This window comes from Cydia fagiglandana, chromosome 18, assembly GCF_963556715.1.
Source record: "Cydia fagiglandana chromosome 18, ilCydFagi1.1, whole genome shotgun sequence".
Classification (NCBI taxonomy): domain Eukaryota; kingdom Metazoa; phylum Arthropoda; class Insecta; order Lepidoptera; family Tortricidae; genus Cydia; species Cydia fagiglandana.
The window spans coordinates 5,008,454-5,284,657 of record NC_085949.1 but is presented as its reverse complement, the minus strand read 5'-3'; the positions used below and the strand labels follow the sequence as shown (position 1 = coordinate 5,284,657).

The following is a 276,204-nucleotide window of genomic DNA, read 5'->3' as shown; positions in this document are numbered from 1 at the left end:
TAAATTTGTTTTTATTAAATGCACTTTATAATATTGACTAACGGCGCGATTCGGGAGATGAAATAGAGATGCACTAGATAAGATATAGTAAAGATATGTGACGTTCCACGGCAAAAGGTACCATTGCCCCGACTGAATATTGGAGCGGCGTTAATAATAAGCGTAAGCGCCAGCTGCCATAAGGTACCTTTTTCCGTGGAACGTCACATATCTTTACTATTTCATATCTAGTGAATGTCTAACGGCGCGATATCTTAAAGTTCGAATCGCGCCGAAAGATTTTCACGTTTCACGATATGCCTAGGAATTTCACGATGTGCCTGATCTTACGATCGGCCGCCGACATGTAAATGTGATTGTAAATATGCAACAAACAAGATTCCTTCAAATATCAAAAAAGTGAATCATGTTCAAATAATTTTGAACACTCATTTTGAGTAGGTACATATATTTGATAGCAATCGTGCCTATTAATAGTATGTAGGCACTTACTACAATAAAATGATAAATGGGCTTCATTGACATTAAATTCGTTATCGGCACGAGCGGAAATGTTACATTATGAGTAGACTCGAAATATAAAAATGTTTTGCAAACCTACTGAAACGGACATAATATAATTACTCAGGAATCCCACCAAAAAACTATCTACAGATGTACACAGTACTGCAATAAATCATTTTTATTCTTATAAAACATTTTTATGTAAAATAATGCCAAGACGAGAGACGAGACCATACCATATATGCCTCGCACTGTCAAAAAGTTATAAGATCTCATGTAGAGCCAAGCTTCTAACTCTACAATAACTTCACAAACTCTACACCTTAGTTAAAATATGTGACTTGGCCGTTTCACTACCGTCACATGGGCGTAAACTCAAAATTGTTTCACTGTTCATTCATTTCAAACAATAGTTCTAGTAGTAACGAAAGGTTTGGCCGTTCCTACGAGCTAGATCTCAGAGAAACATTGAAATATTGCGGCTCTTTAATTAATGGGTTCTAGTTTTATTATAACTATATGATGTCACTGGGAATGAGAGTTTGATGATGAAACATACCTTACCTATAAAACAGATTAGCAGGTTTAAGCTTCTTCAGAGAAGCAGGAATTCGGGCTACGAGTTAACTTCTCTATCCTATTTCTCTTCTTTGCTATCCTTATTCTGTAAATTTCCTTTTCCCTTTCATCCTTGGCGGTGACGTGGCCCTTTCGGCCACGACACCAATCTCTTCACACAAAAAGCAGTCGCTGGTCACTGAGTCGACGAAACTGTGTCACCACTTAAAAAAAAAAGAATTCGGGCTGCTTGAAGGAATTTTGGAGAGGCGTATGCCCAGCAACAGTGGGCGCATACTCGCTGAGGAAGAAGAAGAAGAAGCTTCTTTAGTAGGTAACAAGAGTTATGAAAGTCACAACTACCTTACTTATGTTAAAACAATCTCCACTCCGGCAAAACGGCCTTATCGCAGGTCTCGCTTTTCGTTCGTAAATACATCGTAACGAGCAGTGTTGGCCGAACGCTAATGCAATTGACCATTAAAAATTAACCATTGAAACGGTTAATTGCCATTAGCCATTAACCATTGAAGGAAAATTAATTATCAATTGCATTGAACATCAATTTGCATTAATGTTAATTTATTACGAACCACTAACAATTAAAAAGAATTAATGGTTATTGCTTTACAAACCATTAAAAACTAAAACAATTTTTAATGAAAATTAAACATGTGATTGATAATTAACAATTAACAAGAATAAATATCGTAATTTTATAAAGACGTCCAAGGGATCAAAGGTCTAGTGCAGCGGTCGGCAACCTGCGGCCCGCGGGCCGCATGAACCTGTCACTTGCGGCCCGAGTTCCGCCTTGGCTATTTTGTATGTAATAGTGAAAAACGACAATGTCTCATAAAGTCATAAATATTAACAAAGTACGGCCCGCGTCACCATTTATTTTGTTTATTTTATTTACTTTATTTTATTTTATTAATTTTGTTAATTTTATTTATTTTATTAACTTTATTAACTTTATTAACTTTATTAACTTTATTAACTTTATTAACTTTATTAACTTTAGTAACTTTATTAACTTTATTAACTTTATTAACTTTATTAACTTTATTAACTTTATTAACTTTATTAACTTTATTAACTTTATTTATTTTATTTACTTGTTTATTTAATTATTTTATTTATTTAATAGTTCCAAGCAAAATTAACATTAATTATTAGTTTATGAAAAAAATATTTAATTCCATTAAGCGTTAATGCAATTGAGAGTAGTTCTAATTCATTTTTTGAAACTTTAATGGCATTAAACTAGATTTTGCCCTGTGCGCGGGGCCCGAGGGCCCCGCGGTACGCGTGTTGTTTCCGTTTCTGTGAGGGTCGCAGTTCTAACCTAACCTAACCCACTTTTTTGGTAGCAGTCCGTTTCTATTAGGTCGCAGTTCTAACCTAACCTAACCCACTTTTTGGTAGCCGTCCGTTTCTGTGAGGGTCGCAGTTCTAACCTAACCTAACCCACTTTTCTGGTAGCAGTCCGTTTCTGTGAGGCTCGCAGTGCTAACCTAACCTAACCCACTTTTCTGGTAGCAGTCCGTTTCTGTGAGGGTCGCAGTTCTAACCTAACCTAACCCACTTTTCTAGTAGTAGTCTGTTCCTGTGAGGGTCGCAGTTCTAACCTAACCTAACCCACATTGTTGGTAGCAGTCCATTCCTGCTGTTGTTATTGTTGTGTAGTAGTTTTTTTTCCAAAGGGAGAAATAAATAAAGTTGTACTTTTGCTAGAAAGAAAAGATCCGCGTGCGAGCACTTCATTCCTGCAGCTCGGCCTTCGGCCTCGCGTGCTTGGGAAATCGAAAGGGACGCTCCGGGCCTTCGGCCCTACGCGGAGCTCGGCCTTCGGCCTTCGCTGGGTTTCGAAGCTCAGCGCCGGGCCTTCGGCCCGTCGCTTCGCTTATTAAAACACTTGGGGGTGTTGGTTTTGCGTTGGGACTTAAGCGGGAAGTTGGAGCTTAAACACGACCCAATAGTAAAAGTGTCTTGACAAGCTCACGTCGGGCCTACGGCCTTCGGCCTTCGGCCCGCCGTTTCGCTTGTCTAAGACACTTTTCCTATTGGGTCGTGTTTAAGCTCCAACTTCCCCCTCTCGTGTGACGCTTCGGGCCTTCGGCCCTACGCGGAGCTCGGCCTTCGGCCTTCGCGAGCCTCGACGCTCCGCCGTCGGGCCTTCGGCCCGCCGGCTTCGCTTATCAAGACAGTTGACTTTGTAGAACGCTTGCAGGAACTGCATTCACGCAGCTCGGCCTTCGGCCTCGCGTTTTGGGAGTCGGGGTGGAGGCTCCGGGCCTTCGGCCCTCCGCCGGGGTCGGCCTTTGGCCTCCCGGCCTGAAGCTCGCCCTTCGGGCTCGCTAAACACACTTTTCGTATAGGATTTTGCTTTGTTCGTCATTCCCGCAGCTCGGCCTTCGGCCTCGCCCAAAATTACTGGGGGTGGGGCACGCTTGGACATTCGGGGTGAAGCTCCGGGCCTGACGGCCCTCCGCGAGGTCGGCCTTCGGCCTCCCAGCCTGAAGCTCGCCCTTCGGGCTCACTTAACCTACTTAGAAATTTGAATTTGGCCCGTGTCCGCCGCCATTTTGGATTTTTCCGAAATTTTTTTTTCACATGGTAATCTTGGCCCCCCAAGCTCGCCGCATGCCAAATCTCAGCGCGCTCGGACCAACTTGAAAAAATTAAAAAAAAAAAGTCGGCCATTTTGAAAATTTTTAAATGCAGTTTGTTTTGTCTCGGGGCCCTCTATGACATTTGGTCGAGCACCCCCCACCCATCTCGCACCGTTTAAAAGTTGCCATACAAAATTAAAATGCCCATTATTTCCGCCATCTTGGATTTTTTCCAAAAATTTTTTTATTCGTAGGTATCTAGAGGCCTTCATCTCTCGCCATGCCAAATCTCAGCGCGCTCGGACCAACTTGAAAAAATTAAAAAAAAAAAGTCGGCCATTTTGATTTTTCTTTAATGCAGTTTTCTTTGCCTCGGGGCCCTCTATGACATTTGGTCGAGCACCCCCCACCTATCTCGCACCGTTTAAAAGTTGCCATACAAAACAAAAGTGGCCAGTTTTCCAACAATTAGAGCATTTTTCCAAAAATTTTTTTTTCGTAGGAATCTAGGGGACTCCGAGATTCCTTGACCAAAATTTCAGCGCGCTAGGACAAACTTGAAAAAATTAAAAAAAAAAAGTCCGCCATATTGAAAAAAAAATGGCGGCGTCAAAAACTGCCAGGGTCCCTCTATGACATTTGGTCGAGCACCCCCCACCTACCTCCCACCGTTTGGCCGGGCCGTTCAACATTTTTGTGACGAAAGACGGTAGACCAAAAGTCGGATTTTTCTGGAGGTCACCAGACAGCCCTCTATACGACCGTACCAAACTCAAATACCCCACGAACCTCCTTCTGGGAGATCGAGCATGTCAATTAATCAGTCGTGTTGCAGCTTTATATAATATAGAACTAGTTTTGTGCGTTGTGCGCGGGGCCCGAGGGCCCCGCGGTCTTGTTGGTGCTGTTGTTTGTGTTGTTGGTATTGTTGTTGTTGTTTGTGCTGTTGTTGTTGTTGGTGTTGTTGTTTGTGCTGTAGTTTTGTTTTCCAAAGCGAAAAAGAAATGAAGTTGTACTTTTGCTTGAAAGAAAAGATCCGCATGCAAGCACTTCATTCCCGCAGCTCGGCCTTCGGCCTCGCGTGCTTGGGAAATCGTAAGGGACGCTCCGGGCCTTCGGCCCTACGCGGAGCTCGGCCTTCGGCCTTCGCTGGGTTTCGAAGCTCAGCGTCGGGCCTTCGGCCCGCCGCTTCGCTTATTAAAACACTTGGAGGGTTGGTTTTGCTTCGGGGCGTAAGCGGGAAGTTGGAGCTTAAACACGACCCAATAGTAAAAGTGTCTTGACAAGCTCACGTCGGGCCTACGGCCTTCGGCCTTCGGCCCGCCGTTTCGCTTGTCTAAGACACTTTTCCTATTGGGTCGTGTTTAAGCTCCAACTTCCCCCTCTCGTGTGACGCTTCGGGCCTTCGGCCCTACGCGGAGCTCGGCCTTCGGCCTTCGCGAGCCTCGACGCTTCGCCGTCGGGCCTTCGGCCCGCCGGCTCCGCTTATCAAGACAGTTGACTTTGTAGAACGCTTGGAGGCACCGCATTCACGCAGCTCGGCCTTCGGCCTCGCATGCTTGGGAAATCGTAAGGTCCGCATGCGAGCACTTCATTCCCGCAGCTCGGCCTTCGGCCTCGCGTGCTTGGGAAATCGTAAGGGACGCTCCGGGCCTTCGGCCCTACGCGGAGCTCGGCCTTCGGCCTTCGCTGGGTTTCGAAGCTCAGCGTCGGGCCTTCGGCCCGCCGCTTCGCTTATTAAAACACTTGGAGGGTTGGTTTTGCTTCGGGGCGCAAGCGGGAAGTTGGAGCTTAAACACGACCCAATAGTAAAAGTGTCTTGACAAGCTCACGTCGGGCCTACGGCCTTCGGCCTTCGGCCCGCCGTTTCGCTTGTCTAAGACACTTTTCCTATTGGGTCGTGTTTAAGCTCCAACTTCCCCCTCTCGTGTGACGCTTCGGGCCTTCGGCCCTACGCGGAGCTCGGCCTTCGGCCTTCGCGAGCCTCGACGCTTCGCCGTCGGGCCTTCGGCCCGCCGGCTCCGCTTATCAAGACAGTTGACTTTGTAGAACGCTTGGAGGCATCGCATTCACGCAGCTCGGCCTTCGGCCTCGCATGCTTGGGAAATCGTAAGGTCCGCATGCGAGCACTTCATTCCCGCAGCTCGGCCTTCGGCCTCGCGTGCTTGGGAAATCGTAAGGGACGCTCCGGGCCTTCGGCCCTACGCGGAGCTCGGCCTTCGGCCTTCGCTGGGTCTCGAAGCTCAGCGTCGGGCCTTCGGCCCGCCGCTTCGCTTATTAAAACACTTGGAGGGTTGGTTTTGCTTCGGGGCGTAAGCGGGAAGTTGGAGCTTAAACACGACCCAATAGTAAAAGTGTCTTGACAACCTCACGTCGGGCCTACGGCCTTCGGCCTTCGGCCCGCCGTTTCGCTTGTCTAAGACACTTTTCCTATTGGGTCGTGTTTAAGCTCCAACTTCCCCCTCTCGTGAGACGCTTCGGGCCTTCGGCCCTACGCGGAGCTCGGCCTTCGGCCTTCGCGAGCCTCGACGCTTCGCCGTCGGGCCTTCGGCCCGCCGGCTCCGCTTATCAAGACAGTTGACTTTGTAGAACGCTTGGGACTTCATTCACGCAGCTCGGCCTTCGGCCTCGCGTGCTAGCGCGTGCGTAAGGGACGCTCCGGGCCTTCAGCCCTACGCGGAGCTCGGCCTTCGGCCTTCGCGAGCCTCGACGCTCCGCCGTCGGGCCTTCGGCCCGCCGGCTCCGCTTATCGAGACAGTTGACTTTGTAGAACGCTTGGAGGCACCGCATTCACGCAGCTCGGCCTTCGGCCTCGCGTTTCGGGAGTCGGGGTGGAGGCTCCGGGCCTTCGGCCCGTCGCGGCGTCGGCCTTCGGCCTCCCGGCCCGGAGCTCGCCCTTCGGGCTCGCTTAACACAGTTTTTGTATAGGATTTCGCTTTGTTCGCCATTCCCGCGGCGAGGCCTTCGGCCTCGCCCAAAATTACTGGGGGTAGGGGACGCTTGGCCATTCGGGGTGAAGCTCTGGGCCTGACGGCCCGTCGCGGGGTCGGCCTGCGGCCTCCCAGCCTGAAGCTCGCCCTTCGGGCTCGCTTAACCTGCTTGGAAAATTTCAATTGCCCGTATCAGCGGCCATTTTGGATTTTTCCAAAAAATTTTTTTCACATGATAATCTTGGGCCCCCAAGCTCGCCGCATGCCAAATTTCAGCGCGCTCGGACCAACTTGAAAAAAAAAAAAAAAAAAAGTCGGCCATTTTGAAAATTTTTTAATGCACTTTTGTTTCTCTCGAGGCCCTCTATGACATTTGGTCGAGCACCCCCCACCTATCACGCACCGTTTAAAAGTTGCCATACAAAATAAAAGTGGCCATTTTTTCCGCCATCTTGGATTTTTTTGAAAAATTTTTTTATTCGTAGGTATCTAAAGGCCTCTATCTCTCGCCATGCCAAATCTCAGCGCGCTCGGACCAACTTGAAAAAATTAAAAAAAAAAAGTCGGCCATTTTGAATTTTTTTTAATGCAGTTTGTTTTGCCTCGAGGCCCTCTATGACATTTGGTCGAGCACCCCCCACCTATCTCGCACCGTTTAAAAGTTGCCATACAAAACAAAAGTGGCCAGTTTTCCAACAATTAGAGCATTTTTCCAAAAATTTTTTTTTCGTAGGAATCTAGGAGCCTATGAGATTCTGTGACCAAAATTTCAGCCCGCTAGGACAAACTTGAAAAAATTAAAAAAAAAAAGTCGGCCATTTTGAAAAAAAAATGGTGGCTTCATAAACTGCCAGGGTCCCTCTATGACATTTGGTCGAGCACCCCCCACCTACCTCCCACCGTTTGGCCGGGCCGTCGTACATTTTTCTGACCGGAAGCGGTAGACCAAAAGTCGGATTTTTCTGGAGGTCACCAGACCGCCCTCTATACGACCGTACCAAACTCGAATACCCCACGAACCTCCTTCCGGGAGAACAATCATGTCAATTAATCATCGGGTTGCGGCTTTATATAATATAGATAGATAGGCAATTAGATTGACAATCAATGTAATTAAACGTCTCAAGATTCAATTCTAACTAACTTTAATTAAATTGATGCGTAATGCAATTGATTAATTGCGGAATTAATGGTTAATGCAATTGGTTAATTGTTAATTAGAATTAACCATTACGGCCAACACTGGTAACGAGAACCTTTCAAAGTATTCTTTTTCTTACATATGTTTATTCTATTTCAGATATCCTAACATTACGGTATGATGACGAAGCCTGCGCTGTGGATCTGAAGGAACCTCATCATCATTCTCTTGCCCTTGTCCCATTCACTTGGGGTCGGCGCAGCATGTCTTTCTCTTCCACACTTCTCTGTCGCCCGTCATTTCATCATTCACTTGCATTCTTTTCATATCATCTCTCACACAGTCCATCCACCTTTTTCTTGGTTTTCCTTTCCTCGTACTTCCCTCCACATTCATTTGTAATACCTTTCTCGTCACATGACTTTCATCCCTCCGCATTACATGCCCGTACCACGCTAGGCGATTTGCCCTTACTTTTTCTGTTATGGGTGCAACTTTCAGGCTTCCTCTTATATAGTCATTCCTTATCCTATCCATTCTCGTCACGCCACACATCCATCTTAACATTCTCATCTCCGCTACATGCAATCTCTTTTCATCCGTCACCTTTAGGGCCCAACACTCTGATCCATATATGACGACAGGTCTTATGACTGATTTATATCTGAAGGAACCTATACTGTTATTATTATGTTTTTTTTTGGGTCAATAAATTACTTATTATTCCTAACATTTACTTGATTTAGTATTGGATAATTGTAAGTTCGTGGCTAACAGTGGCTAGCTTTATCAAATTTATCATATGACAAGTGTCATTATGACATCCTAATATTCAAAGCCTGAATGTAGGATGTAAGAATATTTACATTCTCTTTACCTGTGTATTATAACCATAGAGTCCGTCTAAGCTAGAATAACTTTACACCTCGGAGTAATTAACAACGGAGACGCCATGTCTAAAATTTTCGGTACAAAATAGTCTGCCGTTTTTTGCGGGGGAGGGGCACATCAAATGTATAGGTACGTCATGTCAGATAAACGTCAGTCCATACATATGGTTGACATGTGGTTGACCATTGGCCGCCTATTTTCGACAGAGGGGAACGCCTGTCAATGGCGGCTCCATTGTTAATTACTCCGAGCTTTACACCGACTTCAACCTTAACGTATTTAAAAAAAAAGTCAGACCGTGAAGAGTCTGCAGCAATTTCCATAGCCCACGCAGTGCAAGTGTCATTTTAAACGTCGAATAAAAAACGTAAAATTATGACGTATTTAAATAACCCCTACACTGCGTGGGCTATCAAATCCGCTGCAGACTTTTCTTGGTGCAACTAGTAACTGGAGCTTACCCCTCTGCCGAAAAACTTGCACAACTGTGCAAACTTTTGTATGGACTAACATGGCTATTTGTACGTTACGTACAACGTACAAATCATGTAGAAATAGCGGTACATTTTTCCTCCCCTCCCCCGCAAAAATCGGCAGACTGTTTCGTACAAAACATGACTGACATGACGTCTCCAGTTACTAAATGATCTAAGACTTCAACCGGATAAAGTGAGGGAGTATCTATGGAGTGTAGAAGTAAATGTACCTCAACCTTCCATAGGAGTATCAATATAAACGTCATAATTTCGTACAAATTACAAGTCTCTTTTGGCTTTGGGACCTATAGGATGAGGTATTCAGTTATACCTACCCACAAATTATACCCTTTAAAACCTAATCTACTTATGCTGGAATTATTATACAATATTGATACTATTAGTAGGAACACAGGGCCTGCCGGCCTGCAGGGTAGGCTGAATATATATACACCATTTTTTAACAACTCTCCGCCAGAGGGTTAAAAGGGTAAAACTAGCCGGAAACCATGCTATTGGCAATCTGATCCACATCCTATCGGACTTCCTCACGCATTTTGGCAATATTTCGCAAGCTTTATCTATCCTAGAGCAACGCGGGGGCGGATGCGTGGGCGCATATCGCTTCCGCGCGTAGCAACGCAGGAGCACATGTCATGTCCGATTCGAACTTTAAGATAAGTCAATTAATAGATCTAGAAACGATATGCATTAGATGTGTCAGTGTCAATAGTGACGTTTTTGTTTGAAGAAACATCATACTCGTATTTTACACTGACATACTACTCGTATCTATTTAATCCATATCGTTTCTAGATCTATTAACTGGCGTATTTTAAAGTTCGAATCGGGCCTTTATTCATGTTCTCTTGAAGCATTCGAACCTTAGAATTTCAAACTAGATTTGACATTGGTCGAAGTGCATCTCAGACGCACCAGTTTATTCTTCTTCTTCCTCGGTCCCTCATTGCTGAGGATCGCGACCATGTATGCTCCGTCTCCACAGTGTGCGATCATAGGCCATATGGGTGCATGTTGCCGCCAACAACCCTCTTCACAACATCAGAATCAGACCATCATGGGTGCTTTTTCTCGCGCTCGCTTGCCCTTTATTTGGCCCATTTACAGTTGTAATTCGGCTCTTACGGCAGCTAAGGCTAATTACGAGCTATTTGTAACTTAACTCTGCACCAACACTGCAAGTCCTATCAAAAAGGATTTCATTAGCTACAGTTACACTGCATTGACTAATTTGACATTCAAAGTGTACTTAGTACTTAAACTTGGATCTAAAATAATGACTAACCCAAGTACCTAATTCATGATGCATAATAAATATGCAGGAGGTAAGGCACCTGTCCACCTGACCTGTTTTATAAGATCACAGTGGCATAAGTGTGACATAACCACAACCTATTTAGAGTTAGACCAAGAAAAGTCTGCAACGATTTTGATAGCACATGCAGTGCAAGTGTTATTTTAAACGTCAAACGTCTATGAAATTATGACGTACCTATAAATAACACTTGCACTGCGTGGGCTATCAAAATCGTTGCAGACTTTTCTTGGTCTAACTCTCTAAATCACCTCTATTCCATAGCCACAGCGACAACCACGATCGTGCACAGTGCACAGCACATACCTACATAACAATCCCTCTGGGTCTGGGGTGCAGGTGTCCATCTGGTGTCCATAAGCGACGGTGACTGTTTACCATCAGGCGATTCATTTACTCCTTTGCCCCCTATATCATAAAATTCATAAAAAAACATATTATAGTTAGTCAAACCAAATCCTTTTATTTTGGGTGCTAGTATTAGTGTAAGACCGTAAGACAAAGATAGAAATGATTCTCCCTGTCTATGATTGAAATGAGACAGTCCTCTGACAAACTATACGTAAGAGGTAATATTTTGCTCGGTTTGTCCTTTTTAGAAAACCTCATAAAAGATTTCTGGCAGTCAATGTCAAAAGAAAATTACCAAAGCATCTTCTGTCAAAACTAACGCTTCGATAAAATATTTATGGCCTCCTGTTAAAATTTACAGTTTACCGAAATTTCTGTAAAAATCAGGTCAAAATTTCTGTAAAATGTGCGACAATCAGAACGTGAGGGCGGACCGCATAAGATGCGAGGCATGTCGGACCATAAACCTGGCGAACCGGAACCGGACCGTGAACCCATTCTACCCCAAGCCGAGCATGGAACTGTATAACAAGTGCACCCCCGTACGGGAGCCGGACTGTGGACGTATATTAGGTATTATGATTTCGTCGCGTCGCTACAGTTACATGCGGCCCACACCAATTCTGGTGTCTAGCAGTAGTAGTTGCCGCGCACCGCTACGGAACGGACGCCTGCCCGCGTTTGCGTCACCTGTCGTCGTATCTGTCGTAATAGATCGTACCTTGCATCATTAAATCTTGTACTTTTTTTAATCTTAATTTTTATAAAGGCTTTCGTACACTCGTGGTGACGAATTGACGATGCCAGCCTCATAGGAGAGTTCACGTGTGTAACTAACTCTCAGACCTTAATTCAAGATATTTTTTATAATATGTAAACATTTTCTCAGCCCCTTCTGATAGCGGTTGAGAAAGCAAAATATTCAAGGACAATGCACTGTCCAAAATATTTTCTATAATGTTTTTCCGTTCGACTAGGCCTCTAGTGTATGTAGACTTTGCTTTTTTTAATTACTTGCATGAGGTTTTACCAGTAATTAGTTATACATTCGGCATGTTGTTATTGTTTGTCATCTATATGTAAGCTTCAATGTAATAACTGTTGGTGAACCTTTAAATAAAATAAAATAAAATAAAATAGTGCATTCTACGAGTAAGTATAAATATGTGGACTAGGTCTTCGATTCTGTTACAATGATCACATAGGTTTGTATCGCTTTTTTTCATGAGGTGATAAAATTGATTACACGGAATATGTCCCGAACGCAGACGTAGTGCACACTAGGGAATGCAAATCGGTTATTTTCGGTTATTTTTTGTATGGAAATAATCGGTTATTAACCGAAACCGCGGTTATTTCCATACAAAAAATAACCGATTTGCATTCCCTAGTGCACACGTTACCGTCTCCCTAAAGTCTGGCACCGTCGAACCATGGAACCCACCGGGTCGTCCTTGAACACAGCTATACCATATACCCTTTACAATAGAATTTTCTACGAATGATCTCTGTTCAAATTTTTCTAGACATAAATTCCTTACTTTCGGTATTAATTCTGTTGAATCATATGGTTTACATGCAAGGTCTATTCCCTTATGAATGGATTCATGTGCAAAACCAACAAAATCTTGACACTTAATAAAATAAAATAAAAAAATTGCATACTTTGCATATTACCTATACTAAAACGTGACGAACGGCAAAAGTCAATTCAGGTTTATTGTCCGGATCAAAGATGTTTTACGATTTTAAGTTAGAAAACCCCACATAAGTATGTTAAAACAACGCCTTATAAATCTTGCAATCCTGGTAACAACTGCAACCTACTACTATGTTACAATTTAACCACACCGGAATTATAGTGTATCCCATTTTCTCATTCTAAATCACAGGAATGTATGAATGAACGAATGAGTGAATGAGATTATGTAATGCTGCTCTTCCCTCTGATTCCCCTTGCCTGAAAAGGGGGCCCTTTTGTGTTACATCGTATCTCCTCTTGGTTTCTTTCGCCCTAGTATTTATTACAAATTATGTAATGCCTCACGTTGCCGTTGCTCAGTCGATTTTATGAGGCGCTTACACAACCAAAAGAGTAAATAAGAGGCTTTTTTATTATTTTTGTTTTAATAACTACCTACTTTCTTTATCACAACAACTTTCTCCTAACGTACAAAATCCTATACAACAGTATAATATTACTTATCTTATTACGGAGGATGGAGCATGCCTGTTTGGATGCCTAATTCCCAAAATAAAGTGAATCACTGTGTTTTCTTAATTTTGTTGTTGTTGTTCCACAGACCTCCCTCTAAACCCCACCTGCATCAGAGTGTGCCCCAGACATGAAGTCCTTGCGCGGATGAAAGGGGAGCTACCACCCAAGATGTGCCCCATACCCTATGGTCATGGAAAACTGATGTATCTTGTTAAGGTGAGAAACCCCACTTTGCTACGCATACCTCTCTCTAAACCCCACATCAAAGTGTGCCCTAGATATGTGGTGTTTGCTCAAATAAAAGGGAAGCTACCACACAAGATGTGTCCCATATTCTATGTCATGGAAAGCTGACGTATGTTGTTAAGGTGAGATACCTTACTTTGTTACTCATACCTCTCTCTAAACCCAACATAAGAATGTACCCTAGATATGAGGTTTGCGCGGATGAAAGGCGAGTTACCGCCCAAGATGTGTCCTGTACGCTATGCCTATGCCATAGCAGCTATGGTATGCCGTTAAGGTAAAAACCTCTATTTGACACACTGGGTTTCAAAAAAACTAGTAAATGTTTGAGTTATTTAGACTCATAATGACAAAATTGAATCAACAAAAGAAAATTATGTCGCAATTTTTTTTTTTTTCATACATAATTTAAACCTATCAGTTTTGTGACAGCCCATACAAATTGTTTGTGAAATTGCGTCACCCACAACAGATTCAGATTTGCATAATATTGCCCGTTTGGCAGATAAACACTGATTTTGCAAGCCAACATTGATCTTAGACCCAGTGACAGTTGTAAAAAAAAATAACCCATTCACATCATCTCTTCATAAAGAATCTAACAATTCATCATCTCCTAATTACATAAACACAAAACATCATCTCCCTGCACAGGCTGGGCTCCTGGTAGGCGCGGGTTACTTCACGTACACGCAAGGAGTGTGGGGCGACCAGCGCGACGTCACCGAGGCGATCGCACGGTGGCAGGAGTACATACGCAGTATGAACACCCGCCGACCTCCCCTGTTCGACAAGTGTGGTAAAGTTATCGTAAGTGAATTTCAACTTTAAACTTAGGTGATTAAGATCGGAAATGCTTTGAGGCACGGAATAGTCCCCGCGTTACATTGTAGTAAGCAATAATTATACAACATTGAACTTTGATGATTGGACTGAGTAAAGTTTACATTACAATGTAAAGCTGGAGGATGAGCTTGCGAAAGTTATCAGTGTGCCCCTCATTTACCCTAGCTCGTTTACTACTTACTAATCGTAGTAAAATCGATGGGCGTATGCTAGATTAGACCTTACTGCTAAAAACATATAGTCGCAATTTCAATGAAAAGCTAAGCGGTATTAAGAGTTTGCGTAAATTATCACTGTATCCCTCGGCTGTCTCCCTTGCCAACGGTTTGCTATTTTAACCTGCACGACACTTATGCTACCCTGGTTCGAGCAGTTACGTCATCAGTTAGTTTGGTCGCTAAGGTTACCCGTGTTACTACCGTGGACGGAAAATCGTAGCGGGCAAAAAATGCAAGACACGTTTAGCCCGCTGCTGCACACACACGCCTGTGAAGAAAATGTACCGTGTGTATTGCAGATGTGAGGGTTGGATTTATAACATATCCATGCCATGCCGTGTACTGTAAGCACACCGCCCGTTTTTCATTTTCACGTCCACAAAAATATGGCTAGTCTACAGCACCCCCCCTTACATTTGGAATAAGTATTTTATGAAAGAGGAGAAAGAGAAAACCGAAGTGCTCACAGAAACTAATTAAAAACTACGTACACAATCGACAAAAGTAAAAGAGGGAGTCAACAATTAAATTATCCATTCATTATATTCCTATCCTCACTTCCTGTTAACAAATCCAAGCTTTAACATTATGATTTTAAAAACCAAAATGCATTACCGTTTCGTGATATAAAAGCTCCTTGGCAGTGCTGCGACCCTAGTATACAATAGAGTTGAAAAGATGCCGGCCATGCGTATCGACCTACGGCACCTTGCCTCCATGAAATTCCTCTGCTACTCCTTAATCATCATGGCTTCTATTGGACACCCTGTAACCTAGAAATGATGCTGCCTTGGTACTTTGTTTTCGGATTAAAAGCTCAACAGTCAAATTCTATTGTGTCAGCCACGCCCACGTTGAGATACTTTTTAGGGTTCCGTAGCCAAAATGGCAAAAAACGGAACCCTTATAGATTCGTCATGTCTGTCTGTCTGTCTGTCTGTCCGTCCGTATGTCACAGCCACTTTTTTCCGAAACTATAAAAACTATACTGTTGAAACTTGGTAAGTAGATGTATTCTGTGAACCGCATTAAGATTTTCACACAAAAATAGAAAAAAAACAATAAATTTTGGGGGTCCCCCATACTTAGAACTGAAACTTAATGTTTTTTTTTTCATCAAACCCATACGTGTGGGGTATCTATGGATCATCATCATCATCTCAGCCATAAGACGTCCACTGCTGAACATAGGCCTCCCCCTTATCTATGGATAGGTCTTCAAAAATGATATTGAGGTTTCTAATTTAATTTTTTTCTAAACTCAATAATTTGCGCGAGAGACACTTCCAACGTGGTAATATATGTGTCCCCCCCCCCCCCCCCCCTGTAACTTCTAAAATAAGAGAATGATAAAACTGAAAAAAATATATGATATACATTACCATGCAAACTTCCACCGAAAATTGGTTTGAACGAGATCTAGTAAGTAGTTTTTTTTTATCGTCATAAATCGTAAACCGCAATTTTATTATGTTACTTGTTGCTACGGAACCCTTCATGGGCGAGTCCGACTCGCACTTGGCTGCTTTTTTTTTCCGCAGCATGCATTTTTGAACGTAGGAGCGGCGCACGATTTCGAGGTTGGTCCCATAGTAAAAGTTGCACAGTATATAATCCCAAAACCTCCCTGACAACGGGAATGTATTTATTTTTTACCATCCTGTATATAGCCAACGGGCTATTCATAAATTACGTCATTTCAAATTAGGGGGGGGGGTCTGGACATCGGATGATGGTAGCATGAAGTAGGAGGAAATGGGGTCATTCGAAGCATGAGTTTAGGGGGCGGGGTCAAAAATCGTATACGGGATAAATAATTTATGGACAGAATTTATTCCTATAAGTTCGTTTTTTTTTAGCATTAGAAAGAAGAACTTGAAAGCATTAGCATTAGCATTAGAACTTGAAAGAGGGCAAGCGATTTTGACATGTCTTTTAAATGAAAAACGCTTTTTAAAAATCAGTAACTATTTACTTATGAAATCAAAATAATATAAATGATCGTATTAGATTCATAAAATTGTTACATATTTACCGTAACGTATTTTTAAAATGTGTTTTGCCATTAAAAGCGACACATCACGATTGTTTACCTTATTTCTAATGCTAAAAAAACGAACATAATTCATGATTGTTAGGTACCTACATTTCATTGCAGTTATGTAGGTATTGCGAAATTAATTTGAAAATTCCACTATTAATTATGCAAAAAGATTTTCTTTTCAGACATTGTACAAGTGGGTAGTTATAGTTATCGAACAACCTCTGATACCAGTAGGTATTACAAGTATTACGCCTCTCCGGACTTCTCTAGGTAGGAATAAACTAGCCTTTATAGGCCATTTTATTTATTTGTGAAATATTGTTTCTGAAATTCTGTCTCTATTCTATTTTCTATCTGTCTCGATAGAGAAACTATTCTAAATTCTAAAGGAGAGTTCACTTAGAAAAGTTTACATATTATTATATTTATATGTATGTATATTTATATATAAGTATGTTTATCGTCGCCTAGCACCCATAGTACAAGCTTTGCTTAGTTTGGGGCTAGGTTGATCTGTGTAAGACGTCCACCAATATTTATTTTATTTTTTATTTATTATTATTCACTATAATGACATTCTGAATAAGAATGAATAAAATGACAGTATTTTGAACTTTGAAGAAGTATTTTGCTACTTGCATTTTTTCTTAAAAATATTGATAAGAAAAAAGAAAGGATTTATGAGTACAACTAGGAAAATTAACGCCCGCAAACGTCAAATTGAATAGCTCTACAGAATTTTCTAAGACAGAAATAGATCGCGCTTGACTTGACAAATCACTGTTTAGCCACCAAGCTCCAACTCATGCTACCTTGGTAGCAACAAGGTGCCTACATACGAGGGACGCCGGAGCGTTATCTGTCTGCCCTCGTGCCGATACGCGTAGAGATGGGTGAGTGCCATACATACATACAATACGGACAGGTACGTACACTGTCATACAACACAGGTAGGCGTGTACGCACGGGTTTTAGAGGCATCACGGAGATATAATGTGTGTGTGTTGTTAGGTTCATACATTGTTTTCAGATTGTGAATGTAGTGTTGCTAAGGCGAGGAGGAGTCGTCATCTTGTGGACTAGATTCTTTTTTTTAGTTAGCGACCCGCCCCGGGTTTGCACGGCCGCCACAATTACACCTCAACCTTCCTCAAGAATTACTCTATTGCTAGGTGAAAACCGCATGAAAATCCGTTTAATATAACATTCATAAAAAACTGTCAAGTCCCCTATTGGTTAACAGTAGAGATAGGCCGAATATGGAGTTTACCGAATACGAATGAATATTTATTTAATGTTTTCGTATGAAAAATCAAATAAATAGAAACTAAAAATAAGACGTTTTGACGATTTTAGGGAATAAGCCAGACGGCTTATTAAACAGACGTCTGTCATCGTGAACCGTTATACCGAGACAGTTCAAATTTTCAGAGATGATATATTTCTATTGCCGCTATAACAATAAATACTAAAACGTACAGGACCCTCGGTGGGCGAGTCCGACTCGCACTTGTTTGCTATGATTAATTTATTTATTTATTACAATATATATATCGCTAAACTATTTTAACCGTAACACATTTAGCACTCGCGTAATCCAGAAGGCCAAAGTCAGCCATACGGATGTTGATATCTGTCCACATTTTTGCAAAATTTTGCAGCAGCACACTCCCCCCTGTGGCCCTAGTATGTAGGACGGGAGAGGGGCAGGGTGGACCAGGATATAATGGTTTCAACAATAGGCCTTGTTTCATGCGGAAAGGACGCAATATCCTTTGTAGTGATAACGCCCTGGTATAATTGGGTCATATCATTGACAGTGCTGCGTTGTGAAGTAATGTGATTGAATTGTAATTGGTGGGAAACTCTTAGCCTCTCAACTGTCTATGGTAATGATACTGACTGAATTGTTTTGTCATCTTTCTCTTTTCCCATTATTCTCGGGAGCGAATAAACACAAAAAGCTATATAGATTTTTCTTTAGAGCCACTTATAGGGCCACTTGCACCGTTCACTAACCTGGGGTTAACTGGTTAAACCTGGAGTTACCATGGTTACTAGTACAATTTGACACTAACGTATGTATTATATGTATTACAAATACCAAACATAATATAATTGTATATTTTTAAATTTATCAAATTTTATTTATTTTTATTTTCAGAGGAAAGAAAACCCGGAAAGTGTCATCGCTCCAGCCTATGCCTTGTATAAACACTTTGTCACATTGTGTTTTACAGGCAAGTAATAATTAAGCTAACCTGTATGTTTCTAACATACAGACCTCGAACATCAGTTACATAATTATAATAAATGTCGAAAAACGAGAGACGCATTCTCTGGTGACTCTCTCCCCACAGCGAGTTTTGGCATTTTTAATTTCTTGAGGATTTGTAGGTACACAACTGGTTTCAAATTTGTACTTTTAAATAACTGATTTGCAAGACCGAAGTGATCCCATAAGTGTTCCGTGAACAAAGTTTTGTACGGAACACTAAAAAAAATTGTACCTCGATAGATGGACAGGTTTTGACGTGACACTATCGTAAACGTTAAATTCCACTGGAAATATAAAGTTTATACTATAAACTTTATAGTAGTACCGGTAGTCGGTAGTACGTCTACACTTTGTGATTCAATTTCGTGTAGAGTTAGTTAAAAAAATCGTTTATTTCAGACGTAAGTCCATTGGGGTTAGCATCATTCTAAACTTAAAATTAGAGTAAATGTTGTATAACTAAATACCTAATAAATAAAACTAAAAAATTTAATAAAACACAATTAACTTTATGACCGTTACATGAGGAACGGCGCTTGCAGACAAAGCCAGTCGGCCCGATTGGAACGTTACGTTTTTATTTCAAGAAACGTCACTTTTGACACCGACATAATCTAATCCATATCCGTAATATTTGACGTATCTTAAAGTTCGAATCGAGCCGCGTGTCTCATTAATATTAGGGGGGCTAGTGTATCATGTCCCACGTTTCTGAAACAATGCTCAGGATTCTATTGGTTTTATCTTTTTTGCAGGTATTGTGAAACTCCCTCAGATTCTCAAATGCCGATACTTGGAGTACCTAAAAGCTATTCATAAGAAAAAATTGGACGACATACGTGAAAGAAAACTTAGGAAACAAGGAATAGAGTAGGAGTTTATGTGAGTAATTAATTTTAATAGGTGTATAATTTTTTACAAAAATAATCTGTTGCCTAGGTCTAAAGGGTACTTAATCTGAGATCTCATTATTGTGCCTATTCTTTAAATAATTTCAAGGGATAATTTAAATAAAAATAGTGAAATCTTGGTATATTTTTATTACAACGACTTGTCTTAAAAATCCCTTTTGTAATATTAATTTTGTTAGTTACATTTCATGTTGATATAGTAAGGAATCAAAAAATCGCCAAACAATAAAAATGGGCGCTGTACGTCACGCGTTGTTTTTTAATTCAAAGTTATATATTGTGAAGTTTTATAACATTTGGTATGTTAAAACAATATTCACCCTTACGCTTTCAATTGTAATGTAACATGTAGGTAAGCTCTGTTATTATAAGAAAAACCTTTTGTTTAATTATATTTATAACCAGTGTTTTGGAAATAAAACTTCTTACCTACAGCTTTACAGTCTTTATTCGTAACCTAGGTCCTCCAGACAGTGTTGGCCGAACGTTAATTACAATTGACCATTAACCAGCACAAATTGAACCGTAAACAGTAACAGACGGTTACAGTTGACGGTTCAATTTGTACTGGTTAATGGTCAAGAATGTTCAATTGCATTAACGTATCGGCAGTGGCGTAGCTTGGGGGGCCGGCGGGGGCGGTACGCCCCGGGTGTCACCCATTTAGGGGTGACACCTGACCGTGAACATCAGTGCCACCTATAAAAATTCGTAAAAAGAAAGCGATGGAGTAAATCCTGAGCTATTTAACAAAAATTACAATTACTCTTTTTAAATATATTTTACAATTTTGATTGAATATTGGGGTGACACCCACAATTTCCGCACCGGGTGCCACCCATGCTAGCTACGCCACTGCGTATCGGCCAACACTGCCTCCAGACATGGAGACGATCGATCGGATTTTTGGTAGCGGGTTGTAACTCTTTGTTTGAAAAATCGATAAGTTTGTATTCTATTCACCATTCTGATGATAATCAGAATCTATGCCTGCGTCGCAAGTCAGCATTCAGTTCGAAGAAGGTACTGTCCTCTGCGCCGGCGCCGTCAGCTAGCATGAACTCCAAGTGGCGGATGTAGCAGATCGCTATCCTGAAAACAAGTTTTTTTTGTCAGAGGTGGAGGTAATCCTCATTGGATACTGCCGGCCCGGTATCCGGCAGCATGCCTGACTCGGCGGCGTTGGAGATTTTCCTCCCAGCCGCCTACGTACTAAACCCCTCCACCCTGCAAGCAGTTGTGGGTAAAGTACGGCCCGCGGGCCAGCTCCGGGCCGCGAATGGATTTTATCTGGCCCGCCGCCGGTCCTATGAAATAATTAGTATATGGCATTGGCCCACGGTTATCACAATTCAAAATAAATTTTGGCCCCATGAAGAAAGTTTGCCCACCACTGCTGTATTTTGTTGCCAGAAACTCGACGCTATCGGTATACACGTTGTTTCCGGGTGTGTAGTTGTGTGATCCGGAAAAGATTTGAGTGTGGAGTACGTGATGAGTTGTGAAGTGTTATGTGTGTTAAGTGTACCTATGTGTTTACAGGGCATGAGTGCAAGAAGCAAAGACAAGAAGTTGTGCAGTGTCATTCCCCACAAACTTTCGTCACCTGGTATTGGTATGCCAGCTGGTCCGGAGCAGGCATGTTTCTGCCTGGGCGAGGCGCAGTCTTGTCTTGTGACTGTACTCAGGCCCACTTTGTGGGCCACACAATTTCGATTTTGTGGGTATGCTGAAGTATTAATACAAACTTTTTTAATATTTTAACGTGCTTGTACCTGAGACACTCGATCTTGGAGTACTTCTTCTTGGTGGGCTTGGTGACGGGCAGCTTGGACCGCAGCAGATCGAATGCGCGGTTCATGTCGCGCATGCGCGTGCGCTCGCGGTCGCAGGCCGTCTTTTTGTATTCTGTAAATCATATAGATCGGCCATGAAATAGGTTCTTTAACTAAGCAGATGTGGGTGCTTAGACAAGATGGCAATCGTAATCTCCCTCTTGCAATGAGGTCGATTCAGAAATGTGTAAAAATTTTAAATTGGTTTTGATACGACCATGACACGACTCTCTGTACACGTACGACTCTCTGTACTTAATAAGTGCGAACGAGGTGCCTATTAATGACAAGACTGAAGGTCTTATCAAAACAAAATTCAGACTATAACAAATTGATAATTCAGAACAGGTCTCAAACCGTGTGTCACCGTTAGTGTTCGCAAAATTTTATTGTATGGGAAGTTTCATAGATGTCTGCTGTGTGACGTGAGTGGCAAACGAGGTCGGGTACTCTTTGTACTGATACCCCACTTAGATGGCGCTGTCCGTAGCGTTAATCCTAAATCGCGCTATCAACATTTTTCTTGCGTTACCTAATGAGGATGGCAAAACTGTCGAAGGTTTTTATAGATAGCGCCAGCATAAGTTTCCCCTGTGTCTAGTTTGGGATTTGACCGAAGAGCATAAACTTTTTGGCATCCAAGCCAAAAAGTCTAAAAGAAATACGTGTTCTAGACACGCGTAGGATTGACAGGTCATCTGTAAAGGCCCCTTTACATATTGGGCCAACGCAGGCCAGTCCAAGGGACGAAGCCATGCCGTAGGATGAGATAGCAATATAAATGCGTCCCCCAGACTGGCCCAATATGTACAGGGGCCTCAAAATACTTCGACCGGCAAACACCATCGAACTGAGTTGAGACTTGAGACAGAAGTGACATACCTTTTTCAAGCTGCAGCGCGCGTTCCTTCCAGTGTTTCTCATCTGCTTCGGGCTTTACATCCTCATGAGAATAGTCCAGTGAGGACTCGGAGTGCGCAGTGTCTGGCAGGGAGGTGAGAGACGAAGCGTAGTCTTTGGGAGGAGCGTACTCTTTATAGGGAGCGTAGCCGATCCCAAAGGTTGGTGGTAGTGCTGAAAATATGATCAGTATTGGTTTTATATCCTGTAAGAAACATCTTGACAATAATGTGACGCTGTATGAAGCGCCCTGTGTTAACTGGAAATCTAGGTGTTTTATTACGTCATTTTTACTTAGTTCTAGGCTAAGCTAGATTCCTGTTTACTTTGAGGTGTGACTTAGTAATAAAACGTACGTTTTATACGTATTGGTTTGGTATTCTACCTGTATGTCCCAGACGTGCCAGTGCTTAACACTACAACACTGCCTCATTGGCATCTTAAATATTAGGTCGATTATTTATTACTTTTATTAGTAGATTTCATAAACAAAGTGTCAATTATTGGAATGGTGTGGTAAAGTCCGGTACTTATTTATATTTAATCGTATGGCATATTGTCAGTCGTTTATAGTATTATGGTTAAACCCTGCATCCATTGGTACTTTTAAATTAAATGATTATCGTAGGGAGCTTAAGAAATAGTAAACTATGAAAATAATACCTTCTTGACTAGTTTCCAATTCATGCGGCCTAAAGTATGTCACCTTTCTGGTCTCAGAGTAATCCTCCAACACATAAGACCTGTGGTGCGACGTCGTCTTATCATACTTCTTATGGCTGAACGTCAGTTCTTCCTTCGGCTTATCGTCTGCTTTCCCTATTTCCAGAATAACCCGATCTTCTGTCTCCCCCTTGTCATCTTCATTTTCTTTGACTACAGTGTAGTTTGCGATTAGGGGTATAGGCGTTTCATTGTCGTAGGTTTGGTTATACATTCTGTAATTGTGATTTTCTAGAAGGCTGTCGATTTAAACTCGGCCTCGTAAAACAACTCTCTTTAGCACTATAACGTCACTTATTTTTACTTAACTTAACTATATCGTAATTTGGTTCTAGAAAATTCCACTAATATCGCTGCAACAGCGATATTAACTTCCATCAAGAATGTCTCTTTTCAAATTTGAAGATTAACCCCGCAAATTTCTTAAGCGTGGAAAATACGTTTAATTTTTTATAAAAATAACGACTCTTACAATATTTTAAAACTGTAATTAACGACCACAAGCTACCTGTTACAAATGTAGACTGTGTCATCCACTTTTCTGTGCTTTTGTCATGCATATTCGATCAAAGTTGCGTGTGGACACAAGTGTACAAAATTCTTTTTCACGGGGCCCGCCGTTGTGTCTATTGTTGTAAGATGTTTGTTTTCGTTTAGTATTTTACTCGAGTTGGTTGTATAGTTGAGAATATAGTGTTTCGTGTTGGTTTGGATAGGAAGTTTTATAAAATAGGTTTTCTTACTGTAGGTAATGTTACTTATTTACCTACTTCGTGTCACAGAATAAATAATAGTACTAGGTACAGAAGACTCACTCTCTAACAAAACGCGCCTGTTACGATCAAGACAGATATGACCGCTAGGTGGCGACAGCGCCACGCGCGGTTTATGGCTAGCCACCAAAATTGGTGTGGAACGGATGTAGGTACTTGTTGCGAAGCGACGAAATCGCGGAGTGAGCCACGCCTGTTCATGTTTAGGTATGAAAAAACAACGTATTTGTTTTTCGTTTGTTTGAGAGGCAGTAATTTCGCATTAGATTCCGTTTGTACCATTTTCAACCATGGGGTGAATCTCCGAAAAGTTGGCCTATTATGTCAATGCCATCAACTCCAGGTCCTTTAGTTTTCAAAATGCCGAACTTTATCATAATCGGTTTAGCTTAACCGTAAAGAGAAAAAACAGGCAGATAGTTTCTCTTGCATGTTAAAATAAAGGGCCCGGAGTTAACCGGTTAAACCAGGAGTTACCACGGTTACCAGTATGGCTATGATGCTTACCCAGAGAATATTTTTTATGCGCCGCCACTGATAGGTAGGTATCAAGGGAAACGTTTTAACTAAGAATACCATATTAAAATGCAAAAATCACTTTATTGATAACTTTACTTTAAATAAATACTAGGTACTATCATGCTTTAAGCACAGCTTTTAAAAATAAGGCTTGTTTTACATTGCAGTTTTTATTTAAATTAACCATTAAATTAGAGATCATACTCTAATATCTAAGAAAAGTAACCAAATACATAATGTAATTAATTAAATATAATACAAATGTTCCGACACTGAAGAGTACTGTCACAGAAAAACTATCAAAAACAAAAATAAGATATCATTTACCCTTCAATTGCAACTGAAAACAGTAAATCATTGAATCACGTGGCACCCTATAGGGCGCCTCTACAGAGGGTATAGCAAGTATTCTTGTAGCTCCAAACTAGGTTGGACTAATTTGTACAGCATTATAATATTATACCCATTTTTTCACTATGCTTTTTAGGTACTTACATTATTTTTTTGCCACTGTTGACATAGGTGCGGGGAACAACATAAATTGATAAATTGGTTAGCATTTTGTCCTATTGAAACATTGAAGATATTAAGAAAATCACACCGTCTCACCGCAGAACCGTTTAACCCTTTATAAGGCATAAGGGTGCCAGAAATTATGCAAATTGAACCCTATCACTATGAAATAAAATTCAAAATCAGGTGGGAAATATATTCCCTCTGCCTTATAAAGGCTTAAGAACATTTTAGTTAGCATTTCCTTAATTCTCAGTTCCGAAATACACAATAACTGTAGTATTTACATGGTTTTTATAATGAGGAAAATAGTTTTAATACCTGTCTTTTTATAGGAACATTGTCATAAAATAAGTTAATTGCTAAGCCATTTCCTTATATTCAATGTGGCTAATTCCGTCATAGGCGCTATTCCGTCCACTAGCGTGGACGTTCCTCATCTTACATTATTTCAACGTAAATAGTGTAAAATTACAACAATGCACAACAAAGCAAATTTTCAAATAGTATGACATAGGCAGTAAAAAAATAACATGGAACAATAAATAAATATTAATTTTAATTATTACTAACAAACACACTCGACCATTTCCAGATCTCATCCATATAAGGTTCAAAAATTCTTACTTCATATCTTGTTTACGGTCTCCTATCGCAATTTCGAAAAAGAATTGTCCGATGTCTCATTTGGCAGACTTTCATTTTACCGACTGTATTTTTTTTCAAAATTCAGTGATTTTAATAACAAAACTTCCGTGACAGACACACTTATTAAATATATTGAGAACGGATCACTCGCGTTTTTTAAGTCAAAAACGCTCGACATATTTCACTCCTCACACACTCCTCGGTACGGAGTGAAACATGTCAAGCGATTATCGACTTAAAACACGTGAGTGACCCGTTCTTAATATATTTAATATGTCCAGTGATTTTACTTAGTTTTTGAAAAAGGCATCCTATTATAAAAAGTCATTGTAATTATACACGTATGTTTATGTTTTTAAACGAACGCAGCGCCATCTGCGTTGAGCTTTCTGCGTTCATCCCTTTTGAAAATCCGATAAATTGGAAAAATCGAACACTAAATGTTTCGAGTGTGTGGCAGGTATCATAACGGTTCAGAACTTGATCCTCCTGATCCTGAAGAACTCCTGCATCACGTCGTCGGTGACGAGCGCGCGCCGCGCCTGGTAGTCGGTGATGACGGGCGTCACTGTGTCGATGGCGATCTTCTTCAGCTCGCCTGTTAGCATCTCGCCAGATTCGTATGACTTTTTGATCTGAAATGAAAATTTAGGTGTTTTATCATGTTTATAAAAAACTGTCAGTTTCGATCTAACAAAAGCGCGCCATTCACGAATTTCGCGAGCGCTGTACATCGTAAAATATACCCAGTCAGAGCGGAACTTTAACAAACAGGCACATTCGCGGCATGATTTAAAATCGCGATTTACATTCAACGATATTTTAACCTTTTGGACGCCAATGACACCGCACCGCAGGTCCCACACCAAAAGCTGATTAATCCGTCACAGACCACAGAGCAACATAGACCTACGTGCATATACATAAAGTTCAATTTGAGTTTTGACACTTCGGTGACGTGTCGTCCGAGTGACAGCTTTTGTGTTTGACACGGCGTCGAAAAGGTTAATAGATACAGGGTGAAATTTTAACCACCACCGACCCCATACTCTGCGTAGTTTAAAGCTAAGGCCAGAGCACACCGGCTGCGTGTGCGTAGACGTACACGTGTGCGTGCGCCCATATGTTTGAGCCGTGCACTCACACGTCACGCAAGCGGTGTGCCGTCATTCACATCATCATCACCACGTCTCGTCATCGCGTGACGTCATCTATTGTAGACGATTGATGGTGTAACACCGGAGAGACACCGTCACTCACAAGGATCTGTATATTACATTACAACGCGCACGTGCACGAGTACGCAGCCGGTGTGCACAGGCCTTAAATACCGGGTGTGGCCTGTAATACGAACAAAAAATTTAACTGTAGGCTGTACTTCTCATACTGACCAATATTTGTTCAGCAACTTTTTAAAATAACTTGTGGTTTGATTTCTAATACACTTTAAAGTTTATTCTAAGACGCAATTAATTGCGAATTTTGTTATGTTTAAGGCATGACAAGCAAAGATAATATTTATTTTGTATGAAAAATAGGAAGTCTAAATACTTCATAATTTTTAAAAGTTGTCGTACTGTCACCTTTTGAGGAGTACAATCTATGTTTTATTTATTTGCTCGTGTTATAGGCCACACCCGGTATAAATATTAGTATTCTTACCTCCGCCAGCCTCTCGTCATCCTCCAGGAAGAACGTGAGGTACTTGTAGGAGATGTCCACCTCAGTGTTGCCGCCCTTCTCTCTGTGCTCCTCTACCGTCGCCTGCCCGCCAGAAAACGCGTACTTGTTAATCTGAAATTATGTTTATATTTTGGAGCATTCCATGAAATTGTCTACCGTTTGTCCCGTACAAACGCGATTTTCTGAAGATTTGCAGATATGAGAGTTTACTTTTCTATGACATATGGTCAAAAATATACACAGAAAAATAATCGCCTGCTTTAAATGCCGAAAAAAAGTCGCAACACAGGAAATAAAATGCGTTTGTACGGGACAGCCCGTGGAATGCTCCTTTTACACAAACGATAGGCAGATGAAATTACACGGATTAAAAGAAAAATAATCTAAATTTAAAATACCATGCGAAACGACGGGTCTACTAAGACCTTGGTCACAAGTTGAGACGCTTAACTTCAAACTCGGGTAAATCCATCTGTCAGATTATGCGATTTTGGTATTAAGGAAAGGTAATAGGGTTGATATTTGCTGAGAGGGTCGAATGGATTTACCCGAATTTGAAGTTAAGCGACACAGTTTACACTGTAATGTGGCTGTGCCGTCATATAGCGGCCGTAATATAGCGGTGAAATGACGTAATAGAACGTTGTCTATGTAAACAAAATGGCGCGGTTTCCTAAAGGGCGGTGATTGAAGAAACATTATTTTTGCGTCTGTAATATCAGGGCCGCTATATGACATCACCGCTATCCTAGGAAACCAGAGCTTAAGGACCGGTTACATCAATCTTTCGTAACATTTGCAATAAGTTAATATCCGTAGTAGCAACAGTCGAACTGATGGCATTCTGCTAAATAGTTACCTTGTTTTTAATCTGTTTAGCCGTGTCATTAAGGAAGATGGAAGCGTTAGGATCGCTCGCGGACATCTTGTGCTGAGCCCCTTGTAAGGCCGGTAGGAAGGAAGAGTGTAGTAACGCCGGTTTGGGCATATTTGCCCTACCTGAGGCCATTCTGCTAAATAGTTACCTTGTTTTTAATCTGTTTAGCCGTGTCATTAAGGAAGATGGACGCGTTAGGGTCGCTCGGCGACATCTTATGCTGAGCCCCTTGTAAGGCCGGTAGGAAGGAAGAATGTAGCATCGCCGGTTTGGGCATATATGCCCTACCTGAGGCCATTCTGCTAAATAGTTACCTTGTTTTTAATCTGTTTAGCCGTGTCATTAAGGAAGATGGAAGCGTTAGGGTCGCTCGGCGACATCTTATGCTGAGCCCCTTGTAAGGCCGGTAGGAAGGAAGAATGTAGCATCGCCGGTTTGGGCATATATGCCCTATCTGAGGCCATTCTGCTAAATAGTTACCTTGTTTTTAATCTGTTTAGCCGTGTCATTAAGGAAGATGGAAGCGTTAGGGTCGCTCGCGGACATCTTGTGCTGAGCCCCTTGTAAGGCCGGTAGAAAGGAAGAATGTAGCAACGCCGGTTTGGCCATATTTGCCCTATCTGAGGCCATTCTGCTAAATAGTTACCTTGTTTTTAATCTGTTTAGCAGTGTCATTAAGGAAGATGGAAGCGTTAGGGTCGCTCGCGGACATCTTATGTTGAGCCCCTTGTAAGGCCGGTAGGAAGGAAGAATGTAGCAATGCCGGTTTGGGCATCTTCGCCCTACCTGAGGCCATTCTGCTAAATAGTTACCTTGTTTTTAATCTGTTTAGCCGTGTCATTAAGGAAGATGGAAGCGTTAGGGTCGCTCGGCGACATCTTATGCTGAGCCCCTTGTAAGGCCGGTAGGAAGGAAGAATGTAGCATCGCCGGTTTGGGCATATATGCCCTACCTGAGGCCATTCTGCTAAATAGTTACCTTGTTTTTGATCTGTTTAGCCGTGTCATTAAGGAAGATGGACGCGTTAGGGTCGCTCGCGGACATCTTGTGCTGAGCCCCTTGTAAGGCAGGTAGGAAGGAAGAATGTAGCATCGCCGGTTTGGGCATATATGCCCTACCTGAGGCCATTCTGCTAAATAGTTACCTTGTTTTTGATCTGTTTAGCCGTGTCATTAAGGAAGATGGACGCGTTAGGGTCGCTCGCAGACATCTTGTGCTGAGCCCCTTGTAAGGCCGGTAGGAAGGAAGAATGTAGCATCGCCGGTTTGGGCATATATGCCCTACCTGAGGCCATTCTGCTAAATAGTTACCTTGTTTTTGATCTGTTTAGCCGTGTCATTAAGGAAGATGGACGCGTTAGGGTCGCTCGGCGACATCTTATGCTGAGCCCCTTGTAAGGCCGGTAGGAAGGAAGAATGTAGCATCGCCGGTTTGGGCATATATGCCCTACCTGAGGCCATTCTGCTAAATAGTTACCTTGTTTTTGATCTGTTTAGCCGTGTCATTAAGGAAGATGGACGCGTTAGGATCGCTCGCGGACATCTTGTGCTGAGCCCCTTGTAAGGCCGGTAGGAAGGAAGAGTATAGTAACGCCGGTTTGGGCATCTTCGCCCTACCTGAGGCTATTCTGCTAAATAGTTACCTTGTTTTTAATCTGTTTAGCCGTGTCATTAAGGAAGATGGACGCGTTAGGGTCGCTCGACGACACCTTGTGCTGAGCCCCTTGTAAGGGCGGTACGAAGGAAGAAACTAGTAACGCCGGTTCCAGCATCTTTTATAGCTAAGGCTATTTTGCTAACTCCAACTAGATACCTACCTTGTTTTTAATCTGTTTAGCAGAGTCATTAAGGAAGATGGACGCGTTAGGGTCGCTCGCGGACATCTTGTGCTGAGCCCCTTGTAAGGCCGGTAGGAAGGAAGAATGTAGCAATGCCGGTTTGGGCATCTTCGCCCTACCTGAGGCCATTCTGCTAAATAGTTACCTTGTTTTTAATCTGTTTAGCCGTGTCATTAAGGAAGATGGAAGCGTTAGGGTCGCTCGGCGACATCTTATGCTGAGCCCCTTGTAAGGCCGGTAGGAAGGAAGAATGTAGCATCGCCGGTTTGGGCATATATGCCCTACCTGAGGCCATTCTGCTAAATAGTTACCTTGTTTTTGATCTGTTTAGCCGTGTCATTAAGGAAGATGGACGCGTTAGGGTCGCTCGCGGACATCTTGTGCTGAGCCCCTTGTAAGGCCGGTAGGAAGGAAGAGTGTAGTAACGCCGGTTTGGGCATATATGCCCTACCTGAGGCCATTCTGCTAAATAGTTACCTTGTTTTTGATCTGTTTAGCCGTGTCATTAAGGAAGATGGACGCGTTAGGGTCGCTCGCGGACATCTTGTGCTGAGCCCCTTGTAAGGCCGGTAGGAAGGAAGAATGTAGCAACGCCGGTTTGGCCATATTTGCCCTATCTGAGGCCATTCTGCTAAATAGTTACCTTGTTTTTGATCTGTTTAGCCGTGTCATTAAGGAAGATGGACGCGTTAGGGTCACTGGCCGACATCTTGTGCTGAGCCCCTTGTAAGGCCGGTAGGAAGGAAGAGTGTAGTAACGCCGGTTTGGGCATCTTGAGACGGGCGGCGACGTCGCGAGTCATACGGAAGTATGGGTCTTGGTCGATCGCGCAGGGAACTAGGCAGGGAACCTGGAAAAGCAAGTTACTGTTAACTGACGAAATGTAAACCTTACTGCAATGAAATAAGGTCTCCCAATGGCCAATTTAGTGCATTGGTATGATGAAAGTTGAATAGTCCTTCTAAGTTATCTCTGCATCGATGACGTGACAGAGTGTGGGAGCACCACGATAAATTTTTTAAACTTTGATAGCATAAGTTAGAGTTGCTAGAATCAGCTCGTAGGTAAAGGCGGGATTCCACCAGTGTGCGGCCCTGTGCGGCACAAGCATTTTTAGGGTTCCGTACCCAAAGGGTAAAACGGGACCCTATTACTAAAACTTCGCTGTCCGTCCGTCCATCCGTCTGTCCGTCTGTCTGTCACCAGGCTGTATCTCACGAACCGTGATAGCTAGACAGTTGAAATTTTCACAGATGATGTATTTCTGTTGCCGCTATAACAACAAATACTAAAAACAGAATAAAATAAAGATTTAAATGGGGCTCCCATACAACAAACGTGATTTTTGACCAAAGGTAAGCAACGTCGGGAGTGGTCAGTACTTGGATGGGTGACCGTTTTTTTTGCTTTTTTTTGTTTTTTTTTTTGCATTATGGTAAGGAACCCTTCGTGCGCGAGTCCGACTCGCACTTGCCCGGTTTTTTTGTACTGAATATATGCTTGTGCCGCACTTTCACTTTTTACTTTTCACGGTTTATGTTATAACTGTTATAAGTTATCTAATTAAAAAGTTACTCAATTTTGGAGACTTTCGCCCCACAACTTACCACTTTGTTATCAAATATGAAGGGGAAACTAGTAGAGAACGCAGGCGCAGCCTCGATGGAGGGGAAGGTGATCTTGCCGATGACGTCAGTCATTGTTCATTGGCTGAAATCTTGGAGGATATAACCAAACGGAGTAGCCATTAACAGGCGCTCCCTTCTGTTGAAACTCTATGACCAATGGTCATACACATTGAATGGACTGACGTTTATCTGACATGGCTATTTTTACGTTACGTATACATTGACGTGCCCCTCCCCCGCAAAAATCGACTGTTTTGTACAGAAAATTGCAGATAAGGCGTCTCCATTCGGTTATATCCTCCAAGGCTGAATTTGGCTAATCAGGTCTAACTTACCACTTTATTATCAAATATGAAAGGGAAACTAGTGGAGAACGCAGGCGCAGCCTCGATGGAGGGGAAGGTGATCTTGCCGATGACGTCAGAGTCGCCGAACCCGAATATGCCCTTCACCTGGTTGAAGGTCACGCACTTCTGGATGCGGAGCATGTTTTGGTAGAATGCTGGACACTGGCTGGAATCATAACATGAACTTTAAAATGTAATGCAAATGTATAATTTAAAACTTCTAAGGCCCACTTGCACCATTCCACTGACCCGGGGTTAACCGGTTAATTCTTGCGTTACCATGGTTACCAGTACAATTTGACACTGGGTTGACGGTTAAACCGCTTAACCCCGGATTAGTGGGATGGTGCAAGTGGGCATAAGAATCTAAAAGCACAGAGTAAGTGATATATATTACATAGTACTACTACCGTACAGAAAGGAAACTTCCCACATAACCGAAGTTTGACAGCGATTCAGGGACGAATCATGCTATCCCTTTCTGGTATACTAATGTATGGCACTTATCCCTTTCGGCTATTTAGGGTTGTTAAAATTTAAGTCATTAATCATTATCTTATCAGTGGTCGTACACGCAAAGGGATGTCATGTTGTGCCAACCCTAATAATTGCTCGGAGCAATGCTGAGCCGAACGGAGCCGAGAATACCCGAAAGGAACGGAAAGGATATATTTCTGTTGCCGCAAATACTAAAAACAGAATTAAATAAATATTTAAGTGGGGCCCCCATAGAACAAACGCGATTTTTCTGCCGTTTTAGGGTTCCGTACCCAAAGAGTAAATGGAACCCTATTACTAAGACTCTGCTGTCCGTCCGTCCGTCCGTCCGTCTGTCACCAGGCTGTATCTCACGAACCGTGATAGCTAGACAGTTGAAATTTTCACAGATGATCGTATTTCTAGACTTTTTCGACTCGCACTTGCCCGGTTTTTTGTGTAACAGTACGGAACCCTTCGAGCGCGAGTCTGCCCGGTTTTATTTCTTATTTTATTTATTTATATAGCCCTTTATTCTGAACATGATTGTTGGTTTTTAGTTTTGAATGTTTATATGAAGTCTCTTGGTTCAGTGTGCCTGTCGGCAAAGGCCTCCTCCAACTCCTTCCAGTATTTCCTCTCTCTTGCCACCCTTGTCCAGAGTGGTCCCACTGTGAGTATAATTTCGTAACGAAATTATTTCTTATTACACACCCAATAAAGTCCAAATCATTGAATATGAAAGTGTTCTCCGGGCTGAAGCCGACCGCAATGATGTCTTTCGCGTTGCTGTGCGCCATTTGCCGCGCCTGTTCCACTTTGATGTCCCTCCACAGAACTTTCTCGTCGTCGGTCAGCTGGATGATGAGGGGCACGTCGAATACATCTTGAAGCCACCTGGAATCAATCAATTATTTATTTCTGTATAGCGGCAAGCAAGTTAGCCATGTTCGACACCTTTGTGCCTAAAGTAACACGAGTTTTCTGGGCTATGGCTTTCAAGATTTTTTTGTAATTTGTGTCTGCCAAAGACTACATTTAATTGATTAATCGCTTAAGGGCGTCCTGCGGAAGCCAACGCTTTTCATTACCTTAAAGGTAATGAGTAATGAGGCATGCTATCTGATGATGGCCCCCTGCCCATGTAGAGGTAGAACTCCTTGCCAGCTTCAACAAGGTTGAGGATGCTATATAAGTCACACTGGAAGACGGACTTACTTAGTGAACATGAAGGGAATCATATGTCCAAGATGCATACTATCTGACGACGGCCCCCTGCCAGTGTAGAGGTAGAACTTCTTGCCAGCTTCAACAAGGTTGAGGATGCTGTGGATGTCACGGTGGGAGAAGAATATGCCACGCCGCAATAAGTGGTGAGCTGAAATGAATAGAATTAAAAATATTGAAATAATGAAATACTAGGTTAACTAAATTAAATATAATTGGAGACTATGTCACTACTAGATGTGTACGTCGGCATTGTAATATACAGATCCTTATGATAGAATGAACAGTAAAAAAACAGAGATCCGACATGCCACTTGTGTGATGTGTGCGTGCACAGCTCCAACATTTTAGAACACGCGCATGTGCGTGGCTATTGCACTTGGCTACTATGGCCTTGCACATCTCTGGTGGAAATGCAGCATAAATCTAAATTATGATCCTCAATATTTTATTACATTTAAAATAATGTACCTAAAGAAAAGTTTACCTTTTTTTCCAGTGACCTTTTCAAATCTTTGTATGACTTCATCATCAATCTTGGAACTGCCAAATCTTTCTGAAAACAATTAATAAAAATCATGAACAAACAATGGTAATATATACAGCTGTTTTGTGTTACCTGTATTGTACGAGCCCCGATGCAAATTATTTCGTCTAGTTCCATGCAACAATTTTGTTTATTTTAATAAATTTTACGCATGAACATAAAATGACCCAGTAATGGGAACCATAATAGCAATGTTTAATGTAGTTTATTTTGATTGTATAATAAAATTGCATGAGACTTTTATTGCTGAAAAAAAGGACTTTTCAAAAATGTTGTCCAAATCATATTGTCCTTTCCTACAGTACTGCTGCATGCATGGGCTCGAAACAAAATTGTCAGTACATAGGCAGAGCCCTGTTACTTTCCCTAGTAATAGCCCTTTTCACATATGTTGTAATCCTACCCATCAATAAAAAAATAAAAAAACATTATTTTATTTCTTTCAGTACAAACGGTATTTCTTGTATTTGGATTTAGTTATTGCAGAATATTACCATATAAAATTAAATAACATTAGTATTAAGCATTAAATGTTAGTAATTTTTAAACAAAAACATTATTTTTGAACAAACGCGAAAACGTCAAAAAATGGTCTCACTAGACGAAAACATGTGCATCGGGGCTCGTATAGTTTTGTGAATATACATAACTTTTGTGGAATAAAATTAGTGGTACTTACTTATCAATTTATCATAGTCTATGCCCGTCTCTGACTTTCCAGAGACATTCCATGGATCCACCACATCATCATCATCATTCACAGCCAGGTTGTTCATCTGTTCTTCTGGTGCTTTGTCTTCTGCCATGATTCAGGTGGCTACACACTGAAATCCATTTGAAAAAATATGAATATTAAGTTTCTTATCAAGAGTTGGTTTTACCCACAGCTTTTTCCTTATTACTAGGGGTTCAAACACATTTTATTGAAGAGAAACACCAGCTACGTACGTTATAAATAAAAGACGAGAGCGTGTCACTCATAAAACTAAAAAAAGTGTGATTCGTTAACAATATGGTAGGTTAAGTGAAATATAATTACAGAATTTACTAACCTATCTTAATAATTCGATACTTGGGGTGATACTGATAAGGTTCGATATATTGAATACTGTGATTGTACACTGCGGAAAATATGATGCAATTTCCTGAAAACGCAACATCGATCCAAATCACTGCCGAAACGGTGACGAACAGCTGCCGCTGAGGTACCGCAAAACCTTTCACGTATGCTTTCACGTCATGAGTTGTCAAAACGTTTTGTTCGTACGTTAGTAAAATATAAATACTTACAAAAATCAATGTAAAAATAAAGGTTTAAACATGCTTTATTGATAACATGCTTAAATTTAATAAAATTTAATTTAGTATTATTTTCCCAGAGTTTTCTTTTATCTATTTCTTTGTATTAATGAATACATGCCTTTGTTTTATAATTGTCCATGAAGTAACAAAACGCGCTTAGGCAAGTATTGCCAGCGCTTCGAATCATTACTCCCTATTACTCTACTGAATAAATAACTAAACAACTTGCAGCATTTGCTAAGTTTTAAATAGGAGGAAAGGCTATTCAACACAGTCATATTATTAGGTTTCTAATTTATGTATGACTTTCGCAAATATTTAAGTCTTCATGCAGATGCATATTTCATTTCTTTCATTTAATACATGTGATTTCCCCTATCATTTATATTTTTTTACTACCGGCTACCCACAAACGTCAAAAATTGTCAATACACATTCAGTGTCTGAAATTTTTGTTGCTGTTTTTAGAATAGTGGAGTAGTACAATAACGTGCGTTTCTTTGTTTCCTTTGTATGGAGACTAGGTGTTAATCGACTGTTACGTGACCAGTGTTCTTGATGGTTTCGGGTGACGATTCAAATGGTCGTTTATCGCGTAAAACAACTAGGTCCCCGAACCGAAAGTCGAAGAAGGCTGATGCGGACCTAGCGAAGGGGTCTGCGTTGCGAAATGACCCGCCGCCTTCTGTTCACAAGAGGAACCTTTACGTTGTTTCTTTCCCCATTATTATACTTTTTAATATTCTAAGATCGTTGCTGTATCAGTTATTTATAGTGTTTAAGTATTTGTATTCGGCTTCCCATCGTTTTATGCGTAAACCGTGTAAGAATGGTGAATATAACCTAGAGGTGGTAGTGAAAGACGGAGCGGTGTCCACGGAGATCGCGGGCGAGATGGCGTACAGCCACAATGTGGGGCCGGGGGATCCGCTGCTGGCAAAACAGAAACATCACCATCGGAAAGCTTTTGAGTACATATCAAAAGCTTTGAAGATTGATGAGGAGAATGAGGGTGAGTCAAATATATAAACTGTGTAATACATGTCTAATTAGGTTTATAGGGTAATTGCGTCAGTTTACCTTCCGGTGTCAGTTTCCGTCCACTTGACGGATTAGCAAATAATACATTTCATTTATAATTTGCTACTTGCAAAGTATATTTTTTATTTAGATATTAAGGATTGAATAAATCCAAATATGTGTAGCAACTAAGGTTTATATTCAAATTTCGTCAAGTGAACGAAAACTAGAGCCATACAAAAACTAGTGCAATGACCCTATACAATTTTAATGGGAGTGCTGAATCAAAACAATAAAAGTTAAAGAGAATCTGAAATTTATCTTCAATGCTAGACATTTTTTTAATCTACTTGAATAGAGCTAGAAAAAGTTTCTTATGAGTTGGAGTATCTTATTACACATCTCCCAGGTGGCCTAGATGGCAAAAAGCCAAAATCTGGCCTAAATATTAGTAAAGGTAGGCCAGCCAGCATTAAAAAATAAAAATCTTTTCTTTATATACAGTTCCACTAAAGCCCAGGCAAATTCTATAGCAGTGCTCCATAAACTCTATAAACTGCCATCTATTAACTTGACCACAAAATTGCATAATATATGATAGTCTACAGTTACTGGAATAGTTACTCATGAAATAAAACTATTGAAATGGATTATTAGTCATATGCCTTATGGGAATATAGTTCAGAGCCGGAAACCGCTACCAACTTTTAGTATGTTGTTGGGCATGGTATTGGGTCTCCAAAACTGCCGGGAGACGGCGGCGCCGGCCATCTACTTCAGCGGAATGACGTCATCAAAATGACTCCCGCTTCGTTGCGAATATTGCATACTGCACCCAAACTATGCATAGCACATACACGTGTGGGGTATTAAATGAAAGCCAATTAAATAAACTATATTTTATTCATACAAAGTGTATCAAAATATGCAACAGTTTAAGAGAAATTTACAAAATAATAAAAATTACGTAAAAAAATATTCGATTATTTGGGTTTTACAACCAAACCAAAAGTCGGACGATAAAGCAATGTACTACAACATTAAAGATGACGTCTCAAGCCATACACTGATATCAATAAAATCAAAATTGGACCAAATATGTGGAAATTATGCATCAAAATGTAGATATTTGCCCATACAAATGCATAAAAGTTAAAAAAATCCAAATTGGTCATTTTCAGGATAATCCGCATAAGCTTCTAGTATGTTATTAGCAATATGACCTGGATTCTAAAACTGCCGGGAGACCATCTCTGTTGTTCCTTAGTTACAAATAATGACGTCATACAAATAATCACTGCCGAATTTCGTAAAATGTCAATTATAGCTATACCACGAGTCTCACATACACGTGAGTTACATGTAATGAAAGGTTATGAAATGTATTATGATTCACCTAAACTTTATTTGTAAAAAAAATATACGGTTTAAGAGCTAGAAACAAATAAATACCACGTTTTATGGAAAAAGTATATGTATATCAATTTTATAGCTAAACTAAAATCGTCAATAAAACGTTGCATATAACATTTAAAAAACCAGTTATTTAACTATACATCACAGTTTAAATTTTACATTTTCGATAAAAACTGTGGAAGTTGTGGAAAAAAAAACTAAAGCGCGCCAACAATTCTACCTTAATGCGCTCATATTATGCAAAGATTAGTTCTAATTATCGAGTATTAAATGAAAGAACATTACATAAAATACATGAAAACGACATTTTCGAATGGAACCATAATTAAAAAAAATTATAATTTACTTGATAAGTAAGCAAAATACTGTTTCTTTGAGTACATAATCTCCTCGTTTCAAAGTCGGTTAAAATGTGGTTTTTGTGATCTGGGCTACAAAGACAAATAAATTGACACCTCATTTATCAAAATCAGATCAGTTGTTTCATGTAAAAAATACATAATTACATACGTAGACAGCAGTTCCTGCTGTAGTCGCAGTAAATATTAATATGAAATAGACTCTTATTGTCATGGCCTAACGCTACATTATTAGAGAAATGTAAAGTTACATGCCAGTAAGTAGGTACATGCGTAATACAAAATGCCTTATCGAGGTAAATGCCATATCAGTTCAATTAATGCGATACATAATTATATATTTAAGCCTCGATTAGCCTTATACATACATACATCACTGGCTCAGTGACCCAAAGCAAAGAGGATCTTGGCCTCTGACACAAAAGAGCGTCACTCTGCCCTATTCTGCGCCACTTCGCGCCAGTTGGGTATTCTTATAAATGTGGAATCTTGAGTGGTGCAAGGGTTTCAAGGCTGAACTGAGAAGGCTGGCAGAATTTTCCCTCTGATCCTCCGAAATACAGGTCACCCCTCTGGTCATTCGAAGCCTCCATAAGACATCTTGCTAACTCATCGAGGCGACGCCCGCTAGGCCTGCTAACATCTACGGCCTGAGGGTTTCAACGTTAGATGCCAAGCCACGCCAGGCCATAATAGTAAAGGTCTAATTATTGAATTTTAATTTTTTGTCCGACTATGGCAGAATTTGCTATCTAACTATGAGTGCATGTGTAGGTACCGTTTGCATGAAACTACTGAACTGATTTTGATAAATTAGGTGTCAATTTATTTGTCTTTGTAGCCCAGGTCACAAAAGCTACATCTTAACCGACTTTGAAAGGAGGAGATTATGTACTTAAAGAAACAGTATTTTGCTTACTTATCAAGTAAATTATTATTTTTTTAATTATGGTTCCATTCGAAAATGTCGTTTTCATGTATTTTATGTAATGTTCATTCATTTAATACTTGATAAATAGAACTATTCTTTGCATAATATGAGCGCATTAAGGTAGAATTGTTAGGGCGCTTTAGTTTTTTTTTTCACCACTTCCACAGTTTTTGTCGGAAATGTAAAATTTAAATTGTGATATATAGTTGAATAACTGGTTTTTTAAATGTTATATGCAACGTTTTATTGACGATTTTAGTTTAGCTATAAAATTGATATACATCTACTTTTTCCATAAAACGTGGTATTTATTTGTTTCTAGCTCTTAAACCGTACATTTTTTTTACAAATAATGTTTAGGTGAATCATAATACATTTAATAACCTTTCATTACATGTAACTCACGTGTATGTGAGACTCGTGGTATAGCTATAATTGACATTTTACGAAATTCGGCGGTGATTATTTGTATGACGTCATTATTTGTAACTGAGGAACAACAGAGATGGTCTCCCGGCAGTTTTAGAATCCAGGTCATATTGCTAATAACATACTAGAAGCTTATGCGGATTATGCTGAAAATGACCAATTTGGATTTTTTTAACTTTTATGCATTTGTATGGGCAAATATCTACATTTTGATGCATAATTTCCACATATTTGGTCCAATTTTGATTTTATTGATATCAGTGTATGGCTTGAGACGTCATCTTTAATGTTGTAGTACATTGCTTTATCGTCCGACTTTTGGTTTGGTTGTAAAACCCAAATAATCAAATATATTTTTACGTAATTTTTATTATTTTGTAAATTTCTCTTAAACTGTTGCATATTTTGATACACTTTGTATGAATAAAATATAGTTTATTTAATTGGCTTTCATTTAATACCCCACACGTGTATGTGCTATGCATAGTTTGGGTGCAGTATGCAATATTCGCAACGAAGCGGGAGTCATTTTGATGACGTCATTCCGCTGAAGTAGATGGCCGGCGCCGCCGTCTCCCGGCAGTTTTGGAGACCCAATGCCATACCCAACAACATACTAAAAGTTGGTAGCGGTTTCCGGCTCTGAACTATCTCTGCGATCGTTTCCCATAAGGCATGGCACTATATTGAAACACTGTAAAGGGTTCGAAATGTCAGGATGTAGTATTCAAGATACGCAATATAATCAGTCTCGATAATTTTATTTCTCAAAATATCACTTTACTTTTATTCTTCCTTATTGTTAAGTTTGTTAATTTAATTTGTAGGAACCCGTTAGGTGAAGGCCTCTTCTTGTGCTATTCTTTTCCAATTTGGATATCGATATTATAAAAAGATTTGTATTTTTATAATATGGATATAAAAAAGAATATAATTTGAACCAAACACCTATTGATTTTAATCCATTTCATTGTTTCATACGTACTTCATGTATACTTATAATTTAAATACAATTTGAAACAGGTCAAAAAGAGCTGGCAATAGAACTGTACAAGAAGGGCATTTATGAACTGGAGCGTGGCATAGCCGTGGACTGCTGGGGCGGCCGCGGCGACGCCTGGCAGCGCGCGCAGCGGCTGCATGACAAGATGAAGACCAATCTCGGGATGGCCAAGGACCGGCTGCACTTCCTTGGTATGTACACTGGTTATCGGCCGAAACTTGTGTTTTTGCCGAAGAAATTGTTAAATTCCTATGCCTACCCAAATCTAGTTCACTATTATTTCGATATAGAAATAAAAGTTACAATACACATGTTAATATTGACCCCAAAACCCAGTAGAATCAACTCCATCGGCTCAAATTCACAATTATAATTTCAAGTATATATTTGAACGCTTCTTATGTTCAACGTGTCATTGTTGCATGATAGCCTTTTTTTCACACACCACACATTATACAGTGGAACCTGGGTAAATGGATAAATGCCAAGTTCTGGCAGACCTCACTCCAAACTTTACGTAGTACGTAGGTAGTACCACTACTTGCAAATGCGTCACCTCACCTAACATATTATATTTGTCACAAAAACGCGTGTCGCCTTATGACCGCACTTGATATTAACAATATTTCAGTCAGTGCATATAAAAATATCTATGGGCCAATAGTTGCCTGAAAATAAATGTTTTCATTCATTCATTCAAAAAACCCCAAATAAATATACAATTAAAAACGCTTTTAAATGTGCCAATTTGGCATTACTTCTGCCTAATTCTATTTATCCAAGTTCCACTGTAATACCAACTCTACCCTCCTACAAATAAGGTTAAAATTAGATATTTTCCCGAATAGCGAACCTAGTCGCGCTCAGTCAGTTGGGCGTCGAAGAAAGGACCGAGAAAGACAAAAAACCGGAGTCCCCTGTTAAGAGGAGGCCTCTAGAAAAGGCTAAGACGACGTTGCTCGCCCATACTGAAAGTAACAGTGGTCAAACGAAGGCAACGAGTGAAGGTAGAACACGATTGTACCCGCTGCATTGTCACCGATAACATGCGAAAAGAGACTTAAATGTATTGATGATAAGGTTTCATTTTTAACAGCATCTTCCACAATTTCATTGCATGTATTGAATACATCTAAAGGTGCGTCCAGATCTGGCAAATGTGCTGCTGGCGCGCTATTCACGAATCGCCCAAAGGTGCCTTTCGTAAACAGAAATTCACGGCACGGAATTGTGGACGTACCTTTACTCAAATTTAACATTAACTTACAAAGATGCATTATTTTTGGGCTTCTTAAGGATTTCAGGACATCACTTTGTGTTATTACGCTTGAACAATAAATTTTAACTTATTTTATTGCATATATGATGGCTTCAAATATTAATGATCTATGCTGCATCTAACTAAGCGAATGAATTATATATTAGAGGTACCACTACATGATTTACTGGTTTAAAAAGAAATAGCCCGGCTGTCTGGAGTTAGTTATATGAAACATAATTGACAATAATTGCCATTGAATTTTAAACCTTACCTCATCTCCTTTAGCTCTCTTTTGCACCATCATTAAACTGCTAAGTCGTCTCGCTTTTTCACCCTCAGTGCGACACGGACGGGTTATCGGCGATAATGCGGACTAATGCTTAGCTTCGTTTGACATAACCTGCTGCAAAAAAACTAAATTACACCCTAATAAGGAATTTCAAATTTTTCTAACCAGTGTGACATTAACATTCACGTGTTTTAGAGATAGAAAAAAAAATGGAGTAATACTTTTAAGGCCTGTGCACACCGGATGCGTGTGCGTAGACGTGCGCATGCGCATTGTAATGTGCAGATCCTTATGAGAGACGACACACCGCTTGCGAGACGTATGCGTGCTCGGCTCCAACATTTTAGCGCACGCACGCAGTCGATGTGCTCTGGCCTTTAAAAAAAGTAAATTAAAAAAAATGGACACCTCACCGTTTGTAAGCAAGAGAAAGCGACTCCCTCTCACAAAAATATCCATTACTACAAAAACAATTGGCGTATATTTTATTTGCATGTGGGTTCACTACTTCACTGTGCTGCTTTTTTTCTGTACGCGATTTGTACGACACAAGACGACATTACATAATCATAATGCCATCCTTGTATAGCAAAACCAGGATGTCCAGAAAACGCAAACAACCGTATTGGTTCGTAGTAAGGACCATTTTTGTTTGACCTACAGTACCGGTCAAAAGTTTAAGTTCACTCTGTAAATTCGGTTAAATGAAGCTATAACACAATGTACTAATAAAAGTATTTAATAATCTTTTATTACATAATAAATTAAAGGTAATTCTCTAATTTAAAACCACAATTAAATAAAAAAGATCAGTTTTTGCCAACTTTAGACTCTTCAAAATATCCGCCTTTTGCTTTCAATGCTGCCATACACACTTTCGGCATTCGCGTAATTAGTTTTTGCAGTGTTGATGTCGAAATTTTATTCCAACAAATGTATAGGTATTCCCAAAGCTGTTCTTTATTAGTTGGCCGCATTTTTCTCACACTCCTGTCCAATTCATCCCATAACAACTCAATCGGATTGAGGTCGGGCGATTGAGGAGGCCAATCCATATATTTTAATTCTTTTTGGTTCTCTTTGGATGAAATGTAGTTTTTGCACAACTTCGACGTATGCTTGGGATCGTTGTCTTGTTGGAAAACAAAACCTCTGCCTACAATCCGTTTTCCAGATGGAAAAGCGTGACGTTGCAAAATGTTATGATACATTTTCTTATCCATTATGCCATTGACTCTCACGAGATCACCAACTTTATCACCCGCAAAGCATCCCCAGACCATAACTGATCCTCCACCGTGCTTCACTGTTGGCATCACGCATTGCTTTATCATTCGTTCACCTACTTGTCGTCGAACATATTGACGACGTCTCCCTCCAAAAATTTCAAACTTCGATTCGTCAGAAAATAAAACTTTAGACCACTGTTCAGACGTCCAGTTTTTGTGTTTCTGGGCCCATTTCAACCTCTTAACTTTATTCTGACTACGTAACAAGGGTTTTTTGGCAGCAATACGACCTTTTAGACCATAGTTTCGCAGACGCCGTTGCACTGTCGAAACCGATACTCGCTGTTCTCGGGTGGCGTTGAGTTCTTCGCAAATTTCTGGAGCAGTTAGAGTACGTTGGCGTTTGCTCTGCACGCAAATAAATTGGTCTTCGCTTTTAGACGTGACTTTTGGCCTACCTGATCGAGATCGACTGCAATTAAGACCGGTTTTTTGTTTTCGTTGCAAAGTACTCACGACAGCGGTTTGAGAAACCTTCATTTTTTCAGCGATTTTCCGCGTCGTGTAGCCCTCATTTGACAGAGTTACAATAACAGCACGAGTTTCGACACTAAAATCGGCTTTGCGACCCATTTTAAATGATTTCTAACTTCACGAAATCTCATAGGAAATACGGAACAAAAATATTAAATGGATCAAATTTTCCGAATAACATAAAACGATTCCTCCAAGAGGTATTTTTATTGTTATTTGGTAGTCGTGGAAACAATTAAACGTTTGAAATTCAAAACATATTCTATATTTGAATATAATTAAATATGATAACCTTATTTCGCAGAGTGAACTTAAACTTTTGACCGGTACTGTAAGTGACCTATTATCGTGGTTCCGTTTGAGACATGTGGGTGTCATTGACACAGATTTAAAGATTTATTATTTGCTTGTAAGTTGTAACACTTGCGTTATAATGACGCCCACTGCTTACGACTGACCTTTTTAATTATCTCTAATACGACGTATATGCGCTTTTAGCTTGAATGGACATACGACTTTTTGTAACTAACTGTGGTTAATTTCATTGACTGCAAAGAAGCGTATGTGCTTAATTTCCTACTGGACATACGGCGTTTCAGTGTGAGTGGAGACACTGGAGACTTTGCTAATGACACCTATTCAAAAAATAGTAATCATTGTAAGAATTATGTAATGACGTTTTGGTTAAGCCTAGATTAAAATTATGTATACAATTTGAGACCTTATATTCTAGACTTAAGGCTTAAATGTATACATAATATTGAACGTGGCCGTATTTAACATAAATTTGGTTTGCTGATTGTTTCTATAGATATTTATTTTCAATTGTTGTAAATGATTTGCAAATCTGTCGGACAATAGACGAAAAGTTGCAAAAGAAGTGGTTACGAAATTTCTTACGTATTTTTCCGGTCTAAAGTTTAATGTATTGTTTCATTTGTTAAGTTTATATAATGTTATTTAAATTAGGTACGGATGTTTAGCTAGTAGGTAAATACAGGGCGTAGACATCAGTGGCGGCGGCATTTGGCTTACATATTTTTTTAACAAATATTATGCACTAACGTCCAAAAACGGGCAAGCCGATGGGAATCGGCTTTTATGGACGCGCCGCCACTGGTAGACATCTCAAAAATAAATAAAACGTGATATTTGGCTATTGAAATATTTAGAGTCTGTTGCAAGCGTTTTTCCCCAGACACAATATCAGACACAGATCAAAAAATAAAGGGGTTTTAGGCATACAGTAGAGCTCCGACAAATCCCATGAAAAGCATTACATATATGTTAACCCTATTCGCAGATAAAGCTTCTATTAGTAATAGTTAACTTAAGTTACGTGATCACTCATTGAAATATTTCAATTTTAACTTTAGAAAAGTAAATCGTATTGGAATATCTCCTACGAGTATCTAGGCCATAGTTTATCGTTAAAACACTACCGCGAGAATGACCACTAAAGCTGTCAGCACGAAATTTCAAGCACGAATTTTATGTTTGCTATCCCGCCGAAAAAAGTTGAATATCAAAGACATGAACGATTTTGGCGTCATGTTGGCGATGTGTGGTGTGGTGTTCAAACATGAATGTTAAGATAGTTCTGTCCTTGTGTCAGTAAATAGCTAAGCTAAGTACTTAGATTAAGTTAGGTTTTTAGACTAAACCACAGTATAAAAAGTAACAGTGGTTCGACGGCGATACGGCGAACAATGGCGATGACAGCGATGTAAGCAGCTCGGGTGCGCGTCGTCGAATGACTGTATAGACTGTGACTAAACCGTGGGATCATCGTGATCGTCGTCATGAAATTCAAGTATATGTATAGATTTGTTTTCTAAGCTTCTGACTTGAAATTGAGAATGGAAGTTGGGGCATTCGGCTATATTGTGTTGCCTTAGCCGTCTTCCGAAATCGATACCAATTTTCTTTAGAGAAACCCTCAAACCGTGAAGTATTGGGTTTCATTGGAAATCAATATGTCATTTCTCTGGCCCTACAGAGCGGAAAGCTAGGGTGCGCCGATCTATGAACTGGCAGTCATTCGGAAATGTTTACGCTTCGATGCTCCTGGTCCCCTGGTATTTGGCCAGTCAATTGTAGCAATTAGTGACAGAAAAGGGCGTAGGCACAAACAATGTGTACCTACCTAATAACAGTAACACTCTAAGGGCCAGTTAACAGACTTATCAACGTCACACAGCAATTGCTCAGATATATATTAGCACGAGAGGTTAAACAACAACTTTGCCCCCATAAAACAAATAACTATTTCTTTGTTTTCCTTTGGGCTTGATTTTGTTGCAGATCGACCAATCGTCCCATTCGTCCCTCGCTAGTAGAAATGTTTTCTCATTAGAACCCCTGCTCTCCTGATGGTATTTCGGCTATTCCATTGTTTATATTAAATCAATTAAGAATCAAACGAGCTGTAAGGGTGTATCACCATTGAGCAACGATCATTCTTAGGTTGTTTTAGGACTGTGTCTCACTTTAGGCAAAGGGGCGCTTGTCGATCTTATATCATTTAGAATAGAGTTGAATTTTGAAATGCTACATATAGAAGTGCAACATGGAATCGTTGAGCGCGCATGCCACACCGAAATGGAATGGAATTTATCAACAGACACATACCATTTTCGATGACAGGTGTGGCTTGCAAGTCGAGAATGCTAATAGTCGATAGGATATAACGTTTATTTTAGCTTATATTTCAATCAGCTTGCTAGAAAGTTTCTCATGTTGACTAATCGTCTCAAGTAGCTAATATAATTAATGTGTATAACCTGCCTTTTGAATCCTAGCACTCAAATTGATGAACACATATTTATTTAGGTGTTTTTATTTGTGAGGCGACCCGTCCGAGATACGAGAGAGATACTTAAATGTTCTTCAAGAATGAAATGGCTTAAAGAAATCGCATCAACGCCATACTTGTTAAAAAAAATCGAAAGTGAATACGTTATGAAAGTGACTAAAATCAGTAATCTGACTCACTTTCGATTTCAAGCACATACCTACTGTACTTTTACTCTAATTATCAGTCGTATTATTAGCAGAAAATCGTCCTAATTGGTAACTGACAATTCGTAAACCTTATTGTAACGAGATAAGGCCCACCAATGGTTAGATAAAAGTATTTGTCCATTTAAGTGATCATCTCATTTGACCAAGACCGTGAGCGTAGCCTTTCCTTGTAAAAAATGCGTCGTGACAAAATATTTGCACGGTTTTTCGTCTATTGTGCGACGGATAATGATTTGCACAGTTTTTTTTCAAGTTTTCATTGTAAAATACATTATATCTCCCAATAGACATTATATCTTTCAAAAGTAGAAGATACGACTTTCATCTTTATAACAAACGATTACCTTTGTGCTTATAACTGAACTGTTTTTATTATAAGTACGTTTTTCGACTAGCTAAGCTTATTTTGCACTGATTTGCCGAGCTACAGTGTGAAAGTCACACAACCGTAAAATTCTCATTAAATATTTGACGTTTTTAGTAGCCCAGTCAGTGCGTAATTAGCTTAGACGCACTCCATAAACTAACTTACACCATACAATAAATAATCTGCGACTAACAGAATGGATGTGTTTATCAACTTTAATATTTAATATATTTTAATAACAATAAATTGATAATGCATTATTGACACCAGTGGCAGGCCGTAAGCTGACAACAGGCGGGCGGCGGCTGCCCAGCGGCTCCGGGCCTCTAATGAAGTCCCAGACATTACCACGATCCATGGGACGGTCGTCGTCTCAACCTAACAGCTCAACATACAACCGGTATCCGGTGAAACCTGCCTCAACACCGCCTGCAGTGAAGCGGCAGTTATCGGTGAGTCTCAGATCCTATCTGACAAATATACAAGTAGGTATGTGTTACTTCTTCTTCCTCGCGTTATCCCGGCATTTCGGCACTGCTCATTGGATCCTGGGGTCCGCTTGACAACTAATCCCATGATTTGACGTATAGGCACTAGCTTTTACGAAAGCGATTGCCATCTGACCTTCATCCCAAAGGGGAAACTAGGCATTATTGGGATTAGTCCGGTTTCCTCACGATGTGTTCACCGAAAAGCAACTGGTAAATATCAAATAATATTTCGTTAAGTTCCGAAAAACTGATTGGTATATACGAGCCAGGGTTTGAACCGCGACCTCCTACTTATCTAAGTAGCATGCTCATCTGCAGTGCAGCGAATATTATCAGCAAGTTCTCAATAGGCTACATTCCTACTAGTCAAATCAGCTTCTTTTTTAGAACTGTCAAAACGATTTGCTAATATGGAATTTATATGAAAACGAATATAGTGACGTCACGGTCAACTCACCTACTTTTTATATTTAAATCCGATTTATTAAATACAAATTGTGTTTAAAAATACTTGCTATCTATGTTTTACTAATAATTATCTGGTGCTTTATTTCGTGCACGGTTTGAAATAATTTATTTTAAGTACAAGAAACATCCCTATACCATAAAGAAGGAAAGGAAATACCAAGGGACAACCAACACAAATCAAACTAGTGCCTTAGTAAGTTTGATAAGGTTTATGATTTGTGTTCTTGAGGAAAATAGATCCTTAATTACGTAGACGACATCATCAATCGAAGAATAAATCCGTACACGGCGGGAGGAAGTTGATATTCTAGTGAAGAAATTTGAACTTAAAATAAAACTACATAAGATTCATTTTTCCCGCGAGATATCAACTTCGCCGTGTACCGAAATATACCTTCTCTTCTGTATTATTCGCATAATACATTATCTACACAGCTCCTATTAAATAATTAGGCACTATACTTATACATAATGTTGTTCAACATAAATATTGACCGACCAGGTCGACCAAACACTTATTAAAACTAGGTTAATTTAATCTCATCAATCTACTAAAGCCGGTAGCCGCATATCTGACACGATGAATCTTTGTTTTTTCGGCTAGTCATAATATAATGGGTTTTATCATTTAATCACTTAGATAATATTTTACTATAACTATATAATTATAACTCTCACGTTGCACCTCACCCATTAAACAACACTTTATTAACGCCAGAGCACGTATCAGATCCTAGTCAAAGGATCCCCAGTACGGCGCGCCGTTAGATCCAATAGAGGCACTCCGACTAGAAGCTGGACGCCGCAGCAGATGCTCACGGTCTCTAACCGACGGACTCTGACTAAACTATAATCGCCCTTAACAGCCAGACCATAAGAATCATTGCACCTCATCCATTAACATCACGTTCTGTTTACTAACGCCAGAGCGCGTATCAGGTCCCAGTCAACGGATCCCCAGTATGGCGCGCCGTGGGCTCTAACCGAGGCACTCCGACTATAATCACCCTTAACAGCTAGACCATAGGAATCATTACACCTCATCCATTAACATCACGTTCTCTCTATTTACTAACGCCAGAGCGCGTATCAGGTGCCAGTCAACGGATCCCCAGTACGGCGCGCCGTGGGATCCAACCGGGGGACGCCAACTAGGAGCCGGACGCCGCAGCAGACGCTCACGGTCCGGGGCGTGGATCCGAAGCTGGTGCAGCTGATACTGGACGAGATCGTGGAGGGAGGGCCGAAGGTGCAGTGGGATGACATCGCTGGGCAGGAGGTGAGTTCGATTTATAAAATCATAGACAGACCAATCAACCATAGATAGTTCAATGGGGGAACCTTGAGGGCACCAAATTTTGATAGGTAGTTGTGGTTTTATTAATTTTAATTGTAGTTAGTTTTATATTACAGACGGTCTAGCATAAGTTGCGTTCTCGCGCGCGAGTCCATAATTGATGTATGGAGCTCATCCATACCTCAAGCCTTGCCTGTTCTTGTTTATATATAATAGTTAAAATAAATTTCATTCATAGTTCAATGGAAATGGCAAATAGTTAAAAGTAATTTAATGGCAGAGCTGAATATCAGGTGAACTTGGGTCGTGGGTCGTATTTTCTTGATATTTCTGCCATTTTTAACTAATTAAATTTTATGTTAATATAATAAGTTTTATCAAAGCATACACACTCTTCACAGTCAAGTTTAGATTCTCACGTGATCTATCCTAATAACCTTTAGTTCATTGTTTTCTCGAATCTGTCCTTTTTCCTTTTGAGGTACGGAACCCTAAAAATCCTAAGGCTATATTTCATATGACAACCGGACAATCGGACAAGAAAGCGACCAAGCGGTCAATAATTCGAACACATGTTTTCGTAAGCACCCTAAATAGGAATTTGGGTAAAATAGGTGAAAAGCTTATGGTAAATTGCTGTTTATTTGTTTTATCTTCTATCTTTTATCTTCTATAGGCAGCAAAGCAAGCGCTCCAAGAAATGGTAGTGTTGCCTTCTCTAAGGCCCGAACTGTTCACGGGCCTGCGGTCGCCAGCCAAAGGGTTGCTGCTGTTCGGACCTCCGGGGAACGGTAAGTACGATTATTTCACGAGAAAAACTTTTGTAAGACTAACACGACTACGGTTTTTAGCCTTAAAATAAACCATCATCTTTCAAAGTCGGTTAAAATTTTTGCCTATGCTCTCTCGCCATAAAACGTATCGATTAACACCTCAGATGCACATTGACATCTTAATGTTTTTGTACAGTCGCCATCAGATATATCGGAGCGGCCAAGGTGTTCACAATATCTGAACAAGCACTCTAACGCCTTGACAATAGAGGCGTGTTCAGATATTTGTGAGCACCTTGGCCGCTGTTATAGCGGCACCTTGCACCTTGGCGCTGGCTGTTGTTATAGCGGCAATAGAAATACATCATCTGTGAAAATTTCAACTGTCTATCACGGTTCTGACTTACGGCTCCGAAACGTGGTCTTTCACTATCGGCCTCATCTCAAAACTCAAAGTCGCTCAACGAGCTATGAAGAGGGCTATGCTCGGAGTTTCTCTACGTGATCGAATCAGAAATGAGGAGATCCGTAGACGAACTAAAGTCACCGACATAGCCCACCGGATTAGCAAGCTGAAGTGGCAATGGGCAGGCCACATTGCACGCAGAGAAGATGGCCGATGGGGTCGTAAAGTGCTCGAGTGGAGACCACGGACTAGCAAGCGCAGCGTAGGACGTCCACCCACAAGATGGACAGACGATCTTGTTAAGGTCGCCGGAAGACGCTGGATGCGGGTCGCTTCCAACCGGCACGTATGGAGGTCCAAGGGGGAGGCCTATGTTCAGCAGTGGACGTCTTATGGCTGAGATGATGATGATGATGATGATCACGGTTCTAGAAATATAGCCTGGTGACAGACGGACAGACAGACAGTGGAGTCTTAGTAATAGGCTCCCGTTTTTACCCTTTGGGTACAGAACCCTAAAAACGGAGAACAAAGCGTGAAAATTATCGGCATACCCTCCGCACTGGGACGTACACAGCTATTAATTTCCATTTCCCAGATAATAAAGTGACATTTCTATTGGCCAATATACAACCCAATCAGCCAACAATAATTTCTACCATTTTTTTTTTCAGGTAAAACCCTCCTCGCCCGATGCGTGGCCGCAGAATGCTCAGCCACATTCTTCTCTATATCAGCCGCCACTCTCACCAGCAAGTATGTCGGCGATGGGGAGAAAATGGTGCGCGCGCTGTTTCAAGTGGCCAGGGAACTGCAGGTAACAACAGACCATGGGTGGACTTTATGTCTTTATAATAAGGTTTAAGAATGCTTGGCGACATCTCTATATCGGCCGTCATTACTCAGAGCTCTCTTAGGATAATTTCCCTGTTTCTTTCATTCCTGTACTTTGATTTCAATAGCAAAGGCCTCTCCCCTTAATTTCCGTGACTCCCAATTTGGTGTTTCCTCTGGCCAGTTATTCTATTAAGCTGTCCAGGTGATCCCGCCATCTCCATTTGGGCCTGCCGCGTCCACGTCCCTCTACCGGTATCCACTTGGTGGCTAAGCTAGCCCACCTCCGGATGCATATGGAAGACGTGATCGACTCAGTCCCATTTGAGCTTAGCGGTTTTCTCGCCTACGTCAGCAATGCGGGTTTTAGAGCGCTCTTCACCTAATATTTTTGTTCTTTTTTCACAGCCTTCAATAATATTCGTGGACGAGGTAGACTCGCTCCTCTGCGAGCGGTCATCGAGTGAGCACGAAGCCTCGCGACGGCTCAAGACCGAGTTCCTCGTGGAGTTCGACGGTCTGCCAGCCGCGGGGGCCGACCGGCTCATTGTCATGGCGGCTACTAATAGACCGCATGAACTAGATGAGGCTGCGCTCAGGTATGACAAAGTGAATCTTATTGGTTAGAGATAAGGTCTACAATGTTCACACTCAATATTCTATAGACTCGCTCCTTTGCGAGCGATCATCGTGCGAGCACGCGCGACCGCGGGGGCTGAGCGGTTTATTGTTATGGTCGCCACCAATCGCGCTCATGCGCTGGATAAAGCCGCGTTCAGGTATCACTAAACCTTACAGTTAAAATAAAGCCCCGCCGCGTCCGTCCGTTTGTGTGTTTTTATGTTCGCGATAAACTCGAAAACTATTATTGAACGGATTTTCGTGCGATTTTCACCTATCAATAGAGTGATTCTTGAGAAAGGTGTAAGTGTATAATTTGTAAAAGTTTTCTGGAACCCGTGCGAAGCCGGGGCGGGTTGCTAGTAGTCGATAAAGTGAAGTGAGTTGCCGCCGCGGCTGGAGGTTATTGTTCTATTCAGGCGTGACTATTCTTTATTTGATACTTTTACGTTTTCTGCGACGAAAAATGCGTTAGGAATTTAGTTGACACTCGTAGATTTAATTAAAATATTTGTCGAATGTTCCAGACGCTTCCCCAAGCGAGTGTACGTGTCGCTCCCCGACGTGCGGACCCGCTCGCAGCTGCTGCGCGGCGTGCTGGCGCGCGGCGCGGCGGCGGCGGCGCTGGCGCCCGGCGAGCTGGCGCGGCTGGCGGCGCTCACCGACGGCTACTCCGGCAGCGACCTCACTGCGCTGTGTCGGGACGCCGCGCTGCAGCCTATAAGAGGTGACTTAACCCTTTATAAGGCATAAGGGTGTCAGGAATTATGCAAAATTGAATCCTACCGCTATGAAATAAAGTTCAAAACCGGGTGGGAAATATATTCCCTCCGCCTTATAAAGGCTTAAAGCTATATTTTAAAACATCATGGTTCTTCAGTATAATTGCATTTCTTAATTAAGGCGCTCTTATATTGGAGTTTTACGTTTCCGAGGGGGTGAAGCAGACGAGTGGTAGAACAGGCGGGCGGGCGCCCCGCGCGCCCCGCCGCACCATTCTCGCGCAGCACGTCTACGTCCTTATTCTGGCGCCATCGGTATTCTGAATATTCTGATTTGTCAGTTCCGGGATTTTTTCCGGCAATTAATATCGAATAAGGTTTATTAGCAAATTCGTATTTTAATGAGTATTTAATGAAATTATATACAATATGAGAGTATACCCCGACAAACTAAGAAACTAATCAAATTATACCCAATTATTATGAGGCAGAAATTAGTACTTACTTACCTTAAAAATATAATAGAGTTAGACCAAGAAAATTCTGCAACGATTTTGATTGCACACGCAGTGCAAGTGTTATTTTGAACGACAAACCTTTATGAAATTATGATTAACACTTGCACTGCGTGTGCAATCAAAATCGTCGTAGACTTGGTCTAATTCCATAAGTCAATTTCGGGCAAGTAGGTATTGAAAATAAGGAAGAATACTGTAGTTCGTTTTTTTAGCATTAGAAAGTACTTGAAAGAAGGTAAGCGATCTTGACATGTCTTTTAATTGAATAGCGCTTTTTAAAAATCAGTAACTATTACTTATGAAAGCTTATTTTATATATTAGGACTTTTATTTTATATAAAATCAATCAACATTTGCATGATGTGTCGCATCCCCGTAGCTGCAGGCGTCCATAGGCTATGGTGAATGCGGGTCGTATGCTTGCTTGCCACCAGTGTGGTATATAAAAACAGCATTTTTTGGAATAAATTTCCATATAGCACGGTACGGACTTGGCGGAAATAAGGTAGAAGTACCAGTGCTCAACGCTGCACTAGTATTCGACACGGGCACTTTATGTCAAAGTGACAAGAATTAAATTTGAATACAGAAAGATCGTCGCCGTTCAAATTTAACCTATATTACTTTGACATAAAGTATAGTGTGTAGCTTTCAATTAGAGCTCAACGGCTAATCCTATTGTCTATTGTTAAGTAAAACCGCACGTGCTACTTACCTGCAAAAAAGGGTCTTAATTATTTTATTTGGCACCTGAGCGCGGGCTAAGCCAACGCTAAAAAAACCAGTGTAGGTGCGCTCTCCGATAACGCGCCTTTGTTACGCATCTCGATGACACATTTTAGACTGGTTCTGTAGCGTTCGACTCGCCGGCATTCAGTAACTGAAGTACGTATTTTTTATGTAGGTGGTGGGATAAGGGCAGGGGAAAGAAGAAGGTTGTAGCACGTGGCATTAGCGGTTTTACTTAACAAAAGGATTAGCCGTCGAGTTCTATTTGAAAGCTACACACTATACCCATGTCGAATACTAGTGCAGCGTCGAGCACTAGTACTTCTACCTTACCCAATCATCATTCATCATTCTCTTGCCCTTGTCCCATTCACTTGGGGTCGGCGCAGCATGTCTTTCATTTCCACACCTCTCTGTCGCCCGTCATTTCATCATTCACTTGCATTCGTTTCATATCATCTCTCACACAGTCCATCCATCTTTTCCTCGGTTTTCCTTTCCTCGTACTTCCCTCCACATTCATTCGTAATACCTTTCTCGTCACATGACTTTCATCCCTCCGCATCACATGGCCGTACCACGCTAGGCGCTTTGCCCTTACTTTTTCTGTTATGGGTGCAACTTTCAGGCTTCCTCTTATATATTCATTCCTAATCCTATCCATTCTCGTCACGCCACACATCCATCTCATCATTCTCATCTCCGCTACATGCAATCTACCTTACCCAATATTAAACAGAAAACCATTTTAGGCATTTTTCGACCACTTCCCTTAAAACGCATGTAGGTAACTCGGAAACTAAAAGCGGTGAAATGATGGTGGTAACCATACACTAAACACTCCCACATATGTATTTGAAATCCGTACACATATGTTTAAAAATGATTAAATTTGATTAATTTAATAGCCTTTAATAAAATATGTTTACACAATTTATCAATCGTGACTGAATTCCGGATTGGTTAGATGGGTGTGTGCCTTTGCTTCCCAACTTGTTATAAAATGACAATATGATGGGCGAATGTCTGAAATGTCACAGTAATTAAGAATCATTTTGCTTTTCTTCGTAAGCATGTTGAAAAACATTGTGTGTATAACATTATTTGCATATTTATACAGTGATTACCCATTTTATGAAACGTCCACTAAACTAGCATAGGTCCGACGCTGGCAGTGGCCACGGGCGTACTGGCGCGGGGAATGGGCGCAAGGTATTGCCGCGTAGGGTGTAATTTAGTAGGCAAAAGTTGAATTCATAAAATTATGAATGAAAAGATTAACGTATCGATAAAAGGACCAGCAATAACGAAGATTTACTTAAAAGCTATCGAATGAGGTAAGTTTCATATCCATTTTCGTCGTAGTACTTCTAAAATATGGATCAAAAGACAGCTTTAAGCATGTTTTCAACTTAAGATTCTATCGAGAAAATAATGAGCCGTTGTGTTTCTGACAAGCAATAACGTAGTTCAAGGACTAAAGTTATACATACTAGAAAATAAAGCATGAAATCCTTGTAAAAGTCTGTAAATATGTTTACAAAAAAGCGCATTTTACTACACACCGCGCCTTAAGCTTACATTTATGTCAATGGAGAGAAGTTAAATTTTTGCCTTGACTGTAACGCAATTTTATTTTCTCTGGTGTTGAAAAAAAAACACTATTACAGAAAAAAAACTTCATATAAAAATACAATGATTTAATAGTACCTTACGACAAAAGTTCGTAAAGTTGGAAGTTCGCAACGAGTGGTGATAAATTAAAACACAATAAAAGATGTATCATCGCAAAGAGCACCAACTGTTGTTGCCAACTGCTTAAAATTTGTTTTTGTTTTCTTCCTTCCGACTTCTGTCAAAAACACAACATAAGTCTCAAACATTACTTAAAAGCCACGATTTATTAATGACTGAAACTAAGAAGTTGTAAGAAAATTACTCGAATATAGCACTAAATACATGTTTCTATCATACATTCAACTAAATGTTAGATGATATCGGCAGAGTCAATAGCATCCTGGCATGTCCAGCCTCTGAAGAGGCTGGGCTTCTTTATAATATGGTTAAGGATATCATACAAATTAGATGTAGTGAAAGTTAGAATGTTATAGATTAATTAGAGAGCCACTATGAGGGTGGCATTTGTAAAAACCCTTATAAAAATAAAGAATAAATCAAATAATAAAAATAAACTAAATGTTAGATGTAGCAGATTAGTAATCCACGAATATTGTCTCCAGAACTTGACCCCGAAGAGGTAAAGTGTTTGGACCTGTCGCTAGTGCGGCCGATCACGTTCCAGGACTTCATGGACGCGCTGAAACGGATCCGTCCGTCCGTGTCGCCGCACAGCCTAGTCGGGTACGAGAAGTGGTCCGTGCAATATGGGGATCTCGGGCTATGAACCAATACAGGTAAATTCATCTTTGTTACCTTGTGATAAAGTCGGAAACCGATAAGAATGGTTTCACTTCATGGACGCGTTGAAGCGGATCCGCCCGTCCGTGTCGCCGCACAGCCTAGTCGGGTACGAGAAGTGGTCCGTGCAATATGGGGATCTCGGGCTATGAACCAATACAGGTAAATTGAACCTTAGCGCCTTGTGATAAGGTTGATTTTAGGTATAATATGAACGCGTTCATACGGATCCGTCCGTCCGTGTCGCCGCACAGCCTAGTCGGGTACGAGAAGTGGTCCGTGCAATATGGGGATCTCGGGCTATGAACCAATACAGGTAAATTGAACCTTAGCGCCTTGTGATAAGGTTGATTTTAGGTATAATATGAACGCGTTCATACGGATCCGTCCGTCCGTGTCGCCGCACAGCCTAGTCGGGTACGAGAAGTGGTCCGTGCAATGTGGGGATCTTGGGCTATGAACCAATATAGGTAAATTGAACCTTAACGCCTTGTGATAAGGTTGATTTTAGGTATAATATGAACGCGTTCATACGGATCCGTCCGTCCGTGTCGCCGCACAGCCTAGTCGGGTACGAGAAGTGGTCCGTGCAATACGGGGATCTCGGGCTATGAACCAATACAGGTAAATTGAACCTTAGCGCCTTGTGATAAGGTTGATTTTCGGTATAATATGAACGCGGTCATGCGGGTCCGTCCGTCCGTGTCGCCGCACAGCCTAGTCGGGTACGAGAAGTGGTCCGTGCAATATGGGGATCTCGGGCTATGAACCAATACAGGTAAATTGAACCTTAGCGCCTTGTGATAAGGTTGATTTTAGGTATAATATGAACGCGTTCATACGGATCCGTCCGTCCGTGTCGCCGCACAGCCTAGTCGGGTACGAGAAGTGGTCCGTGCAATATGGGAATCTCGGGCTATGAACCAATACAGGTAAATTGAACCTTAGCGCCTTGTGATAAGGTTGATTTTCGGTATAATATGAACGCGTTCATACGGATCCGTCCGTCCGTTTGGTATAAAACATCAACTTCTAGAGTCTAGAATCTAGTCTACACTATTCAATCCTTTGAGTCGTAGTGCATACCAATACAAACCTTATCTGTAGGAAGTGGCTCCTACATTCATTAGAATAGATATATACGAGTATATGGTTTTTTCAACTTTTTTCCTTCGTATTCCTTTATTTCAAAATTTTTAATTTTAGTTAGCAGATATCATAATTATAGTCTGTGCGGAAAGTGAAGAGTTGTGGATTCCACGACAGACTATCTCTGTTGAATTCAAAAAAATAATGATTTAATATTTTATTTTCAGGTATCGCCAAGGTTGAATAAACAAGGGTGAGTCAGTAATTGTAAGCAAGTACGAGACACCACTACGCTCAAATATTAAACTTTCCACTCGAATATTCCCTCGTAGTTCTATTGACGTTTTATATTAGTTCTTTATGTTCACTCTGAATGTCATCTAGTCAGATTTCAACTGTCACTGTCATGTTTTAAACGTGTATAGAAATAATGTCGTTTAGGCCCTTTTATTTCACTTTAACACAACAACTGTTGTTCGTAATGATGATATTTTTACTATATTAATCCTTGGAGTCCCAGGGGTCTCATTTTGCCTGAAAAACGACTTTGTTGTTTTCAATTTAGAATTTAATTTCCTGAGGCTAAATATCCATGACAGTCGCCATCAGATATATCGGAGCGGCCAAGGTACTCACAAATATCTGAGCACGCCTCTATTGTCAAGGCGTTAGAGTGCTTGTTCAGATATTGTGAACACCTTGGCCGCTCCGATATATCTGATGGCGACTGTACAATGTACATATTCGTGCAATCTAATTTGAACTTTTCATGAACCAAATAAAGTAGCATTTCTTTTGTTCCATTGTTTTTTAAAACAAACTAAATTCGTTCTAATTTACATATAGAATAAGGTTCAAATTCAAATTTGAAAATTTTATATGGTGGGTCTTACGAGGTTAATTATAATTGTCATTTGTGACGCTATATCGCGTCCGTGGGACTCAAGGGTGCCACATTTAAAAAAAACTGAATTTATTACCTGAGCTTATGAGCTATATGTGCGACTACTTATTTGACGATTTTTATATGCCAAATAGTTGAAATATTTGGACTCACGAAAGGTTACGTTTACTCGCCGCATATAGCCAATACATTTTTTTTTAAGAACAAAAAGTTTTACGAGTTTAATGTGATATTGAAAGGGCTTAAGAGACCAACTAAAAACATATTCAATGTAACATTTATACCAATCTTCAAATACTTGCCATTAAAACTGTCGAACAAAACACAACTGTAGGGCAGTGGCGTAGCTAGGGGGGGGGCGGCGGGGGCGGTCCGCCCCGGGTGTCACCCATTTAGGGGTGACACCCGACCGTGAACATCAGTAGTGCCACCTATAAAAATTCGTAAAATCATGTAAAATGAAAGCGATGGAGTAAATCTTGAGCTATTTAACATAAATTACAATTACTCTTTTTAATATATTTTACAATTTTGATTGAATTTTGGGGTGACACCCACAATTTCCGCACCGGGTGCCACCCATGCTAGCTACGCCACTGCTGTGGGGTTAGCTTGTACAAACAGCAACACTCCTAGCTGTACAAAGGTGAACCTTATTACAAAAGGGATAAGGTCCACCGAAGTACAGTCGCCATCAGATATATCGGAGCGGCCAAGGTGCTAACAAATATCTGAACACGCCTCTATTGTCAAGGCGTTAGAGCGCGTGTTCAGATTTTGTGAACACCTTGGCCGCTCCGATATGTCTGGTGGCGACTGTACAGTTAACAGTGTGGGCGATGTTACCATGCTCGTCGGAATCAAAAGAAAATGAACCTTAGTAATTTGAATGTAAGATTTCTTCTCAAGTGACTGGATTTTAATATCAACATGCAAATATAAATTTGTATGAGAAAAAATCTCACCGGCGTATGGAAAAAAGTATGACATATTTTACAAAGTGTAGTACTCTTAAACTAACTGTACTTGCTATCCCCATAGTGTTAATATTAAGTCTTAAATAGTATTATTGTGCAAGTCAAAAAAACCTTACAATTATGAGACCTAAATGTATTTTTCCCAATTTTTACGACTAGCAACACTGTCAATGTTGTAACCTACTATAATATTAATGGAATATTGAAAACTTTTTTGAGGTTTATAATATTTCGCACCAAATAATACTTATGGTGTTTTATCAATCTCATAATTGATTATTCATATTTGAAATGTACAGTCAACATCAGAAATACCTAAGCGAGTTGTAAATTTTCTTGCCCATATATTATTGTTGAGAGACCTAAAGTGTGGCGATCGTTTTGGATACTTCGCTCGCTTAACTACTTCTGGAGTACACAGTACAAATTATACAATATGAAAAATGTTTAGAAAATTAATAATATTTCTTTTTTTTTACCTTAGAAAAGTTTTTAGTATTACCCTAAACAGCTTTCAATGTTATTCGATGTATAACGCTTACTACCACGGGCTATATTAGCCCGCAGCCCGTCCAGTCGAAGGAAATGGTGTCTAACGCAATGGGAAGAAGGTATATTTTTAAATACTCCGGTTCGGCTTTTTTGAATAGGTTGCGGCATTCGACTTAAGGGCTTGTATTCAAATAAATAATAAGGCTGTGTATAGACGACACGAAAATCGACGTGTTTTTTACTGACGCTTTTAACCATAGACAACTTTCGGTTGAGCGTAGTTGAATAAGAATTCGTAACATAAAAAGTTGGCTTATTGACAATATGACTAATACAGGGTCATTTTTGGACCGTAAGCCTTATTGTGCGAGGTGATTAGGTAGGCCATACTGAACAACTTTTTCTATGGGACCAACTCCGAAATCACAAACATTTTTTTGGACGTTTCATGGATTTTGGTCGAGTGGATGTCGACGTTTTCTATGGGAAGGCCAATTTTTTTTTGTGATTTCGGAGTTGGTCCCATAGAACAAGTTGTTCAGTATGGCTTACCTAATCACCTCGCACAATATGGCTAACGGCCCAAAAATGACCCTGTATAAACAAACTAGCTGTTGCCCGCGACTTCGTCCGCGTGGAATCTTATCTTCAACATTTTACATCTTTAGTACCTATAATTTTAATATCCAAGCAATGTTGAAATTAAGTATTTTTCTTTTTTAGCAAGTTGTATGAAGTTTTAAGTCAAGTGGATTTTGATGTTGGTTGCTGAAATTACTTTTCTTGTATTCTCATAATAGGTACTTATGCCCTTATACGAAGATTCAAGTTCCGCATTCCGCACTCACAAAATATCTGATCTCCATACAAACTTTCAACCCCTTTCTCACCACCTTGGGGGATGATTTTCAAAAATGCTTGAATTAGTTTTCATGTTTTTTTTAAATTTATTACCTTTTTTTCCAAAAAGTTAAAGTTCCTAGCTTAAAATTAAATTTACACCCCAAGACGAATTTTCATCCCCCTTTTAGCCCCCTTAGGGATTGAATTTCCAAAAACGTTGCAATTACTTTTTTTTGTAATCGGCTATTATGTCTTTCTAAGAAGTTTCAAAGCATTTGTAATGAATTCAAACTTTCAACTCCATTTTAACCCTGTTAGGGGATGAATTTTACAAATCGCTGAAATCACTTTTATTGTCTTCTAATAATATACCCAAATACAAAGATTCAAATCCCGCGCTCGAAAACGTGCATGATATCCATATAAACTTTCAACCCAGTTTTCACCACCATAGGGATGAATTTTCAAAAACGCTGAAATTAGTTTTCTTGTATTTTAATATAATACCTTTTTACAAAGTTTCAAGTTCCTAGCTTCAAATAAAATTTGCACCTGAAGACGAACTTTCATCCCCTTTTTAACCCCCTTAGGGGTTGAATTTCCAAGAACGTTGCAATTACTTTATTTTTGTAATCGGCTATTATGCCTTTCTAAGAATTTTCAAAGCATTTGTTATGGATTTAAACTTTGAAACCCATTTTAACCCTGTTAGGGGATGAATTTTACAAAACGCTGAAATTACTTTTATTGTCTTCTAACAGTATCCCCAAATACAAAGATTCAAGTCCCGCGCTCGAAAAAATGTTTGATATCCATACAAACTTTCAACCCCTTTTTCACCACCTTAGGGGATGAATTTTCAAAAACGCTGAAATGAGTTTTCTTGTATTTTAATTTAAAACGTTTTTACAAAGTTTCAAGTTCCTTGCCTAAAATAAAATTTGCACCCGCAGACGAACTTCCATCCCCTTTTTAACCCCCTTAGGGGTTGAAATTCCAAAAACGTTGCAATTACTTTTTTTTTAATCGGCTATTATGCCTTTCTAAGAAGTTTCAAAACCATTTGTAATGGATTCAAAATTTCAACCCCTTTTTAACCCTGTTAGGGGATGAATTTTACAAAACGCTGAAATTACTTTTCCTGTCTTCTAATAATATCCCTAAATACAAAGGTTCAAGTCCCACACTCGAAAAAATGTTTGATATCCATACAAACTTTCAACCCCTATTTCACCACCTTAGGGGTTGAATTTTCAAAAACGCTGAAATTAGTTTTCTTGTATTTTAATAATATATCTTTTAACGAAGTTTCAAATTCGTAGCTCAAAAGAAAACTTTAACCCCATACAAACTTTCATCCCTTTTTAACCCTGTTAGGGGATGAATTTTACAAAACGCTGAAATTACTTTTATTATCTTCTAATAATATCCCCAAATACAAAGATTCAAGTCCCGCGCTCGAAAATTTTTTCGATATCCATACAAACTTTCAACCCCTTTTTCACCACCTTGGGGGATGAATTTTCTAAAACGCTGAAATTGGTTTTCTTGTATTTGAATTTGATACTTTTTTACAAAGTTTCAAGTTCCTAACTTAAAATAAAATTTGCACCCGAAGACGAACTTTCATCCCCTTTTTAACCCCCTTAGGGGTTGAATTTCCAAAAACGTTGCAATCACTTTTTTTTGTAATCGGCTATTATGTCTTTCTACGAAGTTACAAAGCATTTGTAATGGATTAAAATTTTCAACCCCTTTTTAACCCTGTTAGGGGATGAATTTTACAAAACGCCGAAATTACTTTTCCTGTCTTCTAATAATATCCCTAAATACAAAGATTCAAGTCCACCACTTGAAATTTTTTTTGATATCCATACAAACTTTCAACCCCTTTTTCATCACCTTAGGGGATGAATTTTCAAAAACGCTGAAATTAGTTTTCTGGTATTTTAATAATATATCTTTTTACGAAGTTTTGAATTCCTAGCTTAAAAGAAAACTTTAACCCCATACAAACTTTCATCCCCTTTTTAACCCCCTTAGGGGTTGAATTTCTCAAAATCGCTTCTTATCTCTTGTACACTTTATAAATGCAATCTGGTGTGCAAATTTCAACTTTCTGGCTTTTGTAGTTTCGGCTCTGCGTTGATGAATCAGTCAGTCAGTCAGTCAGTCAGTCAGTCAGGACACTTGCATTTATATATATAGATTTTCTCACATACTAGTAGAAATAGAATGGGCATAAAATCGAATTTATTTCTGCGACATCGTGTTCAAACCCAAAGTAAAAGTATTTAGTTCAATATGACCTACCCAGAATCATAGTTCTGGTATTCATGTCCCAAAATATAATGCCATTTTTGAGTCTTATATGAAGTTAATTCTTACGTTACGAATTCATGTTTGACTTTACTTCCGCACATCTATTGGTTTAGTTGTCTTTTTTTAACTACAAACGATTAACATCCTTATCGTTTGATAATAAAATCCATTATTGCTTATACTGAAGAACAAAAAATGAAATCATTGTACAAAATATGTTTACCATTTTATTGCGTAGAACCTTTATGTATATTTAGGTATGTATATGTTGCAAATTAGTTGTACGTAGGTGGTAATGTTTTTAAATTATTTATATACGGTTATTTGGTAAATGTACTAACACGATTTAAATTATGTAGATGTAGCTTTTCCGTCAAATATTTATGTTATTATATATATGTTTGGACAGCTTAAATATTAAATTTATTTGTTGATTACATAGCTTATTAAATTTATTATCTATAATGGGAAAATAGCAGGGTAATGGCACTGTCTGTATATAATTTTGACTGTAAACACTTGATGACTCTAAATTATCAATAAACCATAATTACCTATACATAAATACTGATCTAGATTGCTACAATTCAATAGGGCAGCACCTTCTTCGCCCCCAGACTAAAAGAGTCGGACGGAGCCCGACGTACGCGCTCCAAAGCCGGGCGCCAAAGGCACCCTCATACTAAAAGAGTCGGCCGCATGCGGCTCATGAACCTATCACTTGCGGCCCGAGTGTCGCCTTGGTTATTTTGTATGTAATAGTGACAAACGACAATGTCTCATAAAGTCATAAATATTAACAAAGTACGGCCCGCGTCACCTCCGTTAACTACTATGTGGCCCTTGGCTGCTAAAAGGTTGCCGACCGCTGCAATAGGGTATTATACTGTATTTAAAATAAATTATTTTACACTATACATGAAATAAAGCACCAGATAATTATTAGATAAACACAGATAGGAGTTATTTTAAACATAAGTTCAATTTAATAAATCAGATAGAAATATAAAATATAGGTGTGTTGACCTTGACGTCACGATGTAATGTTTTATAAATTCCATAATATCAAATCGTTTTGACAGTTCTAAAAAAAGTAACTGATTTGACTAGCAGGAAAATACCCTATTGTAGACCTAATGCTTATAAGACAAGGTTTATAATCAAATGACAAAACGGCTTCCACTACATTCTAATACAAACAGTGTCAGTACTCAAGTTCAAAATATGTTAATGCACTTAACAATAGATATGTTTAAAGCTATTTACGCTGCAATTCTTATGAGTAGATATGTCGACGTCATAAACCACAAATAGTTTAGCATATGCCATTATTTTAAATGGTAAGTTATTGTACATATTTGTGGTTTAAGCTGTTGATTTACTATTTAACGGGTAGCCTTCAACTTAGCCACGCATACATATAGTGAGTTGTTCAAATAATATCGGTTTCGAGCGAACCGGGCTGTCGTACGTGGTAATTCCGGTAGATGGCGTTAAAATCAAAAAATTTAACGGTTTTAATGTTGAAGAAATTTAAATTAATGTTTACATTACCAAACTTTTTTGCTGATAGTTACATATGATTACAATAGTTTTCATTAAGATGCACAAATTATACAATCCAAGTTGCCAACATAGGTTACCTCATTGAAGTCCAGCATTTTTTTTTAAATAAAATATTAAAATGCGTTTACTGCTAACGATTATTCGTTATATGTTACGATTATCCAATCATAAGACGTGTGATTCTTTTGAGATGTTTTCGTTAGTAATTTAAATATAGATGGTCAAGTAAATCTTGTCAGTAGAAAAAGGCGCAATATTCACATTTTCAATGGGACGATATCCTTTCGCGCCTACATTTTTTAAAATTTTCTACTGACATGAACTGCTTGACCCAGTATAGTTTCCTTTTATTCGTCATCGGCATGTTGTTAATAATCTTCTTTGTTAAATCGGTATGATTTGACGTTTACTTGCCAAAAATTACAAATATCTACCAAGGAATTACGTAAGATAACCCGTTGAATGTATATTATCCTAATTTCCATAATAATAGTTTGTTATAATACGTGACGATATCAACTGGACCACGCTTAGTGTAGTGCCATAGCGTCACTCTGTTTATCAAAAGCTTATAACTTATAATACAAGTGGAAGTCCCTTTTTGACAGCTTTTGTTAGAAAGGGACTTCCACTCGTATTACAAGTTACAAGTTTTTGATAAACAGGGCACTGGTGCAAAATGTAGAATGCATTCATTTCGTATACTTTTTAATGTAGATGGTAATTCTGTTAAGAAATAAGGCGTAAATGATGTTCAAATGTGCCAATTTAATGATCTATCGCACTGATGTTTATAATGCGAAATGTACGACCAAAACGGATCGTAAAACATCACTAAGTACAGTCGACGTCAAAGAAATGTTTACACAGTAGCCTTATTATAAAGGAGTAAGGTGCAAAAGCGTGAACATATCTTTGGCGTCGACTATACACTGCTTGACTGGTAGAAAATACTTTGAGGCAATTTCAAATAAATACGCTAAATGGTCCTAGCAGTTATTAATGCAAAATCGCTTCTAAGCCAAGGTTTTAAGGTATAATACCTACAGAAATCTAAAGAAAATGTATAATAGGTATACCAACGCGAATCTTTCAAGCATTTTCGGTTGAAACATGAGAAAATTACGCCTTCTTTATATAACAGAATTGTGGTATGAATAGAAATGTTTCCCTTCGGTTCACTATAAGGCTATTTCTCCACTAAATACCAATAAATTAAATCTCAGAAAATGAATTTGGTTTGGTTTAGTTTTAGTAGGTGGGGACAGTTTTACTACTATACTGTTGAGTTTGGATACCTTTACATATACAATCTCTGTCTTGTCAAACGCAGAAGGCTAGCCAAAATTTCAATCGTTGGCAGAAAACAAAACGAAACGCTAGGATACGTAAATAATGAATGGGAATTATAGCGTTTCGTTTCGTTTTCTGCAAGCGATTGTCATCTTAGGGCCACCCCACATCTAGCGTCTTTCGAGCTTCGGCGTCTGGTCAGCGCTATGGAAAATGACGTCGCTGCGCAGTTGCGTCGACGTTGCGTCGAGCAGCGGCCATAGAGTTGTAGACGCTGACGCTCGAAAGACGCTAGATGTGGGGTGGCCTTACCGCAAATATCATGGGTCTCTAGTGGAGAACCGGCTTTGCCAAAAATTATATAAAATATTTTATTATCTCTATCTACTATCAAATTTCCTAAAGAGACAGCGACATAGCAACTTAGTGCTGTTTAAATGTAGTAGTTATATTTTTACGGTAGCGTATATTTACATTTAAATTATAGATAATTCTGTAATGACCTTTCGGCGTGATATAGACCTTATGTCTTGTTGTGAGAGTTGAGAATAGTTTGACGCCAAACGTATTAGAACAGTATAATAGGCAACAAATAATGAAGCGGACATTAGTGCTAACTCCTACCATTCCTAGACATAGACGTAGTGACATAGCGATCGCTCTTTAGGTAGATTAATTTTAGTTTTTATAAAGCGGGGTCAAATTTGGAGCTATATATCGGCAGTATTCTACACATCTGGCGTAAGTATCAGGCATTTTACTCGGTTTTATAGTAGCCCCTTAAAACGGGGTGAATAGAATTGTACCTACACAGTATAACCGTGCTTTAAATTCTTCTCTTTATTGTTTGTCTGAAAGCAAATGATTTCAGACATTCCGATCTGTTCTGGGTCTGCAAACAATAAGCTGTCAGATCGTGTAAAATAGCCTTTAATTTCATCAGTGTATACCCCGCTCAACGCGATTGTTTGAAAATTGGGGCGAGTGTGCAAATGCCCTATAATTGTGATTTTAACTCGTTTTAAAAATCGGTTGTGTTTCTTTTTTAGACGACGTCGTGATTTTAAATTTGTTCGATTCTGTTGATTGTGACTCGAAGTTAGATGAACTGCCATTTGTTTGATTATATTTATTCTTGAATTGTTTATTAGCGAATAGAGTTCTGTGTATCACGTTATCAAACTTGAACTAACCTCTAGCCGCCCAGCGACCTATAAAAAGGTCTCCTGTTCCATTCTAATTTGAACTTTGTGTTGACAAAATAAAATATCATTTTGCTTGGCAATGTTTGACGTATGGGCGGCTAGAAGATAAATGTAAAATCAATTTTGTCTGTACGATATGTACCTATGTAAGTGTAAGTGCGCTAATTCTTTGACAACGAGGTGCTTATGAACCATTGTGGTCACAAAGATATATTATCAAACATTGTTTATAGTTAGAAACAAAATATCGACTTGTAATTTATTGTGCAGTTATAGGAGTATTCCACAAAAAGATCTAAGTACCCTTTCGAGGACGTACATTTCGGCGGCCGGTCGTAAGATCAGGCATATCGTGAAATTCCTAGGCAAATCGTGAAACGTGAAAATCTTTGACTCGTCCCTTGAGCCGACGGAGCCCCGCTACTCGGGGCTCCTATTTCTGGGTAGTTTGCCCTTCGGGCATCTGAAGCAACCTAAGGAATCTATCCTTCCTATATATTGGTTTAATGTGACTATCGTCAAAATATTACACAGGAACATTACGATCTGCCTGATCTTACGATCGGCCGCCGACATACATACGACATACGCGTCGTATGTCAGCAACCTTAATGACCTGGAGAACGTTATTATGCCAAATAATATCAGAAGTGTTAAAAAAATATCGTCACGTACCCGACACTTTTCTGGAATGCCCCAAGCATAGTTCGACTGGCCAACCAATAAAAATCTGAAAGCCACTAAAAATGACGCAAATTTGAAAATAAGAAAATTCTGAAATTTGCGCCTTTGTGATCCGATAAATGGTCGGAAAGAATATCAGAGAACCTATAATTTCCTCGGAAACATTTATTTGAAAGAGCTTGCTTACAGGGCTATTGGATTAATTACGATATATTAATATAAATGTACTGATTCCCATATCTTTAACGTATCGCTGTGATACTTGGGGTCCTCTATCGCATTTTTGTTTTACGCACATTTTTTATAATGGTAATTAAAGTCAATTTTGCTTCTGCAAAATGCGCTTTGTTCCTGGCCGGTACACCGTTAAAAACCTATTTATTTTGATTATTGTATTATAACGGGTATTATATTTAAATATAATTAGTTGACCGTTCATATAATTATTTTTATTCAATACAATTATGAGAAAATATGTTCTGACATGAAATAATGTTTTTTTAGTTTTTAATTTCAATGTATTTACCAAGTAATTAGACTAGTCAAAATGGGAATGAAATGAATACAAAATTGAGAATATTTACCTACCTCTTCATCTTTTACTGAAGGTAGGTAAATATTTCCAATCAGTATCATATTATGTATATGCAGTTATGCACCTATAGTGACTAGTGAAATAATAATTTGAAACGGTGTAACTGGCCAGAATTTTTTCATCACACTTGCTTGTAAGATGTATTGCGAAGTAATATGCGTAGAGGGAGTAACAACTGATATTACTCCCAAATGTTTTTTTATAATAATTTCCTCAATAAGTCAATTTTTTTGCAAATCAAGCAAATCAAGCTATTGCCTACTCGTTATAAGATGTATGACTTATAAAATAAATAAGATGTAAAAAAAGCTACCTGCTCGTATTAAAAACTAAACTTGTACCTTGTGGTTACAAAAGTTCAATCAGAGTAAAATAACTGCCTGTCTTAAAGATTATTTCCACATTTCATGAACAAATGAACACTTTTGAACAAGTTGACGGACTAATATTCGCCATTTTTATTAATATTATTTTGACTAAAAACTTAATTATTTTCTCGCAAGTGTGATGAAACTTATCATATTTTATCACGTAAGTGTAATCGACTGACTGTTTACCTTTATCAACAATACCTGATGTTTTAAGGCTTTTTTACTCCTTGTGTTTTTAAAATATAGGTTAAATGAAATTCAAGATTGTGAATAATGCTTTATTGTGCTTGATTGGGATGTATTAAGGTAAGTATCTAAAAATATCAGCGTATTGTTTTTTCCATACGCTTATTGATACGTTGATACTTAGCTTTTTATGTCCTTGGACGCATTTATATATGTGCTTTTATTCAATCTAATAATATCTGTGTTATTGGCCGTGGTTGCAATTTATTAAATGCCTGTTTACTAAGTGCAGTGCCTCCAAGCGTTCTACCAAGTCAACTGTCTTGATAAGCGATAGTTTTTAAAGGCCGACACAGATATTGGATTGAATGAAGACCTTAACTGTCCATCAGTGGACCTTATTACAAAAGGCATAAGGTCCACCGATGGACAGTTAAGAGTGATGCTGTTTGTACATGTAAGCGTTCTTCTTAACTATCACGAATCGCAAATCAAATTCTAAACGGTGGTTGTAATTGTTTCACTTCGCTGTCGCTATTGTTGAAGTTTTTAATTTAAGCGCACGAATTTATCTATTCGACTAAATTATTATAAGTTAAGTGTCGTTGAGTATTACAAAAAAAGTGTATTTTTCATAATTTTCATAAACTAAGCACACTTTTGCCTAAAATGTCGTAACTGTACACTACGCATATGTGATACGCGGTTTATATTATAAATAAACAACTAATTTGTGGATGGTTGTATCAATTACTATTTCTCCTTGTTCCGGGTTTGGTTGAGGACGGCGAAGTATGAATATGACGAACGTAGAATCTGAAAAGATGGAATCATAGATATATAAGTTGGTGGTTTCCTATAAGATTTTTTGCTGATATTTGAGTATTTCTTTGTGGTGTTTTTTCAACCATTCGCCACATTTGGGAAATGAATATATACCTACGTCTTTTTACTACGGGAGCGACCCCCAAATTGCGAAAAAAATTGTCTGTTTCACACAATTTAGCTGATCAGATGTCGATGTTCACTATGGGAAAAACATATTTGTTTTGTGATATAGATATAGGAGCTGGTCTCATAGCAAAAAAGTTTCTAGATATGACTTAAAACTGGCAAAGGTTGAAAAAAAGACCTTTAGAATCACTGCTATAGTAATTGGCCACTTTTAACAAATCGGAAAGAAACAAGGCAATAGAAGTCTTATTGTTAAAACTATATCATCATCATCTCAGCCTATATACGTCCCACTGCTGGGCACAGGCCTCCTCTCGAGCGCGAGAGGGCTTGGGCTATAGTCCCCACGCTAGCCCAATGCGGATACTAAAACTATATAGTCACCCTATATATTTTATATCACGTAAAAAGTGTACTACCGCAACAAAAGTTGGCCGGGAAAGCGGTATGTAGTGTCCAGCTTTGAAGATGATAGGCCGCTTCATCCGCTCCATAGCCACCCAGAGCAGTCTTCGGAAACTATTGGACTGCTCGTGCCACGGGCACAAATACATCACTTCCCGGAGAAGCTCGCTCTGGAAGTAATACTTCAGTTTTTCTAAAGCCTATTAAGAATACAATTAATTGAGACAAGTAGAGAGCACCCTTTATGGCACGACGAAAACATTCAGGCAGTAAAAAAGAGGGGAAAGAGATGTAATCCAGGCCTTCTAGCCGATCTCACCGCGCAATATGGCTTAGAATACCTACCACTTCTTTCTAATGTGGTACCTACTGTGGGATAGCGACTGAAGATGTTACCCCCCGGGAGTCGCGCGACTCTAATCACAATTGGCAAACTGATAAACGTAACCCAGCAGAAAACTATGGAACTGCCCATACATTAAAATTTTGCGAACGTTTTTACAATGACAGACGGTTTGGAGCAAGTGCAACCCACCCTAAGTGATTCAAGTCAAGGACAACACCAGCGTCATGGCATATCACTCATATCAGGCCGTAAAAGAGAAAGACATTCATTGGCATTTCGCGCCAAAATAATTATTCCATAACAATACATTCTACAATTGAATTGAGGAATTAGACATTACTCGTATTGTAAGCTCGTTCCCGCACCAGCAGTAAAGAAAAAGCTGCGACAGCATCGTCACCATGTAGTTCAGCATCGAGATGAACTGCACGCTGCCTGGCGTTGTCTGCGGAACATCAACACTAAGATAGATTATCATCTTCGCTATGATACTTACTTGGGTGCCTAGCTAAGATGACAATCGTTTATAGAAAACGCCAAACGAAACTTAAATAATGTGTGGATATCACGTGACTTTTCGGGATCGGTCATCCCCGTACATTTTTACTTTTCCTTTTGTTTCTCGATGTACGATTGTCATCTTGGCTAGGCTCTCTGGACTAACCAGTTAATATAATGGCATTTCAGTGCTATCAGTCACTTATATAGATTGTGGAAGTTCATATCTCTGTACTTCGATCCTTGCAAGCAGAGCGAAAGCGATGGCGTGCTGTATTCTAACGTCGGGGTGCAGAGAATTTTCTTCAAAAAGCTTTTTCAATCCAGCAATTGTATGAGAATCAATAACAGTGCCAATAGCGAGGAATCGTAAAGCAGATCTAGGATACTCAAGCAAAAATGTAAAAATATGGCCTGACGGCTGTTATCCGAAGTCCAATGATGCAGATGATGGCAACGCTCCCACTCAGCTGGAAGAATATGTTAGCATGGTACGTGTCCTCTACCGACTCTATGAACCTGAAATACATCTTACAATTACATGTTAATTACTGAAGAGAAGAGACGATTTCTTGAAATTCTTCACGGCACAAACCAATATAGATGATATTGATATGACAAGTACCTAACTACTTAGCCATGCATAATCACTCTTGAGGAAAGTGGTAAATTTCGGTTAAAATAAACGTTACTTAATGTAGGTAGTAAACTGTTTGTTGTTGTTCTTGTTGATTAATTTGAGATTACCCGTCATTACATGACTAATGACCAGAAAAGACGTTTATCGCAAAACATTATCATCATTAAATAAAATAAAATAACATAAAAAATAAAATAAAAACATTATACCGTATCACCGCCTGGTGGTGCTTGAGACATTCGACGAATAAAACTTGATTCTCTTGGATGAGCTGCTCTCGATCTTGCCTCTTAAGCTTGCCTGACATTGACACTCGTTTTATCTGCAAAATGTTATCTTACCTATTTATTAACTCTCCTATAAAGTCTAAAAAATGTGATTTATTAGATACTACTATCTTCTAAACATTTAAAGCATACAATTTTTATCACACGTTTAAAAATATTTTTGCTAGTACATGTACAGTCACCTGCATTAACATCTTACTCTTCGAAGGCCAAAAAAATATGTGACACGCTCTTATGGCTCTACAAATAAGATCGTGTCAGATATGCGGCCTTCAAAGAGTAACATGTTTTTGCAGGTGACTGTACCTACCGCTTAAGCACGCTCTTTAATTGGAGAAAATAGCTTACTAAGCAATAGCATTGATCACACAAGATGGGTTTCCTTTCCGTTATGACAATTAAGATTACTTCAATGGGCGACAATGATCCATACCATCAAATGGCTTTATCTGCTCGTTAGCTATCTCATTAAAAAAAAATTAAAACCACCATTGTGTAACTTAGGTATTACTCGTAGACTTACCTGTTTTACTTTATCCATGATAATCTCCAGCTGCGCACATCCAAACATGATCATAGACAACGCGACGCTATCAACTGCGATGAATAGGAATGCGCTGATGTAGATGGCCACCATCTGGTAAAAGTAGCCCAACTCATACTGGGGAGACTTCTCGGGACCTACTGGCATCCTGCAAAATACACTGCAATCATCACCTATTCTATACCTAAATGAAATGGAATTTATTACGATTAATTTCGTGAAAAACCAAACCCGGTTGTTAAAAGTGCGAGGGTTCTGAATAGAGAAAGTTAAAAACCATCTAGCGAAATTGCCCAGTTCATGCGGTATTTAAATTAAATAAACTTGATTGAGTAATGTAGTTAGCACAAGACCGATCAGCATCTTGTAACATTATGGCTCCAAGTCCCATTTTGCTTGCGTCTATATGAACATTGAACTGCATGTGCATGAGATTTATCTCTTGCAATCTCCTATATGTTTTGCATATATGTAATAGATTCGATCAGCAGTGACAGCTATGGCTGCTCGTCCTATACAAAATAAAATCGGATAAAAACTCGTTTTGACGTACCAGATCAAAAAGGGAAAGATACGTTCTCCACCAGTGCTGTCGACAATGGGCATGAGTCCCCACAATGTGCAAGTAGTCAGCGCACTTCCGAGGAAAAACAGGCACAGGCGCTTTATCATGATAGATTGATTCAGGAGACATCTGTCAATCAAAATCGGGATTAACGACCATTTCGGCCACGCCGCTGCTCAAAAGTTGTTGCCCCGTTTGGCCCGTTTACACATCAGAAAGAATTACAAAAACGCAACGCTTGAGACAAGTCGCTCTAATTAGGACAAAAAGGGTTTGTTATTTTCTAGGTTTAGTCACAAATGCTTTTGTAAAATATTGAAGGACTCAAAAAGGCCCCTGAAATATATTCTATAATGGGAAGAATGAGTGGAAAACATCTCACCTTACATGTCTCTCGTTTTGCGCCTGAAATACCTCCTCTTCCATGAAGCTTAAGAGAAAAACCAAGTTATTCTTTTTGATCATAAACCTTGTAACTTTATAGCACACGGACGCCTGTGTGAACAGCAGAAACGAAGCTTCTGTGACCGCGTCCATGTCTCCCCAAGCTAAAGCTATGTATATAAACTCGAAGAAGACGAAGGAATATTGAGTGAACATGACAATAATGGCATAGGCAACGTATAAGGAGACGTAGTTTGCCGGCTTAAGCCATATTCCGAGATATAAGAGGATATTTCGAGGACGGTTTAGAAAGAGAGTCACATTGTTTACCGTCCTCACCGCCATGTTGAGTGATGTGAGCTTGTGATGATTGGATTTGCGGCAGTTTTATACGGGTTGAAGAACTATAGGGTGTTTTATGAATTCATTTATTGCTGATAGTTCAAATGCCTCAGATTTAGACCGCATTGCTCCTTAGTTAATTTTTCCATAAGCGCCATTACAGGTTATGGAGCCAGGTTAAATTGGTCTCAATAAACCTTTTCATCAATAAGTCTTATAGGTAACAGTATCTACACGCCCAATTGATTTTGCATAGCATAAGTTCAGACAACATTACGTCCAGGTTTTATGTTTTTCGGTATTGTAGTATTGTAAATGGTTATACAATTTTTGGTACGACAGTAAGCAAATGTAAAGTTATTAAATTAGGTTGTTTTATTTTTAGTAGGTCAGTAGATACTTGCCTATTTAGGTAAATACTTATACCAAGATGCTTGTAATTGTAACATCTCTCATTTTAGATTAGCCCGACACACAACATACTGTATACGGAACAAACTTTAAAACTTGGTCTAAACTTCCAACTATAATACGATTTGTTTACAACTCCAAGGTGCGAATTAGCTACCCCGCTAATTGCAATCAAATTGACAAAGATTTATAATTATACGCGCAATTCTAATAGCAGCGTACAAATGACAAACTAATTGCTAGGAGGATGACGATTTATGAGTTTGATAACTTTGAATCACTGTACCTACGAGTACACGTATCTAATGTAAATTAACGAGGCAACTAAATTAATTTTACCTAATGTAAAAAGCAGTTAATTTAATGTTTAACTAATGTTTATGTACGTATAGCTTGAGTTTGAAATCTAGTCTAATTTTCAAATTCTACAGCTCTGTTTCGACTGTTACTTTGCCTTAATACAGCAAAATACGAATAGGACATGCGTAGAATCTGGAACAAAATAAATACTTAAATAAGTAAAACGAACTATGTATTAATCTGCAACTTAATAGGTACTTGAAAGAGGTGTAACCATAAGCCATGTGTTGCTTCTGACATTTTGCTTTAATGAGAGAGTGAGACGCACTGACATTGAACAAAGAAATTGGATAGGTGGAATACCACCCTTAGCGTCAGCGACACTTTCGCAAATGTGCCAGATCTAAAATTAAACTCTTTGTCTATGCATCATCAGCCAGAAAATTAGGTACCCTAGTCAGTCATCCATAGTCCGTACTATTTAAGTCTACCTTTGTACCAGGAAAGCATAAGTATTAAGGTATAGGTACCGTAAGGAAGGTCTGCCTGGACAGCATGACGTAGTGGCCGGCACGGAACACCATCGGCCTGCCCAGGCGCATCATCGTGAACAGCAGCGCGCGCTTGAAGCGGACGTCCTGCTCGTACCAGCAGCATTCGTACGCCATCGTGTGGAGCTCAGAACTCTGTCCATAACAGTATAGGTATTATGGTAGTTCGAAGGTGGGTGGAGGGAAGGAACAATTGCAGGTAATCAATGGCCACTGCATCCCTGACGGATGATTATTGTTGCAACGTTATGTCAAGAGCGATTGAGACGGCCAATGCATTTCCGCTTATGGTTATAAAAGGCTATCGCGGCACGGCACTTCTTGCCGCATTTCTTCTTACCTACAGGTTCAGCTAACTTAAATGTACCTTAGGTATATTGGCGTATGTTTACACCTTACCTTGTTGTATCTACCTGTCATACCTTTCTAACTTTTTGGTGTAATAGAATGAGTAACGGGTTATGGGTGTTGTGCAGAATCATATCATAAAAAATATATTTGAACGCATTCGATCATTACCTACAAATAAAAAGCATTGACAGCAACAGAAACAGCCACAGCCGTAGCCGTGAAATTATGTTTCTGGTATTGGTCCTTCGAACCGGATAATCTGAGAGTACTTGTGCGATTTCATTCTTACGGCTCGGCCACGACATTGCGAGACTGGCGGCGATAGGTTGGAGCTAGATACCCTATATCGTTCCCACCTATAGTTGCTACTGCCGCTATCGCCTGTCGCGCAATTTCGTGGCCGAGTCGTAACTCGAACTCAATTTAACCAAATGTGTTTAAAAGGCAAGGTTAATCCTCCTCCTAATAATCGTAGATTGGGTGTATCCGGTGTAGGTATACACGTACAGTAGCGGTGAGCTCGTGGCCGGTCCAGCAACAGACGAAGAGCTGGCTGACCATCGCCAGCAGGTACACCACCACTGACAAAAACTGGACACTCTTCCATTCCACCTGTACATACGAACGATACCCCATTAATTTAAAGAGGCTCTAGCTGTTTGAAAAAACTGGCAGTCGAGTTACGATTTGAAATCTTAATTTGCTTATTATTAGCATACATCGGGGTTTTCGGTGTGGGAATGTTTTACACTAGCTATAACAGGTAAAAACTGTAAAAAACGATACTAATTTAACATTTCTAAGCACATTTGGACCTTACTACCTACGAGCTACGTTTAATTCATAGTTTGGTAATTATTTTACAATAAACAAAGTTATAAATACACGAAATCATTCCCGCACCGAAAACCCCGATAGATAGCCAAAGCTCCTCGCTGTTTCTAACAGCATAGTGCATACCAACAGTAGGCGTAAAGCTGACATGCAGATCAACCCGACGCTGCCGCTGAGTTGAAAGAGCAAGTACGAATGGTACGTGTCTTCCACTTGCTTGATGAACCTGAAAACCAAACACCTCTTTTAGCAGCAATAAATAATCTAAGGAACTGAAAACTGAAAGCGGGAATACAGTGGCGACTACTGTTACTTAACTTATACAGACAACGTCTATGATGTTTATGTAGGGTCGCCGTCATCGAAAACGAGGAGGACTATACAGACGACTTGAGGGCCTTGAGGCAACCTCCTGGTAATCTTATGATACCTTCTGGTATTTTTTTTCAGACGCAAGCTTCCAGGGACCGCTTCTAATGGTTACTCACGCCGGACCACGTCTAACCTTGCTTCTAACGGAACTGGGCTATAACCTCGAAAATCGAAGTTCGCAAATTGCGGGCATTTTTCTCTGTCAGTCTTATTACGCCTTCATTGGAGTAAAAGAGAAAGATCCCCGCAATTTGCGGATTTCGGTTTTCGCGGTACTTGACTATGTTTACTTGACTACGGCTTGATGATGCACCACACAATCAATCAGAACTTTGTAGTGCTCGTCCAAAATGCTCTTGACGGTAATTGACCGATTAACGCGTCTTTCTGCTATTGACTTTACCTGGAAAACATTTTGATTATTCTTGATCCTTAGAGCCTTTATATTTAAGTATCTTTTCAATTTAATTTTAACAGTTATAAAATTAGAATTAGGAAGATTGTTGAGTGCTACCGTTCGCCAACAAACTGTCATGCAGTTTGGCGAAAAAATATGTGTAATGGATTACTGTGTATTTTTTATTGAGTAAATAAATTAAAAGATTAAAAAAAGACAAGATTCCAGATTAAAAACTAAAGTTTCTACTAGATTAATTGTCTCACTAAGTCAATGTTAAAATTTGTGCGCGGTTGCACTTTTGTTCATTCCTGTAGCACAGAAATCAGCTTACGTTCATAATCTTCTCTTTAATGATGTCAATCTCCGCGCACCCAAAGATGACCATGGACAGACAGACACTGTCCACACCGAAGTACATAAAGGCGCTCATGGAGATGGTCACGAATTGGAACGAAAAGCCGAGCTCGTACTGAGGCGAGGGTTCTGGACTGACCGGCATCCTGTTTTTAGAAACCAGACTGATTTTAGAATTCAGTGAGAAGGAAGTGAAAAAGGGAAGGGGGGAAGGAGGAAAATCATCAATTGAGTATCCGAAACTAAACACGGAGTATGGGAAGTAGAGGACCGTTGGGCAGTCGGGAGGCTCAGGCTCCCCCTTGGAAATCGTCCTGATTTACAAGGGGGCGCGCGAGCTTCACCACTACTCAATGATCCCCTACCTTCCCTAAAGTAAAACAAAATGTTTAAAAAAATCCTAAGCGTGAGGGCAATCGGAATTTTTACGATTTTCGGGGAATCTTGGCTTTCAAGTAAAAAGACTAAGTATATAAAAACTTACCACATTTTAAACGGAAAATTTCTATTAGCATCATCGAACAGTGGCCTAAGAGCGAACAGGCTACAGCCAGTCTGAGAGATGAACATAAATCCCAACAGCAGTCTCTTGATCCTCGAAGCCTGCAGCTTCAAGATCCTGAAGGACAATCATTGCAGTTATTTAAGATACTGTGACTGTGCCTTAAATATTAAAGTTAAATATATGTAAGTATATCATATCGTTTCCAAATTCCAATTTGACACCTTGGTAAGGCAGTAGTGAAATATTCTGGAACAGGACCGTATTCAGGGTGATATCATTACTAACATATTAAACACCTACATCTACCTTCAACTACGGGCCGTTGACAATCCGAGTATCAAAATAAGTGTGGGTAGCCTCTAAAACATCTTTCAGCTATTAAGTCACAATACCCACATGGTCCATCAAAATCTAAATTACCTACCTACCCACTACTATCATCCCGGGCCCACACAAACTTACGGGAAAAGCCGTTGATTATCGCGATACATAATCTGATTGGCGAAAAATTGTCCCCGTCTGGACAGGCCTTACTGTCTGCCAACTAGGTGACTAGAATGAGTTTAATCTGTTTGTAATACATAGAAGATAAGATCCTATAGAAGTGGTATACGCGTCCCTCCGTGGGGGACAAAACATAGGCAATGCGACTGCGAGTCGAGTTATCTGTCACGCCCCCTTTCTGGGGGTGTGCGTTGGCCATTTCTGGGCTACGCCCATTTTGGCGGCTTCAGTCGCGGGCTGTAACAACAGCCCGGTCTGTTGTTGCCAATTTGATTGGCATTTTTCTCCTTCTTGATCTTCTCAGACTTGGTTGGCCATCATGGCTTGGAGGTCATGTTGGCCAATCTGCGGCTTTGCGGTCTACGGCTCTGGTTGCGGCACGAGCTCTCGCGGTTGGGCTCGTGCGCGGCGGGCATCTGGGGGGCGGGCATGGAGGGGGGCTATCCCTCTCAACAGTAATACGAAGTGGACTTACTTATCGTGCCCCTCAGTTTGAGGCATAAAAATCTCAGAGTTCATCTGAGCCAGGAGTTCCCTGAACGATTCTATATTAACGTGAAACACGGTGATCTTGAAACACAGACTAGCATGGGCAAAGAGCAGGAAAGACGATTGAGAGACTTCCTCGAGATCCCCCAGTACTTGACACATATATACCACTTGGCATACAAGGAAACTATATTGCAAGGACAGCATGAAAAACCTATAGCATTTACGCATAATAGACTCGTTTGGTGGAGGCATCCAAACACCTAAAAAGGACATTACAAATTTTGCCCTGCTCAAATACAGATCTGCGATATTTATTTTACTTTTAACCATTATTGAAGAGACTGTAAATGTCTGAGGCTAATTTCAAAATGCCATGATATTATATTTTATAACTGGTAACGTTTTCTTCTTCTTCTTCTTCTTTTATTTTAGTGGCGGTCTGGCCAATGGTAACGTTTTAAAATTGGTAAATTACCGATAAGTGTATTCAATAATAATGGTGTAATGATACACATTCTGTAATGAGAGTCGATTATGTTTTGTTTTCATTAATTACGAGTACTTACGAAATTATAGTTAGTAACTTATCAAATAAATAGGAAGTTTAGTTAATTTCGGCGTGTGTTGCAGTTATTAATTTAGACTGTATGTGTAAAAATGAATCAATATGAACTATTTTTCTTGAAGTAAATTAAAAACAGTTTGTTATTTGCATAAAAGTTATAGTAAACCTTCCTCAAGAATCGCTATCGATAGGTGAAAACCACATGAAAATCCGTTTAGTAGTTTATGAGTTTATAGCGAACATACTAACAGGCAGACGGGGAAGAGAAATATCAAGAAACTACTGCCGACGGTGAAAAAGCTGTCTCGAACACCTCTGTCAATTGACGTGTGATGTGTCAGACTTACGTCAGTAGTGTCAAAATGATCGCCGAAGAAAGCGATCTAAATAGATAATTAAAACATTTTCCAATGATTCCTCTCAATCGTAGTGCCTTTTTAAACATAATGCCAGCAAACTAATAATATGGAGAACGACACTGCGGGGTTTACCCTGCCCCCTGCGCCGGGGGGTTTGTGCTTCGATCGAAACGATTTCGTCAAGGTACTCTTACTTTTTAATCGGTAATAAATTCCACTAGAATGATAATAGTGTTATGATTGTGTCTGGAATTTGTTTGGGATTGTTTCAGACAAATTTTTCCGTGGATAACTTCCTCGCGGACCACCAGAATGTCTCTTCTCTGGAGACTATGCGAGATGATTTGGGCGCTTATTTAAAGGTGCTAAGGCTGGCGATGATAGAGTTAATTAACAAGGACTACGCTAATTTCGTCAATTTGTCGGCGACGCTCATCGGTTTCGACAAAGCCATCACGAAAATTCAGACGCCTCTGACGCAACTCAATGGGGAAGTTTTGGTAGGGATATTGCCTTATCTTAATTGAATTCAGCACGCCATGACGATAAATTAGTAATTAGCAATGTTGTATATGTACTGTATAAAATTCAAAAAGTTTAATTAACATAGTGCTATATTTTGGGTAATTTAAACATTGACATTCTTCAACAAATCTAAATTTTATTTTATAAATTTTCAGGGTGTAAAACAATGCCTAGATGATGCCATGAAAGAGTTATCAATGTGGCTCAACCAAAGACATGGTCTACAGAAGAAAAAACAACTCTTAAGATACTACAGTCAAACTATCAACAGTTTGTCCACCTTGGATAATATTTTACAAGATTTTCCCAATAAGAAAAATCATGAACAGATAGCATTAGCTGACCGAGCAGCTATGCAGTACAACCAATTGAAATTTACCATCTCCAAATGTGACAGTTTAATCAAATCCGATCAGAAAACACAATTCAACAATATTGGAGAAAAACTAATACAACATTTAAATGATCTTTTATTCCAATTCTGGAATGATAGTGATGAAAATAACATGCTTAAAGCATTATTAACACTGGCATCTTTAGGTAGAGTTACAGAAACAGAAATGCTCGTAAGAAAGCAGGCCATAGCTCCTTTACTGCAGGACATTATAAGTGAGCCAGCGCTACAACGGAGCAAAGACGGTCTCCAAGGAGTTTACGAAAGAATTCTAGCTTTACTAGATACAAAACTTAAGCTTCTACACTCTGTAATGGAACATTCCAAGATGTCTTTCCTCGTTAAGCAGTATAGATTCTTAGTCAATTGTTTTTGGTGCGAGGTGGAGAGTCGGCTGGAAGTTAATTTGGCTTCTATATTTGCGCCTGGCAACCCCAAGATATTCTACAGGAGGTATAATGAGAGTGTTCAGTTTGTGAGGAAGCTGGAGAAGTACTGCGGAGACCAGGACATGGTGCGGCTGCTGCATAAGACAGCGGAGTATAAGAGCTTTCAGAAGAGATGGAACTTGCCTGTGTACTTTCAGATAAGGTTTCAAGAGATTGCAGGTAACTTTAAGTGTTTTTGAGTGACCGATATATTTTCACAGATTACTACTAATCCCAATAAGACCTAGCTTCCCCTATGGGTTAGAACGGTGGTGGGCAAACTTTCTTCATGGGGGGCCAGAAAGTTTAGGAAATTTAAGTGGAGGGCCAGAAGTTGTAGCCCAAATTTATTTTGAGTTGCGATAATTGTGGGCCAAAGCCATATACTAATTATTTCATAGGACCGGCGGCGGGCTGGATAAAATCCATTGGCGGGCCGTACTTTGCCCACCACTGGGTTAGAAGGTCAGAATCTAGTGCTTACTTGTGCTGATTCTTAAAATTAGGTTGCTGAGAGCCCTAGCAAGTCCTTGCAAAAATCTGGTACAAAACTAGGGAAATAATAATGATGTTTTTTTTTATAAAAACAAAACAAACAAAAATTATAATGTTTATGTTACTTATATTAGACAAGCTTCTTGGAATAGTCATTAAATGAACCTTTTATTATCAGGTGGTTTTGAAGCAACTCTACAAAGTACCCCAACGAAACAAGACCAAGATGGTCTGGTGCTAAAAGAGACCTCCAGCTGCTGGATCGCCCTGCAGCAGTGCTGGTCGGACGGGGTCTACATTGAGGCCCTAGCCCACAAGTTCTGGAAGCTCTCGCTGCAGCTGCTGGCTCGATATTCCACTTGGTGCTGTACCATCTGTACCCAGGTTAGACATGTTTCATTTAACTCTCTTTATTGAGTAACTATGCAATAAAAATTAAATAATAACGGTCATTGTATAGACCTTTGTCTACGTCCCTAGATTACCTATTATATAATTTGAAGGATATTGTTTGATCAAGTAGAAGTTCCGTAGCCAAATGGCAAAAAACGGAACCCTTATAGATTCGTCATGTCTGTCTGTCTGTCTGTCCGTCCGTATGTCACACCACTTTTTTAGATACCACCGCGGCAGTAGATGACTACTAGGGACCATCCATTAATTACGTCACACGAATTTCTAGTTTTTTTTACCCCTCCCCCCTCCTTGTCACACTTGGTCACATTTTGCAAATCCCACCCCACCTGGTGTGACGTCACATTTTAGGCAATTTTGTTTTCAACGAAATCAGCGAATAAAATAATATAAATTAATTTTCGGTTACTGATGAATAGTGATGAAGTTAAAGTGACATCACAATGTTTGTGACTCCCCTCTCCCCCATGTCACAACATGTCACATTTTCTTGACCCCCTCCCACCCCCTAAACGTGTGACGTTATTAATGGATGACCCCCTACTACAAAAAGGATAATTTTCTCTTAGTCTCCATCTGCATTATAATTAAATTAATTATTCATGCTTAGAATCGTAATGGTCAGACCGGCTCGTATTCATTCGAATTTCGCGAATTGCCCATAAGGGATCATCCATTAATTACGTCACACGAATTTCTAGGTTTTTTTACCCCTCCCCCCGCTCCTTGTCACACTTGGTCACATTTGCAAATCCCTCCCCACCTGGTGTGACGTCACATTTTAGGCAATTTTGTTTTCAACGAAATCGGCAATACTAACTCGGCATTATAGTTTAATAAAAAAATATTTTTGGTAAAAGAAATATTAGTAATTTTATAACACAAAACCAATTAGGAACGAAAATTACCTACTTCCAAAACCCCATTATTGTACAGCGAATGCGGGCATTTTTCTCTGTCACCCCATGTACAGCGAATAAAAAAATATAAATTAATTTTCGGTTACTGATGAATAGTGATGAAGTTAAAGTGACGTCACAATGTTTTTGACTCCCCCCTCCCCCATGTCACAACATGTCACATTTTCTTGACCCCCTCCCGCCCCCTAAACGTGTGAATTAATTAATGGATGGCCCCTAAGGCCGAAGATGATGGTCTTATTTTTTGGCGCGTTACCTTGCCTCGTTTTTCGATTATTAATATAAGTACGGGCACAGGTAATGTGCTCAAACGAATATGTTGCACTTCTTTACACGGTGTTCATTCCTTTGGCTTTGACAAGACAACAGACTACTCTAGTTGGTGCAGTGCAAAAGTTCAATTTGACATTTTTGTTACAGAAAACTGCAAAATTAGAACCCACAAGTGTAAATAGGACCCTAATAGACAACAGTATTAGCATCTACGTGGACACGCAAACGCTCCTTCGAAGGCTACCCCAGTTCCTGCAGTCCGTCGAACCAAAACTACCTTGCCAGAACAAAGACCTACTTCGACAGACCTTGAAAACCACAGAGGAGACCCTCCAAGGCACGAGACACAAGATAAAAGAATCGATAGTCAACGAAATGTTCGATTATTTCAACATTCAGTTGAAGCAAGTTAGCGATATACCGCGTCTGTATAGGAAAACGAATAGGAGCGTGCCTACGAAACCTTGCACGTATATAGATGTGGTCAGCAGAGAGGTTCACCAGTTCAATGAGAACGGCAGGAAGCGATTAGATAACGCGTTTATGCAGGAGATATTCGAGGCGCTTTTCAATGTTATGACGGAGTCGTAAGTATTCCAGTGTTATAGGTACATTGTTACTGTGTCATTCCGTAAAAAGTATCTTGGCATTTTTATTAGGGTGCACTTTATTACGTTTTATACAAAGTCGGTGCACAGAATAAATAATAGTACTAGGTACAGGAGATTCACTCTCTAACAAAACGCGTCTGTTAATATCAGGACAGGGCTATAACCGCGAAAATCGAAGTTCGCACATTGCGGGCATTTTTCTCTGTCACTCTAATTACGCCTTCATTGGAGTAAAAGAGAAAGATCCCCGCAATTTGCGAATTTCGGTTTTGGCGGTAGCGCCTCAGATATGGCCGCTAGGTGGCGACAACGCCACGCGCGGCTTATGGCTAGCCACCAAAATTGGTGTGGAACGGATGTACTTGTACCTGCAAAGCGACAAAATCGCGGAGTTAGCCACGCCTGGTCGGTGTCAAACAAATGTACGGCCCGCCAAATACCACCACTTTCCCACAGCCCTTCGCCACCATCTACCTACACCTGACGCAAACAATTTCAGATGTGTCAATGTCACATGTGCGTTGCAGACCCTTTAGAAACCTTGTAAACTCCTTTTTCGAAGATCCTCATATCTGCTGTAGCCAGCCCACAATTTATAAATTGGTCATAATTGTCATAAATGTTCAATAATTCTGGTTTTCAAAGTTACTGAAAGGGAATTTCCTTCACGAAGTGCCCACATCTAGTTCTGTTATAAGTGGCGTAAGTGCCGTTCGCTGAAAAGTTAATTTGTTTATTTGTGAAGGTTTTCCTCGACTAGACGTTAAATATTACTTAGAATTACTATGTTAATGAATTACTCAGAGTAAGGAAGAATTGACGTCATGTGACTCATTTATTAGGTTATGAAAGACTGTCTAGTTTTGACAAGCCAATTCGTTATATAGTAACTGTTAGTAAAAAGATTAGCCCCAGACTCGAATCCCATAAGAGCATATCATTTTGTCATGAGCATGACACAAATTTCCTTTTTATTTACGTAGTATGGTTATTACCTATGTATGTATAGATGTCGCAATTTAGAAATAGTTGAATGGAACGAAGGCGCTGTATGTATGTATGAATGGAACGAATGATGAATCAAAGGAATTACGTACACAAATAAAAATATTTCATACATATAGTCCCTAAATACACATTATTAACGTGACAATTACATTTTTTCAGATATTACAAGTACGTAGAAGATGTCCTCACATCTGTTCAGAAAACAGAAGAGTCCCTAAGAAGACTGAAGCAAATACGCGAGAAGACTGCTCAACAGAGCAGCGATAGTTCTGGCCCCACTGATGGGGAGAAAATCCGCCTTCAACTTAGTGTGGATGTAGTGTCCTACGGAGCCCTAGCGAGGGCAATGCAGGTGGACGTCAACGCAATGCAAAAGTATAAAGAACTTAACTCTATGGTCACGGAAGCTGTAAAAAGTATAGATATTAAATGATATGCACATTTATACGCTAATCGTAGATTTTCATTTCATAACCCTTATAGCAGAAAGATAAATTGAAATGCGTTTATTAGTAAGGTTTGGAATGGGATGAATAAATAAAAAATGAAATATAGGAATTCTAAATAGATGCTGATCTAATAATTTCATATTTATCTTTATGCTTTTGATTCATTTTAGATTAAAGGAAGTGAGGAAGAAAACTATTGCTTTTAACATAAACATGTATTTGATCAGAATAAAATTGTATGATTTGAAAAAATAGAAACCATTCACTTATCACTTAAAATTATTAACAAGATAAAATCTTACTAATACTATTTGTGTGGAACAAAATATGTTAAGATTGTGTTCGGTTTAGCTTTGTTCATTGTTCGGGGGCTACTCCGCGCCACACCGGAGCCCGAGGGGTTCTTCCACATAGCCTTCAGCTCCTGCTGCATCTCGTACGGCAGCGCACTGAACACCTCCTTGTCTACGTCGCTGGGACAGTTATCACAGCCTCCTTCTGCAACATCTTTCATAGTATCTGAGTTGTCAGACATATTGTCTTTAGCTGGACTCGCTCTAGGAGTTAAGGATCTATCTCGAGAATTCAGTCTGAGCTCTGAAACTTTCTCTAACTCTTTAGAGTTCAGTCGTAACTCTCCCACTTTCAGCTTGCTTGGTGATGCTACGTCCCCTTTAGATAAACATCTTTTTTTTGCTATCCAATTCACTTTTTTGGGCTTCTTAGGCGAGGGTTCCACTTCCGCGTCAGACAAGTCAGTTGTTGTGCTGCTGCTTGGAGAGGGAGCGGAATAGTCCATGGATGAGACCGAGGTGTCACAGTCATTTTGCAAGTTCAGTACAGACTGGACGGATATGTCATTCATAAGGTAGTTGACTATGGAACTCCTTCCTGTCATGCGTTCCTGGAACTTGGTAAATGCCAGCCCTACTAATGTCAAATGGAATGGTTTGGACAAGTCAATGAGTTTGTTAAATAATCTCATAATGATACTTAAGAGTTTCTGCTGCCCTGCTGGAGTGACGGATAATGTGCCATTGGATATTGTGAAGATGGATGGTGAGATCTGACACTGTCTGGATTCCCGGTGACTGCTAAGTCTCTTGGCATCCTTTTTCCGCAGAGTCACTCGGAGCGAGACAGGAATGCGTCCATCCTCCCTAACTAGCACCAGGAGTCTCTGGAGCAGAGCAGAAAATTTTTCTTCCACCTCACTCTTAACACTAACAGTCTTGAAACTGTCCTCCAACCCTATGCTCTGGGGCTTTCCGGACTGCTTCACTGGAGTATTGTCATTCCCTAAACTTAGGCTCTTCAATCTGACAGCCATGTCACTGTTAAAATGCTTCTTTAGAAACTCTAAAGGTACTCCCTGTAAGTCCGCCACTGTAATAATTTTCTGTGTCACAAGTGCTTCTGAAGTCTTTGAACCTATGCTTGGAATGGACCGCACACTAGGCAGTGAGGACATGAAGCCCTCTGCATGTTCTGGGAACATGGTGGTCTGGTCATTAGGCTTGTGAAGTGGACAGATTAGCTTTGCCAACAGTTTGTTATGTGCAATACCCGCACAAGTTGTGAAACCTAATTCATTGTATATCCTCTGTCTCATTTCATTTGCTATTTGTGATGCTAATTTCAGTCTCATGTGGCACCCGCAGGCGCACTCCGTCGTCGGCTCTTCGTATACGTGTCCAGGCACAGTTATATTGTTCACATCTGCACTTTTTAACTTGTCTTGTACTAACTTTGTGACATCTATAAAGTTTTCGTCCATGCCCAATTTTTCGACGGGACATTTCCAACTGGATAACAGTTCGAATATTTTGTTAGAAGCTGCCCTGTAATTCGTGAGATCTTCTCCGTTGACCAGCTTGATGTCGGGACACACCTTGAGCGCCTCGTTGACGAGCATGCACTTGTGCACGCCGCAGCGGCGCGCCTCGTAGTTGCTCGTGATCACGAAGTTCTTCTGTTGCACCCCGAGCGGCACCGACCGCAGTTCCGGACAGCGCAGCATCTCTACTTGAGCGTAAAAACAGTCGATGTCGATGTGTATAATTGTACGCGGGTGCTCGTGCTCGCCCTCGGTGTAACTGGAACTGCTGCAATCCATGATTCTGTGGAGTAACAAGTAGTTTAGTCATAATTTGCATTGTTCCCGACTTAGTAGTACCTGTTGCAATGTAGTTCATTCGACAATGACTAACCTGTCGTCCATGACTTTTACATTGAAAGATGCTGTATATTTTGGAGTATATAAATATCAAAAATTGTTCCGAAATTATTGTTTTTCTTTCATAAAATACTAAATATTGATATTTCCAATGAGACAGTCACGACACATCAACAGACGCAGTGTTGTCAATATAAAATAACACCATTTGGGCCGTTTGTGAATTTTACGATTTCCCCCGTATATTAATCAGAGTTTTAAAATTCAATTTTAGTTATTTAAAAGCCAGTATAATTTGTATTAAACTTTGTACCTTATATGTATAGTCAATTAGTTAATTGCCGGAGCAAATGCATCATGCGTTGATCATGCGTAAATTATGCGTAAATACTTCAATTTTATTGGATGAATGATATACACACGCTTTTATTTAACCATACCTTCAAAATACCTTTGTAATGACATGGTAATGATGGTAATGACATGACATAAATAGTGATGTGCAATATCAAAAAGAATACATTACAAATTATTCGATAGTAGGCTATGAAATAAACTGTTAGTTGTTTAATTTTGTAGTTCTTGCATTAATTAAAGCAGTTTTATAGCTGAATTTGTATAAAAGAACCAGGTTTTATTACTTAGTTCGTAGCTTATTACAGTTTAATTAAGCTCACCAAAAGAATCGATTTCACAAAACGATGATTAATACTCGCCAGCGCCACTTTGTTATGTCAAATTTGCGTATGTTGTGTCTTGTCATTTCTTTCACAAGAAAGTGGGTGTTTTAACAACATTTTGTTAAGCAACTACGCTGTTTAATCATTTGTTAAATAGTAATGTCTGCATCTACGTGAAATACAGCCATGGAGGGGTTACCTACGGGTGACATCCAGGCTAAATACCAAAAGTTGGCAACGGAATATTCAAAGGTACAGGTGTTCTTACATGCGAGGCACTGTAGTCGGCAATTTGTAAATCTGTTGTTTCCGTTACAGTTGCGAGTTCACGTTAAAGTGTTAAAGAAGGGCGTGCTAGATGAGCAAGCGAAGTCTAACGAGTTGAGAGAGAGTTTGAAGGAGAAGGAGAAAGCACTGAGGAAAGGGGAGTTGGAGATAGATTCACTCACGTTTAGGAATCAGCAGCTAACGCGGCGCGTGTCTGTGTTGCAAGATGAGCTCGAGCTGTTACAGGTCAGTTGGCAGAAGACTCATTCAAGGCCGAACATGTTAATCAAATTTAAATAATCTATTAAAATGAATGCAAACAAGCATACAAGCAGATGGAGTAGATAGTTAAATTGTCAATGCAAGCACATCTGTTCTTCTTATTATAAGCAATTGTTATTAAAATGCATTTGTTCAGCATGTCAAACTATTTGTATTATATTCACAATTATTTTTTTTTGTGTCAAGAAAATTGTACCTATTAGAATTATACAGAAATATTCAGATTGTTGTCATTTATAGAGTAAATCTACAAAGAAGGCAAAGAGTAAAGATGACAAGCCTGCTGCAACCAGCAGTGCCCCACCGCTGGACACCGGTATACTTCAGGAAGAGCTCCAGAAGAAGATCATGGAGAATGCGCAGTATGCTTCACAGGTAGCTGGAACATTCACTTACTTAACAGTTCCCTTTTGGTGAAGCGGATGGTGGATGCCCTGATTTTTTAACTGAATACAAGTACTTCAGAAGCGGTATCATGGTCACATTTTCATCACCTGTAATGCCATGTGTCACTTTCGGACTTACGTATTTGTTTGAACGTGACAAATGATAAGAGCCGACCAGCTTAGCCTTACAGCTCATGATTTGACACTATGTCTTATCCTTACACAATCCTATTAATTTCTGTTTAACCCAGTGATTGACTGGTAGGAGAATGTTTAAGGCATTAAGTCCGCCTTTTGTAGTTTCTACTTAGTAATAGTAATAGTAATATTACTACTATTACTATTACTAGTTACTACTTATTCTTGTGCAATAAAGTTAAAAAAATCCGTAATCAAAGCATGTTGAGTGAATATAACTTAATAATAAGTGAGTAAACTGTTTAAAATAATTTTACCCAATTCCATCAAAATATAAAAAAAAAATGTTTACAGTTATTTTTGTGATCTTGATAGTTTCATTCTACAGCTAGATTACATTATAAATTCAGAAATAAAGTAAATAGTTTATTGCAGAGACCCCACTGCAAATGTTTGTTTTTGTTAATTCTACTGAATTATACAAGATTTACAGGAATATGGTTGAACTTGGATTGAATGAATACCATACGCCGCTTATCTTTAATGTTATAAAGTGAATCATTCCACATTATCATTAGTGTAAATATAATTTTAGTTATGATTGCCCCTTCATAAATTTTAAGATAAGCTTCATATGAGATAATATTTTCACATCACAATTTTAAATAACTTATTCAGTAGGTGCATAGTTATGATTAGAGACCCACCTAATGATAATTGAAATGATGTTTTTATATCAGTAAGGGTTTATTAAGCTGTTTGTCTTATGTACACTGACCAATTGTTTTAATTTACACACTGATATAAAATATATGGGGTTCCTTTTAGGTACCTTACCTAATCTTGAGTACATATGTCCCACAATCTGAAAATTGTTTTGCTTCTGATAGTGATTAGTAACTACTAACTACTACTATGTATTTATTTTTATTTTGTTTGCATTATTGTTTATCTGATTATAAATCCTATCTTATAGATGTAAAGTCTTCAATTCTGCGCAATGGCGTGAGCCATTAACAAGATCTTATTAATTAATAAGTTAATTTACTTATTAGATAATTAATTCTGGGTTGAAAGCATTTTCTTTATTTACTGAATAAACGTCTTTAGCCGGCCGTGGTGACGCGCGCGACGCGCGAGGCACGTCTACACTGGCCATTTTGTGCGTGAGGAAATTGCCTCGCGTGTATGCTCGCTCTGTGTGGACCCGGCTACTAAATTATTTGTAATTTCTAGCTTTCAGACAAAGTATTCGAGCTGTCCCAGCTCAAAGCGGCCCTGGACGACTACCAGCGCCACCTGAGCGAGAGCGACAACCGGTACAAGTGCGAAGTGGCCAAGCTGCGGCACAGGAACCAGGAGCTTCAGTTCGCGTTGGAGGAGGCGCAGAGAGCGAGCGGCACGCCGAACAGACAGCCCAGCCAGCCAAGCTGTAACGGGGACTTGCTGTCGGAGGGTGGCAGCTTGGTAAAACAATTACATAGTCATACGAATGGTTTATAAGTTTGTTAAATGAATTTAATGATTATATCATTATTTTGTTTTATAGATCGGCAGCGAAGACGCGCTTAGCTCCGTGGACGAGCTCAACGCCGTGGAGCAGATCAGTGCGAAGGCGCATGCTACCGAACAGGTGAGCTTCATTCACCTACTAATTTTGTTCACCACAATCACAAAATAAATAATAGTACTCGGTACACTCACTCTCTAACAAAACGCGTCTGTTACGATCAGCACAGATTTGGCCGCTATGAGGATGGAAGTCGGGAGGTGTATTGATACAACCAGATTCTAAATAAGACTACATTTTATTCATAAAAAAAATAAATGAAATGAAAATAAAGATCATCGATTATATAGCATTGAAATACACGTACATAAGCATCTATAGTTCTATACACTACACCGCTAGGTGGCGACAGCGCCACGCGCGGCTTATGACTTCCCAAAATTGGGGTGGAACGGATGTACTTTTAGCTACCTGTAGCAAAGCAACGAAATCGCTGAGTGAGCCACGCCTGCCACAATGCCAACTAATCATTTCTATTACCTACACTCTTGCGCGGATCCACGGTGCGAGTGAATGCCTGTTGAAAAATAATATGAGCAACGCTGGCGCGGACGCGTGTGACGGATTTTAGCCGCGATGGCAACCGCGGGGTCCGCAGGCGTGCACCCGTGTGAGACAGCGGAGGCACACAGTCCTACCTAAGGAATTGAAACCTTTTGCAGTTGGAACAAAGTCGCATTTCATTAGTTTTGATCGCTTTCAAAACAAAGAAAAACATTTCAATTGTAAACAAAGCTAAAACTTGCTACGATATTTTGAACTACTTGACGTGTTTTATTATTATCTTTTTCAACAAGCAAGATAGAGTTAGTAAACACTATAAATTGACTAAAAGTAGTATTTATCTTGTTGCAGTACTTGCAGTAAGGTTTAAAATGACATTAAAAATAATAAATAGTTTAAATGACAGAACTTGACACCCATATAAGTAGATCTCAATTATTTTGTCAAAGAGTCAACAATGACACATATTCTTAAAATTGAACTATGCTCTCATTTGACATTTATGTTTTTGTTGGCATTTATTCTACACACATTTATTTAATTTAATAACATAATCTAAACTTTAACAGGAAAACCAAAAACTCCGCATGGAATACGAGCTCCTGCAAATGGAAAACGAAAGCCTAAAACTCGAAATTAGCAAACATGTATCAGCATCCCAAAGACGGAGAGGGGACGGCCATGATTCCGGAGACTTTAACTTTTACTCTGCGACCTCAGTGGACGGAGAAGGCAGGGTCACCGGGCTACTTGGCAGTATGGAAGTGCCCTTCCTACTTGGACATGAGATACAGACGAGGGAGGATAGGATGAAGACGTACTTTAGGAATAAGATTAGCGAACTGAAAGTTGAGAATGAGCAGTTGAAGAGTAAGACTGAACATTATGTGAAAGAGGTTAGTTTTTTTAATGATAATTTATATGTGGTCTGAAGATTAATCGCTCTAAGTATCGTCGTTATCTATTACGCTTGTAAATCCCTCGATGATGATGACTCGGCCCGGCCATGATAATTGTGTTACTAGTTCGTTTTTTTGCATTAGAAAAAAAGCAAACAATCTTGATGTGTCTTTTAATTGAAAAACACGTTTTAAAAATAAGTCACGGCAAATATGTAACAATTATGAATCTAATACTTCTTCTTCTTCCTCGCGTTATCCCGGCATTTTGCCACGGCTCACATAGGAGCCTGGGGTCCGTTTGACAACTAATCCCATGATTTGACGTAGGCACTAGTTTTTTTTTTTAATTTTTTTATGAATCTGATACGATCATTTATATTTTTCTGCTTTCATAAGTAATAGTTACTGATTTTTAAGGAGCATTTTTCAATTAAAAGACCATGTCAAGATGGCTTACCTTCTTTCTAATGCTAAAAAAAACGAACTACAATCAAATTTTTTGTTTTTGGTATGAGCTATGGTTAAAATTTAGAAAAATGTATCGACATCGTTTACTTTGTTATGTCCACACAAAACAAGCTGGTTTTCCCGAACGTTTATGATCCAAACAGACTTACTTCCCTCGCCGATTTATATCACACTCGGCCGGCAAATACTTCTTTGCATTTGTGGTAACGTACTATTATTTGTTGACAGTGTGAGATGCTGAGGACGAGGTTCGAGGAGATGGAGCGAGACAGAGAGACGGACGCGCGCACCATAGAAGACAAACATAAAACTATTAGTAGATTGGTAAGTTTAATATTAAGAAAAAATAAATCTGTTGTTACTATTGACGTGCTAGAATTTTCATATCCAAAAACATCACACACACGCCAACATCATTAGTACGGGCTAACAAATGGGTCGAAGTCTATCCGCAAGGGCCCCCGAAAACAATAAGATAAGATAAGACGGGCTAACAAATATCAACTTAACTTGAAAGTTACTTTGACGACGTATGCCTTCGCCATAATACCCTGTTATAATCTTTTTTGCCGTATTGCGTTCAAAGGCCAAGCACTAAATGCTCATATAGACATTGTAAAAACTCTCGATACATTCCCGATTGATCAATGCAATGTAACGAAACTCGCATACATTTTTCGTTGTTCTTATTATTTTTTAGTTAAATAGCTTCGTGATTGCTTCTGTGCTCACAGTCAACATAAAATTGTGTTATCTCAGGAGGAGGAGCTACATTCCACGTCCCACAACTACGAAGAGCAGATGTCCGTTCTGACGGAGCACGTGGCCGGCCTCAACGAGCAGCTCGCGCGCCAGCATGACCAGATCGACCAGCTGAAACACCAGATGAGCAGGAGGAAATAGACCTTTCCGGGACCGTCCTGGGACCGTTTCGGGACCGTCCTGAACCCTTCCTAGGATGATATTAGGATCCTAACGACACTTCCCAAATTTTTGAAATATCCCGAGACAGTTTTTCCACAACTACGAAGAAAAGATGTCCGTTCTGACGGAGCATGTGGCCGGCCTCAACGAGCAGCTCGCGCGCCAGCACGACCAGATCGACCAGCTCAAGCACCAGATGAGTAGGAGGAAATGGACCTTTCCGGGACCGTCCTGGGACCATTTCGGGACCGTCCTGAACCCTTCCTAGGATTATATTAGGATCTTAACGGGACTTTTTCCGAGGTATCTTAGAAATATCCCGAATATCCCGACACAGTTTTGTAATCTTGTCGGGACCGTTTAAGAAACCCTCCCGGGAGCATCTTGGAACCTCTCTGGGAGCTCCTCAGGACTATACAGAAAGTTTCACGGGACTTGCCGCGATACCTTTCGATTTTTCTTTTTTCGGAATCATCTTTGAAATATCCCGAGACAGTCTTGTAACCTTGTCGGGACTGGTTAAGAATCCTTCCCGGGACCATACTGAAACCTTCATGGGACTTGGGAATTTGCCGGCAGTCCTAAGGCCTTCCTGGGACCGTTATAGAATAGACTATCGTGGGATCAGAACTTTCTCGTGACCATCTCGGGACTGTCCGATCGGGCAAGGCACGCTATCCGCGAGACGTGACGCATCTGTTTGTTAACTTCACGTTAACAAGAAATTTGAAGCAGAATTGGCTGAGATGTCAGTTGACTAGAAAAAAAGAAGTGACTTGGGCAAGGTAAGCTGTTCAATGATGATAGAAATAGGAAAGACTGGTTAGTTATGTCGTACCATAGGCATTGGATACTTATGGCTCCCTGTAAGTTAAAGGCACCTGCAAATATATAACAGCGGCCAAGGTTCCACAACTATTTGACCCCTGTATAGTCAAGATGTTAAAGTGTATGTTGAGATATTTTTGAGAAACTTGGCCACTGCAATATATTTAAACTTTTGAACGCCAAACGGCGCATCCATTTGCCGTGCTCCTGACGCCACGGGGGTAAAATTTAGTTTTGTGAATAAATAATGCCTACCTAAAAGTGGGGTGTTTTTCAGTAGATTTAGGTACATCAAAAAACGATCGACGTCAAATGCCGTCTTTGGCGTCGTTGTCACGATTTTGCGTTGACGTCAATTGCCGTCTGTGGCGTTCAAAACGTTAAAAGCGACTGTAGGTGGATAGAGATAGCTTGAAGTTGCTGGTCAACATTTGAAAGGTATGTCAATAAATAGGGCTCTTGTTAAGTCGTGTTCAGAATAATCTAGGCTTCAAGGGCATAGAAAGAAAGGGAAATAGGTGTTTTATGATATGATAAACACGCGGTAGATTTCATTTGACTGTTTTTTAAGTTTACGCTTATTTTCTACTGTTCATTGTCAAATAAATTTATACTAACCTTTTCGACGCCGCGTCAAACACAAAAGCTGACTTTCAGACGCCACGTCACCGAAGTGTCGAAACTGAAGTTGGATATGTATATGAACGTAGGTCGATGTTGCTCTGTGGTCTGTGACTGAATAATCTGTCTTTGGCGTTGGACCTACAGTGCGGATATATCAGTCATTGGCGTCCAAAAGGTTAAGCGATTCGATCTACAAATTTATTAGGTACCGTCAACGCCGAAGTAAATCATTCGCTCTTTTCGGTTAGACTTGCGAACTAGAAAGAGACTTAAGAGACGAATGCTTTATCTTGGCGATTTACATTACCATACTGCGGTTCAGTAGGTAATAATGACAATATTTTACCTTTTTTGCTCTTATTCAATAGTGTTCGAAAAAGATAGATGGGTACATATAATATTATTGTCATTTTTACAACATGTTGTAGTAAAATGTCCAAAACTTTGTAATAATCATGTATACATTATATAAGTATAACGTAATATATATAAGACATGTATAAATGTAAAAAAAATGTTATAATGAAGTTGAAGTTTATTGTAAAAATATGAGATTGTCTTAAATAATTCGTGGCCCAAAGATGTACGAAATTGGACTTTATTTTCAACTCTATGTGATCTATTTTATCTTGTTAAATTATACTTGTTCTCAATTATGTAATTATGTTGTATGCTTTGCTTATATATATAAATAAAGTCGATATGAAACTCAATCTATTGTCGACTTGCTTCAGATAAAAATATAGTGTAAGTAGTCAAAAAATTTGCCGGATTTCGTCATCACTCTTGCAGTCATGTTTTTATAAAATACGTTTACATACTGTTTCAATACCGGTTACAACATTTTGTCTTTAGGCGCTTGTGGAAATACTTGTGGTTTTCCATCAGAGAAAGGGTCCTTATGGGCATTTTCATTTTAACTTTTAATTTAACCCGTCGAACCCCATAATACAACAAATTGATGCGGAGCAATTTGACTTATATCGATTTGTAGTAACACACGTCTGATACTGAGTCGCTACGACCCAAATTGTCTTAGTATCACACGGGTTAAAGCGCGTCTTAACTCGTGTTTCAGTAACGTCACAGAATAAATAATAGTCCTAGGTACAGAAGACTCACTCTCTAACAAAACGCGTCTGTTACGATCAGCACAGATATGGCCGCTAGGTGGCGACAGCGCCACGCGCGGCTTATGGCAAACCCCAAAATTGGGGTCGAACGGATGGACTTTTAGCTAATACCTGTAGCAAAGCGTCGAAATCGCGGAGTGAGCCACGCCTGGTAACGTCTAACCGTCACATTCCTGACCAAATGTATGGGGTTTGACATTGGTTTGACATTGACCGTCAGTTTTGTGGCGATTGCTAACCAGCCGTTAATGGTACACAGTTACTCAGTCCTCTGGGCACAGAATAAATAATAGCACTACCGTACAGAAAGGACACTTCCTACTGAGCCGATGTTTGACAGGGATTCAGGGACGAATCAAGCTATCCCTTTAGGTACTGTGGTTGTGCACGTAAAAGGAAGTCAAGTGGTGCCAACCCTAATACATAATTGCTCGGAGCAATGCTGAGCCGAGTTTGCCCGAAGTCAGGAGTTCCCCCCACTACTCTGGGCCTAATTCGTGTCAGTCTGCTAGGTATTCGTTCAATAGGAATAAGATTATGAAAGCTTTTCATTCAAAGATATTTGAAAGATAATTATGACTGTACTTTATATTTTTCTTAATTTTTGAGTATTCAGAAGAAGCAACACCTTTAAAATGTTAATCTGATAGGTGAGTTGCAGTTCAAAAGATTTTTATTAATTTGTATCCAACCATCTAGGCAAATAAGTTATTCATCTCTTTCAGTTTTAAAACGTTTGACAGAGATAGATTAATGATAATGCCTAATAATAGCAGTCACTTTAATTAAAAGGATTGTATTTGTATTTCCTTTATCCTATTTAGCTTAACATCAATAATTTTGATGGAAGTCATTTGTAAACTTAATTGTATTTATTAAGACTAGTGACGATTTATATAATAAAGACTGCTATTCTCCATAACAAGTCGCCTTCCGAGTGTATCTTGACTAGAATAAATATGGCGACGTTCTAAAGTAAGGACGCTAATCACAAAGAATTTCGTACATTACCCCCCGTTTTTCTATCTCTATCGTACGCGCATATTTATATTGCTATCTCATCGATGATGCCGGCGGTCAATGCCACGACGCACGGTACGAGCGGGATAGCAATATAATTATGCACTTGCGAGAGATCGGAAATAGAGGGCAATGTAAATTATTCATGCTTAGCGTCCTTACTTTAGAAGGTCGCCAAATTTATTCTAGTCTAGAAATTCACTAGATGGCGCAATGTACCATGGTCCTAATATTGGTGACGGAACCCTTTTGGAAAGCGAAATATTTGACGGAACCCCAAACTAAAAATTTTCGTTCGTCACTGTGGACCAGATATACCTATAGAAGTGCTGGTTTTTTTTTTCTTATTATTACAAGTATTTTCGCGGAACCCCAACAGAAGCTTTACGGAACCCTAGGGTTCCGCGGAACACACTTTGAGAATGGCTGATCTAGATAAACTGAATTTAGAGTTAATAGGAATGAAAACTATTATTGGAGACTAGGAGGCATTATTATATCATCGCTAAGAGATTTTTCAACAAATACGTTATATGTATAAATATTATGTATAAAATGTAACGTAAGAATAATTCGGTCCCTCAATACCTAATAAAGTATAAATGTGATGAAATTTTATTACTGTAAGTAATTATTTATTACATTATGTGTATAAAAGGGTATATATACTGTTTACACTGTATTTATGTTATATTGTAAGTATAATGAAATAACGATTAAATAGTTTTGAACAAAGTGTGTTTTTATATCGAATTAGTTAGGTATAGCTGTAAATAAATTATTTATGTATCACTTTATAATTCAGCGGTTTGATGGTATGGTGGAATACATAACACATACCTACATCGGACATAGGCAGACTGCTCAAATCATAATCATTTTGTATACATACATACCTATTTCGTGTTATTATATATCGTGAGCTTACAACGATATTTTGATAACTCCCATTAGGCTTAAGTCCGCCAGTCCTGTCCTAAGACCGTCATGTAGGTAATCAAATAAAACACATGGCTATATGCACAACTTTGTATTATAACGATAATCATAAGCACCCTTATATCTTCTGTTACATTTAATCAACAGTTACATTATCGTTATAAATATTTATACAAAATTTATCAATTTATCGAACAGCGTGGCAAATGATTGTCTAAGTGTCTCCATACGTGCAACACCCACGAACATACTGGCAAGCGACTTTTGGGGACTCCATCCATACACAAAACAAAAAAGTTCAGACATATAAATAATATTGATTTTGAGTGAAGTCAGAATTATGGCGCATTGTTCTCAAAATAAATAGTAAAGTAAGGAATGTAGGTACTTATACAAAGCCAGCCGGCCTAGCCAAGGTTACAATCGCTATCGCTTCGACAACAAAAATAATTATGTCTCTCTATCACTCTTCCATATTAGCGCGACAGTGACAGTTGCGTATCGATCGCTACGGAGCGTAAGCGATTAGCATCTTGGCTACGCGGCTTGGACAGATATAATAATTTCATCAAACTGAATAGACTCTACAGATGTAGTGGATAATTAATTTCCATCGTATTTTCACGGAAACGTACGTACCTACGTACGAACGTGTCTTGCTATTTCAGTCAGTCTCGGTACAAAATGTACTGAGGTTGACTGAAGTAGCATGGCACATATGAACAAATCCGAGAAAATACGATGGAAGACAATTGTGCACTACATCTGTAGCTAGGACTGTGAGCCTTAAGAGGGTAAAGCGGAGCACTTTGTTTGCATGGATATGTAGTATTTGTATTTGTGCCCTTAGCCAATATCATAATAAAAGATTTCTGGCACAGTTGTGTAGGCCATCATTTAACCTATGGTCATGTGAATTATACATGAAAGCACCATAAAACAGTTGATTTTGTTAGGAATGCTAGCTGTATTAAGGGCAGCGATTTGTTACAAATTTAGACCTAAATGGCAGTTAACTGTACAGTGCTAGCCGTCACACTTTCATATTATAGGGGCAGCATGGGGGTTATTCCCGCTAGTTACCACCAAGTTGTTACCAGTGGTAACTACTGGGATTTTTTCTCCTCTTACCACTGATAACTACAGGGAAAAATAATTCCGATTTAGTTACCACCAACTCGGTTGGGAATTTTTTTTCTCAGTAGTTACCAGTGGTAAAAGGTGGGATTTTTTTTTCCAGTAGTTTCATTTCTCAATAAAAATGTCGTGAGACACAATCATTCCGTTGTGTTTTACTTATACTTAGTATGTGTTCGCATTTTGCACCAGCTCAGGGCATTGTTCAAAAAATATTTTGCACCGTGGTAAATTGCCTGCCTTCATATGCCGCAGTGTTATGTCGCTGGCCCAATATTACAAGGTTCTATGTTACATCAAGATAAGTAGTTGAAATTCGACTTAATATCACTACTCGTATGACAATAGTGAGTGAGTGAGTGAAACATAGAACCCTGTAATATTGGGCCAGCGATGTGTTAATGCGCGTCCCAAAATTTGTTAGTTCTATCTAAATATAATTATCAAATTTTAGGCACCTACTGTACTACACATGTAAAAAATCTACGCCTATAACCATTTGTACTTGCAATGCGAGTTATATTGAACTTTAACATTCATATATGCGGGTGTTTTTGGAAACTTATTTGCATATTTGGTTTTATCTTAGATGGAGAATAAATAAAAACAAAAGTTATCCCCAAAAGTCACTTGCTTCATTCATAAACTTGTATCCTAAACATGTACATAAAAATAAACGTTACTGTCATAAGGCATTAAATAAAAACGAATGCATTTAGATACCTATCCATAACCGTAAGTATAATTATATTCGGTTAATTTAAAAACACATTCACGTTGGATTAAAATATATAAAATAAATAATGTAAAAAATGTGCTCATTCAATCTTTACATTCATATGCTACCTACACACATTTCATTTATACAAATTGTCTTGTTAATGTTATATTTTTAATTTTATCATGATTTTTATGATGCATATTATATATTGACAAGTATAAAAATGTCCCAATCAACATCTCAAAAATATATAACAATGTTTTTATAAGGTCATACTTTTGATAAGGTTGAAAACACATTTTTATACTCAAATCACTCCAAATAGACTTTTAAAGTAGTTAGATCAATAACGGGTAAGTGTAGCTATGAGGCAAGTCTAGAACTGGCATTCACATAAGGGCCTGTCTACACATTGATTAGCGTTTATTGCGAGACATACATTTGCTATTAACCCATGGAGCGCCCTACTGTCACACTGCACACGTTGATAGTATTTAGTATAGGAGTTACATACTAGTGTGATACTGGGGCGCCCCAACACTAATCAATGTGTAAACAGGCCCCAATATGAAGGTTAACCACACTTACCCCGCAGCCACACTTACCCCTATTGACCTTAAATCATTTTGGCGTCTAACAGTGAATCGAAACACTTATTTTCACCTCAGCAGCTCGAACAAGGGTACTTTGCTTCTTAAAAACAGTGAGCAAAATGCGATTTTGCTCACTGAGTCATTTTGTCTCACTCAGTGAGCAAAATCGCATTTTGCTCACTGAGTGAGACAAAATGTCATTCAAGTGATTTTTATAGTCAAATGTCATTTCAACATGCGGGGTCTAATACAAAGTTCGATATATTTGGGTTCTATTATCTCTGTCCCTCTAGGTATGTTCTCACTGCTTAGGGTGAAAAATTTTGTGTACTACACGAGATCAAAGTTATTTACATCTCGTGCGCTTTTGAATCCCTTACTACGCTCAAGATTCTAAATTAGATTCACTCGCTACGCTCGTGAATCTATTATAGAATCTTTCGCTTGCACGGGACTCAAAATAAGCACTCGAAGAAATATCAAACTTTGATCTCTTGTTGTACAAATAACTATTGTCACCTTTGGCACGCCAAGCACGCAACTAATGATAGGCTCTACATTTTCCTCAACCGCCGGGCAAAAGAGACGCAGCTATAAGTTAGAGTAGCAAGCAACCAGTGCTGTATATATATACTAAAAAATAGCACACTTAGTTAAATTAAGACAAGTCTACGAGTGTTTGCGTTTTAGCCCGACGATTGAAGTAAATTATTAATTAAAACTAAAGAAAACTCTTAAACACGAGTGCCGTGTAGTCAACCAGATTAGTCCATTACGTTATATCTATTAGTTAAGGCATAAACTATGGCTAGTCCCTCATGATTCCCTCTTAGTAACAAGCTACTGTTTGAGCCTTCAACAAATACCGGGTGTGGCCTGTAATAAGAGCAAAAATTTTAACTGTAGGCTGTACTCCTCATACTAATCAACATTTGTTCAGCGACTTTTGAAAATAACTTGTACTTTGATTTTTAATACACTTTAAAGGTTATTCAAAGACGCAATGTATTGCGAATTTTGTTATGTTTAAGGCTTGACAAGCAACGTCAATCAGAATTATATGGCGTGGCGATGGCGTCCATTGAAGATAATATTTATTTTGTATGAAAAATATGGAGTCTAAATACTTCATAATTTTTAAAAGTTGTTGAACAAAAGTGTCACCGTTTGAGGAGTACAATCTATGTTTTAATTATTTGCTCATGTCACAGGCCACACCCGGTATATCAATTGATCAATTTAAGTCCATGTGCACCTAATATTGGTCCATCTTATTGGTTTTGTTTAAAAAGCTATTAAGAGTCACAGGAACCTAGACGCCGCAAGTTATGTCATTTTAAAATAACATGATATTTGACATGAACATTCTAGTAACATAGTTAAATCTGTCTGGTACCAGCGTTCGTTGCTAGAAATATAAGTACAGATATATTGACGTAACTGTTCATGCCAAACTTCATGGGATTCAAGTACGTCGTTTTAAAATTTGTATGGGAGCGGCTTTTTGACGCTGGGTTCGAGTGACCTTTCATTTTTTACGTTTTTCAAGGAATTTGTTAAAGTTGAGGAGTTAATCAATCTTATTATAAACCATGCAAAGTTATCGTGTCAGATATATATGACATACGATTTTTAACTTTTGATATGATCCAACTATTTACTCATATATGCAAATAAATGCAATAACAGAATAACAAGATTTTAATTTTCTTACACAATAGGGACCTATTGTACGAGAAAATGAATTTCCGTTTTACTTTTTACTGTATTCCTTTGAGATGCACAATATAGATGTATTATATAACAAATAGTACAAACACATAAGGTAATTACGGGTAAGTGTAATAAACACTAATCAATGTGTGAACAGGCCCCAATGTGAAGACCAGCCACACTTGTCCCTAATGCCACACTTATCCGTAATGACCTTACGAGTAACTTGTTACAAAGTTAAAAATAAGTCAATGCATATTTGGTTTGTAAATAATAAATATAACTACATTACAATGGCTTCGTATAAACATGATTATAATAGCTAGATGAATGAAGCGAGTCGGCCAAAAGTCTGTGCGGTTTTAGTTATAATTATAGCATTCGTATTAGTTTGGATCCTTTAACCCTTTGACCGCTACGCCTATTATATATATCGCACCATCGTAAATCATAATGGAATGAACGAAGGTTAATATTAAACTGTAACCGTGCACGTCTGTGGCCTGTTTTAGCGGTCAAAGGATTAACCTATCGTGTGTTTGATTAGGATCCTAACCGATTTTTTCCGTCATCAGTTTTCATTTTTTTAGAATGATTTTTTTTCTGCTCTATACGGCTCGACCGAGGTTCGAACTCACGGTTTTAGTCCACAGGAAAGGTAAAACAATATGGCAATCCGAGTTTTAACAATAAGAAACACATTCAATGATTTTAACATCGCCCTGGCCAGGCCTGGCCATCAGTAGTCTTAATACAAGTATGCCGCGACATTAACTATCTCTGACGCGAGATAGATCTACCCGCCCCTTTCTAATTAACACAGTTAGGAACAGACGGGCAGTCTATGAGAGATACTGTCGTGGTATACTCCTGCTAAGCCTACAGTACAAATGGAGTCTATGCTAGGACTTAGTTAGATATTTTCTCAGCCACATAGAAGCTCAACTTTTGGCTTCGCCGTAGTTGGGTAAAAACATTAGCGTTGTCATAACTAAGACCGATAATATGGTAATCTATTTTTACTGTACGAGATTTTTTTTTATTTAGTTAGTCATAAAATGATTGTACTATAATAGTGTAGGGTGCGACGCCGTGTCACACACAAAAGCTGTCACTCGGACGCCACATCACCGAAGTGTCAAAACTGAAATTGAACTTTATGCATTATGACGTAGGTCTAAGTTGCTCTGTGGTCTGTGACGGATTATTCCGTCATTGGCGTTGAACCTGCGGTGCGGATATATCCGCCGTTGGCGAAAAGGTTAAAAATAGATTATCAACATATGCTTCAAATGCATTAGAATGTTTTTATTATCTCTTTTTTACTCTACCGCAATGTCAGTTGGTTTCGCAAATGGAATGGTGATTTATAATATATTTTAATACAAAAATAATTTAAGTAATACAAGCTTGCCGGCGCTTTGTGATTCATATTGAAATCTATATCATTCTCGCAACATTTAGATCACATATTTAGGTACTAATGGACCGAGAGCTGAACGTTTTGGACTACTTTTCACATTATTACGAGTCCTATGTGTATGAAAACAAAATACAATTTGCTCTGGCAAGTATAAACATGACAATATTTACTATAGTGACATATCAAAGATTAACGTTCAACTGTCGTACCACAGTCGGCTTAGCACAGGAGCTCCGCGACAGTATCTCGCGCGCGAGCAAGATTACCCGTCTTTTTTCTTATTAGTTAGAGAAGGACGGGTAGTTTATCTCGCGGGCGGGATACTGTCGCGGCGCTCCTGTGCTAAGCCTAGATCACATAAAAACATCAACAGAACTACATTTTTATATAAGTATGCGTACTAACTACATATTTAACTCGGCGGAGTTTCTGTCACTTCTAGAGGTGTTTAACGAATAGTATTAAAACACCTTTATAGGAAATTTATCGATATTGTTCATATTCTATATTTTGACTTGTTTCATCAAACATTCGGCGATACAAATTTCGTCCACCCGTCCCCACTGAGGGCCTACCGCGAAAATCGAAATTTCGTTATGTCTCTCTATCACTCTTGCATATTCGAGTGATAGTGGGGCAGATAACGAAATTTCGATTTTCGCGTACCTAATTTTTTTTATCAAAATTACAGTTTTCCATACAAATTCGGTAATATAGTGCGAGTCATGTCAGTGGACGAAAATGGTCGAACAATTACCGAATCTTCATACTTAGGGCCCCCTTGTAACACTAGAGTGACTGTTGTATTACTGTAGGTCCTTGATTAGATCTAAAACTCAAAATTCGATTTGATTATGTCGTGTACAGTCGCCATCAGATATATCGGTGCAGCTAAGGCGCTCACAAATATCTGAACACGCCTCTATTGTCAGGGCGTGAGAGTGCGTGTTCAGATATTGTGAACACCTTGGCCGCTCCGATATATCTGGTGGCGACTGTACTTACAGTTTATACACATTTCGCTGCGTGTCTATATTTCTACATGGATATTTTGTTACAGACCAATCCACAGTTACCAGCATTTCATCGCCGAGATGCGACGACGAGCGAAGCGAGGAGAGTAGTTACCCAGTACCGCCGATCGGTTTCAATATATACCACAAGGCGTAGTCACTAGAGCGTCCTGCCGCTGTCACTGTTCCGACGACCATTGATCACTGTTAGACCACTGTCCCGATGATCATTGATCACTGTTACGATCATAGACCACTGTTCCGATGATCATTGGTCACTGTTACGATCATTGACCACTGTTCCGATGATCATTGGTCACTGTTACGATCATAGACCACTGTCCCGATGATCATGGGTCACTGTCCGCCACCACGGTGATCACGGTCACGGGATCACTTTATAGAAGATGGGCTGTGGAGCGTTGGTGCCCGTTTTATAGTTGTTAATCTGCGGAAGAAATATCTGAATAAATATTATATTCAGTTAGAGCATAGGATAGATTTTGGGAGAAATTGCTAAATGCGCGCATGTGCAGTCACCACACGGGACACCGCACAGTGTTTAAAGATAAAATTGCAATATGAGGTGTGTGTGGAGTTGTTCAAACGGTTGTATCCCATGTTATGCCAGAGGTGGGCTCCTTATAATCTTGTAATACATTTCAGGATTGCATACGCTAATAGGGCCCCTCTCAGGGGTTAAGGCCCTCTGAGGCATTCACCGCTATTAGTACTGGTCGGGGTTGGGCGTTGGACTCCTCGAGGAGTTCAACACAGGGTTAGACTCGAGTCTAGCGGAGCTGGCTTAACTGAGGTTAGTAGAGAGGCACTCACGTCCGCTAGCACTGGTCGGGGTCGGGTGGCGTGCTCAGGTACTGGTCGGCGCGCTGGCGCTGGATGAGCGCGGCAACGGTGCTGGAGTCGGCGAGCAGTTCCTACTTCTTGAGTCTAGCGGAGCTGGCTTGGCTGAGGTTAGTAGAGAGGCACTCACGTCCGCTAGCACTGGTCGGGGTCGGGCGGCGTGCTCAGGTACTGGTCGGCGCGCTGGTGCTGGATGAGCGCGGCCACGGTGGTGGAGTCTGCGGGCAGCTCCGACTTCTTGAGTCGAGCGGAGCTGGCTTGGCTGAGGTTAGTAGAGAGGCACTCACGTCCGCTAGCACTGGTCGGGGTCGGGCGGCGTGCTCAGGTACTGGTCGGCGCGCTGGTGCTGGATGAGCGCGGCCACGGTGGTGGAGTCTGCGGGCAGCTCCGACTTCTTGAGTCGAGCGGAGCTGGCTTGGCTGAGGTTAGTAGAGAGGCACTCACGTCCGCTAGCACTGGTCGGGGTCGGGCGGCGTGCTCAGGTACTGGTCGGCGCGCTGGTGCTGGATGAGCGCGGCCACGGTGCTGGAGTCGGCGGGCAGCACCGACTTCTTGCGGAGCAGAGGGCTGGCTTGGCTGAGGTTAGTAGAGAGGCACTCACGTCCGCTAGCACTGGTCGGGGTCGGGTGGCGTGCTCAGGTACTGGTCGGCGCGCTGGTGCTGGATGAGCGCGGCCACGGTGCTGGAGTCGGCGGGCAGCACCGACTTCTTGCGGAGCAGAGGGCTGGCTTGGCTGAGGTTAGTAGAGAGGCACTCACGTCCGCTAGCACTGGTCGGGGTCAGGCGGTGGACTCAGGTACTGGTCGGCTGTGCTGGATGTGCTGGAGTAGGCGAGCAGTTCCGACTTCTCGAGTCTAGCGGAACTGGCTTGGCTGAGGTTATTAGAGAGGCACTCACGTCCGCTAGCACTGGTCGGGGTCAGGCAGTGGACTCAAGTACTGGTCGGCTGTGCTGGATGTGCTGGAATCGGCAAGCAGTTCCGACTTCTCGAGTCTAGCGGAGCTGGCTTGGCTGAGGTTAGTAGAGAGGCACTCACGTCCGCTAGCACTGGTCGGGGTCAGGCGGTGGACTCAGGTACTGGTCGGCTGTGCTGGATGTGCTGGAGTCGGCGAGCAGTTCCTACTTCTCGAGTCTAGCGGAGCTGGCTTGGCTGAGGTTAGTAGAGAGGCACTCACGTCCGCTAGCACTGGTCGGGGTCGGGCGGCGTGCTCAGGTACTGGTCGGCGCGCTGGTGCTGGATGAGCGCGGCCACGGTGCTGGAGTCGGCGGGCAGCTCCGACTTCTTGCGGAGCAGGGGCGCTGGCTTGGCTGAGGTTAAACCTTGCTTGCGAGCCTGTGAAAGATAAGGAAAGTACATATTTGAAGGCAGGATATTAAAATTAAGTATGTACTTATTGAAGAGCCCTCATCGCTCTAATTCCTCCGTTGCGCGCCCATTATTTTGCGCTTCTCTTTTAAATTGTACCCTGGCGTTCAAAAGTGCATGGAGATGTTTCAACCGTAATATTAAGGCATTAAAGGTTTAATTGCTCAAAAACTGATAGCAAAGTTGCATTTTGTTCACATGTAAGACAAAGTAATCAAATGCAAATGAGTTGTCTTCTTATGTTTGCTGGTAGAAATGACTTTTTAATGATGATTGTATGTATACTAAATATTTAGTAACATTCATTTGGAATTCTTTTGGTATGATTTTGTTTGATATCTTACAGTTAATATTTTGTTTGGGTTGGTGTGGTGAAAAATTATGTGTTTCAGGCAAATTTTCCCCAGCAACGTATAACCCTCGTGCTTTGAAAATTTTTAATCTTTCGCTTGCTCGGGTATCAATATTAGCACGAGAGGTTAAACAACAACTTTGCCCTTGTGCAATGCCAAATAAACTATTTCTATTTCTATAAAGAGTCTTCTAGGAGTTGCCCTAATTAAGCTCGCGTGGGCGAAAAGCTCGCGTTTTTTTTTTGTGTCTGGCGGATTATAAAAATAGTATTGACTCCTACCCCGCCTTAACAAGTAGCCACCACCCGAATCAGAGTTTTTAACCTACTCTTTTCCATTCGTGAATACCTGGGTGGCTTTCCACTCGATCCTAGTGTATACTTCTTTTTTTATAGCATTAGAAAAAGACAAACAATCTAGACGTGTCTTTTTATAGAAAATGATTGAAATACGCTCTTTAAAAATTAGTTTATATTACTTACGAAAGCAAAAGAATGTAAATAATCGTATATGATTTATAATTGTTATATATTTGCTCTGATTTATTGTTCAGAAGTGTTTTATTAAACGAAGGGTTGCAGGCCAAGTAGTCGAATATCCATAGGCTACGGTGGCCAAAATCGAGGAAAAAACTGTCTAAAAATTTAATTTAGCGCGGAGCAAGTACCAGGGCCTCATGAGTTACGAAAAGGTGTCGTTGACCAGCCCGCCGAGATTATGAGAATCGCGGGCCGCTGCTGCTGATAAAAACAAAAGAAGGTTGCTTTACACGCCTAGGTGTGTAAGGCTGTAAAAATAGTAGATTGTTAACCAAGGGTGGAAAGTGATCCATTTCACCCGAGATATTTTGGCGCTCGAACGAAGAGAGAGCGCCAATAGTTCGAGGGTGAGATGGTTACTTTTACCCGAGTTAAACATTCTACTTTTCATTTCGACTATGAGGAAAGTGAAACACAAGAAATGTAGGTTGATTATTGGTAATATTATCATTATATTACATTCATTTATTCGGTTTTATTTTTTTTAAGGCGCGGAAGGCCGTTTCAGATACATCCCACTTTAAGATCGGATTGTCTATGGTTTTCGATTTTTTTTCGACCAAAATGTAAACGGCGCCAATTTCAGTCATGCGGAAGCTAATATGAGAACTTTTAACTGAATAATATGATGTTGCTCGAAGTAAAAATAAAAAATAAATTACTTTCCACCCTAGGGTGGGAAATGAGATTTTCCACCCGGTTATCAGCCTATGAAAGGTGAACTTTCCGAACAGGAGATGAAAAATTCTTTACATATCTTCACTCGTCGCACGGACCGCACCGGATACGTACTATACGTAGTACTTCCGGACGTAATTTGAAGTAAGTCATCTCATCATTTCATTACAAATTTGAGAAAAGTAGTATATCCCACATACCTGCGTCGCCTCCCTCTCGATCCTGGTGTAGCTGAGGTCTGGCGCGTCGTCCGCGAACTGTATGTTGTCGTCGCGGCGCGGCGCAGGCGGCGGCGCCTTGGCCGCCTTGGCTTCTAGCCGCTGCCATAGCTCTTCCCTCTGCAGGAGACGCTCTCGCTCCCTGAAAAAAAAGCGTCGGTTAAGGCACAGACTATTTTATTACACTACAAGTCAACTACAAAGAAATATCAATTATCGCCCTAAAGCGACTGCAACAGATGTTTCGGTCCGTTATATTGGTGACGTGACACACTCACTTGTGCTTCTCCTGCTTGTACTGCTGCGTGCACTCGTCGAAGAGCTTCTGGTTCATCTCCATGAACAGCTTGAGCGCGTTGTAGACCAGCCCGTGGATGGTCTTGTTCCAGTGGCTCTTGGTGTTCCGGTACAGCGAGGGGAACATGATGGGCAGGATGTGGTGCGCGTTGTCCGAGATCAGGGACATTATGTACTCGTTGTTCCAGTAGTAGAGGGCGCGCTCGGCCACCTGGAATGATTTGGAATGTTATAAACTATTGACATAAATGGCTGGACTGACCTCAATCTCGTTTTACGAGTCAAGGGGATTTGATCCTATTTATTCATCTGTTCCTAGGTACCGATGGATCGACGAGGTCCAGAAAGACCTGTGTGGCATACAAGCGGCTGAATGGCGTCAGATCGCACAGGATATGAACGAATGGCGAAATCTAGTGTCGGAGGCCAAGAACCACTTCGGGTCGCTGAACCAGCGAAGTAAGTATTCATCTGTTGGCTCAGTACGAGTGCGTCGCGACAGCATCTCTAACGCGAGATAGACTATTCGCCGCTTTCGATTTAATACAGTTAGAAATAAACGGGTGGTCTATGACAAAAACGAACGTTTCCGAGACAATACGATGGCAAAGGATTGTTCACTACGTCTGTACAAAGACGTGGATGCAAAAGATCAGCGCTTGAAGTGGCCAGCAACATGCTGAGATGGGGCCATTTCGTGACGCTTGATTGTTCACTATATTTTTTCTATGCATGTACATTGTCTGTGTTTACGAATAAAAAACTAGGTATTCTTTTCTATTCTAAAAGAAAAAAAACAACGGATTGCACTCCGGGAGTGCCGACAAAAGTGAAAACTCAATGACTAGTAGTAGACCTTACTATGATACGTTATGGCTAAAGTTCTTTGGTGACTAACATTGTCCGTGTCACATGACGTCAGCGCGTTACGCGTTACGCTGTCTCGAGTTTATCATTTTTCCCCACCTCAAAAAGTGCTCAGCGCCGCTAAAGAAGTTTTCACTTCAAAAAAACTAAAATACTCACTTGGAAATGCGGGCTGGAGACGCACTTAGCGAGCTGCCTGAAGAGCGGGTCCATGATTTTCTGGAACTCGGCGGGTTCGATCACGTCCAGTATTTCCTCCATCTCGTTAAGGAACATCACCTCCTTGGGCGAGTGCGTCTTTGGCCAGTATTTTAATAATGCCCTGGAATAAATAGTCAGTTTACAATATCGTTTGCGAATACCAAACAGGTATAATGTTAATTTCAGGTTTACATTTCTGCCTAAATCTTATATAGGCAGGAGAGCAGAGGTCACAGCTACACAGATAACTAATAGCAAACAAAATATTGTACCTGTGCACGATATTTATGCCAAAAATCTCTAAGAAACATTTAGGTCAATTTTGAAGTTGGACTTGCTGTCGATGCGAAAAAAGGACGAAAAAACCTAAAAATCAAACTAATATTGTCATTCCAATAATATGATATTAGGCTAACCTTAGGTTGTTGTGAGCGTGACAGCGTAAGTACTTTCTATTTAGTTTGAAACCCTCGCAAACGCATTACAACATTAGTTCATACACATACGTACAACATACATACGTTCGCAAGCAATTTTAACCTTATAAGACCCACCATAGAAAGTTTTTTAATTTGAACCTTGTTCTATATGTAAATTGGAACGAATTTCGTTTGTTTTAAATAACAATGAAACAAAAGAAATGCTACTTTATATGGTACAAGAAAAGTTCAAATTAGATTGAATGAATATGTACATTGTAATGTACATTTAGACTCAGGAGGTTAATTAAATATAATAGATACAAACTCACCTAACTACGGGTTGTGTTAAGGAGGGGTCCTTCTCCAGGAATTGTACTACGCAGTAAGCTAGCTGGGGGTGGTACACAGACAGAGACTTCGCCTTGTGGAGAGGTAGCAGCACCTGTTGACAAACGATTTTATTAATATTTATCTAAAATGTATCTTTGACATAAAAAACACAAACACTCTAAGTAAGAAATTTTCTGAAATTGAGTTATGCTCGAGTAGCGATGTACCGTTTTCAAAATATTCCCGAGAACAGAGAAATCTACCGAAAACGTTCTCGAAAATTTCTCGGAAATGTTCTCTGAGAGTTTTACCCTTTCGTCGCAAAAGCGATGAATTCTTTTGTTTAATCGCTTAGTGTATACCGCGTTTTTTTAGCATTAGAAAAAAGGTAAACAATCTTGATGTGTCTTTTAATTGAAAAACACATTTTTAAAATAAGTTACGGCAAATATGTAACAATTATGAATCTAATACGATCATTTATATTCTTCTGCTTTCATAAGTAATAGTTTTTGGTTTTTAAAAAGCGTTTTTCAATTAAAAGACATGTCAAGATCGCTTACCTTCTTGCAAGTTCTTTCTAATGCTAAAAATAATACTAATTGATAAAAAAAACAGGAGTAAAATAACACGAAATTACCCAAACAAGTTATTTGAGGCAAAAGGTATCGACTTAACAAACGTAAATATGTCATTCCGTTAAAAAAAAATTAAGATTGTTCATAACTTATTTATGCTAATAAGAGAACGTTCTTAAGAAAATTGGAAATTTTCCGAAAACTTCTTTGGAAAGGAATTCTCAGAAACGAGAACGTTCTCATCGGCACATCACTAAGCTTGAGGACTTGCTACCATTTATGTGGTGAAGTGGCGGTGGTGGTAGGTAGCGCGATTACAGCATTAGCTTTGTTGTCAAACAGACTCTAGCCTCATATTTCTCATAGAAATAAGCAGGGATGTTGCGGATGCAGATTTTTTGACATCCGCGGATGCGGATATTTAACGTCTCACATCCGCGGATGCGGATGCAGATGTCAAGATTTGGTACATAAAAAACGTCAAAATTTGCATTTTCAGCATTTTTTAATTAAAAAAAACGAAACGTTTAGTATTTGAACAAGAATATAGGTGCATTTTATTTAATAAACAGTAGCTTGGCCGACTTATCGGGATCTAGACGATTTCGTTATATATACTCGTAATGACGAAATTACCTAGCACTTACGCCGGCGGCGCCGCCGCTAATACGTTCCTGTTACCGACTTGGTCGACATCCGCATCATGCGGATGCTCCGCATCGATTTTATGCGGATGCGGATGTTGAAAACAATGCGGATGTTCCGCGGATGCGGATGCGAATATTCGCATCATCCCTGGAAATAAGTACTGACCCTGAGTAAGAACATCTTGTGTTCCTCCTTCAATGGCAGCGCGAAGCCGTTGATGATGGAGCCGAGGATCTCCAGCAATTCCGCTATTCCGTTGTGATGCTCCGTCTCGTATATAAACCTGAAACAATACAAAGTTACTGTATAGGTATATAAAATGATTCGAAAGATTGATTCAACCGACCTCACAGATTTGACTTGATTTTGATACACAACGCAAGTAGTGTGTTTATGCCGCTCCGAGACCAGAACTTTTCCGCCAGAGGGCGACAGTATGTATGCGCAAGGTAGTGACAATTTAGTTCACCCTACTCCCCGCTAGATGGCGCCACTGTCTATGCGCAACGTTAGTTCCAAAGGTCGCCGCTAGATGGCGCCACTGGTTAGTTCACCCTACTCCCCGCTAGAGGCGCCACAGTCTATGCGCAACGTTAGTTCCGAAAATATCCGCCAGCCCCGCCGGAGGGCGACAGTATGTATGCGCCGCTGGTTAGTTCACTCTACTCCCCGCTAGAGGCGCCACTGTGTATGCGTAACGTTAGTTCCAAAAATCCCCACCAGCCCTGCCTGGGGGCGACAGTATGTATGCGCAAGGTTAGTTCTAAAAATCCCCACCAGCCCTGCCTGGGGGCGACAGTATGTATGCGCAACGTTAGTTCCAAAAATCCCCGCCAGCCCTGCCTGAGGGCGACAGTATGTATGCGCAACGTTAGTTCTAAAAATCCCCACCAGCCCTGCGTGGGGGCGACAGTATGTATGCGCAACGTTAGTTCCAAAAATATCCGCCAGCCCTGCCTGGGGGCGACAGTATGTATGCGCAACGTTAGTTCTAAAAATCCCCACCAGCCCTGCCTGGGGGCGACAGTATGTATGCGCAACGTTAGTTCCAAAAATCCCCACCAGCCCTGCCTGGGGGCGACAGTATGTATGCGCAACGTTAGTTCCTAAAATTTCCGCCAGCCCCGCTGGAGGGCGACAGTATGTATGCGCAAGGTTAGTTCTAAAAATCCCCCGCCAGAGGGCGACAGTATGTATGCGCAACGTTAGTTCCAAAAATCCCCACCAGCCCTGCCTGAGGGCGACAGTATGTATGCGCAACGTTAGTTCTAAACTTTCCCTGCCAGAGGGCGACAGTATGTATGCGCAACGTTAGTTCCAAAACCATCCGCTATGAAATGTTTAGATGTCTCCACATTGTATGTGAGTTGTTGAATCGCTTAAATGAATAGATATCGCTAGTGGCGCCTTCGTCGGTGGACACCGCTAGTTAATTCCAAAAATCCCCGCCAGCCCCGCCAGAGGGCGACAGTATGTATGCGCGACGTTAGTTCCAAAAATCCCCGGCTGAGGGCGACAGTAGGTATGCGCAACGTTAGTTCCAAAAATTTCCGCCAGCCCGGCCAGAGGGCGACAGTATGTATGCATAACGTTAGTTCCAAAAATCCCCGCTAGCCCCGCCTGAGGGCGACAGTATGTATGCGCAACGTTAGTTCACTCTACTCCCCGCTAGAGGCGCCACTGTGTATGCGCAACGTCAGTTCCAAAAATATCCGCCAGCCCCGCCGGAGGGCGACAGTATGTATGCGCAACGTTAGTTTCAAAACCATCCGCTATGAAATGAATAGATGTCTCCACTTTGTATGTGAGTTGTTGAATCGCTTAAATGAATAGATATCCCTAGTGGCGCCTTCGTCGGTGGACACCGCTAGTTAGTTCCAAAAATCCCCGCCAGGCCCGCCAGAGGGCGACAGTATGTATGCGCAACGTTAGTTCCAAAAATCCCCGCTAGCCCCGCCTGAGGGCGACAGTATGTATGCGCAACGTTAGTTCTAAACTTTCCCCGCCAGAGGGCGACTGTATGTATGCGCAACGTTAGTTCTAAAACCATCCGCTTTGATATGTATAGATGAGCAGCCGTCTGAGTATTTCTAAAAAAGTCCGCAGAGTCAGAGGGGGTTCATGGTAAGTTAATTAATCTTGGTCAAGCAAATCTAGTCAGTAGAAAAAGGCGGCAAATTTGAAAAATCGTGGACTAGCAACACTAGGTTTGAATAGTTCGAAAATCGTGTGTCATTTATATCTTATCTGTGGAACTGTTTTGTTTACATTTCATCGCTGTTCGATGTACATTCCTGCCTTTTGTTCGTTTCCTAGGGATACCATACTTTAGTTTGCATTACATTGCTTCTGACATATCCGGCTTGACAGACTATCGATTCGCTTAACAATATAGATGTCGCTAGTGGCGCCTCGTCAGTGGACACCGCTAGTTAGTTCCAAAAACATCCGCTATGAAATTGCAAAAAGGCCCATAATGTTTGTTTTAAAATATGAGACATATATCGGCGTTTTTTTTTTAATACCACGTCAGTGGCAAACAAGCAGACGACCCCGCCTGGCAGTAAGCAGTCACCGTAGCCTATGAACGCCTGCGAATTCTATAGTTTACACGGATGCACTTTTATTTGCGGTTGGTTTTGTCGCTTGTGCTTATCAAATGTATGGAGTTTGTAGTTTACCAACCGTAAAGGGGTTTTTCTTTTATTATACCACATTGGTGGCAAATAAGCATACAGTCTGTCTGATGGTAAGTTGTTACGGTAGCCTTTGGACGCTTGCAAGTTCAGACTTTTGAAACCTATACATCATCATCATCATCATCATTATTATCATTAGACCCTCAGGAAAACCTCGACAGTCGACTTTAGGGTTTCTAGCACACTTATTTACGGTTGATTTTGTCTCTTTTGGTTATCAAATGTAGTTTGTAGTTTGCAGACTGCAAAAAGGCCCAGATTTTTTTTTTTTTATTAATACGTCGGTGGCAAACAAGCATCCGGCTCACATGATGGTAAGCAGTCGACGTAGCCTATGGATGCCTGCAACTTTAGAGTTGTTACATGCGCGTTGCCGACTGCAAAAAGGTTCAATAAGTTTTTTTCTTTTTTTATATACCACATCGGTGGCAAACAAGCACACGGCCCGTCTGGTAGTGAGCAGTCACCGTAGCCTATGGACGCCTGCAATTTCGAGATGTTACATGCGCGTTGCCGATCGTTGAGATGTAGACCGTGACGTTCGAAAACAAAAAGTCGTATGTGACTGTAAACTTCCATTCACCGTAGAATTTGACAGATAGAGAGAGTTTGATGTATTTGTATGAAATTATAAGCAAATATCAGCCGTCATGAATTAAGTATTGTAACCTTAGTCAGATAATGAAGCTTATTTGAAAGATTATTAACTCTAAGTACTAGAAATAAAGTAGATTTTACTAATGCTGTAATTCTGTAATGCGACATGGTCATGAAACTCGTGCGATGTTGGGGGTATACTCTTCAATCTTTTCAATCGGAATGGTCAGAGGTCAGAAAGTCCGTGAGGGACAGAACATACGCAAAGTGACGAAATTGAAAACACGTTTTAATATACCTGACAACATATCAAGCATAACCTACGTAACTTGGTCGGGTTATTTGTTACCTAACATAAACCATACTAAATTCACTGTGGGGAATTAAAAAAAAAATGTGAGAATGTGACAAGGACAAACAATAATAACGCTTTCTCTGCTACTCCTACTGAAAGATTACATAAGACTATCTCGTTTAGTCATTTCCCCCTCCCCCTCCCCCCACCAGTTCCAATTATAATATCATAAATGAGATCACAATACCTGCAACCTGTAACTGACGCATACGCTTTCTAAAATTAATTAAAAAATCAGAAAATAACAATGGAGTACGTCATTGAACTCGTTGCGAGGCTGTGGTTTAGTAACAAGGGGTTATGGTACAATTATAAATGTGGAGATAGCGACGAAACAAATATTGCATTCATCTCATCAATCGAGGCGCTGGCACCTGACGTGGACATTTACAAGTGGGAGGCGGCCCGGATCGATCTCAAGAAGCTGATCAAAGAACTTCTGGAGGAGAGGAGCATCCTTCAGTTACACTCGGGATACCATGCGGAGGGGCTTTTGCTGGAGGTGCTAAGAAAACACAACATTAGATCATTCCTCTCCGTGCCTCTTAAACAGAAAACTTTAATCTGGAAAGACGCGGGGGTGTGGTTCGTAGAGGTGACCAACCCGAAAATCATCAAGAGAACTTATGTGTTTTTTGACTTCGAATAAGTGTACGTCTGTGTATGTCTGAAATAAAAAAATGTTTAAAAGTGAATGACTATTTATTTATTTACCAATCATTTAGATATTTTATAATGTTCCCAATGCGAGTACAAAAAAGAAATGCAAAAGCTGGTTTTTCAAAATTCGTTGTTAAGGGGCTCCTTGGCGCTAATGACATTCGATCTGAATCCCTTAGTTTTCTAATGTTTTTGGAGTGAGAACTTCTTTAGCGGCGCTGGGCACTTTCTGAGGGGGGAAAAAAAATTATAAACTCGAGACAGCGATCACGTGATCGTAACGTTTAGATGACCACTCAATTAGATGGCAATTAAATCAATAAAGAAAAACTCAATGACATTACATGAAAAAGGTTCTAATCTTGTACGGGTTGAAATACGAGGATCTCACAGCTACATTCAAACTTTATATCACTCAAATATAATTCAATAAAGCTACATCTTGATGAAATCGCTAATAAAAGTGAACTCTAGTAATGGTGAATAAAACTCAAAATATCATGATCAAATATATTTAGATGCGAGATCTGCAAGGTATCAAGGATCTGGTAACTTTACAATTTCTATTCGAATTTTAAACAATTAACTCTACAAATTTGAATTTCTAATTTTAAACAAGCTCACTGACCAGCAATTTCGGACTAAAGTGTTTCAATAGAAAGGAGGATGGGTCAATTATACATAGTGCTGCAGACATTTTGGACTAGTCATTGAGTTTTCACTTCTGTCGGCACTCCCGGAGTGCAATCCGTTGTTTTTTTGTAGCTATAATAGCAACGACTTTTAGCAATATAGTATGCCATATTTACTTCAAAGTTCATTGTCTTCGAGATATTCGACATCAAGTTGAACAATTTTAGGCCAATAACCTGGTTTTCTGGCCATAGCTTTTGTGTTAATTATTTTAAAATTGACATTTCTGACCAGTTTTTAGAGACGTCAAAGACGAACCCAAATATGCAGATTTCGTTCATGTAAGATCCTTCACAGCAATCCAGTTACGAAAAAAGTGTTATTTTTAGACAATGTTTAAAAAAATCATAAAAAAATTAGTATTCATTAGTTTCAAAATCCGGTAGACAAGAATGGAGATTAAAGATTGAAGAACAGATAGCCATTTGTCTTATAATTCTATCTGTAGTGTAAATGTAGAAGTAAAGGCTTAAAACTTGTCAAATATCGATGAAAACCGCGGGGAGCCCCTTAAGGTGAGGTTGTGTACTGGTAAAAGCTGATTACTGTGGATAATAGTATGTAGAGCAATGTCTCAGAGTTACTAAGCGTGTGTCATCATCGTCGTTAAAAATATATCAAGTCTCGATTTCAAACAAAAACAAGACCAAACCTAATCAAAGCAAGTGCTATACCATCTACATATTATGCATAGTAGGTTCTGCCATCTTGTGGGTCCCATTGGAAGCATAAACGTCACATTTACGTCTCACGCCAAAAATCAGATGGCTCCTATGCTGTATGCATGCTCCCTATTGTCAGTTCAGTACGGTGGCGCTTAAGCAATGTCAATGTGAAAACAAATCCGTTTAAAATTACAAGGAGGGATTTCATATCATCGCTAAGTAGGCGAAAGTGTGTCTGTCTGTCTGTCTGTCTGTCTGTTACCTCTTCACGCTTAAGCCGCTGAACCGATTTAGTTGAAATTTGGTATAGAGATAGTTCGAGTCCTGGAGAAAATCAGGGAAATTATTCCTGAAGAGAGTGCAAAGGCGGGTGGAATTGAAAGAGTTAATGAATTGCCTAATGATTGATAAGAGCTTGTTGCTAGGCCTACATGAATAAAGTATATTTTGATTTTGATTTTGTAAGCAATGAGCATATTGAATGATTGCTATTAGCATTATCCAGGCGCTATACCTACTTTAGCTGCTGTCACTAATTCCACGCAGACGAAGTCGCGGACAAAAGCTAGTATTTCAATGTTTTCGCTAGGATTTTTTTTATTGTTTAGTACAAAAATCAACTTTACTTAAATGTAATAAGGTTGACATCTATGTTGCGGGGTAGCAGAACTTCTGTGATTGTAGATCAACTATGCAACGCTGATGGGCTACTCGTATCTTCAAAAATAAAAATCGTAGATGCAATTTCGACATAATTTCCTTTACTGTAAAGTTCAAATTATTGTAATGGGCTAGGGCTCATAGGATAATCTCTTTCGAAATAAGAAAATATGGTCAATCATCCTTTAGATAGCGTTGCGTTTGTAGTAGTGTGCATGTTGACGACATAGGTTTCCAGACCGCAGAGAAGCATTATATATTTGTTAATGCCTGGAAGATTGAGGCCTGTCTGCCCATGCTGATGCTCTGAGCTTATTGAATTGCCTTTCTTGGAACTCTTCAACGTACTTTCGGTCATTGGTTCATTTGTCTTAGAGTTTGATAAAATGACATTCGGTGTATATGTTCAGTGGGCATGCTAAGGGTTATATTTGCAAAAACCCAGGCGTTGACTTTGGTTAATGCTTGAGAGCTCCATGTGCATTTGGCCTGTTTAGTGTCCATATTATACAGACGCACTGCTTGCCACCATTTGAATATTGTCTTTAGAGCTCTTTGCATTAGGTTGAGTATCGTGTGGAAGAAGAAGTTTTGGGTAGAAACGATGTTAGACTAATAATGGACTGACGGATATAGGCTGTCAGTAGTCCTTTTTCCCTGCTTTTGCTATGAAGTTTACCTTGACCCGAGTCCAATTATCTGGTACGATTCACCACGTGAAACTTGCTCTGAATATTATGGCCAGATGCAGATTGCTGTAAAAGCGCCGCTGATTTAAATCAAAAAGTTTGGTCTAAAGATGTTTCTTGCTATATTCCAGTCGATATTGCGTGCCACTGTGGATTCGAGGATTCCTATGGGCGCAAAGCTGTGTTTATTACTGGTTGAGTATGAACCGGGGAAGTGGGTGTCTCTGAGCAAGTTCCTCTTCCGTGTTCATAAATGTGCCATCTAGTGTTTAAGGAGACCGAGATAGTTGGTTGGTGTCTTGGAGAGTATTATGTAAGTTCATGCTCCTTTATGAGTTTGGGCAATATCAGGAGGCACCCCGTACGATTGCCCTGTCTAGACGGATGCCCACTGAACATATACACCGAATGTCATTTTACCAAACTCTAAGACAAATGAACCAATGACCGAAAGTACGTTGAAGAGTTCCAAGAAAGGCAATTCAATAAGCTCTGAGCTAGCATCAGCATGGGCAGACAGGCCTCAATCTTCCAGGCATTAACAAATATATGATGCTTCCCTGCGGTCTGGAAACCTATGTCGTCAACATGCACACTACTACAAACGCAACGCTATCTAAAGGATGATTGACCATATTTTCTTATTTCGAAAGAGATTATCCTATGAGCCCTAGCCCATTACAATAATTTGAACTTTACAGTAAAGGAAATTATGTCGAAATTGCATCTACGATTTTTATTTTTGAAGATACGAGTAGCCCATCTAGCGTCGCATAGTTGAGCTACAATCACAGAAGTTCTGCTACCCCGCAACAGATGTCAACCTTATTACATTTAAGTAAAGTTGATTTTTGTACTAAACAATAAAAAAAATCCTAGCGAAAACATTGAAATACTAGCTTTTGTCCGCGACTTCGTCTGCGTGGAATTAGTGACAGCAGCTAAAGTAGGTATAGCGCCTGGATAATGCTAATAGCAATCATTCAATATGCTCATTGCTTACTTCAATTATTAGGCAATGCCATTAACCCTTTCAATTCCACCCGCCTTTGCACTCTCTTCAGGAATGATATCCCTGATTTTCCCCAGGACTCGAACTATCTCTATACCAAATTTCAACTAAAGCGGTTCAGCGGCTTAAGCGTGAAGAGGTAACAGACAAACAGACAGACAGACACACTTTCGCCTACTTAGCGATGATATGAAATCCCTCCTTGTAATTTTAAACGGATTTGTTTTCACATTGACATTGCTTAAGCGCCACCGTACTGAACTGACAATAGGGAGCATGCATGAACTATACAGCATAGGAGCCATCTGATTTTTGGCGCGAGACGTAAATGTGACGTTTATACTTCCAATGGGACCCACAAGATGGCAGAACCTACTATGCATAATATGTAGATGGTATAGCACTTGCTTTGATTAGGTTAGGTCTTGTTTTTGTTTGAAATCGAACTTGATATATTTTTAACGACGATGATGACACACGCTTAGTAACTCTGAAACATTGCTCTACACAACCTCACCTTAAGGGGCTCCCCGCGGTTTTCATCGATATTTGACAAGGTTTGAGCCGTTACTTCTACATTTACACTTCAGATAGAATTATAAGACAAATGGCTACCGATTCTTCAATCTTTAATCTCCATTCTTGTCTACCGGATTTTGAAACTAATGAATACTTATTTTTTTATGATTTTTTTAAACATTGTCTAAAAATAACACTTTTTTCGTAGCTGGATTGCTGTGAAGGATCTTACATGTACGAAATCTGCATATTTGGGTTTGTCTTTGACGTCTCTAAAAACTGGTCAGAGATGTAAATTTTAAAATAATTAACACAAAAGCTATGACCTGAAAACCAGGTTGTTGGCCTAAAATTGTTCAACTTGATGTCGAATATCTCGAAGACAATGAACTTTGAAGTAAATATGGCATACTATATTGCTAAAAGTCGTTGCTATTATAGCTACAAAAAAACAACGGATTGCACTCCGGGAGTGCCGACAGAAGTGAAAACTCAATGACTAGGCCAAAATGTCTGCAGCACTATGTATCCTCCTTTCTATTGAAAAACTTTAGTCCGAAATTGCTGGTCAGTGAGCTTGTTTAAAATTCAAATTTGTACAGTTAATTCTTTAAAATTCGAATAGAAATTGTAAAGTTACCTTGCAGATCTCGCATCTAAATATATTTGATCATGATATTTTGAGTTTTATTCACCATTACTAGAGTTCACTTTTATTAGCGATTTCATCAAGATGTAGCTTTATTGAATTCTATTTGAGTGATATAAAGTTTGAATGTAACTGTGAGATCCTCGTATTTCAACCCGTACAAGATTAGAACCTTTTTCATGTAATGTCATTGAGTTTTTCTTTATTGATTTAATTGCCATCTATTTGAGTGGCCATCTAAACGTTACGATCACGTGATCGCTGTCTCAGAAAGTGCCCAACGCCGCTAAAGAAGTTCTCACTTTAAAAACATTAGAAAACTAAAGGATTCAGATCGAATGTCATTAGCGCCAAGGAGCCCCTTAACAACGAATTTTGAAAAACCAGCTTTTGCATTTTTTTTGTACTCGCATTTGGAACATTATAAAATACCTAAATGATTGGTAAATAAATAAATAGTCATTCACTTTTAAACATTTTTTTATTTCAGACATACACAGACGTACACTTATTCGAAGTCAAAAAACACATAAGTTCTCTTGATGATTTTCGGGTTGGTCACCTCTACGAACCACACCCCCGCGTCTTTCCAGATTAAAGTTTTCTGTTTAAGAGGCACGGAGAGGAATGATCTAATGTTGTGTTTTCTTAGCACCTCCAGCAAAAGCCCCTCCGCATGGTATCCCGAGTGTAACTGAAGGATGCTCCTCTCCTCCAGAAGTTCTTTGATCAGCTTCTTGAGATCGATCCGGGCCGCCTCCCACTTGTAAATGTCCACGTCAGGTGCCAGCGCCTCGATTGATGAGATGAATGCAATATTTGTTTCGTCGCTATCTCCACATTTATAATTGTACCCTAACCCCTTGTTACTAAACCACAGCCTCGCAACGAGTTCAATGACGTACTCCATTGTTATTTTCTGATTTTTTAATTAATTTTAGAAAGCGTATGCGTCAGTTACAGGTTGCAGGTATTGTGATCTCATTTATGATATTATAATTGGAACTGGTGGGGGGAGGGGGAGGGGGAGGGGGAAATGACCAAACGAGATAGTCTTATGTAATCTTTCAGTAGGAGTAGCAGAGAAAGCGTTATTATTGTTTGTCCTTGTCACATTCTCACATTTTTTTTAAATTCCCCACAGTGAATTTAGTATGGTTTATGTTAGGTAACAAATAACCCGACCAAGTTACGTAGGTTATGCTTGATATGTTGTCAGGTATATTAAAACGTGTTTTCAATTTCGTCACTTTGCGTATGTTCTGTCCCTCACGGACTTTCTGACCTCTGAACTCTGACCTCTGACCATTCCGATTGAAAAGATTGAAGAGTATACCCCCAACATCGCACGAGTTTCATGACCATGTCGCATTACAGAATTACAGCATTAGTAAAATCTACTTTATTTCTAGTACTTAGAGTTAATAATCTTTCAAATAAGCTTCATTATCTGACTAAGGTTACAATACTTAATTCATGACGGCTGATATTTGCTTATAATTTCATACAAATACATCAAACTCTCTATCTGTCAAATTCTACGGTGAATGGAAGTTTACAGTCACATACGACTTTTTGTTTTCGAACGTCACGGTCTACATCTCAACGATCGGCAACGCGCATGTAACATCTCGAAATTGCAGGCGTCCATAGGCTACGGTGACTGCTCACTACCAGATGGGCCGTGTGCTTGTTTGCCACCGACGTGGTATATAAAAAAAGAAAAAAACTTATTGAACCTTTTTGCAGTCGGCAACGCGCATGTAACAACTCTAAAGTTGCAGGCATCCATAGGCTACGTTGACTGCTTACCATCATGTGAGCCGGATGCTTGTTTGCCACCGACGTATTATTTTAAAAAAAAAAATCTGGGCCTTTTTGCAGTCTGCAAACTACAAACTACATTTGATAACCAAAAGAGACAAAATCAACCGTAAATAAGTGTGCTAGAAACCCTAAATACTACATGAGCAGGGGGGCCGGAGGTGTCCCCTGTCGAGGTTTTCCTGAGGGTCTAATGATAATAATGATGATGATGATGTATAGGTTTCAAAAATCTGAACTTGCAAGCGTCCAAAGGCTACGGTGGCTGCTTACCATCAGGTGAGCCGGATGCTTGTTTGCCACCGACGTAGTATATATAAAAAAAAAAAAATCTGGACCTTTTTGCGGTCGGTAAACTACAAACTCCATACATTTGATAAGCACAAGCGACAAAACCAACCGCAAATAAAAATGCATCCGTGGTAACAATAGAATTCGCAGGCGTCCATGGGCTACGGTGACTGCTTACTGTCAGGCGAGGTCGTCTGCTTATTTGCCACCGACGTGGTATTAAAAAAAACGCCGATATAAGCCTCATATTTTAAAACAAAGTTATTGAATCTTTGGGCAGTCGGTAGCGCGCTTGTATCCACCCTGGAGTTGCAGGCGTCCAAAGGCTACCGTAACAACTTACCATCAGACGGACTGTATGCTTATTTGCCACCAATGTGGTATAATAAAAGAAAAACCCCTTTACGGTTGGTAAACTACAAACTCCATACATTTGATAAGCACAAGCGACAAAACCAACCGCAAATAAAAGTGCATCCGTGTAAACTATTGAATTCGCAGGCGTCCATGGGCTACGGTGACTGCTTACTGTCAGATGGGGTCGTCTGCTTGTTTGCCACTGACGTGGTATTAAAAAAAACACCGATATATGCCTCATATTTTAAAACAAAGTTATTGAATCTTTGGGCAGTCGGCAGCGCGCTTGTATCAACATCAACATCAACATCAACATTTATTCAGCAAATAGGCCACAAGGGCACTTTTACACGTCAACATTGAATTTACATAAAAGCAAAAATAATAACATCAACAATTTTATAAAATAAAACTAACAATTCAATCTAACGTATTACAATTACTAAGAGATGTATATGGTCTCTTAATGTCGAATTACATACAAAATACAGATAAAAAAACACACACAAAAAAAATCTATAATATTTAGAGGTGTAAATGTCTCTAGGTGTCAGAACTATAAGATTATATAGTTTATCAAGTTATCCTTAGAGATGTATAGGGTCTCCAAGAGTCAATATCCTGTATAATTAATACATTCATTAAAAGAAAAGAAACATACGAGAACAGAATGAGGCGTCTCACTGTAATTAATTAATAAAAGTTACTAAGTATAATAGCTCGTGTTAGCTTAACAGACCAGTCTCCACAAACAGCACCCGTTCACGAGTATGACGCGTATCTCAGCCATCGCCTCCCTCAACCTTCATTCGGGAAAGTGGCGACCCGATCAACAACGCCACCGTAAGCAAAGACTTTTAAGCGAGCATGACATGTTCAAGCTACCGGCCTATATTAATATTAAAATAGTAATAACATGTAGCTGTAAGACACGGCATTTTGTGCTCATATGTTACATAAAAAGACAGTAATATAGCTTCACATAATTACTAGCCTAAGTTGACTTAGAGATGTAAAGGTCTCTAAGTGTCAGAAACATTAAAAATATAGGTAAGTATGTACAATCAAAAATAATAATCAAATAAATAAATATGTACTTAGAGATGTATAAGGTCTCCAAGTGTCCAAAACTAAAATTAAATTAAACAATATAATCAAGCGAGAACATCATTGTCTCATGTGTCAATTCTACTGGACACTAGCATATTTAATTCACAATGTAAAAAAAAAAACAATATTTATTTAATTCTTATTATACTAATGAAATCAAGCTACCGGCTTAAAAGCATCTCTATCGTTTATAAAATCATTTACAGTGTAGTACGCCTTACGTAACAAGGAGTGCTTAATGTGCGACTTAAATTTGTGAAGTGGTAAATTCGCTACATCAGTGGGGACTTTGTTATAAAAACGTGTACAGTTCCCGACGAAAAACGTACTAACCTTACGGAGGCGGTGGGCGGGCACAGCAAGTTTATGTTTGTTTCTAGTGTTATAGTTATGGATATCACTGTTAACCTTGAATTCGTGGATGTTTTTCCGAACATACATAATATTCTCTAGTATGTATTGAGATGCAACGGTAAGAACGTTAACTTCTTTGAATTTCTCTCTTAGGGATACTCGAGCGCCCAGTCCATAGATGGAACGTACAGCTCGTTTTTGCAGCACAAATATTGTCTGAATATCTGCCGCTTTTCCCCACAACAGAATTCCATAAGACATAACACTATGGAAGTAACTAAAGTATACCAGCCTGGCCGTCTCTACGTTTGTCAGCTGTTTGATTCTCCTCACTGCATAGGCTGCTGAACTAAGTTTTCCGGCTAGAGTGCCTATATGTGCATGCCATTGCAGTTTGGAGTCTAGAGTGACTCCCAGGAAAACAGTTCGGTCCTCAAATTCCAGCGTATCACCTTTTATTTTAATATTTTTTCCACCCTGGAGTTGCAGGCGTCCAAAGGCTACGGTAACAACTTACCATCAGACGGACTGTATGCTTATTTGCCACCAATGTGGTATCATAAAAGAAAAACCCCTTAGCAGTTGGTAAACTATAAACTCCATACATTTGATAAGCACAAGCGACAAAACCAAACGCAAATAAAAATGCATCCGTGTAAACTATAGAATTCGCAGGCGTTCATAGGCTACGGTGACTGCTTACTGCCAGGCGGGGTCGTCTGCTTGTTTGCCACTGACGTGGTATTAAAAAAAAAACGCCGATATATGTCTCATATTTTAAAACAAACATTATGGGCCTTTTTGCAATTTCATAGCGGATGTTTTTGGAACTAACTAGCGGTGTCCACTGACGAGGCGCCACTAGCGACATCTATATTGTTAAGCGAATCGATAGTCTGTCAAGCCGGATATGTCAGAAGCAATGTAAAGCAAACTAAAGTATGGTATCCCTAGGAAACGAACAAAAGGCAGGAATGTACATCGAACAGCGATGAAATGTAAACAAAACAGTTCCACAGATAAGATATAAATGACACACGATTTTCGAACTATTCAAACCTAGTGTTGCTAGTCCACGATTTTTCAAATTTGCCGCCTTTTTCTACTGACTAGATTTGCTTGACCAAGATTAATTAACTTACCATGAACCCCCTCTGACTCTGCGGACTTTTTTAGAAATACTCAGACGGCTGCTCATCTATACATATCATAGCGGATGGTTTTAGAACTAACGTTGCGCATACATACAGTCGCCCTCTGGCGGGGAAAGTTTAGAACTAACGTTGCGCATACATACTGTCGCCCTCAGGCGGGGCTAGCGGGGATTTTTGGAACTAACGTTATGCATACATACTGTCGCCCTCTGGCCGGGCTGGCGGAAATTTTTGGAACTAACGTTGCGCATACCTACTGTCGCCCTCAGCCGGGGATTTTTGGAACTAACGTCGCGCATACATACTGTCGCCCTCTGGCGGGGCTGGCGGGGATTTTTGGAATTAACTAGCGGTGTCCACCGACGAAGGCGCCACTAGCGATATCTATTCATTTAAGCGATTCAACAACTCACATACAATGTGGAGACATCTAAACATTTCATAGCGGATGGTTTTGGAACTAACGTTGCGCATACATACTGTCGCCCTCTGGCAGGGAAAGTTTAGAACTAACGTTGCGCATACATACTGTCGCCCTCAGGCAGGGCTGGTGGGGATTTTTGGAACTAACGTTGCGCATACATACTGTCGCCCTCTGGCGGGGGATTTTTAGAACTAACCTTGCGCATACATATTGTCGCCCTCCAGCGGGGCTGGCGGAAATTTTAGGAACTAACGTTGCGCATACATACTGTCGCCCCCAGGCAGGGCTGGTGGGGATTTTTGGAACTAACGTTGCGCATACATACTGTCGCCCCCAGGCAGGGCTGGTGGGGATTTTTAGAACTAACGTTGCGCATACATACTGTCGCCCCCCAGGCAGGGCTGGTGGGGATTTTTGGAACTAACGTTGCGCATACATACTGTCGCCCCCACGCAGGGCTGGTGGGGATTTTTAGAACTAACGTTGCGCATACATACTGTCGCCCTCAGGCAGGGCTGGCGGGGATTTTTGGAACTAACGTTGCGCATACATACTGTCGCCCCCAGGCAGGGCTGGTGGGGATTTTTAGAACTAACCTTGCGCATACATACTGTCGCCCCCAGGCAGGGCTGGTGGGGATTTTTGGAACTAACGTTACGCATACACAGTGGCGCCTCTAGCGGGGAGTAGAGTGAACTAACCAGCGGCGCATACATACTGTCGCCCTCCGGCGGGGCTGGCGGATATTTTCGGAACTAACGTTGCGCATAGACAGTGGCGCCTCTAGCGGGGAGTAGGGTGAACTAACCAGTGGCGCCATCTAGCGGCGACCTTTGGAACTAACGTTGCGCATACACAGTGGCGCCATCTAGCGGGGAGTAGGGTGAACTAAATTGTCACTACCTTGCGCATACATACTGTCGCCCTCTGGCGGAAAAGTTTTGGTCTCGGAGCGGCATAAACACACTACTAACGCAAATGACTCTGTTATATATACGTGTAGCGTATGCTTACATGTGTGCGTGGCTGCGCCCACCACGATACCTATCCGTCAATAAACCCTAATAAACCAGTGCATAACTAGCTACCGGTTGTTTCACTTGTGCCCATGTCTGCGTATCTAACAGTGGCGACGCGACGAGGACCCACATTATTGAAGGCACAAAGCGACGTCAGACCACGAAGTCTCGAGAAAGAAAACTCGAGAATCATCTTGAAAGACTTTAATGAGGCTGCCCGGTGACCTGACTACGATAAATAACGAGTTCATTGTTGAACTGGAGAATCTAACAATCTGGTCTATCGATAAAAGTAGCAACATGATTTTCACGTCACTTCTAATATTTTCTCGAGTTGTATGTTGTAAGTTGTAATAAATCTATTCTGCCTTGTTAAGCATAACTATACTATGGATGCATTAGACAACTTAAACTTGTACCTACTTTATTGAGAGAACAAGGTGTACAAACAATTGAATTTATCTTCAAATACACAATGACAAACCTACTCTTGCAATCAGAGAGTTGTATATCAATTAAATACAAAAAATGTGTACCTATCCATTTTCGTTTGTCTTGTGTGTACAAAAACTATTATACAACAATATGCACAGATATTTAGGCACGCTGTATGGCGTCATCGTTTAATACCTCTAGTTTGTCACCTTGAGGCCATTTCGTTACACATGTGTGTAGTTGTAGTGGCCACCTTTGACTTGAGATAATTTGGAGGATTTGGGCTCGGCGCGTCGCGTAGCTTTTAATTAACTCTATCCTCGATTTAATTCTTTGATCTGAGTACTAAGAAGATCTGGGTCTACTTCTCAAATTTGTTAGACTAATCATAATCATTTATTCGATGCAATCCATGGTGTTTATACAGGTGTTCAGTACAGCATGGACCCTACAAGGGCGTGGCAACAAATTATACGTAAAAAAAGTAAGATATTTAAACATTCATACATTATATAACTATTTATAATTTGTCAAGCTATTTCCGTCAGTAGAGAAGAGCGGTAAATTTAGAAAAATGTAGGCGCGCATCCCAAAAAAGGTTTAAATTTCTTGCCTTTTTCTACTGACAAACTTGTTTGACTGTCTATATTTATTATTTTGGGTAATTAAACTAATTAAATAGGTCACAATATGCACATCCATGATGATCCATGTTATTACACATGACTTACTTATCTATTTAATTGTCCATAAATTCTTGGAGAGTGTATGGGCATTTGGTTAAAAGGTAAGTCTTGAGCTTATTTACAAAGCTAATAGTGTTTTATGTCACTGTCACATAAGAAGGGTTGAAAAAATTCAATGGTAGTAATCTAATTACGATGCGAGCCGTAGCCGAGTTCTGTAATAACATACAGTCAGCAGCAGAAGTCGCTATGCACTCCAGGTGCTCAAAGAGAGGTAAACGTTTAAACTGTCAAAAAGTTGTTGACTGTCATGGTAGTATTTACTTGTGAGCGCTCAACGTGTCACAAATATGTTAACAGTCGCTATTCATTAATTTCTACACTTACAACAAGTCATTGATACCTTAGCTGTCAAAAAACCAATGGTATCCAAGCGGTCAACGTGTCAAATATATCTGAACAATATGGAAAATAAGACTTTAAAGCATACGAGTATGATCGAATATTGAATGAAAGATAGCCACGCTAATTTCAGGTAAAGCGTTTTGACAATCATCGAAAGCAGTACAGTCTTGTCATCACATACATCTATCTCACGTTTTGCTCTTCAACCATTTGATAGGAGCCTCTCTGTCTACTTACTGGCAAAATATTTCTTATAACAGAATCGTCAAGACGAATGACACGTAGCGAAAGCTAACTGAAGCCGAATTTAGAGCCAATTATCAAGGTACGTTGTGGTCTCATTAACAGGCGTTTGCTTTTCAAAGCAGAGACCGCGAGTTCAAATCTCAGGCGTACGAACCTAGAGATTACAGCTTTTTTTTTTGGGCTCATTTCTATTATTAATTCGTGTCTTCTGGTTTTATGTTAATTTCGCATTAGTTTATATAATTTTGTAGATAACACACATGTAGCTTATGTACGACTTTCTATCGGGACGTTGTAGGTTTCAACCCGCAGTGGGCGTTACTTAGATTACTCCTGTGCGGAATGCCATTTGATATTTACTGCTAGGTTTGATATGTTTAACACCTTTACTGCCCGTGCTCCTCACGTGGGGCCACGGCTAGCCTCTATTACAAAGCCATAAAGTTTCCATGTCAGATTGGGACAGTGAACGTGTTACGTTTCAATTCAATTATTTTCTCCTTCGTTCTTTGATCGATTGGGGGCATCGTATTTTAGTACTATACAGGGTGGCCCATTTAGATCGGTCAGTATGGGAAAATCTAAAACTATAAGACATACACCGATCTCTTCTTAGGAACCATGTCATCGATTTTAGTAACAAGAATAACTGCATTCATACTTTTTTAAAAATGTATGTAAAATGTATTGAAAAAAATGGTAGTCTCTTCAAAAACTTACTAAATTAAATTAAAGTATACCGGGTGTGGCCTGTAACACGAGCAAATAATTAAAACATAGATTGTACTCCTCAAACGGTGACACTTTTGTTCAACAACTTTTAAAAATTATGAAGTATTTAGACTTCCTATTTTTCATACAAAATAAATATTATCTTCAATGGACGCCATCGCCACGCCATTATCATTGTGACTGACGTTGCTTGTCACGCCTTAAACATAACAAATATTGCAATACATTGCGTCTTAGAATTAACTTTATAGTGAATTAAAATTCAAACCACAAGTTATTTTTAAAAGTCGCTGAACAAATGTTGGTCAGTATGAGGAGTACAGCTTACGGTATAATTTTTTGCTCATATTACAGGCCACACCCGGTATATTATGAAAACAATGCATTTTATTAATTTCAGACATCATGTTTCATAGTCACATTTATTGCTTAAGACCTACACAATCGATATCTAAATAGAAATAGTCATAGTTTTATTTTCCAAACTTTCGGGGTTCGATTCCCGAGCGGAGTACACATTTTCTTTAAATGTATGAATGCAGTTTTTCGTGTTACTACAATCGATGACATGGTTCCTAAGAAGAGATCGGTGTATATCTTATAGTATCAGATTTTCCCATACTGGCCGATCTAAATGGGCCACCCTGTATAGTATATTTTAGTACAATAAGCTAAATAAATATATTAAGATATATAATATGCTCTACGGTTTGGAAGAACAGCCGCATTATGACAGTTAAAATAAAAAACCGGGCAAGTGCGAGTCGGACTCGCGCACGAAGGGTTCCGTACCATAATGCAAAAAAAAAACAAAAAAAAAAACGGTCACCCATCCAAGTACTGACCATTCCCGACGTTGCTTAACTTTGGTCAAAAATCACGTTTGTTGTATGGGAGCCCCATTTAAATCTTTATTTTATTCTGTTTTTAGTATTTGTTGTTATAGCGGAAACAGAAATACATCATCTGTGAAAATTTCAACTGTCTAGCTATCACGGTTCGTGAGATAAAGCCTGGTGACAGACGGACGGACGGACGGACGGACGGACAGCGAAGTCTTAGTAATAGGGTCCCGTTGTACCCTTTGGGTACGGAACCCTAAAAACCGATCATTCTCGTAGAACCTACTTATTTATTGTTTAAGTTTGACACTTAACGATAAAATACTTCTTTAAGAAAGGAGGTGTCAATTCGTAGCTGCTACAGTATTTATTTTAAAGTTAAACAGATAAAATGTTGATGCTTAGTTACCATTGAAATAACAACTGCTTAGCAATTGTTGGCACCCTGGCTGCTGACGTACGTGATTGGCAGTGCGTGTAGGTATTAATGACAGCAGCTTGAATTTGAGTGCTTAGTTACCACTGACTTTTTAACCCGTTATTGTCATTGTGATTAAATAAGGGTGTATGTGTTAAAGAAAAACTCAGAAGTTAAGGTATATGTGACGAACTGAAAGCCTACGTGAAAATGACAACTTAGATGTCTTTATTTTTGTGACGATTGAAGTGTATATGTTTTCTTGGACACCTTGCCCGCTCAGGTATATCTGCTGCTGACTGTACAGTCTTGTCATCACATACATCTATCTCACGTTTTGCCCTTCAACCATTGACAAAGGCCTGTCAGTCAGCTTACTGCAAACTATTTCTTTTATTCATCAAAACGAATGAGTGACACATAGCGAAAGCTAACTGAAGCCGAATTTAGAACCAATTGTCAACGCACGTTGTGGTCTTGTTACTAAGGCGTTTGCTTTTCAAAGCAGAGACCGCGGGTTCAAATCTCACTCGGATGCACCTAGAGATTACAGCTTTTTTTTTGGGTTTCATTTCTATTATTACTTAATTTGTGGTTTTATATTAATTTCGCATACGTTTTTATATGTTTTTTGAAGATATGTCACATGTAAAGTATGTACGACTTTCTAACAGGACGTTGTAGGTTTGAACCCGCAGTAAGCGTTCCTTGACTTAGATTACTCCTGTGCGGAATGACATTTGATGTTTACTGCTAGGTTATACTGGTTATACGTATGTGGTGGTACGTGTGCGGTGGTGGTGGTGGTACGTGGTGGTGGTTGTATGTATCAACATACTGTATATCTTTGAACTTATTGTTAGTACGAACGTTAGTTTGAACGAAAGGCCAAGAAAGAGACCCATGAATGTTTAGGTCATACTGAACAACTTTTACAATGGGACCAACCCCGAAAACGCGGAAAAATACTTGGAAGTTTCATACATTTTGCTGGTCTGATGTTGAAATTTTCTATGGGAGAGTACATTTTTTTCCGGGGTTTCGGGTTTGGTCTCATAGTAAAAGTTGCTCTGTATGACCTCAACATTAATGGGTCTCTTTCTTGGCCTTTCGTTCTGATACATACTGTAAATAACTCCGTATACTCTATCCTCTCTGCTAAGTTGTAAAAACAAAATTCGTCATTCCTATGGTCAACAGTTAGCATATTACGTAGGTGTATATGTATGGCAGTGATGGTTTTAACGGCTAGCCTCTATTACAAAGCCATAAGGTTTACATGTCAGATTGGGACAGAGAACGTGTTAAGTTTCAATTCTATTATTTTCTCCTTCGTTCTTTGATCGATTCGGAGCATCGTATATAAGTACTATATAGTATATTTTAGTACAATACGCGGGCTAAATGAATATATTAACATATAATATGCTCTACGATTTGGAAGAACAGCCGCCTATGACAGTTAAAATAAAAAACCTATCATTCTCGTAAAACCTACTTATTTATTGTCTAAGTTTGACACTTGACGATAAAATACTTCTTTAAGAAAGGAGGTGTAAATTCGTAGCTGCTACAGTATTTTTTTAAAAGTTAAACAGATAAAATGTTGATGTTTAGTTACCATTGAAATAACAACTGCTTAGCAACTAGTGGTACCCTGGCTGCTGACGTACGTGATTGGCAGTGCGTGTAGGTATTAATGACAGCAGCTTGAATTTGAGTGCTTAGTTACCACTGAGTTTCTAACCGTTATTGTCATTGTGATTAAATAAGGGTGTATGTGTTAAAGAAAAACTCAGAAGTTAAGATATATGTGACGAACTGAAAGCCTATGCTAAAATGACAACTTAGATGTCCTTATTTTTGTGACGATTGAAGTGTATATGTTTTATTGGACACCTTACCCGCTCAGGTATATCTGATGCTGACTGTACCTGACAATTCTAAGAACTAGTTAAGTATGTGACTTAATTTTTTATCAAGCAGATATGTCTGCAATACTACAAACTTTTTAATTAAAGCTTGCGTTTCGGGCAAGTGATTATTTTTTCCTTTAATTAAAAAAAATCTAGTTATGCCACGTTGCACATAATACTGTATGCACGGCAACTAAACAAGTTGTTTTAATAACCAACAAAATGGTGTTCGAAAATATAGAGAGACAGGCAGACAGACAGCAAATTTTTATCTTCCCGGTAGGCCCCCGTGATTTGACTGGTTAGATACCCTATTGCGTGTTATTAGCCGTCACTTAATCATTTAAAAGTTTAACGTGTTTTGACGTCTACACCTTTTTGCATTTGCATCTTAACCAACCTTTGCTTATAACTTCACAAGTAAGATTAATGATTCGGGATAATCCTTCAGTAAGAAATACGCAGCAAACTATGCGATCAATAACCAGGTCTGTCATTACCACGTCATTGGCGACGAAACTATTCCATTGTCGTATGGGAACGGTTTTTGCGACATTCCCGCTATTTATAGAATAATTGCTACATGTTTTCCTTCTAATAGTTTCTGTAAAGAAGGACAAATTGTGATGAGGCTTAAGGATATCGTTTGTTGTCAGTCGGAAAATGCATATTAGGCCCCGTGAGTTTGTGTTATTCTCTCACTTTCACATAGCGAGCGTAAGCGTGAGCGAGATGGATAAGGTAAAGGTAAGGTAAGCTTGCCCGGGATCGCGGATATCATGTTTTTGAATTAAAAATTTTTGAACGTGTAAATAAAAAAACCGGGCAACTGCGAGTCGGACTCGCGCACGAAGGGTTCCGTACCATAATGCAAAAAAAACAAACAAAAAAAAAGCAAAAAAAAAACGGTCACCCATCCAAGTACTGACCACTCCCGACGTTGCTTAACTTTGGTCAAAAATCACGTTTGTTGTATGGGAGCTCCATTTAAATCTTTATTATATTCTGTTTTTAGTATTTGTTGTTATAGCGGCAACAGAAATACATCATCTGTGAAAATTTCAACTGTCTAGCTATCACGGTTCGTGAGATACAGCCTGGTGACAGACGGACGGACGGACAGCGAAGTCTTAGTAATAGGGTCCCGTTTTACCCTTTGGGTACGGAACCCTAAAAAGTAATCGAAAAGTTCCCCCCAACGTGACATTGACGATTTTTAGAAGCAATTTACATATTTTTACCTTTTGCGCTTAATTTGTTACAAATCATTAAAGTGCATTTTAGATCTAATGTTAGAGATTTTTTTCTATCGAATGAAAGTCAATAACTCAGGATTCGAATCGATTCAAAGTCCCTCAAGATTGCTAATTAAATTAATGACAGCCGTATTGTGATCCAATAAAATACTTAAAAAAAAAAATCCGCACCTTAACCCTTAACCTAAGGCTTACCGCGAATCACGTTCGACGTGTTGCCTCCCTGTCACACTTACGTACGAATATACAAATGCGACAGGGAGGCAACACGTCGAACGTGGTTCGCAGTAAGCCCTCTTATGTCAAAGCACGAAAGTTGATATTGAACTGTAGCCGCACCAATATAATAACTATCCCCCGTATTCATAAACATTTACTAAAGTTGACAAGCCGATAATAATCGTTTGTCCCTTTCCATCATACTAATACGTCGGAAAGGGATAAACGATTATTATCGGCTTGCCAACTTTTTTTTTTATCTACGTATTTAGAAGGAGCCTTTATCTATGGGACTCCGTTGGGCCTCTACATTACATTGTCAACTTTAGTAAACGTTTATGAATAAGGGAGTATGTATTTAACTTAGGCTAGGATAATTTGTAAGCGCAATTACAGTAAACCGCAATAGTGGTAAACCGCTTTATAGATAAAACAACGTTGTATAACAAAGGGTTATAGCTAATAGGCCAATTAGCTTCGGCATGTCAGCATACACATCATGCATGTGCATTTCTGTTCAGAACGCTAAAAACTAAATAAAATTAAAAAGTGGAAAAATACTGTCTTGAGGGCGACTTGAACTCACGGTCTCGGGTTCAAGTCTAACCCAAGACAGTAATTTTTCCACTTTTAAATTTACTCTAAGCTTAATAGTATCGTTCGCAGAAGTTTATGCTTGTTAAAAGTGAAAATAAATAAAATTTGGCGCTTTTTACAAGCTTTTATTTACTCGTAGTTTCACCTGTCCCGTTGTCAGTCTGTAATCAAATCTTGGAAGTTAAATTTGACCATATTTTGCGTGATTTTGGGAGTGGTTCTATAGTAAAAGTTGCAGCCTGTATATAAAAAATCACTTCGCAAAATATGGCTAAGGGTTGGAAAAACGTGCATAAACTTACCTATAAAATACATTGTTGATCTGTTTCCGTATGTAGGCGCGCAGCACTAAGAACTTTCCATATATCCTGTGCAGCGTTGTCTTGAGGAAGTCTCTCTCGCGGGGGTCCTCGGAATCGAACAGGTCTAGCAACTGCAACAAAACGTGTAGCTTAGTATAGTGTGTAGCTTCCAAATAGAGCTCGACGGCTAATCCTATTGTCTATTGTTAAGTAAAACCGCTCGTGCCACGTGCCACGACCACCTGCATAAAAAATACGTAATTCGGTTACTGAGTGCCGGCGAGTCGAACGCTACAGAACCAGTCTAAAATGTGTCATCGACATGCGTAACAAAGGCGCGATATCGGAGAGCGCGCCTACACTGGTTTTTTGAGCGTTGGACTAGCCCGCGCTCAGAAGTAAGCTCAGGTGCCAAATAGAATAATGAAGACCCTTTTTGCAGGTAAGTAGCACGTGCGGTTTTACTTAACAATAGACAATAGGATTAGCCGTCGAGCTCTATTTGAAAGCTACAGACTATAACGGAAGTGAACCTTATTGGTACGAGATAAGGTTAGTATTGGTAGGACGAGTTTTGGAGTCTAAATTTGAACAACTTGACTCGTTTTTAAGGGGCCCACAGATTACCAGTTTGCCGGACGTTATAAGCCTGTCAGTTGATCGCAAAATGTGACGGTTCCGAACAACTGACAAGCATATATCGTCCGGCGAACTGGTAATCTCTGGGACCCTTTAAGCCAGCGGTCGGCAACCTTTTAGCAGCCAAGGGCCATATAGTAGTTAACGAAGATGACGCGGGCCGCACTTTGGTAATATTTGTGACTTTAGCAGACATTGTCGTTCGTCAGTATTACATACAAAATAGCCAGGGAGGCTCGCGGGCCGCGGGTTGCCGACCGCTGCTTTAAGCGACTCTGCGCTTAAAAAACTTCCGAGTCTTTAAGTCCCGAGTCGATTCCTTTATTGACATTTTGAGCACAACTTAAAAGGACTCGAGCTTCATATAAAGACTTCGTCGCCATTTATGTAGGTTTTATCCGAATAAACACTAAGGAAAATAGGCCTTACCCACGAATTTCGAGAGGTAATGCGTTTTAGAAAACTTTTGTAAATAATTTGAGAGTTCTCTTTCAAGGACTCATGTGTTCACAAAAGACATGTCTCGATAAGAACACAAGTTTCGACTTAATGACTAGAGTTTGAAAAAGTTAATAGAGTCTTAAAGCAGAGGACTCAAAAGGCTCGAGTCTTAACCAACACTAGATAAGGTCTTTATATAATCAGTGAAGAGTTACGCTGTTAGAGTTCAGTAACTATGTTCACTGACAATCGTAATGCTTTTTGCATAGACATAAGCACTGATGGTCAGTTAACAGCGCGAACAACAGAACGTAAAACAAGATTCAATACAGATTTGTGACGTGTGGCGAAGGGGAGACAATAAAGCGCCTTTTGTGCGGTTGTCACGGCACAGAGAAATAATGAATCAGTATCGCCGTTATGGCTCCTCTACACGATGGCCCAGCGCCGGCCACTCCAAGGGACGCAGCCATGCGGTAGAATGAGATAGCAATATTACTTTCTCCCTCTAACGCAGCGGCCCGCGAGCCTCCCTGGCTATTTTGTATGTAATATTGACAAATAATAATGTCGAATAAAGTCATCAATATTAACAAAGTGCGGCCCGCGCGTCCACTTCGTTAACTGCTATGTGGCCCTTGGCTGCTAAAAGGTTGCCGACCGCTGCAGTCTAACGCATAAATGCGTCCTTTGAAGTAGCCGGCGTTGGCCCATCGTGTAGAGGAGCCCTTATACGCGCCACCAGCATGTGCATCCGAGGCACACGTCACCGCTTTAAGTCCACTGCCAGGTGGCTTGGGTTCGACGACGGTGCCGCCCTTTCACACGTCGATGGGAACCCCGCGAATGGGTCAGCGGTTTTCAACGATAATTTTTTCAATATATATTTGCCTATGTATTATCTATTAAGAGACTTAAGTAGTAAATGAATTACTTTTACGAGAAACCAAACGAATACAAAGCACCATTGGGCGACGTTGTCCGATACTAATCGAAAAGGCATAAATCGTTCGATCATGTAGGTACGGTCAAGGGCAGTAAGCCACGGGGCTCTAAAATATTAGTGCACACGTCTAAGCTATCGATTTACAGAAGTTTTCACCTTTAAGTTCTTGGTTAAGGCCAATCGAATGCTTCAATGACATTTCCATTGTCAAGGTAAAGTTTAGAAAACACATTTACATATTTATACAGGTTGGCAAAATAAGTACATTCCCGTCGCCAGGGAGGTTTTGCGATTATACTGAGCAACTTTTACTATAACTAGGACCAACCCTGAAACCGCGAAAAAAAAATTACCCTCGCATAGTACCTAAATGGATCTGCGAAAATGTCAAATAAATTTTTCACTATTTCGGGGTTGGTCTCATAGTTAAAGTTTGCTCAGTATAATCCCAATACCTTCCTGGCAACGAGAATGCACTTATTTTTTGGCCAGCCTGTAAAAAATATATACATATTGGACATTTATGAATTTTATGATAAACTAACTTCACTAACCTTATAAAACAAAGTCCCCCGCCGCGTCTGTCTGTTTGTGTGTTTGTTTGTTCGCGATAAACTCAAAAACTACTGAACAGATTTTCATACGGTTTTCACAAATCAATAGAGTGATTCTTGAGGAAGGTTTAGGTGTATAATTTGTCAACTTGTGCGAAGCCGGGGCGGGTCGATAAAAATAGATATAATAAATAAATAATAATACATATTATAGGACATTTTTACACAAATTGACTAAGCCCCACGGTAAGCTCAAGAAGGCTTGTGTTGTGGGTACTCAGACAACGATATACATAATATATAAATACTTAAATACATAGAAAACAACCATGACTCAGGAACAAATATCTGTATCATAATACAAATAAATGCCCTTACCAGAATTCGAACCCGGGACCATCAGCTTCATAGGCAGGGTCACTACCCACTAGGCCAGACCGGTCGTCAATATAACAAAGTTTTGCCCATTAATCAGTCAACATAATTTGATGTTATCGAATGATATCCGTCGGGAAGCGAACTGCAGATCCGGAAATTAGGGGAAGGCAGGAATATGGGCCATTTCATGAAATACATATTTAAGGTTAACTTATTCCTTGCCAAAGTTTCCTTTTGAGTCTGGTGAAAACAACAGCCTAAGTCAGCGGTTCTCAAACTTTTTTGGTGACGGAACCCTTTCGGCAAGCGAAATATTTGAGGAAACCCCAAATAAAAAATTTTCGTTCATCACTGTGGACCAGATATACCTATAGAATAGCTGGTTTTTTTCTTATTATTACAAGTATATTTTCGCGGAACCCCAACAGAGGCTTTGCGGAACCCTAGGGTTCCGCGGAACACACTTTGAGAATGGCTGGCCTAAGTGACTATGTCAGTAACGAGTTTCGAGAATATTAAGTAAGGTGCAGGGAGGCAATTTCGACTGCGAGAAATTTCAAGTAATCGAAATATCTTCCATGTTTTACATTATTGACTGTGCCATATATGTCCAGATCGCGAAATAGTACATTATTGTCGAGGCTCGGAAGTAGCTACTTGCAGGCTGAGGATTCGTTTTAAACGGACGACCTTGGGAGAATTGAATCCGAATCTAACCGCTTTGCTTGCCTAGAGAACTTGGCTTCAGTGGACGAAATCAACGACGGGCTAGTGGAAACTGTCCACACAGTAGGGTCTAAGTTTTTTAGACCCCGCCGTAAAGATAGACCTCAGAAATTGACCGAGCAAACCTTAAACCTCATGGCTGAACGACGCTCGCTACAGTTGCAGTCTCCCGATGACGCGGAGTCATATAGGCAGCTCAATAGACGTATATCTAAGTCCTTGCGACATGATCTGCATGCGTCTCTTTAATACTAACCGTATTAAAGAGACTATTGAGCGAAACCAAGGCTCCAAAGTGTTCGCAAAGGACAAGTCTATTGGGCAAAGCCAGCTGACAAAGTTGAAACGGGAAGATGGCAGCATAGCGTCGAGCAAAGCGGAGGTTTTAGGTGAGATCGAGAGGTTCTATGGACAGTTATACACTTCGATCGCAAAGCCCGTCGACAGCTTGGTAGGAGATCCAAGAGCCAAGCTGTCCCGACATTATACCGAAGATATCCCGGACATCAGTCTGTACGAGATTAGGATGGCCCTGAAGCAGCTTAAGAACAACAAGGCGCCGGGCAAAGACGCAATCACTTCAGAGCTTCTGAGAGCGGGTGGAACACCGGTACTTAAAGTCCTCCAGAAGCTCTTTAATTCCGTCTTGTCCGAGGGCATAACGCCTGAAACATGGAATAGAGGCGAGGTGGTGCTGTTCTTCAAAAAAGGTGATAACAACCTATTGAAGAACTACAGACCCATCACGCTTCTGAGCCATGTCTATAAGCTGTTTTCAAGGGTCATCACGAACCGTCTCGAACACAGACTTGATGACTTCCAGCCTCCCGAACAAGCCGGTTTCCGAAAAGGCTATAGTACCATAGACCACATCCATACGCTGCGGCAAGTTATACAGAAGACCGAAGAGTATAACTTGCCATTATGCTTAGCGTTTGTGGACTATGAGAAAGCCTTCGATTCGGTGGAAACATGGGCGGTGCTTGAGTCTCTTCAGCGATGCCATATTGACTATCGGTACATCGAAGTGTTGAAGTGTTTGTATAGTAACGCCACCATGTCGGTCCGAGTACAGGAGCAGAGCACGAGGGCGATTCCATTGCGAAGAGGCGTAAGGCAGGGAGACGTTATCTCTCCGAAACTGTTTACTGCCGTAATGGAAGACGCCTTCAAGCTCCTGGAATGGGAAGGACTTGGCATCAACATCAACGGCGAATACATCACTCACCTTCGGTTTGCCGACGATATCGTAGTCATGGCAAAGTCGATGGAGGAACTCAGCATAATGCTCGATGACCTCAACCGAGTTTCACAACGGGTGGGCTTGAAAATGAACATGGACAAGACGAAACTTATGTCAAATGCCAATGTTGTGCCCATCCCAGTCTCTGTTGGGAACTCGGTACTCGAAGTTGTTGACTCGTACATCTACCTAGGACAAGTAGTCCAATTAGGTAGGTCCAACTTCGAGAAAGAGGTCAACCGCCGAATCCAACTCGGTTGGGCAGCGTTCGGGAAACTACGTAATGTCTTTTCGTCCGACATACCTCAGTGCCTCAAGACGAAAGTCTTTAATCAATGTGTGTTACCAGTGATGACTTACGGCTCCGAAACGTGGTCTTTCACTATCGGCCTCATCTCAAAACTCAGAGTCGCTCAACGAGCTATGGAGAGGGCTATGCTCGGAGTTTCTCTACGTGATCGAATCAGAAATGAGGAGATCCGTAGACGAACTAAAGTCACCGACATAGCCCACCGGATTAGCAAGCTGAAGTGGCAATGGGCAGGCCACATTGCACGCAGAGAAGATGGCCGATGGGGTCGAAAAGTGCTCGAGTGGAGACCACGGACTAGCAAGCGCAGCGTAGGACGTCCACCCACAAGATGGACAGACGATCTTGTTAAGGTCGCCGGAAGACGCTGGATGCGGGTCGCTTCCAACCGGCATGTATGGAGGTCCAAGGGGGAGGCCTATGTTCAGCAGTGGACGTCTTATGGCTGAGATGATGATGATGATGATGAATAGAGACGGTCAGTCATTGATTGAGTCACTAATCGTAGGTATGTCAAAAATAATTATTGATTAAAACTAATTGATCGATTGATTTTATCGAATCGATTGATTTAAATGGATTTCTTCATAAAATTGCAGCGTTTATGGGGTGTAAGCCGTCGTTGGTGTAGTAAGGAAAATGATGGTTTTTTCATGAGCTGCGATTGTAGAGGGCAATGATAGCCCACCTCCTCTCCTCTGACTTGATAAAGTAATATACTCAGTGGATATAACAGCAGGAAGTCAGGCTATTAAAACAACATTACGAATAATTGTCCAAATAAGGTGCGATCAGGCATCTTCGATAGCATGCATTGACTAGTCTTCTATGGAGTCGGTTATTGCTTTTTTAGAAGCATGAAGCTTTCCAAGAAAACCTTAAACCATGCAGTCTAACCGACAGCACAAACTACTGTTCAATAGGCTTCTTGGCCACATTGGGATGAAAGTCTCGAGACTCCAACAGCATGAGAATAACTCGTAGACTAGCTGAAGATGTGGCCAGGCTGCCAAGCCCGTAGACTTTTTCTAGAGGGGGGTTCGACAAGCAAGATCTTAAACTAGAATCTTAAGCCAGTCTTACCGATAGCACAAACTTCTGGTCAATGTACTTCTTGGCTACATTGGGTTGAAAGTCCGGAGACTCCAACAGTCTCAGAAACAACTCGTAGACTAGCTGAAGATGTGGCCAGGCAGCCTCGAGTGTGGGTTCGTCCTCTTCAGGGTCGAACTCTGCGCCGTTGGGGTTGGACGACGGCGGCAGTGTCCGGAAGAGGTTTATGGCAAACTGTGGAAGACAAAAGTCGATTTACAATTAGATAAAATAATAAAACCCTAAAAACGGGCCAAGTGACTATCGGATGAGTCGGAAGTGTACTGATGGATGGTCTCTTTTAGTTTTATTTTTACAATGGTTTTTGTAACAGCAGTAGGGAAAACCATATCTTGAGAGAAGGTCAGCCATCACAAGGATGCACAATGGGGGTTTTAGTAATAGGTTTTCGTTTGTTACCGGATATCCACTTTGAATGAGCGAAGTCGAACAAGTAGCACTGCCGTAGTTCTAAAATTGACTTGTCTCACTCACCATATTGACCGCCTCGGGGTATATCGCCTCTGTGACGACTCCCCTCTGCGACGTGACATACTCCACCATCTCCAGCAGAGCGGCGCGCTTCACCTCCTTCCACTTCAAGTCGAGGGGTTCATCAGCGTCGAACAAGCTCACTGCGCCAGGACAGGTAACTCACCATATTGACCGCCTCGGGGTATATTGCTGCTGTGACGACTCCCCTCTGCGACGTGACATACTCCACCATCTCCAGCAGCGCGGCGCGCTTCACCTCCTTCCACTTCAAGTCTGAGAGGGGTTCATCAGCGTCAAACAAGCTCTCTGTGCCAGGACAGGTAACTCACCATATTCACCGCCTCGGGGTATATCGCCTCAGTGACGACTCCCCTCTGCGACGTGACATACTCCACCATCTCCAGCAGAGCGGCGCGCTTCACCTCCTTCCACTTCAAGTCTGAGAGGGGTTCATCAGCGAAGTCGAACAGCAAGCAGCACTGTCGTAGCTTCTGTACGAAGAGCTGCTCGCGTTCGGCGGCCGGCGCATCTGTAAGAGAGGACATTTGTGAGAAATCGATAAGGCTTTTGAGAATTTCATGTACATTCAAAAGTGCATGGATAGATGTCGACTGTAATGCCTTAATATTACGGTTGAAACATGTCCATGCACTTTTTGAACGCGAGTGTACATTATCTGGGATATCGTATTACGGGCCATGTAACATTGTATTACAAATATTAAGCCGAACATTGGAACATAATCAAGTACCTAATCTTAAAATACATCTTTTTTTTTATTGATATTGATCATCAGACACACCTGAAAGCTATGACAGCTGTGAGAAAGTGATCATGCTTATTAGAATTCCAGATACATTTATAAATATAAATATATAAATCGTATACGAGTATTGTATTGCATATCGAGAGTAAACGAAAATATTTATTCAAACAACGGACTATATTACGTAATCTGAAAATAAATCGCATGGTCGCTAACTTCTTTATTACCACAATCGCAATTGCGTTTATATTACGGTAGGTTAGGTTTTGCCGCAGTGAAACTAGTAAAAACCGGATTCCTTCAGTTATTTTACAATCATGGAATACCGAAGATTGTTCCGCCTTCATATGATTATACTCGTTAGTAATGGCGCAATCCAATGTTAGATGAAAAGCGAGGAGGTTCGCAAACGTTAATGAAAATGGAATACATTTCGGGCCTCATCAATCTTAGTTTATAAGAATCAAAAAATATGTATTGATGTGCTTTTATAACTATTCACCATATAGAACCCTTGTCTTGACTGATTGAATCTATGTTGACACTTCAAACGGCTCTAGTCAAATTTCACCCCGTAATATATCACTTATCAGAAGTAAATCAAGAAAGTAAACAGATTAAAATAAATATACATGAGTAGGTACATGATTCTAATCAACTGTGACGTAACAAATATGTGAGTAGGGTTCGAGAGTTCAATCTTCATCCTATTACCCGCGGGATTAAAGTATAAGTACAACTCCGTAGGCAACGCATAGCACAACTGTTCGATAGAGAAAATACATATTGCCCATATTGGATTCTAATCTAACATTTACAATATGTAATCTGCATATACGAGACAATTGTAAATCTTTTTCCTACTATTTATACTATGGTTCAAACATAATTTGAAAAGTTGACAATAATCGTACATAAAAGCACTTGAAGAACGAATAAGGACTGTATCGTTTGTTATGAATACAACTTTACTTAGCCGTTTTTTCTGGTATTATATTTTTATTAAAAAATTACACATATAGTTTAATTAGTGCTTTAATAATAAGTAACATTTCGTCCTGGGAGATCACGTAAAGCATATGGTTTGGACAATATTTACCCAATCCTCCCGAATAACTACAACGATTTTGGACAAATACTACAAGAAAATTTACGGTTTGCGAACAAGACGAGATATTACACAAAAAAAATCGTACTATGTAAACAGCAATTACATATGATTCGTAAAGCGAAACATCTGGGCATAGTCTAATCATTTCTTTTAGTTGGAAAAAAAGTTTTGGATCTGTGCTTGGTGGCCTTTTAGAGAATATGGCATGTTACTTACGACAACCCCGACTTTGGTATACAATATAACCATCATGGAGCGTTTCTATCGACCTGTTCTAGCCATGGTTCAACGCCATGAATGTCCGTTAGGCTTTGGATTTCGGTAGATTCTTTTAGCTGTTTCCCTCATTTCGCTGGCGTCAGAAATTGACGGGAATCCAAAATGTTGCATAAAAAGTCGTTTTCATGTAAAGATAAAAATTCACCACATTTATTCTGTGGATGTTCAATTGAGCAATCATGAAAAGGACACTTAGATGGCATATTTTGGCAGCATATTAACCTTTTGTTTCTTTAAATCGGACCAAGGAATCGGTGAAATAGTCTCAAATTAAGCTCGATAGGCTTGTCCGAATTACATTTGCTAGACGGTATTAAAATCATCATAAAGTCCCTAAAATAAAATAAATGTAAAACCTTCTTATATCAGATATGGCTTAAAATACCCCCAGATTATACCTTAAGAACATAGTAATACAAAATAATACACACGTCAACAGTTAGACCAGGTTTTATCTGTATTTAAAATAAACGATACAGTCCTTATGAATCATATATTTATCATATTATATGATCCTATCAAAAATAGACCAGTACATACCTTTAAGCATACATTTACAGTACCGGTCAAAAGTTTAAGTTCACTCTGCGAAATAAGGTTATCATATGTAATTATGCTCAAATATAGAATATGTTTTGAATTTCAAACGTTTAATTGTTTCCACGACTACCAAATAACAATAAAAATACCTCTTGGAGGAATCGTATTATGTTATTCGGAAAATTTAATCCATTTAATATTTTTGTTCCGTATTTCCTATGAGATTTCGTGAAGTTAGAAATCATTTAAAATGGGTCGCAAAGCCGATTTTAGTGTCGAAACTCGTGCTGTTATTGTAACTCTGTCAAATGAGGGCTACACGACGCGGAAAATCGCTGAAAAAATGAAGGTTTCTCAAACCGCTGTCGTGAGTACTTTGAAACGAAAACAAAAAACCGGTCTTAATTGCAGTCGATCTCGATCAGGTAGGCCAAAAGTCACGTCTAAAAGCGAAGACCAATTTATTTGCGTGCAGAGCAAACGCCAACGTACTCTAACTGCTCCAGAAATTTGCGAAGAACTCAACGCCACCCGAGAACAGCGAGTATCGGTTTCGACAGTGCAACGGCGTCTGCGAAACTATGGTCTAAAAGGTCGTATTGCTGCCAAAAAACCCTTGTTACGTAGTCAGAATAAAGTTAAGAGGTTGAAATGGGCCCAGAAACACAAAAACTGGACGTCTGAACAGTGATCTAAAGTTTTATTTTCTGACGAATCGAAGTTTGAAATTTTTGGAGGGAGACGTCGTCAATATGTTCGACGACAAGTAGGCGAACGAATGATAAAGCAATGCGTGATGCCAACAGTGAAGCACGGTGGAGGATCAGTTATGGTCTGGGGATGCTTTGCGGGTGATAAAGTTGGTGATCTCGTGAGAGTCAATGGCATAATGGATAAGAAAATGTATCATAACATTTTGCAACGTCACGCTTTTCCATCTGGAAAACGGATTGTAGGCAGAGGTTTTGTTTTCCAACAAGACAACGATCCCAAGCATACGTCGAAGTTGTGCAAAAACTACATTTCATCCAAAGAGAACCAAAAAGAATTAAAATATATGGATTGGCCTCCTCAATCGCCCGACCTCAATCCGATTGAGTTGTTATGGGATGAATTGGACAGGAGTGTGAGAAAAATGCGGCCAACTAATAAAGAACAGCTTTGGGAATACCTATACATTTGTTGGAATAAAATTTCGACATCAACACTGCAAAAACTAATTACGCGAATGCCGAAAGTGTGTATGGCAGCATTGAAAGCAAAAGGCGGATATTTTGAAGAGTCTAAAGTTGGCAAAAACTGATCTTTTTTATTTAATTGTGGTTTTAAATTAGAGAATTACCTTTAATTTATTATGTAATAAAAGATTATTAAATACTTTTATTAGTACATTGTGTTATAGCTTCATTTAACCGAATTTACAGAGTGAACTTAAACTTTTGACCGGTACTGTACATTCATTTTAGGTAAAAATATCTGCTAAATTGGATGAAAATCTAAGGTTATGCGCTAAAAATGTCAGACACATTTTTATATTTTCCAAGTTAGAAGGTATAATAAAATAAACAGCTCGGTACACAACTCGTCCGGTCGATGGAAGGAAAATTCCAGCAGCCTGGGGCTGCCATGGAAACCGGACAATAGCTCTCGGAGCGCAGCTCTGGCTATGTAACTAGAATTTTATACTTATATTTACCTGTATAAATGTACTCAGATAACTGTGGAAGAGCGGGGCTTAACTATGTAACATTTATTAAACATACTGGGAAGTCACAACTCCCAACAATGAGAGTTTTATGTTGTCTGTTTTTTAGGGTTCCGTACCCAAAGGGTAAAACGGGACCCTATTACTAAGACTTCGCTGTCCGTCCGTCCGTCCGTCCGTCTGTCACCAGGCTGTATCTCACGAACCGTGATAGTTAGACAGTTGAAATTTTCACAGATGATGTATTTCTGTTGCCGCTATAACAACAAATACTAAAAACAGAATAAAATAAAGATTTAAATGGGGCTCCCATACAACAAACGTGATTTTTGACCAAAGTTAAACAACGTCGGGAGTGGTCAATACTTGGATGGGTGACCGTATTTTTTTGCTTTTTTTTTTTTAATTATGGTAGGTACGGAACCCTTCGTGCGCGAGTCCGACTCGCACTTGCCCGGTTTTTTTATTTAAAGTACTACGCATACATTTTCTATGCAGTGACACGTATACATATTTGTATAAATATAAGATTTTTTTTTATTAGCCTGTAGGAGTGTCCCACTGCTGGGCAAAGGCCTCCCCTCTTTCCCGCCATTTGGTCCTATCCGATGCACACTCCCGCCACTCTTTACAAAATGTGTCAGAATAGTTTTCGATAAACAAAGGAATCAATCAAGACCTAGGTAAACTGTGCACAAAAAGGTTGAATTTACCCAATCTAAGCCAAAGTTGCCTTTGATTGGGTAAACAACTTGAATAAACAAGCCAATGCGACATTGCTCGAATACTAATATTCGGTTACAATGAGGTCGTATCGTACTAGCATCAGGTCGATATTCACATCGTCGATAGGTACAGTTAGGGTTTGCAATCCGGATTCGAAATGTATGAAATTATCCGGATCCGGATCCGCGGATCTTACCATACATTTCGGATCCGTCGTGCAAACCCTAGGTACAGTCGGCTCCAGAGAGGTGACCCCCCCCCCCCTGCATACAATCACTTCAGTCTATGCAGGGGGAGGGGGTCACCTCTCTCTGCAGCTGACTGTACATAAACATTGATTGTAAACTGGTGCCGTGCGTTGTGTGACTTGTGTGCGAGTATAGGTTAGACTAGTAAATATTCAAAACTAACAACCTACATAAAACCCTGATCCTTGGGTGCCTTTTATTAATATTTTTATATTTTAGCTTTAATAGCCTTTGTACGAATCTATCAACTGTTGAATCAATGACTTCTAAACGTAAAATTAAACTTTCTTGCCCGCTGTCATATGTATGCATTTTAGGCATATTCTTATTGAATGCCTTCTAGTTTTAAGATTTTTAAAGCCTTAAGGCCCAAAATGCTTTAAATCTATTTTTGTGAGTATATCTGCGGTATATGATTATACGTATTAGGGGTGACCACTGGCTACGTGGGTCTGCTTTCCATTTTCATATCAATAACCAATAAGTGGGCTTTGAGTTTTACTTCATTGTAAAACAAAAATATACCTCTATATGCAAGGACGATTGCTTTGAAAGTTGCTAATTTAAGTAACTCTTTCTGAAACCCTAAAACCCCATATTTCATAAGTGGATAAACCTTTCCTCAAAAAAATTCTTTACTTATCTCCAGTGTGTTTATTCTATCAGGTGATCATTTTTAGTGTTCCGTACAAAACTTTGTTTACGGAACACTTATGGGATCACTTCGGTCTTGCAAATCAGTTAAATACGTTTTTCTCAGAGACCGTTTGACATAGATACCTAAAATTTGGAACAGTTATAGCAATTAACACCACTCATATTGTGAATAAGTCAAAACTGCTTATTTCTTATTAAAGGGGGAAATTTAGGGGGTTGAGAGGGGTAGGCTGAAACTTTTTTCATTTGTAAGAATCGTGTGGGGTACCATTAGAAAGCTTGCAAAAAATTGAGTCGATGGACTGATTTTGACTTCATTTTAGACTGCAATAGTTTCGTCAAAAAATGCATTTAAAGTTGCAAGTTTTCATACAAAAATTTTCACCTCTGTCCTGGCGATTTTCGCGAAAACTATAGCTAACAGGCAGCTGACCAGTCAATACCCAACTTAAAGAAGCATGGAGACGGCGGGAAAATTATCAGCTTAACTTTATCTTTATTAGTTTTTCAACTGCAGCTTGACCTTTGGTTGCTTAGGGCTAGCTAACTGATGCTTACACTGGTCAATTCATATTAGGCGAGAAACATCCTTAGTTAAAACTTTGGCATTGAAATTTATGACTTATGTCTTTGACATAAAGTTTAATTCTGCTTGCTTATTTTTGTGGGATATTTAATTTTATCTTAATAGCCTACTATAAGTATGAGAGAGATCTACAAAATACGACCTTATTATATTGCAAATAAGTTTCAATTTCGAACGGGCTTTCCAAGCAATGGACTAGCATCTCAAATCTCTGAAAAATTCAAATTAAGAATTCCGTTCTTGACTGTCGTTTTTTTTTCCACAATAGGACACATAGAGTTAGTAAGGCGTATAGAGATAATAAAGTCATTTAATATTTATGAACAGCTTTGGCCTCATGTATAGATTTTATTGAGAGTATCTGATTCGTCGAAACAATATACACAATATTCCTTTTCATTAAGTACCATTACATTTCTGTATTAATTGTATAATTATAATATCTATTAATTATATTCAGTACTTATGTATATTTTTGAACGGATCGGTGAGCAACAAGATTCAGGGCTATAACCGCGAAAATAGAAGTTCGCAAATTGCGAGCATTTTTCTCTGTCACTCTAATTACGCCTTCATTGGAGTAAAAGAGAAAGATCCCCGCAAATTGCGAATTTCGGTTTACGCGGTAGCCCCTCAGTCCTGTTACGAGAAAATAATTTTGGAAGACATTAATAAATAGTACCTATATGACAGTTAAATATCACAGTTTTTTAGAAACAAAGGTAAAATTGACGAAATATTTAAAGTAAGCCGATCTTGTTTTTTAGCAGTTCTAAATAATATTAAAGTCTATATATATGGCATAGAACTAGAAACAAAATCAAATAAAAAATAATAATGAGTTCTAAATTCAAATTGAAGCAGTTATGTTACATTTTAAGGTATTATAGGCCAAGCGCGCACCACGATATAAATTTTTGCGACACGATTTTAGAATCGCGCTGTAATATATCGCAGAAAATTCACTGCGCGCACTGCGATGAAAATGAAAAAGTCGACCAGTCGCTTGTCATGAAACGTGTCTTTAATATGCGATTGCTGTATGACTGGTGATCCCCGTCTATTTCCATAATTAAATGGTCAACATCTAGCGTCTCATTTTGAGACTCCATTGGAGGTGCAGGTGCCGAGATGTTGGGGTTTGGAGAGCGAAATGCCGACTGAGGTCCGGCCGGGGTGCGATTTTATTATCATAGTGCGCGCGGGGCCATACAACTCCGCATGCTGCAATTCACTTTGCGACAATCGCGTCGCGAACAATTGCGGAAAAATGTGACAAATCACAATTTAAAAATCGCTGCGATTTTTTTGTCGCATATGCGCGCACTAACATATAAACACATACGTTGCATTTCTGCGACAAAATTATCGCAGGACAAAAAATCGTGGTGCGCGCTTGGCCTTACTCTAAATTATTATAATACATCAAGCATTCGCGAGATGCTCGACTTCGGTATTCAAACACAAAGCAATAGTACAAGAATCTAACTAAATGCAAAGGCCGAAGGAGCGATTCGAAGATCCGAAGCGTCCGACGACAGAAGATGACATCCTGGACGCTTCGGGCCTTCGGGCTACGCGGAGGTCGGCCTTTGGCCTTCACATTTAGACACTTGTACTATTGCTCTGTGCTAAAGCGATGACATTTTGCTAAAGCTCGGCCTTCGGCCTTCGCACTTAGACACTTTGTACTATTGTTCTGTGTGTGTAGTTGAATACGGTACCCTAAAAACAGGCAAACAACCTCTGTAAAATGTAACGATGCGAGCGGTACGGCTACCATCAGTTTGGCATTGACATAAACGCTACCGTGGGCGTGAACGTAATTTACTTTCTATGCATCTCGCTCGTACTGACATATTAGTGCGAAAGAGATATACCTATAGGAAGTAAATTACGTTCACGATATCGTTTATGTCAATGCCAAACTGATGGTAGCCGTACGGAACACTAAATGCCTCGAGCTATCTCGGACTTGGCCAAATTATTTGTTTTGTAGACCTCTAATATCTAAATTAATTTCAATCGTTTTCTAGCTTATCTATTGCAACTTTGAAACTTGAGTATTTTCCAGACAATATTGAAACATGATTATATCAACCACTAACACATTTACCTCCCTGAAACGAGCACATAACCTTAGCAAATTAGCATCATTAGGCACTTTAGCGACACAACCTTTATTTTTAGCCCTAGCTATCGGCCCATGAATAATGTGAATGGGAACCGACTGTAGGGCAGCAAGGACGCATTCCATTTTCCCATGGCATACTTAATGGGCCGGACGGACCGCGGGTCGATATATTTCTGCGGCATTTTCGCCATTTAGTGTAGCATAGGTATATGGACGAACACATTAGCCGTCGTAGCTGACCTCTTCAAGGCTAAGGCGTAGGCGAGTTTAGGCTACGCATGTTGTGCCGGCTAGCGGTCACGCTTAGAATAACGCATGTTTGTATCGAATCAAGAGTGAACAGGCACCTTCTGGGCGAGCTCGCTCCATCGTAGGCCACGTCTACGCCTCGGCTAGTCTGTGGCCATGAGTAAGCCCATTCATAATAAAAAAAAAAAAATCGTAGGTACTTGGGGCATTTTGTTACGATGATGATTCGTTTACGCTTCGACGCGAAACGCAGCCGTTTACAAACGTTCTTTTTATCTCGGATAAACGAATAGCTAAAGCGATATGCTTGTAAACATTGAATTTTCAAGGTGATAACATCGACGAACCTTTAAGTATGGGCAATTGGACCATGAGGCTCTCTTTATCAGCGGGCACGGCGAGCCGTTCGGGCGTGATCGCAGCTGCGGGCGGGCTGCGCGCGCCCGGCGGCGACGGCGCCTTCTGCGGCGGACCCGGGGCCTCCATTCCACCAGAGAAAAGCGCGAAACGGAACGCACGAGCGACGTCGGACACGCTTTCGGAGCGCTTGGTAGTTTGGCTGGCGACCAGATCGAGTCCCGAATGGAACGACGGGGACTTCGGAATACCGAGCGGGGAGACGGCGCGACGCGGCTTCGTCTCAGCGGCGGTGAACATAGCGCGGGTAGGAGCGCGCACCGGCCCGGCGTGGACCATCGCAGGCGGCGGCCGGCAGCGGCATCCGGCACAGCACCCGGCGGCGCCGGGACCGGAGCGAGCGGCGGGGGCGGCCGGACTGACGGGCCGCGCCGCGCCCGCCGCCCTGCGCGCGCACCTATCGCCGCTCTATACTGCCTTCCCTTCTATAACGACTTATCTCACTACGGCACTATTATGCCGATACAACTTAATAGGTCCGCATAGGAGCGTACGCGCTAGGGCTGTCGCCTGGTGTCGCACGCGATTTACATAATCGCTTCTCAGAAGGATGAAGCGGAAGTGCATCTCAAATTACTGTGCGCTTCAACGAGCGCGTAATTTCGCTTCAACGCAACTCTTTTAAACATTGTTATCAACACGTGTTGTTCCTGAGATATGGGACGGTCTAACGTAAACATATACAATATTTACACTTTTATTTTATATCTTTATTATTTTATGTCTCCAATGAAAAGTGACAAGTAACGTATAAGTACTTTTTTGTGCAGCGGTACATTCGGTTAAGTAGAAAATATGACCCAGGGTAGTAGTGCCTATAATAAGACATTACAGCATTATAAAGTCCCTGTGTCGACGATTTCATACAAATGCAACGAAATTAAATAAATACGAATAAAAAAGTAGAACACTTATGAGTGTTCCTACCGAAAGAGCTCGAGATTCTAAGTTGAAATAGTTAATACACAATTAAAAATTTCAAAACCCACACAAAATATATTTTTTTAGGAATAGCATATATTTAGATATACTGACCACGAAGCTGTTATAATGAGTCACTTACGGCGACACCCCTGCGCGGGTTTACATTGGCCGCGGGTCAGAGCATCCACCCGACTGCCTTTACACCCCGCGCCTATCGCCACTCCACTGATTACACTAAACCGAGGGATAATTAACAGGTAGATAATTATGCAACTATATCAAATAGGTTAATAAAAACGGTCCCCATTATAGGAAACCCTCATTCAAGCCTTCATTGCCAACTTACACATAGCCCTAATTCTGGTTAAGAAAAAAATACAGATGACTTTATAGTGTTTCTTTATTTTTCCTTATAATATTTTATTCTGCCCTATAAAGGATTAAATCACTTTCAGCTAAAACAAATTCCATTTGAGAAAATATTATTGCGATAAAAAAACTGGTATTCGAATCACAATCGCGTTAAAATGCATTTTTCATTGTACGATTATAAGATTGTTGCTGTCATATTCACATGACAAACACATTTCACAGTTTATCTCACAAAGGTGCGGAGTATAATACCAACTTACAATTAAATAAAATCAATGAACACTGAACGTGTAACTCTGCCTTCGAATAAACACGGTATATAGTAGTTTATGTGACTGCTACATAATGAAAGGCATTAAAATACGAGTGTGGGTTTAAGAAACGAACGAAGTGAGTTTCTTAAAAGGATCACACGAGTGTTTTAATGCCTTATTATGTACAGTCACATAAACTACTATATACCGTGTTTATTCGATTATTTAGATATACTGACCACGAAGCTGTTATAATGAGTCACTTACGGCGACACCCCTGCGCGGGTTTACATTGGCCGCGGGTCAGAGCATCCACCCGACTGCCTTTACACCCCGCGCCTATCGCCACTCCACTGATTACACTAAACCGAGGGATAATTAACAGGTAGATAATTATGCAACTATATCAAATAGGTTAATAAAAACGGTCCCCATTATAGGAAACCCTCATTCAAGCCTTCATTGCCATATAGTAATAATACACGAATAAACACGGTATATAGTAGTTTATGTGACTGCTACATAATGAAAGGCATTAAAATACGAGTGTGGGTTTAAGAAACGAACGAAGTGAGTTTCTTAAAAGGATCACACGAGTGTTTTAATGCCTTATTATGTACAGTTACATACACTACTTTATCTACACACATATTATTACGTTCTATTATATATTCACTAACCTCATATTTCAACCGACATCCATCGTTGCTGTCTGACTTAACTCGCAGATTTGAGAGGTGGCGGCTCCTAAATATCTTTTTATCACTCATTTTACACGATACTTTTGCTTAAAGTTTGTTTAAAAACAACTATCAAATCATAGACTGGTCATATTTTTCATCAAAACTATTTCGACTGGCAAAGCATATTACTTTTTGGCAACCGGGTTTTTTAACCTAATTAGACCCCGCTGAATCCGAATTTGCCGGTTGCTCGATCGAAATCTTGACCGGAAGTGAGATATTTGACATTAAAGGTCCCTTTTTTTAGTTTTTCGTAAATAACTCTTAAACGGAGGCGCATAGCAAAAAATGTTCTATTACATAAGTAATCTGCATAAAATTGCCTACAAGAAAGATTCAGTACAATTTTTCGCTAGGATCAATATTCAAAGAGATATTAACGCGGGAAATTTAATTATAATCACTTCTAAGGTCCCTTTTTTTAGTTTTTCGTAAATTACTCATAAACGGTGGCCAATATCAAAAAATGTTGTTCAACGATAATCATTTACACAAAATTTTGAACAAAACAGATTCAGTACACTTTTCGCAGGGATCAATATTTAAAAAGATAATAAAGAGGGAAAGTTCTAGTATAATGAATTCTAAGTTTCCTTGTTTTTATTTATTCGTTAATAATTTGAAAAGTATGACTCATAGCAAACAAAATCTTATACCTAAATAATAAACATAAAATTTCCTACAAGAAACATATAGAACATTTTTCGCTAGGATCAATATTTAAAAAGTCAAAACAGCGGGTAAGTTAATTATAAATGATTTTAAAGTCCCTTTTTAGTTATTTGTAAATAACTCGTAAACGGTGTCCCATAACAAAATAGGTTTTTAAAAATAAATTATCTACATAAAATTCCCTCCAAAAAACATCTGGAACACTTTTCTCTAGGATCAATATTTAAAGCGATATTAATTTGGGTAATGTACGGAACCCTTGCAACGCGAGTCCGACTCGCGCTTGGCCGGTTTTTTCCTTTTGAGGTACGGAACCCTAAAAACTAAAAAGAAGTGACCTGTGAATTAATCGTAATCAACTTTCTTTCTTTAATATCGTTTCAAATATTTATCCCACAGAAAAGTGTTCATTATGTTTTCGTAGAAAATTTTATGCCGATTTTTTATTTACAAGAACTTTAAGGACTTATTTTGCTATGAGCCTTATTTTAAGAGTCATTTACGAAAACCTAAAAATATGGACCTGGAAATTGATTATAATTAACTTACACCCTTTAATACCTCTTTAAATATTGAACGTAGCAAAAAAGTGTACAGTACCTTTTTTGTGGACAATTTTATGTTTAATATTTATGTAGAATATTATTTTGCAAAGGGCCACCGTTTACGAGTTATTTACGAAAAACTAATGAAAAGTGACCAGTGAACTGATTGTAATTAACTTTCTTCCATTAATATCGCTTTAAATATTGATCCTAGAGAAAAGTGCTCCAGATGTTTTTTGGAGGGAATTTTATGTAGATAATTTATTTTTAAAAACCTATTTTGTTATGGGACACCGTTTACGAGTTATTTACAAATAACTAAAAAGGGACTTTAAAATCATTTATAATTAACTTACCCGCTGTTCTGTCTTTTTAAATATTGATCCTAGCGAAAAATGTTCTATATGTTTCTTGTAGGAAATTTTATGTTTATTATTTAGGTATAAGATTTTGTTTGCTATGAGTCATACTTTTCAAATTATTAACGAATAAATAAAAACAAGGAAACTTAGAATTCATTATACTAGAGCTTTCCCTCTTTATTATCTTTTTAAATATTGATCTCTGCGAAAAGTGTACTGAATTTGTTTTCTTCAAAATTTTGTGTAGATTATTATCGTTTAACAACATTTTTTGATATTGGCCACCGTTTATGAGTTATTTACGAAAAACTAAAAAAAGGGACCTTAGAAGTGATTATAATTAAATTTCCCGCGTTAATATCTCTTTGAATATTGATCCTAGCGAAAAATTGTACTGAATCTTTCTTGTAGGCAATTTTATGCAGATTACTTATGTAATAGAACATTTTTTGCTATGCGCCTCCGTTTAAGAGTCATTTACGAAAAACTAAAAAAAGGGACCTTTAATGTCAAATATCTCACTTCCGGTCATGATTTCGATCGAGCAACCGGCAAATTCGGATTCAGCGGGGTCTAATTAGGTTAAAAAACCCGGTTGCCAAAAAGTAATATGATTTGCCAGTCGAATCAAGAAGGAGAGCGATTTTGAATTTTTATGTCTAGTCTATCAATTTTATAACCTAAAACTAATTAAAAGATGAAACTGTAAGTCAAATGGCGGTAAATGAAAACTTTTTTTCACAAATGTCACGCATCCGTAGTTTTTTTTAATTCATAGACAAAAGAATGAAGTCCCTATTCTCATGCCACTCGAGATCAAATGTCGTACGGTTTATATTAAAAAAATATACCGAATTGACGTTTCGTATCGATAATTGTTTTAATATCTATGGATACTAGAATAGACACCCACTTGAGTTTTGACAGCTGTTCCAAATTTAAAACTCATAACCTTACAAAAATCTGTAAAGTTATAACTTTAAAGTACAAATTTTACCTACTACCACAGATAAGAAAGTTCTCATAGTAAAATTGGTTGTGATAATGCTGGTCATTTCCTACGGTTTCTGAATGCATTTTAGAGCAGTAATGATATGTGCGTAGATAAAATATATTCCGATACAATGTTTACTGTCTCCGCTCAGGCGGTAATGGTTGTCATTTTAACGAGCTGAACTATTCAAAACAATACCTAATGCAAATTAGCACAAATATTGTTGGTGTTTTGGTTAACTTCTGATCTTGGCTGTGGCTGAAGCTCACAGGGTAAAAATATTGTTGTGTTAAACAATATTGTTGTGTTAAACAACAATATTTTTCATTTCATAAAGGAACAAAATTTTCATAACTGACTTGTATTTTGACTAAATGTCAAGTGTTAAATAAATCAGCAGAGAAACCAGTGTTATCATGCCGCGATCAGAAAGGGATTAGAAATAACAGATTTCCATACACTTACGTCAAAATCAATATGGATTGACAGCTATCTCAATCCCTTTCTAATCGCGATTCAGTAATACGGGTATGATGGTCGTTCTTGTCTACGTGACAGCGTAATAAAACGGTGTCCGTCACCTTCTATCCCGTGGTGTTAAAAATTGACAGTTATTTTATCACGTGGATAAAACCATCCATAATACGCCGGCAGGCGGTATAGGTAGGTATATCAGAAATAGAAGTGTAAGCGGTGACTGGCAAGTAAAGTATGATGCAAACGTTGCAAAAAGTATCGAAAACACAATAGGCTATGATTTATTGAATTGCAAATGGCGGTTGTATAAGATTATGAAAAACATCCGGTGTTTAGTACAATAATGAAGGGCGTAGACTGCACATTATTGTACAACAAAATAAGTAAAATAACACTGTGATTGTTTTTAAGGACGACCTTTGAGGACGCACGGTGGGCTGAAAATCGGCCTCCATAGAAATAGAAACCGAAGTCTTAAATTTGAACTTTTTTTTATTGGAATAGCTTTTGTTAGGTTTTATTATGTCCCAAAATTAATCTTAGGTAATTTGGTTGGAAAAATAATTAATTATAATTTTTTTTTCAAAATCTTTGTATGGCGCGTATCAGAAAAAACGAGTTTTCTCCGAAAATAAAAAGTTAACCGTAATATCCTGACAGATGATTTTAAAACCAATTATTCTTGATTTTTCCACATAATTAGAATTTTCCTACGGGGTGCACTTTTTTTAAAAAAAATCGATATATATTTTTTATTTTTATTATTTTATTTTTTTATTTTAATACGGTTATACTCGTTATTTTGACTACAAAAAATGAATTTGAGTTTGATCGAACCAATAACTTACGCGTAGTGAATTTTTGTTCTAAGCAAATGTATGGAGCGTACGAGTAAAACGGATTTTTTTTCAAAAATTAAAGGTATACCGTAATATCCTTGCAGATAATTTAAGTACCAATTATTAATGATATTTTGACATAACTTTTCTACCGTGTGCACTTATTTAATAAAAAATAAAAAACTTATTTTTTCATGCTGGAATAGCTTTTTCTCATTGTTTTAATCAAATAAATAATAAACATACAAGAGTTACAAGTAGAAAATTGAAAATAAAACCATTACATCCTTTACATTATTACCATTGTATCCTCTTTATTACATTATCTTTGTACTTAATGAAACAGTATTTAACAAATGACACATTGACAACTTACGAGTCTAAAATTAATGATCATTAATGAGGTCCGGTTACAATCGTTAGTAGATATTATGAATGCAGTTTAATCATTAAGGTTTTAATCATTATGCTTATAATTAGACGTAAAACTAATTATAATAGCAATGATATACTCGTAGAATGGTGGTGTTCATTAGTACTAGCAATAAATAGGTAAGGGGTACATTTTATATTTTAGTTCATCTTGAGCTTCTTAAGAGTGCTATTACATTTCGGGGTTGAGCGAGTTTAGGTATTTTACGCGCTGCGGCAGGCCGTGCGAGCTCAGTATTCCGATCCCTTCTACCACACTCGCACTACAATGATGGATTAAACATTCTTGATCCTTCGCGAAGCATATTGAAATTAACCATAACAACACTAACTGTACTTAACTTATAAAGTCCTAAAACTGTTATTTGGTAAGTACGAAAATACTAAATGCAGTGCAAATGTACATAGGGGCTGTTCATAAATTACGTCATCTATTTTTGACCCCCCCATCCCTCAAATCATCCAAAAATCATGCTTCGGATGACTCTGTTTCCTCCTACGTCATGCTACCATCATCCGATGTCCAGACCCCCCCTCCTCCCATTTGAAACGACGTAATTTATGAATAGCCCCATACTCGTACTTATGAACGTATATTACTCGAAAGAAATTATAGGTACTCGCTTATTTACAAGAAACAAGTTACAAGAAACTGAAGATACACAGGGTCTGATGATGGAGCTGGAAGGTGGCCACGGGTACCAGTCTCTCATGTAACTAAACAATTTCGTGTTTGGGCTCGTTTGATTCGTCTCAACAAGATCTTTGACACAAGACAGTACTCAGGGTCTGATGATGGAGCTGGAAGGTGGTCACCATTACCAATCAACCATACAACTAAACCACATCGTGTTTAGGCTCGTTTTATCCATCTCAACAAGATCTTTGACACTAGGTGATACTCAGAGTCTGATGATGGAGCTGGAAGGTGGTCACCGGTACCAATCAACCATGCAACTAAACCACTTCGTGTTTAGGCTCGTTTGATTCGTCTCAACAAGATCTTTGACACTAGGTGATAAACCAAACACGAAGCCCAAACACGAAGTGGTTCAGTTATGTGATAGACTGGTACCCGTCGCCACCTTCGAGCTCCATCATCAGACCCTGAGTAGTATCTTGTGTCAAAGATCTTGTTGCGACGAATCAAACGAGCCCAAACACGAAGTGGTTCAGTTACATGGTAGACTGGTACCCGTGGCCACAGTCCAGCTCCATAATCAGACCCTGAGTACTATTTTGTGTCAAAGATCTTGTTGAGACGAATCAAACGAGCCCAAACACGAAATGGTTTAGTTGCATGGTTGATTAGTACCGGTGACCACATTCCGGCTCCATCATCAGACCCTGAGTACTATCTTGTGTCAAAGATCTTGTTAAGACGAATAAAACGAGCCTAAACACGAAGTGGTTTAGTTGTATGGTTGATTGGTACCGGTGACCACCTTCCGGCTCCATCATCAGACCCTGAGTACTATCTTGTGTCAAAGATCTTGTTGAGACGAATAAAACGAGCCTAAACACGAAGTGGTTTAGTTGCATGGTTGACTGGTACTGGTGACCACTTTCCGGCTCCATCATCAGACCCTGAGTACTATTTTGTGTCAAAGATCTTGTTAAGACGAATAAAACGAGCCTAAACACGAAGTGGTTTAGTTGTATGGTTGATTGGTACCGGTGACCACCTTCCGGCTCCATCATCAGACCCTGAGTACTATCTTGTATCAAAGATCTTGTTGAGACGAATCAAACGAGCCCAAACACGAAGTGGTTCAGTTACATGGTAGACTGGTACCCGTGGCCACAGTCCAGCTCCATAATCAGACCCTGAGTACTATCTTAAGTCAAAGATCTTGTTGAGCCGAATCAAACGAGCCCAAACACGAAGTGTTTTAGTTGCATGGTTGATTGGTTCCGGTGACCACCTTCCGGCTCCATCATCAGACCCTGAGTACTATTTTGTGTCAAAGATCTTGTTAAGACGAATAAAACGAGCCTAAACACGAAGTGGTTTAGTTGTATGGTTGATTGGTACCGGTGACCACCTTCCGGCTCCATCATCAGACCCTGAGTACTATCTTGTATCAAAGATCTTGTTGAGACGAATCAAACGAGCCCAAACACGAAGTAGTTTAGTTGCATGGTTGATTGGTACCGGTGACCACCTTCCGGCTCCATCATCAGACCCTGAGTACTATCTTGTGTCAAAGATCTTGTTGAGACGAATAAAACGAGCCTAAACACGAAGTGGTTTAGTTGCATGGTTGACTGGTACTGGTGACCACTTTCCGGCTCCATCATCAGACCCTGAGTACTATCTTAAGTCAAAGATCTTGTTGAGCCGAATCAAACGTGCCCAAACACGAAGTGGTTTAGTTGCATGGTTGATTGGTACCGGTGACCACCTTCCGGCTCCATCATCAGACCCTGAGTACTATCTTGTGTCAAAGATCTTGTTGAGATGAATAAAACGAGCCTAAACACAAAGTGGTTTAGTTGCATGGTTGATTGGTACCGGTGACCACCTTCCGGCTCCATCATCAGACCCTGAGTACTATCTTGAGTCAAATAAATACATATAGAATGTCAGGTCGTTTCAAATATTTTTAATCCTGTCCGGTAGTTTATTAAACTGTACCATTATAAATTATAATACTATAAAAACAGTGCTAGGATCAAAGTCTCTCGTTGCGGTTTGCACGCACACAGTATAGCGTTTTACACGGCGCCCGCCGCACACAATGATAAAAAACCTCGTCGTCGCCGTTGAAAATGTGCGGAGCCGACCGACACACGTCCTACCTGTACAAGCTCTGCCGCGGCACTGAGCTGGCGAGCGCGCGTCATCGGTAATATAGAGTAGTTTTCAAAAAATTGCCAAAAAATTATAGTAGAATTTCATAAACACTAATGTATACCAACAGTATAAGCAAACGTTGCAGATTGCTTGAGTATGAAAATGACTTCGATATTAAGTAGATTTTCGTAGAAATTGACACTTGTTTCGGAGAGAAAATTGAGTTCGTTTTACTTTGATTTTCTCTTTCTCAAAGGTATGTAGGAAAAATATCGTTTGATATGCCTAAAGTACAGGGTATTAGTAATACAAAATAGCCAGGTTTAGCAGAGTAAACTTCTCAACATTTCCAAATAAGAGCTTGCCGTTCAGTGCTTCACGGGGTTTTTCGGAAACGACCATCAGAAAAAAATTCATTACTAATTTAATAAGTCCTTTTTCTAATATTTACAACGATATTTAAAAAGATAAGAAGACGCTTTTACTGGAACAAGTACTCATTGTTTCTAATAATGAGCACAAAGTCCTGAATTTCGTCGACTAGTATCATCAATTTTGCATTATTTCGACTTTTCTTGTAAGAGCGCTCTTAACCGCTAACTTACACGACCATAAACCATGGACAGTCTTATTACGAACTTGGACTTGTTTGTTATCCTAAAATCTCAAGGATCTAGTTTAAATCACGAAGCTTTGTTTGAAATAGTGCTAACTAAATCAAACCTTAACCTATCAGAAGAAGATCGTGACACCTTGAAAGAATTTTGCCGAAGATTTACAAGAGCTGCTACTGACAGATGGAAGAAAAGCCAACGGAACACAGAAAAATTTAGAACAATGTATGGATCTTGGTTAGAAGCAAATATTGACTGGCCAAGTTGCTTTTATCTTCAGTTGGATCTTCAGTTAGCCCACGCATCAACCAGCAGTGATCTCATTCCTCATACACTAAGCACATCATCAACTGGAACCATGACGCGATTGAAACGTAAACCATTCGAAGACCTCGGAACGAAGCAGAAAAAAAACAGATGCAGCGATCTAAGCGTTGAAAACACAGACGAAGTGGTGTTTTCAGCTGTAAAGCTTTTAAAAGAAGATGGTCGGGGTGAAATTGCATCATTGATAGAATATATGTTAAAGAACCCAGAAGCAGTCCAGAAATTCACTGCAATCATCAAGAAGCCTGGTTCTACCGCGTCACTTACAGCAGAGAAGGCATTAGGTCTACTGATTTCTTTGAAGTTAAGTAAATGGCAATACATAACTTTACGAGAGACAGCCATCAGAGAGGGTGCTTCAAATTTATACCCATCGTATTATAAGGTGCAGAAGGCTAAATTAGATTGTTATCCACCAACGCAATCTGTTACTGTAACGGATTTTTCGTGTGAGATAACATTGCAAGCTTTGCTGGATTTAACAGTTACACGAATTTTGAATAGTTTACAGGAACAAGTAGAAGACATGCAGTTAAGTTTAATTTCTAAATGGGGATTTGACGGTGCTTCCAGTCAAAGCCGGTACAAGCAGAAAATTGGTGGCAGTGAACAAGATGACTCAAGCATTTTTATGACGACTTTAGTGCCACTAAAGCTTATCTCTGGCGACAAGACAATTTGGACAAATCCAAAACCATGTTCTGCTTCATATTGTCGTCCAAAGCAATTTACATTTACTAAAGAGAACAAAAACTTTGTTCTAGCTCAAAAGAAAAAAATGGACGATGAAATCAAAGACCTAGTGCCCACAGAACATAGGAACAACAAAGTGACACATAAGCTGAAGATGACGATGGTAGATGGCAAAATCTGCACATATCTTTCACAGGCTAAGTCAAGTGCAACATGCGTTTTATGTTTAGCTAAGCCTAATGAAATGAACAATATAGACAAAGTTTCGAAAAAAACAGTGCCTGATACTACCTTATATGAATTTGGACTATCATCTTTACATGCCCGGATCAATACCATGGAATGCCTTCTTCATATAGCATATCGATTGGACTTTAAAGAATTTTATGCAACTGAAAAGAGGGGCCTTAAACAGAAGATGGAACTACGGAAGAAGATTATTCAAGATCGCTTCAAAGACGAACTAAATCTTTTAGTCGATGTAGTAAAACAAGTTTCTGGAACAACGAATGATGGAAACACAGCACGAAAATTTTTCGAAGATCCCGAAAAAACAGCTAATATCACTGGACTGGACAAACAACTGATTCGGAGATTTGCTGTAATTCTGCAAGCTATCACATCAGGTGAAGTAATTGACACTGAAAAGTTTAAAGCCTATTGTAAAGATACAGCGGACGACTATATTAAATTTTACAGTTGGTATAAGATGCCCCCAACAGTGCATAAATTGCTGATCCATGGCACAGATATCATTGCACAAAATGATATTGTACCGATTGGTCATCTCTCTGAAGAAGCATCCGAGGCACGCAACAAAGACTTCAGAATGTTCAGAGAGCATCACTCACAAAAAAAAACGAGACAAGATTCGAACAGGGATGTTTTTAATATGTAACTTTTGTCTTCCGATCCTGTCCTTTCTTCAATGAGGTCAACAATAAGTGGAAAAAAGAAACAGGCTTTCTTCCCTGAAACTTTAGAATTATTCATTTGTCTGGAACCTCAAGAAGAAGAAGTGACAGATACCTCAAATGTGTACCCTGATTCTGAAATGGACACGGATTCGGAAGTAAGCGACCAGGAAAACTAAACTTTCAGGATTCCAATATTAGCATTAGAATACTTTTAATTAGGATAGCATTACATATACTTATTTCTGTTTTTATGTAAACCAATTATTGATAATGTTACTGATATTTATTTAATTAAGTAAATTCGTAGTATCTACTAATGATTGTAACCGGACCTTATTAACGATCATTAATTTTAGACTCATCAGTTGTCAATATGTCAAATTTGTTAAATATTGTTTCATTAAGTACAAAGATAATGTAATAAAGAGGATACAAGGGTAATAATGTAAAGGATGTAATGGTTTTATTTTCAATTTTCTACTTGTAACTCTTGTATGTTTATTATTTATTTGATTAAAACAATGAGAAAAAGTTATTTCAGCATGAAAAAATAAGTTTTTTATTTTTTGTTAAATAAGTGCATACGGTAGATAAGTTCGCGTTATGTCAAAATATCATTAATAATTGGTACTTAAATCATCTGCAAGGATATTACGGTATACCTTTAATTTTTGAAAAAAAATCCGTTTTACTCGTACGCTCCATACATTTGCTTAGAACAAAAATTCACTACGCGTAAGTTATTGGTTCGATCAAACTCAAATTCATTTTTTGTAGTCAAAATAACGAGTATAACCGTATTAAAATAAAATAATAAAAATAAAAAATATATATCGATTTTTAAAAAGAAAAGTGCACCCCGTAGGAAAATTCAATAATTATGTGGAAAAATCAAGAATAATTGGTTTTAAAATCATCTGTCAGGATATTACGGTTAACTTTTTATTTTCTGAGAAAACTCGTTTTTTCTGATACGCGCCATACAAAGATTTTGAAAAAAAATTATAATTAATTATTTTTCCAACCAAATTAGCTAAGATTAATTTTGGGACATAATAAAACCTAACAAAAGCTATTCCAATAAAAAAAAGTTCAAATTTAAGACTTCGGTTTCTATTTCTATGGAGGCCGATTTTCAGCCCACCGTGGGACGTGAGACTGACAAGGGACACAACCACAATCAATTCGAACAAGAGATTTCAAAAGGAGATGCATTCCAGGAATTATCAGGGCTACTAGAAAAGACTCAAGACCTAACAGCCTGGACAGCCAGTGGTAATGGAAGTCAACCATAGGTGTCGTTCCTCAAACATGAGAATACGGTATGACTAAGAAGAACTATCGCATATTTCGTCCCCAATACAATACGAGTACAGAGTACGATAAACAACGATTCTATCTTCAAAGTTAAAGAGATTGTGGTTATTGTCTTTCTATGTAAATATGTCATTATCGTTCCCCCTCCCGGTCCCATTTGAATTTTGTACAACCTTTAAATACCCTAAGCCAAATAAAATGAACCACAGCCCCTCATAATTTCATTACCTCACCTGTCACCAAGCATTCACTTCCTCAGACAATTTGTGCGCAATTAAAGCGATCGATAATCTTATACAACGGTGCGTCTGGCACAGTCATTGGAGCCAAAACAGCATATGTAATACAAATGTACTTACTCTGCAAAGAAGCCTTAAGTCTTTAAAGTCTCTTACTGCAATAACACCTTATCAAGTCGAACAGCCTAAGGATACATGTGTTTGAGAGGAAAGTATAAACTGGTGCTACATCCGTTACCGTTAGTTCCAAAATTGTGGACTCATTTTTGACGAATTGGTTGTAGATTATGATGGCATTTCTCATTATTTGAAAGGACCGAATATTCATTGCAGTGGAGAAAATATTCGAGTCGGAAAAATCGAAGATTTTACCCTTGTCCATCCGCATTTTCTCTTAAGACTTTTCAGTTTCGACAACTTACGCACCCCACCCAAACAAAGTTTGCCCCTGATATTGCCGTTTCTGGGAAGTCGCCCCTGTCTGGGGTGATTCCCTTGGCTTAGCGAGGACCCTCTTGACTTGCACCAGTGTTTGCACGTGATTTTCTATTAGGCGTTGGTATTAGGACTTCAGAGACCTGGCATTTACTTGTGGTCTTGCATTCTCGGAGCTCGCGAGTGCGCGTAAGTCAATAGGAATAGGAGCTATGCTATCCATATTTTTACGATAGTGTAGGCGGGTTCGCATCCCCTTTTCTGGAGGTTTTCCCGGAATCACTGTCTGCGTTTTGGCCGGATTGGATTATTATTACGTCTGTTAATCAAAGGGATGTCTAGGATTCAAATAGAAGTTAATTTGATTTCAAGCTAACATAGTCATTTAAAATATATGTATATACGAAATCGGAGTATTAATTATGTATATTTGTTTTCGTAAGTGTATACTTGGTAAAAACTCCGTTTCAAAAGTAAATTTTGTGTCTTATACATTTTTAAGTTCAGTTTCGTGAATAAAGGCATATAACTTCATCTATTCACCTATTTATTCTGAGGTTTCGAACTATTATTGCTATTATTAGAGGCACAAGAGGCACAAGCATACATCGTTTTTGTCCGTTCTTCATATACAACCGAATACATATTTTCCACATAGCAACGCCTAAACAAAAATGCGATATTAATGGTTTTTGATATTTACTGCCCCGTCATAAGCGGAGCATCAATCAACTAATGTAAGAGTCGATGGCCCTTGTAGTAAAGTACCAAAAGCAACATAGTTAAGTGACCATCGGTAGATCTTATCTCCTTGCAATAAAGGCTACAAATGAACAGGTAGTTTGGATAACCATGGTATAGGCGATTTCGCATTATCTTCCGCTTTGTACTCTTCATACTCTTCATTTTCTATATTACGTAGGGTTACTGTATTTTAGACCTAATGTTAACCTTTAAAATAGTTTTTTTTTTTAACTTGATATCGCTGATTGTAGGTTACTTACTTCTGATTCGACAGGCATCTCCTGCTCAATCGGATACAAGCAAGGTCAAACTTTAATATGCAATATTTGAAGACAAGTTAGGGGTCGTCCATTAATTACATCACACAAAATCTAGATTTTTTGAGAACCCTTCTCCCCTCTTGTCACACTTTTTCATGCGATAAAGATAGGTTCGTTAATACGTACTGTCTCACTTGGCTTGATCCCCCCTTAATTTTAATAAATTTTAATTTAATATATTGAAATGTCATTTTTAATTCCATATTGTTGTCCGTGTCCGCATCCAATGTTGTCGTCCCTACTACGTCTCTGGATATAGATGTACGGTGCCCACAATGTCCCGAACCCCGTTATTTCAAAGGCTCAAAAGGATTGAATATCCACATCACCAAAAAACATAAACCCCAGGTCTCATGTTCGGCTCCCGTAATATCGGTTCCCCCATCAACACCAGTTTTACAGCCACCATCCCCACCTTCCGACCCACCTTTTTGGCAAACTCTTAGTAACCTCAAAAATACCCTCCCTATTGTTAAACGCATACCCAGAGGCGCTCGCGTCGCAGTTTCGAAACGCCTCGCTGAAACGATAAAAAATACAGTGAGCGAAAATTCAAAACACGCCTGGGAAGAACTTTTGACGTTTTCATTCAAAGTTCTTCACGTTAATGCCAATAATCAGGCAGACGGCAGGAGACATATGTCCCTTACCACAAAAATTAAAGCAAATTGCCTTCATGATTCTCCTATGCATCACATTAACAACATACATCAACAATATACTAACAGTCAAAACATGTCTAAAATAATAGAGAGCAAGGTAGCCGATGGGGACATTAGGGGAGCCGCTCGCATCATATTCTCCAACGACGTAATAGCACCTAACAGTACAGACACGCTTTCAGCACTATCTAATAAGCATCCATCTCCAGCAGCCAGCTCCGTCCTGCCCGACGCTCCCCAATTAAGTGACATTCCGCTTAAGGCTACAGCAGAAGACGTCCTAGGAGCCGTCATGTCGTTCCCGAATGGATCGGCTGGCGGCCTTGATGGTCTCACACCGCAACACCTAAAGGATGTTTTAAGTAGTGAATGCAATGGAACGCGTGACGAGCTCCTTGTACAGTTAACGTCACTCGTTAACCTTATGCTTACAGGAAAAGTACCCGAGGACGTTATCGATATCCTGTACGGCGCAAACCTATGCGCCCTTCAAAAAAAAGACGGCGGTATCCGACCAATCGCTGTTGGATGCACTTTTCGCCGCCTCACTGCGAAAATAGCCTGCCGTGCCATTCTCGAAAAATTAGGCCGAGAATTTAGCCCTTTTCAACTCGGTTTTGGATCCAAAAGCGGTTGTGAAGCTGCCGTCCACGCCGTGCGTACTTACGTGGAGCGTCGGGCCGGCGAGGTGCTGCTGAAGGTGGATGTAACTAACGCTTTCAACTCCGTGGACCGAGGCGCCCTGCTGACCCAAATCAAAGAAAAAATCCCGGAAACCTACAATTTCCTATGGCAATGTTACAGCTCACCTACGAAACTTTTATATAAATCAAACCTTTTGGCCTCCTCCGTTGGTTGTCAGCAGGGTGATCCTTTAGGCCCAGCCATTTTCAGTCTCGCCATCCATTCTATCATAAAAAATCTAAATTCTAAATTAAATATCTGGTACCTGGACGACGGAACCCTTGGAGGTGAAGCCGATACTGTTTTAGACGATTTAAAAAAACTAACATCAGAGTTAAAATCTATCGGCCTTACTCTGAACTTTTCGAAATGCGAACTCTTTATTTTGAACCCTTCCTCTGACTGCAAAATTATAGAGGACAGCTTTGCTATGATAGCCCCCGGTATCAAAATTATCAGTGACAATCAGCTTCACCTTCTTGGCTGCCCTATTTTAGATCAATCTTTCGACGAATATGTCAATGCCAAAATCCAAAATTTCAATTCTGTTTCGGAACGCCTACTAAAAATTAATATGCATACCGCCTTTTCCATCATTCGATATTGCCTTTTCGTACCCAAATTTACATATGTTCTCCGCTGTAGTCACCTTTGGAAGCATCCCACCCTACTTTTAAAACTTGACTCCTTAATTCAGGATACTCTCTCATCTGTTCTCAACATACGTTTTGAAGAAAGGTCCTGGACCCAGGCCTCTCTGCCTATTCGGCACGGTGGCCTGGGTATCCGCAAAATTTCCAGTGTGTCGCTGCCTGCCTTCTTGTCCTCGGTGCATAGTGCTCAAAACCTAATTGGAGGCATTTTATCTCGCTCTCTCGGGGCCATAGAGGCAGCACATTGCACCGAGGCCAAGAATGTTTGGTCACTAACCTGCAGCAACACGGACCCGCCTGCCAATCCTTGCTCGCAGAGGCAATGGGACGAGCCGCTCTGCCGTCTAGTACGGAATAATCTCGTTGATACGTCAACTAGTACGGCGGAGCGAGCTCGTCTCCTTGCCACTGCGGAGTGGGAGTCGGGTCTGTGGCTACAAGCCCTACCCTCTCCATCCATAGGGACCCTATTGGACAACACCACCTTCAGACTGGCGACTTGTTTGCGCATAGGGACTGTAACAAACGTCCCCCATCACTGCCGTTGTGGTGCCATGGTGGACAAATTTGGACATCATGGACTTTCCTGCGGCAGAAGCGCCGGACGCATACCCAGACACGCCAGCATCAACGACGTCATCCGAAGGGCCTTTGTCAGCGTCAAAGTCCCGGCCATACTCGAGCCCGTCGGTTTGGCTAGGGACGATGGCAAGAGGCCCGACGGTATGACGTTGGTGCCTTGGAAGATGGGACGGCCTCTAGTCTGGGATGCCACATGTGTTGACACCCTCGCGCCGTCCCACCTTCCGGGCACCAGCAGAGATGCTGGTCATGCCGCGTCCATGGCAGAAGACCTCAAACGCCGCAAATATGCCACCCTTGGCAGTAGTTATATTTTTGAGGCGTTTGGGGTCGAAACGCTGGGGCCGTGGGGGCCAAGCGCGCGCCGTATGTACAGGGCCTTAGCGGAGCGCCTTATAGATGCCGCAGGAGACCAGAGGGCTGGCCAGTATTTTGCTCAACGCATAAGTATTGCCATACAACGTGGCAATGCGGCCAGCCTTCTGGGCACACTGCCTATCGGCAGTGACTTGGGGGACGTTTTTTATTTATAGGCTTTTATTTTAAGTTTATTTAGTTTAGAGATAGTTTGTATTATTATTTGTAAGCTAATTTAATGTTTTATATTTACTTAATTATTCATGTATGTTTTTATTAATAATATAATATTAACATATTCCATATTTATTATTTTTCAAAGTCTATGTTTTATATTTATTGCATTTTCTAATCTTATAATCTAAATGTAAATAATGTACAGATATGAGCCAAATAGCTTGAAATAAATGAATTTTATTATTATTTATTAATATGTGGATGAATATAAAACTGCTGACTTCACAAATTGTACTGTCATTGAACTACACTGTAGTAGGTCCCCGGGGTCTTAGAATCCTTGTCAAGTCAAACATAAGACGGTGTTACACAGAAACCCGCAGGCGACCCGCAGATTTCTAATCTGTAGCCAGCGATGTGTGATGACCGTTCCGTTAGATGTTTCAAAGTGTAAGAACAGGAACTCATCGCGTTCACGATTTGCATGGGGAATTCCTATAATTACGTTTGTAGATGATCCTTGTTTTTGTATCCGGGATAATAAACGTTGAATAATAATTTTGATTGCTCCAATGGCAAGCAGCCGTCAATGGTTTTAAGAGATAGCGCCAGCCATGGCGCTAGCCATGGCGCCAGCGTAGGTTTTCTAGTTAGTTTTTCTTCTATGGGATTTTACCTTTAAATTCCAAAAAAAAAACAAGAATTTCTAACTCTTCAGGATTGACAAGAGAAACTCGACCGCCCAATCCAAACCAATCTGTCATTTAAGTCAAAAACTGAACAAAAAAAGGATGATTAGATTAAGTAAGGTAACATTCCATTTCTAACCGCAGCTGCACTACTAATACGAACGCGTCGGTGTTATTGTCAATTTCCATAGTAAAATGAATGGTAGTGCTGCTGTCGTTGGAAATAGACTGTCACCTTAAATGATGGGTAAATTAGCAAATTAAAATGTCATTATAGTGTAAAAACAGAGCTTGGGTTACTGGCATTAATAACACTGTGATAACTGGGTCCCCGGGGCCTTGGGTATCCTTGTCAAACAACATAAGACGGTGTTACAGAGAAGCCCGCAAGGCAACTCGTTGATAAGGGAGATTAGACCGTCGCTAGCCATGTGTGATGACCATTCTGTTTCAAGGTTTAATTGGTATTTCACAGAATGTATACTATGTATTTGCTTTAATGTTTACGCAGATAATAAATCTGTTTCGTTTTGTCTCTTTGATAATAGTAATGCTACCTGCTCAGAAAGCTGTTTTTTTTTTACTATTCTGTAACAGTCCTCAATAATTTGTAAAATTACCTACATAAACTAGACAATTCTACTCAGAAATATAAATAGAATGTGCAGAAATGCACATACAGGAAACGAGATCGCAACTTTCTAAAATAATGAAGATGTAGTGTCAACTTTTATGAGTTAGAATTTTTTAGAATAACTCTCAATGATTCATAGCATAATACAATATTATAAGATTAATAAGCTACAATTTCTTAACCCACCTCCTCATCATCGACCAGCTATAGAAAAGCTTTCCATCATTGGTTTTGGATCCGGATCCAACTTGACTATTAGCACTAAAAAGTAAAAGCAATCCTGTTTTTGCACTCTAATAACATTTTGAATTCCCGAGGCCCTAGTCTAGACATATCATAAAACCTAAGAGTTCCTACGACCTACGATAACCCTATAAAATAAGATAGCCTAGGTTACTGAGAAACAATCAATGAAAAAACTTAAGCCACATACAATATTGGGATAAATTGCCTCGAAGGAAGGATAACTCGAATATTCTGTAGGTTTTTGAGTACAGTTTGTTGGAAAATGGAACAGAAAGATTAGATGTCTCATTGTCCAAAGTAATGGTTAAAAGCTGAAGGTTACCTACCTTTACATCCTTCAGTTGTCGTTCCGCTGTCCAGACGGTAACTTGGTCAACTCCACGGACTTTGCACAAATCCTTTTTCAGTTAGTGTTGTCAGATTTCCCACATTCCACTGTTACTACGTTTTTGCCAATGTATGCGCCCTGTTGGAGGAGATCCTAACGGAAATCGTTTAAGCGGCCTCACTGATCCATTTATCGAAGGTGTACAATTATTATTTTTGCGGAGATGAGACCGGAGTGGCGTCGTAAACTGCGGGAAGGCATGGCAAAGCATGACGAGCTCTGGCTGGACCAACTCAGGCAGAAACGTAATCGCAGATCTGCTGGACCACCCAAGGAGTCAAGATACGTCTGTGATCGATGCGGCAAGAAGTGCCGATCGGCCATTGGTCTATACAGTCATCGCAGTCGATGTAGGCTGTAGACTACCTCCTCAAAATAATTTCTTCAGTCGCTGCAACTATCATCTGCAAAGATGCTGTGGCCAATGATGATGACAATTATTTGGTATATGACTCTGTTTAATATCTTTCAGGTTTTCTCAATAGCGCAATTGGAATTGCTTTAACCTGTATGTTACACAAGTATAGGTCAGAGTTCGCTTAGCGGCCCCACTGACCCATTTCCCGCAGGTGTTTGGCATATATTGCCTGTTGGCACGGATACTCCAACTATGTTCTGAATTGTACTGATTGCTCCAAGATACAGCCTTCTCGCGTTTGCACCAGTTTTTACATGGTAGACCGGAGCGGATTTGAGTTTAGGGTTAAAAAGGTTTTTTTTTGTTTTCGTAACGCTATTTATTTTTACCCGACTACGGCAACGCAAAAGGAGGGTTATAATATTTGTACTTACTAGATTGCTTACACTGAGAGAAAAATCATTAGTAAACTAAACCAGGAATTTAAAAAACAGTTCTGTACTGGGGGAAAAAATGAAGTTTAGTAATAATTATAGACGTTTCACTATTTCTGTAAAGTTTATTTATTTCTAAAAACAGCTCAGTAATCCTAAATCTAATTTCAACAAACAGATAATAGAAATTGCAAGAACTAATAGAAATTGCAAAAGTCAATTTGTTCCTATTAGTTAACTCTCCTTGTCCCCGGATTAAGTTTATTTTTGTAATTCTAAGTGTGTTTTTGTTATCCTTTTCTCTCAGTGTAGCTTTATCGTATTCCATAAAATAAGAAGCATGTCATCGAGGCCACTATAACGTAGCGAAATGGAAAATACCATTTAGACCTAGCCGTAAAGTCTAGTTGTCAACGGGCTTTTATCCTCATTGTCCTGATTTTGCCTTTGTTGTTGTGAAAGCGGTTGTTATTATACTTATTATGGATTAATCCAGGCCTCGTGGACATTTCGCTAGCTTCGAGGCTAACGTATCTATTTGTCGCGTGGGCTTATTTTCACGTAACTATATTTGTTCGACACGCGTAAACAAAATGAGATTCTAGAAAAGTCGAATCTTATTAGTTCTACGGGGTCAGGTCAGAGGGCAGTCGAACACGTAAAAATAAAAGTGCTGTTGTGAACGGCTCAAGTACTTATATTGTTTTTCATGATTATATATACCTACCACTAAACTAGCTAGAGGAACAACAAAATATTCAGTGGTCGCGCCGTAACTTCTATAATTTTATATGACACCATCCCATAATTTAAGCCAAGATTTTTAAAAGGAGTTAAGGACGAAGCAGGATTTACAATTATACGTTAATTACTCGTATTAAAAACATCCTACAATCTTTAATGTTAAAATGTTGGTATCGGCATTTCCTGACACAGGGCCGTAACTCAACGTAATAAATAAGCCTCGCCCAAAATCGATACCAATTTGTTAGAAAACCTCATATCTCCATGAAAAAGCACATTAATTTATAATATTCAACCTTACTATGTACAACATAGTAAGGTTTAATATTATGAATTTCTTTTTACAAGCTTTTATTTACTTTCACCTGTCCCGTTGTCTGTCTGTAATCACATCTTGCAAGTTAAATTTGATCCACTTCCCGGTTTCCGATTGAGCTGAAATGTTGCATGCATGTATAAATCGGATGACAATGCAATATTATGGTACCATCGAGCTGATCTGATGATGAAGACAGGAGGTGGTCATAGAAACTCTGTGATGAAACAACGCAACCTAATTATGTTAGGGGTTTTTAGAATTGTCTCGATGAGTATTAGTTGTCAGTCGTAAGAAAAGTACAGTCAGCGATAAAAGCTTGTACCATAAATGAAATTTATGCCAAAAACTTATTCATATTGCCATTTTATAGTGTTTAGGGTAGGGTGACATTTCTTGAATCCCAATAGGACAATAGTACATTACTACAGAGGCCGGGACGAAAGGGGTTGCCGGCCGAAGACATATAGACGGCATAGGTCTGAGCGCGGGCAACCCCATTTCCCGCCCAGGTATGTATAGTGCTTTTCTCAAACATGCAATGAAATAAATAAAATAAAAAATCCACGAAACCCAAGTTTTATTTATAGAAAAGTAAACTACACCTAAAATATAACCAACACGTACCTATATCATTATAATGTTTATCACGTATGCTTCACGAGTCGTGTATTTTTACTAACTACCCGTATATTTTCATGTATCTTTGATTTTTTCGCCTTGTATCCGTCTGACTGTCGTTTTCGTCACATAAGTTTACATAGTCTTTCATGTTGATATCATGTTTCACATACATCGTTGCTTTATGCATGGAGTAAATAAGTATAATTTCCACAGTGTTGACGAATTTGTAGTTACATTCATTTAAAATATGCCACAAAACTGTTTCTAATAAACTGTAAGCCATTTTCCTTAGTTTCTCAAATAATAAAATTGCCATAAGCAACCATATACATACTTCGTCTGACTTGGCGGCAGAGGCAGCAAGTTATTTAAAATCAATTCTGCTTACGCTGCCAATTCCAACACCTACGATTACAATTAATATTAATTTCATTATTTCGTCGGAACTCATATTAAAGTCAAAAAATCAACAACGCACCATAAATCCAATAAAACAGAATGAATATTTTCTAACTTTACCTCCATAACAATTTAAAAAATATAACTACGCGTGTTTGAGTAGACGTAGACCTTTTTACCGCTAACGTTTAGATGAAATATTTTAAATGTGTTTATTTGTGTAGTTAAATTTATAATTTAAAATTATAAAATTATAGAATGTATTATTTATTAAGTTCATGTTGATTTTATACAAATAAAACTGCAAATTATAGCAAACATTGTTTTTTGTTTTTTTTTATAGGCGTAGTGGCAGAGTGTCATTACGGACCATAAAGCAAATAATGCCTCTAGTTTTTTTTTATGGATGAATGCCACGATGCTGTGTCACAAATATCTCTGAAATGAAAATTAAAAAAGAGGACTTTGCCGGCCTAGGCCTGCAAGATGTGTATGAAATTCCATTAACGACCTTTTGTCCTAGCCGCACCTGAAACGTCATACTTCGCAGCCTATTATAAGGAACATAACATCAATATTTCATTGCATGTTTGAGAAAAAAATATTATCATCTGATCTGTGACATGTATTAGACAAATGACATGTCAATTTGGAATCTTATTGGAACATATCCAATGAGTCTGTTTCCTCTTGGCCGCGGTCTGGACGCAAGCGACACGCGGCGCGACAAGCGACATATCAAGGCCGTTCATGGGGGTCTTCAAAAAAATTGGTACCATTTACTTTTTTCGAAAAACCATCCATTTTTCGGCTATTTAGACTCAGAATCACGAAAACTATTTAATGAGACAAACAAAAAAGTGTCCCCAGATTTTCATAAAATTTTGGGTGTCAGTTTTGTAATGGTCCATACAAAATGTATGCCAAAATGCGTTACAAAACGGTCATTTTTTGGGACACATTTTTTTTTATTTTTAAATCGATAGTCCTCGTGATTCTGAATATAAATACCCGTAAAGATTTTCGAAAAGTAAATGGTACACTTTAAAGTGAAAAAGCTCTCATACATTTGGTCAAGCGCGGTCTTGATTTGCCGCTCGTCGTTCCGCGCACCGCTTACGCTTACGCTTGCGTCCAGTCCGCGGCCTCTCCTCGTTGATTGAAACGCAGTAAATACAACTAGAAGAAATGTGTGCTATGATCGATTTTGGCAAACACATGAGAGAAATGTGCGGTATGTCATTGATCGATCATGATCAAATGTACACATGCAGGTAGCAAGATATTTGTTTTGGTCAACACCGACATTTATCAGAGGCAATCCATCTAACGCATTGTTTATACGTACCATTCTGTACTATTTCAGGAAGGTAAGTAAGGGTATTCGATTTGTCCAATATATTGGTCCAAAATCATTGCGTCTCACTCTTTCATTAAGCAAAATGTGCGACGAAATATACATTGGACAGAGAAATTGGACAGGTGGAATACCACCCTAAATAAATTATAAGTTATAGGAAAGAATTGTTTATCTTTATATTGCTCACATAAACATAATCTACGAGACTTGACTGTAGCAAGTACACTGCCCGATTCGAACTTTAAGATAAGTCAATTAATAGATCTAGAAACGATATGGATTAGATGTGTCAGCGTTATTGTTTGCAGAAACGTCACACTTGACACTGATATATCTAATCCATATCGTTTCTTCAAACAAAAACTTCACTATTGACACTGTCATATCTAATCCATATCGTTTCTAGATCTATTAATTGACGTATCTTAGAGTTCGAATCGGGCCGACAGTCAGTAACTGTACCCCACTGACTGTACTTGCTACATAGCAGCCCTGAGCGTTCCTCCGGAACCGGAAGACGGCACAAAGAAAGGGATGTTGCACAAAAAGCTAAGCGGACGTGAGCCACTTTACACTGGGTGGCTTTAACTGTGCCGAGGAGTTTTTAGAGTCACTATCAATTTTTAGGGTTCCGTATCTATAGTTCGTTTTTTTTTTGCATTAGAAATGAGGTAAACAATCTTGATGTGTCTTTTAATTGAAAAACACATGTTAAAAATAAGTTATGGCAAATATGTAACAATTATAAATATAATACTATCATTTATATTCTTCTGCTTTCATAAGTAATAGTCTTTGATTTTTAAATAGCGTTTTTCAATTAAAAGACATGTCAAGATCGCTCACCTTCTTGCAAGTTCTTTCTAATGCAAAAAAAAAAAACGTTAACTATAATTTAGCAGTACATACATAGACCCCGGTAGGGTGTAGCAACAAAACGAATTCTCGAAACGAGTCGAATTTACAAAACATTTCTAATAGAATTAAATATAAATAGACATAGTGCTTAGTTATCACAGACATTGTTTCATTTAATAAGGGTAGATAGGATTCAGTTTCTAGGAACTCCTGCAGCGTATATATGCACAAGTTTATAAGGAACAGTTTAACTTGTTGACGTCTGAACAATACTGTAAATATACATATGTATAAAGCACCTTCACATGCATAAGATCCGTATAATGTTATTCCCCGAAAGAATAATCAAACAAAGCGTGTCTAACGTGCCAGACGGCGTGCACAATTCCGCATGAGCCAGTACCGTTTACAGTGCAATAAGCAAATCGCACGCTGCTCGCGGGCCATTCAGAGGATTATTTTGAAATTACGTAATGTGCATACGTGCATGTGGTTCTTGTTTTTATCATGTAGAATTTTCATATGATTGTCCCATATCATTGGATACCCAGCCTTTAGAACAAGTGACAGAATACCATTAAGTATCTCGGACAGCAAATAAGTGCCTGCTGCCCGCCATGACCTACGCTTACCAGACGTTAGCGCGGTTAGCGTCCGCTAACGATGTGCGGAATAAAGAGGCTCAAAGTTGTACAAAGAGCGATGGAACGCAGTATGCTCGGTATATCTCTCTGCGATAGATTCCGAAACGAGGAGATCCGCAGACGGACCAAAGTAGTATATAGACATCGGCCGACGGATTGCTACTCTTAAATGGGCCTGGGCCGGGCACGTATGTCGCAGAGATGATACGAGATGGAGCCTCTTTCAAAAATGCCAGATCACAGACCTCCAGCAAGATGAGAGGAAGACATTAAAAATATTGCAGGCCCACTCTGGAGGAGCGAAACAGCAAATCGGGCTGCTTGGAAAAGATTTGGAGAGGCGTATGCCCATTATGCCCAACAGTGGGAGCATTACTCGCTGAGGAAGAAGATGAAGAATTTTCGTAATTTGCATTTGACCTATCTATCAAATTGTGAAAACGTATTCTTTGCTTACTGTCTCAGCCACTAATGTGCCAGCGACACACTGAGATTCATATTTATTTGGTATAACATTGTATAAGTACAATGCGGCGCCGAGAGTACTGACATGGAAATTTATGCCGCCAACGCAGGCTCGGTCGATTACTAAAGTTGTATCAAAGTATGGATTCATCATCATCATCATTTCAGCCTTTATACGTCCCACTGCTGAGCACAGGCCTCCTCTCGAGCGCGAGAGGGCTTGGGCTATAGTCCCCACGCTAGCCCAATGCGGATTGGGGACTTCACATACACCTTTGAATTTGTTCGCAGATGTATGCAGGTTTCCTCACGATGTTTTCCTTCACCGAAAAGCGACTGGTAAATATCAAATGATATTTCGTACATAAGTTCCGAAAAACTCATTGGTACGAGCTGGGGTTTGAACCCGCGACCTCCGGATTGCAAGTCGCACGCTCTTACCGCTAGGCCACCAGCGCTCAAAGTATGGATTACATGAGCTAAACACACGTGTGAGGCTAGACTATCCTTTGTAGTTGCAAATTGGATGTAGTTTACTCACACCGGCCACGCAAACTTGTGAGCATAAACTTTTAGAGCGCATGTACTTAGCTCGTAATATCTATTGTCAAGTAGCAGTACTGATAATTTCGCTACTCGATCCTCGACTACGAAAATAATAGTTGTTTTGGTACCTAATAAAACTGATGTATGGAGTGAGCACTCTATGTACTTTTTTCTCTATTATGCTCATACCTACCTATACATGTGGTTCTTGTTATCATGTACAATTTTTATAATTTGCATTTGACCTATCAAATTGTGAAAACGCTTTACTCTCTGCTACTAATGTGCCAGCGACCCACTGAGATTCATATTAATTTGGTATTACCTACATTGTATAAGGTGTCCGTTTCTCAATGCGGCGCCGAGAGTACTGACATGGAAATTTATGCCGCCAACGCAGGCTCGGTCGATTACTAAAGTTGTATCAAAGTATGGATTACATGAGCTCAACTCACGTGTGAGGCTATTAGACTATCCTTTGTAGATGCAAATTGGATCACAGAATAAATAATAGTACTACCGTACAGAAAGGAAGCTTCCTACAAAACCGAAGTTTGACAGCGGTTCAGGGTCGAATCATACTATCCCTTTCTAATATATGGCACTATCCCTTTCGGCTATTTAGGGTTGTCAAAATTTAAGTGATTATCTTATCTGTGGTCGTGCACGCAAAAGGAAGTCAAGTGGTGCCAACCCTAAAAATTGCTCGGAGCAATGCTGAGCCGAGCGGAGCCGAGTTAGGCCGAAGTCAGGAGCTTCGCACCCCTGATTGGATGTAGTTTACTCACACCGGCCGCGCAAACTTGTGAGTATAAACTTTTAGAGCGCATGTACTTAGCTCGTAATATTGTATGAATTAGACAAACCGGCCAAGTGCGAGTCGGACTCGCGCACGAAGGGTTCCGTACCACCACGCAAAAAACGGCAAGTCTGTTGTATGGGAGCCCCACATAAATATTTATTATATATTCTGTTTTTAGTATTTGGCAACAGGAATACATCTTCTATGAAAATTTCATATTACGGTTCATGAGATAGGTACAGCCTCGTGACAAACAGACGGACAGCGGAGTCTTTGTAATAGGGTCCCGTTTTTACCCTTTGAGCAAACATTGCGTAATTTCGTGAGCATTTTTAGTTTTTTTTTATTGGCCCGTAGCGCTCTTTGAAATTATGAACCATTTAGGAAATATAGGGCAGAGAAGATTGGACCGTTCGTATAGTACGTAGTGCTTAAACAAAAACTACAATAAAAACGTCGTTAGTTTGGTCGTCAAGTGCCCTTGGAAATAATGGTCTTTATAGGTCTGCGCCAGCGATTATTTTACTATTTGCGATCAGACCAATGTCAAGACTACGATTATTGCAATTTGCGAGGGGAAACAATGCTTGGTTGGCCATTTTTATATTGAAGACGTCGGATGTAATAAGAATTCATGTATGAGTACATATTTATGGAAAAAACACTTAATAGTAAGTCAACTTGCTCAACATTGTTATTGCCCATGCCTACCATGCAAAAAATTACCTGGCTTGAAAAACAGTGATAAATACAGTACATATTATATTATGCTGACCTCCCCTAAATACGGCAATTTTTTTGCCTAATTTTCTTTGCAAATTTAGCAAGTCACTTTTTTCTATACGAGGACAGGTGCCCAGCTAATGCCGCATTAAAATTAATCGTATAAAGAACCTTTGATGTCAAAACAACGTTAAAACTTTCATAATTTTGAAAGATCTCCCGCTTGCAACAAAAAAAACTGAGAACAATGCGTGTCAAGATTTTCCCGGTGCCCAGAGATCAAACAGCTTGTCATGTTTATGGCTGTAAAACCCTGAAGTCATGGCGGTATATTTGAGGTTAGATAATAATAGCGTAAGAACATAGGAACTAACAAATATTTACATTTCGTCAGAATCGTCCCGCTTTTTAGGGTTCCGTACCCAAAGGGTAAAACGGGACCCTATTACTAAGACTTCGCTGTCCGTCCGTCCGTCCGTCCGTCCGTCCGTCCGTCCGTCTGTCACCAGGCTGTATCTCACGAACCGTGATAGCTAGACAGTTGAAATTTTCACAGATGATGCATTTCTGTTGCCGCTATAACAACAAATACTAAAAACAGAATAAAATAAAGATTTAAATGGGGCTCCCATACAACAAACGTGATTTTTGACCAAAGTTAAGCAACGTCGGGAGTGGTCAGTACTTGGATGGGTGACCGTTTTTTTTTGCTTTTTTTGTTTTTTTTTTGCATTATGGTACGGAACCCTTCGTGCGCGAGTCCGACTCGCACTTGCCCGGTTTTTTAACTCGTTTGTAAACGTATAATCGCCACTTGCACCATCCCACTAACCCGGAGTTAAAAGGTTAAACCTTTAACCCAGTGTCAAATGGTAACCATGGTAACTCCAGGTTTAACTGGTTAATCCGGGTAAGGCGCTAAGTTGCGAACGGAAAAGGAATTTGACGGCCGATTAACGTTACGATTACGATTATAGTAGACGTTTTAATTTAATTGTATTTTATTAATATTAAGTACTTAGTTTAATTCTATATGCGCATATCGTTTTGGAGTGCCCATATAATAAAGTACGATGGCCCAGTGGAAGATTTTAAAACCATAACGAGTGCAGCCATCACCTACTTGGAAAAATGTAGATTAACCCCTTACTCATAAAACTTTACGGGCCTGATTTATTTAAATTATGTTTTATCCCTTTCTTACAAACACAAAAGTCAAAATGACAGACAAAGACAAACGATTATTAGCTAATCGAGGTTTGTAGCGCGTTTATGAATAAGGGGTTAGATTATAAACTATGTTAGTTAATGAATGAACAATGTAATGTCAATATCATACGATAAATAAATAAATACTTATGCAAAAATTTTCTGAAACAAATTAAATTCATTCATTCAAACGACTTTATCAAGTTTATGTAAATGTATTATAAAAAACTTGAAGCCTAAGCAGGTTCGCGTGATAACACACATCGTAACGACAAACAACTACGAGTATATAATTGCTCTTTCTGCACAAGAAACCGAAACAAGTGTTGGAGATGCAATTATCATACTTGTACGATAAATGCACATTATTATACGGGTACGTGAGAACGACGCATTCTTTGGCCATTTCACTGATCTTTTAAAAGAAGTTATTAATGTTATTATAGTTGTAAATTGTAATCATTTTCATTTCATGAATGGTGTTTGACGATCGGTTTGGCCTAGTCGGTAGTGATTCCGCCTATGTATCTTTCCCCTAATCGTAAATATTAGCAAGCCACTGTCAATTTCTCTTTTTAACAAACACGTGACAGACAGGGACGAACGATTATTAACGGCGTTTTAGACTTGAGAGACGCCATTAGCACCATTAGAAAAAACGCGCGTAAAACTATTTAGGGTCCCGTTCGGATTCAGACTACACAAGCCTGCTACAGTATTGCAGCGCGACATTACTGCCGCAAATGCAAATGTCAAAATTTGAGCAGCATCATCAATATTGAAAACACTGCTGTAGTCGGAATCCGAACGAATGAATACCTTTAGCAAGCGAATTTTAGACCTGTCAAAACTGTTATCAAGGCTTATATCGTCAGCTTTTCATCGACATTAGAAATGTATTTTCCCGAAAGATAGCGCTTTTCGAGTCGTATCTGGGTTTCCAATTTCCTTCGCGCCCACGGTTTCCGCTGCGGCACAGGTTACACCATACTGCAGATACGTCACTCTTAAAATAAAAAAATCGACGAAGTGCGTGTCGAACCACGCATAATGGAGAGACACGTAACCCTTTCCGTACTGCCGTATCTTCGCGGCACTTGCATCGTATTAATAAGTTTTTTTTGAAAAAAATTAATAATTTAACGGGTCAACCGATCATATTGAAAATGACACACTTTTAATTAGCGTAATACCCTGTTTGTTTATATTTTGTTTCGGTCAAATGTATAACTTAAATTTTCATTATAATATATGTATTTAAAAGTCAATTTACTTCCTGGTATCCAGTTCAGCTATAGATAGCAGCGTTGGAGTACTGGAAGCAACATGAGCTGAACTGAGGTCTGATCGGATGATGTAGTCCGAAAGATAGCAAACGGAGCTCCTCGATGGAAAAATACTAACACATCGAGTTTAGGCTCATTAGAAAGGTCTCGACTTCTCGAGTACTTGACAGACATGCAAACAGTGGCGGAATTGCCCTAAGGCCGCAATTAGGGGCCGCAAATTGTGAGAAAAATTCGATTTGATGATAACAAGACATAAGTGACATAACTCAAAATGTAGTCAATATGATGGGATGCTGGGATGCGGCTAAAGGGTCTGGGGCCTGGGGCGGCAAAAACTGCAAATCCGCTACTGCATGCAAATGTATTAAAAACAGAGTCAGCAATAAAAGTGTGTGGCACAAAAAAATTGACATAAACTTGTTTAAACTGGAGTCTCTGCATTATTTAATCTGCACACTAGCGTCAGGCGTGAAAAATGTTATCGAACATAAAATACCCTTTGATGACGTGAATGCCTCGTCACGTCTTAAACGTGCCGTCATCAAATCAAAGTGGGCAAAGGTCTTATGTCGTTGGACTCTGGTAAACTATTACGCTACGTCTTACGTAGGCGAACAACGCGCGAACGCGGCGCGGCGCGGCGCGGCGAAATCAATCCTTTGATGCCCATAGAAGTGTCCTACGTAAGCGATCTCGTTGCGAACGCGGTGCGGCGCGATTTGCACGCGAATGTCAGGCGGCGCGGCGCGGCGCGGCGCGGCGGCGGCCGCTTTCGCCGCGCCGCGCCGCGCCGCGTTCGCGCGTTGTTCGCCTACGTAAGACGTAGCGTTAGATATTGACATTTCTTGAAGAATTTTGTTGATAGAACGTTGAAAAAGCTTAAATGAGTTTGTGTTACCTACTCATAAACAACTGAGCTACCGAAGCTTACCAGAGACGTGCGATTTTTACACGCCTTAGGGAGGTGCACAGTGACTTCTACCGTAACCTTCCCGTTTACAAGTTGTTCAAAACATTAAACCCAATGGTCACCCAGGGGAGGTTCTTCAGGAATAGGAGTTGTATTAAGAAAATCCTTTCGTAGTGAAATTCGACGACATTTGAAGAATTTTATGAGAGGTGCACCGTCAAAGATAAACGAATGGAAAACAATATAATAATCCAAGAAAATACATAAGTACCATACAAAAATCATACCGGGTGTGGCCTGTAATATGAGCAAAAAATTTAACTGTAGGCTGTACTCCTCATACTGACCAACATTTGTTCAGCAACTTTTAAAAATAACTTGTGGTTTGATTTTTGATACACTTTAAAGTTTATTCTAAGACGCAATGTATTGCGAATTTTGTTACGTTTAAGGCGTGACAAGCAACGTCAATCACAGATGATATGGCATGGCGATGGCGTCCATTGAAGATAATATTTATTTTGTATGAAAAATAGGAAGTCTAAAAACTTCATAATTTTTAAAAGTTGTTGAACAAAAGTGTCACCGTTTCAGGAGTACAATCCATGTTTTAATTATTTGCTCATGTTACAGGCCACACCCGGTATAAGAAACATCCACACATTTTTATTATAACCTGGATTTATAGATTGATAGCTGCAGCCTACGCTACGTCAACAGATACTAAGCCAGTGCAATAAACGAATAACGATAAACATTCATGCAATAAAGATACAGAAAAGAATTTGTAAAATGTTGCAGAGAATCTCACAACAAACACGCATTCCGCATAAAATGTCAGAGAATATTTCAGGGTGCCTAGCCAAGATGCCAATCGTTTTCGGCGTAGCGAACTATAAACGCTAATGTCTTTTTCGCACTAATATGGAAGAGTGATAGACAGAGATAACCGAATCGTTCGTTAAAATATGGCATCTTGGCAGGTGTGATTTTAAGGCCGACCACTGACTAACAGTCTGCCAGACGATATCGGCCGGTCAGTTGTTCGGAACTGTCAAATTTTTGTTCTAACTGACAGGCCGATATCGTCCGGCGGGTTACATATCAGAATACCGAAAACTGATTTACCTAATGTTGAATTACTTATGCTTGATTCACCTATTTTTAAATTACCTATCGATCATTTTACCTAAACATTGACTGACCTAAGTTTATAATACCTAAGCTCAAATAACCTAATGGACGAAACACCTAATGCACGATATACCTAATGCACGTTTTACCTACTGCATGTTTCACCTAAAGCTATTATACCTAATGCACGAATCACCTATAGCTGATATACCTAATGGACGATACACCTAAAGCTGATATACCTAATGAACGATGTACCTAAACTTGATTTACCTAATGGACGAAATACCTAAAACTGTTAAACCTATCGCACGAAATACCTAAAGTTGATATACTTCCTAAACGAATTACCTAATGTCGATATGCCTAATGCACGGAATACCTAAAGTCTATATACCTAGTACAGAATTCATATCATTTTGCCGAATGATCAAGTGGCAACTCCACCCAATAAATCGTATGATTTCCCAACCTTACAGTAGAAACTGTTTGTTTGGATAACAACTTACTTTTTAGGTACTAGAATCATTTTGTAAGTCTAATACAAAATTAGTTAACTTATCAAAAACTTAATTTTTGTAAGTTAACATCATGACGATGAAATAAAAGTCGGTTTTGGCACTGTTTGGTCGCAGTTAACCTAACACGCTCCTCCTCGCTTTGCTCGTCGTCGCACCTATCTCTACTCTGGCAAATGACTAGACCTTATATTATAATAAAAAATAGTAAGCCAATTGAATGATTTGGCTAAAAAATTTATACCAAATGTTGTATGTCCTAATAATATCCTACTAAACAATAATTAGGTATATTTTTGATTTTAGGTACATTTTTCGTTCATTAAGTGCATCGACTTCAGGTATTTCGTGCATTAGGTGTATTGAATTTAGGTATTTCGTTCATTAGGTATGTTAACTTTAGGTAATTCGATCATTAGGTATACCGACTTTAGGTAATTCGTGCAGTAGGTATATTAACTTTAGGCAATTCGATTATTAGGTATACCGAGTTTAGGTATTCCGTGTATTAGGTATATCAACATTAGGTGTTTCGTGTATTACGTATATTAGCTTTAGGTATTTCGAGTATTAGGTGTTTCAACTTTAGGTAAATCGAGCATAGGTATTCTGAGCTTAGGTAAACCAATTGTAGGTGAAACGTGCAATAGGTAATTCGTTCATTAGGTGTTATGAGCTTAGGTTAATTGATCATTAGGTATTTAAAAAAATAGGTGAAACGAGCATAGGTGATTCAACGTTAGGTAAATCGATTTTCGGTATTCTGATATGTAACCCGTCCGGCGGCCTGTTAGTGGTCGGCTTTACAAGTGGACAGAGAGAAATGTGATAACAAATTCATTATCATCATAATAACGCGATTGAAACAGTAAGACTATTTTTCACGCTGTCACGTAGACAAAACTACCGTCACATTCGGACACACACAGAGTAACCGCATAATGTAAAGTGCTTTTGCAACCTTTACTTCAGCTCAACTGTCCTCAAGACACGATTTTTTTTAGACCTCACACTTCTAACTCTTTGTAGCAAAGTAAATTGAAATAAACACGTTTCGGACACATTATGAAGCGCCAACTTAGAGGATACAACCAAACGGAGACGCCATGCATGTCTGTAATTTTCGGTACAAAATAGTCTGCCGATTTTTGCGGGGAGGGGCACGCCAAATGTACACGTAACGTAAAAATAGCCATGTCACATAAACGTCAGTCCATACAATGTGTATGACCATTGGCCGCCTATTTTCGACAGTGGAGGAACGCCTGTTAATGGCTACTCCGTTTGGTTATATCCTCTAAGAGCGCCAATGAAAACGAACGCTATCCTATTACCGTAGCCGCAGGTGCCAATTAGAACCATTTTTAGCGTCAATTAGCGCCAGTTGTGTTCGCTTGTCCTCTAAATTGTCTTCAATGCAAGTCTTTGATGTAAACATTGCTAAAGAACACTACTCTTTTGATTTGCTGAGACTGCTAGCGGGGTTTTAGATTTAGACACTGAAAAAAATATATTATAGCTAGCCATGGATTTGGTATACTTACTAGCTTACTAGCATTTTGAAAAGCATTAAAAGAGCAGCGTTCGTTAGCCACATTGGTGTAAATGCTCCAAGAAACATTCATGATTTTCCGTTTTGATGTGATTTGTTAGCCGTTCGTCTGGCTCGCATTTGGTCCAGGTCGCTATTTGTCCAATGAGCGTTTGGTCCAATACGCAATTTGCCCTAAAATCCGGACCAACAGCGAATTGACTTAGTAGCAGTTGGTCCCAATCGGAGTTCGTCATAAATGCATTTTGACATACTCGCTACTCGCCTGAAAAGCAGTTTGTCCTATACGCAGTTAACCCTTTTTTCGTAATATTAGCCACATCGTCAATTGCATGGTCAGGTATTTGAACAGGAACAATTATCTGCGTTCATCACGCGCGCGTGGATTGTTTCTATACTACCATGCGTGCACGCGCTGCATCCCTGGTGCGCCGTGTGCGTGTCAGTCCCAACAGCATCCTTCGTATAATAGCAGATAGGGTTGACTGTCCCTACTTGTTACACTGTGAGGGATTGTATTTCCCCATCAGTGTTGTTTTGTTTAAAACAATAATCAAAAGAAAAAGAAATAAAAAGCTTTACTAATAAAAATGTGTACATGTGTAACACGTAATAAATAAAATATTCATTCATTCATCACACAAATAAATGCCCTTACCGGTGTTTGAACCCAGGACCATCGGCTACACAGGCAGGGTCACTACCCACTAGGCTAGACCCAAGCTTTCCTCATGGACCAACTACGTATGCACAACTAATTGTGCCATCAAAAATATGTGTTCCTAGTGGCACAACCTAGTTGTGCATAGTACGTAGTTGGTTCATGAGGAAAGCTCTCTAACCCATTCTTTATAACACAACTACAGTCAAAAGACTACATATATAGCTTTCATATTAATAACCTATTCGATAGGGGGAGGATAGGATCACGAAAAAATCACGATAAATCACGTTGGGGGAGGGGGGGCTATAAGGAAACCTCACGTGTATTTTTTACAGTGAACGAAACTAAGAAAAAAATTCAAAAAATACACGTGAGGTTGTGAAAAAATACACGTGTGGGAGGAGGGGGTTGCCAAAAACCGCACCAAATATCATTAAGGGGGAGGGGGGTTGGGGTCAAAAAGTAGCCGAAAACACCTCGCGTGATTTGTGTACAACCCCTAAGATAAAGAAAGCGGGAGCTATAATTTGTTGAAGAAAAGTGAGAAATGACTTTTTATTTTCACAACTCTACCGCTACGCTAGCTCTACCGCTGGGGATATTTATGGAAGTTATAATGTTCAAATATTCCTACTGGCTTTTAGTAAATTGGAAATATTCCACAAATGTGCACGAAAAAGACCTATACGTATATCTGATGGCGACTGTACAATTCTACAAAAACAGGCAAGACTTAAGAATAGTTGTGTATTTGGGAACTCAAATTAAATGACAGTAAACCAGTTGTGTCTATGGGAAGGATTTAGAAAAAAAAATCCTTATGACACAACTAGTTGTGCATACGTAGTGGGCCCATGAGGAAAGCTTGGCTAGACCGGTCGTCATGGTAAGTGGTTCAGTAGATGGTTGATTGGTACCCATGGCAACCTTCCGACTCCATTATCATACCCTGAGTACAGTCTGCAGCAATAGTTGCTAAGCGGGCGAGGTGTTCATAATGATCTTGACGGGACTTTATTGTTAAGAGAATAAAGAGCGCGTCATGGTATTCTTGAACACCTCGCCCGCTTAGCAACTATTGCTGCAGACTGTACTCAGGGTATGATAATAGAGTCGGAAGGTTGCCATGGGTACCAATCAACCATCTACTGAACCACTTACCATGACGACCGGTCTAGCCTAGTGGGTAGTGACCCTGCCTGTGTAGCCGATGGTCCTGGGTTCAAATACCGGTAAGGGCATTTATTTGTGTGATGAATGAATTAATGAATGAATGATTATTTTATTTATTACGTGTTACACATGTACACAATTTTTATTAGTAAAGCTTTTTATTTCTTTTTCTTTTGATTATTGTTTTAAACAAAACAACACTGATGGGGAAATGCAATCCCTCACAGTGTAACAAGTAGGGACAGTCAACCCTATCTGCTATTATACGAAGGATGCTGTTGGGACTGACACGCACACGGCGCACCAGGGATGCAGCGCGTGCACGCATGGTAGTATAGAAACAATCCACGCGCGCGTGATGAACGCAGATAATTGTTCCTGTTCAAATACCTGACCATGCAATTGACGATGTGGCTAATATTACGAAAAAAGGGTTAACTGCGTATAGGACAAACTGCTTTTCAGGCGAGCAGCGAGTATGTCAAAATGCATTTATGACGAACTCCGATTGGGACCAACTGCTACTAAGTCAATTCGCTGTTGGTCCGGATTTTAGGGCAAATTGCGTATTGGACCAAACGCTTATTGGACAAACAGCGACCTGGACCAAATGCGAGCCAGACGAACGGCTAACAAATCCTTCTGAAATCAACATGGGGCTGTACGAGGGACGTTTAATAGTGGAAGTGCTTCAATATGATAACCCGAAATTTTTACTTCGGCGGACATAAGAAGAAAGAACTACGGTTAGTTTTGATTGGTGGTAGCTTGAACAGCTTCTGTTTATGGTTGTGTACGTGGAACCTGTTGGAGAACGTCTGGGCTGCCTGTTCCATCCCGGAGGTCTAGGACCACCCGCGGATTTCGGTACAGCTACCGTTAGTGCCTGACCTGATGGACATGGATATTGAATAGACACTAACCTTTGATAGGCCGTAGCTTGACCAGCTTCTGGTTATGGTTGTGTTCGTTGAACCAGCTAGAGAACGCCTGGGCTGCCCGTTCCATCCCGGCGGTTTAGGACCATCCGCGGATTTCGGTATAGCTATAGCTACCGTTAATGCCTGACCTGATGCTATAAAGACACTAACCTTTGATGGGTGGTAGTTTCACCAGCTCCTGGTTGTGATTGTGGACGTTAAACCGGCTGGAGCCGTGCCGCCTGGGCTGCCCATTCCATCCTGGTGGCCTTGGTCCATCGGCAGACTTTGGTACGATGGCAGCCGGCGGTGGCGGGCCGGATGCTATGGACGATGGCTTTTCTGGACGACCCTGTGACCAAAGAAAAAATCGGTCAGATGATTCAGAAAACAATACATAATGTATATTTTTAGAGATCAAGGGAACTGGAACGATAAGCTCAAAATGGCAATCAAAAGTACTATAAACTTGATAAATCGAAGCGACAAGAGCAAGCAGTAAGCAGCCCCTAAGACCGACCCTTAAGAGTGCTATTACATTTCGGGGTTGAGCGAGTTTAGGTATTTTACGCGCTGCGGCAGGCCGTGCCAGCTCAGTATTCCGATCCCTTCTACCACACTCGCACTACAATGATGGATTAAACATTCTTGATCCTTCGCGAAGCATATTGAAATCATCCATAACAACACTAACTGTACTTAACTTATAAAGTCCTAAAACTGTTATTTGATAAGTACGAAAATACTAAATGCAGTACAAATGTACATAGGGGCTGTTCATAAATTACGTCATCTATTTTTGACCCCCCCCCATCCCTCAAATCATCCAAAAATCATGCTTCGGATGACTCTGTTTCCTCCTACGTCATGCTACCATCATCCGATGTCCAGACCCCCCCGCCCCTCCTCCCATTTGAAACGACGTAATTTATGAATAGCCCCATACTCGTACTTATGAACGTATATTACTCGAAAGAAATTATAGGTACTCGCTTATTTACAAGAAACAAGTTACAAGAAACTGAAGATACACAGGGTCTGATGATGGAGCTGGAAGGTGGCCACGGGTACCAGTCTCTCATGTAACTAAACAATTTCGTGTTTGGGCTCGTTTGATTTGTCTCAACAAGATCTTTGACACAAGACAGTACTCAGGGTCTGATGATGGAGCTGGAAGGTGGTCACCATTACCAATCAACCATACAACTAAACCACATCGTGTTTAGGGCTCGTTTTATTAATCTCAACAAGATCTTTGACACTAGGTGATACTCAGAGTCTGATGATGGACCTGGAAGTTGGTTACCGGTACCAATCAACCATGCAACTAAACCACTCCATGTTTAGGCTCGTTTGACTAGTCTCAACAAGATCTTTGACACTAGGTGATACTCAGAGTCTGATGATGGAGCTGGAAGGTGGTCACCGGTACCAATCAACCATACAACTAAACCACTTCGTGTTTAGGCTCGTTTGATTCGTCTCAACAAGATCTTTGACACTAGGTGATAAACCAAATACGAAGCCCAAACACGAAGCCCAAACACGAAGTGGTTCAGTTATGTGATGGACTGGTACCCCTCGCCACCTTCGAGCTCCATCATCAGACCCTGAGTAGTATCTTGTGTCAAAGATCTTGTTGCGATGAATCAAACGAGCCCAAACACGAAGTGGTTCAGTTACAGGGTAGACTGGTACCCGTGGCCACAGTCCAGCTCCATCATCAGACCCTGAGTACTAACTTGTGTCCAAGGTCTTGTTGAGACGAATCAAACGAGCCCAAACATGAAGTGGTTCAGTTACATGATACTCATGATAGACAGGTACCCGTCGCCACCTTCGAGCTCCATCATCAGATCCTGAGTACTATCTTGTGTCAAAGATCTTGTTAAGATGAATAAAACGTGCTTAAACACGAAGTGGTTCAGTTACATGATAGACTGGTACTCGTGGCCACCTTTCAGCTCCATAATCAAACCTTGTGTATCTTCAGTGTCAAAGATCTTGTTGAGACTAATCAAACGAGCCCAAACACGAAGTGGTTTCGTTGCACGGTTGATTGGAACCGGTGACCACCTTCCGGCTCCATCATCAGACCCTGAGTACTATCTTGTGTCAAAGATCTTGTTGAGACGAATAAAACGAGCCTAAACACGAAGTGGTTTAGTTGCATGGTTGATTGGTACCGGTGAACACCTTCCAGCTCCATCATCAGGCCCTGAGTACTATCTTGTGTCAAAGATCTTGTTGAGACGAATAAAACGAGCCTAATCACGAAGTGGTTTAGTTGTATGGTTGATTGGTACTGGTGACCACCTTCCGGCTCCATCATCAGACCCTGAGGACTATCTTAAGTCAAAGATCTTGTTGAGCCGAATCAAACGAGCCCAAACACGAAGTGGTTTAGTTGCATGGTTGATTGGTACCGGTGACCACCTTCCGGCTCCATCATCAGACCCTGAGTACTATCTTGTGTCAAAGTACTTGTTGAGACGAATAAAACGAGCCTACACACGAAGTGGTTTAGTTGCATGGTTGACTGGTACTGGTGACCACCTTCCGGCTCCATCATCAGACCCTGAGTACTATCTTAAGTCAAAGATCTTGTTGAGCCGAATCAAACGTGCCCAAACACGAAGTGGTTTAGTTGCATGGTTGATTGGTACCGGTGACCACCTTCCGGCTCCATCATCAGACCCTGAGTACTATCTTGTGTCAAAGATCTTGTTGAGACGAATCAAACGAGCCCAAACACGAAATGGTTTAGTTGCATGGTTGATTAGTACCGGTGACCACATTCCGGCTCCATCATCAGACCCTGAGTACTATCTTGTGTCAAAGATCTTGTTGAGACGAATAAAACGAGCCTAAACACGAAGTGGTTTAGTTGCATGGTTGATTGGTACTGGTGACCACCTTCCGGGTCCATCATCAGACCCTGAGTACTATCTTAAGTCAAAGATCTTGTTGAGCCGAATCAAACGAGCCCAAACACGAAGTGGTTTAGTTGCATGGTTGATTGGTACCGGTGACCACCTTCCGGCTTCATCATCAGACCCTGAGTACTATTTTGTGTCAAAGATCTTGTTAAGACGAATAAAACGAGCCTAAACACGAAGTGGTTTAGTTGCATGGTTGATTGGTACCGGTGACCACCTTCCGGCTCCATCATCAGACCCTGAGTACTATCTTGTGTCAAAGATCTTGTTGAGACGAATCAAACGAGCCCAAACACGAAGTGGTTTAGTTGCATGGTTGATTGGTACCGGTGACCACCTTCCGGCTCCATCATCAGACCCTGAGTCCTATCTTGTGTCAAAGATCTTGTTGAGACGAATAAAACGAGCCTAAACACGAAGTGGTTTAGTTGCATGGTTGACTGGTACTGGTGACCACCTTCCGGCTCCATCATCAGACCTTGAGTACTATCTTAAGTCAAAGATCTTGTTGAGCCGAATCAAACGTGCCCAAACACGAAGTGGTTTAGTTGCATAGTTGATTGGTACCGGTGACCACCTTCCGGCTCCATCATCAGACCCTGAGTCCTATCTTGTGTCAAAGATCTTGTTGAGACGAATAAAACGAGCCTAAACACGAAGTGATTTAGTTGCATGGTTGACTGGTACTGGTGACCACCTTCCGGCTCCATCATCAGACCTTGAGTACTATCTTAAGTCAAAGATCTTGTTGAGCCGAATCAAACGTGCCCAAACACGAAGTGGTTTAGTTGCATGGTTGATTGGTACCGGTGACCACCTTCCGGCTCCATCATCAGACCCTGAGTACTATCTTGAGTCAAATAAATACATATAGAATGTTAGGTCGTTTCAAATATTTTTAATCCTGTCCGGTAGTTTATCAAACTGTACCATTATAAATTATAATACTATAAAAACAGTGCTAGGATCAAAGTCTCTCGTTGCGGTTTACACGCACACAGTATAGCGTTTTACACGGCGCCCGCCGCACACAATGATAAAAAACCTCGTCGTCGCCGTTGAAAATGTGCGGAGCCGAGCGACACACGTCCTGCCTGTACAAACTCTGCCGCGGCACTGAGCTGGCGAGCGCGCGTCATCGGTAATATAGAGTAGTTTTCTAAAAATTGCCAAAAAATTATAGTAGAATTTCATAAACACTAATGTATACCAACAGTATAAGCAAACGTTGCAGATTGCTTGTGTATGAAAATGACTTCAATATTAAGTAGATTTTCGTAGAAATTGACACTTGTTTCGGAGAGAAAATTGAGTTCGTTTTACTTTGATTTTTTCTTTCTCAAAGGTATGTAGGAAAAATATCGTTTGATATGCCTAAAGTACAGGGTTTTAGTAATACAAAATAGCCAGGTTTAGCAGAGTAAACTTCTCAACATTTCCAAATAAGAGCTTGCCGTTCAGTGCTTAACGGGGTTTTTCGGAAACGACCATCAGAAAAAAATTCATTACTAATTTAATAAGTCCTTTTTCTAATATTTACAACGATATTTAAAAAGATAAGAAGACGCTTTTACTGGAACAAGTACTCATTGTTTCTAATAATGAGCACAAAGTCCTGAATTTCGTCGACTAGTATCATCAATTTTGCATTATTTCGACTTTTCTTGTAAGAGCGCTCTTAAGAAAGACAATAATTACGTTTAGTCACGCGATTGCAGACTTATAGAAATAATCACGACCTGGCCCTTGTTTCACTATGCCACCGATGACAATTAAATTCACGGCACATTGCTGGTCCAAGGACGAAGATAAGTATCAACTTGGTGAAATGGTTTTTACAAAACTCGAGCTGTTCCACGTACTTCTTTTGCCACATCACTAATTAAACAGCTCAATGATTCTGGCCAAACTGGGCTCAATTGACACACTTTACTTGATCCACAAACAATATCGATCGGCAATAAAGGAACAATGGAGGCCATCAAAGATGGTCGCCAGGATATCAATAAAATAAAACGGTAGTTTACGATATGAGACGCGATAAAACGTCATGTGTTTACGAAGGGTTGCCAACCGTACTATATCATTTTTATGAGATAAATAAGAACTGGTTACCGTTGAAGGTAATATAGGCTCGTATTTTGTCTGATATTTCAAGGGAATATCGTATTTATTAACGGTTTTATAAAGGCACCCTTTTTCAGTATTGTCCGTTCCGTCTAATATTTCTGTATCTCCTGCGCCAATCTTGTCTAATTCTTGCAGCTCATTTCGAAAGTTAGACTTCAGAAAGTTTTAACATAAATCTTTTTTTTTAATGCTTTTTTAAACTATTTTAGTTCATTTGGAAAAGATAGAATTTTATAATATATATTTGCTTATATACGCTCATTAAGTTGTATGATTAACATGATTATGCTAGCTAGACATCAAATCAATCTTATATTTTGTAAACAATCAACATCTGATGAATACAGCACCAATAGACTTTCAATGATAATAATAATTACGGAGACTATCCACCCAAACTTCAATCCATAGACCGGTATACTGTTCTCTTTTTCTACAATAGTCCCAATGCCTGCTGAGACCGGTTCATGGATGTCTATTGTTGCACCTGTGAACGGGTTCCAGCAGGCGTTCTACATGACATAAAAACTCTCCAAGGGGCCTCTACGTGTTGGATCTGTGTCCCCACGCAAGCCTATAAAAAAAACCGGGATTTACAGGCCCGTGATTCCAAAAAAAAAAAAAACGGAGACTATCGACGTTTATTATTAATAGCTTTAGACATCTTTATCTCGTAGAGGCAGCCCTAAGTATTTAGGTCAATAGATGTGGGATTCAATGTCAATGTTGCCGCGCTGACCGGAACGGACGATAAGCAGATTGAGTCTAGAGACAGGTCTTATATTTAGACCGGCTGGAACGTCGCGTGGGCTAGAACATCAATTCCAGCATTGAATGTACGCCGTCAAAGACTCAACAATGTTGTTCATCTGTTTTTAGATTGTCGATACTATGATAACACGTACTAAAATGAGTTACAATTTTTGAAGTGAAAACTTCTTTAGCGGCGCTGTGCACATTCTGTGATGGGGAAAAAATGTTAAACTCACGACAGGTCACGTGACCGGAAGATTCGTAAGACGGACACGTGACCTGATCGAAAAACTGTTACAATGTCATTGAGTTTTCACTTCTGCCGGCACTCCCGGAGTGCAGCCCGTTCTTTTTTTAATACTTTCGATGTGGTGCCATCTCATTCAGAGGGGGAAACTAAACCTTTTTGGGATTGGTTCAGTTTCCTCGCGTTTTTTCCATGAACCTTAATTAATGAAAAAAATCAAATTCTCAACTATCGCAAAGATATTCAAACACGAGTTCCGTGCACGATCCGAGGTACGATTTTTATTGATTTTTTATCCGCGTCATATAATTTACATTAAATTAGAATATTATATGGAGATTGACGAGCTTTATAACTGAAAAATAATCTGATTTGATTATGCAAAAGCAGGGAAATATTTTTATCTAGGTCTTTAATAAAACAGGTAGGCGTGAGAGAATACGTTAATTAGTTTCCATAAAACTCGTTTTTATTATTTATTAGTTAATATTATTATATAGATCTATGTTTGAGAATATAGGACCGGATTAACTCTTTGTTCACCTCGGTTCCAATGTTTATTATATCCCTTGGTATACTTTTTAAAGGGTTTAATTTCACCAATCTTTTATTTTTGTTGGTTTTAAAAAACCATTATATTATGCGCCGTATAGTGTGCGTGCGTGCGTGCGTGCGTGCGTGCGTGCGTGCGTGGCGTACGTGCGTGCGTGCGTGTGTGTGTGCGTGTGTGTGTGTGTGTGTGTGTGTGTGAAGAAACTGATAAAGAGGACCAGTTGAATTGCTACTTTGTTTTACAAAACAATAACTCGAAAAGGGTGTGAAAGCCTATGCCAACCTTAACCCTCATAAATTATATCGAGAGGAAAGGGTGTCTTTGCAGAACTAGACTATAATTAAAATAAAGACTTTAGGCAAATACCTATCACTTTACATTTAACGCCCCCCTGGAAGGTAGTGGCCCTGCCTACGAAACTGGAGCTCCCGAGAGGGGGTTCGTATTCCGGTAAGGGCCTTTATTTCTGTGCTAATATCGAAATTTGTTTATGAGTTTCGTGCCTGCAATACAGCTTGGGGACAATTTGTTTTAAAGGAAAATTAATTTTATTATTTTTATATTAAGATTGAATCTCCAATACGTAACGAACACATCCGTGGCAGCCTCGGAATCCGTGACGTAGCGGATAAGCTGCAGGAAAGTCGCCTCCGATGGTATGGCCATTATACGCCGCAGACTGGTAGACTACGTCGGAAATAGAAGCCTCAATCTCACTGTCCAAGGCCCTAGATCACGCGGCCGTGGTAGGCCTAAGAAGCGCTTGCTGGACGTCGTGACAGCGGACACGCAAGAGAACAATCTCACACCTGAGGATGCCGAAGACCGGGCAAAGTGGAGAAGACTGAGCAGGAAAACGGACCCTGGCGCTAGGCCGGGAAAACGCTAGGTTGAAGAAGATTGAATCTCGAATAATCATACATTTTGAGATGTGGCCGTATATCGTCTCCCAGTTACCTACCCATAGTACAAGCTTCGCTTTGTTTGGGGCCGGATCGATATGTGAATTAAGATTGTCCCTAAAATATATATATTCCAACATTTCCAATCAAAGTTTGCTTAAGCAAAGTTATTATCAACAACCTTGATTATCCAATAAACGGCTTGTGTCGTAGAAAATAGATAGTGGCTAGATTCGTGATAGCAAAGCCAATCGATATCCTATATTGATCTGATTGCGCGCTTATCTATTATAGACAAGCTATCGGCGTGAATGGGCTAGACCTAGACATTACAATACCGTTATTTATCTATTTAATCATATAGCAAAATAGATATTAATGATGACATTGCAACACTTTGTCACTACAAATGCCATGCCAAGTTAGGCCTACTGTCCACGAGGCGTAGCTGCATAGACGCTGCACGCATCGCCGTGCAGCATTCATGCAGCCCGGCGTACTGACACTGTCCAAGCGTAGCGTAAGCGTATCGTAGCCTGCATTTTCTTTCATTCGTGATGATGTCGTCCAGTGATGAAGAAGTTATTTTGGCCTATTATTATCTTCGAAGTCGGCGACGACGCCGTTTATATTGGATACATCCATATATAGAAAAAAACATACATTGTATACTGTTCGTAGCTGCAAGAGAACTATCAGCAAATGACAAAGTATTTCATTCATTTTATAGAATGAGTAAAAAGACATTTCCACTATTTGCACAAACTTTGCAGCCGTTACCGCCATTTTTTCTCACAAATACTCAACGTGCTGTCCGTGCGATGCAGCCCGGCGTATAACACGCAGTACGCCTGGCGGCATGAAGCTTGCATGCAGCGTCGCTGACGCGACGTTGCCGCTCCGTGGACAGAGTTGTACGGTTTTGTATGTAGGCTGCAAGCAAGCGTACACCAAGCGTACAATGACGAATACGCGTCTATGCAGCTACGCTTCCGTGGACAGTAGGCCTTAGGTAGGTCTGACTCTGAGACATTCCTACGGGCTGTCCCGTACAGAGTACAGACGAATTTTATTTCCTGTTGCTGTTGCGATTATTTTTCTGTACATATTTTTGACCATTTGTCATAGAAAAGGAAACTCTTATACCTGCAAATCTTCAGAAAATTCGCTTTTCATCTCACAATTGGGCACTTCGTCGCACTCGCAAAACAAACAAAAGAAAAGCTTAGGTAGATGTACCTAATACATAATCCACTTAAATCAGATAATTTATTCGGTACATGCTTATGAAACGGAAGCAGAGGAACCACCGAAAGAATATTCCGGCCAAATCGATACGTTAGAAGCTAAAAAGGCTTACATTTGTAAATCCATTCCGCATTTTGTCGTAGCTACTTGTAAATCAATAACTGTCTAAGATAACTGTCGACGTTCAGTGAAGCGTGTGCAATAAATATATCGAGTTGATACCAATATAAACTCGCATATATTATATATTCTGTGGAATGTTTGGAGTACATGTCAAGTACATTACATACTTAATATACTCGGTTAAGTTAGTTTAAAAGTTTTTATATGACCGAGACTGTTGAGTCTAATTGTCTATCTGTTGAGTCCTTAAACTTAGGCACAAACAAGTACCTATTCATGCCCTATTTAGGGCCTAAATGGACCTACAAAGACGGCAACCTAGTCTTATTTTACGTGTAATATTCAAACCAGTAGTTTTTTGATATTTTTCAATGAAGGCTATTTGATTGATTAATGATTATGTAACCTAACCTACACATTATTAAATATCAAGAATAATTAGTTTCTTTATTTATTATTATTAAAGATCCGAAATAAATATTGCAAATATAAATTAAAATGTGGTAAATTTGTTAATTATGCCCAATATTCTAATATGTATCCCTTTCCCTTCATTTTCAACTCAACTTGTACTCAATTGATATTTGTTTGCGAGTTGCGAGGGAGCTAAGCTAATAATTTTGCTATATCAAATTATGCAATAAAGCCTATGAACATGATATTTACAGTACTTACCTACCTAGTTCGTCATTTACAAAGTTCATTCCTACAGGGAAAACGTAACCTAACTCAAGAAAACCAATCGATTGACCCGAAAATATTGAAAAGATTGATTACTCGCTCAAACACAAATATTCAATCAATCAAATAAACATTATCAACAATTCAATATCCAATGTCAAGGCTACGACATTCAAGTCACGTCACTCACGTCTAAAAATATCGATACGGACAAAGTGACATAAATATGTACTAATTAATATAATGGGCAATAAGGTGAATATATATTTTTGGCACTTTGTCCGTATCGATATTTTTAGACGTTACTGTACAGTCGCCATCAGATATATCGGAGCGGTCAAGGCGCTCACAAATATCTGAACCCGCCTCTATTGTTAAGGCGTTAGAGCGCGTGTTTAGATATTGTGAACACCTTGGCCGCTACGATATATCTGTGGAGACTACAAACGGTGGATCAACGCCACCACAATAAGGTTTATAGTCAGTATGCATAGATCATCCATTAATAAAGATACCGCATCAGAAAACTCCACAAATCACCACAATCAATTACAAAGATTGATTGCAATAGTCTGAATAGTCTATGGTATAATGGCATATCGCACCGTGGAACAAATGACGTCATGGTACTGCCGCGTTTAGCATTTCCATCGTATATGCATATGAAAACTCATTCGATTGTATACCTTGTTCTTATACAATAAGGTACATATTTGAATGAGTTTTTAAATGCACTTACGATAGATAGCACGGTAAATTGGTTTTGTGTCAGTGCCCGGAACGGTATTACGTCATTCATTGTTATAGTTGTGTGATAACGTTGAATATAGATAGACCTGAGGCCGAGGGTCTACCGCGAAAATCGAGGTTTCATTATCTGCCTCTCTATCACTCTAACATATTCGAGTAATAGAAAGGCAGACAAGATTACTAGTTTCGCGGTAGACTGTCTGATAAGAAAATGCTGGCAAAAATCTGTTCTCTATAGAACGAATTGCAGTTATTGTAACTGTCTGGTAATTCTGGTATACCTAAATGTATACAGTAAGTACAGTTCTGCAATAAACTGATGTTTCTGAGTTAGTCACAGAAGTGACCCGCTAACCCGCGATTTTTCGAATGTCATAAGCAGAGGTCGGACAGGACAGGGTGAATTAGCTCACCAGTCTAATTACCTTATTCTTAATTCGACGTGGCTTACATCATATTATATAGCTCACCCTTTCTGAACTCTGGTCATAAGTCCATCGAACTTAATATGAACAGCTAACATATATTTTGTCATCAGTCCGTCAATCTGAACGACGGTCAACACAAATAAATAAAAGTTATTTTGACCAGTCGTCAATCTGTTAACCTATTTATCAACTTCAGCTCTACCTTTTTGGATCATTGCAGCCATGCAGCTCATAATACTTTGGAACAAGAATAAAATTCTCGTGGTGGCGCATCAATCTGATTCTGAGTAGTTCCGCGACTAAGTGCCAGTTGCACCAACCACATTTGACAGACTGATCATCGTCAGCCGGCGCGCTAGCTAGGGTTCTAAGTGACAAAAAAAGGTCGAACCTTTTTTTTCTTGATTAAAGCATGAAACTTGGCACAGTTGTTCCTTATATCAAACCAAGCCGATTTCGATCGGTAGCCCGAAGGAGCCCCCCCTCTGGGGCCGGAGAGGGGGGGGTCAAAGTACCGCTCGCCCGGCTTCATTCTTAAAATTCTAACAGGCCCCGTTTAGCTAATAGGTCATATTTGGTATCAATTTCGGATAAATCAATAACGTAGAATTCATTTCTGGTATAAAAAATTAGCAATTTGTAGAAAAAAATAAAAAAAAACTCAAAATATCTAATTTTTCAAGTTTAATTTTTGTTTCTTATTTATTGTCAGAATTAAACTGCCTGGTTTTTCTACATATAAAAAATATGATGATAAAGCCTATTTAATGCAGATTTTAAAAACATAACTTTTACATATCTTCATTAAGAGGAAATTGCATAAAAAAAAACTTATATCGTCTCGCGCCGGTGAATATCTTTTTACCGACATCGGAATCGATATAGACAACATCCGAAGTACACACTCTGGAGACCGATTAAAAGTATTGTTTATTGTTGTAGATAGATAAAGATAGAAAAGCGTACAAATATTTTCTTATGTGTCGTTCAGTGAAAAAAGGGACCTTGGAAAAAATTATCACAGAGCCTCGCGTTTGTATAGAAGCATACTCGTAGGTATTTAGTTAGTGCCAACCACTCCATGGACTCCATGGTCGCTGTTCTCAATAGGGGATATTACTGCAATGTTCTGCCGCCAATGTGCAGCACTACCGACTCTAGTAAATTCATAAACTAACTTATACATACTGTACCTTAAACTGTTTTTTGACAAGTTTTCACAGACAATAAAATATGACATTGATGCATCAAGGCGGTTTGTTAACCAGGGCCTATCGGTAAAAGCGAAAATCGAAATTAAGTTATCTGCCTCTTTATCGAATATGCAAGAGTGATAGAGGGATTAGACAACGAAACTTCGATTTTCTTGTTTCGCGGCAGACCCCCAGATTGTTAGTGATTGACAGATAGTGGTAGTGGCGCTACCTACGCAGAGTTTTGCGTAATATTCCCTATTAATAAGAAGTAAACTATAAGTATTATTTAATCTGCTTACTTATTACATTATACCACACTTTAATCGTCGTTGCGTCTTGTGTATTAATGCAATTCCTTCCCCTGACACATGAATGGGTACATTTCATAATTCACGTATATATGTCAGTTTCAACCATATTCTGGCCACAGCAGGGTTGTCAGAACAGTTTGGAAACAGTCATCTGCTCCTTGCTTCCATTCCCAAGAAGACGGACTGAGCAAGTTTGACGACGAACTAATGTCTGATCCCAAACATCAACCACACGGTACACTGCGCGTAATGAGGCATTTATACGGCTCCCTTTTGAACAGGTATAACATTATACAACTCTTCATTTCAATATCCCGGTGTAACTTGTCTTCTTCAATATTGCACTTATTACCGAACATATAATATCTCATTTTAGTATTTTAGGGGAATGCTTTTAGCCACCGCTATTGCTCCATCTTGTAAGAGCTTGGATCCTTGTAGTAGCATGGCTGAACTCTGAACAGGTTCCATGTTTCCAACTCACTTTTTCTACCCTTTCAGCTGAATGCTCGAAACAGGGGTAAGACTTCAACTCTTTTAGGGTAAATAAAAGAGTTTAGTTAAGTAGCTTACAGAATAGATAATTTTATTGGCTTAAAAATAGAATTCCCTGGCCTATTGTGGATGCAATGGAGTGACATGTGATATAATTGAGTTTTCCACTGTGTCAACGTGAGCCCACAAATCCTGTAGTTGGGGAAATATTCGTACGCATGAATCTAGTCTAGCTGCTATAACTACATCGTCTATGTCTACTGTGCTTATCAATACCTTGCAATGACTATTTTACAGCATCTGCAACTAGGGCCATCATATGAAATGAATCGGACTCTTCATGGTTCTTGGAGTATTCGGAACCTCACGAGGAACATTACTTATAACATGTTTCTCTACACAATTTCGCGATGGCATAAATAAGGACTTATAACTCTTCGAAGTTTTGTCAACACAGTGTCTCAAAATGATTTACCTAGTGCTAAAGAAATGAGTTTCACTAAAATATCAGTGGTTATAAGTGAAGCTTATCATCATGGTAAATTTAACTCTTATTTCTATCGGGCTCTGAAACACCAGGAGTCTTACTCGTATTCCAAGCATTCTCTCGATCGACCTTGTAATACTGTAAGCTCAATAAGACTTGTGATAATAAGACTAGATGATATATATATGAAAATATGTATTTGATAAATACACTCAAAACATCCATAGGTAATTCAGGAACAAGCTTTCACGATAAACACAAATATATGCCTTCTAGGATTTGAACCGGGTTCCCCATTTAATATATGGTGTATAAAAGTGAGATCTAAGCATAGACCCTTTTTAGCTTGGCCGATACAAGGATTCAAGCTCCTACAGGATAGAGCAATATCAGTAAATTTAATAAATAACATTCGCCAAAAGTTTATTATAACTTCATATGATGATATGTGAAATAGCCTTGTAAAGTGAATACCTTACTGATAAAGCCGTTGCTAAATAATAAAAAAAATGCCTGAAATAATTCTTTACTTGAATAGACTATTGAAACAGAAGCAGCCTTATCAGGATAGAATTATATGTTTGGGGCTTGGGGGTCAGACGTTAGTTCCTCTTTAAACTTGCTCAGTCTGTCTTCTTGGGAATGGAAGCAAGGAGCAGATGACTGTTTCCAAACTGTTCTGACAACCCTGCTGTGGCCAGAATATGGTTGAAACTGACATATATTATATACGTGAATGATGAAATGTACGCATTCATGTGCCGGGGGAAGGAATTGTATTTTTTAATACACAAGTCGCAAAATTAAAGTGTGGTATAATGTAATAAAAATATTTAATAATACTTACAGTTTACTTCTTATTCATTGAGAATAGCGACCATGGAGTCCATGGAGTGGTTTACACTAATTAAATACGAGTATGCTTCTATACAAACGCGAGGCTCTATGATAATTTATTCCTAGGTCCCTTTTTTTACTGAACGACACATAAAAAATAGTATTTGTACACTTTTCTTACTGAACGACACATAAAAAATAGTATTTGTACACTTTTCTATCTTTATAATAGGATCTATAAAGGATCTACAACAACAAACAATACATTTAATCGGTCTCCAGAGTGTGTACTTCGGATGTTGTCCATAACGATGCCGATGTCGGTAAAAAGATATTCACCGCGCGAGACGATATAAGATTTTTTTTATGCAATTTTCTTTTAATAAAGGTAAGGAAAAGTTACGTTTTTAAAATCTGCATTAAATAGGCTTTATTGTCATATTTTTTATATGTAGAAAAACCAGGCAGTTTAATTTTGATACTAAATAAAAAATAAATATTACACTTGAAAAATTAGATTTTTTAATTTTTTTTAATTTTTTTTCTACAAATTGCAATTTTTTTATATCAGAAATGAATTCTACGTTATTGATTTATCCGAAATTGATACCAAATATGCCCTATTAGCTTAACGGGGCCTGTTAGAATTTTAAGAATGAAGCCGGGCGGAGCGGTACTTAGACCCCCCCTCTCGGGCCCCAGAGGGGGGGCTCCTTCGGGCTACCGATCGAAATCGGCTTTATTTGATATAAGGAACAACTGTGCCAAGTTTCATGCTTTAATCAAGAAAAAAAAGGTGTTTGCACTTAACATCCTCACTACGCCCCGCGCCTTTACTATGAAACTTTCCATACATAAAAATTTAGCGAACTCTTTAACGTTCGTAACAGTTTGGTGCAACCGACCCTAAATCAAATTTGCTGCAGCACTTTGCAGGTATGTGATCCCGCCGTCTGCCGTCTCAAACCAAAATGTCAAATGTCACTTTGAGTTTCGTATTACATAGGTGTGTGCATTGTACAAGCTACAGACTTAGGTACTTATAGACCTGATAAGTCCGTATTATGAAATTTTGAAACATTATATAATGCCACGTAAAAGAACTACTTATAACCAACACCGTATACTTTAGGCTCTGTAATAGAGACGAGTTTAAATAACTATTGGCATTTCCTAATTTTAATAGTTTAAGGTTTACTTACTCGCTGCCTTAGGTTCAAATACGCTTAGCATAGCCTTATTCAAATTCCAATCGTAAAAGTTTTGCGCATCGGATTCAAGCCGGCCTATGCAGATGGGAGTAGATCCAACCCAAGTACAAAACGACAAATATCACTAGAAGTACGAAATGAAATTAAAACTTTTAACACATAGCACCGATCGAAGCCAAATGTCACATGTAACTTGAGACAGGAGTTTTTGCCACACTGTTAAGTGATAATTCGTAAACGTTTTTGCAAATACTGAAGGTTCACCTATGGATAGTCAGTGAAGATGTGATCAGTACAGTCAGTAGCAATAGTTGCTAAGCGGGCGAGGTATTCAAAATGATTTTGACGCGACCACGACCCTATTGTTAAGAGAATAAGAGCGCGTCAAGGTAAATTTGAACACCTCGCCCGCTGAGCTTCTGCTGCTGACTGTATGTCAGTGGGCATAAGGTCGCATGTCATACAGGAGCCGTGTGAAGATGGGACTCTGTCGCAGTACATTGGGGTCATGAGCCGCTGCGTATGCAAATTGTGCCCGGTGACGCTTGGGCACCGTTATAAATTGTAAATAACGTAGTATGCTGACCGGATATTTCGTTTTTATCTTATAATATATATGGGCAATAGCTTGTGCCCCCAATTTCGTGCGATGATGATGATGATTATTAAAAACTATCCTGTATCCTCCGTCGGGCCTCAAACTATCTCCATACGAAATTTAATCGAAAACGGTCCAGCGGTTGAAGCGTGAAGAGGTAACAGACAGACAGAGTTACTGATTATATATTAGTCAGATCTTATATATAATTGAGTAATAACTTAAAAATAAGTAAAATGCTCATCTCTTAGGTAAGCATGTTCCAACCTAGACTGCATCGGCACTTACCATCAGGTGATATTGAGGTCAAATGTTTACCTTTTTCCAATAAAAAAAAAACTAATACTCACCTAATCAGTTTGATATAACTTTTTTAATAAAAGATAATTTAACCCTGACATCTGATAAAGATTGCGGGCCATTTAAATGTGACCCAGTACTATTTAGACTATTTAAAGAATGTCGAATTGTAGATTTCCAATAAAGATTCCTAAGTCCTCAGCAATAAGATCGTGATTGGAACTAGCAGTTAAGAGCCATAAACTTTAGTGCTAGAGCTTTAATTCCAGACGGGGTAGATAAAGGACATAGCGATAGTAAAATCTACTGAAAATAGCTCCCTCGGCCAAACTGAGCAGACTCGTGAGTTTTCTTTAAAAATAGACCGCACAGAATACACACACACACACAACACACATTCGTACAGAACACAGTATACAGGGTGGCTAAAAGATAACTGCATTCCCGTTGCCAGGGAGGTTTTGGGATTATACTGAGCAACTTTTATTATGGGACCAACTGCGAAATCGCGAAATAATTTTTTTTACGATTTCGGGGTTGGTCCCATAGTAAAAGTTGCTCAGTATAATCCAAAAACCTCCCTGGAAACGATAATACAGTTATTTTTAGCCACCTATATGCAGTTACTTAACAAAGCTTGTTAAAAGCGACGACAGATCTTCCCTTATAGACGGTCATCTCCAATTTGACCTTAATATTTTTGCACGAACTTTGTACAAGTTCGCTTACTATGTTAAAACCATAAAAAAACAAACGAATATTCCTAAAGATTTACAACGTGTTAAACACCGTGTTTATAACACAACTCACCTGAGATTTCTTAAAGATGATGGAGAGAGTACGCCCGCCAAAATTCGCCGCCGTAGTAGCAGACACGAACATTTTAAAAAATTCAGTCCGACGCAAACAGTCTACGCTATTTTCAGAGCATTCCGATCAATAGCACAAATTCAATAACATCAAAACTTTCGCGTCTAGTGCACAAACTATCACTTTCCTCATTTGGGCTAAAACACACGAACTTTCTCTACAAAATAAACATTCGATACAGTGAGTCATTTATGAATAACTTGATTGCAAGGTTTCGGAACATGTGTGTTGGAAACGTATGCATCTAGTAGTGGTATTCGACTTTTATTGATGATGCCTGATGATATTGAAGGGTATGGTGTATTCTTTTGTGAAAAGATTTCTTATGCATCAAGGAAAGTTGAAGTAGGAGTGTTGCGATTTCATTCTAAGCTTAGATATGACACAAAAATGTTTAAGTATATCACAAATAGCGGATGAAACAAGGCAACCTTAAGTACCTATATGCTACGAGTATGATGGAATACTTTTCCAATTAGAGATTATATCTCCGCAGTTCGCGTTCAAAAGTATTTGTCAAAGTCTACTTTTTCTATATATCAAGAAATATCTAGAGAATAGATACTTTAAGGGGCCCACTGATTACCAGTCCGCCTGCAGTCTCTGGCCTTATCGGGCGACCTGCCGTCCTAAACCAATAACGTCCACAAACATAAGCGATTATTGCCGGCCGGCAATGGTCTGCTGCCACCTCTGCGACTACAGACGAGTCGTCATTTTCCCACCGTACGGCCGCCTGCCGGCAATAGTCTGATATAATTTTGACAGATCCCTACAAATTGACAGTTCGCCGGACGATGTTAGCCTGTCAGTTAACCGCAGCAGGCCACACATTAACAGTTCTATTTCAGATTTTGGACTGACGGCTATTCGGACTACGGCTCGTCGATTCCGGTCAGCGTCGACAGATATCTGCCGGACAGTCCGTGGCCTGCAGGCCAATTTACACACACATTATCAGATAGCCGGCCGGTGGCCTGTTGGCCGTCATCTGTTGTCAGTCGAGAGCCTTCAGTTTCGTGTTTTTCAACTAGTTTAATTTTTTCCTCAAAATGGACTGTCGACGTCAAAGATAATGTTTACACTTTTGGACCTTATTCCTTTGTAATAAGGCAAAAAATGGAAACCTATATTTTACTACTACAGTGAAACCTGGTTACTTGGATAAATGGAAAACCTCAATAGTTGCAACCAAAGCTCTGGCTCTGGTCCTTTGGAACCAAAGGTCCTCTATAATTGAAATTATGAAACTTTTTTAGTTATTTTATTAGTTACATGAAATTTGATTTTGATGTTTTTCTTATGTTTGCCTCCGTAATTGCATAAAGTAGTTACCTACTCTATAATTGTAACAGTTCCATTGTTTGGTCCTATTTATTATTTCTACTAGTAAAATAGGATGTACTTTAAATATTTATTTATTTCATTATTTTATACTTTATTGCACAAAACAAGTTAAAGGTACAAAAGGTGGACTTAATGTTTTAAGTTATTATTTACCAGTCAATTACTGGCCCAACCAGAAACTATTTTACAAGCTTTTATTACCTAACTGACTTTCAAATCTGAGGACGAAGGTTATCAATAGGGAATATTACGCGAAACTCTGCGTAGGGGGCGCCAGACCGTTACAGAAACGAAATACTACCAGAAAAAGGTGACGAAGTGCATTACTATATCTGGTGGTGTACGTAATTTTTTTGTTTGATTTCTTGTAAATTATAAAAATCTAAGGTACTTGCGCCTAATAAGGCCCACTTTAAATTTAATTTTTAATTTTTTTAATTTTTGATATGAACTTCCAATTTTGTCTATGGTAATAACCAAACATGGGCGAGAAATTTTAACTCATTTATTGTTATGTAAGTATGAAATATTGAAATTGAGCAAGCTTTAAAACTGGGCCTTATTAGGTGCAAGTATCTTATTACAAGGTATCAAACAAAAAAATCACTCGTAAACCGCCCAAGTGGACCTAATATTATGTAGTGTTATGTATGGTTTTAAAGAGTAGAATGAATAAAACAAAAACATAACAGTAAAGTATTTTCATTTCTTTCAATTTGGTATACAAAGATAGCACCTAAATAAGAGCCGGTGTAAGTAAAAGTAGGTTGAATCCACCGCTTGCAGCTTCTAACTCCATATCCTTTTTTTGTAATAATAGTCACATAGTAGGAGAATTGCAGGTAGGTAATATCGCCACGCCACGCTCTGTAACGCCGAAACACAGTTTGCTCCAGATATTCTTTTAACTTAAAACGGAATGAATTAATGTTGTCATAATTCGGATCCAACTTGTAGCTGAAGAATTTCAGGCATAGATCTTATCTCTTGTCTAAGCAGGTACTTCGGTTAGGTTAGGTGAGGTATCTCCATACTGGCGCTAGTGTTCCTACCACGTGTCTTTATAGCGTACTTTATAGAATCAAATCGCACAATTTTTGCAGAATGTCAGTCATGAAAAAAATCAGAATTGTGATAGTATGTTTTCGATTTTCTTATAATAGTACATTGTGTATTAAGGTGGATGTCTAGGGATGGGATGCCGATTATCAGCCAAAAGATGGCGTCACTGTGCACGAATTGTGGATTTTCACTATTTCTCCCAAAATACAAAGTTTCATAAGATGTGTTGATATGTGCGAAAACTATAAAAAATACTACATCTAAATCGAGACATGTTCAACTCAACATTGTCTCATTTCGTTATTACCGGAATCCAACTGCAAAATATTGCAATTTCTTGCATTCACGCACACTTACGTACTTAAAGTCACCTTAAAGTCAGTGTCAAATGTCAGCACATTCGTAATGTTACAGTAAAGTAACCTAGAGGGCGCAGCGGATGAAATGTTTATTGTTGAAAAAAGATTGGAAATTAAATAATAAATTCTTGTTTGAGCAACGATTAAGAATTACAACGCATTCAGAAGCAACTAATGTTTTCGACCATCAAATGTCATGTGCTCGTGGCACCCGTAGCCTCTATTTTGAAAAAAATCAGATTGTAGCTAAGATACATGGTTCAAACCCCGACAATGCCAGTTTTTTTTTATTTTATAATTTTAGCATTCTCTTTTGAATTATTTTAAGTGTATGTTATTCTTCGAAACTAAACTTACGTGAGTAAAATATTTTCAGTATTTTAATTATTTTTTAATAATATTATGGGAAGATTTATAAAAGTATTTTTATTTTCCGATTTCAAAGGATATAAATAATGATTAAAATAATTAAAAAAAAGTCATGCATGAGGCTAATTAGGATCGCAGAATAGGTATATAAGAAGTCAACTATCGACGAAGTATAGCTGGTCAAGCAGATCTTGTCAGTAGAAAAAGGCGGCAAATTTGAAAAATGTAGGCGCGAAGGGATATCGTTCATAGAACATTTGAATTTCGCGCCTTTTTAGGGTTCCGTACCCAAAGGGTAAAACGGGACCCTATTACTAAGACTTCGCTGTCCGTCCGTCCGTCTGTCACCAGGCTGTATCTCACGAACCGTGATAGCTAGACAGTTGAAATTTTCACAGATGATGTATTTCTGTTGCCGCTATAACAACAAATACTAAAAACAGAATAAAATAAAGATTTAAATGGGGCTCCCATACAACAAACGTGATTTTTGACCAAAGTTAAGCAACGTCGGGAGTGGTCAGTACTTGGATGGGTGACCGTTTTTTTTTTGCTTTTTTTTTTGTTTTTTTTGCATTATGGTACGGAACCCTTCGTGCGCGAGTCCGACTCGCACTTGCCCGGTTTTTTTACTGACAAGATTTGCTTGACCAGGTATAAAATAAGTTTCCAAAATTTTATTGAAATGATATACCTACATGAAATAATCAAATACAACACATTTACTTAAAATAACTTTTAAAATAAGGCATATAAAATTTCCAAAAAGATGAAACAAAATAAATAAATAAATACAAAAAGAAATGAGTCTTTGTTCGTGGTTTGAACCCTGTCATGCTGTTCAACTTGTTAGACTTATACTCAGTAGCTAAAAGCCACTAGACCATTTGACCATAGTAGACCCGGGCGAAAAATGCCTTCTTATTTAAGTAACCCATTACTGTCAAAAATATCAAGTTTGAATTGATTTGAAATATAATTTTTCATTGTCGAGTTATTGACATCCAAACGTTGCGAGCATGTTGTACTTTAAACCACTTGGCAACGTCGCACGGGGAATTCTTCTGAAAATGTATGTCCTTTTATATTTTGATATTTATGGATATATGAGGATTCTTCTACTTATGTTGCAAATTGATTAAATTATCGAGAGAAAAATGCTAATGCAAAGAAAACAAGAAATATCCGTTTCATTTCTCATGCTATTGATTCGGTTAAATTGTGTTCTAATGTATGGGGAAGACAAACTAATTATAGCCAGCCTTTTATGAATGTAGTATGATACCATAGGGTATGGTGCTTTACGCACACTAGCGTCCCTTCCCCTCCCCCTGACGCAACCCCCCCTTTTTGCATGAAATATGTCCCGGTACACAGTTTTTTACATTTTTTGAGGAAAGAATATATTTTAGGAAAAAAGTGTCAATGAAAGAAATAATCCTTAATAAATTCTTAATAAAAAAGGTCATATTCATTTTTTTTATATCATGCACCTAATTCATGTATTAGCTTGTCAAAATTCGAAATAACATAGTTTTTACTTAGGGTTCGAAACTCATTTATTATACACGGTGTAACATGAGGAAACCGAATAATTTTAACAGCGTATTCCTGATCACATTTAGAGACAAAAATGTCCTATAAACTTTTTTGAAATTCGCCTAGTTTCAGAGTTAATACCAATAAAAAAAAAACAAGTTTCTATTGTTACATCCAATCCGCATTGGGCTAGCGTGGGGACTATAGCCCAAGCCCTCTCGCGCATGAGAGGAGGCCTGTGCTCAGCAGTGGGACGTATATAGGCTGAAATGATGATGATTGTTACATAGTTCAAAACGCCTTTTTGATGGCGATGTTGTTACTATGGGATTTAGTCTAAATATCCTTATTGATATGTCAAAAAGTGACAATTAAGTAACACGTTGCAAAAACTATGTTTACCGAAAAAAAAGTAAAAATCCATGTTAACTGACAAGTTTACCAATAACATTTACTTTTTATGTACATACATATATACTCAAAAAATTAAAAAATTGCGGCCAAGTGCGAGTCGGACTCGCGTTCCAAGGATTCCGTATATTACACAATTTTTAACAATGTATTTTTTATTTTATTTATTTATTTATTTAGATTTTTAATTCAGGGAACAAGGCCCATATTACAAATACCTTACAGACTAACATACATATGTATTTTATAAACTTAAAACTAAACATTATTTATGCGAAACGTGAGTGAAATCTTTAAAAAATCCGTAGGAGTCGGATCAAAAACTGTAATTAAGTCCGACTCACGCTTGACTGTACATTTCTAATAGGTTTTCCTGTCATCATAGACCTATTTTATGTATTTTTTCAAAATTTTAAACCTAGTAGTTTCGGAGATAAAGGGGGAGGGGGGAATAGTCATTTTTTGCCTATTTTCTTGAATAACTTCTAAAGTGTTTATTCGAAAATTATAAAAAATATATATTTGAGATCCTTACAATAAGCTCTTTCATTTGATATGTAACATGATATAGTTTGAAAATTTTTATTTTTTAATTTTTTCATTTACCCCCCAAAAGTGGCCCCCATGTTTAAAATTCATTTGTTTACAAACTTACATATGTGTACCAGATTACAACTTGATTGGTCCAGTAGTTCCGGAGAAAATCGGCTGTGACAGACGGACAGACAGACAGACGCACGAGTGATCCTATAAGGGTTCCGTTTTTTCCTTTTGAAGTACGGAACCCTAAAAACAATAAAAAAAATTGTTTTCGGCGAAATTGACCTAAACTCATACAAACATTTTTTCCTTCTTTTAATTTGACCTCAGAAATAAAATCTTTCGCATTTCTTGAGGACACCTTGTATAATAAGTGTTATAAAATGAATATATAACCTTTTTTACTAAGAATTTAATAAGGAACTATTTCTTTCATTGACACTTTTATCCTAAAATGTATACATGAGGTCAAAAAAAGGAAAAGATGTAATATGTGTTTAGGTCAATTTCGCCAAAAAAAAAATTTTTTTTGGTTTTTTTTTTAATTTTATGAATGAATTTGTATATAAAAATTGTCACTTAAAATGGTTTTTTTTTTCGTAAAACTTAGTTTTTGTAAAGTGTTACTTGTCACTTTTTGACATATCAATAAGGATATTTAGACTAAATCCCATAGTAGCAACATCGCCATCAAAAAGGCGTTTTGAACTATGTAACAATAGAAACTTGTTTTTTTTTTATTGGTATTAACTCTGAAACTAGGCGAATTTCAAAAAAGTTTATAGGACATTTTTGTCTCTAAATGTGATCAGGAATACGCTGCTAAAATTATTCAGTTTCCTCATGTTACACCGTGTATAATAAATGAGTTTCGAACCCTAAGTAAAAACTATGTTATTTCGAATTTTGACAAGCTAATACATGAATTAGGTGCATGATATAAAAAAAATGAATATGACCTTTTTTATTAAGAATTTATTAAGGATTATTTCTTTCATTGACACTTTTTTTCCTAAAATGTATACTTTCCTCAAAAAATGTAAAAAACTGTGAACCGGGACATATTTCATGCAAAAAGGGTGGGTTGCGTCAGGGGGAGGGGAAGGGACGCTAGTGTGCGTAAAGCACCATACCCTAAGGTATCATACTACATTCATAAAAGGCTGGCTATAATTAGTTTTTCAAAAAGCACAATTTGACCGAATATATGAAAGAGGGTCATTGTTGTTGTAAAAGGTGTGCAGGAAATGATACGTTTCTGCACTAGAGCAGTTTAGGTTCCAATTACAAGTACGATTTTATTATTCTTTTTACAATAAGCAATTGAAATTTGGGTATAAATGGATTTGTTATACAATTTCCATTCTGATATTTGACTCCCCATTCCATAAATTACTTTTGGCCAAATTGTTAATTGAAAATACCTACTCTCAAAAATACCTACTCTCAAAAATACCTACTATAAAAATGTATTTAAAAAAACACATGCATTTTACTTTCCTCGTATGCGAAATGAAAAGTAGAGTGTTTTAACTCGGGTGAAAGGCAGCATTTTTGAAAAAAAACCAGGCAAGTGCGAGTCGGACTCGCGCACGAAGGGTTCCGTACTATAATGCAAAAAAAAACAAAAAAAAAAGCAAAAAAAAAACGGTCACCCATCCAAGTACTGACCACTCCCGACGTTGCTTAACTTTGGTCAAAAATCACGTTTGTTGTATGGGAGCCCCATTTAAATCTTTATTTTATTCTGTTTTTAGTATTTGTTGTTATAGCGGCAACAGAAATACATCATCTGTGAAAATTTCAACTGTCTAGCTATCACGGTTCGTGAGATACAGCCTGGTGACAGACAGACGGACGGACAGCGAAGTCTTAGTAATAGGGTCCCGTTTTACCCTTTGGGTACGGAACCCTAAAAGTATCATCTACTAATGTTATTGTTATGCACAAGCAGAAGATATTATAGAATCTTGTTTATTTACAAGAAGATGACATTTTTCTCCACATACCTATAGTAACAGCACCAGTCATGGGACATTTAAGAAGAAATTTGGAGTATTTATGATATTTCCCTTATACATGTAACTGGTCTACCGCTTAGCGTGTTAAAAGATGAAAGTCCTATCCGTCTTTCATGTTTTAGGCGTGTTGTATCAAAGATATTGCAATGAGTTTCCACATACTTAACAAATTAAAACTATGTTTTTTTCTTCTCCAGTCATGGACACCAAAGCTCCAGTAATGGGCCCCCAGTAATGGACGTGGATCCAGTAATGGGCCCCCTATAATGGACATTGCTCTATCAGTATAAAATATTGAAATGGGGTATAAGTTATGGCAAAAAAATCAATTTTTGGTATAAGCTTTTATCGATGAATGTATTTTTCTTTCCACAGCCAATTATTATTGTATTAGATCCATCGAGACAATTCTAATATACCTAACACAATTAGTTAGGGTTTATTTCGATAAAATTCCCATGGCCACCTCCTGTCTCCATCATAAGATCAGGTCGATGTTATCATATATAATATTGCATTATCATCAGATTTGCATACTTAATTACGTACTTACAAAAAAATTCAATTGTATCGGAAATCGAAAAGTGGCTCAAATTCAGTTACCAAAATTTGACCCACACAAACTAACAGGGCAAGTTAAATAAAAGTTTGGAAAAACGATATTAATTTATGCGAAGTCCGAGAATACCTCCTGGTTGACGTATTTCGTAACTACATTTTACTTCTGTATTGTTTAAACATGAAATTATGCCATGGCAAGCATTATAATGTCAATTGTCCCATTATAGGAGGCATACAGTTTTACAGCTCCTATAATGGGATTGGGCCAAATACCACTATTTTTTTTACATCTGTGGAGTCACAACATAGTGTGTTGTATACATTATCTCATGGTAAATGCAATTAACAAAACACATTCTAGTTTTCATCGAGTATTAATTAATTAAAATTTAATAAATTAACTCACCTCTCTTAGCGAAGTTGTTAAGAATTCGTAGTGGTATTTTTTTTCAGTGACACGACAACTTTTGGGTTGACGCCAATTTCTTAAAAAATAACCAAATTTAATGAAACTTTAAATTGAAACAGCTCTAAGACTCATATTTATGATAATATACAGACAGTGTTTATAAACTATTTTTAGATACTTATTTTAGAGGATTTGTGGTTTTTTGTCCCATAACTGGTTCCACGTCCATTATAGGGTCCACTACTATATATATTTTTGAGAAAAATATAGCTAGGTATTTTAGTTTAAAAATCATTGTTACAATAAATATAGGCTTTTCCAGAGAACATTTACCGAAACGAAAGCAGAATTCACAAGGGTTTTCGGTGGACGACCGTAACGCGAATGATTGTTTGGACTGACCTTTCTATAAATATATTAATGTATTTTATTGTGTAATAATCATAATAATTATTAAGTTATATTAAATCTGGGAATGAAATTATATCAGAAAGGAGATTCTTAAATGAGTAGGTATACTCGTAACATGCTTTGTGCATTAAATATACCTCCCTCTATTGAGTGAAAATAAAACAAAATACACAGGTAATCTGTGTTGCGGTTTTAAAGTGCCATCTGTTACACCTTTGACAAATTAAAAATGATTGCTTGTCAAATGAAGTCGCCATGTTAGAATTACACCGATACTATAAGCATCACTCACACAAACAAGCAATGAGGCAAAATTTTACCAATATTCAAAGGCTTTTTTCTTAATAATTTTAATCAAAATCTAGTATTTTTTTACGTTCTGCGAAGACAGAAATATATATACTACCCAAACATTACATATACAAGTGAAGAAACCCTATATAATAGGAGCTAGGGTGCCAAGAAAGTTGTATGAAAATCGAGCAAGGAGAACCACCTTAAGGGCGGGAAATAAGAAATTACGAACGAGTGTCAATTTTAAGCCCGACGCGAAGCGAGGGCTTAAAATGTTCACGAGTTCGGAATTTCTTTACCGCCCGTGGCACACACAATGTTTTTCATCACACTTGTAAGGAAAAAAAGGAGAATTAATAAAAACAAACTTCTGTATAAAACACTTTTCCGCCCTAGGGCGAAAATTTCAATTTCCCGCCCGCAAGCCCTACGTGTAAATAAGTGTTTTTCATCACACTTGCTCGGAAAAGATTTTTTCCGCCCTAGGGCGAAAATTTCAATTTCCCGCCCGCAAGCCCTACGTGTAAATACATCTTTTCCGAGCAAGTGTGATGAAAAGGTATTTTTCATAGCTAGTCTTTTCATTGCTAGCTGCCGTGAACGCCAACGATGGTATACCTCCCGGCGTTATCTTGAGAACTATTAAAATTTTAACCAGTGTTTTAGGTACCTAATATTGGGAGGCTAATTTCCCTATTTGAATCTTTGAATGCTTGCTCCTTTTTTTCTCGGTTACACTTCCAGCAATCAATAATCATGTCTGTATTTTCGAATATATAAGCCACGCAAATACAATATGTCACATTTAAAATTAATAGAGAAAAAATAAGGTTTATGTTATAATTCTCTTTACGACATTTATTTTTGACTGACAGTAAACAACAGTTGCGAGGTAACAACATGATAAATAAAGAAAAGTCTTGACAAACTAGATACATGCAACCTTCGCATTGTTGTATTCAGGCCTTAAAATTGTATAAATTTTATACTGACATCTGGTGACGTAGTTTGCACATTCGGAATAATTTTATTTCAATTTGACAGAAGCCCTACCGTATTTAAGATTAATAAGGTCTACTGGCCGTAAATTGTGTATGAAATTACAAGCAAATATCAGCCTCAAAGAATTAAGTATTGGATCCGTGATGTTCGAAGACAAAAAGTCGTATGCTTATATTGCTTATTAGGGACTATGAACTCTTAAGTATTAGGAATAAAATAGAATTTACTAATGCTGTAACGTGTGTCGATCGCCGGCCGGCTACCTCATGATGTGTGTTTGACTGGACTCGAGGCCACGGACTGTCCGGCGGATATCTGTCGGTGCTGACTGGAATCGTCAGGCGGCCACACACGATCAGTTCGTGTAAGTCGTCAGGCCGAAAACTGACAGAAAACTGTTAGTGTGTGGCCTTTTGCGGTCAACTGACAGGCTGATATCGTCCGGCGGACTGGTAATCAGTGGGCCCCTTTAGAAGCGTAGTTCGATGCGCTACTTTTTATAACGATTGTACTCTTGATTCTCCTGAATATCTAGCTCGAGATTGTATGTACAGTATCAAACCTTAAATTGGCGGAATCCGCATAAAACAAACTTTTATATTATAACTATGGCAAACTGCAGATTTTCAGAATTCTCCTTGTTATTACAAACTTATTCTCTTATCCAAATAAACCTTTAATAATGTAAATGAATAAACATTTCAGTGAATCATTGTAGATACAGGCATCATAATATTTTATTATAGTTGTTCAAGGCAGATATAGAAATCTAGATAGCAGCTAAATGCAATTCAATGGCAACCTACCAATTAAATAAACCAGTGATGCTGTGCAATTATTGTGAACACAGTTGACTGGTTTTGCTATTTATACCAGAAGATATTGCTAAATCTAATTGCAATTTCCACTGATTTTGTTTTGAGTTTACACCAGATCTATTATTATAATAGATTTCAACTTTTTCACGCGACGCGACTGACATTCTTGGTCTAGGACGCACTGACAGAAAGAGATGGACGGGTTTAGATTCTAGTCGCATCTCAAAGCCAGACGAAATTGGGTATTTTGTATTCAAGAACGTTAGTAAAAGGTTCTAGACTATCTTAAAGCTAATGAGACACTCTAATGGACACTATATACTTATGTCTCTTTGAGCAATTTGCATTTTCTAGTTTATTTTATAGGTAGATGTTAGATAGGCTACTTATTAACTGTAGATGACAATTAAACTAGTGAATCTATCGCGCGAATACTCTAGGTTTTTTTCGCCTAGCTGTGTCCATCAGCGTAGTGTTTGTGCCTTACGCATTGTCTTTTCAATGTCGACGACGCAACTAGATGAAATAAATAAACCGGCTAAGTGCAAGTCGGACTCGCGCACGAAGGGTTCTGTACCATTACGCAAAAAACGGCAAAAATATCACGTTGGTTGTATGGAAGTCCCCACTTAGATAAATGTTTATTCTATTCTGTTTTTAGTATTTCTTGTTAAGCCGTCTTGTTAAGCGATATGGAGACGAGGCTTTATAGCGGCAACAGAAATACACTATCTCCAAAGATGTCTAGGCATAGTAGGCATACGTATCACGGCAGTTAAGTACAAGGATAAATAATTAAATATCAACGCTACGACAATAGAGGTAAACAAATAAACAATGCAACATAATAATGCTTGGAACTTAAGCTACGTCGTCGTATTTCCTTAGGGAACTAGGGAACTTGATCCTATCCAGAAGCCTTTGCTAGTTAACCTACTTCCCCAGTTAGCTCAATCAGTACAAAAACTTATACAGGCTTCCGTGTTTAGTGCATCAAATGAAACCAATGATGACCTTAAGAGCTACTGATATGACCCCCCCTGTATTCATTATCTTGCCCTTTTCCCATTCACTTGGGGTCGGCGCAGCATGTCTTTCTCTTCCATACCTCTCTGTCACCCGTCATCTCATCATTCACTTATGCGTTCTTTTCATATCATCTCTCACACAGTCCATCCACCTTTTCCTCGGGTTTCCTTTCCTCATACTTCCCTCCACATTTCGTAATACCTTTCTCGTCACATGACTTTCATCCCTGTTCAGCGAAAATTTATCTCTAAATCATCGATTTTCTCTTTTTGGTGAATCGTGCTAAGTCTAATTTTGTACTTAACGATGATTTTCTAGCTTTAAGAGCGTTTTCAGATTGTCCGATCCGATATCAGATGTTGGATGACCTTTGGAGAAAAACAGCTGCTATGACAAAGTCAATCAATCCCCAATCAAGTCCCTTTATTTTTGTATAAAAAATATATAAAGGCACTTTTTGACTTTTTGCTTCTTTCTAGTATCCGACATCCGATAACGGACAAATGAAAACGCTCTAAGGGTCCTTATTCATATAGGCTTTCGTTTGATGTCTATTGAAAGCGACACCAGTATAATAGAGCTTTCTTTATTTCTTGGTCCTTGACGTAATTTGAATTTTAATGTCGTAAATTCAGAGATTCTTTTGTTTACGATGTTCGCCCACGAGTTTAAACGAATAAGTATACAGTAAGGAGACGAAATGGCTCAGCATTTTCAACTAGGAATTTATGGCACCAACTGCGATCAATCAGAAGTTAGAACATAACCATTATAACAAACCGATAAGAGGAAATTTTACGAGAAACTTAAATTATTGTTATGACGCATTAAATATTTAAAGACTCTGAAGTTCTCATAACACTAGTAAAAATGAAATGTTTGAAGTTTTGAATTTCAGATGGTGATAACGTTTTGAGTAAGTATGTGGAGTTTTCATTCTTTATTAGGGAGTCTGTTAATAGTTATTTGTTTTACGAGGGAGCAAAGTTGTTGTTAAATCTCTCGAGCCATTATTTTAATACCCGAACAAGCGAAAGTTTCTAAAACCACGAGCGAGAGCTTGCGAGTAATTTGTTAAGAGGAATCTTGAGCGTTGCGAGGGTTTCAAGGCACGAGGGTTAAACTTGCTTTGTAATTAAAGAAAATAAAGAAAATATATTTATTTACGTCAGCCAACCAGTTAATGGTTGGCTGACGTAAATAAATATATTTTCTTTATTTTCTTTCTTTCTAAACACACAATTTTTCACTATAATAACGCGAGGAAAATTGTTCTACTAACTCTAAAACATTACAAATCAAAACCAAATGAATACAATTCAAATTAAATATTTATCATTTAAAATCATAATTTAAAAGTCAATTCTACCAGTTAACATGAGAAAACAACTCAAAATTTGCTTCAACCCACTTTGCCCCTCTTGTGGATAAAATGCAATTGTCCCATCAGTTATTGAAGAATAAAAGGAGCCTTTAACTTGGTAAAAAATATTATATTAGCCAGCGAGAATATCTAATTAAAGGGAATATTAAGTATCCTGTCGAGAATTAGACGACATGACAGCAAAAATTAACGGCCGCAACACTTAAACCAGAAGCATACACATTTTATTATGATCTTGCGCTATACTTGGAAGGCCAATTGTGAAGTTTGCACATATTTAAGCTGTCAGCGTTAGAGCAAGCACCAATATTTACAACGGACATGACATCATTCAACGAGGCTCTTCCAAATTTAAATTGTGATGTAAACTTTTCGCACAGCTGAGATTACAAACTGATGGTTCAAGACAGACATTTTTTAGGGAAATATTGGTTTATTTCATTGATAACACAAAATGTATTGACCTAAATACTTTACATGCTCTCGAGAGCAAAATACTAAAGTCCGTCTACGTAAGCTAAGCTACTGCACCGACTTTGTCAGTGTGGAAGAGTCATTATAAACGACATTATGTGACGTTATCTATGAAAAGGGACCTTATTGTCGCTGGCGCTTATGCCATTACTAACAATGCTCCGGTATTAATACAATGCCGCGCGACGCTGTGAGGCGTAAGCGCCATCGACAAAAAGGTCCATTTTCATAGATTATGCCCCATATTTTCATAGAAATTGGACGTTTACGATGACAATCCACACTTTGTTATTGCAAAGCCCGTGTAAACTTAGCTACGTCCGACACTATAAGAAAAGTATACTGTTCTACGCTCGTTCACATTATATTGACTCACATTCCAGTGCTCTGTGGTTTGGCTAAAGTTTATGTAGTGTCAAATAAAAAGAAGAGAATATACGATTCTTGGTTATTCGATTATATGCAGGAACCCGCGTATAAGCGCATAAATTCATCAAAGTCAACATAAATCCAACGGGATTTATTCCCGTCCCGAATCGTCGCACACGTGGCTCTTCTAAAATTTCTAGACCTGCTAGTGTATTCCTAACTAGCGACTCGCCCCGGTTTCACACGGGTTCCACGAAACCTTGACAAATTATACAGCTAAACCTTCCTCAAGAATAACTCCATTGATAGGTGAAAACCGCTCAGTAGTTTTTGAGTTTATCGCGAACATACATACACACAAACAGACAGATGCGGGGGGGGTCTTTGTTTTATAAAGTGTAGTGATGATCTGATGATCGAGCGAGTAGACCGAATCAGTCATACGTGACCTAGAGATGCAAACACAGGTGAGAAAATTGAAGAAACGTCACGTTTGACACTGACATATCTAATCTCGTTTCTAGATCTATTAACTGACGTATCTTAAAGTTCGAATCGGGACGCTAGTACGTTTTAAAATGAGAGCGTAAAGGTTCCGTCACACAGCCGCGTTTCCCGGGCGGCGCCCCGCTCACGCCCCGCCCGGAAAAGGCGCCTGTGTGACGGAACCTTTAATTCGATTGTATGGCAGCGTCTTGGTTCGTGTGACTCTTAAGAATGCTTTTTTGTACACTTTGTCGCGAGTCGTGAGGTGTACGTCACTAGTACTGTATAAATGTAAGCGATTGGAATGTGACACTGCGCGTACCGGTCCACGCCCACTTTAGGCGGGGGGCAAACGGAGTATTTATAGACTTGTTTATGTTTGGAAAGTGCAATGTGGCTGCTCTGCGGGGTAGCTGGCGAACTGACACCTTTATTGAGATGCGAAGGTTGAAATGTTCCACGTGCGATTCTACTGGTGTAAATAAATTAACCCCTCAAATTTCCCCTTAAAATAAATAATTTTGACTTAATGTGTCAGTGGTAGTAGTTGTTATAACTGTTCCAAATTGTTGGTATAGGTACCTACGTCAAACGGTCTCCGAGAAAAACTATTTTAGCCCATTTTCAAGATGTTTTCATTCACATTCTCAACAAAGTTTTGTACGGAACACTAAATAATATTACGGTGGTTTTTGTACTAAATATTTGCCGACTAAGTTTTCTAAGATTTATTATCTGCAACCAGGCCACACAGAGGTATATTCCCCGATTTAAAAACAATAAACTTCTAAATACCGCGCGGAACAACAAAGAATTATAAATGTTTTAACGAAGAATTATACAATACTTTCAATTTTAAACATTTCACAAATAGCGATATTCCATTTAAGGCGCTCTTATATTGGAGTTTTACGTTTCCGAGGGGGTGAAGCAGACGAGTGGTAGAACAGGCGGGCGGGCGCCCCGCGCGCCCCGCCGCACCATTCTCGCGCAGCACGTCTACGTCCTTATTCTGGCGCCATCGGTATTCTGAATATTCTGATTTGTCAGTTCCGGGATTTTTTCCGGCAATTAATATCGAATAAGGTTTATTAGCAAATTCGTATTTTAATGAGTATTTAATGAAATTATATACAATATGAGAGTATACCCCGACAAACTAAGAAACTAATCAAATTATACCCAATTATTATGAGGCAGAAATTAGTACTTACTTACCTTAAAAATATAATAGAGTTAGACCAAGAAAATTCTGCAACGATTTTGATTGCACACGCAGTGCAAGTGTTATTTTGAACGACAAACCTTTATGAAATTATGATTAACACTTGCACTGCGTGTGCAATCAAAATCGTCGTAGACTTGGTCTAATTCCAGAAGTCAATTTCGGGCAAGTAGGTATTGAAAATAAGGAAGAATACTGTAGTTCGTTTTTTTAGCATTAGACAGTACTTGAAAGAAGGTAAGCGATCTTGACATGTCTTTTGAATAGCGCTTTTTAAAAATCAGTAACTATTACTTATGAAAGCTTATTTTATATATTAGGACTTTTATTTTATATAAAATCAATCAACATTTGCATGATGTGTCGCATCCCCGTAGCTGCAGGCGTCCATAGGCTATGGTGAATGCGGGTCGTATGCTTGCTTGCCACCAGTGTGGTATATAAAAACAGCATTTTTTGGAATAAATTTCCATATAGCACGGTACGGACTTGGCGGAAATAAGGTAGAAGTACCAGTGCTCAACGCTGCACTAGTATTCGACACGGGCACTTTATGTCAAAGTGACAAGAATTAAATTTGAATACAGAAAGATCGTCGCCGTTCAAATTTAACCTATATTACTTTGACATAAAGTATAGTGTGTAGCTTTCAATTAGAGCTCAACGGCTAATCCTATTGTCTATTGTTAAGTAACGCTACGTCTTACGTAGGCGAACAACGCGCGAACGCGGCGCGGCGCGGCGCGGCGAAATCAATCCTTTGATGCCCATAGAAGTGTCCTACGTTAGCGATCTCGTTGCGAACGCGGTGCGGCGCGATTTGCACGCGAATGTCAGGCGGCGCGGCACGGCGCGGCGCGGCGGCGGCCGCTTTCGCCGCGCCGCGCCGCGCCGCGTTCGCGCGTTGTTCGCCTACGTAAGACGTAGCGTAAAACCGCACGTGCTACTTACCTGCAAAAAAGGGTCTTAATTATTTTATTTGGCACCTGAGCGCGGGCTAAGCCAACGCTAAAAAAACCAGTGTAGGTGCGCTCTCCGATAACGCGCCTTTGTTACGCATCTCGATGACACATTTTAAACTGATTCTGTAGCGTTCGACTAGCCGGCATTCAGTAACTGAAGTACGTATTTTTTATGCAGGTAGTGGGATAAGGGCAGGGGAAAGAAGAAGGTTGTAGCACGTGGCATTAGCGGTTTTACTTAACAAAAGGATTAGCCGTCGAGTTCTATTTGAAAGCTACACACTATACCCATGTCGAATACTAGTGCAGCGTCGAGCACTAGTACTTCTACCTTACCCAATCATCATTCATCATTCTGTTGCCCTTGTCCCATTCACTTGGGGTCGGCGCAGCATGTCTTTCACTTCCACACCTCTCTGTCGCCCGTCATTTCATCATTCACTTGCATTCGTTTCATATCATCTCTCACACAGTCCATCCATCTTTTCCTCGGTTTTCCTTTCCTCGTACTTCCCTCCACATTCATTCGTAATACCTTTCTCGTCACATGACTTTCATCCCTCCGCATCACATGGCCGTACCACGCTAGGCGATTTGCCCTTACTTTTTCTGTTATGGGTGCAACTTTCAGGCTTCCTCTTATATATTCATTCCTAATCCTATCCATTCTCGTCACGCCACACATCCATCTCATCATTCTCATCTCCGCTACATGCAATCTACCTTACCCAATATTAAGCAGAAAACCATTTTAGGCATTTTTCGACCACTTCCCTTAAAACGCATGTAGGTAACTCGGAAACTAAAAGCGGTGAAATGATGGTGGTAACCATACACTAAACACTCCCACATATGTATTTGAAATCCGTACACATATGTTTAAAAATGATTAAATTTGATTAATTTAATAGCCTTTAATAAAATATGTTTACACAATTTATCAATCGTGACTGAATTCCGGATTGGTTAGATGGGTGTGTGCCTTTGCTTCCCAACTTGTTATAAAATGACAATATGATGGGCGAATGTCTGAAATGTCACAGTAATTAAGAATCATTTTGCTTTTCTTCGTAAGCATGTTGAAAAACATTGTGTGTATAACATTATTTGCATATTTATACAGTGATTACCCATTTTATGAAACGTCCACTAAACTAGCATAGGTCCGACGCTGGCAGTGGCCACGGGCGTACTGGCGCGGGGAATGGGCGCAAGGTATTGCCGCGTAGGGTGTAATTTAGTAGGCAAAAGTTGAATTCATAAAATTATGAATGAAAAGATTAACGTATCGATAAAAGGACCAGCAATAACGAAGATTTACTTAAAAGCTATCGGATGAGGTAAGTTTCATATCCATTTTCGTCGTAGTACTTCTAAAATATGGATCAAAAGACAGCTTTAAGCATGTTTTCAACTTAAGATTCTATCGAGAAAATAATGAGCCGTTGTGTTTCTGACAAGCAATAACGTAGTTCAAGGACTAAAGTTATACATACTAGAAAATAAAGCATGAAATCCTTGTAAAAGTCTGTAAATATGTTTACAAAAAAGCGCATTTTACTACACACCGCGCCTTAATAAAAAAACAACCCTTAACAACTGAAATGCCTCGGGACAAATATAATTGCTACATCGATTCGAAAAAAAATTGCACTCGTTAATTGCTATTGCTCGTCAATATAAGCTTCATTTAATTGAATTGTGTGGGAGTAGACGCCCATACACAATTTACAGGATAGATACAACCCTTGAGAAGATCATGTTATTTTAGATATAAATATTAAGCTGCTGAATCGAGTAAATAAATACCATTATTTGTTACAAAATAAAAGGTCACGTAAATTGCCACCGACGCAGTATATAAATTTAGAGTTTATTCTCAAATCTCTACACGTAATAATTTTATACTTTTACGAAAAAATGCCTGAATCACTTTTTATGCTGGCTGTATAACACTTCAACCAGCCAACCCCATTAAGTACTAGGCACAAACGACCTAATGGCCTGGATGTCGCAAACCGCGTGTTTTTAATCTTTCATGCAGTTTTTTAAATAGTTTCAGGCATACTTACAATCCTGAATGCGAGCGATGCAAGGTGATTACGTCATTGAAAGCGAATGCCAACTATGTGACGTCAGGCGTCTATCGATTCGAGTCAACAAGTAACATGCAATTTGCCAGAACTACATATGCGGAATATTTTGACAAGTGTTTGATTAGAACTTAGTTTGAACGTCAGAGCCTGCATGAACCTTAAAACCAATGCGATAAAGCAGCTTTTTAAACGATGTCGTTGCTTTGCCACGCGCTCAAAACGGGAGCTGACCGCTCGCACAAAAGAAAATCATTATAAAAAAATCATACTATACCTATTTGAGATCATCCACCTAAAGGCAAGTCCAAATTCTGCATTGAGAGAGAAGTAGTTTTTGAGACTTCATAAAGTTATTTAGACCCTACCAATTAGGTATTAACTTGAATTATAGAGCTAGAGTATTTTTATTTTTGGAATTCCGCCCCTTGGGGAAAATAGGGAAGGAGACGAGGTGACACTGATTAAACTGACACAAACACAACTAATAGTAGATACATACACATGTAGTAGTGCCAGTTTGTTCTGGGAACTCGGCCGGAAGTGCAGCTCTGTGTACCATAGTATATATAGATTGGATGGAATTAGTGTCACTACTATAGTTCCCTCTATGTAACCAGCTAGGGTTATCACTCAAGATGTAAAATTCTAAATCCTGATAGAATTCCAGAGATGTCATACAACACCCTCTTTTAAGAATAAGGCGCTAATAGGATTAAACTAACATCTGGTCATTAAACTAGGACTTATTAAATATTTTTTTTGTTGCCAAGTATTTCAATAGTATGTGATTAGTACAACGTGTATACAGCTTCAATGCATTTCTATGTCTTTGACTTCCAAACTTCTTCTCTTTGTTTTGAATGTGAGTTGCATATAACAACTTTAAACCAACTCACACTGGAATTCGGTCCTCAGGCTTAAAACACTTTTTTTGCTAACCAAAATTTTTGGGTAATCATGGGGCTGTTACGAACTAACTTCGAAGATAATCTGTCTCCATCTCCATTGCTCATGTAGTGAGAGAAGCAGATAACTAAATTCTTTAATCAGAAAGTCTGGCAACCCAGGCCACATCCCTTAACCTACAAAGAGAGCAGACGAGAAACGCGTCAGAGTGGAAACTAGCCGACACGTGTTAATTGGAATCCTTATTTGAGGAATCGATCGCGCACACGAGCTTCCTAGAATAGACTAGTGTTGGCAGAGCTGTGCAATATAATAGGTTACTTTTTAATTTGTTTTTTTTTTTCACTGTAGACCTATTGATTCTAGCAGCCATACCTTATGAAAGAGACACCAGAGGCCAGAGAGACTAGGAAAGCTCGATTATTCGATAATATTTTATTAGATTTTGCTTACAAGATACCGCAATCTTATTGGGGTCAAAATTGTCGTCGTTTTCTCGTTTCTAACCACTCTGTGACGCTTCTATTTTTGTCGTTTATCAAATAAATAAAATAAAAAGTTGAGTGCTATTGCACGTCTTTCTAGCTATAGCTTATAATTCTAGTGAGAAAAATTAAAAACAAAATTTCACCCCATACAAAAAGCTCGACTCCCTCACATTTCTTAGGGACAAAAAACAAGACAACGAAAAGAATTTCGACCCATTTATCTGGGAATAAAAATGACGACAGCTAATTTAATTCCTGGGCAGTCCGAATAATAATAACGACGAAGCCTTGCGAATAAATCATAAGTTAACATAATTAACTACGTAAGGATTGCATTTGCCTTACACTTGGACGTCCAGTGATGGAAATTGGAAGGTAGTCTACCTTCATACAATTTCTGTGCATTCTCCAAAATCAGGTTGTAGTTGTATTATTGTATTTGCTTTGGCTTTGCTTCGGCTTATCTGCTAATAATACTAATTTAGGCGAACACTCTAAGTTTCCGTAACTTCAAATAAATGACACTAAACCATAATAAAACTGTATCTTCGCGGAACCTACGTTTTCATTAACGCAAGTTAAAAAAAAAATGTAAAGCTGATTACTTTTTAAATTAAAAATTGTATTCGATATTTCATTTCCGATTGGTCCCTTCCACGTCATGAAATAAAATCTCTCGACACGACAACACAAGAGCAGCTACCCCATTCTATCGGTTGACAATACGACACCTCACTAATTGATATTAGATTAATACATTGTAGCTATAATTGCCAATTAATATCTTACGAAGTAAATGGCGTGGGCCACCGCTATAAATAGTTTCCCTGACAAGTTAAGTGTCTGCAAGTTCGGTGAGGTCCTGTCTGACCCCTATAACTCTGAAGCCTCTCAGGACTACACGTATTTGGGTTAATCAAATTTGAAGGGCGCTAGTTGTTATGGTAACGTCCTCTAGTATCTTAAGGTACGTATAATTGTAATGAAACAATTTAGGTTATAATTACAATTTAGGTAAGCTCGCACTAGTAAGGACAGAAACTATGAGAACAGAACACCTGAGCCATACATACCATCGCCCACACCGTTAACTGTACATCGGTGGACCTTATGCCTTTTGTAATAAGGTCCACCGAGAGTGTTGCTATTTGTACATATCGTCGTGGAATGTATTGGGTCCCATACATTCCACGACTCTTCTCTTTCCGCACAAACTATAATATGGACGCGTCGCCAACAACTCAGTTTGCAAGCTGAACTGACATTCTGTCATATGAATGTCACTCCTAATAACTGTCATGTGTGCGACCACGTGTTGACGTTAACAATGCGCTTGGAGTATGCAAATCGTTAGCAGGTCACTGTCTCGAGTTACATATGCTTGTTTACAAACGAGTTGTTATGAAAGTAGGAAGAGATCAGGCAGAACTGGAGCATTCTTTGGAAACAATAATTCAAGATAAAAAAATACCAAAACGGAGTGAAAGAAAAACTTAACGGATATTTTATAGCCCAATGCTAAGCATTGTCCTCTCTTACGCCAAAGATTACAATACCGGTCTTGAGCTAATTTCATCCAGGAGAGACGCTCTTTCGAATGACATCCAACGATGCTTACGAACGATCTAAGCCATTATGTGAGCCGAATGACTGTCGAATATAGACCTCTCCCAAAGACTTCCACACGACTGGTCGTGCGAAGCTCTTTTCCAACGGTTCCACGCCATCTTCAAGAGATTATCAAGAGAGAGTGATCAGGCACCTTCTGGGCGAGCTTGCTCCATCGTATGCCACGTCTACGCCTCGGCTAGTCTGTGGCGATGTATGAATAAGCCCAGTTATAATTTTAAAAAGTTATCGGTCCACCTTGTTGGAGGCTTTCTCTTACTGCGTTCTACGATCTCGTCGCCATTCCAGAACAGTTTTTAAACAAACAAAACTACATTGAGGAAATTCGCTGTGTAAACATTTTGTATGTCAACGATCAAATAGGAATGCTAGCGCTAAATGTAGTGTCTTTAGAATGGACATTTTTGCAGTACTCTTGTTGCTAAAATGTTTGGAATTCTACATAAATAATAACAAGCCTAGCCGGTTGTAACAGAACGCACGAGTGCAGCAATGATAGTGAAAGTTAATCAGGGGTATCGCGATAACACTGACAGGTCGGTGCAGCTATTTAAATACAAAATGTATTTTTATTTTATCAAATGACAGCGCATCTGTTCAATATTTAACAAATGTAAGCAAGTAACATGTATTATTATTTTTTTTCTCCTGCCACCCCGGGGGGGAAACGGACTTTCGGGGGAGGTGTAATGTAGTAAACAACTACATTTAGTGTTTAACAGTAACTTCATGGATTGCTGCGACATAATGCATATTGCTTGTATCAGCGATAAAATACATGTATATATACGCATCAGCGAATAGAATAAATGGAATTATTATACTAGACACCGAGCCTATCACTTCTAACCCTCTCCAGTCACCCTCCAATGTGCATGTTGTGTGTACGCCACTCCGCTGGCTTGGTCACCTGGGGAGGATCGTGCTGTGAGAAGAGCGTATGTGGGGCACCCGGGGGGAAAACGTCCGTCTGGGCGCCCCAGATACCGCTGGAATGACGAAGCCCAAAAAGACCTGTCCGCCCTCGGGATTAATAAGTAAATACTAATAGTAAATAGGTAGCATTGGATTTACGCAATGGGGCGCGACGGGACTACCAAAACGCTACACAAGCACGCATTTTCACTAATATATCAGACGAAGTGGCCCAATAATATAATATTAGAAGGCACCTTGAAGCCTGGAAGAGTGCCTAGATGAGGTTAGACATAAGATTTTGGATTCTACGGGTAAGGATCATGATTCAATACACTACACTTATAAAACTTCAAAAGACCTCAATGCAGTCTGTAATTTTTAGGACTAAGTAAGTATTCCTAACTAAACACACTTTCTCTTACAATTAAATAGATGAGTGGACCCCAAGAGCCTTCAGGTTGCAACCAGGTTAGCAATGAGATAAGAACTGAGATGATAATTTCGTTTCTAGAGGTCATAGTACTCATAGTTTAACAATTACACCTACACGTTCAATAGAGCTTAATGCAGTCATGTTACACCAAACAACACACCTACACTTCACATTTACACACACATCCAATTAAATTCAAAAATTCTAATATAGAACTGCGAATGTTTCGCATACCGCAAACGCGTGCGTTTTCGCAAAACTGCGTAACGTACACTACGGAGAAATCATTGATGGTGCCAAATCTCTGTGTTTACATACTCTAAACAATAATACTTGGGTAAACTGTGAAGTGGTTAAACTAATATATATGCTATGTTGTTGGCAGTAGGTTTGAATTTGCATGACACGGAGTGTAATGCCAGATAAGTATATCATTTGGTATAATGTGCTTGAATGCATATGATTATTCTGAACAATAATATCGCTATCACTTGAGCAAGTATTTGTAACAATGTAGACCTTGAATGAAAACATGTATCAATGAATTTGGAATGCTTTTAAAAACTTTTAATGGTTTTGTACTTTTCAACCAAAATATATACTTTATTTGAATAGTCATTAAACAAAACAACAGTGTAACTGGATGATTCCTAGAGCCTTGAGATAGAATTCATCATCATATCAGCCAAAATAATGTTATATCTTCCTAAGGCCCAAGGTCCTACCTATAGTACTTATTCAGTTCACTGAAATTTAAATCGTATTCAATTGGAACATAGTTGCTTTTGTTTTGTTTCGTTCAGTTGTTGAACAACGCAAAATCAACTCTATTTCCTACATTGTAGGTTCAAATTTCTGTGGCAAATTTTGCATTTTTCATTGGTATGGCTGGGCCTTAGGAGGCTATTTCCATTTACTATAAGATTTGTGACATAACATAGGTAATGTCTTACATAAAGAAATTGTAACATTTAGGTTGACTTCATTTAGAAGATGTAGGTCAATTATTCTGTATGGCATGAGCTCCGGACATGGACATGAGGTGTACTTGTCGAGAGAACTGTGTGCACCAGTGGGCAATAACTGAAGATCTATTTATTACTTACTACCGTGGCGCAGCGACCCGAAGTGGATCTTGGCCTCTGACACTAAGGAATGCCATGCTTCTCTGTCTAGCGCCATTTCTGTCCAATCGACGGCACCAAGCTCATTCAGATCTTTCACGACCTCATCGCACCAGCGATACCTAGGATGCCCAACCGGTCGTCGACCGAAAATCTATTTTATCACTTTGTCATATCAAGCCCTGGATGAAGCAGTGAATTTTTCCAATTAAAAAAAGACTGAAGATTGTCTTGGACATAAACAGGAGCGTATTTACCCTAGGGCCATCTGGGCCATGGCCCGGGGTGCCAACCCCCCCTATACATATACCGCCCCTGGCAGATTGCATTTTGTTTTTCTTCCTTTACTTCTGGGGACTTGGGAAGGGCCTGGGGCACCAAATTTTCAATATATGCCCTTGGCATAAACAGTTCTAATTTAAGGTTAATCCCATTGCTGCAGCTGTTAGTTTAAGTGGCATTTAGAAGTATCTAAGACTGGCATTTAGAGGCCTTTAAAGGTAGAGGATTAAAATATTATTACTGCAGAGAAATGTAAGCCAGTTTAGAGGTTCATTGATCAATGATTTTATCAATATTTGTAGAATGGACATAATAAAATGCAAAATTGAACCTTATGTTTGTTGCTGGGGGTCTACTGGGAGGTTATCAGTTATTGATAACCTATTTTGCCTAATCTTACGACTATATTATTATAGCAGTAATCTGGCTATTTTCTTAACCTCCTGACATTCGGAAGCAGTTGTACTGTTTTTGAATTCGGAACTCTTAGTTACTCTATAAAAGTTCAGAATAAATAATAGATTATGTACAAAATTATGTCTACATTTGAAATTTGAATTCAGGAGTATAAATATATATGTGGAAACTCTTAACTAAATCAGTCCGTTCATTGTGTGTGGCCTTACATTATAAGTACTTGAATTGATTTGCTACATTTACACATTATTTCATGCTTATAAACGCTATAGTAACCAAGCCTAAAAAAACGACTGTGTGACTAAAATAATACCCCTAAAACAAAATCCTTATAAGTTTTCTATCAGTTTTATAGCCTCAAAAGAGTGTGAAATGAGCTAAAACTTTCTAGGTTAATCAAATCAAAAGGAAACCAGATTTGAAAAGTTGATTTGAGTTATGCTAATGATACAAACTCACTAGTAAATATCTCCATTAGTTCATACTGATTCTCACAAACAACAGGAAACTCTGACTAGTTTCTTAAGTGTGGTGTAAAAGGATAATGTCAATAGGAAACAAATTTATGTTTACACGCAAACACACAATCAGACACCAATTCTAAGACTCTTAGACTCTTATTGTATACTAATGAGTAATAAATAATTTGGTCGGGCGTTTTTCGCAAACTCCACAGATTGGCGCAAATAAAACGTTGAAGGTTAAAGTTTCACTAACAATTAGCTCATAACAAGATAATGCTGTAAATATTTCACCGTTGGCTCCGCCGACGGGCCGTCTCAAGATTATTACATTATAAACAACTCACCTCAGAGTCACTGTCTCCGCTCTTATTTTTGTCCGTTTTCGTCTTCATCTCCTCCTGCGAAATACAGTTCTCACTCAAACTCACTGTAAACACCGATATTTTGAACACCACAACTAATTCATAAACTTATATGTTATGCGGAATCGCATACCATACCATCAACGAACTGACTGACATGGCATGTACATACTAACTTACGTTTGGTCGGTGTACGGAGACCGTAGCAAAATGCCGATAGCACTATAATTTTATATTTTTCTACGCGGTCATGCGAAAACTTCGGGCAGGTACTTTGTTCCGTGAGTCTTCTATATTATTTTCGAACTCACCTTTTCATTTTTTGGCATGTTTTATTAGTAAATAACGCTGAAAATTCAACTTTTTGATAAACAGACATATATAGGAAGACAGTTTTGCAAAACGCGTGTTTTGATTGGTTGTAAAAGGTCACGTGACTCCATTGACGTTTGCAATCATAGACATAATATATATATAGACGTAGTCTCAGCGAGCTGTCACTGTTGCCACTTTTGTTTAGTGTACGATTAACAATGAGGCCCACGTTGCTGTAGCCATGTCGATAAAGTCATATCGATAAACTATCGACATTTCTTGCAATTTTAATTTTACTTCAAAGGCTTAACGATACCTAAAATGACCAAAAACGCTTTTATTCTTTATTGTGGTTATCAGATCACAATTTTATAGTCACGCCCCAGCAGGGAACCAAGGGAAAGTTCAGATATTTAATTAAAATACATAAATACCTCCTAAAATAGGTGTTCCGCAATAATTGAATTATATTATTATATTATAATATATTCATTATCCATTAGCATTTCAATAATGTTTATGTTTAACGAAGATATTGAAGCTTCAATTAATCGCTATTTCGTTCCGCTGTGTAGCGTTTATCGATATATAACATGATTAAAATCGACTTTTCACATCCCTAAAAGAGCACACATATACGCTTTTACGCACACATACACAGGGTGGGCGCATCAAGAAAGGCAACACTTGATTTGAAGTCCGCCTTGTCAACAGTATGGTTGTCCTTTTTTGACAAACGGCATTTTAAAAGAGCGAGGTGAGAGAAATGATACTAGTTGCTGCGTCGTGAAACAGAACAGAAAAGGTTGGGCCCTTGTTTGCAATGCTGGAAAGTAGTGATGTGGGCAAATTATGTAACGTCAAACTAAGTCGACTCGTTGAATCGATTTCCTATCGACTATTAGTAAAAGTCTTGCACAAGGCGCATGTAACTCGTTATATTGAAGCGCTTAGATTCCTAAGTTAGATTTAAACTGAGTTAGGCTTATCTTGGCCTAAAGCCCCCTAACACTCGTGCACGAATCGCGGCGCCAAGCCGCGAACGCAAGTGTGGCGTCGATGTTCGCAGACAGCGAAATCGACTCCACACTCGCGTTCGCGGCTTCGCCCGCGATTCACGTGCATAAGCCTCCTCCACACTCGTGCGCGAATCGCGGCTTCGCCCGCGATTCACGCGCATAGTCTGGAGGGGGCTATAGTCTGGAGCGGGCTTAACTCAAGGCAGGTAATGAGTTAAATATAGGCATAGGCATCGTGTAAAAATCAGCACGTATATGAGTTTAGTGTAGTGATAAGGAATTTATTTTCTTAAAATATTGTTTGAGAAGTTGCGCGGTGGTTTGCTAGAAGGTATTTGACTTTTATATACTTATTATTATATTTTTACTTACTGTAATATAAATCCACAAGGCAGCCAGGCCTTCAACTAGCTCGTAGCCGACCATAATTATTCTACATTGACTCTGACAGACGGGTGGGAATTGTCCCATACGTGTTGTTCCATGTATTTAACCCTTTATAAGGCAGTCCATAATTTTTAGGACTAGGATGGCGATGAGGCTTGAATTGATAATTTTTTTCAGTCTTGCCCGTTAAAGGGTGAAGTGCAGCTTATTAAACTTTTGGACGCCAATGACCGATATATCCGCACCGCAGGCTCAACGCCAAAGACCGATTAATCGGTCACAGACCACAGAGCAACATAGACCTACGTGCATATGCATAAAGTTCAATTTCAGTTTCGAAACTTCGGTGACGTGGCGTCCGAGTGTTTGACACGGCCTCGAAAAGGTTTATTTCAATTTAGACAGTAACACCTCGAAAGCTCATGGGCATATTATGCGTGGATTGTATGGTGTACTTACCTAATAATCATAAATTCCAATTTAGGCAATATGACAGGGACATTATGGTACCTATATTTATATTTTATGCATTCATCATCATCATCATCATCTCAGCCATAAGACGTGCACTGCTGAACATAGGCCACCCCCTTGGATCTCCATACGTGCCGGTTGGAAGCGGCCCGCATCCAGCGTCTTTCGGCGACCTTAACAATCTCCATCCATCAATCTCCGTCCATCTTGTGGGTGGACGTCCTACGCTGCGCTTGCTAGTTTGCTTTTTTATGCATTAAATCAATTAAATACTACCTATAGGTTTTTAGTTCAAAGTAAGTTTGTCACTGAAAACTCGTATAACCTTTGTAAATAAAACACCACTTGAATAATTCCAAAACAACTTTATTAGTAAAAAAAACTTGCTACTTCCAGCTACTTCTTTTTCTTGGGGGGTTTCTTGGGCCTGTACGGGCCGAGTTGCCTTCGGACGAGCAAGCCGCGCCACCAAGCTTGCACGGTGATAGCCGATTTGGTCATAGTCTCGACGTACAGGCGCTCCTTCTCACGCTCTTCCTTAAAGTTGACCCAATCCTTCATGAGTTGGTCGTGCTTTTCGATCTGCGAAATAAAATAAATAATTAATTGGGAGGGAACTTTAGTCTCCAGAAAAATTATAATCATCTTTTTTAGTGTTCTGTACCCAAAGGGTAAAACGTATTACTAAGACTTCGCTGTCCGTCCGTCCGTCTGTCCGTCCGTCTGTCTGTCACCAGGCTGTATCTCACGAACCGTGATAGCTAGACAGTTGAAATTTTCACAGATGATGTATTTCTGTTGCCGCTATACTTAACAACAAATACTAAAAACAGAATAAAATAAAGATTTAAGTGGGGCTCCCAAACAGCAAACGTGATTTTTGACCAAAGTTAAGCAACGTCGGGCGTGGTCGGTACTTGGATGGGTGATCGTTTTCTTTTTGCATTTTTTTCCGTTTTTGTTTGCTTTATGGTACGGAACCCTTCCTGCGTGAGTCCGACTCGCACTTGCCCGGTTTTTATAAATCCGACAGGCTATATCTCTAAATTAGAGATGCACCGGATATCCGGTTACTATCCGGTATCCGGCCTATCCGGCCATCATTTTACTATCCGGCCGGATACCGGATAGTGACCTTCTATCCGGCCGGATACCGGATAGTAACATTGCTTGATTTCGCAGTAAACAAATTGCATTTTAAGAAACAGACACGGTCATAATCGTACTTGTTTATTATTTCAAAACAATTTAATAATTCCACAGACTTGCACGCGCACTCATTTCGAACCTAGAAATGAGTCCGTGCGAACGTTTACTAGGAAACAGGTCAAACCTGCAGAATGCGCACCTGAAAAACCGAAATGTTGGGATAGTTCCGCTGCCCTAATATCCGGCGGCCGGATACCGGATATTCGGCCAGCGTCCAGGCCGGATATCCGGTATCCGGTATCCGGCCAAACAACTATCCGTTGCATCTCTACTCTAAATACTAAAACCTTAACAGTTGCACAAGTTGCATAAAATTGGGTTCAAATTGGTCTGTGAGCCTCGCTGAAGTCGTGTTGAGCGGTGTAAAAAATAGGACTGCTTTTTTTTCAGCTCGGCCTTCGACCTCGCAGTGCGCTATTTTCGGACGCTCTGGGCATTTGTGACCCTTCCCGGGGCTTGGTCTTCGGCCTCTGCGGGTCCGGGTTCTTCTTTATTTTTAATGTTACGTCCAGCGTACTATGTTATTATGCTATGACTGTGGACGAGATGGAGACAGTGGATAACGATATTACCACAGATTATATAATAGATATTACCGTGTTCTCCAATCCGATTCTCTCCTCACGTGCATTTTGGTAATCATTCTTCGTTATTTGTATCTTTAAATCAATTTGTTCCATGTCCTTGTCATATTTCTCCATCCACCTTTCGACTTCTTCCAACGTTTCCTGAAACATATACAGGTATGTAGCGACATGAAACTGTCACAGATTTTTTTATCGTGTGCGGTTACCGTCCCCATGGACACCCGCAGCATCAGAGGAGTTGTAAGTGCGTTGCCGGCCCTTAAGATATATATGGTACCTACGCAAATTGCGGAAAAAATCCAAAATATTAGAAAAGCTCTCAAATATGGAAAGCTTTAAGAAAATAAGATGTGGAAAATAGCCAACCCGTTCGTAGCCAATACGTGCTCTTATTCGGAAGGCGGAAAATCTTTCGTATTTGGCAAACCTTGGTGCTTCAATTGGCTTCAAACCATCAATCACTACACCTTATAAAACAAAGTCCCCGCCGTCTGTATGTTTGTGTGTTTGTATGTTTGTTCGCGATAAACTCAAAAACTACTGAACGGAATTTCATGCGGTTTTCACCTATCAATAGAGTGGTTCTTGAGGAAGGTTTAGGAGTATAATTTTTTAACCCGTGCTAAGCCGGGGTGGGTCGCTAATACCTTATTTTACATGGCTACGACTCTCAGTCATATGAAATAACGAAGAAGAAAGTAAAACCCACGTTAATAGCGATGTTGATGAGTAGCTCCACCTCAGTATGCACACGCTGCTCATTATCTGAGCGTTGCTTGAAGTACTCAACCACCTGTAAATAAGATTACCACCACTTATGGCATACTGAAAATTCCTGGAACCAACCTCTTAGAAAAAATAAGTCGTCTCATATATCAGAATCCAGAAAATTTCAGTATGGCCCGCGTATATGTGTAGGTACATATAGTACCTATTGTTTAAGTGAAGAAAGTCCCTCATGAAGTCGACGGTCTAAAGTAAGAGGTATTGGGAATTAGGGGAATCAGGATCCTACTTAGTATGGTAAATCATTCTTATTAGAGTTTCCTACCTTTTTAAATTAAGATAATTAGTATAATTACACCCATAGGGTCTACCGCGAACACCGAAGTTCGCAAATTACAAGCATCTTTCTCTTTTACTAGGCGTAATTAGAGTGACAGAGAAAGATGCCCGCAATTTGCGAACTTTGGTGCTCGCGATCTGCTTGACCCGTGGGCGTGGGTACGGGCCACTATTGTCTCTTAAATAAATTAATTAAATTTATGATTTTTATCGCATTACTTAGGGATATTAATTATTGTTATAAGGCGAGTCGCGAGTGAGTAAAAGGGCCTACCACGAACCACGTTCTGCTTGTTGCCTCTCTGTCGCTCTTGTAAACTCGTACATAAGTGTGACAGGGAGGCAACACGTTGAATATGGTTCGCTATAGACCTGTGAAGGCGTATACTCGGTGTCGTAGATCGTCTGGTGATGCTGTTCAGTGCGTGCGCGCTCCCAGTTGTTGACGTAGCGTTTGCACGTCTCGGCATTCAAAGTGAAATCCTGCACAGAAAATATTTCTTGATACAGCTTGGCAAAAAAGAGTAGAAATTAAAAAGTGGCAACACTGTAGTGTCGTCCCTTTCAAACCAATATATATAAGAAAACGGGACGACACCACAGTGTTGCCACTTTTTAATTTCTACTCTTTTTTGCCAAGCTTCTATAGGCTAGGTATACAGCGGACCCCAAGCTTCCTCAGCCGTAACAAAATCCCGGGACAAACGCTATAATATATTTTTCACCACACCAGCTTGGAAATGCTCACTTTGCACTTCAAAAACTGATAGCAAAGTTGTATTTTATTCACAATTCACATGTGAGGCAAAGTAATCAAATGCAAATTTTGAGTTGTTTTCTTGTGTTTGCTGGTAGAATTGACTTTTAAATGATGATTTTGGATGATAAATATTTAATAACATTAATTTGGATTTGATTTGGTTTGATTCTGTTTGATATTTTACATTTAATATTTGCTTCGGGTTGGTGTAGTGAAAAATGTTGTGTTTCACTCGGAGGCAAATTTTGTTTAACCCTCGTACTTTGAAACCCTCGCAACGCTCAAAATTCCATTTTTCGAACCACTCGCTACGCTCGTGGTTCAATTCTGGAATCTTTCGCTTGCTCGGGTATCAATATTAGCACGAGCGGTTAAACAACAACTTTGCCCCCTTGTAAAACAAATAACTAATTATGGATGGACCCTAAGTCAGCATCCGAATAATTACAATTAGCTAGTTGATGGGCGAGTTACATATTTCACTTTACAGACAAGCTCTTTTTCAAAAAAAGAGCGTAAGAGCGTAGCGGTAAGAGCGTGCGACTTTCAATCCAGAGTTCGCGGGTTCAAACGCCCGGCTCGTACCAATGAGTACGAAATATCATTTGATATTTACCAGTCGCTTTTCGGTGAAGGAAAACATCGTGAGGAAACTGGACTATTCCAATAAGGCGTAGTTTACCCTCTGGGTTGGAAGGTCAGATGGCAGTCGCTTTCGTAAAAACTAGTGCCTACGCCAATTCTCGGAATTACTTGTTGTGAGAATCATATTATCTTTGTCTAACACTAGTACTACCTACCACCCAAAAGAAAAGGATGTGTATAGTTTTCCTGGTTCTTACTGACTGACAAATTGGTTTGACCAACTATTAGTGGCTTAGCTAGGCGTGGGCGAAGTGGGCCGTCGCCCACGGCCTGGCGCCTCAAGAAAGAAAAGGGCCTCGCAGCAACTTCCCCGGTTATTCCCACTAGTTACCACCAAGTTCTTACCAGTGGTAACTACTGGGATTTTTTTCCCCACCTTTTACCACTGGTAACTGCTGGGAAAAAAATTCCCAGTAGTTACCATCTAACCGAGTTGGAGGTAACTAGTGGGAATAAAAATTCCCAGTAGTTACCATCAAACCGAGTTGGAGGTAACTAGTGCGAATAAAGATTCCCAGTAGTTACCATCAAACCGAGTTGGAGGTAACTAGTACGAATAAAGATTCCCAGTAGTTACCATCAAACCGAGTTGGAGGTAACTAGTGGGAATAAAGATTCCCAGTAGTTACCATCAAACCGAGTTGGAGGTAACTAGTGCGAATAAAGATTCCCAGTAGTTACCATCAAACCGAGTTGGAGGTAACTAGTACGAATAAAAATTCCCAGTAGTTACCATCAAACCGAGTTGGAGGTAACTAGTGCGAATAAAGATTCCCAGTAGTTACCATCAAACCGAGTTGGAGGTAACTAGTACGAATAAAGATTCCCAGTAGTTACCATCAAACCGAGTTGGAGGTAACTAGTGGGAATTTTTTTTCCCAGTAGTTATCAGTGGTAAAAGGTGGGAAAAAATTCCCAGTAGTTACCACTGGTAGGAACTTGGTGGTAACTGGTTGGAATAAGGCCCCCCCACATCTAGCGTCTTTCGAGCGTCGGCGTCGGTCGGCGTCTGGTCAGCGCTATGGAAAATGACGTCGCTGCGCAGTTGCGTCGACGCTGCGTCGACGTTGCGTCGAGCAGCGGCCATAGAATTGTAGACGCCGACGCTCGTAAGACGCCAGATGCGGGGGGGGGGGCCCTAACCCAACTTCCCCGACGGCTATATTAGTTCACGCTATGTCACTGCCAACTATAGTTTATAGCTCAATAGTGGGACCGGATTTTTGCACTAAAAGTTTTGATAATTCTAAAGTTGAAAAAGTGATACTTATCTGATATGGGACATATTTTTAAGCATATTTGCAATGTATGATGAAAAGTTAGAACGAGCGTTAGATATAGATTAGGTATTTATATATTTTTAGTAATGATTTTTTAATATTGAATTAAAGTGCAATGTTTACGTTCCAATGTTTATAATATGTATGACGCTTTATAATGTAAAATTATTAGAATTTTTTTTAACGTGCTTCTTTGTCAAACTACAATTAGCTTATTATTTTGTCGATATTGAATTAAAGTTTAATAAATCCACAACAACATATCTAAATTTTTAAGTTAATAGGCAAGCTAAAAAGCTAGAAGAATAAGATATATGCTTTAGAATTAATATGCGTTTTTTGTCCTATAAGATCTAATATTGAATTAGAGTCTGTAAAAATAAGTCTATTACTATAAAATAATATACGCAGCCATATTATGGAAAGTAAGAAATTTCTGTGTGTTGCTTGCATTGTAATAGTAAAATCTAGTTAAAAAGGCGCGAAATTCATACATACGCCGCGCTGGTCCGTCAGTCGCCGGCGCGGCGCTTGAGAGCCTATCATAGCCTACCTATACCTCGCCCCTCGCCCCACCTCCCGCTCAGTAACACTGTCTGTCTTTTCTTATCATTCATTTGTTTGTTTACCGTGCACATATATAAATTAAATGCGGACATTACGTGAAATTAAAATATCTTATTACGTAAAAATACCTACAGCTGGTCAATCAGATCTTGTCAGTAGAAAGAGGCGGCAAATTTGAAAAATGTATTTGCGAAGGGATATCGTCCCATAGAAAATGTGAATTTCGCGCCTTTTGTTAGTGGTAAGATTTGCTTGACCAGCTATATTTCATTATCTTGACTAATATTGTAATAAAAATGTACAAGATATTCACAACTATTTTTTACTATACATAGTTTGTCAAAGGACTGTCTCATTTCAAACATAGACAGAGAGAATCATCATACTATCTTTGACTTACACTGGTACTAGCACCCAAAAGAAAAGGATGAATATAGTTTTTTGTTTTTATTTACTGACAAATTGGTTTGACCAACTATACCTATTTCTGGTTCCTATTGTCATGTCCTGTCCTATTCAACGTCAATATCATAATATGTACCTATATTATAAACCAACTGCTCAATATTACACGGTATACATCCTGAATATACTGTAAGGTAAGTGGCCTCACTTACCTTATAGTATATTCCGTGTGGGCCGTATATGCCTATATACAGCCCACCTTAAATTAAAATGTTTTTTTTTTAATGAACAGGATATGAAGTATGAAAAACTCACTCAAATAGGTTTCTCATTTATTTAAGTTTCTTCATTATACCAAAATAGTTATAAAAATATTACGATACTCTTGGAAAATATACCTTTTATAAAAGTCCTATTATGGGCCTTATTGAACACTAGCAGTATATTACTTAATCCCGCAAAAAATAATCATTTTACAGTAGGTAATAACAGATTTTATTGTTTTTAACTTAAGAGTTATACATATACAAATAACAATATTTGATACTTCATATCAGGAGGATTTATTTATAATAAGTGAAAATAATTATTTTGGGCCTTAATAACTAAAGATATAAAAATTGTCTAGTTTACGCGAATATAGTAGGTAACTAAACATAAATCTTTATTAGTTACAGTAGTATCACCTTTTAACATCTGGGGGCACGGAAGTGCCCCGCCAAGACGAGCAAAGCGCAAGGGCACTATCTACCTTTTCTCGAAGCGCTTCGTCGTTTTTTGGAATGTCGTTGTCGTTATGAGGTAACTTGGGGTTGGATCATACCAGATAAACAAAGTTCTCGGACTTATTAAGCATATCAATTGCATAGTTCTTATACTTTAGATTTTATTCATATCTAAAAACTTCGATTTCGTTACTGACTCACTCAGTTGATGATCATCAATACCGGGTACTTCCTGAAGTCCTCTAAGAAGCTGAAATTTGGTATGTAAGATAGTTTTAGTACACAAACAACAAATAAATTCAAAAACTTGAAATTTTTTATCCCTAAGGGGATGAAGAGGGGGTTTAATTTTGTATGGGGAATCAATAATCGCTGAACCGATTTTGTTGAAATTTGGTATGTAGATAGGTATTGTTATGGGGAAGGATATAGAATAGATTTCAACCTCAAAGTTTACCCTTACGGGGTGAAGGCAGATTTCAACCCCAAAGTTTACCCTTACGGAGTGAAGGGTTTATATGGGGAATCAGTAAGAAGTACATTGTGTAACAGATGCCCCCAGATACTTATTTCAGGATTTTTAATAGTAAATCACACCAACCCTTTAAATTAGGGGATGGAAGATTGTCATAAGCAACTTACAAAAAGAAGTGAAATCACACTAAAAACATTTTGATGTAAAATGTTGCCCAAACGAAACCATAACCACTCTCGCACTGTCAAAAAGTTATCAGATCTCTTGCCAAGCTTCTAACTCTACAAGCCCTCTAACTTTACTAGCTCTACATCAAAAGTATGTGGCTTGGCCGTGTCGTTTCTACAAGAACTATTGTATGTAAGTATAATACAAAAACCGCCCAAATGCGAGTCGGACTCGCGTTCCAAGGGTCCGTACATTACACAATTTTTAACAATATATTTTTTTTAGAGAAATGTGGGTAAAATGTCTTTAAAAAAACCCGTAGGGATCGGAAAACTAGGTACTTAAGTCCGACTCACGCTTGACTGCACATTTTTAATAGGTTTTCCTGTCATCTATAGGAAAAGAGCTAATATGTGTATTTTTTTCATAATTTTAGACCCAGTAGTTTCGGAGATAGGGGGGGGGGGGGGTGGTCATTTTTTGTATTTTCTTAAATAACTTCTAAACTATTTATTTTAAACTTATGAAAAAATATATCTGAGATTCTCACAATGAGCCCCTTCATTTGATATATAACAAGATATAGTTTTTTTTTCTTCTATTTATCATTCATCTCAAAAGTGACCCGTTTATTTGAATTTCTGTTATTTACTTTACATGTATGTCCTTGGGTTATAGACTTACATGTGTATACCAAATTTCAACTTATTGGTGCAGTAGTTTCGGAGCAAATAGGCTGTGACAGACGGACAGCCAGACACACGAGTGATCCTAAATATAAGGGTTCAGTATTTTTCCTTTTGAGGTACGAAACCCTAAAAATAATGAATTTAATAAATTTTTCACCTTATGCCCATGTGGCGGTAGCGAAACAGCCAAGCCACATATTTTGACTAAGGTGTAGAACTCTACAGAAGCTTCAAAATCTACAAGCCCTAACTTCACTAACTAGTGAAGTTAGGGCTTGTAGATTTTGAAGCTTGGCTCGACAAGAGATCTGACAACTTTTTGACAGTGCGAGTCTTATGATTTCGTCTTAGCAACAATTTACATGAAAATGTGTTTGGTGGGATAATTTTTCACAGTATAAATATTTATTCGTAACAGTAAGTATTATCTTTTAACATAATTTTTACAGTACATCTGGTGCTACATTACGACACCGGTGCTATAATAAGCACATTAAAACACTCCCTTTGGCCGTGTTTTAAAATTCGTCACTCGTTTCAAAATATCAATTTTTCGCACTTCTATCGTAAATACCTACCTATGTATTAACAATAAAAAATAAGTTCAAAAACTAAAACCCGACTACTGCAAATCGCGCTCTAAAAAGTATGAAACAAAATAGAATTCTTATCTAAAAATTATCGAACAGGGAATATCATAAAAGTTACCATTTTTTAAATAAAAAAATACAACGTAATATAATTTACTATTTTTTTATATATTTACAGAGATTCAGAGGATCGCCGTGGTCGTATGCCACGATTATAAACTTTAAGGTAAAGTGGCATACGACCACGGCTATCCTCTGAATCTCTGTAAATACATATATAAAAAAAAATAGTAAATTATATTACGTTGTATTTTTTATTGAAAAAATTGTAACTTTTATAATATTCCCTGTTCGATAATTTTTAGATAAGAATTCTATCTTGTTTCATACTTTTTAGAGCGCGATTTGCAGTAGTCGGGTTTTAGTTTTTGAACTTATTTTTTATTTAATTAATTTTGGAGTCATGATTTCGTTACTAACTATTTGAAGTCACTTGATATTACTTTTGCGAGGGCGTCCGCAGTACAGAAATGCATGCAGAGAGCCGCATATATCGGGCTACGCCCGACTCCTTTGGTATGAGGGCGCCGAAGGCTCCCGTCTTTGGAACGCGTACGTCGGGCTACGCCCGACTCTTTTAGTATGAGGGCGCCGAAGGCGCCCGGCTTTGGAACGCGTACAGCGAGCCTCGTACGTCGGGTTGCGCCCGACTCTTTTAGTATGAGGGCGCCGAAGGCGCCCGGCTTTGGAACGCGTACAGCGAGCCTCGAACGTCGGGCTGCGCCCGACTCTTTTAGTATGAGGGCGCCTTCGGCGCCCGGCTTTGGAACGCGTACGTCGGGCTACGCCCGATTCTTTTAGTGTGAGGGCGCCGAAGGCACCCGGCTTTGGAACGCGTACAGCGAGCCTCGTACGTCGGGCTGCGCCCGACTCTTTTAGTATGAGGGCGCCGAAGGCGCCCTGCTTTGGAACGCGTACGTCGGGCTACGCCCGACTCATTTAGTGTGAGGGCGCCGGAGGCGCCCGGCTTTGGAACGCGTACAGCGAGCCTCGTACGTCGGGCTGCACCCGACTCTTTTAGTATGAGGGCGCCTTCGGCGCCCGGCTTTGGAACGCGTACAGCGAGCCTCGTACGTCGGGCTGCGCCCGACTCTTTTTGTATGAGAGCGCCTTCGGCGCCCGGCTTTGGAACGCGTACAGCGAGCCTCGTACGTCGGGCTGCGCCCGACTCTTTTAGTATGAGGGCGCCTTCGGCGCCCGGCTTTGGAACGCGTACGTCGGGCTACGCCCGACTCTTTTAGTGTGAGGGCGCCGAAGGCGCCCGGCTTTGGAACGCGTACAGCGAGCCTCGTACGTCGGGCTGCGCCCGACTCTTTTAGTATGAGGGCGCCGAAGGCGCCCGGCTTTGGAACGCGTACAGCGAGCCTCGTACGTCGGGCTGCGCCCGACTCTTTTAGTATGAGGGCGCCTTCGGCGCCCGGCTTTGGAACGCGCACGTCGGGTTACGCCCGACTCTTTTAGTGTGAGGGCGCCGAAGGCGCCCGGCTTTGGAACGCGTACAGCGAGCCTCGTACGTCGGGCTGCGCCCGACTCTTTTAGCATGAGGGCGCCTTCGGCGCCCGGCTTTGGAACGCGTACAGCTACCTCGTACGTCGGGCTGCGCCCGACTCTTTGAGTATGAGGGCGCCTTCAGCACCCGGCTTTGGAACCCGTTCGACGGGCGTAGCCCGACTCTTAGTATGAGGGCGCCTTCGGCGCCCGGCTTTGGAACGCGTACAGCGAGCCTCGTTCGTCGGGCTGTGCCCGACCCTTTTAGTATGAGGGCGCCGCTTTGCCGCGTACAGCGAGCCTCGTACGTACAGCGTGCCTCGTACGTCTCTTGTAGGGAATGTAGGGCTGTTTCCTAAATTTTGGCTGATCTGGACTTCTATACCTATTCACTTTATAAAATATTGCAGATCATTAAAAAACACCATGTATATAGAGGCCAAACAAATTTGTTTTGCAAAAACCTTCTTGTATCGTCTTAATCGGGTAATACGCGGATAGAATTCAGAGCGCTTTTAGATTCGTAGTTCGAATTACCTACCCGATAAATTAATGTTTTATCGGGTTCATGTAAGCAAAGCCGGGTGCAAAAGCTAACAATATGTATATATTTGAATTATGCTAATTGAGCTCTTTCAAATGATATACAACACGCCATCATTACTTATTTTTATTTTTTTGGTTCGTGCCTTTATGATCTCTAGAGGGCGCCGTGTTCCTTTTTTGTGACGTCATATAGCCTATAACCAGCGGACACTTAAGACGATTCGAATGACATATCGTTTGTCAAATTATAATGCGTACTTTAGGAGTTCTGAGGGAACAAATGAACATACATACATACCCACATACATACTGGTCAAAATCATAACCCTCCTTTTGCGTTGCCGTAGTCGGGTAAAAAAAGTCACTTGTAAATAGTTACTGCCTTTAAAAAGTATAAGTGCCTCAATGTTATTAGACTTTTTGATTCTCTAAAATGTCTTTAGGTCAATAAAGCAAGTGAAAAATTATTAGAGTTAGACCAAGAAAAGTCTGCAGCAATTTTGACAGCCCACGCAGTGCAAGTGTTATTTATAAGTCATGATTTCATAGAAGTTTCTTCAAATCGACCTTATTAATAAGAGATTAAAAATATTCAAAATTATCTTAATATATTTTAATCTAATATTTCATCTCATACGTTCAATAAGGCCCGGGACTGGGCCTTTTTACCTGCACTGACAGTGGGCCTTCTTAGCAACAAGTACAAATTCAGAATAATTGGGAATAATAGGAAGCAACTGCTATTTTTGAATGCTGGGCCTTGTTACCCGCCGGGCCTCATATGCCTGCACCTCACCTACTTTATTTATTTGTTTTACAAGGGGAAAAGTTATTGATTAACCGCTCGTGCTAATATTGATACCCAAACAAGCGACACATTTTTTTTATTAAATAGGAGGCAAACGAGCATACGGATCACCTGGTGGTTAGCGATTACCGCCGGCCATGGACACCCGCAACACCAGAAGGGTTGCAAGCGCGTTGCCGACCTTTAAGATGGGGGTCTTTGAAGGTTTGAAAGTCGTATCGGACAGTTCATTCCACAGTTTGGCTGTGCGAGGCAGGAAGTACATTCACAAATTCAAACATTCTAAAATTAAACCACGAGCGTAGGGAGTGGTTCGTAAAGTTGAACCTTGAGCGTAGTGAATGTTTCAAGGGACGAAGGGTAAATAAAATTTTCACCACATCAGCTCGTAAAGGCCCTCTTGATTGTTCGAAACGGATAAGAAAAGTGGCATTTAATTTGATGCAAATTTTGAGTTGTTTCCGTAGGTAAATTGGATCAGTTGGTTGGTAATATTGACGTTAAAATGATAAATATTGAATAACGTTAGTTTGAAATTGATTTTATGATAAAGTAAATATTATCGGAGATGATCGCTCTTAAAAAATATATGTCGCTAGTCATTTATAACCTAAAAGCGCCAAATTACGCAAAATTATATTGAAATGACACCTGTCTATTGAATTTGCTAACCGCTAGCCCGCGACCGTCGATCGCTGCCTCCTGCCACGGCGCACAGCGCGGCGCGCGAAAACGCCGCGCGTTTGAAATGTAACTTAATATAAGCTCGGAATGCATACTTACGTATCAGTATTTAGTGTCGCCGTGATTTTATATTTCTAATCTTTTGTGTGAGAAGTAAGATCTTTATTATGACCGTGTAATATTAACTCTACAAACTTTAATTCAATATTGGCTATACTGCTTAGCCAGAAATCAATATCTAGACAAGCACATTGTCTACATTTCTAACTTTTTACATGTATACTAAGTTGATAGATAATATCGTAATTTTGCAATATCAGCTACTCTAATTCTGTATTTGCATAATAATTCGTGTTTTTACGTTCACCAGAAAGCAGCTGTTCCAGATTTCTAAAAACCGAATATTGTGAATAAATTAAAGTGTTATTGAATATGTTAAAGTTTTTTGTAACTTTAATTTTATATTTACATAGTTATTTAGTAAAAATTGAAATATTTAAATATGGCCTAACGCTCCACCTAAAATTTTCTAACTTTTTACATGAATGTTATTTAACATGCTTACAATAACATATCAAAAAAGAAAAAACTTTAATGTTATCAAAACCCATTTTTGTTCCACCGCTGGTCTATTATGCGTTACCTCCACTTGTGTGTGCAGATCGTCAATTACAGCGTCGGTGTCGTAAGTGACGGACTTGTTGTGGTTCCGTTGCTGTCGCAGTTGTCTATTTATTTCTCGTCGCAGTCTACACAAAACATAATATCATTATTATCATCATCATCATCATCATAAGAGCTTTGCTCGTGTCGGTGGAGTACCTAATCGCCAATTATTTCTTTCTTGTGCCAGTCTTTTAATTTCCTCATACGACGCATTATTTTTTATTTGGCTGAGATAAGAAGTGATCCTAGGTTTCTTCTCTTGTCTTTTCAATCCTGCCTTCCAGGATGTTTAGGAAAAAGTTGTCATGCCGTATAAGGTGTCCTACCATTATGCCTCGCCTATTTCTTATTGCATTTAACAAGCATCGCTTTTCATCATCATTATTATGTTTGGGTAAATATTAGTAAATAGGTTCTCAATAAAGTCTGAAAGTTAAAGAAAAGGTCTATGGACTATGTGGACTAAGTAGTGAGGAAATGATAATGACATAAATATCTGGACTTGCCTTAGGTACGGGCAGTAAAATGAGGCCTGACAGGGGCCAGTACAGCGGTGTGATTGGTTGGACCGCTACACCGTGATTGGTTGATGAGTTCGCATCACGGGCGCGATTGGTTGATGATGATTTCGCATCACAACTAGTTGCTTAATTTAGACTGAACAATTGGCTGGAATTCGTGAGTGACACCACTGAACTAGCACCATTTTTAGTGACCGTTTGATGATGATTTCGCATCACAACTAGTTGCGTTAGACTGAACAATTGGCTGGAATTCGTCACACCACTGAACTAGCACCATTTTTAGTGACCGTTTGATGATGATTTCGCATCACAACTAGTTGCGTTAGACTGAACAATTGGCTGGAATTCGTTAGTGACTCCACTGAACTAGCACCATTTTTAGTGACCGTAAGTCCAGTCCATAAGATATATACGCCAACGGGGAATGATGACGTGATGGTTGAACAAAGAAGTATGGGAGAAAAACACACCTTGCGCCTACTTCAAGTAAATGATAAGTATAGGTAACGAAAGCGGATTACAGCAGCAATAGGTATGTATGTATATGTCGGCGGCCGATGGTAAGATCAGGCAGATCGTTATGTACATACATATAATCACGCCTATTTCCCGGAGGGGTAGGCAGAGACCACGGATTTCCACTTGCTACGATCCTGACATACCTCTTCCGCAACCTTCACATTCATAACATTCCTTATGACCGTTATGTTCCTGTGTATTTTGACGGTAGTCACATTAAACTAATTGATAGGTACCTAGGATAGGTTCGTTAGGTTGCTTCAGATGTCCGAAGGGTAAACTGTCCAGAAATAAAAAACCCCGCGTGCGGGGCTCCGTCGACTCAAGGAACAAGACAAAGATTTTCACGTATCACGGTATGCCTAGGAATTTCACGATCTGCCCGATCTTACGATGGTCAGTTTACCGTCCGCGGTGTTAGTTTCCGTCCACATGACGGATTAGCAAATAAATACTAATTTAACTATAATTTGTTACTGGCGAAATATATTTTATGTAGGTAGATAAATTGTTCAGATATTAAGGATTCCAATAAGTGCAAATTTGTGCAGCAATGAAGGTCATATTCAAATTTCATCAAGTGGACGTAAACTAGAGCCGACCAACAACTAGCGCAATGACCCTATATATTATAAATAAACGTACATTCTATGCCTAGCCTCAGCCTCCTGAAGTTCTACGCGGTAGCTGTCCCGGTCCACGATCTTCTTGACATGCTCGGCGAGGGCTCTGTAGCTCCTGTTCAGCGCTAAGTCCGTATACGAGGTCTCTAGTACGTCCGCCAGATACTTCCTAGGGGAGAAACAGCGTCAGTGGCAAGATATCCGAAAATACCTACTTATCATTATTGCCTCAAATAGTAAAAGTACAGCTAATAAAGACTGCTTTCTTGGGTGATGTGAATAGAATGGAGTCCAGACGGGGCGACTAAATCGACCGATTTGATCAGAAATGAAATTGGCGACAATTTCCAATTACTTAATCACCAATTCTTTTTATACCACATCGGTGGCAAAACAGCATCATACGGCCCGCCTGATGGTAAGCAGTCACCGTAGTCTATGGACGCCTGCAACTCCTCTCACCTCTGGTGTTACGGACTTTTTAAAAACCTGTACACTCCTTTTTTGAATTTTTGTTTTATGGTAACATTAGAGCGTTCTAAATTGAAAAAATGCCCCAAAACGAAAATAACTACTCGCGTCACAAATTGGTATTCTTGCATCCGCACCTCATTTTATCGGTAATATCGGTCATAATCGGCGGTTGAATTCGGCGAGCCAAACTGGCGTTTGTGTCCGCACGGCCTGATAAAATCGGACAATTTAATCAGATTGGCGAAAAATTGACTCGTCTAGACACGCCTTAAACGACTAAAGTTGCAGATGTTGGTTATTGAGATTTAATATAATAAGAGGTTCATTTGTACCAAAATAGTTATTTACGAGACAAATGCGGAAAAGAGGAAATTTGAAACGAGTGGCGATAAATTAAAACACGACCGAAGGGAGTGTTTTAAATCAACACGCGTTGCCAATTACCTGTTCGCACGTGTATCGTACAACGTTTTACAGTACATATGGCCCTTTAAACTTTTGACATCGCACGAAAAGCTATTTTACTGTAAATGTACATATATAGAATAGAATAGAAATCATTTATTCAGACAACACATCAATACAAATAACACATCTATATATAAGTACAGGGCAAACTGTATATTATACCTATTATATACAGGGTGATTCAGGAGACGTGAGCAGGACTAACACTGCGCATTTCGTAAATTATAAGCAACTGTTTCCTATCAGTATTAGTGAGGTTAACGTTAATTTTCTAGTCGTGTTGAAAAAAAGTTATTAATTTATTTACGACATGGATGGTCACCCTAACATTAGAATACTAAACTACCGATATTCTGTGTCAAATTGAATGTCATCACTGTCATCACGGTCTGGTTACTTTTGAAAACTCGTATCTCACTCAGGTTTGACATTTTATTTTCTTCGTAAAAGAGGTTTTATGTTTATTAATTAGGTCTTGTAGGGTGACCATGATTGTAGAGAATTAAATTTGCCCTCACCAAAAAGTTGAAAAATAGGAAAAAGTGTGGTTGTTTCACCTAAATACGACGGTGATCGATCAATTACCAGTTACTGAGTGTGCAGGATTAGTCCTGCTCACGTCTCATGAATCACCCTGTATATATATATTTATACAGGGTGAAATTTAATTCACTGGCCAAATTGAAACAACCGAAAGAACTCGAAAAAATATTAAACACGTGTTTTTTCTTTTAATACCGCTCAGTACATTTTTTTCGAAATAACTCATCATCAAGTTGTCCTAAAAACCTCGTACGTTATGGTGAACCGACAACTACCCACATCCCCCCCTTCTCTCTTATCAGTTAAGGTCATTGACACCCCGCCCCTCCCGCTGTTTGCAATCGCGTCAAGCGTCAATTATGAACCCTATTGCAGCGAGATTACCTACATAAGTTGCTAATTTTTCCTTTCATATTAACGGGCTTAGAACCGTCAAAATGCAAAGGCAACCCATTTTTAATCTAAAATGTTATTTCTGACTAATGATTATTAACAAAACGTCCGTGGCTTAAAAACAATGAGTAAAAACTAGGTCAGGAATCTTTGAATTCAGGCGTATTTAAAAAATTGAATCAACTTACGTACATTTGATTAAAAATCGACGCAATTAACGAAAGTCCCACGAGATGCTACTCTTGGATTCAATCCTTGTCTGCGAAGGCGTGGAACGGATTCCATTTCGTATAATCTTTGTGCACCACGTAAACACTCACCACTTAATAAATAACACCGTACCACTTCGTAATATTCCCGGTTCGAAAACATTTTTTTTTAACCTTAGTACGCGCGCGATTATTATTTTAAGGTTGGCGAGTGACGAGTGACTAATCATTTATGCTTACCGTTATGTTTACCGCTAGCGCGGAATGGTTTAGTTTAGACTACCCTCGAAATTGATAAACCTGCCTACCATCGCCAACACTAACTGGGTGGACCCTATTGCAACGATTATAAGGTTTAGTGAAGATCAGATAAGGGTTTTGCTGATGTTGTTGTTAAAACCTACTATTAGGTTTGTTTACATTTGTGGTAATAGAGTGACCACGACTCGTGGAAAATATTTAAAAATTGAAAAATGAAAATTAAAAAAAAGTGTACTCTTTTTTTTCGCTAAATAGATTCCTTAAGTGTAACCTAGTGCCGGGAATGAATATGGCCAGTGATTTAAATTTCACCCTGTATATGTATTTTACCTGTCTTTCTTCTGTCTGTCTTTTTAGGGTTCCGTACCCAAAGGGTAAAACGAGACCCTATTACTAAGACTTCGCTGTCCGTCCGTCCGTCCGTCCGTCCGTCCGTCTGTCACCAGGCTGTATCTCACGAACCGTGATAGCTAGACAGTTGAAATTTTCACAGATGATGTATTTCTGTTGCCGCTATAACAACAAATACTAAAAACAGAATAAAATAAAGATTTAAATGGGGCTCCCGTACAATAAACGTGATTTTTGACCAAAGTTAAGCAACGTCGGGAGTGGTCAGTACTTGGATGGGTGACCGTTTTTTTTTTTGCTTTTTTTTGTTTTTTTTTTTTTCTTATGGTACGGAACCCTTCGTGCGCGAGTCCGACTCGCACTTGCCCGGTTTTATTATATACAGTGTGGAAAGATAAGTCGGGCCCTGGAGGGAAACTACCTTAAATCCTTAACCTGGCTCATTTTACTTAAAGGAGACATTCCTTTATTTTTAAAAAGAAACAAAACTGCATTCAAAGATTTTCTAAAACTCGCTTGCCTCGCCCGGGACCCGAATCGACTAAAAATTCCAAAAAATAAAAACTCGCAATTTTATTGTACTATTCGATACGGTTAATGTTAATGATAACATTTCTCCAAGAAACATTCCCATACAACCATTTCCAGTCGCCGTTACGACGCGGTGTAGACACATCTTGTGTCGACACCGTCTGTTTCGGTCACAATTCCAGTCGCAGAGTCGTCGCCGTGTCGACACAGTTACCAGAAATGGGGAAGGGTCGACACATGACACAAAGTGACATAAAGTGTGGTCGCCGTGTGCACACATTGTTACTAGTTTGCGACTACTTTATGCCAAAATCATTCGTTCATTCGTTCATTTTGTTCCTGTCAAATGGAAACTGTCAGATGGAAAAATAGTTAAATAAAAATAAGTGACATTAATACGCCATCTCTAAAACGGATTACAAGACGTAATTATATATTGTTTGCATTTATATTACAATAGGACTTAAATTATTATGGGGAATTAAACTGCTCGAGTGATTTGATAAACTAAGTGTAATATAATCAACGCGCCACCAAATTGTTTTAGTTTAGCCGGAAATGAAATTGTTTACTTCTCAGTGCCTGTGTTCATAAATATATTATTTGATGCATTTTTAGTACTTCGATGCGTATACTATACTTAAATAACAGAAATAACGCTTTACATACTACGAAACTTGTTAATTATGATGTATAAATATGGTCTAAGGCTGAGAAATATTGCAGTCACAAAGTAGTCGCAAATGTTTCGACTTTGTGTCGACTCTGTGTAGACACATGACACGCGCTGTCAAAAGTAATAACAAAGTTATTGGATTTGCAAAATGGCTCCTTGTGTTCATTTGTTTTCAGATATTCTCAAAGTGTAAAAATGCCGTGGTCAGAGATGGGACTTAATAGATTAACTGTTTATTCGACTAATTAATGGAATAAAAAAAGTTAATCCTCAAATTTTAATCACGATTAGTTTAGTCGATCTAACATAGATTGAAATTGAATTAATCTGAACATTAATCGAATAAATTATCGATTAAATCTCGGTTGGAAGTTGACAGGGGGCCATTTATGTACGTAAAAATAATAGAAATGTCTTGCATGCAGATGGTAGCCAAACACTTTGTCATAAAAGTCGAGATGGGTGTCGATTTATAGCTTTTAGGGAGTGCCGATTTCGAAAATGATGACCATTTAGGAATCCAAAATGGCCGCCATGCACTGTGTCATAAAAGTCGTCATGGATGTCGTTTTATACGTTTTAGGGGGCCCCAATTTTGAAAATGATGACCATTTTGGAGTCCAAAATGGCGGCCATGCACTATGCCATAAAAGTCGTCATGGGTGTCGTTTTATAGGTTTTAGGAGGCGCAGATTTCAAAAATGATGACCATTTTGGATTCCAAGATGGCGGCCATGCACTATGTCATAAAAGTCGTCATGGATGTCGTTTTATAGGTTTTAGGGGGCCCCGATTTAGAAAATGATGACCATTTTGAAATCCAAAATGGCGGCCATGCACTATGTCATAAAAGTCGTCATGGGTGTCGTTTTATAGGTTTTGGGGGGCGCAGATTTAGAAAATGATGACCATTTTGGATTCCGAAATGGTGGCCATGCACTATGTCATAAAAGTCGTCATGGGTGTCGTTTTATAGGTTTTGGGGGGCGCAGATTTCGAAAACGATGACCATTTTGGATTCCAAGATGGCGGCCATGCACTATGTCATAAAAGTCGTCATGGATGTCGTTTTATAGGTTTTAGGGGGCCCCGCTTTCGAAAATGATGACCATTTTGGAATCCAGAATGGCGGCCATGCACTATGTCATAAAAGTCGTCATGGGTGTCGTTTTATAGGTTTTGGGGGGCGCAGATTTCGAAAATGATAACCATTTTCGATTCCAAAATGGCGGCCATGCACTATGTCATAAAATTCGTCATGGATGTCGTTTTATGGGTTTTAGGGGGCCCCGATTTAGAAAATGATGACCATTTTGTAATCCAGAATGGCGGCCATGCACTATGTCATAAAAGTCGTCATGGGTGTCGTTTTATAGGTTTTGGGGGGCGCAGATTTCGAAAATGATGACCATTTTGGAATCCAAAATGGCGGCCATGCACTATGTCATAAAAGTCGTCATGGATGTCGTTTTATAGGTTTTGGGGGGATCCAATTTTGAAAATGATGACCATTTTAGAATCCAAAATGGCGGCCATGCACTATGCCATAAAAGTCGTCATGGGTGTCGTTTTATAGGTTTTGGGGGGCGCAGATTTAGAAAATGATGACCATTTTGGATTCCAAAATGGTGGCCATGCACTATGTCATATAAGTCGTCATGGGTGTCGTTTTATAGGTTTTAGGGGGCGCAGATTTCGAAAACGATGACCATTTTGGATTCCAAGATGGCGGCCATGCACTATGTCATAAAAGTCGTCATGGATGTCGTTTTATAGGTTTTAGGGGACGCAGATTTCGAAAATGATGGCCATTTTGGAATCCAAAATGGCGGCCATGCACTATGTCATAAAAGTTGTCATGGGTGTCGTTTTATAGGTTTTAGGGGGCCCTGATTTCGAAAATGATGACCATTTTGGAATCCAAAATGGCGGCCATGCACTATGTCATAAAAGTTGTCATGGGTGTCGTTTTATAGGTTTTAGGGGGCCCTGATTTCGAAAATGATGACCATTTTGGAATCCAAAATGGCGGCCATGCAGTATGTCATAAAAGTCGTCATGGCTGTCGTTTTATAGGTTTTAGGGAGCGCAGATTTCGAGAATAATAACTATTTTGGAATCCAAGATGGCGGCCATGCACTATGTTAAAAGTCGATATGGATGTCGTTTTGTTGGTCATGGTCATCATTTTCGAAATCTGCTCTTCCTAACACCTATAAATCAACGGGGTCCCTTTGTTTCCCATAAAGTTTTAGTTAGTTTCAGACTCTTTCTTGGTCATCCCACGTGACTGAAACCAGTAGGAGGCTTTTTGCTTCCCTGCACTCGCTTCGTCGGCTGCAGAGTTTCCTCCCTGTCCACACGAAAGTCATGCTTGCACGTTCTCTGCTAATTCCCCTTCTTGATTATGCGGACATTGCTGTTCTGGATCTCACGGAGGAACTACTTGACAAGCTTGAACGTTTGCAAAATGTTTGCATCAGATACATTTTTGGCTTACGCAAATTTGATCACATTTCATCTTTCCGCTCCCAACTCAAATGGCTGCCCATTCGGCGTCGTAGAGACATTCATGTACTTTCCCTTCTATTTAACGTCCTTTTCTCTCCCTCTTCTCCCCCTTATCTCTCGGAGAGGTTTAAATTTTTAGCAGACGGCAGCGGGCACCGGCTCCGTTCCAGTGCAGATCTCTCTCTGGCTATCCCGCCACACAAACACCGATCCTATGACAAGTCTTTTACTGTGTACTCTGTCAAATTATGGAATTCCTTACCGTCTTCTCTTCGTAAGTGTCAATCGGTCGCATCGCTAAAGGCGAATTTAAAAAAGTTATGGCTTTCTGACGGAACTTGAAATCTAAAAGATGTATGCGGTTAGGTAGTTTTAGTATATATGTATTATATCATATACAATGTATTATATGTATTATATATTTTAAATATATATAGTTGTTTACATATTTGTTATATTTCATATCCCATACTTTGTATATAGGTACATAATTATAGTAGGATATAGGTTTACCTATCTTGTAGGATATTAAATATTTTATCTTTATGCCGTTTAGCACAGCTTTTATGTCTACCGTTCTCCAATTTTCCCTCAACTACTCAAGGGTTAACTGGAAGAGATCCCTGAAAGGGATAAGTTCGCCTTTGTACTAATGATGTGTGTTCTTTCATGTTTTATGTTTCTTTTTGTACAATAAAGTATTTTACTACTACTACTAGTTTTAAGTCATAATGTATTGTTTGTCATATTATCGTTAGTCATAAAACTGAAACCGTTAACTTTTCAGGCTTTTCCTATGGCTATTCTATAGATAGGTTAGGTTAGGTTTGTTTTATGGCAATCCTGAAAGTTTACGCGTTTCTGAGAAAAACCAATTATGACTAACGAAAATTCGGACATACCATACATTATGACTTAAAACTATTTGGGAAACAATATAGACCCATAAATCAACATCTATGACGGCTTATATGACAAAGTGCACGGCAGACATCTTGGAATCCAAAATGGTCATCATTTTCGAATTCTGCACTCCCTAAAACCTATAAAACGATATCCATGACGACTTTTATGACAAAATACGTAGCCGCCATCTTGGAATATAAAATGATCATAGTTTTCGAATTCTGCACTCCCTAAAACCTATAAATCGACATCCGTGACGACGCAAGTTATCTTTATTTTCAGATCTAACAAATTGCTACAGAATACAAAGGACAAAAAAAGAAGCGAGGAGGTAATGAAACAAGCAAAAATACAGATGATTCCTCGACGCAATTGGATGCTTCTTAAATTGTGTCTAGATTTTTTTGTCATAAAAGTTTTTGTTTTTCACATATTACTCTCACAAGTTCCGTGACATTTCGACCTTGTAATTTTTTAAGTAAATGTTTTTGTTTATCTATGAGGATCTCACTAGAATAATATAATCAAGGTATGTTTATATTTGATGATTGAAATAGTAACGCAAAAAAAATATTATATTTGTGTTTATATTCCTGCCGAAGACTTTTATTTTTCCTTTTCCTTCTACACAAGTTTGGTCAAGTAATAAGAATTTAGGGCTCTCAATTTTATTTTGACTTCTACAACAGTAAAGCTACGAGGCCATGTTTGGTATCGTTTTCGTATAAATGCGCAGTACCAAATTTAGTTATGGTATCACATTGACACCATTCCAAAGTAAAAACATATAAACTTACTTTCTTTTAAACTCCTCTTCACGCTTAAACTGCTGAACAGTTTTAATTTAAATTTAGTACACATATATTTTGAGTCCCGAGACAGGACATAATAAGTTATCTCAAAAATCATCCTTTAAAGGTGTGAAATGAGGTGGAGGGGGGAATTCAGAATTGACTTCTTGAAGTTAATACTGTTTAAGTTTAGGTTAGAAGTCATGTTTTTTTTTATCATTTTTAACTAAATCAAAGATGTAGACCATCCCAAATTTAATATAAATCGGTTCAGCGGTTATTGATTTCCCGTACAAATTTCCACGCCACTTTTCACACCTTCAAAAGGTTGCTTGGTTATAAGATCTATCCTATGTCCTATTCCGGGACGCAAACTATTTCTATACCAAATTTCAACGAAATCGGTTCAGCAGTTAAGCGTCAAGAGGAGTTTAAAAAAAACCGGCCAAGTGCGAGTCGGACTCGCGTATTAAGGGTTCCGTACATTAAGTCCGACGCGCGCTTGACTGCACATTTCTAATAGGTTTTCCTGTCATCTATAGGTAAAGAACTATTTTGTGTATTCAGACGGACAGACATACAGACGCACGAGTGATCCTATAAGGATTCCGTTTTTTGCTTTTGAGGTACGGAACCCTAAAAAGATTTTTTTTAATTTTGTGGAATGGTGTCAATGTGATCCCTTAAATGGATTCAGCAACCCAGATTTATACGAAAACGATACCATACACGGCCTAGCACCTTCACTGATGTAGATATATCAAGATAATATTGAGAGCCCTAAATAAACTTTCAAGAGGGGATATCTCAAAAACTATTCAACATATCGAAAAAATTGACTGAATAAACTTGTAACAAATTAAATTGTCTTTCATTTTGTATAAGTGGCCATGTCGCTAAGATGCATAGTTTCCGAGATATAATCGAAAAACCGGAAAATGGGACCTTCAAAGCCCCCTCTCTTCCCCCCACTCAAGGGCTACGGCCGGGGACTTTTGATATGTTTACCTCCTAACTTGTCCAAACCAAGTTACAGAGTCAAAAATTGTGTTCCGAGCATTTCCCTCTACAACGTTTTGGAGGATTCGTTGGCTGACCTAAGTAGCTTATTGCATTTCTTTAAAAACTTTTCTGTAAAAGGTTGACGGGTGTTGGGTGTTTAAATATGGTTTTCATTTGCATCGCCCATGATGACTTACTAGAATTACTTACGAGCACACGAGACACTAATAGTAGTTTGACAAACCTTGGTTTTCAAGAGGTATTTTATATTGACATTTGCTGTCACAAATTTTCTGTCAGATTTAGTCGCAAACCGCACGCAAAGTGCACACAAATGTGTCGACACCTTGTTACGGAAAAGTGTACACACGGCGACGACACTTTGTTTCGAAACAATTCTAGACACATTGTGTGGACTCTGTTACGACACATCTGACATTTAGTTACCACTTTGATGATTCTGCGACTGGAATGGTTATATGGGTTAGGTCTTACACTCGTCTTTCGTACAAAATATCCATAAAATCTAATATTTAGTACTCAAGATTTTTTTAGACAAGCGAAATTGAAGAAAAAAAGATAAAATCTTTGAATGCAGTTTTGTTTCTTTTTAAAAATAAAGGAATGTTTCCTTTAAGTAAAATGAGCCAGCTTAAGGATTTAAGGTAGTTTCCCTCCAGGGCCCGACTTATCTTTCCACCCTGTATATTTTACCTGTCTGCATCCAGCTTGTTCAGCTTGTACTCGTTACAGCCCAAGTGTTTAGGGTCGATGCCGTCCAGCACATCTTTGAACAAGGGCTGCTTCACACCGAACTTTATCGACAGCAGTAACCCCATGTCCGACTGAACCTTGCTTATGCGCATCTCCGTGTTGCACTCGACTGTAAACGATATATGGATACTTTAGTCCGGCAGTGTCGAAGACCTCACCTCAGTAAATCGACTTGGCGCCGTTCTGTGGAGCAAGAGCTGGGTGTATTGGGGATGGGGTGGGAGGAGGCTAACCAAGCTGCCCAGGACCGGAGTCAATGGAAGAAAAAGATTCGAGCCCTACACCCCAGCAGGGGGTAACAGGATGGAAAGAAGAAGAAGAGTGTCGAAGACATTGATAGACTGAGTACCTAAGTACTGTAAGTATATACCTAGTTGTACAGTCCGCAGCAGAAATTACTAGGCGGGCGAAGTGTTCAAAATTACCTGGACACGCTCTAATTCTCTTATTAAAACTTCTTAATACATATTTCCAATACATATTTCTAAGATATAAGAGTTTTAAGTATATTATTAATTAACATATTGTCAAATTCTTAATATCTACATTATAAAATAAATTACAAATCTCTATCACAGCGTACTCACAATGGTAATATACAACTTAACTACTACACTACACCCAAATTACAAAACTACTTCTTCTTCTGCTAAGCTTTTTTCCCATCATCTGGGGTCAGCTCTCCTTGTCTGTCTTTTCCATTTTTCTCTATCCTGCGCTGTTGCTGCGTCCATCTCGGTCTCCTTCAGATCTCTCTGGACCGTCGTCAGCCAGGTGGCGGGGGGTCTTCCGCGGCGACGCGTCGTGGTGGGTAGGCTTAACGCTACGTTTACCATGTGGTCTGTAGGGCGGCGAAGTATATGGCCATACCATCGCAAGCGACGTTCCTTGACCTTGTCAATGATGGGAGCGACTTTGTAACTGCCTCGGATGTGTATGTTTCGGACTTTGTCTAGAAGTGTTACGCCCGCTGACCAGCGTAGCATGCGCATTTCTGTCACGTGAAGAAATCAAATACAAAACTACAAAACCTATAAATAACAACACATAATTACAAACTACAAATTACATAACATAAAAAAAAAGACACACACAAGTCAAAAACAAAACAGTCACCCGTCAGTCAAATATCCCACCCCGCGTCATCCCTGGCGCAAAGGTGCCCAAAACGCTTGCCGCATTACCGCGCTAAGAGCGTGAAGTCGCGCTTTATTGTTATTCTCTTAACAATAAAGTCGCGGCAAGATCATTTTCAACACCTGGCCCGCTTAGCAACTTCTGCTGCTGACTGTACCTACAATAATGTTTAGCGAAGAAAACTAAATTTTAATTCGACCATGTTTGTGTCGCAGTTCCTTTGGGCAGGCGTGGCTCACTCCGCGATTTCGTCGCTTTGCTTCAGGTAGCTAAATGTAGGTACATCCGTTCCACACCAATTTTGGTGGCTAGCCATAAGCCGAGCGTGGCGCTGTCGCCACCTAGCGCCCATATCTGTCCTTCTGTACCTAGTACTATTATTTATTCTGTGCTTTGGGTAAAGTAAGCAATACAGTCAGCCGCATGCAGCTAGCTACAACTACATAGATATACTACAGGTAGTACACAGTCATCTACAATAATATGTTAGTTAGGTACTCTTCGAAGGCCGCAACAATATGTGACACGCTTTTATGGCTCTACAATTAAGATCGTGTCAGATATTTTTGTGGCCTTCTTTGTGTAACATTTATTATTGCAGGTGACTATACGAGTATAATATCATGCAATGTAAAAGTGCAAGCAGTAGCCATGTAAAAGCATGTAATCCTCCTATGAATCCTCCTATAGTTATTTGTTTTACAAGGGGGAAAAGTTGTTGTTTAACCGCTCGTGCTAATATTGATAGCCGAGCAAGCGAAAGATTCCAAAATGGAAACTTGAGCGTTGCGAGGGTTTCAAAGCACGAGGGTTAAACAAAATTCGCCCCCGCGTGAAACACAAAATTTTACACCACACCAACCCAAAGCAAACATTAAATGTAAAATATGTATTAAACAAAATCAAACCAAATCAAATCCAAAACAATGTTATTAAATATTTATCATCCAAAATCATCATTTAAAAGTCAATTCTACCAGCAAACGTAAGGAAAACAACTCAAAATATGCATTTGATTGCCCCACATGTGAATAAAATGCTACTTTGCTATCAGTTTTTGAAGTGCAAAGTGAGCCTTTCCGAGCTGGTGTGGTGAAAATATATCTATGCGTAAGTAAAAAGTATGGTTCATTTGACAAATGTTCATATTGTGGCGTTATTCGCACGGCGTACCTAATATTCTCAACTCTGTGATGGTGTCCTCGAAGGTAGTAGCAAACAACGACGCCTCAAAATTGGGTAATCTGAAATTGTAATAATTGTTTTTTGTCTAAATTACGTATCTAACGTACGTACGTACGCATGACACGCGCACTTTCATAACTTGTGGGCGAGTAGCAATGGCTCAAACCCGATAAGTAAAGGGCCTATTATGGCTCCTCTACACGATGGGCCAGCGCCGGCCACTCCAAGGGACGCAGCCATGCGGTAGAATGAGATAGCAATATCACTTGCTCCCTCTAACGCATAAATGCGTCCCTTGGAGTGACCGGCGTTGGGCCATCGTGTAGAGGAGCCATTAGATTCACATTTGCGATCGGACCCGATGTCGGGCCAAAAGTATTTTTACATGGCAAATATGTTAAATGTTCTGAGGGCCTACCGCGAACCACGTTCGACGTGTTGCCTCTCTGTCGCACTTGTTGTACGTAAGTGTGACAGGGAGTCAACACGTCGAACGCGTTTCGCGGAAAGCTCTCTGGTATTTCGTGAAAGGGAAAACGACTCTTGTTCGGGTCCGATCACAAGTGTGGATCTAAAGGCCCCTGTAGATATAGGCCCAACGCAGGCCATTCCAAGGGACGCAGCCATGCGGTAGAATGAGATAGCAATATCACTTGCTCCCTCTAACGCATAAATGCGTCAATTAGACTGGCCCACGCTGGCCCGATATGTAGATTATGTACAGGGGCCTTTAAGCCCACTCCACACGGCGCGAAGTCGGGATCGAAGATCGACATCAACAAATGTATTCTGACTAGTAAAGGGTAAATAGGCTGGAAATCGATAATAATGACAATTCAGCTGGTATTTTGGGCTTAGTTACCGATAAATATCGTCAGGACTGGTCATAGAGCTCTTAATTGAGGTATTTTCAAACTTGTAACTCGAAACGACTGTCTCCTGCGATGTCTCTGATGAATGTTTCTTTTGCATGATAAATGTTATCGGCCTCTCTGGTTCCTGTTCCTAAAAATGAAACCAACATATATATTGCAGACGCCTAGAACGATCCGTGATTACGAGTGATAGAGATGGATAAAGCCCCCATTCGCACGACAGCTTTTTCAACGCGCGTTAAAAAAGCGTTCGAATGGCACAAATGGATACTTGTGCATTTATTCACACGATGGCGGTGGTGCTTTTTATTAATCGTTGTTGGATTTTCGACTTTAAGCCTTGGTCGTTAAATTGAATTTAGAGTGCGGATAGATTCAAGCGCTTTTTTAACGCGCATTGAAAAAGCTGTCGTGCGAATGGGGGCAAACGATAGATATGGAGATAAACGATGATGCTTGGGACACTCGCAACTCGCTCTTCGCCACAGGCACACTAGGTACATCTGCCAGGCATGTGGTAATGTTTGCCGCTCCCGTATTGACACAGTGGCGTAACTAGGCGTGGGCGACCCATGGTCTCGCGACACAAGGGCGGCCTCGCGCGATGCCCGTTCGGCCTCAGTGAAAGAAAGGGCCTCGCAGGTGCGACTTCGCACACGGCTAGTTTTGTTCACGACACGCCACTATTCTATTGGCTTACACAGCCATGAAAAACGTCGCTTACCTGAGACTTTGTATAGGTATAGTCTCTGCAGGGGCTACCGCGAAAATCGAAATTCGTAAATTGCGGGGATCTTTCTCTTTTACTCCAATGAAGGCGTAATTAGAGTGACAGAGAAAAATGCCCGCAATTTGCGAACTTCGATTTTCGCGGTTATAGCCCTGTAATATAGACTCGAAAGCGATGATGAGTAGCCTTGAGCCAGAATTACGAGTCTAGTCGTAGTATAATCTAGATTTTATGAAATATTGTAAAATTAATTACAAACCCTGTTTACAATTGTAGGGGTGATACGTTTTGTTTTCCGGAAAAAATATTCTATCAGCAATAAATTCAAAGTCATATTACCGATTAACAATCGAGGTAGCGCAACGTAGGGGAGACCGAGGTGAGTTGTGACAGAGGAGAGTTGTGACATTGTCGATTTTTTGGAATCTATTAACTAAAAACTAGGTCGCAATAGCGCGCGTTTGTTAGTTTAAGTTGCGAGCTAACAAACGCACACTGTTGCGAGCTCACTAACAGTTATTATTAGATCCCAAAAAATCGACAATGTCACAACTCTCCTCTGTCACAACTCACCTCGGTCTTATCCTAAGTAATTGGAGTATTCCACGGGCTTGACGGGCTGTCTCGTACAAACGCATTTTATTTCCTTTGTTGTTGCGACTTTTTTTTGGGCATTTGGTGATTATTTTCTGTGCATATTTTTGACCGTTTGTCATAGAAAAGGATCTGGTGGCCTTTGACATTTGTCATAGAAGGAGCTGTGGAGGAAACTCTTATACATGCAAATTTTCGGAAAATTCGTGTTTGTATGGGACAAGCGCTAGACAATTTCATGGAATGCTCCAATTAAGATTGAAAGTTAATAACAAGTTCGGTAGGTATACTTCGACTATCTGGGTGTTATCTTCTTCTTCTACCGGTTCATCTGAATAAATAGTCCCTCTGCCCCATGGGCCCTCTGCCACGCTCACAATCCTGTTTTTATTCATGTTGTAAAATTACTAAGATATTAAAAATACAATATCGCCAAAAATGACAACTTTGATTGACACTGTTGACCATAGATATAAGAATATATACAGATGCCTTCCAAGCGAGCTGTCAGTGGGACCACTTTTTGTTTAGTGTACGATTAACAAAGCGACCCACTTTGCTGTAGCCATGTCGATAAAGTCATATCGATAAACTACCGACATTTCTTGCAATTTTAATTTTACTTCAAAGGTTTAACTATACCTAAAATGAACAAAAACGCTTTTTTTCTTTATTGTGGTTATCAGATCACAATTTTGTAGTCACGCCCCAGGAGAGAACCAAGGGAAAGTTCAGATATTTAATTAAAATACATAAATACCTATTAAAATAGGTGGTCCGCAATAATTGAATTATTTTATTACATTATAATATATTTATTATCCATTAGCATTTCAATTATGTTTATGTTTAACGAAGGTATTGAAGCTTCAATTAATCGCTATTTCGTCCCGCTGTGTAGCGTTTATCGATATATAACATGATTAAAATCGACTTTTCACATCCCTAAAAGAGCACACATATACGTTTTTACGCACACATGCACAACCCGGGTCGCCTAAAAAGGGGCCACTTGGATTTGAAGTCCATCTTGTCAACAGTATAGTTGTCCTTTTTTGACAAATGGCATTTTAAAAGAGCGAGGAGAGAGAAATGATACTAGTTGCTGCGCCGTCAAATAGAACAATAAAGGTAGGGGCCTTGCTGTTGACAAATAGTGACAAGCTGACAACAGTACCAAAGAGTAAATAAGTATAATATAATAGGTAGTATACGGCCTTAGAGGATATAACCAACCAATTGTTAATTACTCCGAGTATACGGCACACGGGGCCCGTGCGCTGGGTCCCCATTTTCGGGGGGCCCCGAAGGACAGACAGTAACAGTATATTTGATTACCCATATAATAATAATAATACCTACTATTGACACTTCTTTCATTTCTTCCTTGTTAAATTTTTCTGTTATGTCAAGTCAAAGCTTAAGGTGTTCACTATACCCGGACTTCCCCTATTCCCAAGATAATAAGGCACTTGTCCCACCAAGAGCGAGTAAGCGATTAACTATCGGCGATTTTCTCGCCCAAGAAACTAACAAAAGATTAGGATCCTGTGTTAGTAGAAGAGACACATATATTAATAGTTCATCCCTGGCTGTTCACACACTGCCGGCGAGAACACTCGCTCTACTAGTTTGTCGCCGCGATAATATAAAACTAGCTCAACGGTACTCGCTCGGCGATGCTCGCTTCGTAGTTAGAACACAAGCTGCGAGACCAATCAGTCTGCGTGTTCGGCCACGCTGCACCGCCCGAGCGAGTGACGCGAGTAATAGCCCGTCGCACTCGCCTATAGCCGAGCGACAAAACTATTGGAGCTAACACTCGCTTCTCGCCGCTCGCCCACTCGTTTCTAGTTTATCGTTCTACTCGCTTATCGCTCATCGTCGGCGGTGGGACAAGTGCCTAAAGAGTGTTGGCGTTCGCAAGGGCCTCGCGACCTTAAGTGCGGCCCACTTTGCCCACGCCTATCTTTAGGTATTTAAATAAAAGTTAACAAACAGTTTGTACATTTTCGGGTAGTTATAACATTTATTGGTTAACCAACCAAATACCAAACCGCCTGGATCTGTCACTGAACGAACTGACTTTAACCTACACCATGGTATAATAATATACTCCGCCTGGTACTCTCTTCCCGTCTTTTCTAGGTCACCTGAGTGACACAGGTGTGAGATACGTAGTATAAAAACAAAGATCACACTTACATTTTTACGAGATGGTTCACTTTTGCTAAGCTAATACGTACTTATATCGAAATAATAAGTTAGAACTGCTGTTCAATAACACAACTACCCTCCATGTATATTTCTTGACCATAACTGTCAGAACATAAGTAAGGTAAATAAAGTATTTTATAATAATAAGCCATGATATTAAATTTGTATTAGTTTGCGTTAATTATTCTATAATAAATTAAACTAAATGCAGCAAATACATTTGTTGAATTGAATTATTATAATAACCGGATGTGCAGGAAACATCTTACTTGTTATTCCCACCAAGAAGTGGTAGAAGGGGTGAAGTCTAATCGAATATAAGCGGGTGTCTGACAGTTGTGGGTCACTTCTCAGTTGGAGAGCTACGACGACGAACGAAGTTAAGTGTCAATCTTATTTAATTGTGATTTTATGACTTGTTATAAATTTCTGTATGTTTTCTTTGTGTTATAGTCTGATGGTATGTACGTTACAATCTTTAATGTGAATATAACCCTTTGATGAGTTTTTAATAGTTACTATGTAACGTATATTCCAACTGATTACGGTGTAATACATCATGTGGCTTATTGCTCGATCTTTATTACTATTTTAAACTATGCCAAGTGTGTACGTTAAGGTAGCCAGTACTAACTATTAAGCCACCAATATTTATTACGCATAAAATAATATTTTTGTGAATGATGTGATAATAAAGCCGATTAATTGTTCCGTAAATCTACAATATACTTTTACTTACAATCTGCTTATATAAATATATTACTTAAATAATGTCTACCATTTTTCATATTCTAAACCTTGTAGTTGTCGCTATAATAAATACATTACTTTGAGCAATAATTAACTAGTCTTAATTAAATACTGCCTTACATCCTTATTTCCTATTTTATCAACGATAATATTAAAGTAAATCTGACATCAGAAGTGGGATGATATTACACACATTCTATGCCTACAAAACTAATGTTTCAGGAGCAGTACGAGTATAAGGACTGCTTATGCTAGTCAACAGCGGGACGCCATCCAACTCCAAACAGACACTGTAAGCCGCGCTATCCTGGACACAAGGACACTGGTGTTTCACTTTCAGTGAAAACCCCAGGTGAAACAAGATATTTGGTATACTAAGCATGATGCTTTTTATGGAGAACCGCAGCAAGCAGCTCAAAAGTACTTCGCGAAACAGAAACTGCCGCACCTGTGAGACGCTGCGGAGTGGCGCCTGTCTGGAAGGATGACTGATGAATGATGTTGTTTCTGGTATGTTAAAATTTGGTTACACTTAAAAATAGGACTGTATAGGTATGTTTAGATATCGAATCACATCGAATAGTTACAGAGTTAGATAAACGTAAACGTCTGTCCTTTTCATAACCTGTTATGTAACCATAATGACGCATAAATAAATATTTTCTAATCTATACTATTCTAAATGACGACTTAGTTAATGACTGAATCGAATAATAATAAAAAAAAAGAAGCTATTTGTGAAATTGGATTTTAGAAAAGCAGTTTGGTTTGAATAAGTTTCCAAACGTTGGAATAACGTTATTTATGGCCTGGATAAATATTTTAATCGTGATCAGTTAGCTACAACTCGAATCTCATTATAAGATTTTGAGGTCTGCATTAAAGACTACGTTGGAAATTTTAGGCGGTTAATAACAATGGGCATTTTAATTGTAACAACTTACCGCGTGTCTTAAGTTAGGTACGTTTATCAAGTCACGTTCAGCTGTCGGTTTAGTTACGAATTTGATACTTAATTTAATTGTCGCGGTTATGATATTTGTCGTCAGATTTGTGACTTTTCCTAACCGGCCGTTAACGGTATACAGATAAGTGGAAATACCCTTATACGTCCTTTGAATTTTATTAGTCACATTATTTCTTATTTTTGTTACGATTGATACGAATAAATATTTATATAACACCAGTTACTTAGGTTCAATAGTCTGATATCGAAGGCACATATCTTAAAGATTCTATCTCACCGATCAGGATCTTATCAAGGAACTATTTCAATAAGTATAAAACAGTAAACAATATTAAACTGTCAGGTCGTTTTAAAACTGTAAAGGATAAAGTCAACACGCTTTTGGTTTTCAGTTACAAGCCCCTCGTAAGCTTATCGATATTAAAACAGTCGGTGGTAGTCGTGATACTTTCATAAATAGTAATAACGGCTATTTACAATTTTGCACCTACAGTGCTTATTGCGAGTTCTGTGTACAGATAGTAATACGCGTTTGGCATAAAAGCGTTTTTGAAAGTATGCTTCCAATTTGATAAATTTACTGATTGATGGATATTAAATGACTATAAAAAAAAAGGATATCTCAGTGACAACCTTAGACAATTACGTCATACAAAATAGTAGACTAGTCAGTATTGTTCTTGTGGTAATCAGAGGTAATTCAAGTCCCGTGTTAGTAAATTATGTTTTGAAACCGTGAAGTTGAAAGATTTTTGCACATGCAAATTAGTCAGTAAATAAAAAGCACATATTCTCTTAGTAATAAAAATACTTTACAAAAAAAAAAGGGGTAAATATACAACATAGAGTACAATAAATGTGTACAAAGTAAACGTATTCCTTTAGGACGATTCATCTAGGTGACCTGTAACTGGGTTGCCAACTTTTTTTTGGTGGAATATAGTATTTTCCAGAATAAGGCATCAAAAATATAGTACATTTCAAAAAAAATAGTACTTTTAGATAAAATACTAAACATGAGTGTAATATACTTTTAATCGGAAATATAGTATTTTAGCGTACTATATATTTTTCCAAAAGTATATAGTACAAAGAGCCAAAATATAGTACAATACGATATAATATAGTACGGTTGGCAACCCTACCTGTAAGGAATATAAAAAATATATACACGGTGTAACATGAGGGGGCCGAATAGTTTTAGCAGCGTATTCCTGATTATATTTAGAGACAAAGTCCTTTAAACCTTTTTGAAATTCGCCTAGTTTCAGAGTTCATTTAATACAAATACAAAAAAAAAATTTAAAAAAAAAAACTAGTTTTCTTTTTGATGACGATGTTACTACTATGGGACGTAGTCTAAATATCCTTATCGATAGATGTCAAAAAGTAACAAGTAACATTTTGCAACAACTATGATTTACGAAAAAAAAAACAAATTTGTAAAAATGTATTTTAAGTGACATGTTTACCAATAACATATACTTTTTATGTACAAGTACATTAAAAAAAAAAATTTTTTTTTGGGCGATATTGTTATATACACATATTACATTATTTTCTCTCTTTTGACCTCAGAAATGCGTGGTTAAGGTCTTTCGCATTCCTTGTGAACACCGTGTATATACGATATTTTAAACTGTTATATACTTTACCAGTTCTCGTAGTAAACTCGCATAAGCCCTTGGGTATATGTACCAGCATTTACCTGGTCTGGCGGTAATTAAATATGCTGCGGTAATAAAATGCCTATAACAATGGCAATTTTGTACCTATGATCTTCTGGTTCATTTTAATGTTTGTTTTAATTTTGGTACATACAAGAAAACATAAGACCACCGGAATACTGATAAAGCCAAGTGGAAGGTAGATAGGTGAATTAACCTTTTGGTGCCACTTGTTGCTATGAGTGAGCTGTTCAGGAATAAAACGAATCGTATAATCCTGATTCTATAGTATTTAGCAAACATCAATTTTTATTTTTATTTATACCTAACCTATTGCCATAATGAAGCATGACTGATATAAATAATATGTCTTCGAATTAATTGTGTCCTACCCAGAAGCCCAAAACATCCTAGACCCATCCTAGAGAACAACTTTTGTAAGATGAATCCGCCTTTGTACGATAAGTTAAGATTCAACTAGAAGAATATCGCGTTATCTCCTGCGGTTTAAGGACAGTTACGATGGAAGCTCCAAAATACCATTTCATAAAAAGAAATACGTTGCCTATTATTTGTAACCACATTTTTATTTTGCCACCGAAGCTTCAGCTAAATAAAAGATAGATCTATACATATTGAATACATTATAGATAATACTGATCACTGACTTTTAAAATAGTTGTTTTGTGGGATGGCCGAACGGAGTTTAAAAGCCTGTTACATTAGGTTTATATAATTCATGGGAGTGCCCAACGTAGGAAGTTCTAATGGAATGAAAAAAAAAAAAGAACGAAAAAAAAATGAAAAATGTTTATTTCTGTTAAACGATTCAGGTTAATTTATAAAATTATTAGGATTAAGAAGTTTTATATACTTAAGGTAATTTATGTATAAAAAAAAAAAAAAAAATAAAGTTTATAAAGTTTACTTATGTGAATGAGACATGAGTTGATTATCGATCGATTGAGAACTTCCAGTGTACATCATTCCAGTGTAGTTAAAAAGCTTATTTGACAAAATAATAACCGATTAATAATTGCTGCCGAGCCTGCGAGCTCTCGCTTGATGTAAGTGAAAAAGTAGCAATATAGGGACCTGCTGCAGAGCCTGTGTGCCCCACTTGATGTTATAGGTGGACCAGTAGCCAACTCAGGGCGATACATGCTACCGAGGCTGACTTGATGTGATAAGTGCCCGTAGCATGGTGATTGTAAGTAGGATAATTGCTGCCGAGCCTGCGAGCTCTCGCTTGATGTAAGTGAAAAAGTAGCAATATAGGGACCTGCTGCAGAGCCTGTGTGCCCCACTTGATGTTATAGGTGGACCAGTAGCCAATTCAGGGCGATACATGCTACCGAGGCTGACTTGATGTGATAAGTGCCCGTAGCATGGTGATTGTAAGTAGGATAATTGCTGCCGAGCCTGCGAGCTCTCGCTTGATGTAAGTGAAAAAGTAGCAATATAGGGACCTGCTGCAGAGCCTGTGTGCCCCACTTGATGTTATAAGTGGACCAGTAGCCAACCTAGGGTGATACATGCTACTGAGGCTCACTTGATGTGATAAGTGAAACAGTAGTATGGTGATTGTAAGTAGGATAATTGCTGCCGAGCCTTCGAGCTCTCACTTGATTAATGTGATATGTGATATAGTATCTGACTAATAAAAAATAGTAATTGCATATACTAAGTTTAATATAATAAATAAATAAAAATAAATATAGAAATAAGGTACTTCGAGAACGAAGCACCTGTCAGTATGGCCGTGTGAGATACGTAGTATAAAAACAAAGATCACACTTACATTTTTACGAGATGGTTCACTTTTGCTAAGCTAATACGTACTTATATCGAAATAATAAGTTAGAACTGCTGTTCAATAACACAACTACCCTCCATGTATATTTCTTGACCATAACTGTCAGAACATAAGTAAGGTAAATAAAGTATTTTATAATAATAAGCCATGATATTAAATTTGTATTAGTTTGCGTTAATTATTCTATAATAAATTAAACTAAATGCAGCAAATACATTTGTTGAATTGAATTATTATAATAACCGGATGTGCAGGAAACATCTTACTTGTTATTCCCACCAAGAAGTGGTAGAAGGGGTGAAGTCTAATCGAATATAAGCGGGTGTCTGACAGTTGTGGGTCACTTCTCAGTTGGAGAGCTACGACGACGAACGAAGTTAAGTGTCAATCTTATTTAATTGTGATTTTATGACTTGTTATAAATTTCTGTATGTTTTCTTTGTGTTATAGTCTGATGGTATGTACGTTACAATCTTTAATGTGAATATAACCCTTTGATGAGTTTTTAATAGTTACTATGTAACGTATATTCCAACTGATTACGGTGTAATACATCATGTGGCTTATTGCTCGATCTTTATTACTATTTTAAACTATGCCAAGTGTGTACGTTAAGGTAGCCAGTACTAACTATTAAGCCACCAATATTTATTACGCATAAAATAATATTTTTGTGAATGATGTGATAATAAAGCCGATTAATTGTTCCGTAAATCTACAATATACTTTTACTTACAATCTGCTTATATAAATATATTACTTAAATAATGTCTACCATTTTTCATATTCTAAACCTTGTAGTTGTCGCTATAATAAATACATTACTTTGAGCAATAATTAACTAGTCTTAATTAAATACTGCCTTACATCCTTATTTCCTATTTTATCAACGATAATATTAAAGTAAATCTGACACAGGCCTACGTCATCATGCGACAGCGCTATATGATAATATGCGATAGCGCTATATATAGCGGCCATGTTATTGTGACGTAGGCTTGTTTCACTCTAGGAAGAGAAGACCATGTTTTATTAGACTATGACCTACATTATTTTGATCATGTAATGTTTTCATCTACCCTCAGCTGTAGCCATTTAAGGATATATTTTGTTTACTTTTATTTAAATACCTAGAGATACAGACTATAGCTACGCCACTCTGGGTGAGGTCGTTTGGAACAAGGTTTGGAATTAACACGAGTTAATATTGATGTGTCAACGTTTATTCACTTTACTCGTAATATTAAATTTTGTGATTATTTACATTAATTATATGACATGCGACTATTTTAATGAGGTAACATATCATTCAAAACTGCAATCTTTACCTACAGATTATTTCTAAATGTATATTGAAAAGTCAGGAGTACCATATTGGCAGTTTTATGTATAATTATATGAACAAAAAAGAAATAAATAAAACTATTCAAATGACAATTCTTTTAAATATTTGAATGGTAGAATTTAATTCAGTCTTAGGCATATAGGTAGTATCCGCTGAAATTCTACATACAGACGAAGGCAACAACATGTTCTTTATGTGGCGAATACCCAGGCCATGTTCCGAATTACGCTCACAGAGCTCACAGCGCGCTCACGATCGGACCGATTCACGCTCATAGCGCTTACATGAGATATCGTGACGTCATTGATGACGTCAATGGACGGTGCTAACGGTGCTCACCATCTTTGGTGCTCACACTCCCAGGCGTAGTGATTATATGCTCTTTGGGCGTAAGCACCTTGAGTGCAAACGTCAAGGTGACGTTTAACAATGACAGGACAGGCGCGAAAAAAAATTCAGCTAAGCCCCCATTCGCACGGGAGCTTTTTCAACGCGCGTTAAAAAAGCGTTTGAATGACACAATTGGATAACCATGTATGTATTCACACGACAGCGGTGACGCTTTTTATCAAGCGTTGTTGGATTTTCGACTTTAAGCATTGGTCGTTAAATCGAATTTAGAGTGCGAACAGATTCAAACGCTTTTTTAACGCACGTTGAAAAGGCTGTCGTGTGAATGGGGGCTAACTGATTCGGACCGGCAGCCAGCACTGTAAGCGTTGTGAGCGTGATTCGGAACCAAATAAGTAATACGTTTTGTTTTTTATTAACTTAAGTATATTGCACAATAACAAAGTAAAATCATGCCAGCGGATGTAAATAAAATAATGAAGTAGATGTATTTTCAATATAAAATAATACTTCAAGGCCTTTAAAAACACTCAAAATTGACAACGAAAAGTACTACTTACATCTAAGCTACCTAGCTATTATTAGCTAATAATATATGACTTTTCTGTCCGTTGACAGTGAATATTAAAACTATACGTAATAGTATTACAAAATATACTGCTTTTCCTTACTATCGTACATGTTTTGTAAAATAATCACGCTACACTTTTTGATTTCAAGCAATAAAAATGCCTCATCTTGTCATGAATCGAATCCCCATAATTGTTTAAAAAAAAAACGTTATGAATCGATTAATTCGATGACATCGCCACCTCACTAGCGGATTTTTTTTTTGTCATCTGCATCTGACGTTTCTGAGGCGTTTTTATTTTATCATTAACTTGTAATCCTATGTGTACCTACGTAGCACAGTGGTCACGTACGCGTAAAAAATATACAATACACGTATATCCTTGGTAGATTTTTAAGTATGCGTCATCGACTTCTGCGTTGAGGTAAGATTTCTATTTAAATTAAAAGCAGTTGATGATTAGCAAATCATAAATAATTCAGGATGGTTCCGCTTGTACCAGACGAAAAAGCGGGTATGGTTTCGGTGCTGAAACAGGATAGCTATTATATTTTGTGTAGATATTAAAGAAAAAAATATTTCATAGCGGTGGTTACTACCTACTCAGAATTAGATAAGGCAAAATGAATGAACTTAATATTAACAACATTCAGGCAGGCGTAAAAATAATTATGAATAAAATATAGAATGAACATAGGAGTAAGAATAACGCTTATAAATGTTACTGTAATTCATAAAAAAACTTAGATTTGTGCCATAATGTGCTCTACCTAATTCTGAATATAGTGCCATGCCTTATGGGAAACGGTCGCAGAGATAGTTCAGAGCCGGAAACCGCTACCAACTTTTAGTATGTTGTTGGGCATGGCATTGGGTCTCCAAAACTGCCGGGAGACGGCGGCGCCGGCCATCTACTTCAGCGGAATGACGTCATCAAAATGACTCCCGCTTCGTTGCGAATATTGCATACTGCACCCAAACTATGCATAGCACATACACGTGTGGGGTATTAAATGAAAGCCAATTAAATAAACTTTATTTTATTTATACAAAGTGTACCAAAATATGCAACAGTTTAAGAGAAATTTACAAATAAATAAAACTTACGTAAAAAAATATTCGATTATTTGGGTTTTACAACCAAACAAAAAGTCGGACGATAAAGCAATGTACTACAACATTAAAGATGACGTCTCAAGCCATACACTCATATCATTAAAATCCAAATTGGACCAAATATGTGGAAATTATGCATCAAAATGTAGATATTTGCCCATACAAATGCATAAAAGTTAAAAAAATCCAAATTGGTCATTTTCAGGATAATCCGCATAAGCTTCTAGTATGTTATTAGCAATATGACCTGGATTCTAAAACTGCCGGGAGACCATCTCTGTTGTTCCTCAGTTACAAATAATGACGTCATATAAATAATCACTGCCGAATTTCGCAAAATGTAAATTATAGCTATACCACGAG

The 276,204-nt window shown here is 39.3% G+C and overlaps 10 protein-coding genes and 1 long non-coding RNA gene across 18 annotated transcripts; 4 read left to right on the top strand and 7 right to left on the bottom strand.

The window, feature by feature from the left end:
* The first annotated feature begins 11,137 nt into the window (after window positions 1-11,137).
* Window positions 11,138-19,583, top strand: LOC134673494 (uncharacterized). The gene is made up of 5 exons (XM_063531486.1): window positions 11,138-11,375; window positions 13,106-13,236; window positions 13,921-14,076; window positions 18,539-18,614; window positions 19,408-19,583. The coding sequence occupies exons 1-5, from the start codon at window positions 11,207-11,209 to the stop codon at window positions 19,524-19,526; spliced, it is 651 nt and encodes a 216-aa protein (XP_063387556.1). The 5' UTR covers window positions 11,138-11,206; the 3' UTR covers window positions 19,527-19,583.
* Window positions 19,584-20,540: 957 nt separating this feature from the next.
* LOC134673388 (uncharacterized) lies at window positions 20,541-23,235 on the bottom strand. The gene is made up of 4 exons (XM_063531360.1): window positions 22,962-23,235; window positions 22,281-22,430; window positions 21,339-21,471; window positions 20,541-20,655 (listed from the first exon to the last, which is right to left on the bottom strand). Exons 1-4 carry the CDS (start codon window positions 23,233-23,235, stop codon window positions 20,541-20,543), a joined length of 672 nt encoding a protein of 223 aa, XP_063387430.1.
* A 1,139-nt stretch (window positions 23,236-24,374) lies between these two features.
* LOC134673049 (tryptophan--tRNA ligase, cytoplasmic) lies at window positions 24,375-35,302 on the bottom strand. The gene is made up of 9 exons (XM_063530988.1): window positions 35,150-35,302; window positions 34,777-34,921; window positions 34,038-34,106; window positions 33,542-33,701; window positions 33,038-33,220; window positions 31,835-32,012; window positions 30,515-30,721; window positions 27,137-27,268; window positions 24,375-26,109 (listed from the first exon to the last, which is right to left on the bottom strand). The coding sequence occupies exons 2-9, from the start codon at window positions 34,901-34,903 to the stop codon at window positions 25,948-25,950; spliced, it is 1,218 nt and encodes a 405-aa protein (XP_063387058.1). The 5' UTR covers window positions 34,904-34,921; window positions 35,150-35,302; the 3' UTR covers window positions 24,375-25,947.
* Window positions 35,303-35,824: 522 nt separating this feature from the next.
* Window positions 35,825-56,535, top strand: LOC134673070 (spastin). Of its 4 annotated transcripts, none has more exons than XM_063531006.1 (10): window positions 35,825-36,411; window positions 40,578-40,748; window positions 41,406-41,564; window positions 47,532-47,713; window positions 49,314-49,499; window positions 50,194-50,308; window positions 51,371-51,513; window positions 51,939-52,129; window positions 52,679-52,878; window positions 56,361-56,535. In XM_063531006.1, exons 1-10 carry the CDS (start codon window positions 35,958-35,960, stop codon window positions 56,522-56,524), a joined length of 1,965 nt encoding a protein of 654 aa, XP_063387076.1. In that variant the 5' UTR covers window positions 35,825-35,957; the 3' UTR covers window positions 56,525-56,535. The 4 variants fall into 4 exon arrangements, with proteins under 4 accessions (XP_063387076.1, XP_063387075.1, XP_063387078.1 ...); XM_063531005.1 differs by having other exon boundaries at window positions 49,302-49,499; XM_063531008.1 differs by lacking the exon at window positions 41,406-41,564.
* Window positions 56,536-66,633: 10,098 nt separating this feature from the next.
* LOC134673587 (uncharacterized) lies at window positions 66,634-79,452 on the bottom strand. The gene is made up of 16 exons (XM_063531585.1): window positions 79,088-79,452; window positions 78,088-78,222; window positions 77,581-77,749; window positions 77,140-77,252; window positions 76,604-76,703; window positions 76,151-76,255; window positions 75,272-75,427; window positions 74,871-74,933; window positions 73,687-74,075; window positions 73,293-73,433; window positions 72,719-72,887; window positions 72,118-72,230; window positions 71,688-71,787; window positions 71,111-71,215; window positions 70,439-70,594; window positions 66,634-69,881 (listed from the first exon to the last, which is right to left on the bottom strand). The coding sequence occupies exons 1-16, from the start codon at window positions 79,432-79,434 to the stop codon at window positions 69,819-69,821; spliced, it is 2,424 nt and encodes an 807-aa protein (XP_063387655.1). The 5' UTR covers window positions 79,435-79,452; the 3' UTR covers window positions 66,634-69,818.
* Window positions 79,453-80,003: 551 nt separating this feature from the next.
* Window positions 80,004-85,549, top strand: LOC134673440 (conserved oligomeric Golgi complex subunit 2). The gene is made up of 6 exons (XM_063531428.1): window positions 80,004-80,212; window positions 80,301-80,528; window positions 80,709-81,555; window positions 82,049-82,254; window positions 83,625-84,064; window positions 85,256-85,549. Exons 1-6 carry the CDS (start codon window positions 80,135-80,137, stop codon window positions 85,527-85,529), a joined length of 2,073 nt encoding a protein of 690 aa, XP_063387498.1. The 5' UTR covers window positions 80,004-80,134; the 3' UTR covers window positions 85,530-85,549.
* A 196-nt stretch (window positions 85,550-85,745) lies between these two features.
* LOC134673300 (DNA polymerase iota) lies at window positions 85,746-87,925 on the bottom strand. Its single transcript, XM_063531262.1, has 2 exons — window positions 87,756-87,925; window positions 85,746-87,665 (listed from the first exon to the last, which is right to left on the bottom strand). Exons 1-2 carry the CDS (start codon window positions 87,764-87,766, stop codon window positions 85,853-85,855), a joined length of 1,824 nt encoding a protein of 607 aa, XP_063387332.1. The 5' UTR covers window positions 87,767-87,925; the 3' UTR covers window positions 85,746-85,852.
* A 531-nt stretch (window positions 87,926-88,456) lies between these two features.
* LOC134673301 (protein phosphatase 1 regulatory subunit 21) lies at window positions 88,457-98,182 on the top strand. The gene is made up of 8 exons (XM_063531263.1): window positions 88,457-88,653; window positions 88,720-88,914; window positions 89,191-89,325; window positions 90,711-90,941; window positions 91,024-91,107; window positions 92,118-92,444; window positions 93,147-93,242; window positions 93,678-98,182. Exons 1-8 carry the CDS (start codon window positions 88,588-88,590, stop codon window positions 93,819-93,821), a joined length of 1,278 nt encoding a protein of 425 aa, XP_063387333.1. The 5' UTR covers window positions 88,457-88,587; the 3' UTR covers window positions 93,822-98,182.
* A 280-nt stretch (window positions 98,183-98,462) lies between these two features.
* Window positions 98,463-106,088, bottom strand: LOC134673272 (uncharacterized). Of its 2 annotated transcripts, none has more exons than XR_010099443.1 (2): window positions 105,978-106,088; window positions 98,463-105,434 (listed from the first exon to the last, which is right to left on the bottom strand). It is a non-coding gene; the product is annotated as an uncharacterized LOC134673272 (long non-coding RNA). The 2 variants fall into 2 exon arrangements; XR_010099444.1 differs by lacking the exon at window positions 105,978-106,088 and adding an exon at window positions 105,821-105,961.
* Window positions 106,089-107,017: 929 nt separating this feature from the next.
* LOC134673241 (serine/threonine-protein phosphatase 2A 56 kDa regulatory subunit delta isoform) lies at window positions 107,018-233,756 on the bottom strand. Of its 4 annotated transcripts, none has more exons than XM_063531203.1 (12): window positions 233,533-233,756; window positions 233,335-233,388; window positions 190,274-190,454; window positions 143,283-143,482; window positions 142,450-142,653; window positions 136,130-136,260; window positions 112,510-112,627; window positions 111,118-111,230; window positions 110,325-110,487; window positions 109,280-109,509; window positions 108,984-109,143; window positions 107,018-107,180 (listed from the first exon to the last, which is right to left on the bottom strand). In XM_063531203.1, the coding sequence occupies exons 2-12, from the start codon at window positions 233,380-233,382 to the stop codon at window positions 107,028-107,030; spliced, it is 1,701 nt and encodes a 566-aa protein (XP_063387273.1). In that variant the 5' UTR covers window positions 233,383-233,388; window positions 233,533-233,756; the 3' UTR covers window positions 107,018-107,027. The 4 variants fall into 4 exon arrangements, with proteins under 4 accessions (XP_063387273.1, XP_063387272.1, XP_063387271.1 ...); XM_063531202.1 differs by having other exon boundaries at window positions 233,664-233,756; XM_063531201.1 differs by lacking the exons at window positions 190,274-190,454; window positions 233,335-233,388; window positions 233,533-233,756 and adding an exon at window positions 152,302-152,825.
* A 2,150-nt stretch (window positions 233,757-235,906) lies between these two features.
* Window positions 235,907-265,486, bottom strand: LOC134673247 (dynein regulatory complex protein 9-like). Its single transcript, XM_063531210.1, has 10 exons — window positions 265,338-265,486; window positions 263,705-263,847; window positions 262,831-262,901; window positions 260,461-260,629; window positions 250,653-250,799; window positions 248,942-249,047; window positions 238,781-238,891; window positions 238,053-238,136; window positions 237,353-237,484; window positions 235,907-236,129 (listed from the first exon to the last, which is right to left on the bottom strand). Exons 1-10 carry the CDS (start codon window positions 265,434-265,436, stop codon window positions 235,944-235,946), a joined length of 1,248 nt encoding a protein of 415 aa, XP_063387280.1. The 5' UTR covers window positions 265,437-265,486; the 3' UTR covers window positions 235,907-235,943.
* Window positions 265,487-276,204: the final 10,718 nt, after the last annotated feature.

Bases quoted from the DNA above. Each gene is read 5' to 3' on its own strand.
- LOC134673494 (XM_063531486.1), top strand. From the start codon at position 11,207: ATGTGCGACAATCAGAACGTGAGGGCGGACCGCATAAGATGCGAGGCA. The intron at 13,237-13,920 runs GTGAGAAACCCC...CTCCCTGCACAG, and splicing joins AACTGATGTATCTTGTTAAG to GCTGGGCTCCTGGTAGGCGC. The intron at 14,077-18,538 runs GTAAGTGAATTT...TTTTATTTTCAG, and splicing joins ACAAGTGTGGTAAAGTTATC to AGGAAAGAAAACCCGGAAAG.
- LOC134673388 (XM_063531360.1), bottom strand. From the start codon at position 23,235: ATGTATAACCAAACCTACGACAATGAAACGCCTATACCCCTAATCGCA. The intron at 22,431-22,961 runs GTATTATTTTCA...CTCCCTATAAAG, and splicing joins ATTGGAAACTAGTCAAGAAG to AGTACGCTCCTCCCAAAGAC. The intron at 21,472-22,280 runs GTATGTCACTTC...TATGATTTACAG, and splicing joins CGCGCTGCAGCTTGAAAAAG to AATACAAAAAGACGGCCTGC.
- LOC134673049 (XM_063530988.1), bottom strand. From the start codon at position 34,903: ATGGCAGAAGACAAAGCACCAGAAGAACAGATGAACAACCTGGCTGTG. The intron at 33,221-33,541 runs GTAAGTCCGTCT...GATTGATTCCAG, and splicing joins ATTCCCTTCATGTTCACTAA to GTGGCTTCAAGATGTATTCG. The intron at 26,110-27,136 runs GTAAGAATACTA...TTTTCATTTCAG, and splicing joins ATGACGAGAGGCTGGCGGAG to ATCAAAAAGTCATACGAATC.
- LOC134673070 (XM_063531005.1), top strand. From the start codon at position 35,958: ATGGTTTCGGGTGACGATTCAAATGGTCGTTTATCGCGTAAAACAACT. The intron at 40,749-41,405 runs GTATGTACACTG...TTTCCCGAATAG, and splicing joins GGACCGGCTGCACTTCCTTG to CGAACCTAGTCGCGCTCAGT. The intron at 41,565-47,531 runs GTAGAACACGAT...TATTGACACCAG, and splicing joins AACGAAGGCAACGAGTGAAG to TGGCAGGCCGTAAGCTGACA.
- LOC134673587 (XM_063531585.1), bottom strand. From the start codon at position 79,434: ATGGTTAAAAGTAAAATAAATATCGCAGATCTGTATTTGAGCAGGGCA. The intron at 77,750-78,087 runs GTAAGTTTTTAT...TTCTAAAAACAG, and splicing joins AATTTTCCGTTTAAAATGTG to GATGCCGGTCAGTCCAGAAC. The intron at 73,434-73,686 runs GTGAGATGTTTT...TTTGATTGACAG, and splicing joins CAAAACGAGAGACATGTAAG to ATGTCTCCTGAATCAATCTA.
- LOC134673440 (XM_063531428.1), top strand. From the start codon at position 80,135: ATGGAGAACGACACTGCGGGGTTTACCCTGCCCCCTGCGCCGGGGGGT. The intron at 80,213-80,300 runs GTACTCTTACTT...GGATTGTTTCAG, and splicing joins ATCGAAACGATTTCGTCAAG to ACAAATTTTTCCGTGGATAA. The intron at 81,556-82,048 runs GTAACTTTAAGT...TTTTATTATCAG, and splicing joins AAGGTTTCAAGAGATTGCAG to GTGGTTTTGAAGCAACTCTA.
- LOC134673301 (XM_063531263.1), top strand. From the start codon at position 88,588: ATGGAGGGGTTACCTACGGGTGACATCCAGGCTAAATACCAAAAGTTG. The intron at 88,654-88,719 runs GTACAGGTGTTC...TTTCCGTTACAG, and splicing joins TGGCAACGGAATATTCAAAG to TTGCGAGTTCACGTTAAAGT. The intron at 90,942-91,023 runs GTAAAACAATTA...TTTGTTTTATAG, and splicing joins TGTCGGAGGGTGGCAGCTTG to ATCGGCAGCGAAGACGCGCT.
- LOC134673241 (XM_063531201.1), bottom strand. From the start codon at position 152,650: ATGGTCCACGCCGGGCCGGTGCGCGCTCCTACCCGCGCTATGTTCACC. The intron at 136,261-142,449 runs GTAAGACTGGCT...GTTTTGTTGCAG, and splicing joins ACCAGAAGTTTGTGCTATCG to TTGCTAGACCTGTTCGATTC. The intron at 109,144-109,279 runs GTGAGTGTGTCA...CTTTTTTTTCAG, and splicing joins TACAAGCAGGAGAAGCACAA to GGAGCGAGAGCGTCTCCTGC.
- LOC134673247 (XM_063531210.1), bottom strand. From the start codon at position 265,436: ATGAATAAAAACAGGATTGTGAGCGTGGCAGAGGGCCCATGGGGCAGA. The intron at 263,848-265,337 runs GTCGAAGTATAC...TTTCATTTTTAG, and splicing joins AAGAAGATAACACCCAGATA to GAACAGGAACCAGAGAGGCC. The intron at 250,800-260,460 runs GTAAAATATACA...TTTCTCCCCTAG, and splicing joins AACAAGCTGGATGCAGACAG to GAAGTATCTGGCGGACGTAC.